Here is a 288,358-nt window from a genome sequence, read left to right on the forward strand (position 1 = left end):
ATAGTGGGAGATTGATAAGGAGAAAGGGTAAGAAGATGATGAGTTCAGAGCCTTTCCCCAAGATACAAACTAAGCCTCTTCAAGGAGTCAGGATCATTAAACTTGAAGATTCTGATAGAAGTCCTTCGCCACCAGCTGTATCCTTTTCACTAGCAAGGCAAGATGAATCTTAAGAGGAAGGAGACAAGTTTGTTGCATCAAGTGCAGAAATGCAGATAGGTATTCCTAGATTGCCTCGTAATTTGGAGTTGGATCTTACTCCCTTGGATATCCAAGGTAAAGCCTTCAAAGATGCAAGAAAGGAGGCATGTCATAATTTGCTTGAGGATGATGCATTTGTAAAAAGCCCAACCTTTTTGTAGTTAGTATGGAAAACAAAGGTTGAGGAATACAAAGGAAGGATTGTTGAGAGGAAGCCCAAAGGCCAGATAGATTAGACCAAGAAATCCAAGAGGAAGTAAAAGGTGAAATGAAGGAAGAGTTCAAGGAAATCACTGCTAATGAGGGCAGGAAAATTATAAGTCAATTTGGAATCTTGATATTGCCAGAATGGGATATAGAAGATGCAATGGCATTTGACGCTATTAGGAAATCAAAGGAGGAAGAAGCAGGGTTGGCATTAAGAGGATCAGACTTTGCAGATGATTATGCAACCTTGGCTATATGGGCATTAGAGAAAGGACCTAGGAAGCCTGACATCAATGATCTAAATCCCAACTTGAGGGGAAGATTGATTAAAAAGAGAGCAACTGACACATCAAGTGTAGAGGCTACAAAATTAAATGTTGATGTTGCTAAGCTGGCACATGAGAGTGTGAAAAAGGAAGCTTCAGAGAGGGCTGAGCTGATGAAGAAATTTGATAAGATTTTTAATGATTATAATGCATCTCAGAAAATATGTGTGGAGTTGCAAATGAGAATGCAACTCCTTGAGCAAGGACAAATAAAGGTTTCCTATCCTGGACTTGTAGGACCGTCTGAGCCATCAGCATCCAGGTCGCCACCTATGGTCCAAAGAGAAGAAGGAGCTCAATTAAATACAAGTACTAATATCCCTGGCATGGTATTAGTCCCATATCATGATGATGATGAGCTTATAGTACTAGATCAACCGAACCAAATGAGTCTCAGCTTTTGGAGAAGATTGTTGAATTAGAAAATAAATTGAAAGAATTAGAGAAAAAGGATATAGTTAGCTTTGTGCTAACTCATTTAAATGAGAAAATTGAAAGTAGGTTAAACAATATTCATGCCTTATATTCTTTACTTTATGATGCTATTCAAAATTTTAATGATGATAAAGAAGTGGCAATTACCCTGTTTACAAAGTGGTTACAAAAGGGAAATGAGCTTAGAATGATGTCCATGACCTCTATATTTCATACTGAGAGGCCACATGCACTCCAACCAACATTTTTGTTGGTGAAATCAATGCAGGAATCCAAAATTCTGCCAAAAAATATGGAAAGAAAGATAAGGGAATTGATGAAGAGTTTTAGTGATTTAGAACAAACTCTTTTGCCAAATATTGAAGATAGAGAAGGGGCAGTTAAGCCTTTGCAGTCTTGGAAGGAAGAGGTAGAGAGAGTCATCAACGCCCAGGTAGAAATGATTTGTGATGGGCTAAATATGGATATGTTGGAAGATATTATGGATAAAATAATTGCTACAGGGCTATTTTTTGAAACTTTTGAAAGAGAGGCAAACCAAGTAGCCGTTAAGTATATTCCATATAGGACAAAAGTAGATAAAGTAATGAATTTCAATTGGCCATCCGATGAAGACTATAGCGCATGGAGCGGCATGTATTTGGTTGACGAATAGATATTTTGCAGCCCATAATACAGGATGGGGGTAATTTTCATCATGGGTGTTGAAGAAGGCAGCTGCAAATTTTGATCTAGTATAAGCAAGTTTGAGGTTGATTGTTTTGTATAACAAAATGCGGTTATGCATAGTCATTCTTAGATAACAGGTGTCTCCTCTGGCCTGAAGCTTGTTTGATCCCTTATTTTTTATAAAAGGGAATTCAGGGCTATGAGACGGGGTTTGGAAATTTTGGTCCCTCATGTGTTCCGAATTTTCATTTCCAAATAGCAAAGTCTAGGTGAAACAAAAGGATTGTAAAAGGTCATTTTACAGAGTAAAAAATAGAAAAGAGTCTTGTGTCTATGATTTTTGCAGGTTCTTGAAGGAGTTATGTATGGAATGTATTCTTATAGAGACAACATAATTAATGAATAAATATATGATTCAAACCCATTTCTCTCTAGTGTATTGTTCTATCATATTTTGAATTCATATTATCAAGGATTTTATCATTCATTTCACGTTTGTGGTGTATGTAACCTTTTGTTCATGCTTTGGTCTGATAGGTCAATTAAATGCTTGAATGAAATTGTAGATTGATGGGGTCTTTATAGGGATTTTGATAAGTAGTTTTTGGTGGGGATTACAAATATGATATATTGTAAGGCAGTATTATCTCTGGTTATATGTCGTTAGATAAATTATGTCAAAAGTATAGTCTAATGCAGTATGAATTCATGTAACCAATGGAATAAAGCACTGATCATAGTTAAGTGAATGTCTAGGTATTTATTTACTGTTCGAAATCACTATTGGTTTGCTATAACTTACGGAATATCAAAATACTTTCATTTTATATGAATTTTATCTTATGTGCTAGTTATCTCATGCTCCAAGCGGGTTGAGGATCACTGAGGAATTTGCCATTCCCGAGCATTCTCCCTTATTGTTGAGTCTTTATATAAGATTATCTGCTTTGTTTCATTCATGACTTGTGAGTGTGGCGTAAGGTCACAAATAAGCATGGGGATCACCCTCCCTGGTTCTGCAAAGCCTAAAGCGTAGAAGGATCTAGCATCCTTGTCATTGTTGGTCCAATTCTGAAGAATATTAAATAGTCGGGAGTGGCTTTCCATAGATATTTTCAGTATAAAACAACTTGGTCTCTGCCTTTGAGTCAGTGTAAACCTGTTTTTGGGCACCAACACATCCTACAAAAACACGTGGTGCATACGTGATTAATCTTAACATAAAAAGGTTTTGCCATTTCAAAAAATCTTTGACTAATTCTTATTTGAGGAAACTTTTGAAGGAATCTTTCATAAAATTTTGTTTGAGTTATATCCAAATAGTGTTTGGCATGTTGTTCACGATTTCTAGATCCAATTCGCCTTCTAACAACATCTCTTTGGTTAGGCGAAACCCTTGTGTTGTCATGCCAAAAAGTTTCAATTAATGTTCTTAGTGTATCAACAACAACCTTGTCTTTGCCTGGTAGTCTACCCGAGAATGCCCAAAAAGAATTATTGTTAGGGTCCTTTATTTTCTCTCACCTATCTAATGCTTTACATAATGTTGTTCTACTTTTGTTTAATGACTTACTTGTTTTGCTTATCAAATGATTTTTCTTTATTTTCTTGCTCATTATGGTTGATGTGATAACTCGTCTAGTAACATTAGAATCTTTAGTACGTGATTTTCAACCAATAGCTTGATATGCATCAAATAGATTTCTCACAATAGTTCTTTCGCTATTACTTTCAGATGATCTTAGGCCTAGAATTTTTATTCTCTAAAATTTAAAGTTTTAATCATTTCAACAATTAACTTGCATCTTGCAGTTTGATTTAAGTTTTCAAAATAGTTTTGCCATATTATTTTAACCATTCTCCTACAAGTTCGTTCATTCATTTTATCAGGCATTAGCTTCAAAATATTCTCATTGATGTCAATTAGATACCCTGGTTTCCTACGAATGATTCTAGGAGCTGTTAACATCGGTGCAATGCGTACATTAGGTACATTCATCACATCAAATAGAGCTAGTGTAGGTTCATCATCGCATGCATTAGGTACATTCATTGCATTAGGTTCATACGGGAAATCAAATGTTGTTAGTGCATCTTCATCGTTTGTTTAATTATTCATTGTGATCTCTTCTTCAATTACATTATGTTCATTTGGTAAATTGAATTGAGATGTTGAGGATGACGTACCTTCTTGTTCCATTGCTCTTATGTCACGTAATTTCTTCCTATACGACCTTTGTCTTTCCTTTTCAGCCTCTCGTTGTTCCATCGTTCCTCGCCCTTTCTTTCCCATCGTTAATACCGGTTGTCCTAAATAAAATCATTTTACATATGTGTAAACAAAAGTTCTTAAACAATCAAATAACCATAAAATTGTGCATTATCATTATTTTTTTATATCAAAACTATTAAACAATCACAATAACATTGACCAAACTAACAAGAACAACAATTCAATCATTTAAAATCATGCAAAACAAAAATTTCACTTACTTCTACATATAAAATTGTCATAGAAGCACAATAATAGTTGCAGTGGGGCCTACAACGACCTCAAAAACTTCTTTTGAGGTCGTTGAGGCTATTGGGCAGCTAAAAGTGTGTCCAACAACCGTGTACGCAATATGTTCAATAACCTCGTGTGCGCTTTTAGTCCCTAAAAATACTCAGCAGGAAAACGCCCCTATTCCTAGTACCTCGTACACGCTTTTAACTTATCAAAACCCTATATGTGTTACTTGCAGTAAAGAAAATGTGAAGGAAAAGGGAGCGAGAGAGCGAGAGAGCGAGAGAGGATGAAGAGGGAGAGAGAGGGAGAGGGAGAGGGAGAGAAAGGGGGAGAAGGAGAGAGAAGTAGAGGGGGGGAGAGAGAGGGGGGCGGAGAGAGAGAGAGAGAGGAGAGATAGGGGTAGGAGAGAGGATGGAGAGGGAGAGAGAGAGAGAGAGAGAGGGAGAGGGAGAGGGAGAGAGAGACAGAGAGAGACAGAGAGGAAATTCCGTTGTCTTTTGTTTTATAATATATTGGTAGGTGAATAGGTCAAATGTTTTTCAGGGCCATGTTTAAAGGGGATCTGATGGTTCAAAAGAAAGGAGTGATTGTGACAAAGGAGGTGGGGGATAAGATTATTATGTTCCAAGTGGTATATAACGAGATGGGTAAACAAAATATAGTGATGAAAGAGGTGGCAGGAGAAAGTATTGTGTTTCAGGTTGCAGGTTTCATGTAGAACGGACGAGTAGAAGTGATAGTGGAGGAGGTAGGAGGAGAAAGCTTGAAAGTGTTTCTGAATTTTCTCTACACAAGAAAAGTGGGTGATAATGAAATTTTTGCCAATTATAAACAACTTGTGAGGCTTGCGGCCAATTTCCAGATAAAGAAGTTGTTTACCAAGTTGAATTTGTGTATGGATGGGGTATGGAGGAAAGGAGAGAGGGGGAGCATGCTAGTTTGTTATTTTTGTAAGCAATATTGGTACTTATTTTTATATTGTAATAATGGTTCATCTTGCCACCTTAGGACACCATATGACCCCTTAGGACATCATATGCTCCTAAAGGGTCATGTGGTGTGCTAAGGGGTCACATGATGTCATTAGGTGTTATTTGTGAGAGAGAGAGAGAGAGAGAGAGAGAGAGAGAGAGAGAGAGAGAGAGAGAGAGAGAGAGAAGCTCTGATTAAGGACATTCCATTGTCTTTTGTTTTATAATATATTGGTAGGTGAACAGGTCAGATGTTTTTTAGGCCATGTTTGAAGGGGATCTGATGGTTCAAAAGAAAGGAGTGATTGTGATAAAGGAGGTGGGAGATAAGATTATTAAGTTCCAAGTGGTATATAACAAGATGGGTAAACAAAATATAGTGATGAAAGAGGTGGGAGGAGAAAGTATTGTAAACAAAATATAATGGTTCATCTTGCCACCTTATGACACCGTAATGCCATCTTGCAATCTTGACCCCTTAGGACATCATATGCTCCTAAAGGGTCATGTGGTGTTATGTGGGGTCCTAAGGGAGAGAGAGGGAGAGAGAGAGAGAGAGAGAGAGAGAGATGGGGGAGGAACACCCGAATTCTAAAAAGTAGTGGTGGGGGGTTATCTTTTTCTTCCAATGCACTGGGGCCCTCCAATTAATCAGTCCCATAGAATTGTAGGGTGGGAAGTAAATAAATATACCCCTGCTGCTAAAATAGTTCAAGAATCGAGCTATAATAAGCTATTGTTTCCTCCATAGAATAGTAGGGGCCCACCCTGGCTAAGAATAGTAGGGCGACATTCCCATCCTGCAAGAACCCAATCTATATGCTCCACCACATAATAGTAGGGGCCCACCCCAATCGTGTGAGGGGATGGGCGGGGGGCTAAGGTTCTCCCACCCGCCCTCTTCTATTTTCACCTATGTTACGTATAGAATCTGGCCTACTATCTAATAGCCCCCCAAGCAAGGTGGGGGGGAGGCAATAGGGTATAGTCTAGTTTCTATAGTTTAGTTTAGCCATTGGGGCCAAGATCTTAACCTGCCCTACGAGGATTCCTCCATCCCATACCAGGACTACACGAACCATTGGATCGAATCCTGGCCCCAGGCGCGTCCTCAAGTGGAACACCATCCAAACGAAGACGAAGCACCTATTCGAAAAAATCATAATACAAGAGGCACAAAGGAGGAGATAGTTTAGCGAGTAATAAGAATGAGATGGAGGAGTCAATCATGTTGGTCGATGAGCCTAGTGATAGGAGACTATCAAGCTCGGTTCGGAGAGCACTTGTTTCGATTCAGGCTTGCTCAATGGTACAGCCTAAATGTCGAACCATCGACTCCACTTGCTTGGATGGGTGTTCACCCCAAAGTGTTCCTAGACCGTATGCACACCCCCGTAGGTAACTTAGTGCAACATGGCAAATTCCATTGAAAGAGATCGGTGGAGAAAAAAAATAGGAGGGACATGTCGATCAATGAATATAGGAGGGGGCGTATCCTTAAAGGCCCGGAGGTCATTAGCGGGGGGAATGTGGGCCCCCCACCCCTTTCCCCTTTATATAGTAGGGGTTATAGCTATTATAGAGGGTATCCCTATCCAAAGAGGGGGGGGCGGGGCTCACCCTATCAATAAGCTTAAAGTTCTAAAGTTTTTACAAGGACAAAGATGATATTTTGAGCTTCAAGTTTGCCTGCCCCGCTTTAATAGCTAGATAGTAGTTAAGTTATAGTAGGGCCAATAGTTGTTTGTTGGTGTGGGGTATGCCCGACGAATATTATTACTAACCCACCCTACATAGTTGGCTGGTTTCAATCTATTCCCGAACAAAGCTAGTTTAGAGAAAACAAAGCGAGAAGCTCCCAAAGTCTCAAAAGGAATCAATTGGCTAGAAGGGATCACTTATAAGTAAGGAACCATGTGTAGAGATATAAGTAAGGGACCATCTGTGGTTTTGGGGCTAATGATCAAACATCTGGTATAGAGAATGCATAGGGTTCGATAGGGTATTCCCAAGAGCTATAAGTAACAGTGGGCCTATCTATAGTGGGGGCGGGTGTATTCAACGGAGTAATCGGGGTACCAACCTCGACGAATTGGTAAATTAAGCTAGTGGGCCCCTATCTTCTTTAACCCGGGCCCCCTCCATTCTTAGTAGCAAAATAAGCATGCCCCTAAAATATATTATTGATAAGTTGAGCCCTACCTTTCTAACCTGGGATATTCTTTGTGTCAACATGCCATATAGATAGTAGGGCATTTTTATTCCCTGTGCCTCGTGCCTTGCCTCCCTACCTATGTCAGCGAGGTAGCGAGGTGTTAGCGAAATCCAACACGTACGGTAAACCCATAGAATTGGAGGGGTTGTATCTCGATTCAATTGTCGACATCGAACTACTATAATTGTGCAGCCAAATAGGTACTCGTGTTTATGTTCAGAGGCGGTGTCGGTGCTCCATTCCTCCCATCCACATTTCCTGGGTTACTATATCTTCGGCCGGCCCTTACTATATCTTCTCGCCGACCCCTGCATAGGAGCTAGGCAAGGGTTGGCGATAAAGCCTGATGTTTGGGTAACACTTCGAGGGAGAACACGTATTGAGTATTATGCTGGGAGAGTGCTCTGTAGAGTAGACAATAAGGTGGTTCGGAGCGACTGATCTCGACATCACTTCAGTGATCATGATGAAATGGAAATGGATACAGATTGGTGTGAGACTTCCATCCTAGTCGAAGTCGATCTCGCCTGAATGCCTTGGCCCGCCGCAGATCAGAATTAAATCTATACGGGTACGAAGCAAGTCGGGTGTTGTTTCGGAAACAAATACGACGGGGGCTGAGGACCTGTAGGATCTACTGCTGTTGTTCCTGCCCGACAGGTTAACAACGTCGAACTGCTTTCTCCGGTAGGCAGGAAATACAGAATGCTTGAACAAACTGTCTTGCCTCCCACCCTTTTAAGTCCAGCCAAACGCGTTCTATAATTCCCTTCCATGAACCGACTAACTCCCTGATGCCGCTAACTACTCTCTGGTTGAATAGCTCCGTCTGCTTCTTTCTGGAGCTGCATCCAATGAACAATCCAATGCTGTAATTCCCTCCCACCCGGGCTCATTCTTTCTCGGAAGGGAGTTGCTTGTGAAGGAGCATAATATGTTCTCAAAGGATGGCTCCTGATGAACCGGTAGATTAGTTGAGGGCTTGTTAGCAGCAGCATCTAGTCACTGGTTCCTTAGTTCAGGACCTTACCTCTAGTTTGGATAGTTGAATCTCTAGTTTGGATAGTTGAATGAAGCTAGTAGTATTGGATCTATTCTCTGATCAGCTCTCACCCACTCCAATCAGCCTCTCGGGAGTTCACTATCCCGACCTCGGTCCAGCTATTGAACTAGGGATGGGTGGGATGGTAGTCCAGCTGGGCCAACTATCGCTATTTCGTTTGTCCCCATCCCTATCAAGCCACCGATTGAACTCCTTTCCCCTTAACCAGCCAATCTCGGAGATGACTACCTATTAGGGAGCCAAGGGTACCACCTTCCTTTCTCGCCCTTTCTTTCTTCCTGATCTGACCTCCTGCTCCGGATAAAACTCTTAGAGGAGTAACTATAGTTCCTTGCCCTCACCTTAGGTCGGGAGAAAGTTAATACACCACCCTCTAATCCTTCCTCCCACCCAAGAATTCTAGTGGCTGATTCCCTTTCCATCCTTCTTTCTCTGGATCATCTCCTTCCTCCACTTAGGCCAATCCAACTTCTCTGGACAGGCTGCTGTTACCAGAGCGTGCTTTCATTTTCTCTGGTCCCGGGTCAACTTCACTCAATTTCACTAGCCAAACAAACTACATAGAATATTGAATTTCCCTTCCTATTGAAATGGTTTGTGGATAGAGAAGTGTTTAGTGTCATGTCCCCTCTTTAGTATGACATGACACTTTACGTGGATTTGCCTATTCCAGACTCTCGTAGGCAGATGGTTGTGGTGAGAGAGTCATTTTGGCGTTTATTTGGTGAATAGATGGCTCATTATGCTCTTGGAGACATTATATTTTATTATTTGGGGCCAAGATGTTATATTTTTAAATTGAGGTGCACTTTTTATTTTATGAAGTAACTTTTTATCTAAAAAGTGCAATGAGGCTTCTAGAAGATTCTATTATGGATACTTCTAGAAAGTCATGGATACTTCTAGAAAGACTAAGAGGCTTCTAGAAGATTCTATTATGTGTATAAATAGACCCCACGGGTCTCTCATTTGGCATCCAAGTTTATTTTTCTCTAGTGCATCTACTTGAGCATTTGTGGAGCCTAAAGGTCTACAAGTATTCAGCTGAATCATTGGGAACGATACCTCCCAAGTGATTGCATAACTGAGGGGGTGAAAGATCCTCTGAAGGGTTGCTCTTCGGAATTGGTACTCAGCCAATTCAGGTGTGCTTAATTGGAATACTATCTTGTCAGGGTTCGATTTAGAGATCAGTTGCAAACTTACATCTTTGTTCATGTATCAATGAATGTCATTGTCTATCTTAAAAAGTCTGAAATAGTGATCAGAAATTAATTGCAACAGTTGTATACTTCAAACTCCCATATTTCTGAAGCATGTATGACATCTATTTGACATAATGTCAATTCTAGTATTGATGAAAAATTGAGTTGTTCCCTTGGTAGTTAAATTGATATATGTTTCCTATAAACTTTGCAAATCAGTAAAGTGCTTAGTTGTAGATTGTATGTAACTTGTTGGACAATATTCCTTGAATCAAAATCATCAATTCTTCCATACATAAGCAAGGGATACTACAGTGGTATCAGAGCGGTTTCCTGCCAGCTTGATAGGGTTTATGCGGTCACCGTACAATCAAGTTTACAACAGAGGTAGCAGGGCTCTATTTACACCAGGTAAGGACATGGGTGATAGGCAATCACAAAGCCCACCTAGAAACAGGAGGGATGATGAGATTATGCAACATTTGGAACAAATGGCCACAACCCAGGATAGAACCCTACAGAACATTGAAGCTTTGATGCGCCATTTGGTTAGGGGGAATAGGAGAAATGACCATAATGTTGACCGTGATGACAGGAGCATAGCAGGATCACAACACGAACAGGGAACACGGTCTACCACAGCAAATAGACCCATACGTCCTACATCCCGTCCAGAAACACCACCACCCACACCTAATGATTTGGAAAGAGATATTAGAGATGAGCTCAGACTGGCAAGGCAAGAGTGGGAAGATTTACCAAGATATGTACAGAATGGGTGGACTTTTTGACAGGTATCTGAATTATAGGGCTAACAGACAGAAACAGGTGGAAAAACAGAGTGAATCGCAACAGGTCACTAACAAGTTGACATTACCCACATTTGATGGAAGTGGGAAAATGACTGCTTGGGCATGGATTCATAAAGTGGATACCTTTTTATCTTTGAAGACTATGACAGAATTTGAAGCACTCAAGTATGCCACTTTACACCTGGACGGGGCAGCTCATGATTGGTGGATGCACAGCATGATCACGTTGCAGCACAATCAGGTAACCACTTACCAGGAGTTCGTGGATAAGCTGATAGAAAGGTTTGATAAGAAGGATCCTGAGGTATATTTCCGGGAATTAGCGCAGCTCAGACAGACAGGAGGTTTAGAGCAGTTTATTAATGACTTCCAAAAGCTTGCAGTAATGGTACCTCATATTTCAGAGCGGAGGCTAGTCATTTTATTTACAGAAGGGTTGACTGAACCACTCAAGGGGTGGGTTAAGGCCTTTGATCCTCTCACATTACAGGAAGCCATGAAGAAAGCTCGTAGCATGGAACTTGCAGCACCAGCAAATAGGTTTGGTTCGAAGGGCTCTTCATCATTCAGAGATAATAGAGGGGGATTCAACAAAGGTAAGGAAAAGGTTGATGACACAAAGGGCAAGTCAGTTGCACCTCTGGATAGGGAGACACTTAATGACTTGCGTAAGAAGAAGTTATGCTTCTTTTGCAAGGGTCCCTATGAGTTTGGACATGACTGTCCTATGAGGCCTAAGGGAAAGGCCAACAGGGTGATGTGGGCTTATTACGAGGGCTCAGACTCAGATAGCTCAAAATACCATGATCCTGATGATGCAGAGCAGGAACAGGAGGTAGATAATGCTGAACAGAAGGAGGAACCAGAGGCACGTCTATCTAGTATTCAGAGAGAGGGATCTTTTAGACTTAGAGGTGTCTTGGCTGGACAGAAGGTTATTACACTATTAGATACAGGTGCCACGCATAATTTTATTGATGCGCGCTTTGTGGAGAGACGTGGACTCATCACTGAGGAGTTTGAGGGATTGAGAGTTAAGGTGGCTGATGGATATACACTTCGATGTGACAGGATGGTGTGTGATCTACCCCTACGCCTGAACAACTATGAGTTCAAGGCGGATTACCATGTGGTCAACATGGGTGACATGGACAGAGTACTTGGGATGCAGTGGCTACATTCTTTGGAGGAGGTTACCCTGAGACTGAAGGATATGGAGATACGATTCGAGGTGGATGGCAGGACTCACGTGCTGAAGGCTATCCGTAATGGTGATATCAGGACTATCTCATTTAGGCGGATGGAGAGATTAGCCAGGCATGATGATATAGAGTGGGCGGCAATATGCACCTTGATGCCTCCCCAGGAGGGGCAACATAAGACTGAATATCATCCGGATATTCAGAAATTGAGAATCAAGTATGAGAAGGTATTCAACGAGATTCCACCAGGCAGGCCACCAGACAGAGGCATTGAGCACATTATCGAGGCGGAGGAAGGCGCTAAGCCTATCATGATCACACCATACCGGCACCCAAAGCGACTCAAGGATGAGATTGAGAGGACCATCAAGGAGTTGCTAGCAATGGGACACGTCCGACCCAGTAAGTCACCTTTTGCATATTCTGTTGTTTTGGTTTAAAAGAAGGATGGTACTCTTCGGATGTGTATTGATTACAGGGTGTTAAACAAGAGAACCATTAAGAACAGATATCCTATCCCACGCATTGATGAGTTGATAGATGAATTGCATGGGGCTTGTTATTTTTCAAAGATTGATTTGAGATCAGGATATCATCAGATCAGAGTGAGAGAGCAGGACATTGAGAAAACTGCTTTCAGATGTCACTGTGGGCATTTTGAGTTTGTAGTCATGCCTTTTGGTTTGACTAATGCACCTGCCACTTTCCAGTCCAAGATGAACAAGGTTTTTCACCATCAACTAAGGAAATTTGTACTGGTGTTCTTTGATGACATTTTGGTATACAGCAGATCATGGCAGGAACATCTTGAGCATCTGGAGACAGTATTGAGCATATTGTAGAAGGAGTCCTTGTATGCTAAGGAGTCCAAGTGCGATTTAGGCATGACTGAGCTTCTATACTTAGGACACATCATTAGTGCGGATGGAGTGCGGATGGATCCTGAAAAGATCCGCGCTATTGTTGATTGGCCTCCACCAGAGAACCTTACACAGTTGAGGGGGTTCCTTGGTCTATGTGGTTTTTATCGCAGATTCGTCAATGGCTACTCATGGCACGCAGCACCCATGACGGCTTTGTTGAAGAAAGGGGCATTTGTGTGGACTCCGGAGGCACAGGATTGTTTCTTGAGATTCAAGGAGATAATGACTACATGCCCAGTTCTAGCACTGCCTGATTTTACGAAGCCATTTGAGCTTCAATGTGATGCATCGGGAGAGGGAGTTGATGCTGTACTCATGCAGGACAAGCACCCTATTGCTTATGAGAGCAGGAAACTTAGGGGGCCTGAGCGATCATTTAGCATTTATGATAAGGAGATGTTGGCAATCATGCATGCCTTGGCCAAATTCAGACAGTATCTTGTGGGCAGCAAATTTTGTATTAAAACTGATCATAACAGTTTGAGGCACTTTTTGGGACAGCGGGACCTGAATGATCGTCAGCAGAAGTGGGTGAGTAAGTTACAGGCCTATGATTTTGATATCACATATGTTAAGGGGACACAGAATGTCGTTGCAGATGCTTTATCTCGTAGGCCACACCTCACTTCTATGATTCAGATATCAGAGGATTGGCGACACTTGATTGTAGCAGAATATGCCAAAGACACATGGGCCTCTGATATAGTGGAGGGGACAGCGATTGACACCAGGTACACTCTTGTAGATGATTTGATCATTTACAAGAATAGAATTTACTTAGTCCCAGAATCGAAAGTGAAGCGGTTGATTTTGAGAGCACTCCATGATTCACCTACAGCAGGCCATCCTGGGTATTTCAAGACTTACAGGTTAGTTCGGGAGCGGTTCACTTGGAAGGGGCTTAAGGCTGATGTTTTGCAGTATGTGCGTGAGTGTCTTGTTTGCCAGCAGAACAAACAAGAGCACACTTATCCAGCAGGGCTCCTACAGCCACTTCCTATTCCTGACAGGAAGTGGGAGTGCATCTCCATGGATTTTATCACGGGCTTGCCCAAGGTCCAGGGGCATGATTGTATCTATGTGGTGGTGGATAGGCTGACAAAATATGCTCATTTCTTCCCTATCACTACTACGTACTCAGCAGCTCAGGTGGTAGAGGTCTTCTTCAGGGAGGTTTTCAGATTACACGGTTTGCCTTAGAACATTGTGAGTGACAGGGACAGCCGCTTCATGAGTCACTTCTGGCGGGAGGTATTCCGGTTGTGTGGCACTGAGCTTACACCTAGCACCAGTTATCACCCACAGACCGATGGTCAAACGGAGATTGTGAACAAATGGGTGGAAGGGTATTTGAGGAATTATGTGGCAGCTCAGCAGCGAGCTTGGATTAGATTGATATATCTCTGTGAGTATTGCTACAACACTACATACCACATGACCATACAGATGACACCCTTCAGGGCACTTTACGGTTATGAGGCACCCAGTTTTTTGTATTTAGTGTTGGGTGACAGTCGAGTACCTAGTGCAGGTGAGTTACTACAGGAGAGTAAGGACATAGTTGCGACTCTCAGAGACAATATCGCTAGAGCTCAGAATCAGCAGAAACAATATGCAGACCAGAAGAGGACTGAGCGCAGTTTTGAGGTGAATGATATGGTTTACCTCATGTTGCAGCCATACAGGCAGTCCACTCTCAAGAAGAGTGGTGCAGAGAAACTCAAGCCACGTTACTATGGACCATTTAGGATTATCAGGAAGGTTGGTGAGGTGGCTTATGAGTTGGAGCTTCCCGCAAATAGCAGAGTGCATAATGTATTCCATGTGTCACGCCTCAAGAAGGCGTTGGGTCAGAGTGTGGTGCCTTCTGCAGTATTACCTCCCTTGGATGATGAGGGGAAGTTGATCTTGGTTCCAGAATCCATCTTGGATAGCAGAGAGAAGCAGCTTCGCAGGCGAGTGATCAGAGAGTACCTGATTAAGTGGAAGGATCTACCTGTTGAGGATGCTACTTGGGAGGGTGAAGCCATTCTGCAGCATCCTGCATTGAGATTGCTTGAGGCCAAGCAATTTCAGGAGGGGCGGACTGTCATGTCCCCTCTTTAGTATGACATGACACTTTACGTGGATTTGCCTATTCCAGACTCTCGTAGGCAGATGGTTGTGGTGAAAGAGTCATTTTGGCATTTATTTGGTGAATGGATGGCTCATTATGCTCTTGGAGACATTATATTTTATTAGTTGGGGCCAAGATGTTATATTTTTAAATTGAGGTGCACTTTTTATTTTATGAAGTAACTTTTTATCTAAAAAGTGCAATGAGGCTTCTAGAAGATTCTATTATGGATACTTCTAGAAAGTCATGGATACTTCTAGAAAGACTAAGAGGCTTCTAGAAGATTCTATTATGTGTATAAATAGACCCCATGGGTCTCTCATTTGGCATCCAAGTTTATTTTTCTCTAGTGCATCTACTTGAGCATTTGTGGAGCCTGAAGGTCTACAAGTATTCAGCTGAATCATTGGGAACGATACCTCCCAAGTGATTGCATAACTGAGGGGGTGAAAGATCCTCTGAAGGGTTGCTCTTCGGAATTGGTACTCAGCCAATTCAGGTGTGCTTAATTGGAATACTATCTTGTCAGGGTTCGATTTAGAGATCAGTTGCAAACTTACATCTTTGTTCATGTATCAATGAATGTCATTGTCTATCTTAGAAAGTCTGAAATAGTGATCAGAAATTAATTGCAACAGTTGTATACTTCAAACTCCCATATTTCTGAAGCATGTATGACATCTATTTGACATAATGTCAATTCTAGTATTGATGAAAAATTGAGTTGTTCCCTTGGTAGTTAAATTGATATATGTTTCCTATAAACTTTGCAAATCAGTAAAGTGCTTAGTTGTAGATTGTATGTAACTTGTTGGACAATATTCCTTGAATCAAAATCATCAATTCTTCCATACATAAGCAAGAGATACTACATTTAGTGTGGCAGCACCCGTAACTCCAATTTATACCTTATGACGTCGTATTGCCATCTTGCCATCTTGACCCCTTAGGACATCATATGCTCCTAATGGGTCATGTGGTGTTATGTGTGTGTGAGAGAGTGTGAGTGTGAGTGTGAGTGTGAGTGAGAGTGTGAGAGAGAGAGAGAGAGAGAGAGAGAGAGAGAGAGAGATGGGGGAGGAAGGGAGTGAGGGAGGGAGATGGGGGAGAGGAAGAGATGTCACATGGTGTCGTTAAGGGTCACGTGGGGTCCTAATTGAGCCATGCATGTGTTACAACACCATATGATCCCTTAAGATATCATACATGGTCTGAAGGGGTCATATGGCATCATTGGGGGTCATGTAGGGTTATAATGGGGCCACACGTGTTAGAACATCATATGATCCCTAGGAGCCAAAAGGATAGAGTATTATAAACTTAAGCACATGGAGGACATGCAAGTCCGATATCGACTGTGTATGCTATTTACCGCCCAATACAAAAACCAACACTAAGATATAGAGTTTTATGATTTACATCAACACCAACCAAAAAAGGACAACAAAATACATAGCAAGAAGTAGCCCACCACAAACTAACTAAAGTCAATATCACCCTCTAAATGACTGATCTTCCACAAGGGGGGGATCCAAGTTGTCCAGCCACGGTCACCTTCCTTCCAAACCATACATGTATATATTATAAACATACATATATGTATTCATACGTCATACACATATTATATACATATACATACATATTACATACATACATATGTGTGTGTGTGTATATATATAGACATTATATATACATATATGCATACAATATCTACATATCTACATATTATACATATACATACATGTATGCACACACACACACACACAATTTAAACATACACATTAATTTCTTTATATTATAGTATCACAGGAAGAACCATATGCAATATTTTCTCCTTAGAGCCGTGTACACACTGATTATTAAAAAAGACCCGTACGTGGTTCTTATTCAAAAGAAACCTCATATGCGTTTTTGTCTATTTAGGCTTGTGAATAGGCTTGGATGACAAAACTGCAATTTGACAGTTTGATTTCCCTCAATTTCCCTCCTTTTTGACATGTTTTGTTTTATGAACTTGGTTTCTTGACTTTGTCATCATAAGGTTTACACTTCATAAAGTGGGTATTTCTAAATTACCACCATATTTTCACCCATCTTCTGAGCTTTCTAACCATATAATTTTTTTTAAAATTTGAACAACAATAACATATTATTATTGAATTTCTTTTATCAATGTCTCCATAGTTCTTAGAGACATGTGTACCACTTTTTTAATAACTTTTGATCTACTTACTCAAATTTAAAAAGACTATATATTATTGTAGTGCACTTGATTCTTTACAATTTTTTATTTTTTTTTTAGCATTTTTGATTGTTTTGGTGCAAGTTATGCTTTGCACACGAACATGTACTTGATTTTCAGGATGTGCTCGATTGGAAAAATCATAAAAAAAAATAATCAACAAAAAATTACAAAAAAAATACACAACTTCTTGTGCTCACTCTTACCTATCTTTCTACCAAAGGATTTGTCAAAATACTAAATCTAACTATGACTTTTTTGATGTGCACGTCAGACACTATGTTATGTTTTTCATAAAAAGTCACGGTCTCTTTTTCGTGCGCGAAAGATTTGACCCCCTTAATCTTATCCATTTCTGAAAAAAAATAGTAGTTTGGAAACTAGATTCAAAGTACTAAAATCTTTGTTCTTTGAGCATCTTCATATCTTGAGTGGATGGCTCACAACTTTCTCCTTCAAGTTCAGATTTACTTGATTTCAGATATTAAAAAAAAAAAAAAAAAGAAAAAAAAAAAAAAAGAAAAAAAGTGTCCACTTACACCCCCTCTTTGCACACCATATTGGTGCACTTACCCTCAAGATTCATGCAAGAACCAAAAATAGCCCATTAGAATGTAGCAAATAGGGTCTTAAAGTATATACATGGTACAATAGATCATGGTTTGGAATATGAGAAGAGTGATAAATTCTTCTTGACAGGGTACACAGATGCAGACTATGCAGGTTTAGTTGATGATAGGAAATCCACATCTGGAATTGTTTTCTTCCTTAGTTCGGAGCCTATTTCATGAGGAAGTAAGAATCAAGCTACAATTGCTCGTTCTTCAATAGAGGTAGAATATCATGCAGCAAGTGCAACAATTTGTGAAGCAATTTGGCTATGCCGCATATTGAAAAGATTGGGCATATCTCAAAATCAACCTACCATCCTCTATTGTCACAATCAAAGTGTTCGCAAGCTTGTTCATAATCCAGTATTTCATGAAATAACCAAGCGCATTGAAGTTGACTGCATTGAAGTTGACTGTCACTTCATACGAGAACATGTTTAACAAAACAACATTCAACTTCAATTATGCTCAACTCAAGAACAACGTGCTGATATCTTCACCGAGCCTCTTGCACGTGTGAAGTTTGCAACATTTCAGGATTCTCTTATTAGTACTTTAAGGCAATGATGTAATAAGGGGGGAATGTTGGCATATTCCATCATTACCTCAATATAGCTAGTTAGTTTATGCTTGTTATTATTTGTTTGAGTTTGTTATTTTTTTGTTAGCTTATTTTAAGCTATTTGTTGTACCCGTGAATACACGGTTACTAATTTCTTTCATGTATAAATATGTCATATAATCCAAAGGAATGCATCCGATCACTTTGCAATTGTCAATAAATCAGTTAGGGTTTTCTCAATAAAAAATACATTTTAAAAACTTGAGCTTCCTTGATGAGTTTTTTGACACGAACAAAAGTGATGCCCAACAAGTCTGATGTGATTATAGGTGATGCCTAACAAGTTCAATGTGAACAAAGGCAACGCAAGCAAACTTTCACAAGTGACGCCTTGCAAGTTTGACGTGATCCAACAAATTTGATGCAAAGACTACAACTCCTACGCAACTGCTAGGCATATGGATTCTCACTGCTTTAGTTTTCTTTTAGGTTTTTGTTTTCGTTCTTGTATTGATATTCCATCAAATTTCAAAATCTGTTTTCTTTTTCTATTAAAATTTATAAAATGTTGTTAAAATTTTGTATTTTTAATTTTAAATTATTGACTTGGATGTCTTAAAAATGTTTAAATATTATATTATTTATATTAAATTTTATAAAATAATATTTAATTATAATAAATTTTAATTTAAGATCTTTCCTCTTTAAAGAATAATAGTTAATCTAATTTGATAATTTATTGATATATTATTTATATTTAATTTTTTTATATAAGACGAATTTAATGTTGATTATTTTTTTTCAAGTTTTTTAACCTTGCAAAACTTCTCCAAATTTTATTGTTACTGAACTCAAATTCAAATTCAAAAGCGGTGACTTAGCTCCTACCTACACTGTTCCAGATTATATTCCTCTCTAACTTCCCTTGCTGTGCGACTACAATACCTCTAGCTCGACTCTTTTGCACTCCTCTAGCTGTAATGCCTCACCTTCTATCTCCTACAAGGCAACCAATCAATCTTCTTCCTCCTATGTTCCTCTACCTTATACGCTGACCTCCTCTCTCCTAGAAGGTAACCCTTCTCTCCATTTCCTCCATCTTCTTGCTGCCACCATTTGGCTAGAACACCTCTCCTCTATCCTCCACTAGCATCCCTTGTAGCACAACCATTTATCTACTAATTGACACAAGACTACCACTGCAGCATGTCGGCTGTCACAAAGATGTAACTTGGGAGGGATTGAACCTTGGTCTCCGAAATGAGAATCAAGCGACTCTACCACTTGACCACCACCCCTTTGACAAGGTTTTCACATAATTACATCCCATGATATCACAGAAGAAAATATTTATTGAAACAATATGTTTTTAAGAAAAAAAGATTATATTAATTCCTATAAGGTACTAGGGTAAACTGGCCTTATATTACGAGAACTAAGGATAAAAATAACAATCCAGGAAAACAATAGACAAACCTAAAATAACTAAACCTTGAATTATAAAAGCTATATAAGTGCATCTTGTGTGAGTCGAAATGCTCAAAGCAGCATGTAGCTCACCCCTCAATGAAGTATGTAGCTAACAAAAACAAAAGCAGGATATCATAACGAGAGGCTAGTGGCATATGTCATATATGTACAGCAAGGTTCCTGCCCTAAGAATGAGCAAAATCATCATCTACCACAACAAATGCTCAATGCCTGAAATAATACCATTTAATTCAAAACTTAGTAGACACACTCTTGATGTAATAAATATTATTATAGTGCAATACAATTTAGTTCCAGATCCAAAAAGACAAATTTGCTTTTCCTTTTATATTTAAGATTTAACTTTAACACAGAGATACACGGATGCATTCTCACCCCCAGCTCCACATTCCCATCCCCTTCCATTCCTGTATTTGTAAGATTTGACTTCAAAATTTTTAACATCCATTAAAAAATAACTCTGAATAAAGGCTTCACTATATTGTATGATGGTATCACAGCTATATAACTCTCATTAACATTTCACCAAACATGTGAATTCAGCTTACATTACCACATCTTTCAGTTTCCTGCTGAATTGACTGATACTTTCAATTTCCTGCTGAATTGAGAGATACATACATAATATCCCTCTGATTTGGACACTGTTCACTCTCACAGAAAGAAGCTGGATAAGGGACTTCATTTTTGGTCTTTTTTTACTTCACTACTATGCTTGTAGACTGAAGCCATCTTTCTTCCTTTGCTCACACAAACAGGAATTCTTTCTATCTTTTTAAGTCAGCCCACAATGTGTATATAAAAGCACCGCAGCTCTGCAAATTTATATAAACATGCTTTTGAGTATAAAAATGATCAATGAACATAACCTCACAGGCAATTGAATTTAAGTTGGTCAGATCATTCCACCTGCACAGTGCTTCCATAGAAATAGTTGATAAACAGTTTGACACAAATCTGACCTAGACAGAAATTCAAAATTACCTTATTTTGCTTTGTCTTTAGCAGGATTATTCCCCATCTGCTGAAATTGTTTGTGTCTACAAATTAAAAATTTGACGAAGAAGGCTTTTTCCCTTTCTTCTGCTGCTGTTTTAATTGAGTAAGGCCGGCGGCAGTAATCTTCACATTCCCTAGCATTACTGCCACAAGCTCAGGTTCAGTGACAGCTTTCATGAGCTCCTTCTCTCTAGGTGTTGAAGCTTGCATATGAGCAAACAAGTTCATTGCAGTTTTAGCCCCTGCACATGCACAGAATAATTAAGAAATAGGAGCTAATTATATATTTGATACTATATGTTTCTGTCTATGAGCAGATAAACCAAAAACGAATTTCTGTGAATAGCTCATCAGCAACCACAGTCCAATATATGTAGCATTGCTCTATTTGTTTACAATAACATCAAAAAGTTTTGAATCTTAATGTGCCTTCATATTATAATGGAGTTTAAATACTAACTGTTCTGGATCCCATGACGTATTAAGTGGAAAGCATTCTAAATTGTGGAATTTGGATGTGCTATACCAGGAATTAACTGTAAACAAGAATGGCATTATCTTCCCCATCTAATTCAATCTGTGTATGTGCATATGTAATTTCTGATAAGACACATTGGATTTGTTATCGAATGTGAACAACTTCTACACAGTTTGAGGCTGGATGGGTTCAATCTGGGTCCCGGTCTGATACCAGTCCAGCCCTGTATTTGACCCGGATTTTGTGTGTAATTTTAAAGATTTAAAAAAAAATCATTTGTGTGTGCATGCCTGTGCGTATGCGTGTGTGTGTGTGTCCCAACTAAGGGAACCCTCGGGTCATTAAAAGCTCAACCCTACAAGGTTTGGGGACAAAGTTGAGACAGGAGATAAACCATTCTGTTATAGCGTGCCAAAGGAAATTTTGATTCAGCATGGACACAAGACCATATGGATCCCAGCTATCAAGGGAGTTGGTTCTGGTGTAGATGGCAACCATAAGTTTGGGATTGCTGCCTACACTACTTCAAAAACGAAATTCCCCATCATGTCAAGTCCTGCAAGTGTAGCAGTGACAGAATCTTCCATGATACAAGAACCTGATCACATGGAGAGGAAGTTGACCTAATTTAACAATCCAGTAGACTGGCATGGATTGATTTGTGTGAGCCATGATACAAGAACCTGATCTACTTAAAAGTTTTGTAGTTGTTCATACCGTAGTAGAAAAAATATTTCTCAGGAGTAACTCAGCAAACACAAAAAAAAATATTTTTTCAATTTATCAGGATTAAATTGGGGAAATTTGGGTTAGAGTTACAGTTAGGGAAAATATCAGAAGAAGCTGCTGCAAAAATCAGAAAACTAAAAGAACAAAAATAAATTTCAAAAGAAACCTAAGTCAAAAATAAATTTTAAAAAAAAACTCAAAGTCCAGATTATTTTGACAAAAGAATAATGAATTTAATGCAAAAATTTCACAATTTTTTGACCAAAAACTTGATTTTATGTAGAAACTCAATTTTTTAAGGGAAAATACTTAGGATGGGGACATGAGAAAAGAAAAATCATGATTCATCATGAGTTTTTAAAGATTTCGCTTCTATGGTTCATATAATTCAATGACTGAAAAATTAAAATGTCAGAGAACGGGTAATGATTTTCCTCTTGCTTAGTGTAACATTTTTTGAAACAAGTAGTGCTTCTGAAATATTGTGATGCTTATCTTTCACAGTAATGATGACACTCCATCATGAAAGGGTGTCCAAGAGGAACATGACAAATTTTCATCATTGTTCTGTCAAAAACTATCTCATCTCTGGAAAGTTGTATGGCATATGGCAATTGAAATTGTTTTAAAACGTGTATCCTTTTATATGGAATGAGCTGCTCAAGTCTATATGGCTGAGAATGTGACATCACAAGCAAATAGAAACTCTTGAGTCCTGAGTATGTTTGGTGATACCTGTTGTGACCTTTTTCACACATCACCCCATCACAGATGGGGACCCCCTGTTTTTGCTTTTTAGGGTTTTGCTTTGGCGTCGCAACTGCTAATCACCAATCTTTTTGCAAATGAGGAGTTAGAGTTTTTGAGAAGTCATCCCGAGCCAAGTAGAGAAATCATGCTCTAAATAGTGTTTGAATATTATCAAAATGCTTAGAAGGTCTGAAGGACGAGGATCACAATTGCTTTGAGTCATTTCTGACAACTTTCTATTTTTAAGAATTTCTGTTTTTTTGCTTTTTCCTAAAAAATAGAAAGTTTTGTTTTTGGCACTTTGGGCACAATTCAAGAAGCAGCTTTTTTGGCTTGTTTTTGCTTTTTTTTTCGCTTTTTGCTTTTTTCTGCTTTTTTGAAAGTAGAATCTGGATTTCGTTCCTCATGTCGTTTGATCACGGTTCATGTTGTCAAAATTTGAAAATTTTGCCTCTTAAGTATAAAAAGCAGGGCTTTGTTTTTCTCACTTTTTTCTAGAATTAGGGTTTTGATTTTCAGGCCATATCATTACTGCCCATGTCTTTAGATTCGAAATTTTTTGCCTCCAAGTGCAAAAAGCAGGGTTTTTCTTTTTTTGCTTTTTTTCGAGATTAGGGTTTTGATCTCCATGCCAAATTATTACTACCCATGTTCTCAGAATTCAAAAATTTGGTCTCTAAGTGTAAAAAGCAAGTGGAAACCCTAATTAGGGTTTTGTTCCAAAAGATCAGCCATATGATCAATACCCATGTCCTAAAATTTGAAAAATCATGTCTTTAAGTGCAAAAAGCAAGGTAAGAACCTAATTAGGGTTTTTGTTCCAGATGAACATGGCAGGTCAAAATGGACATGGCAGGTCAGAGATGGATATGACAATTTGAATGAAGATGTTTTGAAGAAAAGGTGGCATGAAGATGAAAGTTTGCCCAAGGCATAAGGAGACTTGTCCAGACATCTTCAAACTCCGCCCAAGCCAAGGATGGCTAATGGAAGACAAAGTTCACCAAGGTTAAATTGAAGATGGCAAAGCAAAGTGGAAGCATGTCTAAGCTTCTTCTAACCTCGCCTTGTCCAAGGAAGAGTGAAGTTCGCCTTGGCATGAGACACATAACGTCCGCCTTGGAAGATTGTCCAAATGCATGCCAAGTTCGCCTTGGCAAAGCATCATCCAAGTCCGCCCTGTCCAAGGAGCCTCCAAGTCCGCTCTTGGCAGAGACTCTCCAAAGTCCGCCTCCTACACAAGAAAAGTTGTCCAAGCACTAGCAAACTCCTACCTTTAGTCAAGTAACCCATGGCAAAGGTTCATCAAACTCCTACCTTTGGTTAAGGAAAAAATTCAGAAAATTGGCTAAGTGTTGATACCTTGGGGAGAAAAAATTCAAAAAATTAGCTAAGTGTTGATACCTTGGGTAATAAAATTTCAAAATTTGTTAAGTGTCAAAGAAAATTCCCTAAGCAAGAAGCAAATCTGCCCAAGGAAGATGAACATGACAATTTGAATAAGTATGGTGGAGAAGAATGGCGCGACATCCATGAAGTCCGCCCAAGACAAGTGGCTGGTAAACATGGCAAGAAGAAGCTCAAGTCCACCCCTCCTAAAACAAGACCAAGTTGGCTAAGACTTTTCAAAGTCCGCCTTGGCATGGAGTCTCCCAAGTTGGCATGACAAAGAGAAGATGAATTCCTTCCAAGCATACATGTCCAAGCATCTTCCAAGTCCGCCTCATGCACAAGTGAAGTTGTCTGACACATGTTAAACTCCTACCATCAGTTAACTAACTCATGGCAAGAGTTAGTCAAACTCCTACTCAAGGTTAAGCTACCAAGTTGAAAGGAGAGAAACAAAACTAAGGCGTGGAAAGAAAGAAAATCAATTGGCAAGTCAACTTCTAAATCCGCCTAGCATATCTCAAGGTTGGCAAAGCCTTTGCAAAGTCTGCCCTACCAAGTGTGTGGCACAAGCAACATGAAGTCCGCCTAGATGGATGCCCAAACATTATTCCAAGGGGAAAAGATGTCCAAGGCAATGCAAAGTCCGCCACAAGGAGAGGAATAAAGTCAAGCAAACAAATCTGTCCAAGCTTCTTCCAAGTCCGCCCTATGCATAATGTCCCACAACCTTCCAAGTCCGCCCAATCTAAGTTGGAAAGGAATTGTCAAAGTCCGCCCTCTAGAAGGAAGAATAAAGGAAACATAAATTGGCAAGAGAGGTCCAAAGTCCGCCCTGTCCAAGCATGTGCCAAGTCCGCCTTGGCAAGGAAACCATCAAGTCACCAAGCATAAAAAGATTGCCCTCGCACACTTCAAGTCCGCATATGGCATGGAAAAATCAAAGTCTGCCTAGGAGGTATAAAAGGCATGGCATAAGGAAGGTAAAATTCGCCTAAGTCCAAGCACTATCCAGAGTCCAAAGGAAAAATGTGCAAGGTAAATTGTCCAAACACCTTGAAAGTTTGATCAAACACAGACATTGCAAATTAAGCATAAATGGAATATGTGAAGATGCCTGCACCAAATGGAAATTCGCCCATGGCTCAAGGATAAGACATGAAGACAATCGACTTGCCATGTCGAAAATAGAAAATGGCTAAAGGGAAAAACAAATTTGACAAAACTGCACATGAAATCAAGGGTCAAACAAACAAACGGGTTGGAAAATAAAAGTTTGACACATGAAAAATTGCTAAGTATGGAATTTTCCACAACAAAAGAATCAAACTTTGACTAAGAGTTGGAGAGGAAACAAGAAGAAAGAAGGGGAACAAAGAGGAAAATAAAGAGGAGATGAATAAAATATTTGTCCACAAGCAGAGTTTGTTCTATTTAGCACAAGCCAAATTCAGAAGTGAAGGCAAATCCACAGGCAAAGTGTGTTCGAGCATAGAAATGGTCAAAATCTTGACTAGGAAGGATCCACATGAAGGTGCCACAAAATAAAATTGACTAGCCAAAATTTGGCTAAGTATGGGAAATACTTCATAGAAAAAAGTTCTAATTTCATTCATTGTGGCGTAGGCACAGTGGCATTCTTCTCCAAATTCAAGACACTTGAAAGAGTTTCCAGGCATCAAGAAAAGTCCTCAGGCTTGGCGAAAATTCCAAATTTCTTGAAGGATTTCATCTCTTAAAAGAGTCAAAAGACAAGCTCCCAATCAAGATCAGATAGTGGCAACAAGACTATTCCAAACAAATTTCCATAGTTAGGCAATTTTTCGGCACAAATTGGAGAATTCAAGGAGGACGCTCAACAGTTAGATTGTTCCAAGTCAACATGTTCAGGTTCAATGAACCTGACTTATCTAGAAGCTTCTAGAAGGCACACTTCACAAATGTAACAACCTTCTATTTTATTATTGGTTTATATTTAGCAAGGACAAGTGTCCTCAAATGTAATTTTCTCATTGGTCGAGAGGTAGTTAGTTGTAACAAACCCTAATTAGGGTTTTATTTTGTAATCTCGACCGTTGATTTGAAATCAATCCTGGCCATTGAATTGTAATTGGGGAGCCTATAAATTGAGCTCAACCCCTCATTTGTAAATCATGGGAGCATGTTGCAAAACATGTTGAGATAAGCAATTGTTGCTTAGGATTGCCAAAATAATAAGTAATACATTGTTTGAATTGATGGTGATTATTTCCCTTATTTTGGAGTCTGCATGGTTCTTATCCCTCATCATAGTTTAGATTTTATTTCATGTACGTTAGATGAATGAAGGATTTGATAGTTTAGATTGGTGAAACTTTTGCTCATACTTTTGTTGGATGGATGATTTTCATTCAATGTGTAAAGTTAGCCTGAGCTTTGATGTGGATGCCTAACTTCTATTTAGAGTAATATTGTTCAATTAATGGTATTATTCATAAGTGTGAAAATCTTAAGCACAACCTTAGAAGATTGCACATGCTTTGCGTAGTCGTCCTAAGTGTGGCGAAACAAAGTGTTGTTATTAGTTTCACCCAGTCTTTACCGTCTCTTGAATTCTTAGGAATAGATTAGAATTTCTAAACCCTTATCTCCTTTTTAGTTTCTTTATATCCATGATCCAAAACCCAAAACGACAGATCTTCATTGTGAATTGAACAAGCCAAGCGTAAGTCCCCTTTGTATTTCAGCATGCATAACCAAGGATGCTATCCCACATAAAGTCGCTCATTCGCATAAATAGACCTTGGAGTCACCTTGTGGTCTTTCTCGCAATCTTGGCACAAGTAGTGATTTTGTTCAAGAGAGGATAGAGTATCCTTGGATATTTTATTCTAATGTTCGGTATATGAAAACGTACACCAGCAATACCAAACTCTTGGTTCTTGATATCAACAATGAAATTCAACCAATATTTAAAAGATGCTGCGAATTCTCTTCATTAAGGTTAGGCGTGAATGGAATTGCTTTTATTGTCACAACACTTTAAGGATCTGCACCAATGATTGGTTTCTATAGTGATGTGGCAGCAAGCTCAGTGTACACTATCGAATCACTAATGCTAAGTGACACACTACATCTGAATGAGACAGTATAATGCTTCTTGCACCTCTGACCCATATAAGATGATTGTGGTTCAAAGCAGGATTTCTTAGCACAATCTTTTTAATTATTTCCTCTTCATCTTGGGGTTTTTGTTGATGTTTGGAACATTTCAATATGATTTTCCCATAGTTGGAACCTTCAACAATGAACTCAATTCTATTTGATGTATGGACATGAATTATTGTAGTTATTGAGAAAATTATAATTCTCAGATTCACATATTTGTAGAGGCCATGGAATCATTGTGCGGTTGTGAACCGACTGATCATTCTCTCGGAGCAATTATTACCATAATATATTAGCCCTCACAGACATCTTCGGAATAATATTCATCCTTGAAGGCATCTACAAGGTGCTGGCAATTTTTTTCCAGGTCAAACTACTTTATCCTTATATCAAAGACTAGAAATTCTACCGTTCATAGGTAGATGAGGAAACTTTCAGAAGTGAAATTTTAGTTTCTATCCAGTACAAGTATTTGTGGAAATATATGATTCCATTTGCTACTACTAATTATCTACTACATCATCCTCAATCTCTCCATCAAACAAAAGGAGATCCAAATTAGCCTGAAATGTACTTGGCCTCCAAATAATTTGTACCTAATATGGAGGATTGTGCTTGTTGAACGTCTACAAGATTTTAGTGAGGTAGTTTAGTGTAGATTTCATTGTTTTTGAACTACAATCTAGATCACAGTGACATTAATCAAGATCATGATTGACTCGCAAACCAAGAGTATAATTGTGCTTATCTGAATCATAGTGAGATTAATAAAGACTAAAATTGACTTGCAAGCCAAGAGTATAACTGTCAATTATTTGGGAATTTAATTGGGAAAATATCAGGAAATTAAATAATGCTGCAATTTTCATTAAAATAGGGGAGGTTGGGAGTAGGGAATATTTTTGTTCTTTCAATTAAAATAAGGGAGAAAAACACTACTCTTCCCATCTGGCACAGCCCAAAACAATTTATATTTTTAATTTTGAAACCAGATTGAGGGTTTGGGGGTGGCAGCCCACAGTGAGCTCAAGGGGCAGTACCACAGGGACCTTCATAGCACATTCAATATTTCATAATTTTATCATTTGAAACAAAATTGAAAATACCATTCATAAAATGTGGGCAATAAGGTCAAAATGCTGTAATTTGGCCCTAACTGAATGAGAATGGATATTCACTGAAGAATAGGTTCCCTTGAGTGTGCCCTAATTGATCCAATGCTTGGTTACTTCAACGATATCCCAGTCTGCTCTTGAAATATTTAAACCTGCAACATAAAAATGAGGTTCAGACTGAAAAAGTTTGAGTGTCATATTGGGAAACTGGCAGTGCCATTTTAATCATGATCCTTTTAATTCATTCACAATCAAATTGGTGTTCTAATCACTTGAGATTTGTACCAATGGTAGCAAGAAAAAACTGATGACCCAATCTGAGTCAGATCACCACAATGCACGAGCTGAATTTTTTTTGTGATTTATGTTACCATGATCATGTTACAGATAGGGTCTAATGTCACAGATAGGGTCTAATCATAATGTCTTCATCTTATCTGCCATACCAATATACTTCCATTTCATTTTGAAGTATCCTTTCTAATTGAGAAAGGAATGTGAAAGGTGGAGAAGTTACTCCAATCCTTCAAAATATGTAAGATATCAACATTCAGACCTTACAGATCCTCTTCAACCATCCAATAGTCTAAACCACCATCACATTTCAGTGGCAACAAACATGAAGAAAGGCTTATTCCAATCCAAGGATGGTTTGTAGAGCTCTCTACCATTTGCAAATCATCCCAAAAAGATGGTGACGTCCAATTTCAAACTTTTGAGCTGAAGTTTTTGGTTACTAGGGGCCTACAACTGCTAAAGAAATTCCAAATGGAACTCTATTAGAGATTAGGATCTTAGGTTACTAATCATTGCAGACAAATATTAAAGAAATAAAATGAGAACTACAAGACACACAAATTAAACACATTATATACTGTATACATAGGGAGAACTCTTGTGGGTAGAGCCCTCTAAAGCATCATTATAAAAGACTTATAGAATGGTCTATTAAAACATAGATTGAATCTAGGCAGCACTTCTCCTCACTTCGACATGGCCAATATTACCTCTTGTAATAGAATTCACTATAAATCTCCGAATTCCCCCTTACCTCTCAATGAGAGGGAGCCTCCTTAAATATAGAGAAGGGGTGGCAAAATACCTGGGGGTATTAGTCACACCTATTCAAAACTATCATTTGTAAATAATCAATAATCTAATAATAATAGAGTATAATTAGTTACAGTGACATTTGCTTAATAAAGCATGCAATATATATATAAGGTTTTCCAGCCTTATATTAGAACAATATATAAATGTTATAAAGGCATGATCCCTGATAACATTATGTTTTGACACTCCCAATTAATGTGAATAGGGGCATCACTTGTCAATTTCTATAAAAGAAAAAACACAAAATACGCCATAATGAAGAACATGTATTCTAGACTACATGAAAGTCATCTTATCATAATTTATAATTCTAGTGTTTTAAAAATGATATTTTGTATGAAAGCTTTATAAACTTTTTAATGGAGCATGAGACTCCTCGAACTGGCCTCCCCCAAGTTCAATACATAGTGCCCATAGGTCTTATATAATACAATGCTTTTACAGGTGGAAGATTTACAAAGAGAACAAATTACCATATGTCCAAAAAACTTATAATTCTTAGACATCTTATGTTATGCCTATTAGGTCTTACATCCAAGATTTAGCCACTTGGTGGTGTCAGTGACATGGACAATCCCCCTCAATGGAATCACCTAAGGCCAAGCATTGATTTGAATTTGGAGAATTTGGTACTGCACAAATGTTTGATATGTGATTGCTAAGATTCCAACCCATTTGGTTTGATATGTGATTGCTAAGATTCCATTTCTTCTTGATCATAGTATATATTTCTCATGATAATATATATATATATATATATTTTTAATCGATAAGTACTATCATTTATGGGGATAGCTCCCTATATTACTTGAAAATTTTAGAGATTACATTGCCTTTGACATTCATGGAACCATAAAACCAACTACATCTATCCAAATACATATATAATATACTTTGCATAACAGACACATAATGTTATTCCTTCCACTTCAGCCAAAAATTTCCTCAAAAGGACCTTCACAACCCTAGGGTTACATCTGTCCCCCTACGGCTTGATATATCACAGCAGCATACTCACCAATCGCAATTGCTTTGCGGGTGGAGCTCTTCGGAAGCCACCAATCATCTGACTCAGTAATCCTACGAAATGGTTCCATGTTTCCATTGAAAACAGCGCATCTAAATATTTCCCATGCCTCATCCCCAAATGTCTTCAGTCTCTCCCGCTCTTCCCTCCACACTTCTTTGCGGGCCATATCGCGAATCTCCTCACTGTTTACAGAGGCCTCCTCTCCTCCTTCACTGCTCTCGATGTCATCTCCTTTCTCAGTGTCGTCACCTTCACTCTCTTCTTCTTCCTCTGAGTCCGAACGAAGGTAATTTTCAAATTGAAAATAAACCTTCAGTATACTAACTCTGCCTTCTTCCTCCAAACCCAGAATGGCTTCTGCAACCATGTCTACTATGAAGGGTTTTATGAAACCTACTAATAATTCGACCACTCGCTCCTTCGTTTCAATGATGTCTGCCAAAGTGTTGACGTGTCTGAAATCGCATTGCTGCAAACTCCATACGGCCAACACAGAATAGAATAACCAGCTGGTTATCCTATCCTCTCTTGAGATAAGGAAATCCCTAATGCTATTTTCTACGTTTTGATCAAAGGGGATAACCTCAAGGTTTCTTTCGTCAGGTCTTGACTACGGGATTACTCAGTGGTCGATGTGCTTTGCTGGAAACACAAGGGGGACTTACGATTTTGCAACAAGCTAAGTCTGCTGTGATTCTCGAATTACGTAATAAAGAGCAAAAGGAAAGGGTTAGGAGATCTAAAACTAACAACACGGGTATGCGGGTAGACGGATTCAACATAACCAATTCCTGCTTGGCCAGAATAGCTCACAACCTTGCAGGAACGGTGCAATCTTCAAAGGGACTTGGAAGATTTTCAGACTGGAGACGCACGGCTAAGCACCCAATTCTGGCGCAGCTTAGACGGACATTTGCAATTGAACTAAGCACAATCGAAGGCTCAGGTTAACCACACAAAAGGATACACAATCAGTATATCCTCAGTGGTATGAGCCTGAATCTATCAAATACCTGCACACCCAAAATAGAAAGATCTATCTAAAATGCTGAAAGAAACCATGCAAACAGGATGAAAACAAGACAATAAACACCAAATCAATGTTTATATATTGATTTCAACTGCCTATTACAACAATTTCTGCAGCATCTCTATGCTACTGCTAAGATCTAACCTATTCTAACTCTTAAATCTAACTATCTAACAATCTCCAATTATCTAACTGTCTAACTATCTAACCATCTAACCCTTTACAAAAGAAAGGCCTCTGCCTTTTATAGATTTTACAATAATGAATCGAAGGCTAGGATGGACTGCATCCAAGGGCTGCAACCTGCCATCCAGAAGCTGGCAGCTTTAACCTATGCCCATTAAATTCTCAGTTATCCAACCAACCACAATTTCAACCACCCGCAACTATTTTGGAATTAATTTGAGTCTATCCGATCTTCTTGGTGGTTGGGAATAGTTGTCCACAAAAATATCTTACACGGGACCCATAGGCAATTTACAATAAAGCTGTTTTAGTTTTAAAACTGAATTTCTGGACTTAAATCCAGCTGTGCACTTTCTTGAGAATGCATAAACTTGCGGCATTCAGAGTGTTCTTTGGTCTTTGGTCCCGGTGGTGGACTTCATCTTTGTTCAACGGCACGATTCCCAATGGTTGGTTGCTCTCGTGCTCCTGCAGCGCGTCTTTCTTTTCCAGCTTCCAGCGCTTGGCCTTGGATTGCGATCCTTCCTTGATTTGTGTTTGAGGCCTTCTCCTAGTTCTTCGATGATGCCCTGCGATCAATCAACCAATTTCACTTCATTAAATTAATTTAACAAATATTAAATTTAATTACGACGTCTGGCTTGAGAAGCTCTTTGTGAGATATATCTTGAAAATGCTTCTCCTTTCTGTTCGAATGTGAAATTTGATCCTTGGTCTTGATAGTGTTTGGGCGATTTACTTCTGCGTGTTTTACCTTTGGAGTCTTGGGCATTTTGAAAACTTCTTATAGCGCGACCCTGGAGGTTTGAAGAGCTTCTGCAAATTTTAAAACTCTAACTCTCATGCCTTTTCTGGTGAATTTCGGAGAATGGAGGGCACTTTTGCAGACTTTAAACTTTACGTCTCCATCTTCCAAATTATGAACTCTGCGTTTTCGCGCTCTGTCTAATAAACTTTCTACGTTGTGTTCTTCGGATGAATGGGGATCTATCAATTTCGCATTCCTTATATTTGGCCCTATGCGTCGCGATTCTGGGCACTATGGCAAATTTCGGACCTTGGAGGGGTTTTGGCGATTTGCCCAGAATTTCGGACCATAAGGCATTCTTGGAATTTGCCCAGAATTTCGGACCATTCAGCATTTTTATAAATTTCGGAGCTAAACGCGTTTTTTGTAACCTGTAGAAATTTCGGACCTAAATGCCCTTTGTAAAACTTCGGATCTATAAACATGTTTGCAAATTTCGAAGGTTTGAAGGCGTTTTTGAAAATCGAAAAAAACTTCGGACCATATGGCTATTTTTGCAAATTCGACGAATTTCAGATCCTTAGGCGTTTTTGGAATTTCGGAGTTTTCAAGCATTTTGGGCGAACTGGGAATATTTTCGGACCTAAACCACCTTTTGGCAAGTTTTTTACTTTTTCAACTTTTTGCCCCATGGTCTGAAATTGGGGATTTTAAGTGATTTTCGAACCTCTGGGGTCTTTTTGCAAATTTATAACAAACTTTCAAATTTTGGAGCCAGGGTCCGAAATTGGGCGTTTAAGTGAAATTCGGACCTAAACCCACTTTTGCAACATTTCACTTTTTCGGACCTCCTGCCAGTTTTGTCAACTTTTTCACTTTTTGGCCCAGGGTCCGAAATTGGACAACTTAAGTGAAATTCGGACCTCTGGAGCATTTTCACAACTTTTGAACTTTTTCACATTTTAGCCCCAGGGTCCGAAATTGGGCATTTCAAGCGTTTTTAAACGTTTTCTTCAAGAAGCGCGAGCTTGGGCACTTGGGCAAGTTTGTCAAGATCTTTCCGAAGGATCATTTTATGGAATATAACATTTAAGTATAAGTCTTATACTTTAAGTTATATTCCATATATACTTTCAGGATGTTTGAGAGTGGTTTTAGACCTCCAGGAGTCATATTGCAAATTCTAGTTTTTTGAGGTTTCCTCAGTTTTCAGACAGCCAAATTTCAGGATCAGGACATTCCAGACTTAGCCAAATTTCAGGATCAAGACAGAAAGGCACAAACTGGGGGGTCCCTGTCCAAGACGGGGATGGGTGTGCGATTCGCACAACACAAAGGAAGGAGGACGGCTTCCAACACCAGAGCATCACACCAGTGTCTGTCGAAATTTAAGGTAATGCCCACAAGCCCCCTAATGGAATCATAAACATACTCTTCGGTATTGAACAAGTTTCTTAACTGTGCGATCAATACATTTTCACAGTTAACACAACTGATCCTTCCAAAAAAAGCCATGTTCAGCGCTAAACCTACTAATCTCCCCTGAGACCTCACCCAAATAACCACTTGGCAAAAAGTCCTTCACATTCGCCTTAAAAAGATGGAGAATGAATTGGCAATTTCAATCTTTGTCCGAAACCTGCTAAAATCTTTCTCTCTGATATCAAATCTTTTTCGGAGTGTTCCTTTTTTGAACTAACTGAGCAATTCGGGAGCCATGTGACCCAACCATCAATCGCTTCTTAGAGCCCTCAGTTTCAATTTTCGTCTATTATTGGTACCCGAACAGTATCTTTTCTCACATGTCTCTGCATTTAGTCTCTGTTAGCTTTCATTGAGAAATGTTCTCAAATGTGACAAGCCTCGAATTCTATGTGCTATCGCGGCATTATTGAGTCCTTAACGCTTATCCTCGATGCACCCTGCTTGCCTCAGAAAATCTCTGTCATCCGATTCCAGATTTAGGAAATCTGATTTTGTCTGCAGCAAGGATCTCTACCAATCCGTCCGGTAGCTCCTCCTTTTCTGTCAACTATGTTGGGCCATCACAGTCGATACCACTGTTAGCCAGCCAATCCACTGCCGAGTTGCCCTCTCAGTAGATGTGTTTAAGGGTGAACTTGTTTAAACTTTCGCATATTCTTTGGATTTTGGGGTGTACCGCCTCCAATTTCCAATTTTCAAATTTCTATTTTGAAATCCCATTCAGAATAATTTGCGAATCTCCCTCAACTTCTACATCTTGAATGCCACGGGCCACACACCATTCCAACCCAGCTAACAACCCCGCCATTTCTGCCATGTTGTTTGTATTGATACCCAATGGGCCGTAACTTGCCCCAACAAAGTTGCCAATTTCGTTCCTTATAATGCCACCGTACCCAGATTTACCCGGATTACCTCGGCTAGCTCCCTCAAAATTAATCTTTAAGTTTCCTGATATTGGAGGTGTCCAGACTATATTGGCTCTGTTCTTCTTCTTATCCATTAGCTTGTATCCACTAATTTTCGTTAAGTTCCAGTGTCTTTCCATCTCTTTGTCCCAAGAAGAATACGAACTATACTTTCTACCCACTACTTTCACATTGATGACTTCTTCTATGACTCCTTTTATTTTAGGGATTAGCGTATCATAAGACAGAGCTTCCTCATTAAATACTCTTCTGTTTCTTTCCTTCCATATATGCCAAACAAGCAGCGCTGGACTCACCACCCACAAAATGCTCCATTTTGATTTATTGATACTGGACGACCATGTTAATAAAAAACTTTTTAATGTTAGATTTCTCACCGACCCAAGCTGCAAATTGCCCAATAGCCAATCCCAAACTTTTTTAGAATACGAGCACCAAAATAATAGATGGTCCGCTGTCTCTTCATTTTCCTTGCATAGGAGGCATACGCTCAGACCAGCAATTCCAATAGTTCTCAACCTGTCCCCTATTAGGATGCGACCGTGCAAAGCTGTCCATAGGAATGCCCCTGCCTTGGGCAATACCAATTTATGCCAACACAACTCCAAAGGCCATTCCACATTCCGTATTCTACTTCTAAGGATCTCGTATCCCAAATTGACCTTATATTTTCCAGTTTTAGAGGCACTCCATAGTAACTAGTCCATTTCGTTGAGAAAGATGATTTTTTTTTTTTCTATTTAGAATGTCCTTTAACTGCGCATTCTTCTCCAAATTCCATTCTCCAACTGATTTCCATTTAATCCACTCTGATTCCTTCTGCCCTTCCAAAATATAATCCGCCACATAAGAACCTACCACTGCTTCCACTTCATTAATCCATACCATGTCGTCTATTTCTTCAGCTAAAGAAATGTCACCATTCCATGAGTCTCTCCAAAATTTAGGCTTTCCACCATTACCTATTTTCCATGTCAGATGCTCTGTTAATATACTTCTACTTTCCCAAATATGTTTCCAAATTGGAGAGCCCTTAATTGAGTTAGCCACTGTAAAAATCCTTTCTGCTTCGGTTGAATCCAGATACTTAGCAGCCATAATCTTACACCAGGATTTATGAGGTTGAGCATACATTTTCCATGCTAATTTAGCCCCAAGAGCTAGATTGTGCAAATCCATTTTTCTAAGACCCGCTCCTCCCTCCAATTTTATTAAGCAAGTTGTATCCCAATTGATGAGAGGAATTTTCCTCTTCTCCTGTGATCCTTCCCACAAAAACTTTTTGAACAGATTGTCTAACTCTTTGGCTGTTTAAATGATAGCCTAAAATATGACATTTGATAAATGGGAATCGCTGAAAGAACAGATTTAATCATCTGAATTCTACCTGCCTGAGATAACCACTTGTTCTTCCAAGAAGAGGCCTTTACTTGACATTTATTGATCACATCCTCCCACATTCTGTTCTGATGTCTACCCGGATCTAGCTGAACCCCTAAGTACTTCAGAGGAAAATTGCCCTGTGGATAACCCATGATTTCCCCAATTTTACATTGCATTCTCACGTTAGTATTGAGGAAATATATCATTGATTTCTCCTGGTTCATACTCTGTCCCGAACCTTTTTCGTAGTCATTCAGAGGCTTCTTAATTACCATTGCTTCCTTCTCAGTGGCTTCCCCAAATAGAATTGTATCGTCAGCAAATTGGGAGTGGGAGATAGGATCAATACTATTGTGAATGATTGCACCTTTCCAAAATCTCATTTTTACTAGATTCTTCATATTTCTACCCAAAATCTCAGCCATTAATACAAACAAAAAAGGAGACAAAGGATCACCTTGTCTAATACCTTTAGAAGCTTGAAAAAAACCTACTATAGATCCATTTACAATGATGGAGTATGATACTAACGAGACACAATGTTTTATACAATTTATCCAATTAGAATCAAATCCAAATCTTTCAAGAACTGAAAAGAGGAAAAGCCAATTTACCCGATCGTATGCCTTACTAGCATCTAGCTTAACCACCATCCCCTAAGTCTTACTCCTTTTCATCGAGTGCAAAGTTTCAGCAACAGTGATTATGCTATCAGCAATTTCTCTCCCAGGAGTAAAACCATGTTGTTCTGGAGATACTACCTTGTCCAAGACCATCTTCAATCTATTAACCAGGACTTTGGATATAATTTTGTATATAGAATTACACAGAGATATTGGCCTGTAATCTGCAATACTCAAGCAATTTTGCTTTTTTGGGATCAAGGCTATAAGAGTATTATTTATTTCTCTAACAAATTTGCCTTTCCTTCTAAATTCCTCCACCACCTTCCAAATATCCTCTCCCATAAATTTCCAGCACCTCTGATACACCTCCATTGTCATCCCGTCTGGTCCCGGAGCTTTGTGCGAATGCAGCTCAAATGTTGCCTTTTTAACTTCATCTTTTGAAATTGGGGCCAAAAGAGCAGCGTTATCTTCCTCCAAAATCTGTTTGTCAATTATGTCCAAAAGATAATCAACTGTTTCATTTCTCTCCCCTCCCGAAGTTCCCAAGATGTCTTCAAAATATTTGACTGCTATGTTCTCCAACTCTTCAGTTCTACCAACCATTTTACCCGAGATATCTTTCAACTGATTAATTCTATTTTTATTCCTTTTTGCTTTAAAAGAGGCATGAAAAAATTTAGAATTTGAGTCCCCAGCATCTATCCATAATTCTCTGGATTTGTCTCGCCAAAACATTTCTTCTCTTAGGAGAATTTCTGCCAGTTCCGCTTTCAGGGAATTCTCAACATGGAATTCTTCATTCGTCATCCCCTTCTCGATCACCAAGTTATTGATCCTATTTAGTTCCTCTTCTACCCTAATTTTTTCAGCAAAAATGTTCTTGAAGGATGCCACATTCCATGTTTTGATTTTGTTTTTGAGGTATTTCGACTTTTGGACAAAACAAAAACTTGACATGCCTTTAATATTTGAGCATTCTTTCCACCACTTTTCAATGTTTACTTCGAAACTTGGATCTCTCCACCACATGCTCAAAAACATAAAATTGCCTTTCACTTTCATCAATGGTATTGTGCAATTTAACTGAACCGGGTAGTGGTCCGAAAGAGTTATGGGCTGGATAATTGATTCCAAATCAAACTTGCCTCTTAACCAAAATGAACCAACAAATATTCTGTCCAATCTCTCGGAGATTCTGCAAAAATTTGCCCTCCTATTGGTCCATGTAAATTTTCCAGATTTAGGGACAACATCAAAAAGGTTATTGTCTACTACAAAATCTCTGAAATCTTCCATCACTCGGGCATTCATTCTTAAACCTCCAAATTTTTCATCATTGTTGAGTATAGAATTGAAGTCTCCCGCCACAATTGCTTTCTCCGACTCAACCATTTTGATCTAATCTGTGATTTCTTTCCAAACCCTTTTCTTTTCCTCTGTCTTTGCCGGTCCATAAACATTGAGTAGGGAGAATTCCAAATCTTCCTGCAATATTCTAACTTTACAGTGCATCCAATTTTCTTGCTTATTGATCAAGTCTACTACCACTTTATCTGGATTCCATAGAACTGCCAAACCTCCCATGGAACTTTTCGCCTCTTGATAAACACCAACCCATGTCCTACTCAAAGATTTGAAAAAGGAGGCTTTTTCTTCATTAAGCTTGGTCTCTTGCAACATAATGATATCTCCTGAAACTCTTTGGAAAGCCCTCTTGACCAAGTGTTTTTTGTCAAGGGCCGATAGACCCCTGACATTCCATGTTGTTATTTTCATTGATTACCAAGGGAGATTTCTCCTCCCTTGGTTTTCTTTATGTAATCCAACACACCGATTATACCCTTCTCTTTGGCTCTATCCTCTCTCTTCTGTTTGTTGCTTCTTTTGCCCCTTACTCCTTTTGTCTTCCCAAACAATACATTAGCCGATTGACTGATGCTTCTAGGATCAATATTCTCCAATTCATCAATTTGATATATTTCATCTTTTGAGCCCCTTTCGTATTCGAATTCAATATCTGACAACCCTTTCAAAATTGTATTTGAATCTCGGAGGACCTCCTCTGTATTCATACTACTTCCCTTAAAATTTCCTACACTAGTTCCAACATTGAAATCCTTCTGATTAATCTCTCCATCTTCCAATGTTGCCTCCTCCATGATTTCCATCCTGTTTTCCGGACCACCAACGGTTTCCTTCTACGAAGTAACCGTTTCTGTTCTTTCTTTCTCAAGAAACTGTTCATCTTCCGCAAATTGAATCTTATCTTGATATTCAATCGTTTTCTTTTTTTCATCTGATATTTTCCTCCAAATCTGTACTGGTTTTCTAAATGTTTTATTGGCCTTTCTGACAAACATCTTACAATCTTGTTTTCCATGGAGTTTACTACCACATCTAGGGCATCTTGGTATTTCTTTATCAATCTCCACTTTTTGAGACCATTCCCCATGATCCGATATCAAAGTAATATGCTCGGGAATTCTTTTGATTGCTGCTATTCTTAACAGGGCACATTTACATGTATCTTCTTCATTGCCATAGTCTGTTTCCAGCAATGTACCCAAAGTTCTACCAATTTTTTCCCATAGTTCCTCACTCCAATATTCTATCGGGAGGTTATATAAGCGAATCCAAACCGGCTCGGAATAAACTGCCAAAGGGACGGGATCAAAATGAGGAGTCCATGGTTGAATGTAAACAGCATGCGATTTGATGAACCAGTTTCTGTCTGTGAGGGCTCTGTTTCTCTCCTCCTTCTCTTCAAACAGAACTACGAAAAAGCCTTTTGCGATGAATTTGGTTACAGTTTTTTTCCCCCAATTGCATTCAACCCAGTTTCTTATTTCCTTTCTTGGCCAGTTCAGTCCTCTTATTTTGGCTATAACTGCATAATCCTCCCAAAAAGCCAAGTCCTCCTTCAATTCTTTAGTGAAGTCTATTCGCACATCCTCTGCGTGCCCTCCCTTTCCGCCATTAAAAGGTAACGACATTGCAGAGCAAGTTTTTTTAGAATTTGTATCTTTTTTATTTAGATTCTCATGATAATATATTGAGCAGCATTGGAGAGAAATATTATAATGGAGTACTTTCCCTTGAATGAAGTGTCAATGATCTTCAATGTTCTCTTCTCTGTTTTTTCTTGGAAATAGGAGTCTTTGGTAAGAGTGAAATTAGCTCTAATTATTATATAATAAGGTGGTACTTTAACTAGTACCTAGATGAGAAACTCTTCCACTAATTTTATAAGTCACACATATACTTCAGGAGCTACTTTTATATTCATTCCTTTGATTAAGGATCCATAGAAGATAGCTCGTTTAAGTATTAGTCCATTCATGGGATAGCATTCACACCATTTGTTTCGAGAAAATAATCTATGATAGATGTCCTATGACTAGGATCACCAACATAGTAATAAAATAATCATATACTTTTATTCTTGGAGCAGGAATAATTAAATCCATGACATATTACCTTTTTTAATGTGCTTTTTCATTTTCAAAAGTTCATGAAGTATTCTACAAAAAACTAGATTTAGGTTTTAAATAAATACCAACTAGCTTGATCATGATATGTTTCACATAGTATTGTGCAGACTTTATTTGAAATATGAATAATCAATCCTAAAATATTGTCAATTTGAAAGATGAAACAACACATTTCACTTACAATACGTAAGTTATCTATGTATGACATACACTCAATTTTAAGCCAAACAATTAAGTTTTTGATTAAGGATCAAACAGGTTTTAAAGGGACCCGAAACCCAATTTACATCACACTGCCAAAAGCATAAAACCAGAAAACAGGTAGCCTACCATCAGCAGAAAACCAGACAAGAACAAAAGACAGCAAGAAACAAGAGGAGAGATCAAAAGAACTATTTAATAAGCCAAAAGATTAAGTTGATACCCTTAGAATAATGATGATCATTCCATCCTTATTTTACAAGGCTGTTAAGCTATGTGATTGTCATAGACTTAAGTATTAATTTTCATGTTTCTACGTATGTAGCCAACTACTAAATGTATAATTAATGTCGATAAATTATCTCTAAGCAACAGGTGAGATATCATTTACAAGCTTGCTCCCTAGATAGTATATTAGGGAAATTGTCAACAATTACATTCTGGTGTATGAAGGAAAACAACATCCTCTTCAGGTTCCCACGTCCCAGGGATGTCCCCATACTGAAAACGTCAGGATTTGGAGAGGGACACAGCCCTGTAAAACACAATAATTTTCTACAGTTTTGCAGAAAATTCTTAATAAGAAATGAAATCCAAAATAGACAAAACCAATGAACATTTAATCCAATGTAATTCATTATACACTCTGAGTGAAAACTAATGTTTAATGCATAATAAGTCAAATATACGGACTCTGTCATGCATATTTATCAAAACCTCCAAATGTTTCTAAATGTAACAATGGTTTCACACCTTCATTTTGTGTCTTGTCTATTAATGTGCATTTAACTTTCTGTGATTTTGCAGTAATTGACATCTGATTATGCCAATTTTTACTGAAGTCAAATGGCCAAAGCCATTGCAAAAAGAAACCATCCTAAGTTTTTTGGGACATGGAAAGCACAATGATAATCATATTAAAAATTATGATCAGAAGTGGCTCCTACAAGGGCTGAAATAAAATTTTAGAAATATTAATCCACTACCATTACATATTCTAATATGAACTATATGCAACAGGACAAGAAATCAATCTGGAGGTTACTTGAATTTCTTTCTAATAACATATCAAATTCACTTTTTTAACAGGTATTTCTAATATACTAAGGAGCATGAAATTCCAGAAAGAAAAAAATATTACCTTTTCCCTTTTTTGCTGTTCCTGGAGTTAACTTAACATGGTACTTGTATGATTGCAAGACATTGTACGGTGCACAAACAGGCACGGCATAAAGCAAAATGTCATTTGGTAGAGGATTTCCAGTTAATGTATCCAGCTCAGTCGACTTTTCTTTTTCATCTTCAGCTAACTCGTGAATATCATCCTCCTCAAAGATTTCTCTTTCACTCTCAGTTAGTGTCTTCCTTCCTGTATTTGCTTCTGGATCAACCTTGGACATTATATTATTATTGTGCTGGCTGGAGCTCATGACAGGTTCATTAGCTTCCTCAATAAATCCTGGGCAATCTCGGGCAACATGACCTGACGTCTTGCATTTATAGCAAATCTTTGCAAAATCAGGCTCACCTATCAACCGTAAACAAAAAGAAAGCAACATGTTATATAGAGAGTTATCAGTAACCAATATAGAGTCCAATAAGAAACATTTGGTTTTCATAGTCCATGAAATTGAGCAAAAGATTTTGGAAAACCCTGAGTACAAGAATTTGTATTGACATTTCAGATCCCACTTATGATCCAACATCAAAGTGTAGCAAAGTAAAGCAAAGCTTACAGATAATAACCTTTCTATATATCGTTTGTGTGTTGCAAAAAAGAACACCTATAAGAAGGGAAAGACAAAAATAAATGTTGTATTCAATTTTTTTAGATTATTTAGGGAGGGTTGGTGACAGAGGCCCTCACACCTTACATATGCAGGGATTCAGCTCTTTCTAATGCTCTCCCAATGGAAGTACTACTAGATTTAAAATTTAACCCATGGAGATACCACACAAAATATTTAACCTTGCCTCCAACTCTCCTAGTAGATCTACTTTCATCTCCATCTCCTATGGCAAAATTGAAGTGGTGCAGTGAAGTAGGCCAAATCCTTCTTCCCACTTCACTGTACTACTCCAATTTTCTTGCATCACCTGCAAGATTATGGCACATTACAACTGAAGTGGAGATACCATTCCACCACACCTACCAATGCTAATATGTCCTAGGGGAGACTTGATTCTTGGTCTCCAGCATGAGAACCAAGTGGCCCTACAACTTAACCACAACCTGTTGGACATGTTGCATTCAATTTAGACATTAAATAAATGATTTTTAAAAATTTTGAAAGTAAAATAAGTTACAACTTATGGGTCTTTCTAACTAAGTTAATCATAGGATGCTTAACCCACCCCCATCTCTATTTAGCTTAATAAAGTGCTTAGTAATTCAACAGCCTCTCTTAGAGATATTTTAAAACAGTTGCCCTCCAATACTAACACTTTCCTATCTTCAAAGTGAATATGGTATCTAAAATAACATGGATTCACCAATATGATCAGTTTTTATGTCAGCACCATATTCCTCAATCCTCATACATATGGGATGACTAGTTTCTCCAACATGCAATACCCAATAATACAATAGTTCACAAACCCGGCGCACTTGCCAAGTTGCTGAACACTCACAGGTTTTTAAACTGTGCGAGTAGTTACAGGTTTAACTCACAACTCTCCAAGGACATGTTTCAGATGAAAATCCATAGGGATTTTTTGCAAGTCCGCCCTATTGATGTGCGTTTTGTGACCACACACACCAACACAGAATAAAGATTTCCAATGGTCACTTTACTCTCTCTTGATCAAAGTTCAATTGTATGCTAAGATTGCAAATAAGTTCAAACGATTGACTCCAAAGTTCCGGTTATGCAATGGATGTGACTCAGTTGGCTTGATGTTATGTGCTGGTAATCCAAGGGGAGTTACATACACTTAAAGAAGATTAAACAATTTTATAAGGAATTTGATCACAAATGATTTTGTCAATGAGAAGATCTTTTTAGGATTTTTTATTTGAAAATGTTGAAAGTAAATGAGAAAGGGTTTAGAAAAGCTATGCTAAAATCTAAGAACAAAGGAGACAATGATTGCTTAAGTGAAATCAACCACACTTTGCTTCACCAACTTCGTACAACTACACAAAGGCAATGCAATCTTCAAAGGTTGTGCAAGGGATTTTCATAACACCAATGAACACCATCAAAGAACAATGTTTATCCGATGATCGAAGTTAAACTTTTACATAGAATGGCTCAAACCAGCCTTACATTGTTGATAACAATCAGCTAGCAACAAAAGGTATGAGCAAAAGATTTCACTCTAAACAATATCATCAATCCCATTCATCTAAATGCTTTGAAATAAATCTACTCTAAGTGAGGAAAGCAAGACCATGAAGCTACAAAACAAGACAAGCATACACCATCAAAAGAACAATGTATTACAGTTTATTGCTTCAATAGCTTATCGCAACAATCTTAGACAATCTCTCATCCCTTTACAAATGAGTGGATCACCCATTTATATAGGCCTCAAGCCTTGATTACATGCAAACCCTAATTAGGGTCTGACCCAAAAGATTCCACACACATGATGCAACAAGGTGGGAATAAACATTAAATGCCCATCATAACCATTTACAATAAATTCCTGCTTGCCAAAAATGGTGTCCACTGTGAATTAAATGCACCACTATCCATCAAATTCACCCAATATGTCATAAACATTCCTCCATGCAAAAATATCAGCCATAATGCCATAAATGCTCCATCATCTCCCAAATGCAATGGCTACATGCAAAAAGATGCTCCACTACCTTATTAATTATGACGGCTGCCATGCATTCTGCCACCATTTGGTCAAATATTCCTGTCATGAATGTGCCACCATGTCATGCAGTCAAAAGATTCTTGTCCAGAAATGGATGACCATTATCTTGCTCATTAATGACATATGCAATAAACCTGGTGACGACGACCTCCAATTCTCCTACGAAGACACTTGGCATGCTTTCCATCTGGAATTCCATCAAGGCAATTCTTCTTCACACTTGGAGAAAAACTTCTCCCAATCTGCCACCAATTCCTGAGTCCTTCGAATTGTGCTAGAGAATAAGGAAACATTTTCCAGATGTGTGCTGGAAAATGATTCCACAAAGAAATACTCATGTAATCTGTCCCTAAGGAAGTCCATCGTCAACTCTTCTGCAGTCACCCTTCTGGAAAATAGTGCCTCAATTGCCTTAATGATTTATCCTTGTACTTTCCTCACTGAGTCTCTTAAAGAAGTAGACTCCCTGTTGAACCTTTCAAAATATTCCTTTCCGATGCAAATGGCATAAAACCACCACGGGAAATCATAAACATCGTTCTCCTGGACAACTTTCCCGTCAATCAATGTCTGCCTAGGAATTTTCATTAGAGCTTTGAGTCACAGAATAGTTAAGTCTTGGTAAATGTGCCCATCCTCCCATGAACTATCCCTAACTTCCAGCCTGTTTAGGATTGCAAGAATTTTGGAGTGAAGGCGAGCCAAGTTCTCAATGAATCCTCCTGCTAAAGTGAAGACACCTTCCACCCATTCCTTTGAGCATTGAGCTCTCTTCTTGACATCTTCAACACCATCAACAGATTCCTTAGGAAGAGAGGGAAGTACAAAGAATGGATCTTCTTCCCTGAGTCGATGTCTAAAACTCTGCACATACTCACACAAGGCTTGATTTTCGCTCTTCAAGCTCTTGCTTTCATCTTTTCCATTTTCTCCTTCATGGCCAAGGAAGATTCTTCAAAATCTTCGACTACATGTGTCGTGGATGCACGCTCCAAATCGACTTCCATGACTGCATATTCATCAGGCGTGATCTCATTTCTGTCTTTGTCTACTATAGGCTCAGCCAAGTGCAGCGTCCTGGATTTCGATTCATCACGTGTGATTTTAGAAAATTTCTGGGTTGCCTTCTTTTCAGCTGGTTTATCCATCCTGCTTAGAAGTCTTTCCAATTAATGTGTTGGATCTACTTCTTCCGACTCTCTTCTCATTTTTTCCCCGAGCAAATCAGGAGCGACAGATGGTTGATCCTGAACTTCCATGTGCGCTTGCTCCTGTGAAACTTCCTCCATGTCTTCGAGAATGGTTTCAATGAAACCATCCTGGTCTTGTTCTTCTGGATGTGGAGGAACTTCTTGCCTTTGAGCTGCTGGTTAAACTGGTCTATGAGAAGCACTGGTGCTGAGCATATCTTGTGCTGGCATCTTATCAAAAATATTATCCTGAGGTTGACTTCTTGCTCAAACATCTTCACTTCCTGCACACTAGAGAAATTGGCTGGCGATTGTGCCTATTCCACCCTTGGCCTTTTCTGCTAAGGCTCTTCCAGCTGAACTTTTGACTGGACTTCCAATTGGCCATCTTTCCTCTTTCTTGCTTTGGACTTGTTAGGAACATTCATTTCTTTACTATGTCCAGCTCCTTCCTACTGGATTTCTCCCTCTTCAACTTGGGTGTTGTGATGGCATGATGTAGGAATTTTGGTCATGGAGAAAAACTCCTCCATGACCCCATTTTGGTGCTCATGACCCATGCTTGGGCGCTGAATGACTTAGGTGAAGGAATTTAATCATGGAGGAAATTTCCTCCATGACCTCATTTTGGCACCCATGCTATCTTTGGAATCCATTCATTGCTAAGGTAAGGATTTCCTTGGACTTTGGCAAACTTGGCCATTTTTTCTCATTTACGGATTGGAATGCCATTTCAAGATTGAAGTGATTTTCTTTGCCTTGAAAGTTTTTCAATGCTTTTTCCATTTCAGGAAAGAATTCCACACAGTCATTTTTCGATCAACACCCTGCTTTTTCGACTTTCCGGATTCAAACAAATATTCGGGAATGTTCAGTCTTCAATGTCGAGACCTCTGCCAAAAATAGAATTACTAAAAATAGTAAGTACTTCAAAACGTCAATATTATGGCAAATCAGAGCAAGATGACACTATAAAAAGTAAGTACCTCAAAACGTTGATATTAGGGCAAATCAGGGCAAGATGACACTAAAAATAGAAACTTACTAAAAAAAAAAATTGCTAAAAATAGTAAGTTTGATTTTTGGCAAAATAAAGACAATTTGGGAGGCAATGTGATGCAGGAGCATCCCCGGTCTTTGAGCAATCTTGCATCAACCAAAAATATTTCCTTTCAGTTTAGTTCTTATTCAATTCAGTGTGCATTTTTCTGTGTTCTTACCGATAGGCACCGGTAGTTGTTTGCTTTTCATTGCAGATCCTATTTTTGGTTTCCAGGCTGGTTCATGTGCTTAATTGCAAAATTTCAGTCCATTTGGATTCTTTTTCGGCTAGTTATCGCTCCCAGTTGATTGTTTCTAGGTTCCAGGACAACTCTTGTGCTTACCGGTTAACTTTCCTTCATTACCGGAGCGATTCTTGGCGTGTGGATCTATTTTGGGTCTTGTCCAATGTTCTTTAGCGTGCGGCCGACCTTCCTGCTGATCTGCAATTCTTGGTTGTTATTTTCCAAAAGGAATTCTTTCATTCATGGGGCCAACCTAGTTACATGTTTCATTTTCCTGCATTGGTAAATGTAATCTTTTGAGGCCGACCCGGATATGTTCCAGAGGGTATATATATGGTACTATGTAATCATTTGTAGGACAGAGGAAGTAGAAACAAGAATAAGGATTGAGATTTGGTTTGCATGATTTGGTTGATTCTGAGAGTCCCATTGGATTGTATCTGGCTTGTATCCTGCATGTAACCAGTTAACTACCGGATGTTCTATAATGATTGTATGTTGATAACCGGTTGGTTACCGGAGGTTCTAAGACAATAAAATGATCTATTTCTGTGATCTTGTTGGTTTCGTTGTCTTACTCTTGCTGCATAAGCCAGTTAATTCTCTTTTGAGGGTTTTACTGGTTATGGCTGCATCAATTGGTATCAAAGCTGGTTATGAACTGGTTGGTGGAAGAGTTGTTTGCGAACCTTCAGGCATTCCTTTGGGTGGACAATTCATCGATTGGAGGCAGGTTGCACGTGTGTTCGATAGATTGTCGAGGAGAGGCAATTGAAATCGGTAGTCAGATCGCCGAGTTGAGGTAGTTCACCGGAACGGAAGAGGAGATGCCGCCTAGAAGGACAAACCCCCAGAGGGTAGAGCAGATGATGGAGGAATTCAAGAATGAAGTGAGGAACGAAATCCGGAAAGCATTGACTGGTTTGCAGAGGAACCCTGAATCTGAGGATAAGTATGAAGAAGTCGGTGAAGAGCTTGAAGCGGAAGAAGCTAAAGGACCGGAAGACAAAAGAGAGGAAAGATTCTTGAGAGCAGTGGCGCAAGCGAGTAAAGTTCATAAAGTGGAAGTTTCAAACTTTTCTGGAACATTGAACCCGGAGGATCTGATTGATTGGAACGGAGAGTTGGAGGATTACTTTGAGTTTGAGGATGTCAAGAACGCGCAGAGAGTTCAGTTGGCACAGACTAAGTTAAAAGGACATGTTGCCTTATGGTGGAAAGAATTGCCGAAAGACAAAGTGGAGAATGGTGAAGTGAAGATCACTCGGTGGAGACAGATGGTTGCAAGATTGAAGGCCAACTTCATACCAAGAGACTATGAGTTGGAATTGTTCAAGAAGTTGCAGAACCTGAAACAAAGAAACATGACTGTGAAAGAGTACATCAAGGAATCATACAAGGTGATGATTAGATCTGGACATAAAGAGATGGACAGAGAAAAGGTGGCAAGGTACATAAATGGACTTGCATTTAACATTCAAGATGAGATGAGCATGTTGAGGGTTTCCACAGGTGAAGAAGCTTACTAGTATGCTTTGAAGGCTGAGGAGAAGGTGAGAAGAAGATAGTCGAATAACCCTAGAGGGAAGGAGAGATTCAAGGGGCAGATGAGTACAGAGAAGCAGAATGTTGAGGAAGAATCAAAACCTAAGTGGAGTAAAGAACTGGAACAAAAAACACGGAGAAAAGGTAGTGGTAGTACCGATAGAGAATTTCCTGACAAATGTTTCAAGTGTGGAGAAACCGAACATAGATTCTATGAATATGAGCAGGGAATGGCAAGAAGTTGTGTGGCAAATGAGGAACCGGAAGGTGAAGTTACTGGAACTGACTGTATACCGGAGCAAGGAGAATCCTTTATGTTCAGAAGAGTCATGATGGAGCAGAGCAGTGAGGATACAGGATCTACTCAGAGAAAGAGTCTTTTACAGACTGTGTACAAATCAGGTGGTAAGTGTTGCAAGTTTATTGTGGATACTGGAAGTACTGATAATTTGGTATCTGAAGAGATGGTAATGAAGCTTGGGTTGAAGAGGCTTGAGCATCCTTGTCCTTACAAGGTAAGTTGGTTACAAGATGATCAAAAGACAGAAGTAAAGGCACAGTGTTTGGTGAATTTTAATATTGGGCCTTTTAGGGATGAGGTCTTGTGTGATGTTGTATCTATGAGTGCTTGTCATGTCTTGTTGGGAAGACCTTGGTAGTTTGATAGAGGAGCTATTTATGACTGTAGAAGAAACCTAATCACTATTGAGAAAGATGGGCAGAAGTTCACATTGACTTCTTTGAAGGAGAAAGAGAAGGAGGTGAAGAATCTGAGTCTTGAGAAAAGTTGTAGTACTAAGAAACCAATGGTAGAAGTTATACCGGAAGGTGGCATGAGTTTGCAGAAGGATCTGATAAATAAACCTGATGGACAGATAGAACCAGATGACAGAAAGCTTATGGTGACAAACCGAATGAAATCTTGTGGCAAAAACAAACCAGAGTTGCAAAAGAAAGAGAGCAGTAAGCAGAGACAATGTCTAGATCTGAAGCAAAGGAAGAGAAAGAAAGAGAGTCGAGTGAGAAAAGTCGGTTGAGATCTCGGAGGAGCTAAATAAGAGGTTTGCAGATAAGGAAGATGTTTGGATTAGAAATGAGCATAGGATCTTTATCCCGAATCCTTTTAGATGTTCATGAGTTGCCTCTCATTGAACATCTCTTTCTACCTGGGGTGTTTGTTATAGGAGCATCCCCAGTCTTCGAGCAATCTTGCATCGACCAAAAATATTTCCTTTCAGTTTAGTTCTTGTTCAGTTCAGTGTGCAGTTTTTTGTGTTCTTACCGGTAGGTACCGGTAGTTGTTTGTTTTTCATTGCATATCCTATTTTTGATTTTCAGGCTAGTTCATGTGCTTAATTCCATATTTTCAATCCATTTGGATTCTTTTCAGGCTATTTATCGCTCCCGATTGATTGTTTCTGGGTTTCGGGATAGTTCTTATGCTTACTAGTTAACTTTCCTTCATTACCGGAGCGGTTCTTGGCGTGTGTATCTATTTTGGGTCTTGTCCGATGTTCTTTGGCATGTGGCCGACCTTCCTGCTGTTCCGCACTTCTTGGTTGTTATTTTCCGAAAGGAATTCTTTCATTCATGGGGCCGACCTAGTTACACGTTTCATTTTCTTGCATTGATAAATGTAATCTTTTGAGGCCGACCCAAATATGTTCCAGAGGGTATATATATGGTACTATGAAATCATTTGTCGGACGGAGGAAGTAGAAATAAGAATAAGGATTGAGATTTGGTTTTAGTGATCTGGTTGATTTCGAGAGTCCCGGTTGGATTGTATCTGGCTTGTAGCCTACATGTAACCAATTAACTACCGGATGTTCTCTGATGATTGTATGTTGATAACCAGTTGGTTACTGGAGGTTCTAAGACAATAAAATGATCTATTTTTGTGATCTTGTTATGTTTTCTTGTTGCTTTCGTTGTGTTACTCTTGTTGCATAAGCCGGTTAATTCTCTTTTGAGGGTTTTACCGGTTGTGGCTGCATCACAATGAAATCCCTAAAAAAATAGGAACTTTCTAAAAATAGAAAGTTTCTCAAAATTTGCTCAAATTTCACTGGTAGGTTCCTTGAAGGGTCCTAATTCCAATGCAATGTTCAGTTTTTCCAAAACCCTAAGGAAAAGACCCTAAATCTAAGTCTGAAGGGAAAAACCCTTAAGTAAGCAAAACAAGTTCCAAACTTAGCCAAATTCACTCAAACGACTTGCAAACTTGATCAAATTCCACCAAAACACTTGCAGACTAGGGAGATCAAAGATACTGCTGCGACAAGACCCAAAGAACCAGAACCAAAACCAAAAGACCAAGAGGACCTAAAAAGTAGAGGGTCCCCATTTGGAATGGGGTGATGTGCGATTAGGTCACAAGATGACCTAACTCACCCACACAGGGAAAAACATGCCAATGCAAGCTAAAACACATTTTTTCTCATAGTTTTTGCCTTTAAAACTCTACATTTGCCCCTCCATTGAACACACAGCAGCAAGCACGATTTTTATAGCATATTGGAAAGATCTTTTAGGCAATTTGTAGAAGAAATTCCCAAAATTTTGGATCTACAACAGCTTAGTTCCATTTTTATTTTCTTTTTAAAGCATTTAAATTTGTAAATAATTTCTAATTTTTAGCATGTTAAATGATTGAATTGAATTGATTCTATTTGTCTAAACTTGTTACACAATGCTCTCACACAATAGAAAATCATTATTCTATTTTACAAGGCAATAAGTGGGGGGAAAGGCCCCCCACACATCCCCATCAAGACCTAGGATACAAACACAGCTGAAATAAAACCTCTAACTCAGGAAGATAATCAAGCTCCATTAGCAACAATATTATCAAGATTTTTGGGCTTTGGCCCATAGCTCAAATGGTTGGTAAGGTTGTGCCAAGGCTTCGGGTTCTTCCCATGTAGGTCCAAGGTTCAACTCTCGCCGATTGGGTTTACTTGGCGGCTGGGTTGTTTGAGCCCACTCAGTCGTCCACCAAGGTATTCTTGTCTAAACTCATCCCCTCTATACCCCAAAACTCAGTAAAAAGTAAGGCCAAGGGAAGGTGTGGTTGGGTCGCTAGACTGAGTTGTTGGGTTATCTCAAGATATAAAAAAAAATCAAGTTTTTATCAAATTCATTGATTCAATTACCATTTCATTTTTAATTGTCATCTAGCAGCAGGGTGGAGCCACAAGCACAATCTTCTAGACCAAGTAGGGAGCCACAATAAAGTTAAAGGACTAGACCCTCTATCCCCCAATTTTTCAATAGGTTGGGGAAGAGGAAATTGTGAAAACTTGTAATTTTTCACTTGCCTAGATGATGATTTTCAAAGATTATCATCACAAATTCATAATAGTTATCAATTAGCAACTAGCTATTGTATCTGGTTCCACTATCCAACTTCGCATGATGATGCGATTTTGTAATCTATATGTATTTAAGAATCAAATTTAAGAGAAAACACTTGTGGTTTTTTAAACTCATTTAATACAATTTGGAAGTGAATTTTGTAAAATAATTGTGTTCTTTTAAGAAATTTTAGTATTGTTTAAGTTGCCATGTTTTTGCCAATTTTTGCCGAGTCAAAAATTTTGGGCTTGCCGAGGTATCCTACAAGTTTGAGTTTATGAACTATGCCCAATACAAACATTCAACTTTAAAACTTGAGAAATAAATAAAGCTTCCCCGCAATCCTTATAGGAATTGATTAAGCTCATTACATTTCTATATCACTTGAATGTCATTTTGATGTACTTTTTTTAGGACTTTGAGATATATTAAAAAACCATAGGGCTTAAACCTATGATCACACGGTTAACAGCCATGTATATAGGAAGGTAGTTTTTAAAAAGAGTAATACTTCTTACTAAATATAACAGCAACGCCTAAATTCCAGTACACTTGCTATTTAACTCTAGAATGGTGTAGAAATTGTAATATCCTCTTCACTGCAGTAAAAGCATGACATAATATCTTTCAATCTCATGAACATAACCATTTGAGTTTTATAAGTAGCATTCAATGGTATTGAAAGGTCTCAAATAGAATTCAATCTAAAAATCACAATTGCATAGCAAATATAAGCCCAAGACCGAGTAATTTAGCAGCATAGAGAAAACTAATTGCATGTTACCCTCAGAAACAATTTTTTTAAAAGTTGAGCCCTCAAGGGAAGACATAAACAATAAGTTAACCTCCTCTATGAAAGGTTTCCCATTTCTCTTAAGCTCTAGTTTCTTAGAAATTATGCAGTCCTTGAATGGGCTCAATGTGCTTGATATGCTGTGTTATAAATTTGTATAGATTTAAAGATAAAATTTGCTACTCAACAAGGACAGTCTCAAGAAGAGCTGTGAAACCAAAAAAGGATGAATACACACCATAAATGTACACTATGTTCAACATATTTATGAGACAAAATATGGTTCCAGTTATTACTTTTAAATGATAAACATGACACAACTTGATAACTGCATCTTAATACAACTAAGGAAATAATAACAGCATAAAATCTCCAAAATCATAATGACGTATAGTATTGACTCTTTGAGAGATGCTACAAAGAAAATAAAGTATTGTCCATTTTTGGATAATACTCCAGAAGTCGAAGCACCCAGTGTGCTTGGAGTATGACTCTAAAGATGTTCAGTAAATAACTAAACTGTTTATTTATCTGAAACAGATTCTTCCCTCCTGATCATAGAGATAGACAGCAACATCCTATCAATCCAACTCCTATCACTACCAAAATAATGGTTTTTTTAAGAAAGAATAAATGTCACCTTTAAGTACATTATATATCAACTTATAGGATCCTTCAAATATGTACAGTTAGCAATATTGTATTCACGTGATGATCCTAATCCTTGTTACAAAACATATTCTTGTTTACTAGAATGTTTTCATCACATTGAAGAAAAAGTTCTCCAGAATGCACTGGGGACATATATGATGCTTTTAAAGGATGAATGAGTTAAAAAAAAAAAACCATAGTAAAAGAAAAAGAAACTACTAAAATGGGCACCAGGTGGCTAGGGCAATCTCTGGGCCTGCCAAATGCACTGTACATATACAACAAACATAACTGATTTATGAGCAATGTCAGTAAAAACTATTTACTCAATTTAACAAGATTTTGCAGGTCTTGAAAAAAGCTAAAAGTGCATTATTGAATTCCTCAATATCATAGTCATTCTCCACAAATTTTATGCCATTCATAAGTTTGATGAACAAGAGAAACACAAGCACTAGGATCTTTCCATTGCATGCAAAGACTACAAGTATTGTAATTTCCTAGTTTCCTTTCTAGGATATTTACTGAATTGTTCCAAAACAATATAATATTTCCATATGTTGACATTCATTTCCTTCCATAATATAGCTAAAAATTAGAATACCAATAAGATACTGGACATGAAGATCCTAAGCAGCTAGTTTTTCATAACGATAATTATTTTCTTGCCTGTTATTGCTAACTGCGGGTTCAGGTGCAGCGATCCTGGCACACTAAGAGTATTTCATCCAAATAATACCTTTTTTCTGGTATCTCTACCTAAACTTGCGATTTGGGCAAAAGGTCTGTAATTGATGCTCTGACCTAGTAAGTCCTCATTTTTATATTTACTTCCATCGACGACTTCTTAATATATAATGATTATATAAATTTTTGTTTTGCTAGTTTCTATATTTTCTAGTTATACATGCATATATAAACTGCTTCAACGACAACATGAGTTGATAAACCAAATCAGGACAAGATGACATTCTGGTGGCGTTCAACTCTATCAGATTAGACAGCAAAGAGACAAGGCTCATAAAAATGACTAGACCAGTCTACGGCATCTTTTCATAGCCAAACCCATGAATGTGGATATACATCGTTTTTAACCAGAACCCTATAGACTCTAGCTTATTATCTCTGAACATTTTATTTATGATACTGCCACCTGAAACATTTGAGTCATGTAGACGGGAAATATTCCATCTACTACAGCTAGCACTTAAGATGTCATACCAGCAGTTCTTTCAACTCCTTTTGTCGTCAGTGTAACTTCTTTATCTTTTTTTGCTTCTCCTTTCTCTTTGGAACTTTTTCCTGCAGACTAACAGCAAATACAAGTCAGCTTGAAGAGAGCAAAAGAAAGGCATGACCAGGTATATTTCATTCATAAAAACTATTGCAGTTAATGTAAAAATTAATATTTGATTAATAATTTACTTACAGCTAGCAATGCCATACGAAGTTGTCTTTCTTCTTCATCTTGTTCAGCATACTTTTGCTTGATCTTTTTTAATTTTCCCTTTCGACCACGACCTACCTTTCCAGATGGTACCGTCATGTCCTGCTTTTCATCACTAGTGTCCCCTTCAACTTGTCCATGTTGACTACCTAACTCTTCACTCTCTAAAGTTTCTTCATACAGTTCTTGGTCTTCTCTATTTGAAGAATTAATCTGTGTTCCTTTCTTTAGTTTTCTTCGTTCTGCCTTTGACAAATAGGGCTTTTCTCTCTGTGTGGATTTATTTGAATGATTGACTTCATGAATATTCTCTGCTTCTGCAACTGTTTGGTCAGTTTCAAGCCCATATTTATTGAACTGTTCTTTGCCTGACATCTTAATAGATCCAAGTGCTAGTGCTTTGTCCATTAGCTCATCAAGTTTCGATGAATTCTGATAGATTTCATTTTCTTCATTGTCATTGAAAGAGACTTCGTTGTAGTCTGCAGTGGAAAATTTATTATCTTGCTGATCTATAGCTAAGGCTCCTACTATTTCATTTCCTTCTGCACTTGTTGACATACCCGAAATTCCATTAGCCTCACCATTTCCAGCAGAATTTGCTAGATTATCAGCACTATCTATATTTTCTGATAACTTTGAACCTGTATTTGAATCCTCATCCATACTACCATCTCCTTCGGAAGCAAGTTCATTGTCTGACATGTCAGAGTGTCGCCCTGCTGAAGTTTCATGGATTTCTTCCCTGTCCCTTACAGATTCCAGATCTTCATTCTCAATTCTTACACGGCGTTCATTTAAATGTGATCCTAATGAACTCTCATCTAGCCGAAATAAGATACCGAAACCCATGATAAGAGGATGAGGTGGAAGAAAATTTTTCCTTCCCCTAATCATAAAACTTCCGACAGTAAGATACTCTCCTGTTGGTGCCGTCTTACTCACTTGGTGAGGATGCACCCACCAAGCGCTTGTGATAATTTTTGAATCCCATGCTTGGCTGTGGCATACCTGAACAAATGATCAAAATATTAACTCTACAAAAACACAAAGCACTAATATGCTTTATAAATATTATTCCATGTAAATTTGAATTTCTTGAAAACCAAAATGATTGTAAAATTCCAATTCAAATGGAATCAAACTTAATCCTGTCATCAACGAACCCATGGACAAAAACAAAAATTACAAAATGAAAATTTTTCAGAGAGCTACTTTGTGCCAATGACAATAAGTAAAATATGAAATTTATGCATTAATATATTGTTTGTAACTGAAATAATGACTCTCGAGGACATACTTCTTGGGAGCAAATTCGTTTCTTTTCAATTGGTCTAAAAATTGGAATACAACAAATTTATCTGTTTATTATGTTGGTCACGTATAGCATGCACACTTCCTGACTGATTACAAAACCTTCGTCTTAAATTTTATCATCTCACCAGCTTACAGAAAAAATTCACCAAAAATGATAGTGAAAACATAAATCTCATCAAACCACAGACAAGAAAAAACAATGCACACTTACAGTAAAACATCCAGCCTGATTAAGTGTGAGTGGTGGAATTGGATGATCTGGAATATGATTCTTGATCACAGTACTAGAAGCTCCATGTAGTTCTGCATGCACGTACCTTCACACATTCACCCAAGACATCCAATGTTCAGCTTGATAAAAGCTTTACATATTATCAATCTTCAAATCAATATTGACAATAAAGAGATGTTGCAGGGATCATTTTTCATCACAAAAACCATAACTAAAAATGTGACTGCAGAATGTACTTAATTAATAAAAAAATGAAATATCATACAAACTAAAGCAAGCACAATTCTTTAAATATTAGCATATTTCATAATTATGTTAGCTGCTTTAGTCTCTTTAAGATCAGCTATGGAAGTGCATGATGTGTTGATCTTAATAAGGATTGTTTTGCATGCCATCCTAAGGCAATAAAATTTGAACCATCTTGATCTGTGGAATTTGCCTTCCACTGCTAAAACATACTTGCACACAGAAACTAACCTGGTTGTACTACTCAAAGATGGCTTATATTCAAAATATACTCTGATTATGGCACTCACCATTGTAAGTGCAATAGTTGCTATGTTTAATTGCTAGTTTATATTATGCATATTCAATGGTCCATACATGGGATGTCATCCATGGTTGCCAAGTTCCTCGAAAATATATATACATGCATAGAGGTTCCTTGATTGACAAAACTTTGAGTCCCAAAACCTGATAAGACATCAAAGGCTTTGAAAACCTGTATTGCCTCAAAAACATGGATGATAATATTTAAGAAGAAAAAGGCAACACATTCGTTAAGGTTTCCCAGTCTATGGTGTCCTTATCAATGGAGGGATTTTCATATAGGTGTGCCACCTTTGTTGACAAATATCACTAGGTATGACACTGACAAAATGAATGAAAGAAATTCAAATAAATTGTATTAGTGTGCACAAATGACCAAAATTGACCAATAGGGGTTGAGTCAAAGCCATTTACTAATAGTGCAAATTTCAAGGAATGCTTCTAATACCAGGTTCACTATTTACATAAGTTACAAAATCAGAATCAGGTACATGTATTTGGGTACAGTATAGAAAAAAGAAAATGGGGAGGTAGGTACTTTCTAGTTAAATCCCTACAAAAAACATATAATAATCATAAATATATAATAATATTTAAATAATATAATAAATAAATAATATTAATATGTTAAAATATTAATAAATTAATATAATTCATTCTGTGAAATAGCATATACAAGTAAATATCCTTTTTGAATATAACTTGAGATCTTAATTACAATATTAATATTTATCTATACATAAAACTAAAGTGTTATAATAATAACATTAATCTTAAGAAAATTATTTTTAATTTGAATAAATTTCAAAGTTGACATTTGAACTAAATATATTAATTAAATATGAACTGTAATTTATAAAATTATAAATATTAATAAATGTTTTAGATTTAACAGTTAGAAGCTCAAGGCTCTTACCACCATAAAACTAGTACCTAAATTTTTACTAATGAGAGATTTTTTTTTAAATGGTGAGGCTTGGTCAGCTCCAGCATTGTTGACTACACTCACGTGCATGTGTCTCCACCACCATCTACTACACTTTGGCAACAACTGTTTCGAAAATAATACATGCCACTTTGAACTGCTTATGTTTAAGTTCTTCAACTTCAAAGATGATATATTCTGTGTTCCTGAATGCTTATTATCGTTACAGAAAAGGCCTTTGACTTTGTGGTAATCGTTCATGTGTGCTTATTTTCTAGTTTTCCTTGTTGCTGCAAGGCTTCTGTAATGTTCCCTTATGTAATATTTTAGGAATTGGGACTAATTTATTTAATTTAAATTGCAAGAGACTTCTTTCTATTAAACTTATATTCGAAACAAATTGGGAGAGGCAAATATAATGTCAATTATCTTGATGATTAGATTGTTCACCAGTACTTGTACAAAAATGGTGACTTCAATATCTTATCAGAATATCGGATCTGATATATATAGTGGAAAGTATTTGCAATATACACTAAGATATAAGAGATATCTGAATATGCTGATATTAGGTTAAGGATAGTATGACTTATCCTTGTGTTTGCAAGATCAAGTATAACGATACAAATATATTGATCTGTCTCTGATATCTCTGGAAATATATGCAAACAATCTTCTACTGATCTGCCAATTTCTTATCAGATTTATGTCCTGATGATTTAATGGTTGTTATGCCTGATATTACTTTAGAAATATGCAAGTTATCTCTGATTTCGGTCTGATGCGACTGGGTATATATGCAAAGGATATTGGTTACAAATCTGAGAGTGATACACTGTTCCTGATATCTTCCTTATATTGTATGCGAATTATACTCCTGTTAGTCGATCTGATCTTTGTTTGCTTGTCTGATAGATGTCTGAAGTAGTGATTCACTTAGCGCTGTTTCTGATCTTTATTGCTAATTGTATGCGTCCTAGCCTTGGATGGCTGCTGTTTGCTCAACCTGAGCAATCCAAATCTGGATTAGAAGTAAATAAAAAGTTCTATATTCTACCTTTGGAGTGGTGGATATCCCTTTAATAAGTCTTGAAGGGGCATGAATGTGATAGGATGCAACCCAATATCAAATCATACCTCTTCCCTATTTACTAACAATGTCAATTAATTAACTAGTTCTTGATCCAACTTATTTCTCCTCCTTTGAACAGCAATAATCTTGATCTTAACTATTAAATCTTCTTTAAATTATCAACATTATATATATGCAAGATGTTAATAAGGGAGTCGAGATATATATATTTACTTATGAGATCATCTGTGTGAGAAGCTTTGGATCTTCATCTGCGTTTCTGTATCTTCTCTTCATATATGATTGATGTATGAGTATTTTATACTGCAGAGAGCTTATGTGCTAGCTGTATGGTAGAAACCATCAGTTTTCCTAAGATGTTATTGACTTATTTTCTTGATTGTTAAGTGCAAACAATCATGTTTAGATCCTTGCTTGATTAAGCTTGAGAGCTTTGTATTCAAATTTGTGCCTTCAATAAAAGTTTGATTTTTGGTGTGGCTGGGTTTTTCACCCTCAGGTGGAGGGTTTTCCCAGGATAAATTCTTGTGCATCTTGTTCTTGTGAAAATTTATTGTTTCAGATTTTTGTGTCTTATGTTTTTGGTTCTAACATTAACATTAATGTTACTTCGATTTCTAAATTTGTGCATTTCATATCATTTATTGATGACTATAGTAGAAGGACATTTGTTTATTTTCTTAGAAGTAAAGGTGAAGGCTTTAATTGATTTAAGGAGTTTAAGGCTCTTGTTGAAAATCTTTCTAGTAGAAAGAATAAGTGTTTGAGAACTTACAATGGTGTTGAGTTTTGTTCAACAAATTTTGATAGATTTTGTAAGGACCATGGCATTGAGAGGCATAAGCCAACTCCATATACCCCTCAACAAAATGTTGTTGCAAAGAGGATGAACAAGACGTTGATGGAGAGAACTAGGGCTATTCTTACTGTGCTAGCGTTCAACAAAAGTTTTGGGCTGAAGCTACTGCCATTGCCTGCTAACTAGCAAACAAATCTCCTACATCAGCACTTGTTGATAAGACACCCATGGAGGTGTGGTCAGGAAAGAAGCCTTCAATGAGACATGTCAGAGTATTTGAATCCGAAGCTTATGTTCATGTTCCAAGTGAGAAGAGGTCTAAGTTGGAGAACAAGACGGTTAAGTGTATCTTTATCAGCTATGCCAATGTAAAAGGGCACAAGCTTTAGGATCCAATCACTTAGGAGGTTCTCTACAATAGAAATGTTATTTTCAGAGTGATGAAACTTTCAACAATTGAACCACAATCAGAAAAAGAAGAGGTGAAAAAAGTGATATTTCAAGTTCCACCTACTCAGATGAAAGAAGAACTACCAGCTCCTGATGGACCGAATGATTAGGAGAGCTCTACTATATTTGAAAGTTCAAAAAGAAGAACTTCAACCTCAACCTTTGAGGTCTATGAGAATTAGGTGGAAATCAGATAGGTTCGATTATTCGATGTTAGAATCCGATTGTATATTTCATTTGATTGCTAACACTAGAGAACCTTAGAACTGCTAAAGAGGGTATGGGTATGAGAGATGTAGATTCTTGGATGAAAGCCATGGATGAAGAGGTGGCTTCATTGAAGAAGAAGAATACATGGGATTTGGTACCTTTGCTCAGAAGACGAAAGCCAATGGGATGTAAATGGGAGTTCAAGAAAAAGTATGTTCTTGATGGTAGTGGTAAGAAGCATAAAGCACAACTGGTCACAAAGGGGTATTCCCAAGTTGAGGGAATAGATTATAGTGAGATTTTCTCTCCCATTGCAAAACTAGCATCCATTCGTTTCTTGTTATCACTTGCTACAGCCTATGATTGGAAAATTGAGCAGATGGATGTGAAGACAGCATTACTTCATGGAGATTTGGAAGAAGAAATCTATATGCCACAGCCAAAGCATTTCGTGGTAAAGGTAAAGAAAATCTAGTTTGCAAGTTGAAAAAATCTTTGTATGGTCTAAGACTCTGAAATAATCTCCTAGGTTGTGGTACCAAAAGTTTGATACCTATGTGTTGAGTTTGGGATTTCATATGTCTAAATTCAATCACTGTATTTATTTCAAAACTGATAATGGTCGCATTCTCATTATTGCATTTTATGTGGATGAATGATATGTTACTTTTTGGGAATGGATCTTTGCCTTTTGACTTGAAATCTCAATTGTCAACACAAATCGAAATAAAGATTTAGGTGCAGCTAGGTACATTTTGGGAATGGACATCAGAAGAGACAGAGCTAACAAAGATTTGCTTAAGCCAAAGTATGTGAATTTGATGTTGGAGAGATTTAGCATGACAGCTCGTTGATCTGTGGTAGTTTATGTTGCACAGGGAATGAAGTTATCTGTGGAGAATTGTCCAAAATCTCCTATTGAGGTGGAGAACATGGCCAACGTAACACATGCTAGTGTTGTCAGTAGTCTTATGTATGTGATGGTCTCTACTAGACTAGACATTGCCCAGGTAGTGGGAGTCCTAACTCGATATATGACCAATCCTAGACAGGTGCATTGGGATGCAATTAAGAGAGTGTTCAAATATTTGAGGGGTACTTCCAAGTATTCCTTGTGTTTTCATGGCCATCATACTGGGCTCAACATTCGGTGAGTATTTGAGGATATGTGCATTCAAATTGGGCAGGTGACATTGACAGCAAGAGATCCACCAGTGGTTATGTTTTTACTATGTTCAGTGATGCTATTGGTTGGATGAGTAAGCGGCAAGTTGTAGTTGCTATTGATTGGATTTTTACTCATGGTTGTAAGGAAGCCACTTAACTTAGACAAATGTGCTTTGATATTGGGTTTAATGAAGGGATGATCACTATATGTTGTGACAGTCAAATTGCCATTTTCTTAGTAAACAATCCAACTTTCCATGCCAAAACAAAGCACATCGATGTTTAGTTTCATTTTGTTCAAGATATGGTGGAGAATTGGAAAAGGTTGACACTTTGACAAATGTTGCAAATGCATTTACAAAACCTATAAGCACAAAGAAGTTCATATGGTGTTCGAGGTTTATGGGCCTCTTGGCCCCTAGCAATTAAATCTTGTTCATAGTGGTTCTACTAGGGTGTTCGACAAGTGGGAGAATGTTGGGAATTAAGGTGTCTCAACCTTAGCATTTCCTAGCATTAGTTTATTTCTTTAAAGTGTTTATTTAAGCCTATGTTTTTATTTTCTTGCAAATCCTATTTCTTCTTTTAGTGTGACTTGGCACGACGAGTTGTCATGCTAGGAGGTGACATGGGAGGTGACAAGGATGTTTTTGTCCTCACACTAGGAGGTAGGTGTCCTACTTTGTGGTAGATATTCTTTGCCATGTGTAGGCATCTTCAGCACCCTGTAAAGGCTATGATGACTTATGACGAATGATAGATTCTTATGACAAGTTATGACACGTAAAAACTAAATTCTATGACAGAATGTAAAAGTGTCAAGAGGCATCTTTGCATGCAGGAGGGTGCCCAAGTTGGATAATTACAGGCTGCAAGAGAATTAGCTATTAATAGTCAGTTATGATGGATTTTCTTACCGCTGTAAGTGTTCTCAAATCTGACGCTTTCTATGACAGCTATAAGGTGTGTAAGAGCATCTATAATACCTATTTACGGCAAAAATTGGGCACCCTAGTTTGGAGGTATGTAAGAGGGGTTAGGGAATCTAGTACGAGTGTTGTTTGCATGCTTATAGGTGGTGGAAAAATGTGCCACATAGATTTAGAGGCCCATCTCTTTTGGCTTGGCCTAAAAGCTTCCCCCTTTCTTCTTTCCTCTATATATTGGATGTCTTGGAGAGAATTTTGTATATTGTAACTACTAGGTAATGTTATACTGTCAGAATAGCTCCAAATAGTGACATTGTAAACTCCTATGAAGAAGATTTGCAGTAGAAGTGTTTGTAAAACCATCATCCTAATACATTGAGCAGGCTTTTGGAGTGTGGGGTTTTTTTCCCGAAAGGGTTTTCCCCACTTACATCTTGTGCTATGGTATTATTTCTTTGTTGCATGTTATCTTATTCGTAGTATATGCATCTCATTATTGTACTCATTAAGGGTTGTAAGAAAAATTTGCACGATCTCCTCTCAGTAGATTGGTGTAGGAAGCATTTCCGCATGCCTTGCTTCCACACACTAGCTAATATGTGTGATTCCATCCAATGATCGCCATTGCAACAAATTGAAATTTAAGTTGTTGGTGTTGCAAACATGGAGAAAATTGATGTGTTTCGATGTTGCAGATTTTTATTTTGGTTTCAGTTCAGATTGTGAAGATCCTTTTGGCGATTTGAGTTTTTCTTCATTCCTCGCCATACCATCCTTTCCATGTTAGGCCATACAAACTTGTGGTACAAGTATAAGGGCATATTTTCACATAATTTATTACTATTTGTGATCACTTAATTACATTATTGCAGGGTTGGACAAGTTTGATGAATGAAGATTGTTGTTTGTGTGGGATGCACCATTCAATGGACTGCCTGTGAGGATGGCATCAGGGATCCTTGCCCAAGTGCTTCTCTTTATGTCACCTTTCCTTGCTAATAGGAGACATTTTGATGATCAGAGGACATTTGCCAAAGTTTGGGGCTGAACTTTCACATTAACATGATCCAAAAAGGGATCTTACAGCCTATCAAACCTATTGTATTTGTTGTTTCAGTATCACAACAAACCTGCAAATGTGTGGATTCAATTTCCAGTTAGATGTATACTCTTTCTGAGTGCGAATGATGTTTGAGGGAGCTGTTATTGGCAAGCTACGTGTGAAGTTGTTCATGATTTCTGAGTGAACATATCATTGCCCAGACCTGTTGCAGCACCTTTTCCAATGTATTAGACCTGTACCAGCAAAATATCCATCAATTCTCAAGGTACATTGCTATTGTTTCAAGTTGGGTGAGTTTATTCATAATTTGTGGTACTGTTTGGGGTGTTACAGAAATTCTTATTTACATCAGCACTTGTTATTAGCAGCTAGTCTTTATATCATGATGTTAACAAAGCATATGTTATAACCTTGTAATGCTTTGGACAGTTACACTGCTAAAAGCTATTATTTCTGTGCACCCTATTACATAAGCACTGGATGGTAGTACTGCCAGTGAGTTTATATTTGTTATTGCTGATGTACATACCCCACTAAACAAGTGGTTTAATTGTATCTAGCTTTCCCACTGAATAAGTGGATGTGCCTCTTTTTGCTCACCACTGGATAAGTGGAAGAATCTTGTTTTCTTTCCACTATTGTATAAGCTTTCCCACTGAATAAGTGGTATTGGCTAGCTTGCCGCCTGGTTCTTTTCTTTCAGTTGTTTTTGGTTAATTGTAATCCTAAACACCATATGCTCTCACCTTACCCACTTTGAGATCTGCATGACCAGAAAATGGTAGGAAAGTTGAATTGTATCTCATTTTCAGGTGCAAGGTTTTCAACAAAAAAATAGGGCGGTTATTACATAGAGAATATTAAATTATTAGAAAATCTGAATTTGGAAAAGAGACAAAGCAATTTTTCCATTCTAGCAAAATCATCAATTTCCATAGGCTGAAAAATGCAATTGCGCCAGCAAAAATGTAACTGAAATGGCAAATACACAATCACCTCTTTATTGGAGGCAGAGAGTTTGTCATAATTGGAGCAGGTTGCAGATCATGAAATGAAAAGGTTACTTTTAAGCTTCCAACTTCTAAGGGATTCCAACATGAGCAACAACTATACGAGGAGGAAAATACATTTCTGAGAGAAGAGGAGGAGTATTGAATGCTGTGTCTCTAAGAAAATGAAGCTGAACTAGTTATCGGCTCAACAGAGGTTGAAAAACTCTTTGTACTTGTCTACTTTTGAGCAGTACACTTCATTGAAGAGAAATTGCACATACCAATTAGGTTCTTCTCAAGTTCAATTCGTGTTGTGTTGCATTTCACATTTCAGTACTTCATTTGTTAGTGTTAATTGCTGTGTTAGTAGGTTTTGGTTCCTAGTTTCTAATCAAAATTTGGGGAAGTTATCAATCATTGAATTGATTGTGCAACCCTTAGTTGTTTGTTGGATTTATGTTCCTAGGTGAGATTAGATTGACAGCTTACACAAATCACATAAGATAAATGTAGGAAAGGTTTATCAACCTGATGAGGTTTAAGCAAAGCTTATGTCGATCTCCTCGGAAGGTTTGAGTGAATTATGCAACTCATTGAGGGTAAGGATTGGACAAGTTTATGTCATACACTCTTTCTTCACAATTTTGAAGACAAATGTTAAATAAAAACTAGGCAAGGTTTAAGCAGGTTTATGACACTTGCCTGAAAGAGTTTGATCCAGTTTATGTCACCCACTCCTAGTTTTTGGGCAAAGGCTTGATTTTATATCTAATTTGTATATGTTGTTTTCCTCTGCATGCTTGATTTTTCATTTTGTATTCAGTATTGTTGTCATGTCTGATCTGTTGCAATGGTGATTGTCCTTAATACTCATCGTAAAGGAAAGCACAACACCCTTTAGGATAGTGTCCAAGAGAGCCAATGACTTTGCAGTTGGCAGAAAAGCACCCACATGATATCCTCTCTGCTCAAGGGTACAGACAAAGAATAATTACTTGGTTAATGAATCCCTATCGCTGAGATTGGTTTTCAAAAAACATGTTTGACATGAGTAAAACCTGTAGGATTGATTGAGCTGATTATTTAAATTCATTTGAGGTGTAACTCACATATAGTTGTTTCTACAGATTGTCTTGTAAAATGGAAAAGATCATGTTGTATTATAAGTTGTAGTCCTGAGATAATGTAATGTTTGTACATAAATTATTATACCACAGGGCCTCTTGTGTAATGAATGAATATAACAATAAATGTCCCGTCTTGATGTATAAATGTGATGAAGCATTACTAGATAATACATTGATGAACTTTGTAATATGAATGATAATTGAATTGCCTCTGTGAAGACTTGATACGACCTGTGACAAGGATTATGATGTGATTAAGATGGGGACTGGATGTCAGCAGAGTCTTGTTCATCTTGCATTGTATCCATTATTATGGGAGTAAGACTCAGAAGTATCCATGGTATGGGGACGGTCACTGTTTATTGCTATTTAGTGTTTGGAAGCATTTGTGCTAAGTGTGCTGAATGATCTGATATTTCTAGTATGTAATTTCCCAATCCTCATAAACTCTAGTTTTATTATTTATTTTTTAATCTTGAATGTGAAATAACACATCCATAGTGCCATTGAGTGTATTACTTTGGATTGTATGGCTGATACCAATTTGGATACTGACATATGAAATCAAGAGATGGTTCTTGGACTGTTGATAATAGGATAGGTGGATCATGATGATCTCCATATGGACTACCAAGATGGAAAAAGACAGTTATGAATCAAGGAATGTAGAAATAAAGAACTAATACTCTCTTGGTCTTTCTGGAATGGGTATAAATGCAAATCGATCTCTATGCTATTCACTTGCCTGGGAAATTAGATCACTATAATGAGTCTTAAATGTAAAACACTATCTTTGTAAAACAAATTAGGCAATGGTAATTGCTTGTTTATTGAAAGAATGTAAATATGCATATATACGCAATTACATTGTTGATGTTTCCTAAAGAAACAATCGAACACTAAAGACTAAATTAGAAACAAATCTAATCTACCTAAAATACATTATTGAACATTAAATAATAAGATATGCTAAAGCATTCTAATACCCTCCCTTAATGGTCAATCCGTCAACTACACCAAGTTGTCCCCTAAATTTTACAAACTTGTCCAGGCTCAAAGACTTGGTGAGGATGTCTGCAGTCTAATCCTTAGTTGGAACATACTGCAACTCAACTGATCCGTCTTCAACTATCTGTCTAATGAAATGACAATGAAGCTCAACATGCTTTGTTCTTTCATGAAAGACCAGATTTATGGCAAGTTTGAGCACCCCTTGATTTTCATAGAAGAGGGGTGAAGGCCCTGCTTCAGACATTTGCATGCCCAAAAGCATCCTTTGAAGCCAAACTGTCTCACAGCTACTTTAATAGTTCCTCGATATTCTGCTTTAGTCGAAGAAAGAGCTACCGTCTGCTGCTTCTTGCTGGTCCATGTGACTGCACTTGTTCCCAGACGGAAGACATACCTAGATGTAGATTTTTTGTCATCAACAGAACCTGCCCAATCCGAGTCTATGAAACCAATGAGTCTAGGATCTTTACTTTTTCCATATAGAATGCCAAAGTCAAAAGTGCCCTTCACATATCTCAACACACGCTTTGTTGCAACCCAGTGTTCAACTTTAGGAGCTGTCAGAAAGCAAGAGATGTAGCTCATTGCATAACTGAGGTCAGGTCTAGTGGCGGTGAGATAGATGAGACTGCCCACTAGTCGCCTAAACGAGGATTTATCCACCACTGGTGAGCCTGAATTGGCTGACAACTTCAACCCTCTCTCCATAGGTGTAGAGGCAGGTTTGCAATCCTTCATCCAAAACATATCAAGCAAACTCCTGACATACTTTGACTAAGAGATAAAGATATTGCCATCAATTTGCCAAACCTCAACACCTAAGCAATAATGCAGAAGTCCCAAGTCTGTCATGTCAAAGGACTGGCACAAACTCTGTTTGATCTACTCGATCAAAAGTGTTGAATTACTAATGATAATCAGATCATCAACATAGATGACAAGCAAAAGAATATCACCACCAATAGTTTTGACATACAGATTGGAATCGGAAGGACTCCTTTGAAAGCCTTGATCACTGAGGTACTTATCAATTTTTATGTACCAAGCCCAAGGAGCTTGTTTCGGGATATAGAGTGTTTTCACCAGTTTGCCTACCCGGTGTTCTTTACCGACAACCTTGAATCTTGGAGGTTGCGTCATGTAGATTTCTTCTTGTAACTCACCATTGAGGAATGCACTCTTGACATCCATTTGATGGAGCTTCCAACCAAAACTGGGCTAACATGGCAAGGACAAGCCGAATTGTACTCATTTTGGCTGTAGGAGCAAAAGTCTCCTCATAGAAAATGTCTTCCTTCTATGAGAACCCCCGAGCAACTAATCGAGCCTTATACTTATCAAGGTTTCCATTAGGCTTATACTTAACTTTATACACCCATTTGCAGCCAATGGGCTTATTCCCAAGTGGAAGATTAGAGAGGACCCGAGTGTTGTTCTTAAGAATACTATGGTGTTCAACTACAATAGCTTGTTCCCACTTAGGTATATCTTTAGCCTCTGAATATGTCTGAGGCTCATAAACACTATGAATGTTGGTTGTGAGAGCAAAATTCATTGTATGTTGTTGTTTTCTCTTGTTTCTAGACGATCTATCCTCAATAAGCTCATCATCATGGTACTTAAGAAGACTATGGTGTTTCTTCTTAAGAAGACTATGGTGTTCAACTACAATAGCTTGTTCCCACTCAAGTATACCTTTAGCCTTTGAATATGTCAGAGGCTCATAAACACTGTGAATGTTGGTCGTGAGAGCAAAATTCATTGTATGGTGTTGTTTGCTCTTGTTTCTAGACGATCTACCCTCAATGAGCTCATCATCATGAAGATCATCAATAGTCGTGGCCCACCACTTAGGCCAAAGAGTAGAAGTACCAACATCTAAAACAAGTGGATCAACATCATTGGGAATGTCAATAAAAAAGTCATCAGGATGTTGCTCAAGATTTTCTTGAGGAAAGTCGGGCGATGCAATAACATGTTGAGGAGACTCCACAATTTCAAAGTCAGAGTCTGATGAATCCCTCCCATCGGGTGGACCTAAGGGAAGACGAACACCCAAATCCTTAGCCTTCAGAGGCTAATCCTAAGGGCTCAAAACAGGAGAAGAGAGCTGAAAAGGCCCTTGTTCTTCATCAAAAACAACATCTCCACTTAATATGAGATGATCAATGTGTACATCAATCTACCAGTAAGATTTGTGATTATCACTGTGCCCGATGAACATGAGTTTCTGACCCTTAGAATCCAACTTTGTGCACTTAGCATCTAGAATCCAAACATAAACTGTAGTGCCAAAAACTTTCAGGCAAAGTTCCCAGACTCAAACTCGACTCGAAAACGGCAAGGCCGACTCAACTCATGACTCAGCTATGACTCGGCAAAATAAAAAACCCTTGAAATTTAGAGATTTTTAACGATTTAAAACTTGTTTCATGCACCCATTATTGAATAAAGCTTAAAAACACTATAACATCATCAAATAGAAGCTAATTTGATCACATACATAAACATACATCCATCACATGCATAGAAATGTAAATTGTAGCTAAAGGAAATAGAAAACATAGATATATAGTTATAAATGTTGTCAAATGTATATAAAATCCATGACATCAAATGTTCCCAATCATATATGTAAGTGTAAACAAAAACAAGTCTATGGCTTAGGCTCTAGCTCATCCTCAGCCTCAGCCTTAGAGTAGTCTATCTGCCTCCTACAAAGGCGTCTAAGGTAGGTTCTGGACAACTGAGTAGCCATAGTCTCCACCTGTGAGGTGCCACAATGATCAACATCAATTGTGCCTATGTCGGATCGTGCTCTATCCTCCTCCTCTACAATAGCCACAGCCTCAGCCTCAGCCTCTCTGTCTACCATGTCTGACATGTCGTAGCGCGAGTTCTGGAGCTCAGACTCGGCAAGTTTTACCATAACTCGCCTGACTCCTACGAGTCAGGCGAGTTTTGAGCAAAACTCGTTGAGTTCCAGTCACAAGTTGTCAAAACTTGCCGAGCTTGGCTCAACTCGCCAACTCGGCAAACTCGCGGCGAGTTTTGATACTCTACTTTCAGGTGACTAATTTAGGGCATCCTGCTAGACCAGGCTTCCTCTAGAGTCTTCTTCTTCATGGCCTGTGCAGGAGATCGGTTCAAAAGATAGACAGCAGTGTAGACTATGTTTGCCCAAAATTTATTTAGAACACTTCTATGTTCCAACATAGACCGAGCCATGATGTGCACAGAAGTTGGAGAAATCAAAACAACAAAATTCCCCCACCATTATTTGACCTAAGAGTTACAATTTGTTGACCAGACTCTTTTTCTACTAAGGCCTTAAACATTTGAAGCTTAACAAAAACCTTTGATTTTTGTTTAAGAAAATACACCTACATTTTGCGACTAAAATCATCAACAAATAACAAGAAATACCTGGACCCAATAACTGAAGAAGTGTTCATCAGACCACAAATGTTAGCAAGAACCTATTGCAATATCTAAGAAGCTCACCAAGAATCACCATTCGTAAATGGAATCCAATGCTGTTTTCCAGCCTAACAAGCTTGTTGGTGTAAATAATTATTCATCTTGGATATTATTACACCTTACTTAAGTTTACTTAGGAAATGCATTTCATAGTAGTTTGGGTATGAGACACTTGGGTGTTTGTGCCACATTGGGATAGTGTGTGTAGGAGAATTTCCACCTTTTATGGTGTTGATCCTGTTGTTACACTCCACATTCAGTGGGTGATCCACCTCATGTGGACTATTATATTGTTTCTCCTACCTACCCACACCTATTTCCTACCTACCCTTGTTTCTTATTGAGCCACATGTCATGTTTGTGTGCTCACATATCCATATAGCCTTGCCTATATAAGCAGGCTCATATTCATTGTATGTAACGATTGATGATCCAGTTGATCAGTATTTTCATCTTGATAGAATATAGTTTATTTCTATCATCTATTTTGTTTCTCTCTTATTTTTGCTTTCCATTGCCTCTTGATCTTGGCAAAATCTCACATGGTATCAAAGCCATTAGAATGTCATTGGTTTGCTAATTGAGAGAAATTTGATGCTATTTGGGGTTGTGTATTTTGGAGTTTTCTATTGCAGGTTATTATTGAAGCTTGATGGGTCAAATCTGAGGTTACCATTGGATTTAGGAGGTCCAAGAAAGTCAGTTTTGCCTTTTGTTTCATCCAAATCGGACTTCGGAGGCCAAATCTAGAGGCATTTGAAGTTTGACGCTGCAGCGGAAATTTTCTAGAAATTATAATTTTGCAGGCAATTTTCAAATAGCGATATCTCACTCATCCAAACGCGTTTTTTCGAGCAATTTTTTTTGTTTTGGGGTAGAATTTCGTGATCTATACAGTGGTGCAGAAATTTTCTGATTTTCGGATACAGGTTTTTCGGAAATCGCGAAATCCCGACTTTTACAACTTTGGAGGCTTCATTTGGGCTCATATGGACTCCTTTTCAGGTGTCGTTTTTTTTGAAAGTGCATATTTTTTCATCTACTTTCATAATCTGCCATCTGTTTGCAGTGATTTTAAGTAGAAATTGTACTTTCAGTATTTGGTCATTTTTGGCATATTTGGTAGTTGCATTTTGCTTGGATCTCAGTTTAGATCACTAGCAGTATTTGTTGAAGTCTCTTAGATCTCATTTTGAGAAGTTGTAAATTGAAATCAGAAGTCCACTTTGCCTTGTTTTGCAAGTGGCCCATTGTATACGCACTAAGTATAAAGTGCCAAAATCACCATTTTGGGGGGATTTCTTGATTGAGTATTTTGGGGGGGTGTCTTGTGTGATTTTGCCTCTCTCTATCTTGTATTTTTTTATTTTGGTGCTATGGGTTCTCCTAAATTTCCACTTTTAACTCCTCATAATTATGCATCATGGAAAATTAAGGCATGGAGTAAACTAATGGAAAAAGGACTCATTCATTATGTAAATGAAACTATTACAGCACCACCTGATCCTAAGGCTGATCCTAATGCTCAAATTGAATGGCTTACTAAGAATGCTATGGCACTTAGAACTCTTAGAAAGTATGTATCAGATGACCTCATTTTTCACATTGATAAGTGTACAACAATTAAAGAGGCTTGGGATATTTTTCAGAAATTGTATGGTCAAGTTGATGAGATTAAGGGCTACAGGCTTGATAGTGAACTCACAACTTTGGATCCCAAGGATTTTGATACAATCCAAGATTATGTCACAAAAGCAACTGAGCTAAGAGAAAAGCTAAAGGATTGTGGAATTGACAGAAAGGATGCTCAATTGGTTTATATTTTATAACTTGTTGGACAAGCTTCCTTCAGAATATGTAGCCTTTGTATCTAGCTTTCACACCCATAGGTTAGCTCAAGGTTCCTCATACACTTCTCCCTCATTTGATTCATTCACGGAGATGTTGATACTTGAGCAATCTAAGTTGACCACGATGGGGATTCTCAAATCTTCAAAGTCACAAGCTTTAGTGGCTAATAAAGGGAATCAAAGTAATCAAGGAAAAAGTAAGAATCAAAAGCAACCTAAGTCTAAACCACAACAAGATGGAGCACAATCTTCCTCTCCACAACAAGGTGATTCACCATTCTCACCTAAGAGGAAATCATATAAGGACAATCTTTTTTGTGGATATTGCAAGAAGTCAGGACATGATGAACATCATTGTTATAAGAAGGATATTGATGAGTTGAAGAATCTTCTTGACAAGAATAGAATCAACCTACCTTCTAGAATGTCTACATCGGCTTCTTCTTCCAAGGATAAAGGAAAGGATCACTCTTTTGGGACAGATAAAGGAAAGGGACAAGCTCTTTGTGCTACTACAAGTCATGATTCAGGGAGATGGCTTCTAGATTCAAGGGCTTCTCATCATATGGCATCTTCGTAGTCTATGTTTTCTACATTTGAGCCTTGCCACATGCCGCAGATTTTGATGGGCAATCATACATACATGGATGTGATTGGGAAAGGATCTATTGCCATTGGGGATAACTCCTTCAATGATGTGTTGTGTGTACCCCACTTGACAAATAATCTTCTTTCCATCTATCAAATCACACATGGGGCAACAAGGAAAACTGTGGAGTTCACACCTGATTCAGTTATCATTAGAGACTTGGAGAGTGGAGCAATCATTGCGACTGGGGTGGTTGATCATGCATCTCGGTTGTACTCTTTTTCAGATTTCGGTCCTATTGATAAGGTTGATTCTTCCTATGTTGATGATTCAGATTTTGAGGAGAACTTTGGGCATTTGAACTTGGGGATTCTCACATGTGACCCCGTTAGTGCGACAGTTTTGCCTTCTTATGATTCAGTGCAGCAGGATATTTCATGTCTTCCAGCTTCAGTTGATTGGGATGCCTACTTGACAGACATTGCAGGTTTGTTTGTGGAGTCATACATTGCAGATTTGGGAGACACCATTGATGACATTCATCTTCTCTTTAACAGTTGAAGACTCTAAAGGATCATCTTACACGCTTTTCGAGGCACAAAAAACGAGGTACACAAAAGAGGCACAAAAAAACTAGTAAAAAACAATCAAAATCTGAATGCATGAAATTCGAGGAACGAATCCCAATGCACTGAAGATACAACACTGTGGCAGAAATTTCAAGGCAAAAAAACTAAGGACCCACAAAAAATTTTGCAAATTTGAGAAACCCTAGGTCAGGTTACAGAAAAAAAAATTGAGACTTTGCAGAACTCCCTCAAAGAACAGATTTAAAACCCTAGTCACAAGAAGAAAACCCACATTCGCATCTTGCAGAAAAACCTTGCAGTCATAACAAAGTAGAAACAAAGGCTTCCTAAAACCCTAGTTACGGATCAAAAGAAAATACCCTCCCATCGTAGGGAAAAACATGGTTGTGAACACAAAAACAGAGCAATCAACCCACACAGGGACCCAAAAACGATGCACGAAACCCTTGTGGAAGATCGTCACAAGCATAGAGGGAAGCCCTCAAGTTTGAGCACCCACGAAAAAATGACGGGTTTGTAGAGAAAAACAACGCTTCAAAACAAACGTGCCACCAACAGAAGCCTTCACCCAGACAAAAATCCACACAAAAAATCCATTAACACGCGAAAAAATGCGCCTAAAAAACTTGACGGAAATCGTGAATAGAGAAACCCTCGATTCTTTCACAAGCCAGAATCACTAAAAAAATCTTTTAATTTTTCACTAAAAAATTCTTGCGAAAATTTTAGATTGACAAAAATTGAAAAAGATTTTATTCCACAGTTTTGATACCATGTAAAACAAATTATACAATGGTAATTGCTTGTTTATTGAAAGAATGTCAATATACATATATATGCAATTAGATTGTTGATGTTTCCTAAAGAAACAATCGAGCAACGAAGACTAAATTAGAAACAAATCTAATCTACCTAAAATACATTATTGACCATTAAATAATAAGATATGCTAAAATATTATAATAATCTTATGAGCTTTCACATAGAAAGGTAGGTCAAGAACTTAAGACCCTATACAAAGCATACAATTAAAGGAACCTTGGTAGGAAGAAACGTGAAATTCATAAAATAAGTTTGTAGATGCTATATAGGGACTCAAAAGGCAATTGATTAAGTTATCAATACCTACAAAATATCACATATCAAGAATAGACTTTATTTTAGATTTATAGAGGGAGTACAAATATATTAATAATTAATTTGATAGTGTTATCTATTGAAGTTATCATTATTTACACTTTTGTTTAATAATACGTTCTGATTAAGGTGTGTTTTTATGTGTGATTACAGTGTATCTGTAATAGATGGAGTAGTGTCACACAGAATTGATTATAAAATTTCATGACATTATTTCAAAATATGATCAAGTTTTCAAGGATATACTGCTAAACTATGTATGCAAATAATTATAGCTAAATCCAATTGAGTAGTTAGTATAAATACTAAAATTAAAGTATCGTAATAAAAAAATATTTTTTAAAAATCATAAATTTAGGGACATTACACAGATTTATCACATCATTTTTGCTTTGTTTTTCCTTTTTCTTTACTTGAAATGTGCAGAAAACCATTGTTTCTTTTCTTTTTCTTTCTTTTGTAAGACTAATAGTTGAATATACAATTTTGTAAATTATATTTGAATCTTTGTTTCTGTTTTGTCTTGAATTTTTAAATCAATATGAATTTCAAGAATGATGAGGATTACAAGCTGAATGAATTAGACAATCTACATGGGGACACAAAAAGAGTTAGCGCACTCAAAATTAAAGTTTAGTTGGTTGTTCTTAGGTGTTTGACTGCCCATCAAAGGTATTGGCCAAACATGCAAAGGGTCAATTCAACTAAAAAGAGTCATTGCAATAGTTTGCAAAAACTCTTGACACAAACAAGCAAAGTAAGTCAAGTGGGAGTCAGCATAAAAAATGCATCATTTGTGACCTGTTGTGACGTATTCACACATCGTCCCATTGCAAATGGGGACCCCTGCTTTTTTGGTTTTCTAGGGTTTGCTTTCTAGGTTTTAGAGTTTTGTCTGTTGGCCTTTTCTTTTCGAGTGTCACCAGGGGGATCACCTGGATAGCAAGCTCTGCTTGAGCTAGGTTGAGTCCACAGAGCCCCTGAAGTAGGGTTTCTTTGAAAGTCTTCCTTAGGGCCTGGTTTTGCTCTTGTTGCTAGTTGTGTCTTGCTTGGTGAGTGAGTATCATTCTTGAAGGTCCGAGCTAGGCCAAGTTAGTGAGTGATGAAGTCTGGAATGTCATCCTGATCTTCAAATGCCCTGAAATTTGGCTAAGTCTGGAATGTCCTGATCCTGAAATTTGACTAAGTCTGGAAAACTGAAGAATCCTCCAAAAACTAGATTTTGCAATATAACTCCTGGAGATCCGAAACCACTCTCAAACATCCTGACAGTATATGTGGAATATAACTTAAAGTATAAGAATCTTTCTTCTTTCTTATACTTAAATGTTATATTCCATAAAATGATCCTGACGGAGAGACCAAAATGTCAAATTTCGCTCCTGACCCTTCCAAAGGGTCCAGAGCAAAATTCTCCATAAGACATTCTACTTTGACCAAAACCTAGAACTAACACATTCCTAGGCTTGAATGAAGGTAAAAGCACTTGTTTGAATGAGGAAATGTGAAAATGAAGTCAAGATTTGAGCCCAAGGATGATTTTCGCTCCTAACTCTTTCGAAGGGTCTAGAGCGAAATTCACTATAAACCTCATTTGCTACCTTGAATAGGCTTAAAACTTGGTTCCTCAAGTAGAAGGATCTATGTTTGCCTCTCAAAAAGAATTGTAGTTGAAAAGGTCAAGAGTCAAGCTCAAATCTTGATTTTCGCTCCTGACCCTTCCAAAGGGTCTAGAGCGAAATTCCTTGTAAACCTAGTTTTTTGACCTTGCTTAGGCTTCAATCCTTGTTCCTTGGATGAAAAATGATATTATCTTCCTTGCAAATCAAGTCAAGCTTTTGGTTTTTATGGCTTAGGGAAGGATGAAGCAAAGTTTCCTTGACCTTGGAGGTGAGTTGAATGGTAGAATTTGTCCTAAAAAGTGATTTTCGCTCCTGGCCCTTCCAAAGGGTCCAGAGCGAAAATCCTAAAAACCATCTTTTCTTCCAAAATTTGAGTAAAGTCAAACCTGGACAAGGGTGAGAGAAGTCATTTGGATTGCCTTAGAAGGACTCTTGATCACCAAGAATGCAAATTTTGAGCCAAATCAGGAATTTCGCTCCTGACCCTCCCAAAGGGTCTAGGGCAAAAATTCTTCAATCACCTTTTTTTTTCCCTTGCGAAATCAAGTCAAACTTGGGTTGGATGAGAGGGGAGAAGTGTTTTCTTGCCTTGTGAGGTGGATTCAAGTTGAAATAATGGAGGAATAAGCTCAAAACAAGATTTTCGCTCCTGACCCTTCCAAAGGGGCCAGAGCGAAATTCTAGGAAACTCATATTTTCTTCTTGGAGATGGTCAAATTCTTGAGTTTTATGGCATGGTTAGATGGACTTTGATGTGTTCATGCCTTTGATTATTGGATCGAGGTAATGGAGTAGCCAAAACAAGCTCAAAATAGGAAATTCGCTCTTGACCCTTCCAAAGGGTCCAGAGCGAAATTCCTAAGATCCCTTATTTTCCTAGCAAAATCAAGTCAAACTTGGGTTTTTATAGCTTGCATGAGTGTGAGGATTGATGTTCTTGCCCTTTTGAAGTTGGTTGAGGTTGAAAGATGGAAGAATAAGCCTAAAACAAGAATTTCGCTCCTGACCCTTCCAAAGGGTCCAGAGCGAAATTCTAAAATCCATCTATTCCTCTCATATTTATGCCAAGCCAGGCCTAGACAAAGATGGTAGAGGTCCTTGAGATTGCCCTTGAGTGGGTTGTCGTCTCCAAAAATGATGATTTTAGGCTAGAGGAAGAAATTCGCTCCTGACCCTTCCAAAGGGTCCAGGGCGAAATTCATTATAGGTCCTGTCCCTGGCCATGATTCCTAGCGAAATTCTCTTTTCTAGTCATTTTGAGGTCAAACAAAATGTTGCAAGCTTGGTAGAGGAGTATAGAGAGAAATTCACTCCTGACCCTTCCAAAGGGTCCAGAGCGAAAAACACTAAAACCATCCTTTTCTCCAAACTTTGAATAAAGTCAGGCCTAGACTAGGGTGAGAGAAGCTATCTAGAATGCCTTGGAAGGATTTTTTATCATTAAAAATGCAAACTTTGAGCTGAAATTAGAATTTTGCTCCTGACCCTTCCAAAGGGTCCAGAGCGAAATTCTCCATCTACCTATTTTCTCCTTGTGTCAAGTCAAGACTTGGAGTCCTAAGGCGTAGTTGAGGTTGAAATGATGTTACTTTGCCCTGCAAGATGAATTGAAGTGAAGGAGATGAGGAATTGAGACCAAAAGCTTGGATTTCGCTCCTGACCCTTCCAAAGGGTCCAAAGCGAAATTCCCAGTATCACCTAAATTGCTCACAATGACAATCAAGAAATGGATTCCCAGGCCTTGGTGGAGAAAAGACTAGTGTATGCTTGCCTTGGAAGGTATTTTGGAGTAGAGACATGATGGAATTTGTCCAAAAGTGCAAAATTCGCTCCTGACCCTTCCAAAGGGTCCAGGGCGAAATTCTTATAGGGCCTATCCCTGGAAAGACTCTTGAACAAACTTAATTTTGATGTCTTCTTGTTGATGATTTAAGGTATAAAATGCTATGTTGAAATGAATTTATTATGTGTCCTTAATCATCTTTTTGTTTGTCTTCCAGTTAAAAGGGGACCAGGGCAAGACAAGGACGACCTTCTCCAGTCCAGCATCATCAAGGACGACCTCTTCCAGTCCAGCATTCGAAGGAAAGGTACACCATCCATCCTGCACATCGAAGACAAAGGAAGTTAAAGCAAGGGTTCGTTGAAGAAGCAGACAGTTTCAAAAGAGTTAATTAAAGCTAGCTTCTCAGCAACATCAAATTGAATATCTACCAAGTTACAAGTGTCAGACAAGGTGGCATCCCAGTCATCACTCCTCCAGTCAGATTGGTCCACCTCAGCGTGTCTAGACTCAATGTACCTGACTCGTGGGAGATGGCACAAACTTCGATGTACCTACCTGTTTACGTGTATTTTGTACACAACCAAACACAGAATAAAATACCTAAAGTTACCTTATCCTCTCTTGAATAAAGCTCCCGAATGCTAAAGATATCGCAGAAGGATCAATCGGAGAAGCTTCAAGGTTCCTGTTATGTAGGATCTCTACTCGTGGATAAGCTCTTTGTGGTATGATGTGATTTTGCTAGAATCACAAGGGGACTTACACTTGACGACCTAAACGTTTGATTTGCTAGAACCACAGGATTTCACTAGCCTAGATTTTGAAAAAAAGAAAAAAAGGATGAGGGCAAAGGAAGGATCTAATTCTGACACTAAGAATGTAGGAGCAATGATTGATCTTTGATGAAATTCTAACTAAGTCTTGTTTTGACATCCCAGGACCATCTCCACAAGATTAGTGCGATCTTCGGAGGAAAGCTTTATGATGTTCTAATCATCGCTACAAGGGTAGACACCATCAAGCTGATGCATGTCAATGAAGAAGCGACAATTGAAGTTAAGCTCAAGCTGAATGATTCCAATTGACTACACAAGGCAAGTCTGCAATCAACAAACTGCTAGTAGTATGGATATACAAATTTCACCATCAATCAAACAAATTTCTTCCACTCATCTAATAACATGAAATCAAATCTGAGAAGTATAAAGACCATGCAAATTGTTGAATCGACCCATAGATTTCACCATTTCTTCAATGAAGTTTTACAAGTCTTTTACAACAACATCTTGGCAACAATCTTTGCCTTCTCTTTCTATTCTATTCTAATTGCTATTCTATCAACTGACTATTCACTATTAGCTAACTATTCACCTTCTAACTACTGACTAACTATCCCCCTTTACAAATGAGGAGCCAGGGCTTATATAGTGCCCTCAATACAATTCAATGGCTCAGATCAATTTGAGATCAATGGCCGAGATTTTACAATGAAAACCCTAATTAGGGTTAGTTACAACAAACTTAATTCTGACAAATGAAATAATTGCATTATTTGGACACATGTCTTCTATGGAATATTCGATCAATGGATAGCCGGGGTAGGTACATCGAAGTTAGTGCCATCTTTGATGAGTCAGGTACATTGAATCTAGACATGCTGAAGTGGACCAACCCGACTGGAGGAGTGATGACTGGGATGCCACCTTGTCTTTCCTTCAAATGTTGGACTGGAAGAGATCGTCCTTGATGAGGCTGGGCTGGAGAAGGTCGTCCTTATTGATGCTAGGTTGGAGAAGGTCGTCCTTGTTGATGCTGGGTTGGAAGAGAAGGTCATCCTTTTCCTGGCCTAGTCTTCTTTCATCTGCCAAAACAAACCAAAAGATGATTAAGGACACATGATAAATTCATTTCAACATAGCATTTTCAACTTAAATCATCAAGAAAAAGATATTAACATGAAACTTGCCCAAGATTTTCTCTAGGAACAGACCCTATAAGAATTTTGCCCTGGACCCTTTGGAAGGGTCAGGAGCAAAATTCCAACTTTAGCTAAAAATTCACATTTTTGAAGGTCAAACATCTTTCCAAGGCGTTCCAAATAGCTTTTCTCACCCTAGTCCAGGCCTGACTTAGCACAAAATTTGGAGAAAAGGATGGTTTTAGTGTTTTTCGCTCTGGACCCTTTGGAAGGGTCAGGAGCGAATTTCTTGCTTGTAGTTCACTTCTTCATCATTTCAACTTCAATCCACCTCACAAGGCAAGGAAATACTTCTCTTCTTTCATCCATCCTAAGTTTATCTTGATTTTGCAAGGCAAAATAGGTGATTGAAGGATTTTTGCCCTGGCCCCTTTGGAAGGGTCAGGAGCGAATTTCCTCTTCTAGCCTAAAATCATTACTTCTGGAGACAACCATCGACTTAAGGGCAATCACAAGGGCATCTTTTACCTTGGTCTAGGCATAGCTTAGCATAAATTTGAAAGGAATAGGTAGATTTTAGGATTTTTGCTCTGGACCCTTTGGAAGAGTCAGGAGCGAAAATCTTGTTTTAGGGCTATTTCACCATCCTTTCAACTTCAAATCACCTCCAAGACTTAGAACACCTTGCCTCGCTCCTCTCCAGGTCATAAAAACCAAAATCTTGACTTGATTTGCAAGGAAAAGGATGATCTTAAGAATTTCGCTCTGGACCCTTTGGAAGGGTCAGGAGCGAAATTCTCATTTAGCTTCAAAATTTGCATTCTTGGCAACCAAAATTCACTCTAAGGCAATCCAAATGACTTCTCTCACCCTTGTCTAGGTTTGACTTTGCTCAAATTTTGGAAGAAAAGATGGTTTTTAGGATTTTCGCTCTGGACCCTTTGGAAGGGTCAGGAGCGAAAATCATTTTTAGGCTCAATTCCTTCATCTTTCATGGTTTCTAGCAACTTAAAGTCACTCTCAGGGGCAACTTCTCCTTGATTTTACCTTAGCCCACACTTGATCTAGCAAAGTATTGATAGCAAGGAGAGGTTTTGAGAAAATTCGCTCTGGACCCTTTGGAAGGGTCAGGAGCGAAAATCTCATTCTTGACCCAAAATCATCATTCTTTCAACTTGAAACTTCTTTGCAAGGTAGAATCTCACCCTTCATTGCCCTAGGAACAAGGTTTCATGTCCAAGAAAGGTCAAAAAGTAGGCTTATAAGGAATTTCGCTCTGCACCCTTTGGAAGGGTCAGGAGCGAAATTTCCTTTCCTGGCTAAAATCCTTCATTTTCACAACTTCCAAACACTCTCAAAGGCAAGATCATGTCCATTTCCCCTTTCAACATGCTTTGGACATCACAATTTGGTCAAATAGGGAAGGAAATGAGGTCTAGGAGGATTTTCGCTCTGGACCCTTTGGAGGGACAAGAGCGAAAATCTTGATTTAGGCTTTAATTGCTCATTTTTCAAACTTCAATCTTCTCCTGGAGGCAAATATAGATTGTTTTCCACTTGAGGAACCAGGTTTTAAGCCCATTCAAGGTAGCAAATGAGGATTATAGTGAATTTCTCTCTGGACCCTTTGGAAGGGTCAGGAGTGAAATTTCCTTTTTGGTCCAAAATCCTTCACATTTCTACGTTCCATCACCTCAAAAGGCAGAGACATGTTATTTCCTTCCCAAATTCGCCCATGGAACAAGGTTGGTATCCAAAACAAGGGAGCAAATGAGGCTTATGAAGAATTTCGCTCTGGACCCTTTGGAAGGGTCAGGAGCGAAATTCCTATTTTTGGACAAGATCCTCACTTTTCAAAACACTTCTCAAGGCAAAAACACATCAAGACTCACACACAATGCCTAATAAACCAACGCCCATCCAAAACAAGGAAGGAAAATGAGGGTTATAAGGATTTTCGCTCTAGACCCTTTGGAAGGGTCAGGAGCGAAATTCCTCTCCCAGGCTAGAATCCATCATCCCAAGGTCTAAAATCTCTTCTCCAAGGCAAAGTTGCATCAAACCTTCTCAATTATGCCTCAAAAGTCTACAAACTTGGTCAAGCTAAGGAGAAAAATAGAGGAAATATGAATTTCGCTCTGGACCCTTTGGAAGGGTCAGGAGCGAAATTCACCTTAAGCCATGATCTTGACTTCATTTTTTCGCATTTCTTCATTCAAACAAGTGCTTTTGCCTTCATTCAAGCCTAGGAATGCGTTAGTTCTAGGTTTTGGTCAAAGTAGAATGTCTTATGGAGAATTTCGCTCTAGACCCTTTGGAAGGGTCAGGAGTGAAATTCGCTTTGGACCCTTTGGAAGGGTCAGGAGCGAAATTTGACATTTTGGACTCTCCATCAGGATCATTTTATGGAATATAACATTTAAGTATAAGTGATACTTTCAGGATGTTTGAGAGTGGTTTCGGACTTCCATGAGTTATATTGCAAAATCTAGTTTTTAGAGGATTCTTCAGTTTTCCAAACTTAGTCAAATTTCAGGATCAGGACATTCCAGACAGCCAAATTTTTAAGATCAGGACATTCCAGACTTAGCCAAATTTCAAGGCATTTGAAGATCAGGATGACATTCCAGACTTCATCACTCACCAACTCGACCTAACTCAAACCTTCAAGAATGATACCCACTCACAAAGAAAGACACAATTAGCAACAAGAGCAAAACCAGGCCCTAAGGAAGACTCTCAAAGAAACCCTAACCTGGAGCACCTGCTGACTCCCCTGGCTCAAGCAAAGCCTACCATCCTATTGATCCCCTGGCGACACTCAAAATGCAAAGGCTAATAGACAAACCCTAAACACCTAGAAAACAAACCCTAGAAAGCAAAAAACAGGGCTCCCCATTTGCAATGGGCCGATGTGTGAATACGTCACAACACTACCCCGGTTCTCCATTGGTCGAATATTCCAGAGAAGACATGTGTCCAAATAATGCAATTATTTCATTGGCCAGAATTGAGTTGGTTGTAACAAACCCTAATTAGGGTTTTCATTGTAAAATCTCAACCATTGATCTCAAGTTGATCTAGGCCATTGAATTGTATTGAGGGCACTATATAAGCCATGGCTCCTCAAATGGTTAGCTAATAGACAATAGTTAGTCAATAGTTGATAGTGGGTGAGTAGTTAGCTAATAGTGCATAGTCAACTGATAGAATAGAAATTAGAGTAAAGTAGGAAGAGAAGGCAAGAAATTGTTGCCTTGATTGTAAATGAACTCCTTTTTTATTGAAGATATGCTAAGAAAAGTGTCGTTCCTTTACAATACGCTTGGTCTCTTGTTGAATCTTCATTGTAGATGGTAAATGATTAGATTGAATGAAAGAAGTTGTTGAATGCACCTGTGTGGAATCCATCTAGTCCATACCACTAGCCTCTTACTGATTGTAAGTGCGCCCTGCGTGGTCAACTGCCATAAAATGAGCTTAATCTTAAGTCGTACACATCTATTGTTCATGCATTATCTTGAATGGTGATCAGTGTCTGATGGCGTACGATTTGAACGTATTGGAAGCATCCCTTAGAAGATCGCACTGAGTTGGTGTCAGATTGTTCAAGCCTAATGGTGAGACCCAGCCCAGTAGGACTCCATCTAGTCGTTCATCCATCTTCTCGCATTCTAGGTAGTAGAGTAGACTTCCTGAACCTTGCATCTTTTGTCATTTGTTTATCTTCCAATTAGTTAATAGGACCTGTGATTCCAGCAAATCAGACGTTTAGGTCGTCAAGTGTAAGTCCCCTTGTGATTCCAGCAAAATCACATCATACCACAGAGAGCTTATCCACACGTAGAGATCCTACATAACAGAACCTTGGAGTTACTCCGACTGATCCTTCAACGAGATCTTCAGCAATCGGGAACTTTGTTCAAGAGAGGATAAGATACTTCGGTATTTTATTCTGTGTTCGCATGTGCATGAAAAACACATCAACATGACCTTAAATGGAAGGGGAAGCATTACAAGGGTTAAAGCACACTTTCAGCACATTATAGTGTAAGGGATGATCTTTGCTCTGAACTTAACTTGAAAAGAGGGCTGAAATTATTAGGTTGTTTAACAGGAGATTTCTGCATTATGTGCTAGTGCACCTTTTGTTATGGCTTCTGACCATGATTCTAGAACTACAAATTTTGCAATTCCAGCATTTAAGCCAAATGCAATGAATCCCAAAAGGAAAAGAAAAGCCACATATTCAGCTTCAAACCCGATTACAAACACGTATAATGCAGAAGCTCAATAGATTACAAGAGGCATTGACAAATTCTTCTTTGCTAGAAGTATTCAATTTTATGTTGCTCTGCTACCAATTCTGAGGCATTTTCTAAGGTGTTGAACATAGGTTTATTTACATCCCTCCATGTGAAGCCAAATTGAGAATCACCTTCCTTAAAAAAAAATTTATTTGCACATAAATTTTGTTGGAGGAACTGAAGATTACATGGGTTACACATCAATGCCCTATCATCATGGCTGGGTGAATGGACACCCACTCATCAATGTTATGGACAGATGTTAAGAAGTCTTTTGTTTTATTTAAGACTCTTGATCCTTACAGAAAATTCAAAGATCTAAATTTCAGTTCCAAATTTTGAGGGATGTTGTTGAAGAGGTTGGCCCACAAATATAGCATACGTAGTTACAAATGCAACACGTATGCAAATCAGCAGGACTATTAGCAGCATTATCACCCAACTTCTTCCTTCAATGTTGGAAAAACCCTTCTGGGTTTCTAATGGCTCTTATCAAAGTAGTATAGTTTTTCACTCTATTAAAAGTTGTGGGCATATGAACCATACCTCCTTGTGACTCAAAGGAGCATTGTTTTTTAGCACTAAAGGAGCTGCCTATAAAAATCATGGGGAGGGGCAGAGAGAAGATAGAAGCGGGCAAAGTAAAGGGAAGGGAGTTTGGGAGGGGGGGTTGCAAGGGAAGGAGATGGAAGTGGAGCAGAGATATTGTAGCATGTAAGGCAATAGAGGAATTGCAACTCTGCAAGTAAAAATAGTGAAAGATTGCTATGACACTTCCAAAAGTATTTTCGGTTCATAAACCTCACAAATATTATCAAGTGCAAAGATGTTAAAATCCCAAGAGAAATTCATGGTGCATCCTCAACAAAGAGGGTATGTTAAAGCGTTACTATATCAATAAAGTAGTAGAAAATTCTGGAATAAATTGCTTGCAGAGTCAGCCTGAAATATATCTTGAAGCATTGATTCCCAGCAATTAACTCAATTTTGCCAAATATAGAAGAAAACTACCCCAAATATATATCCATCTAATAATATTGCTTAAAAATGTGATTAAGAGTAGCATCCTCCCAGACTTGAACTTTTACAAGGTTCACTGATTTGAAAATTGTATTACTACAGCTAAGTTGAAAGATGCCAGTGAAAACTTCCATCTGCTCTCAATGAAAATACTCTGACATGGCATTAGTTGAAAGACATGAGAATACTTGTTCTTGTATAATTCATGGATTTATCAGAAAATTTTAAGACATGTAATTATTTAAAAAATATTAAATATTTGTTTTCTATTGCTATCTTTAGCTTTGTACGATCTTCATATATAAGTATCTCGTAGTTTGAACTTGCTATATAATAGCTTGTAAATGGAACTACTTAAACGTGCTGCCAAATTGGCACTGGCAACTTTATGGAGGAATCTTCAATTTTTTGCATAATATATGAAACCACAATTTAGAAAAGAAGAAACATAAAGATGAAATAGTTTAACAAATATACATGATCCTCTGCATCTGAACTCCACAAAGTAAATCATATAGATGGTAGATTATACAAGAACCATGAAATTGTAATGTGGGATAACAGCATGTTGACTTACAAATCTCCTTTTTTCATGTATCGCTTGACAATCAACTCATTCTGTTGTGCATCACGACCACTGATGACCATATAATTCTCACTACTTATAAACCAATTAAATTTCTCAAACCAATGAACCTTACGAATATGTGAGATTGTGGCAATAGTTTTAGCCTGCAATTCAATAGAGACTTCAAGAATCAGAATCAATTGTTTTCCCATTTTTTTCCAGGTATTAATCTTGTCACAATATACATCAGACCAAAGAAAAAAATTCTGGAAATCCATTTAAAAAATAACAGATTGTACCACATAAAACATGAAACATAAAGAAAAAGAGATGATATCAAGACATGATTGTGAGCATAGATTATGGGGTCTTAAATTTTAAATTATACTTTTCACTAATGTTTCTTACGACTTTGTATTTACTATACTCCCTGACCATGCATTACTTAAGAACCATAGCAAGAAAAGCTAACTTGTAAGGAACTGTTTGTGAAGAGAACTGAGGTTAAACATTTTCAAGGACAACTACCAGCTAGATGAAATCCTACCACATTTTTGATTGTTTATTGTCCATGAAAATAGCTGAGGCTAATGGGTTACTTGTGGACATCAATATAATTTCTTTCTTTCTCTTTTTTTAGTGTGTTTCTACAATATTTCCACACAAGTGCAAGTGCTGAGGATTGTCTAGGTTTTCAATTCCAGCAAACCCAGTACCCTACAAAGTAGCATGATTTGTAAATCAAAAGGTCATTGTATAGTAATGATCTCTCTTTTTTAATGTTTCCATGGTCATGTGCAGATCTTCAAGGTAACTTCTACGTAACGAATTGTAACAACATTCTAGATTGAGCTTTCCTCTTGCCATGTTTGTTAGTATGATTGTAATAAAGATTTGATGAATGTCACCACATTCTAAATCATTGCAATCTTTGTAACGGTCTATTGTTTATTTCATATGAATATTTAGAGTTTAGAGATAGATAGTTAAGTACGTTTGATTCTTTGATATCATAGCTATAGTCTGTGCATTTATGTAGCTTATCTTCTATTGTTATTTGAAGGTGTTGTTTCTCTTGGTAAACTGAGAATTTAACCCACTAGATTATTCACCAGTCCTGGAAGTTCATGATCAACCATGCACTCAAAATAAAGAACATCTTTCAACACAAGTGAGTAGGTTAGTAGTTTGTATGCACCTCATAATTCAATAATTCATCTAGGGAAGCATCTATAGTGAACCATGATAGTTCTTACCCTCCAAAACTATGTTTTGCATACCTTCATTTTGCATTTGTGCACTAATGTTCATATCAGCTTCAAATGGGTTTTATGTGCAGCAAATTAGTCTTTGGCCCAGTGACAACTTTTATGGCCAAGCATACAATGGATACTACTACAGCGCTTTCAATTTGTCTGTCATCAGTTATCATATTAAAGACATCTCTAGGAACACTCTTGATTCTTGCTGAACCCAAAGTGAAGAAGAGAATATCCATCGTCAGCAATTGGCCTCAAATCACTCACATTCTTATGACGAGCTGACCAATCCCCCTTGAAGAAAATATTTCCCTAACCCTAAAGTAGAGTGATTCTTCTAGGAGTGTAAGCAGCGATTTTGGGACCCAATAGGTGGATGGATATCTATAGTTAGTGATAAATTTGATTGGTTACGTAACTATACCTACCACCTACTGATATAAACAAGGGATGTAATATTGTAGGGAAATGGAGACATCAATGGCATCACATTTCATTAATGTAGACCTTTCATTTCTTGCATATATCCCTATGGATACATTAACTAATCAGAGGCAATTGTGGGATCCTGTTAAGGTAGTGACATAAGTGCCTCTTATGAGAAATAAGGAGCCACAAGATCACGAGGATGTCAGTACAATAAGGTTTAGATATATTTATAGCTGTGTTACAGGTTCACCCCTAGGCAACCCCATGTCCCAGTCCACTCTGGTCCAGGGTCTTGCGCACAGCCTATGGATCCAGCCCAACGAACACAGGCAAACCCAAACCCAGGTTGAATTTCACATTCAGATGCATCAATCTGGCGAATTTGACCCCCCTGACCCTAAAATGTGACATTCAAAACATACAAAAAGCAAATGAAATTTCATTTTTTATATTGTGAATGAAAAAGAAAATATTTTCCTCCATTGCTGAACTTATTTTCTTGCTTGCTATTGTACAAATAGAGTTGAAAATTGATTGTTGAAGGCTCAAAGCTAGATTTTGTGCTATTCGTGCACACTTGCAAGTGTGGAAGATTTCTACAAAAGAGGTATGTTTTTTGAAGTTTTTGGTTTTTTCTACTACATTTCTTTTTTCATATGAACTCTTTTGTTTTTAAATTCCATTTGTTTCAATTCTTCAAATGTGTCGTTTATTGAACTTGTATTCTTAGATATTACAATGGCAACCATTTTTAGCTCCCTGAGCGAACCCACTTGAAAATGGAACCCAACTCTCCACTTTGAAAATATGTTGAAATGGTGCAACAGCTTCTAGGTGGTGAAGGTTGTTTGTATTTGTGGTTGTTGTAAGTTTAGATATTTGAGCTCATAGTCGAGTGAAAGGCCATTTTTGCAAGATCCCTAGACTAGGCATCAAATTTTGTCCGGCTGAAGATGATAAAAGCAGAGTTCCGTGACTCGAGGCGAGTCACGCGAGTCAGCGGGCCGGGTGACCCCTGCCGGGTCACGTGACCCTGATCCGGGCTCGGACGGGTCAGGGGGCGTGACTCGCCTGACTCGCCGAGTCAGCGAGTCACTCCCTGACTCGCCGAGTCCGAGGGCAGTGACTCGCTGTGATGAAGATGATGTGAGCTTTCTGAAAACTTCTAGTTCCATGATAGGATTAAATTAATTTCCTGATTGTCGATGTTATATGCATATAGTTGAAATCTGTAAGAATGACTTTCATTATGAAAGGCTTAACATTTAACGTGACTGTTGGAGTTCTTTCTGCAACGTCTGATTGTAATCATGCTTCTTTACTAGCATATTTAGTTTTAGCAGAAGCAATGGATTATTAATCTATTACCTTAACGTGAATGGTGCCTTTTTTTCTATTGATCATATAGTTTCTCTTAATGGTTCATCAGCTATGTACCAAAAACATCCCCCTTTAAATGTTTATGAAGTACACACATTTATGGTTCTGTTTCAGAGTTCTATTTTACTGGAATGAAGCAAGAGTCAACATTGGAGATGGTTATAAACTTATACTTGACAGTGAAATGGGTGCCAATATATTATTATCATCATTTAGACATTTTGAACTTTCCTGGTGAGTAAAGCTGAAGGTAAGTTTCAGTCAGACGAAGCAACATCCAAATCAAGTAACTTGATCTGATATGTAAATTTTTGCTCAGGGATGATAAGGCTTTTCACTTATGGGGTCTACTGTTTCTAGTTCTGTGAGGTTATTCAGGGATCAAGAATAAATTAATTTTCATTATCAGTCCATTTTGTGTTATTTTACCATCAGATATGGAGTTAAAAGTTCAGTGATTGCTATGAGTTTCCAGTCATGTTGGTGTGCTAGCAGTACTAGTTGGTTTAGTGCAGGGTGGAATAGAATTTTTAACATAGATATATTGAAACTGTAATTGGTTAGCATGGCCCCACCCTTGTTGGTTGGAGGGAATTGTAGCTACTCTGCAGGAATATAGTAGGTATTAAATGAGGGCACTTGAACTTCCATGCACAGAGCATGCTTATGCCCGATTCATGCAACTTAGGCTTAAGAATTTCTTGGCTTTGTTGGAACACTTGCTTTATTTTGTTGTTTCTAATAGCTAGTATGTGATGATTGAAATTTTTATTATAAAAACCAAAAATTAAGGTCTTGTTCTGGGTGGAGTCAAGAAACCTTCAGCTACAATTTACATTTCTACGCATGTGATGGATGTATGTTTATGTATGTGATCAAATTAGCTTCTATTTGATGATGTTATAGTGTCTTTAAGCTTAATTTAATAATGGGTGTATGAAACAAGTTTTAAATCGTTAAAAATCTCTAAATTTCAAGGGTTTTCTTATTTTGCAGAGTCGTTGCCGAGTCATTGCCGAGTCCGGGCCGAGTCAGCCTTGCCAAGTCAGAGCTGAGTCCAAGTCTGGGAACTTTGGATAAAAGCCTTCCACAAGTAAAATTATTGGCAAATATTGAAGAGCAAAAGAAAAGCAGACCAAGTATCAAGCCAGAAATCAAATCATCCTTTGGTAAAGAAAGGATCTCAAGGGATGAAGCCCCCTCCACCACCTTCTTATTTAGAACGTACAAAAAGCCATCCATTTTTGTCCATATGTAAAGAGCAACCAATAGCCTCTACACATAAGAGATCAAAGGGACCATTGGAAACAACATTTCTATTGGAAATTATTGTCATTGATGTCAAAGGTCAAACCAAGGTGATGCCACTTGAAACATCCCTGATGGATCCCCTTGCTGATCTACTGTAGTTGTTAAATTAATAAACTATATTTTCCTGTGATTCCTTTGATGGTTTTAGAGAATAGACACAATTTGCAGAAGGTTTGTTTCTTTTTGTGTTTTTTGATAGTTTTCAAACAAGTAATGAATAATGAACAGTAAACATGAAAGGAGACTGAAAATAAATAAGAACATACAGCCAAATCAGAATTGCTACAAGCTGTACCAAACAGATTTCTGATTTGTAAAACCAAATAATAATTCCAATGCAGATCCAAGGAACTTACATCCAACAATGATGCCAAACTGAAAGGTGAATAATGATCATGAATCAAGAATACCTCTAAGGCTGAATACATGCATTCCTTACATTCCACGTGAGATGTACCTGCTGCAAATGGCGTCCCTAAGGCTGCAAGGATCACGCCCAAGTTGAAGAATCAATCTGCCATGCTGAAACCCTTACTCTGCAACCTGAATCCACAATGAAGAATGGCGTACTCAATCTCTGTCAACAATGCACTCTGCCTAAAGAATCCAATGCCAATAACTGCAGAGGACTACGTCCCAGCCAGTCTAGATCTTGGGGTTTGCGTCCCAGATGAAGAATCACCCACTCAGAGCTAATTCACAAAATAAGTTTGATTGTGTAAAAAGATAATGAACAATTTGGTCTTCATCTCCTTATATCTCCTTTCCTTTCCAAGCCAAACCCTAAAAGGGAGTAAAGTTGGCCCATTATGAAAAGAGTGTTATTTTCTAATTATGGCGTCAACTATAGGAAAATAGCACTAAATTGCAAATAAATAGCTTCAGGCATCCAAAAAGACTCCGGAATGTGAGAATCATGTAGCAAAGTTCAAGACCTTTCCAACGAGCTATAACACATAGGCATATCAACCCAGATGAAGCCAAAAACCCCTTATTACTCCGAAATGACTAAATACATAGCCTTATTTTAATTTATTTAATCGCTAACTTAGGAAATATTTAAATATATTAAAATATCTCCAAATATCCAATAATAGCCCAAAATGACCAAACAATCATGAATATAACTTTGTCACCTATCTGTGACCGATGCCGGAAAAGCTGAGCTAACTGACAGTCCCATCCCTAAAATCTAGGGATGCTCCTAGAAACTAGGAAACACACCCAAACTCCCTCAAACTGAAACCGAAACCATGACATGGTCCCGTGGAACCTCCAATATGGGAACTGCCACAACCTCCTAAAAAATAGGGAATCTCCCTAAAATCAAGGAACTGCTCCCAATGGCCCTCAAACTGTCTGAAATGCCAACTCCGGATACTGAATACCCTGCATGAGTCTCTATCCACCACTGCCAGCCTACGAGATCCAAATAATAGACCATCCCACTACTCTTCTCCTGTCACCTAGAAAGGGGACATTACACCACTGTTAGAACCAATGGAGATTAATGCAAAAATCAAATCAGTCTTGATTTAAATTTAAATTAAATAAATAATTTTTTATATATTCCTAGGACCAACCTTGCAAGAAGATTTAAATTAAATTAGAATTCATTGTTGTTATTGGGGCCTGTTGTGACCATTTCACACATCACCCCATCCAAAACGGGGACCCCCTCTTTTGATTCCAGCAGTGGCAGTCACTTGGTCAAGTGGTTAGCTTTGGTTAGACTCCAAAATAAAATTTCTTTTGTCTAGGGCTTTGCCAACCTTAATGAGCTAAAGATGAATTAGGTTTGAGATCATTGATGTTGCCTAGCACTAGGTCGGTTACGGTTTGAGATTAGGGTTTGTATCAATTGTGTTGAAGCATCAGGTTCTAGTGCGAAGGAATCTTACATGGCCAAAGATGAAGTATTGAATCATGATTTGGAAATTTGCCAAACTTGGTCTCAAAATCAAGATAGAACTTTGAGTGCAAATTGGTTGCAATGGTCTCTCAATTTACCCCCTTGGTGATTAGCTTGTAATCCCTTCTAAGAGTTGCTAAGGTCTCAGATTGCAATGGTGACTTGAAAAGTTGCCTAGGTGAAAAGTTGCAATGCTCACTTAAAGGGCCGCCTAAGAACAAAACTTGCATTGCTACTCCAATTTACCGCCCAAGACATGAAATGCAAAGGTAAATCATAAACTTGACTAAGTATTGGAGGTGCAAAGGTGTTAGTAAAACATCGCTAAGGTCAACACTTGCAAAGGAGAGTCAAAATTCTGACTTGATGGCAAGCTTGCAATGACCCCCCTAAAATCTGACTTGATGTCTAGTTGCAAAGGTGGTGTAAAAATCCGACACAATGGCTAAGTTGCAATGGTACCTTTAAAAGCCACCCTGACCATTACATGCAATGTGGTCTTGAAATGCCACCTTAGGTAGGGAGTTGCAATGACTATCAAAATTTCTGCCATGATCTTTGCATGTAATGGTATCCTTTATTGCCGCCATATTCTTAACTTGCAATGCCCCCTTTATTTTCTGCCTTGACCATTGCATGTAATGCCCCCTTTATTTCCGACTTGAGCAATGCATGTAATGACCCCTTGAAATGCCGCCTTGACCATTGCATGCAATGGTGTCTTGAAATGCCGCCTCAAGTATAAAGTTGCAATGACCATCCAGATTACCGCCTTGAGCAATGCATGCAATGACCCCTTGAATTTCCGACTTGGTTGCAATGGTTGATTAAAAATCCGATTTGTGAATATGTTCCAATGAAATCTTAGAAAGCCGCCAAAGTTGAAAGATCAAAAAATTAAAAGTTTTTAGTAATGCAAAGTCGGCCTTCAAAGAGCAATAAAAAAATTTCTTTTGACAATGAGATAAGTCGGCCTAGGAAGGTTTAAGATGAAAATACACACCCTTCAACTCCAAACGCCTATATAAGAAGAGTGGTGACCTTCATTCTAAAGCATCAAACAAAACAAACAATTACAATCTGCTCTGCAATTTCAAGACAGCGAACCACAAGGGACAACATACAAATTTGAAAGGGCGAATTTCTCTACATCAGCAATTGTGAGGAAAGCATTGATTTAAAGATCAATGTTCAGACTTTCAAGACAAATTTGAATCATTACACATTGTGAGAGGAGCAAATTCACCTACAGCAGTGATTGTGATTGCGAAGTTGATCATTTCATTGAGCACACACTTATTTGCAGGAAAGAAGAGATCGAATTCAAGATCAACATTCAGATCTTCATTCCTGAGATCACGATTTTGAAAGACAAATTCATCCACAATCTGCGATTTTGATAGCAAGTTTGAGGGGAAGTTATCCATATTGGCGATATTGGATAAAAGTTTGATCATTTCATTGATCAAACACATTTACAAGGAGTCAATTTGAAGATCCTTATTCTGATTTTGAAGATATTTTCAGATCAAAACCTGTGTATAATTAACCCCCATATCTGCATATATAAGTTAAAATAAGGTCAAATCAGACCTTCACATTTGGTGGTTTATCACTCGCTACCTTTACAAACCCTACGGTTTCAACAGATTAATATAAAAGGATTGAAAATTTACTCTCATTTTATTATTTTCAGGTCTGATTCTATCATAGGGCTGTAACTTTCAAGTTTTGTCAAAATTTTGTTTGCTTTAGTGAAGGTAAGATAGGTGTTACTCAGATTGAATATCAAAAGCCTTCTTATCCATCATAGTTCATCCCTCAAAACTTTTAGAGCCATATCCATCTAGTGACAAGCTTGTATTGTTTGCAGGTCAATGACTGAAGCGAGGGCACGAGGAAACAAGAGGCAAGTCCAGATGAAGATCAAATTCAAAGATACACTCTTTGAAACCAAGATTACATCCAAATGGCGTAAGATTGGTGACACCAACTTCGTACACACCAACATGGAGGATTTTCGAGACCGAGTATTTGGTAAAGGCAAATACAACACTTCAAAGATGGTAAAGAAGCTCACAAGGAATGGCATCACTCACATTGCATGTCTCCCGCCAGCAGTGCAATGTAGTGAATTGGTATTAGAATGTGCAAGACAGTATGACCCAGAAAGGAGAATTATAATAACACCGGATGGGGGCAAGATAGCACACTTCACCAAGCTATCTATAGCCGAAGTGTTCAATGTCCCCACATACGACACGTTAGTCTACAAAAGCAAGGATGATGCGCAAGCACTACATCAAAGCAAACCCAACGTGTACGATGATATCCTCAACAAGAATTGGGTCAGAGAACCATGGAGTAGCACCAAGAGAGTACCCAAGAAGATGCTCCTCAAATCGGATTTCAAGGAAGGAATAGTTGAGCTCGTAATGATGCTGAACAGGGTCATGGGATCTCCACAATCAGCCTCCTATGATTCTTGGATGTGGTATTACATAGAAGAAGTAATTAAAGGTGCCAACATAATCAATTGGGCTAAGATAGTCAGTGACAATCTACATGAGCAGTTGAAGAACGTTGAGCAATCTAAGACATTTTATATGAGCACATACTTGGTATACATTTTGGCAAGATACGTAAAATACGAAGTTTTAAACATTAGAGCACCTATTGGACCAGCAGAAGGACAAATGCTCTCATACAATGCATAGCCGCAGTTGCAATTAACAAACAGTGTTGCTCATTTCAAAAGGGTGAATGATGCATTCACCATGCACATTGTGAGGAGATTGCAAGGAGGCACTCATACTAGATTATCCAAGGAGTCGATGAACCTGATAAAGAAGTATGGATATTGGTATACTCAATTTCCAAAATTCACATATTTGAGGATACAAGGGTGTTCTTCATATGCCTATCGACTACCAAGATACCCTACTGATAGAATGGTGTTGTTAGAAGTATCCAAATAACTGCTAGAGTATGATGCAATCAAGAAGAAAAGGAAGAAAGAAAAGACTACTTTTCCAATCTCAGTGGGAAAATCACTTGAAAAATGTCCTACCTTATTAGCAGCACAAGCAGCGGAGGAAGAACTACAATACTATAATCTCAGGACTCACTCCGCGAGAAGCTATTTTGATCCTTATCATAACATCCAAACAGTGAATAAAGAGAAGTTTCCCCACATTATGCATGTGGAGGATCATTGGGCTAATGCAGATGATGATTTTGAGATAAGAGAAAGAACATACTCACGATTCTCTCTCAAATTGATCAAACAAACAAAGGTATTGCAAGTGCCGGATCAGCTTGAAGGAGATGAAGATGTGATATTACCACACTACAAAAAAGGAAAGGATAAGCCCCTTCCTTCCACAGATTGGTACGCTCCTGAGGTGACTCATTTAGAAGTTGTAAATCAAATAGTGCAAGACAACACCAGGAAATGGATATTGTATCAATCAAATAAGCTGAGAGCAAGAGGCATCACTTTGACATATGACCGAATGGACAATGAAGAATCATCATCCTATCAATATGAAGAATTAGAATAATCCGAAGATAAGAATGCAAGAAATGAAGCATATACACAAGGAGAGAGCAATCAACAGGATATACCTAAAAGTTCGCAAGCTCGAGCTAACAAGAGAAAAAAGATGGATGATAATCCAGCTCAACAAAAGAAACAAAAATCAACAAGGACTCCATCTACCACTAGTACTCCTTCTGAAAGAGAAGTGAATATCTTTGTAGATATGAATGCAGCATTGAAAGGGAAAAACATATCACATGAAGATGAAGGAGTTGTTCATAACACACAAGATAGGACTGTCAATGAATCTGATGACACCAATCAGCAAGAGGAGCAAGAAGTTAATTCACCACCTCATGATAAAGAACATATCTATGACCAGCAGGTCAATACCAACGAAGAGGTACAAGACATGGATGTTGAGGATCAAAATCTAGGACATCATCAAGACACATTCACATCCCCCAATAGCAATCAGCAACAATCTGATTTAGAAGAGTTGGATGATCAAGCACCTGAATGGCTGAAAGAAAGAATGAAGAAAAAAACAGTGACAATAATAGATGAGGTTAGAGATTTAGATACTTTGCTTGCAAGAGAAGAGCAGAATGAAGAAAAGAAGCCTAAGAAGTACTCTAGAATTGTGAAAGATGCATCTGGCTCACAAAAGGTGCAGGTAGCTATCCCCAGATATGACAGGCCCAGTGATCAAATCACTGTCGAAGAGATAGATATTGGCCCTATCACTCGTACCCAAGTTGTTGAGGAGTTTAGAGGATCAGCCTCTAACATGGAAGAGCAATTGGAAATCGAGGTCAAAAAGAAGAAGCAATTGAAAGAAGAAAACAAGCAATTAATAGATTACATCCATCATATGTCTTCCAGACAAGAGGAAGATGCACCTCCTCCACTTCAAATACTTTCCAAAGAAACAATTGAAGGGGTAGAAGAAACAAGGGCGATAGCTCAAACCACTAAGGCATGGATCGAGAATTCTTTTCAGCAAGCTAGTGCCTTCAACTTATGAGTATCTACAAACTTATGACAGAGTCACCACATTCTTATGCAGAATCCAAAACATTGTAGAGATATGGGATGAATTTCAGTTCATCCGAGATAAGACCATTCCACATTTACAAACGTTGAAGGAAATCCCCAAACAAATGTTGATTGATGGTGGAGTAATAGATGTTAAAGTAGTTTATGACTTCAACAAATGGTATTGCATTTTGGTGACTAGAAAGGAAACTATTGATAAGACAAAGGATGATTGCATCAAGATGGAGGAATCACTCAAAGCAATTCAAGAACAATTCATCATTTCAACCAGAGAAATGTTCCTACAAGATATGCTTGATGAAGATCGTTTCAGTGCTCAAGAATTGCATAATCAAGTGAAGTCTATCTTCTTGCCAACCACGGGATTCTCAAATGCTTTTTTGACAAGAGCATGTTCATTCATAACTTTCATGGGAATGTTTCGAAAGCACGAAAGAGAATGGCAAAAGGTATTTGCTACTTGTGCTAATGCATTGGAGGTGATCGAGTTCAAACTCGATAATTTGCCCAACTTGTCCATGGAGGAGCTCAACGCAGTGATGTTCAAATTCATTGCATTTGCCATCAAAGAGAAGGATCAAGGAAACGAACTTCTAGAAGAAAGTTTGTTATGAGCTGCATGTGATGTTTATTTTTTCATTGGTAGAGATTTTCTTGAAGTTTGTGTCAAAACATGCCTTATTTCTATTGGTTAATTATGTAGTTGGTTAGTTGGCCACAACTAACCCTAATTAGGGTTTTGATCTCAACCGTCCATTTCAGGGCAATCTAGGCCCTCTATTTCATTTTGGAGCTCTATATAAGCTACCATTTTCTTTTATTTGTATATATGAGAGGAGCTTCAACAATTGTTGCTACTTTGCCGCTAGATTAATAGACATTGAAGTGTGCTGTTTTCTACTTAATCTTTGGAGCATATGCATGGTTATTCATCTTCTCGATCCAAGTTTTAGAATTTTGTTTAAGTATTAGAATTGAATGATAGAATGTTGTGTATGATTTATGGTGGAACTCTTAATCCATACCACTAGCTGTTTGTTGATTGCAAATATGCCTTGTGTGGTCAACTGGAATATTTAAATGTGCTTAAGATCAATTGTTATTTAATCATTGATATGCATCCAATTGATGGTGTCTTTGCTTAGTAATAATTTGAAATTCATTTGATCTCCTTAGAAGATTGCATTAGCCTTAGTGGAGTTGTTCTTGTTTTGGCAAAACTAAGACTAGTTGAGTTTCACTAAAATCATCCTTCATCCTTGCATTCTTAGATATAGTTTTAGTATCTCCCAACCCTATCCTTTTGACTATTTTTTTTGATAAACGCCTAGTAGTAGTAGTTAGAGAGCTTCACTGCATATCGCCTAAACACCATTCCTTGAGCATTCAAATCTGAAGAAAAAGTAAGGCCCCTTTGATGAAACAGCAAATACAACGATTAACTGTGCTTATCCACACATCGTGACCCGACATTCATGAACCTTGGGGTTGTCTCAAGTGATCCTTAAGCTAAGCTTCAGCATTTGAGTAACTTTGATCAAGAGAGGATAAGATACTTTTTAGTATTTTATTCTGTGTTCACATGTGCATTAAAAACACATCAAGAGGGCCAACCCCTCTTGATTTGGCTACCCAATTAGAAAGTTAAATTAAATCAACTTTTGGTCTGACACTATCTTGTTGGCCAAGTTTGTGTTAAAAAAAGGATTTTAAAATAAATAAATTAAAAGGAGGCTGACTTGGTTGAAGTGTCACCTCTCTTGGGTTAAGGGGTGCTTGTGTCGGGTATTTAATAAGGTAAATTGGTGGAGTTAGATGCCAGAAATTATTGAATATTATTCCCATTTTAGAGCAGATCTAAGGTGCATTTATGAGCAGATTTTAAAGCGAATTATTGCAGATTCATGATGAGATTTTAAGGTGAATTATTGCAGCTCTACAAGCAAAATATATTGAATATTACAAGCAGATTTGAAGAAGCATTTTTAGAGCAGACTTGTGGAGGAGAATTAGAGCTGGTTCAAGAAGAAGTTTCATATAATCATCATATTATTTATTTGGAGGTTGGTGCCCTCTAATTGTGGAGATTGGTAGGTTGGTGCCTCTCATTCAAGGAGATTGGTGACTCTTGCTAGGTTGGTGCTCAATGTTGGGAATTACTATCTTTAACCAAGATGAAAAAACTGTTGGGAAAGTCATTTATATTTTTTGATAGATAAGGTGAGAGTGAGGGTCCCTCTCCCATTATAATTTATATTAGTTTGCAAGAAAGATGCATGCTGTTTATGATTGAAGATGACAAAACAAATAACAGTAACCCTGATTGTGAAGACAGCAACCCTTGAAGATTGTCACCATAGACATTCTTATCACCATAACATACTATATATATATAAAGGCCAACTAACTATTACAAATAATAATTAACAATATACAGTCTTCAACAGAGCAAACCCATAACAAAACCCAAACATATAGACCAAATCATTTTGACAATGTTTACAAAAATAACCTTAAAATAACCTAGAGACACGACCATGTAATTTTAGTTTGCAAAACCGGACCAAATGACCTCAGCACTGCTTTTCAAGCCTTGGTGACCAAGAATATTACTTGTGAGGAAGAAGACTTATTAGGACGAAGAAGATGTACCATATCGACCACAGGTTGGTACCTTTACAGCCAGCATCCATCACTCAGAAAGCATTGGATAGAAGCTAACTCCTTAATGATTCCATCCATGTGAACTTTGACAGTCCTAAACATTTGAATAGAAGTTAGGTTGCAGAATTCAAACCCAGAGCACACGAATGAAGAAAGCTTTTCCAGATTTGCTTTGTCAACTGCGTCCACAGGCCCAAAGGAGATTCTCTTAAATGGAAAACCTGCCTAGAGGTTTTGACTTGAGCGTCTGAGACTGTTTTTTTTTTTTTGAAGAGTGGATGGCTGTCGGGGACATTTGGTTGTCCCCGGGACGATCGAGGGACGTCCCAGATGTCCCCTACCATCCCCAGGATGGCTGGATGTCCCCAACAGCAGTCCATGCTGTCCCCCATTTCTCGGGACATTTCTGCTGTTTTTCTGCAAATGGGGATGGCCTGGGGACGTCCCCGGGACAAGGACAGGGGTTTTAGGCCCAGGCACATGTTCCTGGGTAAATGTAGATTTAAACAGAATAATATAAGAACAGCAGCAGATTTAATTACAAGGATTAAAGCAAATGCAGCATGAATAACAAACAATATGGTGGTGACGAGGCTGTGACAGTATTTTGTAACACTTGTTATATCTCAATGTTAAACATTTGATGTTAGTAGGTTAAATGTGACACATATTAAATGGTAGTGGTTACTAATAAATTAGCTAGTATTTTGTAACTCTAAGTGCCACCTAAATTACAAAAGAAGGATGTAATGATTAGAAGAACAGAGACTAACAAAAGTGCTCCCGTTTACTAATTCTTTCTTTTCTATCTTGTTTAGGAATGCACGAAATATGAGTAATCCCATAAATTGTAAATATCAAAAGCACATGAAACAGAATTTATAGATATATGTTAAAATGTCAAAACTGCATGAAAGTGTTATTCTGTTCAAAAATCATTAGGACTTCCATATGTAAAAACAAAAAGAAAAGTAGAAAACACCCCAACCTCAACTTGCCAAGTTGCCAACTATGATACATCATACATGTCTGATGCTCAATCTCATTTACAATAACAGAACCCCCATCATAGGATCTTTAATCATTCTGAACTAATATTACATGATGAATGAGAAAATCCTAACCACTCATATTCAAATAACTCCTCCATAAAAATGATATTCCAAAAATGCTCTATCTGATTTACGTTCATTATAACAAAGTTTCCCTTGCAACTGCTTATTAGATCTACAGCTACAGTACAATGCTTAATGTTAGCTGAAGGTTCAGAATCTTCATTAATGGGTCACTTTTGATCCCATGTCCTTTTTGGAGAACTATAAAAGACCAATTATTCTAGCTTATTCTAGCAGACTGATTAATTAAAGGTTTATTAATTCACTTATTAGTTAACTACGTAATTTGGCAGATTAATTTACTGGTTAATTAGGAGAGATGGTTCCCTATCCTTATGAGTTAGAAAAAGAGTTATATGAAAGAAGGTAACTTATTGAAAGTAATAATTCTAGAAATCGTTAAAAGGCAAGATCTAGTAAGGATCTGCAAAGTAGAACCAGCTAACCAGCCATTTGATGTTGTTTTGATGCAAAGGCGATCAAATGAAACTTACTACAGAATTGAACGATATGCTCCTTTCCAGAAGTATTTTTTATTTCAGATGTTCCTTATTGAGGAAGATGGAATGGTTAATTCTCCAATAGTCACCACATATTAGTATAGCATGGGAATCTATTTTACACTAGCACTTAGTAATCAAAATGCTATACAGTGCCCACATGTATGGATAGTTCATGTGTTACTGACCTGCCATCCTCAACCCAAAAGGTGGGTTCTGTCCATCAGCCTTGTCATGCAACAATGCAAGAAATACATAAGGGGCGATACCCTTGAATCTACAAGAGAACAGAACTAGGAAACTGTCTCCCAAATGAATATTTTACAAAGTGAAATGATTAACTGGGACTCTTTGGTCGACCTAAGAAGTAATTGATTGATGCCAAGCAATGTTCTGATATGAGGTAATCCGCACTAAGTTGTGTCAAGCAAGATGCTAACGTTGACAATCTTGGGCATGTTGCATAGATCCTTGCCATCCCAAACTGCATGGTTGTACACAGGTCACATCATCAACAAAGATGCTATCACAGCTCTACACCAGAAGATTGGTGCCATCTACTTCAGCTCAACATTCAATGCACAACCCACTTGACTCATCAAAATTTAGCACACAACAGCCACACCTATGACATTAACCCGCCACATTGGACCTTTGCACCGCATCATGCCATGTCAGATTGTACTTCCATGGATTTTGTCATGCAACAAACTTGTCCACATCATTTCTATGTGGAAGATCAACCATCACACCTATGAGAAGGTTACCCATCAGCTATTACTTAAACCTCAACTGGTTTGTACCTTTGTGGTTTAACCATCATTCATATAATGTTACATATAGATGGCTATAACATATACAAGGTAAGACATACAAAACAGAGATCCAAAGATCTGTAGATACTAGATAGCTTCTAGAAATAGAATTGTTCATAGATTCGCAGCATAGACATAGCTAGAAGATAAAAATCATAAATTTCTAGAGTGTGCCATGTACATAAAATGCAAAACTAATATAGTTGTGTCAGTTCTATATCTCTCTTTGATCATTTTTTATCACTGTCAATATTGCTATCACTTTTAACAAAATTAGAATTGCACAATTTAGAGTGTTGTTTATTGGAGTTTCCCTAAGATGCAAATCCAAAGCATAAGGTATTTCATTGAATTTGGAGAATAGTGTGAAAACTTAGTTTTTACTCGATCTTTGGTGAATTACGTCCCTTAAGAGATGATCTGAATTATTTTAATAAAGTGGCATTGATTAATGCTGTGTACTGTTGACGTGTATTTTGTACACAATCATACACAGAATAAAATACCCAAGGGTACCTTATCCTCTCTTGAGTAAAGCCTCTGATTGCTGAAGATATCGCGAAAAAGGATCAATCAGGATGACTTCAAGGTTCTTGTATGTAGGGTCTCTACGTGTGGATAAGCTCTTTGTGGTATGATGTGATTTGCTAGAATCACAAGGGGACTTACATTTGATGCCTGAACTTCTGATTTGCTTTGAATATTGCTGGAACACAGGATTTTCACTAGCTTAGACTCGAAAAAAAAGGAAAAAAAGAGGAGGGTGAGGAAAGAATCTAATCCTAATACCAAGGAATGTAGGAGCAATGATTGATCTTTGATGAAATTCTAACTAAGTCTTGTTTTGACATCGCAGGAACATCTCCACAAGGTTAGTGCGATCTTCGAAGGAAAGCTTTATGATGTTCAAATCATCACTACAGGCATAGACACCATCAGGTTGATGCATATCAATGAAGAAGTGATAATTGAAGTTAGGCTTAAGCTGAACGATTCCAGTTGACTACGCAAGGCAAGTCTGCAATCAACAAACTGCTAGTAGTATGGATATACGAATTCCACCATCAATCAAGCACATTTCTTCCACTCATTTATTAACATGAAATCAAATATGAGAAGTATAAAGACCATGCAAATTGTCGAATCGACCCATAAATTTCACCATTTCTTCAATGAAGTTACAAGTCTCTTACAACAACATCTTGGCAACAATCTTTGCCTTCTCTCTCTACTCTACTCTAATTGCTATTCTAATACTTCCAACTGCTTCTAACTATATTCTAACTCTTCTATCACCTTTACAAAATGAAATGCCAGGGCTTATATAGTGCCCTCAATACAATTCGATGGCTTAGATCAATTTGAGATCAATGGCCAAGATTTTACAATGAAAACCCTAATTAGGGTTTGTTACAACCATTACATAACATTTAATGCTTGACCAATGATAAAATTGTATTGCTTGGACACATGTCCTCTCTAGAAAATTCAACCAATGGATAGCTGGGGTAGGTACATCGAAGTTTGTGCCACCTTCCATGAGTTAGGTACATTGAATCTGGAAATGCTGAGGTGGACCACACTGACTGGAGAAGTGATGACTAGGATGCCACCTCGTCTGACACTTGTAACTTGGTAAATATTCAACTTGATGTTGTTGAGAAGCTAGCTTTAATTAATTCATCTGGAACTATCTGCTTCTTCAACGAACCCTTGTTCTAACTTCTTGTGTCCTTGATGTGCAGGATGATTGATGTACCTTGCCTTGTAATACTGGATTGGAGAAGTCGCCCTTGATGACGTTAGTCCAAAGAAGGCCGTCCTTGTCCTTGCTTGATCGTCCTTGATCTGGCTTGATTTTCCTTGAGGAGAGTCTTCCGACTTGTATATCTTTTGAGCTTGGATTCGCCATCTTGATACCTCCTCTTGAGTTTTAAACTCTAAGAAATGATGTAAAAATAGATGAATTTTGCTAGGCAAAGTGTAGATCAAAGCTCTCCCTTGGATAAAATGCACCTCCTTTAGCCTGGAAAAGAACTCCACCTTCCTCTTCAAAAATCTGGAAATTCGCCCTCAAATGTCTTCAAAAATCTGGAAATTATCCTCCAAACTAGCAAGAAATACGCCTTTCCAATAGTTTTCAAGATGAATTTCGCCCTCCACTAGCTTCTCCAAACTTAGTAGAAATTCGCTCCACTCCTCTGGATTTCGCTCCTCAAATTGCTCTCCAATTTCGCACTTGAAAGGATGATTGAATGATTTGAATTGTGAAACAACACCTCCAATATATAGAGCGCTCACCTTCCACTTACCCATGAGGCCGACCTTGCAAAATAAGCCAAAAAATAAAATTTAATAAAAGGAGAGGCCGACCTTTATAAAATATTAAAATAATATCCCAAGCGCTCTCCTTTTAAATTTAATTTAATAATAATTAATTTAAAATGCCTTTACAATATGAAATTTCGATTTTTTAAAGGCTTAAATTAATTATTAAATACCAACGCACATTTATTAAATGCAAATTTAATTAAAATATTTCAAGGATTTGGCGAATTTGGCATTTAATACAATTTGAAGGATATTGGCGCCTAAGCATGATGAAAATATCACTTTGTTAAGAATCTCGCCTTGGTCCCTGGGAGAGGGACAGGAGCGAATTTTGCATTTGTGCCCAAAATTGTCGATTCTTGGAGTCAATTCCTTGTTCATCGTCCTTCGAAAGACATTTTTGACTTTGCATATCCTTGCCTTGACGTGGTTTTGGAAGGGAATGGTTGATTCCATGAAAATCGCCTTGGTCCTTGGGTGAAGGACAAGAGCGCCTTAGCCATTTTTGTCAAGTCTTGTGGTCTTTGCAACTTCGTCCTTCCTTGTAGCGCTTTAAATATCATCGCCATCTTGTGCCTTGGCCTGGGTTCATCCAAATTTGGAGGAAAAGACTTGATGATGTGTTTTTCGCCCTGGTCCCTGGGTGAGGGACAGGAGCGATTTTGCATTTATAAGCTCACTTGTGTTTTGCTAGCTTCAAAAATTATCTTCAACGGATCGATTGCGTCTTCCTTCATGCCTTTGATGTCTCAATTTGTCCAAACAAGGTCAGGAATGACTCCACTAAGCTTTTTCGCTCTGGACCCTTGGTGAGGGACATGAGCGATTCGCCTTGGACCCTTGGAGAGGGACAGGAGCGCTTTTCGCTCTGGATCCTCAGTGAAGGACACGAGCGAAATTTGACTTTTTGAACTCTCTATCAGGATAATTTTCATGGAATATAACATTTAAGTATAAGAGACATTATATTCCATATATACTTTCAGGATGTTTGAGAGTGGTTTCGGACCTCCAGGAGTTATATTGCAAAATCTAGTTTTTGGAGGTTTTTTCAGTTTCCAGACTTAGTCAAATTCAGGATCAGGACATTCCAGACTTAGCCAAAATTCAGGATCAGGACTTTCAGACTTAGCCAAATTTCAGGATCAGGACATCACTCAAGCCGGACTTGCTTATCCATGTGATCACCTGGGCGACACTCAAAATGCAAAGGCTAACTAACAAAACCCTAAAAGACCAAAAAACAAACCCTAAAAAACAAAAAAAAGCAAGGGTCCCCATTTGCAATGGGGCGATGTGTGAAAACGTCACAACATGTACATAGTAGGAAAACTTGTCAAATAATCAATTGGCTTGCTGCGACAAGTCGACCCAACCTCAAAAGCTGAGTCAAGCTTACTTAGACAAGTTTTTGCTTGGACTAGGCTGAGTTTTTGCTCGGACTAACGAGTTTCTTTCATAGACCCACCTAGTGATGGGATATAATAAAAGCCACATGATTTTCATCATTTCAATTCACTTTTTGACATTTTAGGTCTTATTTTGCTCACTATAAGACATCTTCAACCTCCACATGAGAGAACATGCTAAGAGAGGGGATTGGAAGAACACAGATTTGGTCAAAAATAGTGAGGACTTGATGTTGGTGAATAGTTAAAAATATAGTAATAAAATTATAAAAGATGGGGAGTGCCATTAAGGTCTGTGTCTTGAATGCCCTGTTTTGGTCTTGTTGGCAAGGGCTCCTCCCCTTGACTCCACTCTATAGCATAATAGGGAACCTACCCATCGACCTTGATGGGGGTACAATGCCCAAATCCCCAGTCATCATTGTCTCCATGTCCTAAAATCCAAGCCCTTGGTCATCCTGTTATGAGCCTTTGTGGAACTCTATCATTTATCGACTTGAGGGTCATGTGGCATGTGAATATCTGAATTATGAACAGTAATGATCATAATAGATTTATGTGTCTTTAAGTGCATTAGTATTTGTTTGTCCCTGTAATTATATCTCTTTTTTTTTGCCAAGTCTCAAGTTTGAGCCAAAATTTTGGGTTGTTGACTCCAAATTTCAAACCATGGATTACTTTTAGGTTAGTCTTTAATTTATAAGGACCTCACCCTTCTAATTCAAAGAATAGTTCTACTACAAATCTATTCCATTTTGTGTCACATTAAAAGGTGCAAATTAAAAAGATAACAAAACTTTTGACCGCATTCATCAAACCCTACATCTCCCAAAATGTCTACACCAAAAGACAAAGGGAACCCATCACAAGATGAACAATGGTGCAATTATCACCACTCCAACTCTCATAGTAACATTGACTGTTGTGCTCTCCAAAATCCTATCATGCAAGCAACACCAAATCCTAATGATATAGAGGAGATTAATCAAGAAGCATAATGCCTCAATACACTTTAGGATCTCCCCCTTCTAATTCAAAGATTAGTTTTACAAATCTATTCCATTTTGTGTCACACTAAAAGGTGCAAATTAAAAAGATAACACAATTTTGACCAGCACCAACACATCTCAAACAAGATACAATGCATCCTCAAAATCCTTTGAAGATTCATGTCAGCCTTGACATTCTAGCTTTCAAAAGCAAGATTGACACCACATTATTGAACTATTGGATTTGATAGTTTAACTTGTACTTCTCCATTGAAAAATTCATCGAACTCCAAAAAAATTGTTTATAGCACTAAAAATGTCCATCTTAGTACATCACTACTAGCAAGCAATCAATTCATAAAGTGTAACAAAGTGAGCCAATCTCAACTTGAATTGCCTTTGTCAGCACTCTACAAGATGAATATTACCCCTCAAACACTATGAGTAACAAAACTCCAATAATTGTACCAATGTTAGGAGAAAATAATCGATAATGAGTTCCATGACTACTCTACGTGCCTACATGAGGACATACTAGAGTACTTTGAAGTCCTCAAACACATTAGAAATTTCTCACCTCTCGTTTGCATTAACATGGAGTTGCTTATGTCAAACACTTTGGGCCAAGCATTTTTTTGTGTCTTCATTTCAAGCCAAAGCAAAAATACTTCTCTCCACACAAGAGCAAACCCATATAGGAGAACTTCCAATCTTACGCATCAAGCCAAAATACAACAATGCAAAGGCTGCAACAAAACTTTTGACTGCATTCATCAAACCATACATGTCCCAAAATGTCTACACCAAAGAAGGACAAAGGGAACCCATCACAAGGTGAACAATGGTGCAATTATCACCACTCCAACTCTCAATTATCAAGGACAAATGGAACCCATCACTTTTGTCTTCGAAATGGTTACACAACTTCTCCCCTAATTCATCCCAATTGTGAATGGAGCTAGACGGCAACCCTCTATACCACTGCAAAGTTTTCCCTTTCAAAGATGTGGCTAAGAGTCTGACAGCAACATCATCTTGAGTGACATTATGGACGGAGCAGATGTTCGCAATGTCTTGAATATGCTCAATGGGGGTAGTAGATGTTTCACCAGTGAAATATGGTATACTCTTTAACGCAGCCACTGATATATCATTCCATTGGATCAAAATAAGAGGACTCCCCCCATTGAAGGTAACAAAAAATTGATTTTTGGCCATGTGAAACAATGGTCTATTGATATGAGTGGTGGGAGCCCTAGACAGTAATGATCTTGTAAATGGACGGGTAGAACGAGACATAGGTGATGGGGTGTTTACAACCTTAACCCCCCTGACTGGTGACAATGAAGGTCTAGCTCTCTACCTTCTAGAATCTGAAGATGGGAGTTCTATAAAGTGGAAAAAACCTCTAGAAGACGCCCTCGTATAAAATCTGGGCATGAAATCCGGAGTTGCAACAAGTCATGAACAAGAGTGGACTTGTCAACAGAGACTTCAGAACCTCAGGGTTCTAAGGTTCCGAAGTTGATAACTTAGGAACTTCAGAACCTCGGGGTTTCGGGATTCTAGAGTTAGGAACTTGGGAACCTGGGGGTTCCGGAGTTAGGAACAAGTCATGAACAAGAGACTAGACTTGTGAGAAGAGTCGCCAAGTGCTTGAAGATGACTGCCTCTAAAGGCTTAGACACTAAGAACATGTACATTGAAAGTTTGTCCCATCGGGCGTGCCAAACATTGTTATCACAAAAGATTGCACCCTTGTTGATCTATCAACTCAACAACCTCGCTAAACATAGAAACAACCCCGAAGTGTGGGACCTTGCGCAAGGGGGAAGGTTGGCTTCCTTCTCAATCCAAGTGCAAGTGTTGAACCAACTCAACACTTCAAATCTTACTTCTAAACCTATCCTAACAGCTTGCAAAGGAAAAGGGAAGAGAGAAATGCTTAAAATGAAAGGAGGTGATGCACCAAGATAAGATTGTTTCTATCCCTACCTGAAATGACACAAAGAATCAACTGAAATACCCTGCAGATTGTCATGTCCCCTTTCTAGAGTGGACATCGGAGACGGAGGAGTTGGCCTATAATTGGAGTCTCGTAGGCTAGCAGAGGTTGATTGGGACTCATTCAGTGCATATAGTGATTGGATTTTGGCTTTACAGGCAGTTTGGAGCCAGTTTGGAGCAGTTCCTAGATTTTAGGGGGTATCCCTAAATTTTAGGAGGTCGTGACAGTTGCCAGTCGTGAGGTTATTCATGACCTTTTAGATGGTTTCAGTTTCAAAGAGATTGGGCTTGTTTCCTAAATTTTAGGAACATCCCTAGATTTTAGGGATGAGACTACCAGTGAATCCTTGATTTCCGACTTCAGTCACAGACAGGTGACAGGATGATTTTAGGGTTTGTAATGTCAGTTGGACATTTTGTGGCTATTTGGGTTATATTTTTTATATTTCCTAAGTTAGCGTTTAATAATTAAATAAGGCTAAGTTGTTAGCCATTTTGGAGTAATAAGGGGATTTTTGGTCTCATCTGGATGCGCATCCTATTGTGTGATAGCTCGTTGGAAAGATCTTGAAATTCTTTAAATCTTTCTCTTTGGTCTCAGGGCAATTCAGTGAGCGGATTTCTGTCTATGGGGAAAAAGGTCATTTTCTAGTAACATGACCACTTTAAAATAAGAAATTATAACATTTCCACTAGACCACGCCACTTGGAGACAATTAGGGTTCGATTTGCAATTGAGAGGGGTTATAAGGGGATAGGAGCTTCATTCTATGATTATTTTTTACACATTTTACATCTTGGATTTGAGATTTGGCTCTGGAAGAGCTTTTCAGCATCTGGGACGCCAACCCCAATGCCTTGCCTGTTTGGGACGTAGCCCCCAATACAGTGGTTTGGATTTGTTTGCAGCTATTAGCATCTTGGAGATTGTACGGCATTCTTTCTGGAGGTTCAGCAATTCTGACAGAGTTCAGCGTGGGGTTTGGGGTTTCTAACCAGTTGGGTGTACTTGGCAACCATACGGCTGTACCTGGCAGCCACTTTCCTTCCCACGTGCAGCACTTGGAGGGCTGGAATCTTGCCACAACTTCATTCCTAGTTATGTTACTCTTTCAGCATCCAGGTTGGAATTATTCCTGATTGTAATCTTCCTGAAATTATTGGAAATCTTCATCTGGTCAAATATTTGATTTTATATTCAGAAATCTGCCTTGAATCGAATTTGTTTTGGCTGTATATGAACTTCATTTTCAGTACTTTGTTCATGTACTTGTACTTCATTATTTACTTGTTGAAAAATCATCAAAATACAAAAAGAATTCAACCCTTCTGCAACTTCTGTCTATTTCTGAAAGAAAATATTAATAAGCAGGAAAAATCAATTTAAATAAATAAAAATTACAGCAGATTGGTAAAAGAGATCCATCAGGGATCTTTCAGTGGTATCAGAGCTTTGATCTTGCCAGCCTGTTGGGTGAAGATCAAGAGTTCTAATTCAGATTTGAGTTTAGTTTGGTTGAAAATCAAATTGGACATCATGACAGGGTTGTTTAGAAATAAACAAGCAGGAAAAGAATTTGAACAAACACCTTCAAGGAGTTCCAGACAGTCTAAGGGTACAACTCCTTCAACAAGTACAAGGAGAAGGTCTCCTGCCAAGACATTCAATGATATAATTATGAACAACTATGATAAGTATTGCTCTCTTCCTAAAAAGATACGTGACCACCTTTCCTTCACACAATTCATGGGTGTACCAGTTGAAGATGACTTGATGTTTTCAAGTCCACGTCATCAACCAAGAACAAAACAAGAGTCAATTGAGAGCAAGGGAAGCAAAGGAAGAGGAGCAGATATGATGTTTACCAGTGAGATTGGTAGGAAACTATTTGAAGATTTTGAGAGACATGTAGATCCAATTGGTGCCTCTTTGGTTGGTTACAACGCTGTCCCATCATTTTTGGTGGAAGATGTGAAGGAAGAGTTTGTAACTTCAAGCAATACACAAGACATTCATGAGAGGTTTGATGAGTTTTCAGATTGCCCAAAGACTGATTTTGAATCAGCAATTGATGAAGAACATGAGGTTGAAATGGACAGCATAAGTTTGGATTCATTTGTCACACTACTTCCTCTTCTCAATTGGGAAGACCATGAGGAAAGTCGAAATTTAATGGTGTGTAGTGAATCCAAAGATTTGTCACCACAGTATGATCATAATTCTGAAGTCCATAACAGCAGTGACATAACTTATCTCCCTCAAGATATGACAGCCTTTGGTCATGAAGAGAATAGAGATTTGCATTCTACATTTGCGGGTGCTTATGGTACAAGCATGGGTTATGCTGATGCAAATAATACAACTCACCATAAGTCTGATTTTGTGTACTTTGGGGCAGCTGATATAAAACATTGCCAAAAGTTGAACGAAGATTGGTTACATAGAGCTGCCCAAGCAAAAACGCTTGCTGCCCAAGCAAGACACCACCTCCAAAGAGTCAAAGAGCGTCACAATCGGTTAGATGATGCAAGGATACAAAGAGAATCATCCATTAGATCTTTATTTCTTCCAAGGGAAGAAAAGGACAGCGAAGATATATTGAATGGAAATAGAAATCAGTTTGATTTTCTGAGTTTGATCAGCAATTTTCCTTCATCTAATGAGTCAAATTTGAAACCTTGCATTGAGAACATTCAAGTTGGGAAGACTAGGTGTGAAGTTTATGAGTTGTTAGGTGGCATTCATAGTGGACCAGCCACTGAAGGTTTATCCATGTTGCAGAACAAAAACATCTACTATTCATTTGTGGACTTGTCACTTCTTTCATATGATAGGGCAGCGATGTACTTATTAATTGGTGACTCAGTTTTCTTAGATGTGATAGTGGGCTATGAAGATCAGCGTGTAAGAGACTATATTTGGTGCATGGCTAAACAATATATTTATTTGGCATCCTCCAATGAAGACATACTAACTTGTGGAGAAATTGGGCAAGTTGCAGCCGCTGATCAAAGGTTTTGGAGAGGTTTCCATCACACTTTGCTTGTTGGAAATTGTCTTATTGATGGGTCCATTTCAACATTGAAGATTGGTGGTATTTATGGTTTCACAGTGGCTATAGAGAGACACGGTATCGACGATGCCTCTTACTATCATTGTCTCTTCATGACAGATGGATGTGGATTTAGTTTTATTTGGGATCCAGGTGTTGATTCATTTGATACAGCATCTTATAGGGATTATAGTATGTTGCTCCAGATATTAAGATTATATGGCACTTATATCAGAGGAGAGCAGCAGGAGCAGTTTATGTCCTACAAGTGGTTTGTGTGGGATCATGGTATAGACATGTGTAGTACCTTTCTTTCGTGGATCCTACATGGGTTGCTTCACTTCAAATGTATAGATGTAGTCGTGGGTGTACAGTGGTTGTTGACACTTGGACGGTATGTTCGGAATATCATGAGGATGGAGCTGGAGTTTACCCACTATCCATCTCAGTTTATCGAGCAGAGTGGGATGACAATTGATCCACAGGTTGATTGTCATCAGATAGCTGACGTGGATGAGTTATGTGATGTTACTCCTAGTGAGTACTTTGAGCCAGTTGATGTGGCAGTTTCACCTGATTCTCTAGACAGGGTGATTGTTTCATTGTTGGTTGGTGATTACATATTTTTAGATGCCAGCCTGGACAGTGATGATTTTAGTCAGTATTATATATTGTCTAGTGAGTTGGCATTAGATCTTCCAGCACATCAACAACAGTGTGTGGCAGTTGTGTGTCACTTGTGTCGGATGGGGTCAAATCACAGAGGGTCTTCCATGGATTGGCATTCATTGGATATTATGACGGATGTTATGCATGTTGGTGATCATAGACACACTAGTGGTCTTGGCATTTATGGATATTTGATCTATGGAGATGATATAGTTTTCCATTGCTCACTTGAGGTATTCAACGGGAGCTATGCTTCGCTTTGGGACCCAGGCAGTGTTGATTTGACAGCACAGGTGCTTCAGCGTTTTGAGGAGCCATTCCAGACCGGGTTATTGCATGTTGTTTATATCAGAGATGAGCAGCAGTTACATGCAATGAATTGTTTACGTCTTATTTGGGATGGTGGAGGATTGGTGTTTCAATTGCTTGTGGGCAAGCAACTCCGAGAGGGGAGGCTTGTCATGTCCCCTTTCTAGAGTGGACATCGGAGACGGAGGAGTTGGCCTATAATTGGAGTCTCGTAGGCTAGCAGAGGTTGATTGGGACTCATTCAGTGCATATAGTGATTGGATTTTGGCTTTACAGGCAGTTTGGAGCCAGTTTGGAGCAGTTCCTAGATTTTAGGGGGTATCCCTAAATTTTAGGAGGTCGTGACAGTTGCCAGTCGTGAGGTTATTCATGACCTTTTAGATGGTTTCAGTTTCAAAGAGATTGGGCTTGTTTCCTAAATTTTAGGAACATCCCTAGATTTTAGGGATGAGACTACCAGTGAATCCTTGATTTCCGACTTCAGTCACAGACAGGTGACAGGATGATTTTAGGGTTTGTAATGTCAGTTGGACATTTTGTGGCTATTTGGGTTATATTTTTTATATTTCCTAAGTTAGCGTTTAATAATTAAATAAGGCTAAGTTGTTAGCCATTTTGGAGTAATAAGGGGATTTTTGGTCTCATCTGGATGCGCATCCTATTGTGTGATAGCTCGTTGGAAAGATCTTGAAATTCTTTAAATCTTTCTCTTTGGTCTCAGGGCAATTCAGTGAGCGGATTTCTGTCTATGGGGAAAAAGGTCATTTTCTAGTAACATGACCACTTTAAAATAAGAAATTATAACATTTCCACTAGACCACGCCACTTGGAGACAATTAGGGTTCGATTTGCAATTGAGAGGGGTTATAAGGGGATAGGAGCTTCATTCTATGATTATTTTTTACACATTTTACATCTTGGATTTGAGATTTGGCTCTGGAAGAGCTTTTCAGCATCTGGGACGCCAACCCCAATGCCTTGCCTGTTTGGGACGTAGCCCCCAATACAGTGGTTTGGATTTGTTTGCAGCTATTAGCATCTTGGAGATTGTACGGCATTCTTTCTGGAGGTTCAGCAATTCTGACAGAGTTCAGCGTGGGGTTTGGGGTTTCTAACCAGTTGGGTGTACTTGGCAACCATACGGCTGTACCTGGCAGCCACTTTCCTTCCCACGTGCAGCACTTGGAGGGCTGGAATCTTGCCACAACTTCATTCCTAGTTATGTTACTCTTTCAGCATCCAGGTTGGAATTATTCCTGATTGTAATCTTCCTGAAATTATTGGAAATCTTCATCTGGTCAAATATTTGATTTTATATTCAGAAATCTGCCTTGAATCGAATTTGTTTTGGCTGTATATGAACTTCATTTTCAGTACTTTGTTCATGTACTTGTACTTCATTATTTACTTGTTGAAAAATCATCAAAATACAAAAAGAATTCAACCCTTCTGCAACTTCTGTCTATTTCTGAAAGAAAATATTAATAAGCAGGAAAAATCAATTTAAATAAATAAAAATTACAGCAGATTGGTAAAAGAGATCCATCAGGGATCTTTCACAGATGCACAAACTTCAGTTGTATAAGTGACCCCAATGCATGTATGGAGGCTAGAATTTGCTAAATGTCAAGAGGGGAGAAGGTTTCCCACATGTCACACTCAGAAATAAATTAACACAAAATATATGAGAGAAGAGCCACAAAACATACACCTATGATGAAGGTAAGGAAACATACACAACATACATAAGTTGAAGGAAGGCAAGAATGGTGATTTCAATTCATTATAGGGCCAATGGCCAAACTTACAGTTGCAAAAATGCAAGATAAATACAAGAGAAGTGAAAGAGCATAGAATAGCTCAAGCCCGCAGGGAGAGAACCCTTTACAATGAAGCTTAACAGCCTTTATATAGAAAATTGGTTACAAGAGTGATCATGACCCTTGTGTGTGCAGGGAAATGTCAGTCTGGGAGTGTAGGGAAGTGCATGCACTTGACTTCTGTACATGCAAGCAACCTAGCCATACCCTGAAAATGCAACCCTGAGAAGGGTGGATTGACTGACCTTCCAAAGTCAGAGCATGCAGACATGACATAAGTTACCACAATAAGGGAAGAGAGAAATGCTTAAAATGAAAGGAGGTGATGCGCCAAGATAAGATTGTTTCTCTCCCTACTCGAAATGACACAAAGAATCAATCGAAATACCCAAGAGATGCACAAACTTCAGTCTGACCCCCATGCATGTATGGAGGTTAGAATTTGCTAAATGTCAAAGTGGAGAAGATTTCCCACAAGTCACACTCAGAAATAAATTAACACAGCATATATGAGAGAAGAGCCACAAAATATACACCTATGATGAAGGTAAGGAAACAAGCACAGCATGCATAAGTTGAAGGAAGGCAAGAATGATAATTTCAATTCATTCAAAGGCCAATGGCCAAACTTATAGTTGCAGAAATGCAAGATAAATACAAGTCTTTGAGAGAAGTGAAAGAGCATAGAATAGCTCAAGCCAGCATGGAGAGAACCCTTTACAATGAGGCATAACAACCTTATATAGAAAATTGGTTGCAAAAGTTGTTGGAGCATTAAAAGCCTTGAGTGTTGATCACACCATCTCGAAGTGTTGTAAGGCGGAAGGAAGTTGGACTTGGGAAGACTTAGCAAAGGAACTTCGGAACCTCGGGTTTTCGGAGTTCCGGGGAAGAGAAAGGAGACTTAGCAAAGGAACTTCGGGACCTCGGGGTTCCGGAGTTCCGGGGAAGAGAAAGGAGACTTACCAAAGGAACTTTGGAAGCTCAGGGTTTCAGAGATCTGGGGAAGAGAAAGGAGACTTAGCAAAGGAACTTCGAGACCTCGGGGTTCCGAAGTTTCGGGGAAGAGAAAGGAGACTTAGCAAAGGAACTTCAGGACCTCGGGGTTCTGGAGTTCCGAGGAAGAGAAAGGAGACTTGGCAAAGGAACTTCGGGACCTCGAGGTTCCAAAGTTCTGGGGAAGAGAAAGGAGACTTGGCAAAGGAACTTCGGGACCTCGGGGTTCCGGAGTTCTGGGTAAGAGAAAGGAGACTTAGCAAAGGAACTTCGAAACCTCGGGGTTCCGAAGTTCTGGGGTTGAGGACTAAGGAACTTCCTCCAGACAAAACAACAATTCACACTTCATAATTCCATTGCTTTTCTCCTTGATCAACTGGGGCAGCGCTAGTCCATGGATCGTATCTCTGATTGGTTCTCACTGATGGACCAAGGGTCTCATAAAATGTCAATAGTTCACCTTCTACACATTCACAACAATGCACATCTATGCACTTAGGATGACAACTTGCTATACATTCAACATGCCTACAACAAAGCACTACACAACTCTACAAGGCATAGTTCTTTCCAAACATGTATTGGGTTCCAACCAATTATGTCATTTTACATCTCCTAACATGCAACACTAACATCCAACAAATGCACTCCAAAATATGAAGTGGATAAAGAGCAACAATTCATCAAATGCATCCAAGACCTTCATCAATAGATTCAAACAATTCTTTGACAATAACAATAGAATCACAAAGTGCAGCTAGAAAGAATGTTTTCTTTTGGACCTACCACAATACTTAGGTTTACATATCGTCCTCAATATAAAGCTACTTGTTGTCATTTTATGACACCCTTGGTCCATCAGTGAGAACCGATCAGAGATATGTTCCATGGACCAGCGCTGCCCGGTTGATCAAGGAGAAAAGCAGTGAAATCATGGTTTGAAGTGTTGCCTTGTTGGAAGTCCTTGGCCTTCTCTTTCTCTTCTCCGGAACTCCGGAACCCTGAGGTTCCGAGTTTCTTTGCCTTAGCCTCTTTCTTTCCTACTCTGGGACTCCGAAACTCCAAGTTTCTGAAGTTCCCTTCCTTCCCTTAGCTTTTCTTTTGTTCTCCTCCCCCGGAACTCTGGAACGCCCAGGTTCCGAAGTTCCTAGTTCCTCAACTCCGGAACCTCCAGGTTCCAAAGTTCCTAGTTCCTCCCCCGGAACTCCGGAACCCCCAGGTTCCCAAGTTCCTAGTTCCTCAACCCCCGAAACTCCGAAACCCCCAGGTTCCCAAGTTCCCCGTTCCCCAACTACGGTGACTCCGGTCCCCGAAGTTCCCCAACTACGATGACTCCGGTCCCCGAAGTTCCCCAACTACGGTGACTCCGGTCCCCAAAGTTCACCAACTACGGTGACTCTGGTCTCCGAAGTTCCCCAACTACAGTGACTCCGGTCCCCGAAGTCTTCCAAAACTGCTTCTGGCTTGCAACACTTCTGGATGGCATGATCGACACGCAAGGCTTTAAATGCTCTGACAGTTTTGGTGACTTATGCACTTTTTTTTGTGGAGCCACAAGGGTGCATTTAATGTTTTTGGCAGGATTTCCATCAAGGGAGGTACGGGGCCATGCTTGGTGACTTATGTCATGCCTGACTTTGGAAGGTTATTCAATCCACCTTCTCAAGATTGCCCTTTGTGGGTATGGCTAGGTTGCTTGCATGTACAAATCAAGTGCATGCACTTCCCTGCACTTCCAGACTGACATGCAGGGGTCATGATCACCCTTGTGACCATTTTCTATATAATGGCTTTTAAGCCTCATTGTAAAGGGTTCTCTCCCTGCTGCCTTGAGCTTTCTTATGCTCTTCTCTTCTCTTGAAGACTTGTAATCTTTTGCATTTCTGCAACTGTAAGATTGGCTTTTGGTCTTATGATTAATTGAAAATCATCATTCTTGCCTCTTTTCAACTTATGTATGCTGTGTATGCGTTCTTACCTCCATCATAGGTGTATGTCTCGTGGTTTCTTCTCTTCATATATGTTGTGTTAACTGGTTTTCTGAGTGTGACTTGTGGGAATCCTTCTCCCATCTTGGTATTCAGTGAATTCTAACCTTCATATATGCATTGGGGTCACTCATACAACTGAAAAGTTGTGCATCTTCAGGGTGTTTCAGTTAATTACTTGTGTCATTTCGGTAGGAAGAGGAACAATCTCTTCTTGGTGCATCACCTCTTTTTATTTCAAGCAATTCTCTCTCCCCTTTACCTCTGCAAGTTGTTAGGGTAGGCTTAGGAGTTAGTTTTAAAGTGTTGAGTTGGTTCAGCACCTGCACCTTGGATTGAGAAGGAAGCCGGCCTTCTCCGGAGATTCAACCCCCTTGCGCAAGGTCCCACACTTCGGGGTTGTTTCCATGTTTCACAAGGTTGCTAAGTTGATAGCTCAGCAAGGGTGCGAGCTTTTGTGATAACACTACTCAAGCCATATTTTCCTCCACTTCTAGAACCAGCACAATCTCAACATCACACAAACCTAGATCTTAACCATTTCAATTCATATATAATGGATGGTAGCATTAACACCACAATGACTCATGCTTGCTCAAGTGCTCATTGACTATCCTACACAGTCAAAAACAAGAAAAAGACTAAACAAGCCAAGTGGTACAACCTAACTCCAAGCTCAATTTTCTCAATTTAGGACCAATGCAAAGGAGACCATAACTTTGCAATAAGGGGTGAATGGTCCAACAAGCTCACACATAACCGCAATCTCAAGCATTGACACAGCCTTTTCTCTAGTTAGTATCAATGCATACACACACTTCACTCAACAGCAACCACATAGTCGAAGCACAATGTTGTATATTATTGTTCCACCTAACACAACTCCACACATTACTACTCCGCACATAATTCTCATGCATTCATTCACAACATTACTTGAATGCATATTACAAACTTGCACGTGACCACGCATGCCACCATTTGAAAAAACAATACATGTCCAACACATGTTCATGACAATCAATTGGTACCATACAAGTTTGACACCTAGCACCAATTTGTACTATGCTACAACCAGCACCATACAAATTTGACATTTGGAACACTCCTATCCACATGTAAAGAGCAACATAGGCATGCAACGCTTATCAACGTGTGTTGAAGATCTAGCAAGAAGCCTATTGTATAAATGCCTACACCATACCCTCATGTATAGGTAGAGAAGAACCTAGCCAACAACTTGTACAAATAGGCCATAGTGTAATGTACATTTCTCTCCAATGCAATACATTTACATTGCAAAGTCTGACACTTTTTTCAAATGTGCATTTGCTTTATGACATACTCTTTCATTTGAATCCTTCTAACTGGCATGTGTCCCTCTATACACCTGGGAATCAGATCATTGGAGATATACTCACATGAATTGTTCAACTTCAACACCTTAGTCTTTCTACCCATCTGATTTTCCAAAAGAACTTTTAATTCTTGAAATATTCTAACTTCATACTTGGTCCTCATGAAATAAATCCAAGTTTTGCTTGAAAATTCATCACTGACATAAACATAGTAAATATTTCCCTACACATGTATAATTAGTGTCATATTGCAATTAGCTGTCTCATGAGCCTGCCACTTTTTATAATTTTAAATTCCTAGAGATTCATCTGAACGTGGATCTAACATGTGGTTAGATCCAAAAGCCTTGAGATGCCAATCACTATGTTCTTACACTTTGGATGGGATTTAGACTTCCAAGTCTTTTGCATGCCTCTTGGAGCATATCAAATGCATGCTAAGACTGTCTTGTGCTAATTATTTAACAAATAGAATTTAAATATTTAGTGAATGATACCAAAACTGGTGAATAAGCTTCTATCTTCTCTGAGATATATATGAAAATAATGAACAAGATTTATCCCCTATACTAATAACTTGTCATTTCATTCATAGTTTGGTGTAAGACCCCTGCTGGTTCTAACTCTTCTATTGATGCAAATGCTGTCTTGTTTTTGTATTTTCAAAGGTTTTGAAGAATTCTAAGCAAAAAATAACAAGTGCGCCAAGCAAGAAATGCACATAAAACTGAATTGACAAGAAGTATAGAGCAACTGCAACTATATTAAGTATCACGTAATTGCTACAATTGAAATTAATACATAAAACATACCCGAAGGTCCTCAAATTATTTAAATAAGAAAATTCTAGAACTTGTCAGCCAAAACTATGAAACTGACCAAACAAGGTGCACAAGTCCAAAATGCAATTTCTCCAAGCCAAGAAAGAGATGGAATAACCTCTATGTGCTAGGCATTGGGAATGGTGCAACTAGAATGCAAGAAGGTGGGTGTTTCAGCCTTCTAGAACAAAACATCCCTATTCTGGACCCCATGTGCCAAGCTAGAAAATGTACGGCCAGCAAGAGAGATGGTATGGCTGGCTTATTGGATTGAAAATGCTGCAAATTGGGGCATCTAAACCTGAATGCCCCTTCCCTTATTCAAAAATCTGCAAATAACTGAAGGAAATAACTTTTGATGAAGCACAATAAGACTCCTAGATGAAGCCCTCTCAGTTGCAATAATTCAGCTGATCTTTCATAGCCTCAAAATCATAGATCCATGAAGAATTTTCGATCTTCAATAGAAAACCCTCTAAAACCCTTGTCTCAGAAAATCCATAGAGAAAAACCAAGCAATTTCAAATAATCAATAATAATAGAGTATGAATTGTTTTTTTCCCTTATAACCCCAAATGGCACGAATTCCAAGAAAGTATGCCCAATTGCCTTTTAAAATACATTAAATGTATTTTAATTACTTTACATAATTCTAAAATGAATTTGGGCGAACTTTTCATTTAAGTGATTTTTAAAGTCACTTTAAAATATTTAAGTGGCTTTTTAATTTAAATAAAGTCACTTTATGACTTTATAATATCCATAAAAGTTAATTAAATAACTTAACCACTAAAATATTAATATCTCCCTCAATATTCAGTTTTTTGACGAGCCGTCTGAAGCTGGGGTCAACACTGTATAACCCCCATGTGTCCAGGTGCCCTGACTATAAATAGCACTACTGTCAGATTGACTTACTATAAATAGTAAGTTCCTCTACTGAGCCCATACACTGACTGCAAAGGCCTGGAAGTGGAACAGCCCCTGAGACTCTCTATACAAACATGTTAGCCTACAAGAGTCCAAATAATAGGCTAACCCATCAGCAACTGATGCTGACTAGAGTGGGGACATTACATTTGAACACTTGAAACATTGAAAATTGACTCCCAACTTATTATAAAAGCCTAAATGTGATAATGACATCTAAATTAAAAAATTAATAAATTGATATTTCAATTTTTCATAATAAAAGATTATCAAAAATTTATGTTGATAAAATGTCATAGATAATCTTCTCCATTTTAATAGAATTTTCCTACCTTCTTTATTACTGCAATCTGTGCAGATCGTTGACTCGAAGTTGCCTAATTTTTTGAGTAACCAAACTGCTAGATTCTCAGAAAAGTTTGATTTATATGGCCGAATGGATATATTTTATTTGTTTAACTTTATTTAATTATTATTGAGTTACATGTATGTAAAAATGTTACCCATAAATCTTCCCCATGTACCACCTGCACCCAAAGGTCCAATGTAATGTGGTGTGTAAAATGTGCCTCTCAGCACAAAACCTAATTCCATCTGATATGATCAGGCATTGTCCATTGCCACAAGTACACCAAACCATGTAGAAGAATCAACTGTGCATTTATGACCATCAACTCTACATGGCCATGCATTAAACTAAATTACCTTGTACCGTAGCTACATGGTGACTCAATGGAGTTATGTGCAACTTGCAAGCTATCAAACAGTAGAAAACATTTCATCCAAAGCTATATCTGGGCTTTTCAAAACAACAATAACAGATGAAATGCAAAAAAAAAAAAAAAACCTACTTCTGCTCTGTAACTATGGTAAACATTACCTGTGACAGCTGTTGTTGAGACTTTTTCGCTGCAGCTTTAAAAGCTTTTGCATGTGATGTAAGTGTTTTCTCCTGCTTGCTTGCTTGTTTTTTCTTTGTTTCAAACCATCGACGTGCATTTGCATGTGCTGATAGTGCTAAATCAATTTCAACCTACAGAAAAAACAAATGAATGAAATATGCATATCAACTAAAACTAGTAGAATACATCAACTCTAAAACAATTCCAACTTTTAAATACAGATGTCATATAAGGGATACCTAAATTAAACATCCAAAAACATGCTCGCAAAAAGTCACATGATCCCCAAAGTTTTAGCCAGAAAAATAAACAAGGCATATAGTCGGTAACTAATAAGTGAATCAAACAAAAATATTTGAATTCATTTAACTACAAAAAATTAATCAAAAACATAAAAATTACAGAATTAAAAATCTCAAAACATTATAGCCATAAATATTTGAATTATAAGCTGCAATATAGAATAAAAGGTCCAATCCATGTCCAAAACAAGATTAATCATTGTGCATTCATCAAGAGTTGAAAAATCATAGTCCAAATCAAGATGGTCTCCACTGTTTAACAATGACTGGAAGGTGATTCTTCATCTATCTCTCAATGCATTTACAGCTGCAATGAGCCCTACAACACTTTCCTGTTACATTAGTTTCATTGACAACCAAAAGATATACTAAGCATAAACCATGTTATTCAGTTCCCACAGTCATCCTTCTAATAGTATAACTTTGGAATGCATTCCAATTGTGGTTACATGTGGATATTGTGCAAATTTGGCTGAGCAGTTAATGGTGACTTTACAAATATTTAGTGCATATGCATGATAGTTAGGATAGTATACACCTAAAAAAAATAATTATAATACTAGTAGTAGTATCAGCAGCAGCGGGGTATGCCATTTGAACACAAAAGCCTGTTTTTTAAACAGGTACACCAGAACAGTGGTAAAACCTGTCAATAGCATTTAAAACTGTAATAAGATGCAAACAGAAGCAAAATACAAGTTACCAACAAATCACAGAAAGAACCACAGATTACATGGCAGTTTATTTGCTAAAAGAGTGGAAAAACAGGTTTTGGCATTATTTTTCACACCTCTGTGCAATTTTACTGTAGTAAGGATTGGGAATGCAAGTGTTTGTAATATATATTGTAGATTCTGTTTTAATTTCAAACTTTATATTGTAATTTAAAACATAGGTTTTTAAAAATAGTGAATAAGAATTTATAACTGTATCACATAGGTCCTTCAAATTTAAAAATAGATTGTTTTGATAAATTGTTTTTAAAAAGTCTAACTACTATTTAAGTAACAAAGGGGTCGGACCTCAATCAGTAGTCTGAAAAATGTCTTAATAGTGCCAACATGACTTTTTAAACATAAAATCCAGTACTTAGTGTAATCAGTCAATTAATCAGAGTTTCCTAACACTTCCCCTCCTCTAGCTAGATATGCATATCAGCATATCAAATACTGGATATGGATATCACATGCCCAAATATGACTCAAATACCATATAGAGGCATTTCCATATGTTAGTGTTTTCTTTTCAGGGCAACTCAAACCAGAATAGCATGTAAAGTAAAACCATTCTTCAATTTATAAGGGAAAGCAGCCTGAGATCTAACTAAACCAGAAACCTAAAGCTATAAACAAAATTTACTAATATACACATTGTATTAAAATTTTATCAGGGGTTTTGCACAAATATAAATATCCAATTGACTATGCTTTTGCCCCAAAATGCAAGTGTTGGACTGTCAGTAGTCATGAAATGTAGTAAGATCTTCATTTTTCAGGTAAATAAGCAATTGAAGCATGAAAAACCACAGCATTCTACAAGTTAAAGCAAGGCCAATATGTTATGTCCCAAAATCAGATTTTTCAATGATAATAACAAATTTGAGTATAAAAAATAAACTTCACCAAACTACATTAAACAACACCAATAAAACTAGCTAGTCAATGCCTAAACTTGCACACATTGAACCAAAAACACATGCAACTTATATTGATATTTTTTACAGTATAACGGCTGATGTAACAGTTCACATAACTATTTGCCACCTCAAATTGGTGCTACATCACTTGATTGTTCATTCCAAAGGCTTAGCACATTTTCACAAGTCTCCCACCTTGATTGGAGCTTCTGACTAGCTATGACATTGGAAAACTGTGAATTTTCCAGTTTTCCATGGCCTTTGGGGACACGGGGACAAAGGGCCTAAGTTTGGGGACAGCAGCGGGGGGGGAGTTCTGATATACATATAGTACTTGAAAAACTAGTTATGAAAAGATGTATAAGAATTATATTTCAAATGAAACTTTGACAAATTAGTAAAATAGCAAAATAGCAAATGCTAAATACTAGGATTTCTTGAATACTAAATAAAATTTGACAAATGAAATTGTCAAATTGAAGATTTCTATTATATGGAAAATATGATTTATGATCATGATTCATCATTGGCTTATTATTTGTTTAGAATTATAGTTCAATGGGAATTTAGGGGCAACAGCAAAACGAGGTTGAGGGTAGCACCCTTTGCAAGGGTCTGGGTAAGAGAGAGAGATGTAGAGATAGGTCTAGATCTTGGGGGAAAGAGAAGAGAGTGAGATAGAGAGAGGTAGAGAGGGGGGTTAGAGAAAGAGTGATAGGTAGATCGATAGGCCTAGAGTTGAAGGGAGACAAAGAGAGTGAGATAGAGAGAGCGAAAGAATACTTATAGGAGGTTGCTGATTACTGAAATTTGACTGTCTGAAAAATTTTAAATCTTCTAAAACCTAGAATCTGCATTATAACTCCTAGAGATCTAAAACCACTCTCAAACATCCTGCCAATATATACATGAAATATAACTTAAAGTATAAGAAAATACTTAAATGTTATATTTCATGTATATATCTGATGAAGAGAATGAGACTGGCTTGAAGACAAGGATGCCATTTTCACAAATTTTCCACCATTTTCACTTAGGGTTCGAATTTCTAAGTTAGGGCTATGGGAAACTCCTAGGCATCCTTGAGACAGCCAGGAGACTCCTAGTAGTCCTCGAGAGGTCTAGACAACTCCGGACATCCCAGTGGAATGGTGGGACGACGGGGGATGCCACGTCCCCTCGTCAAGATTTGGGTCACCCCCACCACATTTGTCATAACTCTAGATTGCATTGCCACTTTGAAACTATAAATTCACTTAATCTTGATGCATTTTCTCTTCCGAGCAATTTCTTCATGATCTAGTGATTGAAAAAGTATGCCACATTGTCCTTTTACTTAGACTTCAATTCTTGGAGGGGCTGACTCATTCTTTTCACCTTTGAAGCAAAATTCTTGCTAGTTGGACCCACCTAAAGTTGCACCATATCCTTGACAGTCAACTTGTTCGCTGTTAAAGTCTATTTTCCTTGGTAATTTTGCCATTTTATATAAGCATGAAAGTGGATGGCATTACCCTTATTACATTTCTTTATCCTTGTCATTTGCTGCCTTGTGTTGATAACACCACTTGAAGAGGATGCTGAATAATTCTATCTACCAACCTTGCTGATCTCAGACCCTACTTAGTGATCTCCATCTCTTCATTCCATTGCCAAAGCCATCATCAATTCGGCAATATTTTCATCTTTCACTTGCCATAGCTCAATCTCAGACAGCTTGCAAGATTTATCTGTCAAAAAACTAGACCACAATCAAACAACCTAGAAAATTGACAAGGGAAGAACCTAGTGGATACCATTCTCTTGACTCAACTATAAACCTATTTGTGGACTAAGTTTCCTAGGGGTACCAGCACCAAATACAAACCCATATTTGAGACATATCCAATGTGTCTAGACACAATACCATATAACCCCACACTATATCCATTTTAGGGTTATTAAAAATTAAAAAATTGCAAAAAAAATTTAAAAAGTTAGCATGTTAGTGTATAATTGTCATGTCCCCTTTTTGTAATAATCTATGTTATCAACCAGATTACCTATTTCATATTTTCTGTGTCTCCATTAACCCAATTTTGTGTGTGTTCTTCATCTACATCACTAAAGCGGTTGCCTAAGGTAAATGAAGTTTCTAAATATGGTAGCATGTCCAATCCTCTAAGTCTATATAAATCATCAAAGTTGCAGATTTTCCCTTCCCCAGCATGACCTATTATCTATTTCCATCAAGCTATCAAACTTCACCATACTATCATACCTCCTATTCTTTCCTCACTTCAATTCCATATCCCATCGAAACTTCAAAATTTCTGATACAATCATACCTCTCCACCAAACACCTCTCCTTTAGAAGCCTTTTATCTAAGAGTCAAACTTCCTCCCATCAATATGCCTCCCTTTCAAAACCTCATCCTCACTGATAAGTCATGGCGTACACCCATCACTCAAATTCTCACATTCCCACCTCTTCCCACTATTAACCTCACCTAGCTCCTTGCACAACCAAACAACCATCAATGCTTAGTTTAATGAAACTACTTCCAAAAGATTTCAAGGGCATAAAATGAACATTTAATAATTAGGACATGTATCCACATGGACCTCCAGCAATACAAACAAGGAGAGGACCTTGGCCACCATTAATGCAGTTGTTAGAGTTTGAAACCCTATAGAAACTCTCACCATTATTGCAGAAAAAATGTTGCTTGTTGGGTATGGTTGTGCTCTGCCATGTACCAGCCACAAATCTGGTATTCAATGCAGTCTTCAACGTTCATCCAATGGGTATTTAGGGATTCAAGGTTTGAATAAAATAATTATTATGAAAAATATTCAAAATCCCTAACTGAAAACCCTTTTGAGCACTTGTGTTCAACTACCCAAATTCAAGGACAAAAACCCACAGATCTGGTGGAGATCTAACATGCAAAAATAACGAAAACCCTCTTGGCCAAAGGAGTGATCTCACCTAGAGGTCATATTTGAGCTTTCACAGTGATGAATCAACATCATAGTTGTCGTGGGTTGCAACTATGGTTGCGCAATCATTATTTCCATCATTGGTGTATAACACATATTTCCAGTTGTATGCTCCCCACTCTAACAATTTTTATAATGTATTAAAATCCCATCAAAGCAAGAAATACTCTACAACCTATTTTGTATCTTCACAAGCTCAATTTGTAACCTAGGGAAATCATGTTAATGCATAAATTGTGTTTTGTGATCTGGGTTTGTGTTAGATTTAACAATTTTATGAATCTGAAACTGTTATACTAGGTTATCAATATTAATGTGTAAATCGTGACAAATCTAGGGTTTGCAAGATCAGGTAGACATAAATCTGAGATCGGTCTTTAATGGTGAACCCTACTCATAATTTTAGGGTTTTTTAGTAAAGGGCAAAATAGTTTTTTTGTCATTCAACATTTAGCATATTTGAAAATACTTTTATCTTGGAACATTACAGTGGTCTCAGAGTCAGTTTTTCTACCAGTTGATGAATCATGGAATTCCTCAATCCAAATTTTATGTGTATTTCAACAATTGCTTGTCAAAAGATCTTAAAATAATTTGCTCAACACACAATGGACTAACCGGAGCAAACTGATATTATTCAGTACAGCTGTACATTCTAGGCATTATAAATGAAATTCCATATCAAAATACCATGAGCAAGATGATATAAAATTGACCCTAAATTTCTGATTGTCTATGGATATTAACAAATCTGAAAGGATGCTGTGTACATATTTTTTATACAAAAATATGGAAATTCCATACACACTCAGTAATCACTTTCAAGTGCTGTGCATACCTTGTTGCTGATTTTGAATGAAGAATTGACTGTAATTAACAAGATTGAACTGTATACATAGAATTCTGGACTACCTATATAAATCTACTCCAAACCATGTGAAATTGCTCCAGAATAGGTGGCTGGGTAGAATGATTTATATATTCAGAAATTGTTATCACATTCATCATTCAAACACAAGGTATTACCATTAAACTCGGATTTCACACACAATTTGCAAATCAAATAGAACTGCTGCCATACAACTGGGATAGTTCTTTCCTCTTACAAACTAGGGCAGACTGAAGAAAAATCTGCCCTGATCTTTGCACCTTTAAATAGATTTCTGAACATTGACAATGGCTATACTAAATCTGCACTTCTTCACACCTCAATATCTCCAGCTAGGCATCTTAAACTCATGCAATTACTTGTAATAATACTAAAATCAGAATATTAAGAAATCTAGAACTTGATATACCTATCCGTACCATCAACTGGAAAGTCTCTTATTAGAAGTACCATACATGTTGCACCTACCAGTGAAATAGCCAATAACCCATATAATGGAGTGGCTAGGATTTGGCATATATATCCTTCAAGAAATGACTGCAACTCCCCTGAAAAATCCAGACGCCTGCACTCCAGGTTTCCAGATTGTACTCCTTTCTCAATGTCTGCAATAAGCTAACAATGGTGGTGGGTACTGTAGCGGTACAGTTGAGGGTTCTGTAGCTTCCAACCCTTGTGCCTTTTCCTCCAAATACCCTCTATAATTTGGCAATTTGCTAAATCGATATTACCAAGAACCTCTTGAATCTGGAAACAAAAATGCGAACTTGGAAAAAATTATTTCAACACAAATTTATCTTAGAAACCCTCCAAAACCAAACACACTGAAATCTGCAATGATATATCTCTGAAGCTCCAAAACCTTTGAATCTCTAACCAACAAATGTACCTTTGAATCCTGTGTGATTCCACCAAGGTTGGCTGAGTTGGATTTTTGTAGAATCAACCAAGAAGCTCTAGGGTTTTAGTCCTAGGGTTTGCTGAACCAAAAGCCAAAGCTCAAAAGAAACTTCTCCAAAAAATAAGATGTCAAGAATGAATTAATTTTTGGCCCTCATCACTTTATATCCTTCCTTTGAGAGAACAACTTTATTTTTATTTCTTTTATTTCATTTCCCTCTCATAAAGTGGTCCATTTTATAATATTACCTTGACACAAGAAACAAAGCCACTTTATTAAAATATCCATGGTTCAGCACTTAAATTGATTAAATATTAATAATCCAAGAGGCTTAGGACTATTACTCCTATGTGAGTGCCACAATATGAAGGAACACTTAGCCATTAAAAACTTAAACCTTACTACGCCAAGCGCTCAATTAAACACTTATACCCACTTTTTAATTAAATATTGCACTAGGTTGCTAATAAATATTTCAAACCTTAGGTAACCTTAGCGAAATGTCAATTAAACTGCTAGAAAATAATCCCAAGCCACAGGAAGCATAGAAACGCATTGATTCAACAATTCTGACCATACCAAAATGTATCAGAAGACAAGGGACCATACTTGGATGCTAAGTCACAAGGTTCGAATTCGAATTCGAATTCGACAGCCATGAAATTCGGATGAAATTTGACAAGGGAAAAATCCAAAAAAAAATTCGGATAAAATTCGCCTTCTATAATTTTGTTTATTTTTAAATATATGTATACTTCTAATAAATTATCAGAATAGCGACCCTTGTTGGAGAAAATCCAAGGGCAACCCAGCAGTTGCAAACACCCATGACCCAATAGATACAAAGCATATGCAAAGAATACCCACGACAAGCTGAGTTGTGTTTAGAGGCGGATAGCAGTGCTTTATAGAGGAAATTCGATTAAATTCGATTTTTTTATATAAGTTTGAAATTCGATTAAATTCGATTTTTTTTATAGAAGTATGAAATTCGATTAAATTCGAACCTCATCCATGAAAATCGCCGTATCTTGTGACTTAGCTTGGATGCCATCGGGTGACTGTCTAAAGATAGAATATATCTCCAAGAAGGTTGGAGAGCACCCAAAAGGTCAGAACTGGATTTGGAGAGCATTTATGAACTTCAAATGGTTTTCTGAACCCAAAATCATGAATAATTGTTTTGAAAGACTAAGCCACAGCCACTCCAAGAATGTTGAAGTTCTCCCAAACATGATGAATAGCCTTCAAAAGACTAGGAATAAGCACAACGCGCACATAAAGTCTATGTGCCAAAAAGGGGACATTACAACTACTAATTTCCAATGGAACAAGCTCTTCAAGAGCCATTGCTATGGAGAACAAAAAGATGATGACAAGCAGAGAACATTGATTGAGTCAGTTGATAGACCTCCCAAATCCACTTTCCTTAGTAGAGAAGATGAATAGATTGCTACTGATTCTAATAGATATACGATTCTCAATAGAGCCATGGGAAAAAAATTATTTCCTATATTATATGCTATTGATGAAGTCATCGATAGAAAAGATTGCAAAGTGGTTCACTAAATACCAGATTCTATCAGAAGAGTTTAAAGTAGCTGGCATTTGTTACATATATAGAATTCTCTTTCCCAAACTGCCTAAAGTGGATAAATTCAAAGGATGGACAAGCATAAATAAGAGAACCAGAGAAGAAGCACAATCCTATTACAGTCGAAGAAAATGGGAAAGAAAAAAGGTCTCTACAAAGTGACAAACATGTAGAACCAAAAGTTTAACCAACATCAAACTACAAATCATTTTCAAAGATACCCTTGTTGTAGTAAACCAAGGAGAGCCCCACACAAAAAGATCGAGGAAGGCACCAAAAACAAGCTCAGAAGGAAGAAGCTCTACTTTTAGCGTAGGGAGCCATGGACCATTGAACATGCATGCCTAGGAATTTGACAAGAGATGATGTGTTGTATTTTAAATGTAAGGGTGGGCAGCCAATTTGTCTTTCCCAAGTTGAGGTGTGCAGAGGAAGCAATTGAGGTTGTGACAGGGGTGGTGACTAGGAGAGCAACAGCTAGCGAGCATGGAGGCAAAGTTTTCGCTTCATTCTATTAAACAACAACTTGCCTTTATGGGCAAAATTTCTGAGAAAAGGTTCGGGGGTTTATTTAAATTTGGTGACCCCATTTTCTTGCAAATTCTGGAAGTGTTGCTTGGTGAGGAGTACTTGAGGTCAGAGTTCCGTTACAGAACAAACGCCGATATTATCTCCATGGTAGTTGCATGAGGGTTGGTCTTTGGCTCAAAGGAGGAGGTGGTGTGGGTGGCACGAGTGTGTGTCCCTGGTCATTCTTTGTGGGATGACCTCTATCATGGCAAGAGCAGAAGTGGGTAAAGGACTGCGAAGGCATTTTGGAGAAGGCACAATGCAAGATGGAAACAACAAGGAGTTCAAACCCTTCATCCTTTGGAACAATGGAGCAGATCATGATGCTCAAACGAAGGAGGCGTGTGTGGGCTAGGAGGCTTTTATGGACTTTGTTCGTGAGAAGGAAGTGGAGCTATAGATGGCGCAAGAGGCAAAGTAGAAGGATGCAGAGAAGAAAACAAAATTTGCTCTTGAGGATTATTGGGCCCATAGTTGAACTATTCGCCAAAACCAAAAACTCGCCAAGGACCAAAAAAACAAACTTGGCAAAAACTCGGTGAAAACTTGGCAAAAAACTCGAGAACTTAAAAAGGTGTAAATTTAATTAGAAATGCATTTTTTTTACAAAATTCAATGAGGAGATGCATCCAATGAGTCAATAAAGAGAAACAAAAGAAACAAGCTGAGTCTAGATATATCTAATTGATTTAAATGCAAAGTGGGTACAAAATCGCATCCTCATGAGGAATGTTGATGGTTGGAAGCAAAATAGTAAATAGTTTTTGTAAAACTAAAAGTAATTATATCAATACAATGACATCTTCCTCTTCCCAGCTCTAGTAAAAACTAGGGGAGAGGTAGAAGTAGAGGGTCTAGTCCTAGAAGTTTGTTGTGGTTGTGCCTCCTCGCTTGGTATGACTAGCTCAAGTTGTGGCTCGACCTCCATCCTGGTTGAAGCTCTACCTCTTGCTGCTCCTGGCACTGGCAATAACTCTTCATCATCCTCATCCTCCTCAATTTCATCCAGTATGAATCCAAATCCACTCCCCTCCTCCTCCATTGCTTGCCTCTCCAAATCATAGATCTCATCCTCAGTAAACAATGGAGGTTGCTCCTACGATGTCCAGTCATTGTAAGGATCTATATCATCCAAATTAATTGGACCAGCTGGTGCTTCCTCTACCTTCCTCATGTGCAACCGAAGATTGAAAATGCTTGGGAGGGTGTTTTTCCCCTTAGCAGCACATTAGAAAACTCAGAATGATGAAATGAGCTTTTTTTTTACGTTTTTAACATATGAAGCAACGCAGCTGAGTTTTTGATATGGACTCGATGAGTTCTTGTCAAAATCTCGGCGAGTTTTGGTGAGTTTTTGACAAACTCGGCGAGTATTATCGACAAGTCAATGGCGTAAAATCTCACCAAAGGAAAAAACTCGCGAGTTTTTAAAAAATTGCCATATTTTTTGCGAGTAGTCCATCTATGATTGGGTCAATGGACTAGGTAAAAGAAAAAATTGTAATTTTGTCTTAGCTTCTGTTTTGCCTTGTGGGCGGATGGTCTTAGGGCCTGTTTTTTGTTTAAATTTTGTATAATGTAACTATGGCAATAAATCCACATTTTGGTGGTGGCAGGGTGTTAAATTTGGGTGTAGGTTTATGGTTAGCGATAAGACATCTTGTGGTTCAAGTGGTATAGGTGTTAGAAGTATTTTCTAGACCGGAGATTGATACAGGGGGTAATCCTTGATTTTGATTTCGATATTCTTGATGTATTAAACTACTTTTATATTAATAAAATATCCATAATTATTGAAAAAAAAATATGTTTTATCTATGTATTAATTGTTTGTCAATTTCTAGTAATAAATGTCGGATGGTTGGTGGTTGTGTTCTTCTTGGCAACTATCAGATTCTTTAAATATGTTTTGTACTGTTAAGAAAAGCAACATGATCTAGTTGGATCAAGCCTGATCCTTGAATGACCATCTCTGGACTACTTCTATAATAATTCATGTGCAAACAAAGATGTACTTTTACTCCTCTATTCGGTATGCATTATTAACTATGTTCACTATTTCAAGTATTCATTTTATCACATTGGAGAGTAAACATTGCTGTTGTTGCCTTATACGAAATCAGGTCAGATTCGAGAGATTTGTGCCCTTAGATCCCAATAAAGGCAAGAAAAGACCACAAGGTGGCCAAGACCAAGAGATCAAACGATCTTTAAGGATCATAGAACAAAGAGAAAAAAGAGGAAGATTATGAGAAGCACTTGTGGAAAACAAAACCATACAATTCCCAAGTCAGACCCCTTCCCAAGAATGTAGTCAAAGTCGGAGCAAAAGCCGAAGTTGAAGTGCAAGCTGAAATCAGAACCTCAATCCAAAAAATAAAAAACAATTCCACCACAAGAAATCATATAGGTAAGATGTGGCAAGAGATAGCAAGACATTTACCCTTACCCAACGAAGCATGGACTGACCTTTCTGACCAAGTAGATAAACTAACAAATGAAGAAGAATGGGAAATAGAGTCTAAAGACTCGACACTTGAGAATAACATTGGAGGCAATGAACGATTATTGATCGAAGAAGACACAGATGAAGGAATGAGAACCTAAAACTCTTGGGCCAAAGACTTAATAAGAAATTGAAGGCAACTCTGTATAGAGCACTCAGGCAAGAGGAGTTAAGGATTCCCATGCGGACGAGTCGGTGAAGCACTAGAGTGTTTGAATCATAAACCCCTTGATAATTCAGTTCCAAGCATTGATGTTGTACGAGAACAAAATGGTAACTCCCCTGTCAAGTCCTATTGCAAGGAATAAGTTGCCTAAATTCACATACAATGGGTTAGAGGAAGTTGCACAACATTGCAAGACCTATGAAACAATATGGACAGTGAATGAATAGGAAGATAAAGCTTATTGCCTACAGCCTGCAATCCTTTTCAACAACCTTACGAGGGATAGCTATTGACTAGTATGCACGTCAATCTAGTCTCCAAAACTACTTAGGAAAGACTAAAGAAATCTTTCAAGGAAGAATTCAAATTACTAAGAGATGACAATGAGATTGTAGGAGAGATCTATAACACAAAGCAAGGTAAGCACAAGAACAAAAGGGTTTACAAATGTGGGCTTAAAGAACTATTAGTGAAATTAGAAAAGAAAATAGCAGATGGCCTTAAGAAAAGATGATTCATTGAAGGCCTTACTCCCTCGTTACCAAAGAAAATGAAGGTGGTGCCTCCATCTTCCTACACCAAAGCAATCAAGTGATGGACATAGAGAGTGGGGACGAAATGTCCTCACATAGAAAAAGAAAAACAAAAGATAACAAAATCTTGGATGATAGTAGCAAAGGTGAATTAGAGATAGTACAAGTGCTCCAAAAAGACATGCTTTAAAAATGAAAGAACTGAAGGCAAAAAAAGGAGAATAGGAAATAGAGCAAAGAACTCTAGTGCATAGAATGTAAAAGTGAAAGACATCATAAAACTAATTGACCAAAGAAGCTATTTTGTGAGATCTATCAGGTCCTAGGCCACTCACTTAAAGACTGCTCATACACTTTACACAAGAAGAGCAGTCCACTCCATTGAAGCAACATGATATTGAAACCAAAGAGGAGGTTGAAATCAAATACAATACAAGGATGTTCCACTATACCATACCAACAAAGTAATAAATGGGGACACTTCACTTTGCAAGAAATTGCCGGCACAAATAGGATAAACTACAACTATTATGCAAATGATGTCGCTTGGAGACCATGAAGACATCAAATGTTTGAAGTAAAAGGCTAGTGTCAACACAATTGATGTAAGGCATAATGAAATATTAGTTGTTACTCGCGCTCAAGAAAAGAAGGTTGTCTAACTAGACCCACATATAGAAAAAGAAAGGGTTCATGTAGCAAGGCCTGAAGTGGAGAATCTATGCATAACAAATGATGCCACTCAAATGCAATGCAAGTACACTAACAAATCAATCACAATTTGGTACAAATATTACAAGGCAAGTACTCCAAACTACCATACCAATTAAAATAGTGGATGTATTACAAAGTATTCATGAACTTCAAAATGTTATTGTATTAAAAAAGATTGAGATGGTGCATGCTACAAACCAATTGGGATTAGGTGAGAATGAAGAGCCAATGACTAAACCTTTGTTGTTAGGTGACCAAGTGATTAATCCAATGTTACTAGTAGTTAACATAGAAAATAAATCAACAACGGTCAATATGGAGATCCTTGGAAGGAATCTCACCGATACAATTGTTGATAGTGGATCTGTGTGAGCATACCTCCAAAAAAAAAAATTGGAGAAGTTTGGGCAAGCTGACCATTTAACCCCCAACTTTTCAACCGGTGGATGCGTATCAACAAGATATTACAGTACTCGGATTTTTAATAGATCAAAAAGTAACTATTGGATCCCAAGCATTTTTGTTGAATATTATGGTCATTTCATTACAATAGAAAGCATAGCATGCATTGTTGGATTGTGGTTGGCTAGTAGCAACCAAGGCTGATCACACCTGATAAAAGAATACAATCTCCATTGAGAACAAGAGTCAAAAGCATATAATCAATTTGAAGAACTGAGCAGTTGGTGAAGAAGTGGCTTCATCGAATTTGTCAAATTTGGACTCTGAAGAAGAATGGACAAAGAAGCAAGATTAGGGTCGGATGGAACCAAATGATGAAAGGCTTTTGGAATTATAGTCATGTTTGGAAGATGAAACAAATTCTCTCAACAGCCTGTTCCACTAGCAAATGGAGGACTATAAGGTATTTTCGTCAATTGTAATTTTATCAAAGCTACAAAGATCAACATAAAGTTGAACAATTTGTGTGTCGGATGTAATACAACTTTATAGACACAATTTTAACACTTTCAAAGTTCGTGATTTTTTTTTAAAATCGGGTATGATTTTTTCAGCGATTGAATCTTTTACCCTTCTGACTCCTGATAAATCGTGATGCAAACGATTTTTACATGATATTTTCATCTATGATCTTTACAAACCCAAAAATTAAAAAACGACATACCACAACCAAAAACCCACTGAATCTAAAAATCAATCTACAACTTTTAGCATGATGTGGATTCTAGGGTGAAACAACAAAGCCAGCTAAGAGATTTTTCGTCCCCAAAATTGAATTTATTAATGGAGATTCATCTAAATAGAAGAACAAAGCTCATTCTCAAAGAAAATACGAAATTTCAATAGTAGCCCCTCTACCAGAGACCCAACTCCTTTTATATCATTTTCATTTTTTTTTGAAAAAGCAAATTCAGGCTTTTTCATTACTTTTTCAAAAACAAATGTTTTTACTTTGTCATTGCTTTTTCAAAAAAGTATTGTTTTTTTCTTTTTTGAAAAAGCAATTTTTTTTTTGAAAACGCCTTTTTTTCGTTGTTTTCCCAAAAAAGCATTTTTTCTTAATAAAATAAACATGAAGTATACTTATGACCACTTTTCAGCATCTTGAGCCATGCGACACTTTATCTACACATTTAAAACAATTTTTTAAATAATTAAATATAAGTTGTCATTGAATTTTACTATTTCAACAATTTTGATACTTAATTATTTAATAAATTCCTTTTCAAACCATCCCAAGGACTAACAGAAAATATTAAATTGTCATCATAATTTGATGAACTCATTAAGTGCAACTTTAGTCCACCAAAAGAAAGCAGTATCCAAGGATGATGGACTTCTCCAAGAAGTTTGGAGTGCTCACAGAATGTCAAAGTCGCTCGTGGAAAGTACCATTGTGCACATCTTGGTTCCAAGAACTTGCTGTCACTGTTAGAATTTTATTTTGGAGAAAGCTAATGCTCTCCAAGAAAGTCGGAGTTTCCAAGAATATTGGAATGGATCAGAAAAAGGAACATTACAAATTGCCCTGCTGATCCACAGAACTTTTGGCTTTATAACACTATAGTTGCATGAACAATGGATTTCCTAGGTTAGCTTATTGATCACTATTCCCAGTAACCTGCCCCAACACATTTAGTTAGCTGTGCAAAATAAGCAAGACAATAAAATAAAGAGCAGGGCAAACAATGAGAGAGATTACACAGGACACAGATTTCACCTAGAGGAAACCCAAATGGATGAAAAGCTCCAAGAAGGGTATGCAAATTAGCATTTCATTCTCACTGATAGCGTCAGTACAAGGAGATTTGCCAATTTAATGGTTTTACTGGGGCTATAACAATTCCTAAAGTTACCTCAGTTATCCACTCTGCTCTTTGCAATTTACAGGTTCCTGTTCACCTTTATTTTCGGCTTTAGCAATCTGAAAAATGGCATGTTATTGTCATATACTCCAGTGGGAATGTCGAACAATGGCAAAGGAAGTCCAAGAGACGCTTTCTTGGATTTGCTTCCCCACATTATGGCATTTCAAAAAGTTTGTTGAGTATTTCAGCTGTATATCAGCAAGTTTAGGTAAAAATTAATTATGATAAGTCCAACTAGACTCCAAATGGATACAATCATTAAATACAATCAAACACATCTCATTGAGGATGAAACACACATTTATCAGACTTCCATCAAGTGGAAAAACATGCTGTGGCTATAGCAGTCCCATTATCAGCACATACTCTCAACTTCTGATGGCCATAACTTGCATATATGGTATCTGTTGGTGTAAATAAATATTCATTTTGGATATTATTACACTTTACTTAAGTTAACTTAGGATAATGCATCTCTTCGTAGTTTGGATTTGAGACACTTAGGGAAGTGTGCACATAGAGATAGAGCTTGTAGGAGAAATTCCACCTTTTGTGGTCTTATTTTGCTGTTACACTCCACATTCGGTGGGTCATCCACCTCTTGTGGAATATTATATTATTTCTCCTACCTACCCCTAGTATTTCTTACCTACCCTTGTTTCTCATTGAGCCACATGTCATAATTGTGTGCTCGTACATCCATATGGCCTTGCCTATATAAGCAGGCCTATATTCATTGTATTGGTTAATCCAGTTGATCATTTGCATATTGATGAGAATACAGTTTTGTTCTTGTCATTCCATTTGTCTCTCTTTTTATGCTTTTCATTGTGCCCTTGATCTTGGCAAAATCCTACAATATCAAAACAAAGCATCCACTTTATTTTTGAATCTTTGATATCACATTAGTTATCAAGAGAAGTCCAAATATGTAAGCCATTTCCAATTTAGACACCATTTGAGTTATTTTTGGGGGCTTGCAACAATCCTAAAATCAATGAGGCTAACATTGACCCCAATGGCCCAACTTCTTCTGTAATACTTCATTGTACTTAAAGCATTTTTCCTTTCCCAATTTGTGCCTAAGATAAAATGGAATGGTCCCCTATTATTTACACCAAAAATGAGAAGGCTGGTGCCACACACAAATCTGCAGCCTTGAAGAATACCTGCAGTGCTCGTACAGATCAGCTTGTAGCATAATAGAATACCTGTAGCACCTTTAACAGCCAATATAACACCTTCAGCACCTACCAGTCTTCTGTAGCAATAACTATGCTCCTGTGGCAGCTTTGTGAATACTTTGAGCATACCAGTAGCAACTTTGTAGCATACTTGTAGTAGCTTACAAATGTGCCTACTTGTGGAACCTTTCAAGGTCTGAACTACTCAAAATTTAGATCACTTGCCCATTAATTTGCAAATCGGAAGTGATAGTGCAACAAACAATCACCATCATTATTTTATTATATTACACAAGGACTTTTCCACTCACAAGCCCTCCATACCCATCCTCCATGGCATCTATAATGTCCAAACATGCCCAAATTGTTTTGGATTTAAAAAGGACTGTTTTTTTTAAAGAAAGAAAAGGGCATGGTGGACCACAAAACCACCAAGCCCATTATCAAACCCTAAACCCTCCTTATAACTATCCTATCCACTCATTTGCAACTCGCAATTACCACAAACAATTTATATTTTGCACTTGCAGCTGCGAAAAGGAAAGAAAGATAGATTACTGTTAGCATTTGTCACTATTGTGTGTGAGAGCATCCATTGCCAAGTAAGCTACAATCACCATGGGTGATATGGGGACTTTTATTCATCTTTAGGCATCAATTTTGCTAGTTTTTTTTTCAGTTTGTTGTTACATAATTCTTTACAAATCAAAATGGTGAGCATGGATTTTTCAAGTAACAAGGGGAAGTAACAGAATTTAAAGAGATAAAAATGTTAAGGGTCCTTTTGAGAATGCAAATAATGAAGGACGCCCAAAATCCTTTTCAATACCCTTCCTTCATTGACAAATCTAATGTAAAAGTCTTGTCAAAACCGTCAAAAACATTATTGTAGTATGTGACCACTTTTGACAAAGACAAGTCAAAAAATTTAGGAAGGAGCAAACATTGGTTGCCATATATGCAAAACTGATTTCCATGGGAACCATATGAAATCTTTAAATATTTAAATTTGTCAAGGCTTCAATTGGTTTCAAGAACTCCCAAGTGTCCATCTAAAGCCATTAGGGAGTTCATCAATGTGTGGTCCCTGTCATCCATTGAACAAAATATTGCAATCCTTGCATAAAATTCTCTTTTGATCTTCTACCATTACCTTGGTATTTTTCACAGCTCCTCCTAACAAAAGCCCTCTAAAATCATGTACACTAGCTGCCTTGAACTCTTGTTCTGGCTCTAGTCAATGCACTGACCAACATTTCACAATATGGTCATCGTCACCTCATAGTGCCTCTCCTAGATCCAAGCAAATACTTTCAAGAACAGTTTGTGCACCGTGCATATTATGAGGAACAAAGAATCCCTGTAAATGCAACCAGATAGAACTCTCCGCAGTGGATGAGCCCCATATCCATAGGCCACAACAAGAGCCTACTAATTCAGTCTTTGAATCAAGAGGAGAATCATCACAACTGCAATTGCTTCACCTCTCTTTTTTTCTATTTTTCCTCCTCATAGATAGCATGGAGAAGCTTCATTACTCATTCAACCTTGGGTTCCACTGAATTACACAGCTGCAAATCTAACCCAAGGGTTCATGCAAAGTGATATTTGAAACGATTGATGTGTCCTCTCATTCAAAAGCCACAATAGTTGCGTAAGTATTCTTGATTCTAAAGCCAGACTGTCATACTTCTAAGTAGGTATTACTACAACCACTTGAAGATATCATCTTTATCTTTAAAATTGAAAACCTTAGAAAAGAGGAGAAAAAAACAAGTTTCAACTTTGAAATTTATAAACCCTAGCTCTGAATGAAACAAGAAAATGGTTAAAAAAGAAACGAAATAAAAGATTGAAACCCTAGAAGAGATAGAACACAAATAAAATGAAAGGAAAATAAAAAGCAAAATCTTAATTAAAAATTAGTTACATAACTTTAAAATCTAGTCAATAAATCAGTCAAATCAATAAAAGATCACTTGAAAGTTTGAAACTAGTCCAGATCAACTTAAAATAGATGCAATGAGAATCAAGAAATCAAAAGCACAATAGCAAGAGTCGAGAAGGTAAAAAGTAAAACAATGAACATATTTTTTAACAGCAAGCTGTGTTTGGAAGCAGGCAGGCAAGTTTCATGCAAGTAACTACATGTTTTGGGGCATGTACTAGACCAAAACTCACCCCGTGAGTAACTGTGAGTTTTAGGGTGAGTACAAGCACAAAACTAGTCAGATGAGTTACTTTCCAGGGCTGATTGTTGACGTGTATTTTATACACCATCATACACAGAATAAAATACCAATAGGCATCTTATCCTCTCTTGAGAAAAAGCCTCTAACTGCTGAAGATTCGCATAAAGGATCAGTTAGGAAGACTCCAAGGTTCTGGTTAGTAGGGTCTCTACGTGTGGACAAGCTTCCAGCGGTATGATGTGATTTGTTGTTTCCTCCAAGGGGTCTTACGCTTCAGAAAGTTCAAGATTTGCTAAACTAAAGAAACTTTTCAAAATAACAAAAGAGTAGGGTTTGAAAGAGGTCTAGTCTAATCTAACCCTAAGAATGACTTCGTGTAGACAAGACTTGGCAAGATTCAACCAATTTCAATTTTGCCATAAGGTAACAACTCTATTGAAATTGATGCGATCTTCTAAGGTAACAAAATGATATTCAATGCATCAAAGATCAAAGACACTACCACGAAGGTACATATCCAAGATACAATAATGATTGAAGATTAAGGGACTCAAAGTATTCTCCAGTCGACCACGCAAAGCGTTCCTACAATCAGCAAGAAGCTAGTGGTATGGAAAGCGAATCCTACCAAAAATCAAGTCTCACACTATATCCTTCAAATTAACACACTACTTTGACTGAGCATGATTCAAGTAGATTAAACAACCATGAAGATAACCAAGAAAGTTGCAACAAAACACCATAACTTCAATATTTTATTGATTTCCAAGTCATCATGTACAACAATTGCTTGAATTCCTCTCTTCAAAACTCAATCTTGCTACAAAATAAAATTGCTTCTAACTCTAATCTCTCTAATACAATAAACTCTCTGATATCTAACCATTACCAAATGAAATGAAAAATGGGGGTATAAATAGCATCCCCAATTACAATGAAAGGTCCAGATCGAAAGTAGATCAACGGTCAAGATCATGACACCTAAACCCTAATTAGGGTTTGTTACAAATGGCCTCCTTTTTACTGAACAATATTAAATACATAGCCAAATATTAAATTTGGCACAAAAATCTAGGAGACATAAACCAATGACAAATAAGATGCCATGTCATCTATAACAACCTTTCACCTAGAATCTTATTCCCTTTCCAATGTTCTTTTTTGGCATATGCAATGAATCTTGTCACGATTCCTTCGATTTCTGCAATTGGAATCTCGGGAAGATTCTTCATACTCTCTTCCAAGTGGATGATCTGATCGAATGCATCTAGAAGAGCTGCGTCCCAAGTAGATTCAAGTTCCTTTGTTCTTTCAATCAGGAGCATGGTGGCAAACATTTGATCATATTGCTCATCTGTAACATTTGCGTCCTTGCAAAAGATGACCTTGATTCTATCCTCTAATTCCTGCATATCCACATCTGTCTCGACCTCGATCCTTCTGCCAAGAATGGTACGAAGTACCTCAAATACTCTGTCCTGGATCGGATTGATCACCTCCTCAACTTGGTCACATCTAACGCTGATGTCCTTGAAGAAAACACTCTTCATATGGAGTAAGGTTGACCACTGAAACAAACTGTGAGATTCTCCATCCAAGATCTTCTCTTGCGCTAAAACTTTCCTTGATGTGTGTGTAATTACCTTCAAGACAGGAATGATGACATCTTTGGTATGGGCAAATGCAGCTACTGTTATCATCAAATTGTGGATTATCTCAAGAACTTGGATAGCTTGATGAATAATCTTCATCATCCTTGTTACAAATTCTATGGCCACTGTATGAGATTTATCCATCCAATTACTTGTACGCTGGACCATGTTCCTGAATCTTTCTGCTTCATTGATTGATTGAAGTGGAAGTGCTTGCACTGGTGATCTAGCTGGATCCTGACGTCCCAAAGGTTCATTGATGTGACTGAAATATGTCCTCCATGCACCGACCTCTCTCTCAAGCTTTCTATTCTTCTCCATTTCTTCTCTAAGCTTGTCTTTTAATGCTTCAAATGAGTCGGTAGCATCATCTAGTGTCTGCTCTGCTGTAGAGGGTCCTAGCTCAAATGTCTGTATATCATATTCCTCTGCTAGGATCTCACCTTCATATTTGTCTACTGCCGGTGTAGCTATCTGCAGTTTTCTGGATCCAGTCTCATCTCGAATCATCTTGGACGTCTTGATAGCCTTCTTCTTTTCTGTTACTTCGTGTGAAAGTCCAACAAGGCTCTCTAAATCAATTGCACTGTCCTCGTCCTCTACTACGATCACCTTGGTTAATCTTTCCTTCAACCAATCTGGGATAATCGATCTTGTTTCTTGAACTTGAATCTCTTTGTGCACTATTTCTTCTTGTCTGGGAGGAGATGTCATTTCATTGTCTTCTTTATCTTCATCTAACTCATAGTCCTGGAGAGATCCATCTGGTGAACCATGTTGTGCCTGTCCTCCTTCCTGCCTGTCATTCTGTACCATAGACTCCATGGATTCTTCCACTTGAATTGTTCTCTTCTCAGGTCTAGAAGAAGTACCGGATGATCGATCTCTGTTAGCCTCTTGTTTCTTCTTGGAAGATTCTCTCTTTCCAGGTCTCTCTTTCCTCTTCGAACCTCTTGGATGGAGATTGCCCTCATTGGCACATCGAAGGTTACCTTCACCTGAATTTCTAGGATTAGGATTGCCTTCACTCACACTAGCTCCACCTTCGGCTGGTTTCTCTTCCAAAGTGAAAGTCATAGCTATGCCTTGTTCTCTCAACTTCTGATGTTGTATGTCAACCCATCTGCAAGTACAAGACAAGACTGGTGCCATCAAAGTATCTAGATCCATGACCTCGGGCTCATTCCAATCTAACCTTATTGTTTTGCTTTCTCGATCATAGGAAGACTGGATATGTCTGCCACTGTCCTGAGCTTGGTCGGCCACTCTGTAAATCCTGCATTTCCTGATGAAATCCAAAGGCAATCTAGAATGCATTTTTCGTTTCACTTCAAGATCATCTAAGAGATTCATCATAAAATCTTCTATTTGGTACTCATGCCTAAACTTTCTGCCGACTGTCTCCTCTAAATGCCCATGTGGATCAAAGCTTTCTCTCAAAGCAAAAGATAGAAAAGAATACAAGGCTAACTCCTTCTCCGCGTCATCCATGGCTAAAGCATTAGGACATACCACAACTGAATTGCCCAAAATGATGGGTACTGGAACTCCATTCTGATGTCTGTGTCTGAATGCCCTTGCATATGCTGCCAACTGTCTTGTTACTTCAAGTAACACAATTCTGTCTGTCGGATATCTCGGCAACATGTATGGAGGTAAAGGACATCCATGCACCCTAATATAAGTGAACTTGGGAAACTGAATGAACCAAGCACCGTACCTCTTTATGAATTCCTGTGCATCCTGAGATAACCTGTTGTGAATTCCACCTTGCAACGTCCTTGTGATGTGCATCGTGAAGGTATCATTAACTAGCTTGTAGTTGCTCCCTGGCGGATGATGCAAGTAGGCATAGGAATCACAAGCTCTAACCTCGCCGGGTCCTCTTCCAATCACTCCTCTGTGAGGTAGTCCTGCGTATTCAACACTCCTGATCAAGGCATAGATGACGTATGAACTCATGTGGAAGGTCTTGGTAGCCTTGAGTCTTCTCAACTGTACGTCCAAGCAATGGCTAATTATCCTAGCCCAATGTATGGTACCTTTCCCTTGAACGATCACCTGGATGAAGTAGAACATCCACTTCTCAAAATAGAAGGCATGAGGGGCTCCTGTAACTCGGTTGAGCATAGTAATCAAATCTCTGTACTCCTCCTGGAAATCAATCCTGTGCGGTGTGTTCGGGATCTTGCTTAGACGGGGACGACTCTTGAGTAACCAGTTCTTATTGATTATGCTTAGAGAAGCATCTGGATCATCTTCGTACATTGACCTAGCTCCTTCTAAGCTCTTATATATCATGTCCCTGTGCTCTGGAAGATGGAAAGCTTCACTTATAGCTTCCTCTGAAAGGTACGCCAAAGTGTTTCCCTCATTGGATACGATCGTTCTGGACTGTGGATCATAGTGACGAGCACACTCGATCATCAACTCATGGCACTGAATAGCTGGAGGAAAGCCGGCCGCCTTAATGATACCACTCTCGATTATTCTCCGGGCGACAGGTGATGGTTTGCCAATGTAAGGGACCTCTCGAAATTTCTTCGTGCTGAAGTTGCCTAAGTTTGTATCTCCAATGTTGCTCCACTTGGACACGATCTTAGTCTCCACTTCTTCGGTCTTCTGATCTTCTTTCATGAGAGCTGAACGACTGGTGGATGCTCCCGCCTTCGGGGTTGCCATACCTACACAACATTTCATAATGAGAAGCTAGATTTTGCAATAAATAACATAGATTAGAGAATATTTTAGGAAACTTCATGATAAGTCTTTGAGTTATCATTTCCTAAAATAAAACGATTGAGCTAGGAATTCAAAATTCAAAATTTAAGCTATGACGATTTAAAACTTAAAACAATAAAACCAAATCGCCATACCTCACGAAAGAGCTAACTCTAGAATGCAAAAATGAACAAAATTCGCCTAGGCAAAATTGACGTTACAAGGCCTTCAACGTGATCTCTCTTCAAATAGCAATTTCGCCACCTTTGGAGATGCCCTTGACGTGATCTCCTTTAAATGATCGATCCTTTATCAATTCGCTCAAGTGAAAACCAAGTTCGCACCTCCTTGGATGATGTTTGCGCCTTCCTTTGGATATGAATTCGCACTCCCTAACTTGAAATGAAATTCGCACTTGAACTCAATTTCGCACTTCTCCCTTTGTCTTCCAAATCGCATGTGAAATGGCAAAAAATGATAATGTGAAAATGAAGATTTTCACCCTCCTTTTATAGCGCTTACCTCTCACCCCCATATAGGCCGACTTGGTAAATAATAAGGCAATTTAAACGATTTTTTAAACAAATAACAAAGCCGACCTTTATATACCAAGCGCAATATTTAATTTTTATTAATAATTTAACAATTAATTATTAAATGCCTTCATTTTTAATTAATAGACTTCGATTTTTACAAGGCAAAATAATAAAATAATAACAAGCGCAATATTTAAATGCCATTTAATTGAATTTTCAAAACATATCGAATTTTAGCATTTAAAATAAATTCAAAAATATTTGTTTTGGGCGCCAAAATTTGAAAATGAAATATACATACCTCATCGCCCTGGTCCCTGACTGAGGGACAGGAGCGATCCATCAATTTGGTCTTGATCTTTGCATTTTTGACGTCCAAAGTCTTCATCTCCACGTTCAAATCGACATTTTAGCTGGGTCCTTCGAGTTTGATTGACTTGTTTGTGCGAAGGAATGTCTTTAAATGTGATATCGCCCTGGTCCCTTGGAGAGGGACAGGAGCGATCCTTGTCTTCTAGCTTGAAATTCATCGTTTTTGATTCTAACTCTTCGTTCATTGCCTTCCAAATGGCGTTTTAGACCCTTTGCAACTTGTTTTGTTATGATCTTCGAAGGATAATAGGTGTTTTGGCAAATATCGCCCTGGTCCCTTGGAGAGGGACAGGAGCGATCCTCATAATTTCTCCTTGACCTTTGTAAATTCGAGCCTCAATCATCTTTGTGAAGGACAAACAATGCTATTCTTTCATTCCATGCTCATTTCGCTTGAATTCCACAAGACATTTAAACATTGGAAGGATCATCGCCCTTGTCCCTTGGAGAGGGACAGGAGCGATCCATGTGTCTTGGCTCAAATTTGCAAACTTTTGATCTTGGTTCTTTGTTCATTGCCTTCGAAATAGCGTCCTTGATATTGCCTATCCTTGCCTTGTCTTGGTTTTGACGGGACATGAGTGTTTTAGTAAAAATCACTTTGGTCCTTGTCCAAAGGACAGGAGCGATATAGGCCTTTTGTACAAATTGGTAGCATTTTAACGTTCAACACCTTGGTATATGACCTTCAAAGGACGCCTTGAACCTTTTACGACCTTGTAAAGTCTTGACTTAACGTGATTTTGCATGAATTGGCCAATATATTCAATATCGCTCTGGTCCCTTCCTGAGGGACAGGAGCGAACTGGGGGTCTTGATGTAATTCATTCAATGTTGACGACCCTTGATGCTTTGTGCTTGATGGAGATGCCTTAAGACGTCCTTGCCACCTTGTTCTCCGTCTTAGAAAGTCTTGAATTTGGAGGAACGATAGTATAATCATTATATCGCCCTGGTCCCTTGGAGAGGGACAGGAGCGATCCTGGCCTTGTGGGCTTCATTTCACTTTATCATCTTCGAAAACTATCTTCAACGGATTCGTAATGTTCCATTCCATTCACCCATGCCTTGGGGTCCATTCAAATTGAGCAAGAAAATCATCTAAAGTAAAAATCGCTCTGGTCCCTCCCTGAGGGACAGGAGCGAACTTAGGTATTTAGGTCCCTTGTTGACGTTTCATAATCTTCAATTTATCTTCAACGGGTTCAACTCACCTCCTTTCTTGCCTTCAAACTTATAACTTGCTTGATTTCTGCCGGAATTTTGCCTTATGAAGAACTTCGCTCTGGTCCCTTTGAGAGGGACGGGAACTACAAAGAACTTCGCCCTGGTCCCTGACTGAGGGACAGGAGCGATTTTGGCATTTTGGGTCATTCTTCTTCACAACGGCACCTCAAGTTATATTCATTTGGTAAAACATATCTCCTTGGACCTCTTCAAATCGTCAAATCATTAAAATCCTGCAAGTACAAGGCAAAATTTGATTTGTAGCTCCGGTCCTTCACTGAGGGACAAGAGCGATTTTGCTCTTACAGGTCAAAATAACATGATTTCACAAGTTTAATCACTTCACAAGGCGAAAACAAATCATTCCCCATGCCCGGGATCAAAAATCAAAAAAGTCAAAATTTGGTCAAAATTACTCATTTGGACAAAAATTCACACTTCATCTTCAACACTTAGACAAATTTAAGCTCTGCACTCAAAAAAAATTCCAATTGAAAATAGACCATTTTGGCGAAATCATTGCATTCAAAATTGCATCCTACAAAAGGAAGCTCAAAAGCTCTCAAAACTGACTGGATTCTGGCCTGAAAAGACGGCAATTAAAACCCTAAGGCTTGACCCTAAATCCAGACAATTGACTGACTAACAAAACCCTAAAAGCGAAGCGAAAAGCGAGCGAAAAGTGAGCGAAAAACGAGCAAAAAAGAGGGGGTCCCCATTTCAAATGGGGCGATGTGTGAAATGGTCACAACACTGATCTACATGCAAATACCCATGAGTTGACAAAAAAATTGAGTTATTATACAAAGCTCCATATCGAGCCTTGATGGATCCAATTTAGGAAAAATCTTAGTTACCATAAAAAAATACATTTATGGAAACACTGATTTTACAAGAAACCCTACATACAGAACAGCTATTAGATCAATCATAGACATAAATATAAACAAAAATAAACATAACATCCATGTTTTGCACATTAAAGGTCCAAAATCATACAGGAATAAAAAAGTTTTAAGAGGATGCATAATATCTATGGGTTATGATTTATATGTTAAAAGTTAAAACATGTTGTGGTCAACAATTAGTTGAATAAATCATCACCTGGCAGTTCAGTGTACAGCTTAAAAATTGAAACTTACAGCACCCTCATTGCCATACAAAACATAGAATGAAGGCTGCAATAAATGAGGGAGCAACAGCCATGAGTGAAAAAAACAAGTGGAGGGAACACATATATTTGTGAGGAATTGAAGTTGCAAAAGCAATCTCTACGTGACAATAGACCGTACCATGTAGAACAGGTATTATATTTTGTTATGTGATGTGTCTATAATGAGTATTCTATTTTGACATTTTTTTTATTTCTCCAAATAAATTGTGGCCCATTTAAGCCATCTCCAAAGGGATCTTTGAAGGAACACCCACGATACCATATTGGGCAGCATGGATATAGGAAAAGCAGTTTTTTAAGTATTGGATAATTTATCCCAATTTCCAATGGGAGGTAAATGATGAACATTAGAAGGCATCTATCAAGGGTTCCAGAAAACATTTGATGATATTTGATGATAGCCATGCTCCAATCCCCACCTGGAGTGTTTAGCAATATTTATCCCTCAATTCTTCTGTGATGCTCACCTCCGATTGCACCGCATGCTAATGACATGGGTGGAAAACCCTATTATTTCCTATGTAACTCCATGTACAGGAAAGGCAGTCTATTGAGTGTTTTGGATCCTTATAATTTATTGAGTTCTTGGACAAACTTTTTCCATGTGCAAAGTCAGCTCTTACTGTTTCCCTTGCCTAAGTAACTCTCAAGTCCAAAATGTGTCACACTGTGATAGAGCAGTTTACTGCTTGTACACCTGCCTATACATATTCTTCGAGTCAGAGCCAGTTAAAATATTCTCCTGAGAAGCATAAATGGCAAACATTAGGCCCCAAGACTGTACAAAACATAACCCAATATCCAATCAACAACTAGTCTTGTCAATGATGTAACAAAAAGCTTCTGCAATGCCCCTTCTAGACTCCCCTGTCACATTCCTAAACATATCCCTAAGGGTTAATTCAAAATACTTATCTAGCATACAATTGGCAATAAGGATTAGCTTCAAACAGATTGAAAAACACAATCTCTCTATGAACAATAATGAATATAAATGTGACAATAATGACTAAAATTAGACAATAACTCCAGCAAGAATAATTTCATGCTTCTTTTCTGGTCTCTGTCCAAACAAGTCACTAGCATATCAGGATTACACATGCCAATAAGAGATGGATGTTCGATTTACAACAAAAAAGTAACCACCAAAGTTGTTGCTAACCTCTGATTGAAAATAGCATTGGCATCAACACTACAGTTTCAAACATGCATTGACTATATTTAAATCTTTTCATGTTCTACACACTATAACCTCTATTTTTAGAATATTACACATAACAAAGCAATGATCAACTACATCAAGGTAAGATGACATAGTCGACCCTCACCTTATTTGCTGGTTGTGTCTTCTCATCTTCATCCATATCATCAAGATTATTGCTCAGTAGCAAAGTAATGCAGTTCCTCTCAAGCTGCAGACTGTGGATCAAGCCTGCTACAGGATTGCCAGCTTTTCTCTCTTCTTTAACCATTCGTTCAAGATCTTTCCAGTTCATCCCACTAGCAAGGGCTGCACGAACAGCAAGGATAGCTGCATCAACATCTTCAAGGTTGTACTCAATAAGCTCTGCCATCCTTATAGAATGATCAACTTCCTTTTTCAAAGCTTGCACACGATTTTCCTGCACATATGATCACCAAAATCAACCATTTATCAAAATATCATCCATTTGTATAGAATATGGTTGTCTAAGTTCAATTCTTGGAAATGGGTGATCTCTATCATCCTTTACAAGTTTTTTTGCTTTTTTAGAAACACTATCTAAAAAACAGTGACACAATATTTAAATAAGCAGGGGCACCCTAGGAAAACGACCTTTCATGTTTTTCCTCAATGATCTGCATGTAAAATCTAATAAGCTTCCATAAACATTACCTATTTAGCAGCACCTTGTCTACTGAACCCCTAACCCAGTAAAGTCTGTTCTACAAACATGATAATTCCAAAATCTAAGGGACTAAGAAACTTTCTAGAGAATCTCTAGGACAAACAACCTCACAACTAGTAATCTTATGTCTAATGCTTTTCCTTCGCAACGTAACAGATAACCAATTGCTGCAAATAACGAGTATAAATCAGCTAAACATATCATGTATTGTGTGGAGTTGGACAATAGGTATCAAGCATTCAAAAGACAAGGCTAATATATAACCTGATCCAAACGGATCTTATTAAGCTTTTGCATTGCTGAGTCCTCTTGAGCTCTCTGTTGTTGCTCTGCTCGTTGACTCTCTATTTTACTGAAAAATTCATCCATTGATTCATCAAATGTTCCAAACTTCACAAAGTCCCGTGTTTCAACTTGATGTAGCAACAGTGGAGAAAATTCTTCATAAACCTGCAGAGATACCAATACATCAATTGGGATATAAACATATAAGTGCTCAATATTAAATAAACTAGTACTATGCTTGGATAACATCATAACAAATCTAAAAATAGGAATCTACCAAAAATAATTGACAATAACAAACCAAATTTCTCAAATATAGACTGAAAATTCACTTTGAATTGAGTAGCATTCCTGAATATTGTTACACGCTATATTTGTCATCAAAAGAAAGAAACAGTGCACAAAATGTTACCTAGAAATACCTAAAAGAAGTTTGTATCTTAGTGAAAGATATGATTGGTAATAAAAGAATAATTGGAAACCAGAAAAAGATAAGATAGTTAAAGTAATCAGGACAAAACATAAGACAGTGAAACTATATTTAGCAATTTCTGCAACAAGGAACTTGCATGGGACCATTATTTGCAAAATCCATAATAACAACCTTGAATACCCTAGGTGCCCGGCTAGAAAACTACAGATTGTATGCCGAGTTTGTAATCTCCTCTAACCAGCTTAGCAGATTTAAGTATCTTCCTGTCAAATCCTTAGTACATTTCCATATTGCAGCTTGGCATCATATTTTGCCCAAATGTGTGAATCTTGACATTCAATATCAGAGTCTTTCTTGTTCAATTGCCTCAAATTTCTCAAGTTCGTAAGATTATCTCAAGCTGAAAGCCCTTTTGTTTCCTGTCAAAATTTGTTGTTTGATATTCTTTATTTTATGCTGCCAGCTATCTACTGTATTCAGCTATTTTCATGGTCTCTTCAATTGCATTTTACTGCAAATCTTTTGTCTTGTAATGTAACTACCTCTGTATTTTTTGCACATTCAACAGCTGCAGCCCATATTTAAAAGATTTACCTGTACTTTTTGAGCCTTTAGTCTGCCTTCGATATCTGCAATATGTTGCTTGAACCAGCAGTTAAAGTGAAATATGGCTGTGCTGGAATTGCATCAGCAAGCATCAGCAAGGAGAGAATGTAGCCCAAGAGCTACATCGATAACTGTGTATTGAATGTTCTGAAACGATAACAGCATACCCCTCATCTCATGTTGGTAAAATAGAAAAAAAAAGAAATAATCTTAATCTATGAGCCACCAAAGTGGGTCAATGAGACTTGTTGACACAACCAATGGTCCAATAATAATGACATGTGCAAACCAAAATGGAACTTAAACCATAAGAAAGACAAAAAACTACAAGCCGCAAGCTAAGAGCACAAATACTCTGACCAACAAGGCTGGGTAAACCTAAAATCAGTAGATCCCAAGCATGTCAATAGATAACTTCTTGTTTTTAAACATTGCATACAACTATAAGAGAGCAAAATCCATAGCCAAAGAAGGAGATATTGCTGATAGAGACCAGAATAGAATATGCTCCAAGGGTTACGGATTTAGTATACATCACAATAAGGTCTGGTACTTAAAAAGCCAGGGTTCATTCATTTAAACAACACAAATGTAGTATAGTTTTGTAAAATCAGAACAATTTCAAATCATAACAAAATAGTAAAACCATACTCAGTAAGAGGATTCATCACCAACCTTCTCCAACTTCCTTTCTTCATGTTGCAAGCCTTCCCTTTTCCCAGGCATATTCTTCTGCATAATAATATAACCTTCTGGTACATTTGTACCTGTTATGACCTCCTCCATCCAGTCCTCAAACCGTGCAACAGCAGCAGCCAAGTCTTGCAATCTATCATTATTGAAATTTTCTAGGATACTAGAGTCAATTTTCATGTTTGGTTGCAAACCAGCATCTAATATTATATGCTCTGAAAGTGCAGGTCCATAACCTAGATTATCTCCCAAGACAGTCTTCAAAGTAATTTTCTTTCCTCCTCTGCTACTATCATTATCTGGTTTTTCTGAACTTGGTTCTTGAGAAGTTTTCTGCATGCTATCTTTTCGTGGCTCTTTTGTAAATGATGATGAAACTTGAGGATTAATGCCACCTTCTGCAACTTTGCCTTGAAATGAACCTTCAGATTCAGATTTTCTTAAATTGCTTAGAATTGTTTGCAACATCTCAAAGCTCGTTCTCTTAAAAGGTCGGCACATGTCAACAGGATAGCAATGATGTGGCATCATAGTCAAACCTTTCTCATCATCCCTGCAAGTATACATCCTAAGATTAGCCAAAAAGAGAATATATGTTTCCAAGGGACCAAAGAAAGGAAAAACTGCAGAATACAAATAATAGATCATAAATTGAAATAAAAATTAACATAAATGCACTCCTAAGAAATCATTTGCATCTAGCTCCCAACTACTTTTCAACACAAATGATACTTGGATAGAAATTATGCAAATCTTATTAGATTTAAAGATACAAAGAATATACCTCCAAATGATGACAAGTAAAATGTTATGTCCCTAAATTCTTATAAAGTGACTTAAATAATGACAAGGAACATGTAATATCCCCAAATTTTTATTAAGCGATTTAATTAAATTAGTTGATCAAGTTGTCCAAAAATTAATATATTTCAGAAGGGATGAATTTAATTGATTAATTTAATTAAAAAATAAAGTGAAAATAATAAAATAGTCACTTTATTTAATCCTTGCCCGACCATCTCTAGTCTTCTTCTCTCTAATAATTTCATGTGCGAATAAAGAAATATTTTACTCTTGTATCTAGTATGCATTGTTATCTATATTATTATTCATCCATGTAATCTGTCAGATATAGCAGTAAACAATGGCAGAGATCATTTATTACCATTTTGGTTCGACGTATGTGAACCCTTTGAGCAATTAAGAGAATGTGGAAAGAGAGGATTGATTGCTTTAGTGGCAACCCTTAAGGGTATGTTGTTATGCTCTTGTGCGTGGGAAGATAAGAGTGTTTTATGGATGTCCATGGGAAGTTAAAGTGTTTAGTTCTTGAGAGGATCTTGCAGATATTGATTCTGCAGGTGTATACACATTGTCATTTCTGTTGTCGATGTGTTTGTTTCTAGTGGCAACGTTTATAATGGCAATCCTTAGAAAGCTCAAATAAAGGAAAGGAAGATTTAAGAAGAGATTCCATCTTCAAATTACAATTAAAATCTTCAAATTAGCTTTAAGAATATTTAGACTTTAATCTGTATCTCAGATTACTAAAACACATCAAAATGTTCAATTTGATGAAGAAAAATGTTTTATTAGAGATGAAAAGCCGGATTGCCAAACTGTAGGAGTAGGAAGAGAGGAGAGTGGCCTGCATCAATTCATTACTGCTCCTAATTTCAAATCTCTATTTGTAACTCAAATGGTATTTCAAAACACTTCAAGAATCTCAAATTAGTTGCTCAAATCAGCTTGGAAGTGGAAAAAGAACCAAGTCTCAAACATATCCAAATTTAAGTTGTAAAAATGGCCTTATCAAGCCTAAAAATTAGGAAGAGGCCAACTTCATCCAAACTCTGAAGTAAATCACCAATGGATGGAATTCAGTTTTCATCCAATCCACCAAGAAACCCAAGGGTTTTCGTCCTAGGACTTGCTGAATCTGAAGACACAAGCTCTCAAAAAATTTCTCAAGAATAATAATGTAATGTCCCTTTTTAGGAACAATCCAATATAACCACAAAATGTAAAGTTTTGATACCACTTGTAATGTCTTCTTATGTTCAGACTTAAGAAATAGGGACAATTAACTTATAAAACAACCAATTGCAAGAGACTTCTTTCATGTCTTGATTATTATTATGAATTAAATCTATGATTCCACTATGAATGTGTGAAATATGCAATTGATAAGATTTTTATATATAAGTAATGATAATGCTGTTCAAAGAATAATATATATGTATTGAATATAGACCACCGCTACATCTGACTCAAACTGATATAATTAAGCAAAGATCTGGATAGCTTCCTCTAATTTTGACAATAGGAGATATGCTATGAACTTGTCTATTATCGCTTACAACGATTGAATTTCTATGTCTGCTATAATCCTTTAATATATGCAATGTCTGATATGATAATATCGCTTATAGGGATATAGTTGCTGTCTCAGATATAGAGCTATAAACTTGCAACAAATCTGATATTGTGTCTGATCTGTACTTGATGTGCTTGCAACCAATAATAGCCAAATAGGTAGATGCTCAAAGAGCAGATCCAAATATATGGATAAGAGTTAATAAGTTTCCAATTTAATGATCATTTTCCAAATGATTTGGATAGTCTTCATATGTGATGGGAATGGATGCTCCAAGAGACACATCCCTTGTCTCTTGGCAATCGTTTATCATTGCCTTCTCCAAATTGTGTCTTTCCCAATTTAACCATTTGGTTAGTGTTAACTAAATACAATCGAATCACTTCATAACAATTCTTAATCGATGCTACTTTAATTACCAATTTGTTGTACTTAACACTGTCATTCATTAGTCTTCAATCCTCAGCATTCTTTCGGACTTGAATTCTGATTCATCCTCTGCAAATGTAATTACGGTGCTTCATATAGAAATACTCAGTGACATTATGGTATTGTTTATGTGACTCAATACTGTGATTGATAGTTGACTAGTCGTTGTTGGATCCTCGGCTGCCCCAAAAGATAAACTCTTATTACTGCTCTTATATCTAGCTATAATACTATCGTTGTTGATACAGGCTATAACGGCATTTTTGTTGACTTAGAGTCCGCCTTTCCTCCATAGCCATATTACTCCGATTTGATGTTGATGATTGGCTCGAACAAGTCTATGTGTCATTATTCTTTCATAATCCATATATCTTCATTGTAGTATGAATATCGGCATTTTCTAGTTAGATATGAAACTGAAACATATGCGAGTTGGTTGAAGTCTTTATGCTTAACATTGTATTTGATTGTGAGTGCCTCGGATGCTTGCAAGTCTATATGCATCAATTCCTTACCTGACTTACCCTTATCATCCATGGGAATAAGATGATTTACTCAAGGTCTTCCATTTTACAATTGATAAATATATAATCTAGCATAGGTGCTATGCTCATTTACTACTTTCTAACTCTTAACTACTTAAAATTTGATATCAAGGCTGCCACCCTTGACCATTTTTATTGTTATTATGACTAGGTTGTTGATGGGCACATCACACATAACAAGTCAAGGATGATCAAATGATTTGCCTTCACCTCCTTTTAAAACCCATAGAATTCTCCAAAAGAATATGATTTAACCTCTTTTGAAGATTCTAGAAGAAATACTTTATTTAATAAAAAGACTTATAATAATTAATTTATTTTCACTTATTTAGTTTTTGTCTCTCTTTTTCTACATTTTTTTACGTTTTATTTAAATTTTTCCCAGTTTAGATCTCGATTTTTTCAAAAAATAATTATACTTACAGTATGCTGACTTTTTCCCCAAGAATTTTTTACCACTATGAAATTTTAATTTAAAACCATGATCTAAGACTCCAATATAGAGGTCGAAAAGTATTCTAGATTAGGATAAGAAGCTTTCCAGCCTATTCAAAAAGCACAAGTGCAACCATAAGTTTCCATGCCAAAAAACAAAGGCAGTTCAGAAGGAAGACAAAAAAATATTCAGTATTTCAAGATTATGAGGAAACAAATCAGGCCTCAAAAGAAGAAGAAAAGTAAGGAATTCATGGAACTTTGGAATGAGCCCCAACTAAGCGTCCAATTAATAAGAAAGAAAATAAGCCTTTTAACATCTCAACTCCCACAAGGAAAACCAAAATTTTGAAAAAAAGTTATGAAACTTTCAAAAGTTAAATCTAACCCAATCTCCAAAAAATCAAGAGAGAAAAATGTCAAGGTTTGTGAAGAAGATTAAAAATCCTGCTTTCTAGTATAATTTCTAAAATAAAATAAAAACGGAAAAAATGTGCGAGCGGGAGCAAGACAATGCAGAGCATCTGCAAGAGGCAAGAGAAGATAAGAAGGGAAACACCTACGGATGCAAGGCAGAATGTCATAGATTAATGCAAAACCATTAATATTTCGGCAGAGGCACCAGAGGATATTGCGATGTTAGAAGAATTGGCAATTATATGTTGATTCATAGGCCCCAAAACGGACAAGAAGAGGAATAGGGCATGGATCCCAGACAATTGGAAGATGCAGGAGATAGTAAAGATTCTCCCTGAGGGTTTTTTTCATTGCAATTTTGTGTCTGTGGAAAAAAGGGATAAGGTCTTACACGGAGGTTTGTAGCAAATAGGGCATAGCCCACTCTATATGTAGAAGTGGTTCCTCAATTTTGACCTAGCAAAATTGGCTCCATATGAATGCCCTCTTTGGATTCGACTCTACAATCAACCAATGGAATACTAATCTGAGGAGTGCATTGGCATAATCGGGTGCTCAATAGGAACCCTAATGGACATTGATGCAGAAATAATGGAAGGGGACTCGTATTTATAAGCATGCCTTCAGGTGGTTGCGGTCAGGCAAATACCAAATGAGATAATGCTATGCATTGACAAGATGCACCAGAAACAGTATATTGGGATAGAGGAGAATAAAAAAATTGTATTGTGTTGGAGAAGGGACTGTCAAGAGGACCGACGTAGACAAAAACCTAGGATGCATAATGTGTTGAAACCAAAAGCCCAAACAGCTAAGGCAACTTCCAATCCACCTGGGCTTACCATGACGCTCGAGCATGTTCAGATCCAAACTTCAAAACCTAGTGGAGTAAAGCTTGATTGCATTCCAAAACCTATTGATCCCCTTACAATTGCATAACAACGATGGATAAACCCAATGCAAGTGCAAATAAAATAAAAAATAAAAAATTGAGAGTTTGGTGAAATCTCGTGCACCGTTGTAGATTTAAGGGAATTTAGGTGAAATCTCGTGCATTGTTGCTTCTGCACATAGTGAACCAATTGACAGGTCAGAGAATGTAGATTCCGAAGAAGACAATTTAGACAATGGCTTTTTGGAGGCAGAACTCTCTAATCCGGAGGGTATAGGGATTATTGATGCAAGATATATAAGTCAATCAGCATCCAAAGCAATTGATGGGAAATTTAAATTCGGAAAGAGGAAGGGAAGAAAGTCTAACAGGCAGAAAAGAGGGGAAGCGATTGTGGAACAGGGGTTAACAAGCATCAAAGTTCCATGCAAGGTACCAAGGAATGAAGACTCTCCCTTGGGAAGCAATGAGGATTATTTTTTGGAACGTTAGGGGCTTAAATACCCCTAACAAGCAATGCATGACCAAGCGTCAATTAGAGAATCAATCGATCGATTTAGTTTTGTTGCAAGAAACCAAGATTAATGTGGTAGAAGGCGAATGTTTTATCAAGCATAGGAAAATATGGAATGGATGCTTTCAAGATTTTGTTGGTTCTGCGGGTGGATTGGGTGTCTTATGGAAATCAAAAGACGTCAATGTTGTGGTATTGGAGTGTAGCAAATGTTGGATGAAATGTGCGGTCAAAGATTTGTCCTCAATCTTGCTTTCACCATCTATAATGTTTATGGGCCCATCATTGATCTCAATGAAAAGACCAGTGGTTTGAGGGTTGAGAGCAGATTGATGAGAAACTTCAAAAGCTTGTGGACAAGGCAAGGATCATTGACATTCCACCTAAGAATGGGCAGTTCACCTAGACTAACAGACGAAGTGGATTCACCAACATTGCTAAGCGTCTTGACCAATTCCTTCTATCACATAATTGGCTGGAAGGTAACATTACTTTTGAATCCAAAATTTTGCCTGTTGCTCCCTCAAACCACTTACCTGTGGAAATGATGATAATAGAGGATCACGCCCCTGCTAGAGGCTACTTTAAATTTGAAAGGATGTGGGTGCGATGTGAAGACCTTATTGGACAAATCAAGAGTTGGTGGAAAGAAGACTTGGATATAAAAGGGCAAGAAGTTATATCTTTTCCAAAAAATTGCAGCATATGAAAAGTAGACTCAAGAAGTGGAATACCTTATCCTTTAAGAATATTTTCAAAGAAAAAGGGAGGATTGAGAGAGACATGCTTGAACTTGGTGAACAAGTTATCCAAAATGGGATGTACCAAGAAGAATATGCAAAGGAAAAGAGACTTCTTGTTGAACATGCAAAGGTCCTAGCGAGAGAAGAAATGTATTGGAAAGCAAAGGAAAGAGAAGCATGGCTTGACGATGGGGACCTCAACACAAAATTCTTTCAAAATTCAGTTAAGGCAAGGAGAATTCAGAACAAAATCAACAGAATTCATACAAGGGATGGGAAGGTGACTTCCTCAAAGGAGGAAATTGAAGTTGAAGTTGTTAAATACATTGAGTACTTGCTGGCTCCAATTGGCGGAGCTAATCGATTGGACTCCGATAATTGGTGGAGCTGATCGATTGGACTACCTTTCAACTCCACCTGAATAAGGCCCCAGAACCTGATGGATTTTGTTGGTGTAATTAAGGTGTTTTACCTTGGTTATTCTCCACCTAGGTCCTAATCATGTTGCTTATTTAGGGAACAACATAGGAGTTGATGGAGCATCTCCACTTTCCACTTTATGTGGTGTCTCCACCTTTAGTACCTTTATTACTTTACCATATCTGCTTATAGTGGTTGCATTTATCCACTTTTGGTGGGTGATCCACCTTTTGCGGCGTTATCATGTCATGAGATAACAATACTTGTCATTATCTCATTCACTCCTTTGTACTCACCTTGGCTATATAACCAAGAGGTCTCCTATGTAATAATCATCATATTGATCCATTTGTATTGCATTATTGATGAGAATACAGTTTATTCTTGTCACATTTTTTCTCTCTTGTTATTGTGCTTTGCATTAGGCCTCTAGATCTTGGGTGGCTACCTTCATAGCCAATACTTATAGATTCCCTACCCTATTCAAACATCATTTGAATATCTCAAAGAATACACATTGAATCTAAAACCATAATCAGATCTGAGTATCTTTTCTGGCTGGGTTTTTCCTCCTAGGAGGTTTTCCCAAGGTAACTGTGTCTTGTCTTTATTCATTCACTTTCCTTGCTATGCTTAAATCTGAAAAACTATAAATCTCTAATCTAATTAACCTAGTTAGAAACAAATTCTGATTTTCTGAGTTTTATTTAATCTGAAAGTGTTAAAAACAACACACATGAATTTGTCAAGTGGTTGGGCCATGTACAAAACCCTTGGGTGTTTTGCTTGTGGAATAGGTACCCCCTTTGTATTCAAATCATTCCAAAGGAAGAGCCCAATTTGTTTTAAAAAAGAGTCATTTGCCAAAAGGAAACAAAATAAATAATTAATACTCCTCCATATCATGCACCACCCCAAAAGACAAAAAATTATGGTTATTCTGTCCCTGGATGTACTTATTCTCCATATCATGTACTGTAATTAGCATTTAAAAAAGAAATTTACAAAATTTATAATTCATCAAAATTAGAGTAGTTTAATTCTTCTGAATTAAAGCAAACCTGTGCGTTCTCAATAGTGTAAGAACATTATAGTCCGAATCAGTCAAGAGAAGGTTTCCTTGAGCATAAAGTTCAAGAATGATATGATGTGCATTTGTACCAAGCCCAAACTGAAAATCAACAACCTACAGAATTGAAAAGAATATTAGCTTGAAAGATGTAAAGGGAATCCAGCAACTTGGGTGCAAAATGGTCAGTACACAAAAAAACACTTAACAAAATGTTGGAAAAATATTACTGTCAACAAATAATACTGTAGGTAAACGATTGATGAAAAGACTGCACATTATAATTCTAAGAATCAGTTTATAAACTTCAATAAGAGGAAGGATATACATACACGATCAGTTCCAAGTTGACGAACGTCTTCAAGCCTTCGTGTCCTTATATGCTTTCGTAATTTCAGAGTAAACCCTGAAGGAGTCATACTTTTGTCCCTACACAAATACAGCAATATCGATTAAAAAAACTAGATTCAGTTTTGGAGTAATTAGCTATTGATGAAGCTACGAATTAATAATTTAATGCAATTATGTGGATGCATTCAAACATAAATAAAGAAATAAATAAAAGCAAAGAATATTTAAAGCGGAAAAAAGATGAAAAAATAGACTCATACCGAACAAAAACTGTTGTATGCAACCGTATACCACTTTCAACAAGCAACAATGTTCTCTCACTCTCACCAGATTCTGTAACCCCACTGCTCTTCATAAGCTTGAACATATATGTCTGCAAATTGCAAATAGATTGTGAATAATGCTGAGTAGAAGCTCCAAGTTCAATAACAAGTCTAATGCAAGCTTAGATCTTACTTGGGAGTAAGCATAACCTCTAACCTTAATCCACAAGTGAACAAAAGCAAACCGCTCTTATAAAGAAAAAAAGACCAAATCATCAAGGTAAAGATTTTTGCAGCTAAGCTTTGGAACTAGAACTTTTCTTGTCCCTTCAAAATAATTTAGGTTGAACAAAAGATATAGGAGATAAAATGAAAATGAAATTACTAGAAAAATGAAATATAATATTAATCAGAAAAATACAAGAATAATACAACTTCAATTTAACTTATTAATGCCATTCAAAAACATAAATATTATAAAGCGTCATCTACAAAATATAGGGGTATCTCCAAAATTTGTAAAGAGTTATAGCTCTTTAAGCCTTCTACTTGTGGGTACCAATCCTCGCTATTTGACAAAATTATAAGCAAAATTCAAATTTAAAAATGCTGAAATTGGATTACCTACAATGGGAGAAGCATTGAACCATACAAATGCAATTAAAACTAAGAGCAGCATATTGGAGACGAATGGAGAAAAGGGGAGTGAACCATTTTGATTTGTCACTCTACTAAAGAGGTTTCAAAAGTAAATAAGGAGATTGCAGATAAAGTGAGATGTCAAATGAAAATCAAAGTCATTAGAAGTTCAAGATGCTGGATTTAATCTTCTAAATCCTAGTGCAGACTAGTAAGACACAAAGAGAGCACCAAGAATCAGTCAGGATGATTGGTAGAGTTATTTGTTCCCAATTTATGTTAATGGGCATGAAATTAGATAAATCAAGCATAGAGAAAAAGTAGTGGTGTCATTTAGAAAAGCATTTCCACAACATACATGTGTACTCAAAAGGATTTATGTTCATTCATGGTGGTATTCTATAATCCACCCAATGAACTACAATACTCATAAAAAATACCTTTCATTAATCTCAAACACGTCCGTCTAATATTATTGTATCAATGAAACATCAATAAATCAATCCCTTTTGAGTGTTAGGTGTAATAGCCACCCCTAGACTGAAACTAATTTTTTGCAATTCTTTTTCAGTACTCAACTGATGTAATTTTTGTTGACTTGGTGGTCAGCACCTCCTTGGGGACTCATGACATGGCTTAACCACCTCCTGTGGATCGGGTTAAATCTGGCAATTGTATTGGGAGTTGATAGTTCGAGCTTTTGGCGCAACGGCAAACAATTCCAACAATTGGTATCAGAGCCTTGGGTCACGGGTTCAAGTCTCCCTTCGGTGAGTGCTGAAGGCTCGAGCGGTGCTAAAGGGGAGATTGCTGACTTGGTGGTCAGCACCTCCTTGGGGACTCATGGCATGGCTTAACTGCCTCTCGTGGATCGGATTAAATATGGCATTTGTATCAGGCATTGATAGTTCGATCTTTTGGCGCAACGGCAAACGATTCCAACAATTTTGTCAAACAATTGTCTTGCAAGTTGGTCTGAGAAAACTTTCAACTTGTTTTAAGGATTAATATTTACAATAACATGATTTTTTTAGTCTTAACAAACATGACAGCTCATTAAATATTCATCAAGAAATTATTTTCACCACATTATGTTATTCTGCTATAGAAAAAAATACTCAGAAAATTATATATGGATCTGAGATATTCAAATATAAACATTTAAACAATAATAAAGAAACCTGATCATGATTTGCTGCAGCTGCTTCCTAATTGGCGTCCCACAAATAGTGGAGATTGGGCAGAAAACACAAGTAATTTTTCCCCAACAAAATTCTTTAACCTTCATCCCGCTGTTGACTACCCTTTGGCCTGTGTTGACCCCTTGGTGCTGCCGCTTACGAATTCGATAGGCCTTTAAAACGCTGTGGCAGATACAAGGAAGACTCTTAGAGGCCACATCCTTCTTGTTGGGCCCTACCCCCTCAAACATATGAAAGTGTTTCAAGCTGCAGCGCTTGGGGTAGTGGACTTTAACAAAAAACACAAATAAATTTTAAACATGCTCAATCTCCCTCCTTCAAACCTGACAACATCCATGTCACACCTCAAGAAGGGGCAGCAGACATAAGAAGACAAACCGAACTATTTGCTGCTGTCCTTTCAAGCCTTTTGTTGAAGTTTTTCGTCATTGATGTCAAAGATTTATGATGAAGTTTTTTTGTCAAGATTTAAGCTTAAGCTGCTTGAGGTGCCTGCCTGGTTGCTTGACCTACTTTCTTGCCTGGTTGAGCTGGTTGGCTGTCTACTCCATCTGGTTGTGTGTCAGATTAAGCAAGGTGTTTGCCTACTTGTCTCCTGTCAGCAGCCAAATCAGATGTCATGCCACATCATGAGTTGAATATTCTTTATGCCATGTCAAACCATGTATTCTCAGTTTTGGGTCAGAGGAGTCATGTGAAGGTTTGTCATCTTAAATTTTTTTTTTGACAGTTAGGGGACTGCATAATGTATTTATTGATATGACAGAGACATTATTTTCACAATCTTTGGAGGAACCAATTTAAAGTTTCTGGCATACGTTTTTATTTTTCTTCAAATACGTGACAGATGTTATTTTTTATCTGAGCTGGAGAATAAGTGTGGTTATGGTAATATAAACGAGCAAGGTCGTGGCCACAATTTGGGAATATGGTTCGAACCTTCTATTATGTGTTTTGATTTTTGAATTTCCATAAAGGGAGTCTGTAACTGAAAAAATAAATGATCATGACTTGAATTTTTTTGTATCTTAGGAAATTTCTTTGGGGTGTGCGATTGTAAATTTTATTGGCGTCAAAGGTGCTGAGCAGCTATTTTTTTTAAAAGGATTCAATTTTTTTTGTATGGCAGGGTGGATATATTTTTGAAAAAGGAGACCCAATAATCTTGATGAGCCGGTTGTGTCTTTGTGTGTAAAAAGGATGACTGGGGATGTCGCATGGTTGACCAAAAAATATTACAAACTTGGCAGAAGTTTTTTTCTTTGACCATTATTGTGGCTTTGATACTGGCCGGAGGTGACGAAGCAATTTTATAATAAGTGTACAATGTTCAATTTGTGTGTGGAATTCGAATAGTGGGAGAAGTCCAGTTTTTAAGTATGTCGTACTTGGCATATTATTTGTATCCTGTAGATGATCAAATTTTTACAGGGAGCTGTCGTTTGTCTCAAGTACCCTTTAATAGCAGGCGTTTTTTGTTTTTTTAAGTATACTGCCTTTTTTAAAGATTGTGATTTCTGGGCAATGCGTTTTTGAAGTGCATGGCTGTGTGTTGTTTCCAAAAGGAGATTCAAAACATTTTTATTTTAATGGGGAATTAAGGACAATCATATTCTGTGATGAAGTTTTTTTAAAAAAAGGAAGGGGGTCGTATTGGAGATGAATGACTATCTTCACACTTTCAGCTGACTGTGCAAAAAGTTGAATTAGTGCTATCGTGGGCTGTAAGTTTTGGGTGTGTTCTACTGGTTGTGAGGATGCGTAGCAGAATTTTTTTTAAATATCCAGTAACTTGAAGTTGATTGTATTGAGATTGGTGTCTTATTTACAGTGAAGTTGGTGCTTCAGTTTTGTGTTTTGGAAGGGTTGGTGCCCACTGTGAGTTGGAGCTCACTTTTGTATCCTTGGATTGGTGCCCATTTGTTTTAATGGAAGTTTATTGATGCCATGGTTTTTTACCCGAAAGGGTTTTCCACAAGAAAAACTTGTGTTGTTTTCTTGATGTTAGTCTTGAATCTGTTTTGTCTACTTATTGTTTTGAAAATTGTTAAACACTCACAAATACTGATTCACCCCCCCCCCCTTGAGCTTCTCACCTTTGTCCTCTTAACATCTTGACGGCAGTTTTGATGCTGCTATAAGATGCCATGTCAACCTGAAAAAAAATCTTTAAAAATATCTTCAATGACCACCTTGGGCTTATGTGTCGGTTTTTGTGAAGCCTTGTAGGATTCAGTAGATTTACCCCAAAAGCTTTAAGCCTTCAACAAAGGTTTGATATCTTTTGAAAGCCACATTGGACCTGGACACTACTTCTGAGCTCAATAAAAACCATAAAATTAAGTCTCCACCCCTTAAAAAAAGATTATGAAAGATATACGACTTCCCCTAGATCTTGGGAGCAAAACGTACGGTTTCTTTTGAAGATGCTGCTAAATGGTACAATTGGTTCTTATCCGCAGCTATAAAAAATAATAATTAAATAACTAATTTTTTTCAAAACACTCATTGCACTGTATATTTAAAATGTCAATCGCCCAAAAATTGAACCATGTCCCAGCAAGTAACTCTATCCAAGGTGGAACTTTCACCACTGTGGTTATTCTTCTTCAATATGATTTTCATCCTCCTGAAGACTGAGATGAACCAAGTTCAATCTCCAAACCACAAGGATTTCACTGGAGAGAAATCAAATAGTCTGCATAATGCCAAATTAACTTCAAAAACTCCTTTTATTAGTTTTTCGAGAAAATGCTAGAAAACTCAATATAAAATCACTTTATTAATTAACTAAGCCTTATATCCCAAAAAAGTGATTTATATTATTATTTAACATTCCCAATACCAAAGTCACTTTATTAACATCCAACACATAAAAGCTTTTATCCTGATTCCAGCAAGCTATAAAACTAAGGTGTTTTTTAAATAATTAAAATAATATTAAGCAGTCATACTAGTGAGATTAAATCAAAGCCAATAATACACCCATTTTGCAGAAACTATTAAAAAGCACTGGAATCGAAATCTGACAACACTGGGATGATGCCAATGAAGAATGATGAGAATCGACCCTGACCAAGGAACTTAATATAAATAGTTACTCTCTCCAAGAACCTTAGAGAACATACTAGAAGTCGGAAATCACTTGGGAAAGTTGCATAAATGTCCTCAAGGCTACATTAGCTCACTAGCAACATCAAATAATCCCTTTGACAAGGCTGAAACTCACCAAGAAAGTCAAAGCCAACTACAATGCTAGAGAAACCAAAAATGGGGACATTACAGTCCTCAATCCCCAAAGATTGCTTGTCATCAAGCAATGACTACACAACATCAAAATCACCAAACTGATCTGAACTACAACCAAAGGTAATCCCAGGATCCCAAGTCAATCTTAGAAAAAACCACCATGCTGATGTTGCGCCACTCTGATATAACTATAAATCCATCATGCCAAATTTGCACTCTCCTCTCTTGTAAACCAATTATGTATCCATCCTCAAAACCCAAACTGAAATACCTACAAGGGCTGAAATCTATGCCATGGAAGATCTCTTGCCAAGGCACCTCAATTAGGTCCACATCTACAATCGTACTACGATCATGATCTTAGGCACATGAAGAATAATCTACTCAACCCAAAACATAATCCTCAGCTATCCCCTCATGGTGTCCCAAAAATGAAGCAGATCAATCCATAACAAGTGACTGGGTAGAAGACGACAGCAATGTCAACTCTGAAATTAGCTATCTTGGGGATGCCTTCGCAAATATAAATGATAACACCTCATCAACACTTCATCTCCAACTGTCAATAGTGTAGTCTTGAGCACACTAACCAACTGCAATCATCAAAGCATCGTTTGAAGATATATATAATAGCATCATGGAATGACTACAATAACAATTGAGCCATCTTTGGAAAATCTCTCACAACTGGCTGCCATATAATCTACAAGTGCTCAAAATTTATCTGCTCATTAATTGAAGTTGTCAAACTCAACATTGCAATGTTGAGGCGGCAACTATCAATATGAAATACTCCTAAAGGAGATGTAAGTGTGGAAATGACTAGGAGGACTTTCTCCAACGACCAGATTACCTCTACCAAACAAGAATTAGTCTACTATTGGGCTGGAGATACTAGCCACTCCATCCGTGTGCAAGCATTCAAAGTCCTATGTTAACTGATCGGAAAGTAGACTATGGTATCGTTATCACAAAAGCTTACACCCTTGTTGAGCTATCAACTCAACAACCTTGTCAAACATGGAAACAACCCCGAAGTGTGGGACCTTTCACAAGGGGGTTGAATCTCCGAAGAAGGTCGGCTTCCTTCTCAATCGAGGTGCAAGTGTTGAACCAACTCAACACTTCAAATCTTACTCCTAAGCCTATCCTAACAGCTTGCAGAGAAAAAGGGAAGAGAGATGCTTAAAATGAAAGGAGGTGATGCACCAAGATAAGATTGTTTCTCTCCCTACCCGAAATGACACAAAGAATGAACTGAAATACCCAGGAGATGCACAAACTTCAGTTGTATGAGTGACCCCAATGCATGTATGGAGGTTAGAATTCGTTGAATGTCAAGAGGGGAGAAGGTTTCCCACAAGTCGCACTCAGAAATAAATTAACACAGCATATATGAGAGAAGAGCCACAAAACATACACCTATGATGAAGGTAAGGAAACATACACAGTATACATAAGTTGAAAAAAGGCAAGAATGGTGATTTCAATTCATTATAGGGCCAATGGCCAAACTTACAATTGCAAAAATGCAAGATAAATACAAGAGAAGTGAAAGAGCATAGAATAGCTCAAGCCCGTAGGAAGAGAAGCCTTTACAATGAGGCTTAAAAGCCTTTATATAGAAAATTGGTTACAAGAGTGATCATGACCCTTGTGTGTGCAAGGAAATGTCAGTCTAGGAGTGCAAGGAAGTGCATGCACTTGACTTCTGTACATGCAAGCAACCTAGCCATACCCTGAAAATGCAACCCTGGGAAGGGTGGATTGACTAACCTTCCAAAGTCAGAGCATGCAGACATGACATAAGTTACCACAACAAGCATGGCCATGTACCTCTCTTGATGGAAATCCTGCCAAAATCATTAAATGCACCCTTGTGGCTCCACAAAAGAAGGTGCACAAGTCACAAAAGTCGTCGAAGCATTGAAAGCTTTGAGTGTTGATCACGCCATCTGGAAGTGTTGCCATCCGGAAAGAAGTCTGAGGGCTTTAGAAACTCGAGCTCCCGAAGTGGGGAAGACAAGGAAGGAACTTCAGAACCTCGAGGTTCCGGAGTTCCGGAGAAGAGGAAAGAGACGCTAGGAATGGGACTTCAGAACCTTGGGGTTCCAGAGTTCCAGAGAACAGAGAACGACAGCAAGGAAGGAACTTCGGAACCTTGAGGTTCCGGAGTTCCAGGAAAGAGGGAAAAAGGGGCTTAGGAAAGGGAGGAACTTTGGAACCTCAGGGTTCTGGAGTTCTAGAGAAAAGAAAGGGAAGGCTAATGATAGGAACTTCGGAAACCTCGAGGTTCCAGAGTTTCAGGAAACTGGAGAGAAGGCAAAGGAAGGGAAAAGGCAGCAAAGGGAAGAAACTTCCTCCAAACAAGACAACACTTCACACTTCATAAATCCACTACTTTTCTCCTTGATCAGCTGGAGCAGCACTGGTCCATGGAACATATCTCTGATCGGTTCTCACTGATGGACCAAGGGTGTCATAAAATGACAACATTTTTGTCGATTTTTGCAGGATGCTTGCCTGCTAAGCATGAAGTCCAGAAGCCTTGAGCATCCATTGGGCAATGAGTCACAACTACAAGAAAAAAGAAAACTCTCTCCTCTGTAACCTGCAAAGGATCAAGATCAGCCATTCTGAAGGGGAACAGCCTGTGCTCATGCACTTCTTGGAAAACAAGAAACCTAACTAATATTTACATCGTTACAGTAAGAGGCAACTGATGCTTTTACCTCTGTCAAAGAGGAACCTTTTGAAGGAGTTGATCCCCCTCATACCATTGTTACATTCACCATCTAGCTGAAATGGTTGAAATCTCTTGTATGCATGCATTAGATCACACATACTACTCATGTGGTGAAAGAACACTTCACCATTCACCTTGCCACCATAGGGAAGCCATAGAAAATAGCCACCTGAGACATTCGGAGATGCATGAAGCATACACATAATAGCAAGGGGGAAGATTTTTAGCAGTTGGCTAGCATCAAAAGAACTACTCCTTGCAAAAGAGAAGGCATCTCTATTGTACAAGGGGGCATCATTTTTTTCACAATAGCCGACTCCTCTTGGCGTGAGTCGAAACCAAAGGAAAAGGCCTCGAACTCACATGGTGATGAAAAGTATACCATATCTTTGTCTTGGCCTACACAAGGGGGTTCTTCAGGCACATCAAATTGGAAACTTTGAAGCTCAGGTATACTGTCAAGTTGAGCAACCAAAAGACTGTCGGCATGACCAACATGTTATTGCTCAACGTCATCAAACTTGGTATGTTGGTCCCAAGTGAAACATTCAAGCTTAGGCACATCATCCCTAATGCCAAAAGAAACATCTTCACCTTGAATGAAGACTTCATATTCAACACCATCACTTTCAGGGACAGGGGAGAACCAACATACATTATAATCACATGTGTTGATATCCAACTCATCAGCACAAATCTTAGGTTTATGAGACACCTCACAAGAAGATCTAAAATCTGCAGATTGTCTCTTTGTTTTTGTTTCCTCCTCTAGGCAACATAATGCAACAACCTCAGGTTCATGGCACGATCCATCCGCCATGCAATCTGTAGCAAAAACATTACCCCCTGTGCCCTCCTCAAGACTAGCTTGTTGCTCCAGAGCTACCACTGGGGGAGGTGTAGACATATCCTTCTTCTCATGGTCAATAAAGAAAGGAAGATTGTCAAATGAGAGGTCAGCATCCTCCTATTTACCTTCACACTCCTCATGTTCAATGACCTGCTACTGCAACTGATTGTTCTCAATATCCTCCTGCAGCATTGTCGATTCCTCCTCCTTTAGAGCATATGAAGACTCACCAATGGTTGATTGAACCCCTTCGTTATGATGAGGATGGGAACCATCCATCCTCCATACAACAGGTCCGCCCTTAAAAAGGGAGATAGCATCAGGAAAGGGCCTAAGTGGTGGGGCGTTTTGCAAAAGGCACCGAGGAGAAGGCTCTTGTATAACAACAGCTGGAGCTCCCTTGAAACTTGGAATTTTAAAACTAGGGGGGTTAGTTGAAGGCTTGGGAGGTCTCCCCTGCCTAAAGCTTAGGATTTCAAACTTAGGAACCCTAGGGGCAGAAACTTCCTCCTATATAAGCCGTATCTCTATGGCTGCTAGTTGCTCAATTTCTTTCTTCCTAGCAGAGGCAAGCTGCCTTGCAAGGAACTCCCTATGTTGTCTTTGGGCTCCCATCTACTGTTGCTGAAGCTGAGCCTGATAAGAAAGCTGATCCTGCTGCAAATCCCACTCCTATTGCCTCTTCAACTCCTCCATCTGCTTGGTGAAATCAAGCAACACACTTTTGATTTCTGCAATTTGCCTTTTTTTCGTCATCTTGGGGCAGGTTGGGCTGCCAAGAAGGTTGAGCAGGGGTGAGTGGGTGGCAAGCATTAGGAAAGTACCCACCTATTGCTAAAGTGAAGTTGTTTGGGTTGAAACTAGGAGCAGTACTAGTTCGGTCTTGTTGGTAAGGAGGGGAAAAATGGCTAGCATTCTCATAGAATGGGAGTGAATAGAAGTTGCACCCATGATATGAACTTATTTTAAATCATTTGAAAGAGATGGAGCTTGTTTAACAAAATGCATAAAAGAGCAGACGGACCCTCACAACCAGAGACTGATATATACCACAGATCCACCAAATGATTGCAAAGTCGCCAGGTGCTTGAAAGATGTTGCCTCCAAAGGCTTGATGAACTGAAGAACACACAGAATCTTCAGTTGGCTTGGGCTTAGGACTGCATGACCTCGAAACCTCAGGGTTTCGAAGTTAAGAACCTAGGGGTTCCGAGGAACTGGACCTACGAACTTCGGAACCTGGGGGTTCCGGAGTTCCAGAGTTGGTGACTAGGGAACCTGGGGGTTTTGGGGTTGCGGAGTTCTAGAGTTGCGATGACTTGGGAACCTCGGGGTTTCGGACTTCCGAAGAAGGAACTTCGCATGAACAAGAACTGGACTTGTTGAGCAAAGTCGCCAAGTGCTTGAGAGATGATTACCTCTAAACTGTTATCACAAAAGCTTCCACCCTTACTGAGCTATCAACTTAGCAACCTTGTGAAACATGGAAACAACCCCGAAGTGTGGGACCTTGCGCAAGGGGGTTGAATCTCCGGAGAAAGTCGGCTTCCTTCTCAATCCAGGTGCAGGTGTTGAACCAACTCAACACTTCAAATCTTACTCCTAAGCCTATCCTAGCAGCTTGCAAAGGAATAGGGAAGAGAGATGCTTAAAATGAAAGGAGGTGATGCACCAAGATAAGATTGTTTCTCTCCCTACCTGAAATGACACAAAGAATCAACTGAAATACCCAGGAGATGCACAAACTTCAGTTGTATGAGTGACCCCAATGCATGTATGGAGGTTAGAATTTGTTGAATCTCAAGAGGGGAGAAGGTTTCCCACAAGTCACACTCAGAAATAAATTAACACAGCATATATGAGAGAAGAGCCACAAAACATACACCTATGATGAAGGTAAGGAAACATACACAGCATACATAAGTTGAAGGAAGGCAAGAATGGTGATTTCAATTCATTATAGGGCCAATGGCCAAACTTACAATTGCAAAAATGCAAGATAAATACAAGAGAAGTGAAAGAGCATAGAATAGCTCAAGCCCTCAGGGAGAGAACCCCTTACAATGAGGCTTAACAGCCTTTATATAGAAAATTGGTTACAAGAGTGATCATGACCCTTGTGTGTGCAGGGAAATGTCAGTCTGGGAGTGCAGGGAAGTGCATGCACTTGACTTCTGTACATGCAAGCAACCTAGCCATACCTTGAAAATGCAACCCTGAGAAGGGCGGATTGACTGACCTTCCAAAGTCAGAGCATGCAGACATGACATAAGTTACCACAACAAGCATGGCCCTGTACCTCTCTTGATGGAAATCCTGCCAAAATCATTAAATGTATCCTTGTGGCTCCACAAAAGAAGGTGCACAAGTCACAAAAGTCGTCGAAGCATTTAAAGCTTTGAGTGTTGATCACGCCATCCGGAAGTGTTGCCAGCCGGAAAGAAGTCCGAGGACTTCGGAAACTCGGGTTCCCGAAGTGGGGAAGACAAGGAAGGAACTTCGGAAGACAACTCCAATCCTAAAACATCTCACAATTGAAAATTTCACCTTGATCCAAATCTTGTGATTATTGCCAACCACATCATTGAAATCGGAAAGTGCCCCATCATCCAACTAAAAGAGTAGATCACTAAATGACATATCAATACCCATCTCAAATAATGGGTGATTAGCAGAATAAAGATTATTTTCATCCCCAAACTCAAACCATTCCTCCTACTGATCCAAACTTCCATTTTCTGATTTTTTGGAACAATTGACTAGATCATAAACCTCCTAAATGCAATCAAGTTCCTCAATCACTTACTTGATATCCTTGGTCGTTTCTCTGTTCTCATGTTCCCTAAATTGTTTGGCCTTATAGAGCTGTTCTTCCACTTCAAGAAGTGCCTTTTGAACACCTTCTAAAGCAAGTTTTATCAAATTAAGCTCAATAGTGAGCTCACTAACCTCTCCTTTTGTCTCCCTAGACACAGATAAAGCCTCATTTGCAATCTTGGTGGTTACATTTTTATCATGTATCATCTGCAAGAAGGCTGATTTCATTTCTTCCACTGTGCTCTTAATCATTTGCAAATCAGCAAGGGGAATAATTTGCTCATACTGGTTGCATGGTGTCTTGTGGATGAAGTTTTCAACAAGGTTTTTTGAGACATCCAACCTAGATAATGTGTGCATTTCATTTTCAGCATACACCTATAATCAATTCTTCCATCTTTCCTCACGAATATCAAGATCATGCAAGTTAAATGAACTTCTGCTATTATGCGTGCAAAAATCAGAACTTTTTCATACCCTTCAGTAGTGATTCCATGGCTGTCCCAAGTCTCCTGTGCCTCTCCTTTACTATATTGACAAAAATGCTCAACATTAAGTCATGGATCCAAATCAACAAACTCCCAAGGCCTTTTGATCAATCATCAAAATTAACTCCATGCAATAAATTTTCTGATTTGCATACAAAATTATGTCTCTCAAAATCAAACTCCCTCTATAGCATCATCTTGGCCTACATTATGCCCTAAGGTTAGGACATCATTATGATCAAAAGAAATTCATCCCAGTTTGGCTCCTCATCATATGTAGATACCAACACACCCGGATCCCAAAGACTTAAGTGTTGGTTGCTTTGTTCAGAGAAAATACGTACCTCAGGTATGATTAGTTTTCTCAACAAATATCTCTCCAAGACACAGAGACTAAAACTATCATGGTCCCTCTTCTCTATGGCTTTGTTTGGACATCCAACCAGCATCCATCTGGACTAACATCATTGGAATGAGATAAAAGATCATCATCACTGACTGACTTGGAGACTTCAACGTATTTGCCTTCAACATGCTCTCCCTCTGAGGGGGCATTAGTGATCTAAACTATCCTATCATTTTTACTAGTATCATTAAGAAAGTCCATAGTCTCAAAAACATCACTGGAAAAATCAAAACTTGTACTCAATGATGTTGTTATGCATTGTTCCTCATGCACCATGTCATAAACAGTAGTTACATGCATGTCTAAGAGGTCATTTTGGGGCTCTCTCACACATTCCTCTTGTGATAAGGCATCTTCTCCATCCAAATGTTCTGCTATGAACTCGTCTTCATCCACCTGCTCCTCATTAACCAAGAACGGTTTCAGCTTCTTCTCACACTGAACAATCACCATTTCAGCTAAGTATTGTTCATAATAAGATTCTGTGATCACCCTTCTTCCTGTTAGCCAATAGAATAAAAAAAGTGATTGTGGCACATCATCACTTTCATTGATAACCAACATCATAATGGTTTGCATGGCTGCAATAACATTATCGGCATGACATTTCTGATCGCAGAAAAGAAACAATGAAACATTCAGTGAATCAAAGCATCCAATCCCAGATCTAACATGATGTTACCCAATCTGAGTTTAGCAAATGTCTCAAGTAAGGTAATTCTCCCAGAAAAGAAGAACCTAAGGCATCATCTAAATTTTTGAAACTACTCACCACTAGCGGAAATATTTCTTTCAATTTGTCATCCTGGTTTAGAGCTTTAGGAGCTGCAATTCTGAGAATTTCACTGAGACAAGAGGTAGTAACCAATCTCACATCATTATCCTTGCTTCTCAAAAACTTCTGCTTACCCAAGCAAACCATTACTGGAACCATGGCTACTTGTAGTACCAGAGATGGTGACCCATCCACCATGTGCAGGCAATCCTCCACTTATTCAGAATACTGAGGAGTACATTCCTTGACTGATATACATTTTCAAGTCTACCTTCTACCTCCAAGTATTAGCCAACTCTTCTTCACCCTTAGGTGCCATGATCCACAAACTAAAAATCAGACCTCTGAAGAATCTCATACTACTGAAGTTTGATTCAAAACCCGAACAGGCTGGCAGAAGAGAGTAGCTTTGTAATAGAATATTAAAATAATGTTAATTTTAGTATTAATGCTCAATAGTGTATATTCTATTTTAGTTAGATCGTCTACGATCTTCTCAGCAGTTTCTTATTAGAAACTTGCTATTCTTGTAAATATTCTTGTATTATTTATGAGCGTCTTGCTCATTCTGTTAATCAATCAATTCTTTGAAATCCATATGCTTCTGCATTTGTTTTATGGTATCAGAGCTATAGGAGAAATTTTTTCGAAAATTTTTTAATTCTAATTTCCAATTAGTGGAAATTTTCGAAATTATTTCTGGTTTTTAAAAATCCATCTAGGGTTTTTCAGTTTCCTAGCTCCTGTGACTACCTCGCGGGTTTGTACAGTCGCGTTTTTTGCGACCTATGTTCGGCGGCGTTCATGGTTGGTGCGCAACCTGTGTTCGGCAGCGTTCGTGGTTGGTGCGCGACCTGCAGAGTCGTCGTGACCTGTGTCCGGCAGCGTCCGCGGCTCTGTGCGCGACCTGCAGACGTCGCACTGTTTTTTGCATCCGCGACTCTCTGCGCGACCTGCAAACGTCGCACTGTATTTTGTGTCCGCGGCTCTGTGCGCGACCTGCAGACGTCGCACTGTTTTAGGCTCGTTACTGTGGGTTCTAAAACCGCGTGAGGACATCTCTTCTGGTGGCGCGAATTTTATTTTTTTTCCCTGTGCCAAGTTTCTTCTGTCTGCAGATTTTCTGGGCGTATCATGGCTTCCACGACCCTCTGAGTTTTTTGATTAAGGTGTTTACCTTCAAGTTTCCACCGAAAATACATTTTTCTTACAGATTCTTTGTGGGTTTTTCGAAACCTAATCTAGGTAGTTGCCCGATTTTTCTGGGTGCATCGTTTTCCGTGCCTCAATTTTCGAGCCAACGGATTTGAATTTGGTTTTCAGATTCCTTCTGGCTTTTCTCTCATCTTTCAGTACATTGGGAAACGTGCAAATGGCTTCTCTCACCAATCTGATGTTAGAAGGCAGTCAACGCTTTAATGGCCACAATTACAACATCTGGAAACAGCGTATGTTGACCATTTTTGAATATAGGCATCTTGACCAGCTTGTTTTGGGAAAAGAGCTCAGTCCTGGTACACCTGGTGCAGATCAAGATAAGTTTGATGAACGCAATCGGGAGGCAGTTATGCTTCTCAAACTCTCAGTGACTGATGATCAGTTACCGCAGATTCCTTCCAACAAGACAGCTTCCGACATCTGGAAGCATCTGAAGGAATTGCATGAGACATCCGACAAGAGCCGAGCATTCTTTCTAAAGAATCAGCTATTTTCCATTATGATGGACGAACGTATGTCCTTACAGGAACACCTCACGAGGATTAAGGACATTCGAGATCAGCTCGAAGCTATTGGTCGGACTATGGAGGAAGAAGACATGGTAGTAATCACTCTGAAAAGTCTTCCGAAATCGTATGAACACTTCATTGAGACCCTCAATATTACTTCCACTAATGTTGATCTGAAGTTTTCAGAATTGTGCACCAAACTTCTACAGCAGGATCGCTGGAAACAACAGTTTGGTAGTGGTACTACATTAGCCTCCTCGGAAAATGCCTTCACAGCCCAATCCTTTCACAAGGATAAAGGCAAATTTCAGTCCTCTCAGTCTTCTCAGCAGAAAGGCTCTTCTCAGACACAGGATGGTGCTAAGAAGAAGAATGTGCAGTGCAATTACTGTCACAAGTACGACCATATGAAGAAAGATTGCCGTCAGAGGCTCGCTTCTGAACAAAAGAAGCAGGGAGGGTCACACCAGAAGGCGCATGTTGCTGAACATTCCGAGCAGAAGGAGTCTGCCTTTTATGCCTTTATGGCTAAGCGGTCTTCAGATCATGCCAGGTCTTCTGCTTGGTACATCGACTCTGGTGCGTCACGTCACTTTTCTCATCGGCGTGACTGGTTCATAGACTTCTCATCTTTCAATGATTCCGTTGTATTTGGCGGAGGTGAGGAGTATACAGTTGTTGGCAGAGGCACTGTTCAGATACAATCTGGTGGCAGGACTCTCATTTTCCTGAATGTGTACTATGTTCCTGGTATGCAACTTAATCTGCTCTCTGTCAGTCAGATTATGTGGAATTCTCCTCAGCTAGATGTGGTGTTCAGTGCTCACAAGTGTTCCATCATTGATCGGGAGACTCGTCTTACTGTTGCTGTTGGTCTAGAGGATCATGGCCTATACAGGCTTCTTGACACTGGTGATTCTCCTGAAGTGGCTCTGGCAGCTCGTGTTTCTCCTCTCAGCACTTTGTGGCATCAGAGATATGGACATCTCAACATTCAGTATCTCTCTCAGCTATCTCGGGAGGGACTTGTTTCAGGGTTACCTGATATTCAGACTCAGCATCTTGGAGTATGTGGCGCCTGTCAAGCTGGCAAACAGCATCGGACTTCATTCACACATGGACAGTCTTGGCGCGCATCTAAGGTACTTCAATTACTTCATGCTGATATTTGTGGTCCTATGAATACATCTTCTGTTACTGGTTGCAAATATTTTTTGCTTATTGTAGATGATTTTAGTAGAAAGATGTGGGTGTACTTTCTTAAACACAAATCAGATGTATTTAGTATCTTTCAGAAGTTTAAGTCCTTTGTTGAAAAGGAGTCTGGATATAGCATCATTACTCTTAGGACAGATAACGGGGGGGAATTTTGCTCTTCTGCATTCTCCAACTTCTGTGATACCCATGGCATCAAACGCCAATTGACTACACCCTACACTCCTCAGCAAAACAGTGTTGTCAAGTGTCGCAATCGTACGGTTGTTGAGATGGCTCGCTCTATGTTACAACACAGGAGTGTTCCGAATAAGTATTGGGCTGAAGCAGTGTTTATTGCTGTCTACCTCCTTAACCGTTCCCCTACTCAGGCTGTTAAGGGGAAGACTCCAGAAGAGGTTTGGTCTGGTCGGAAGCCTAAGATCAGCCACCTAAAGGTTTTTGGCTCTGTTGCCTATGTTTGGATTCCAGATGCTAAGCGCTCCAAGTTGGATTCCAAAAGTCAGAAACTCATGATGACAGGATACAGTGATCACCATAAGGCCTACAGACTGATCGATATAGACACTGAACGTCTTATCTTCAGTCGTGATGTTGTATTTGATGAAGACAGAGGATTCTTTCAATCCCCTTCTTCTGAGCAGAGTTCTGAGGATCAGCCTCACAGTGTTCTTATTCCATTAGGTTCGCCTGATGGGAGGGATGATGCAGAATCTATTTTCGATGATGCACTACCTGAGTTCCCTCCGGAGAATAATCCTCCTCCTGCTGCTCCTATTCCTGATCCTAACCCTCTTCCAGCTCCTCCAGATGTTAGCACTTCTACTCTCCAGCCTAAATGGTGGGCCAAGACCATTGGTGATCTCAAGGATACTGAGCTCATTGAGGGTAGAACCTCCCTTAAAAAGAGCAAACAGCAGCACACAATCAATTTTGCTCTCATGGCAAACATACACAGTGTTTTTGAGCCTTAGATATATTCAGAGGCTAAAGGTATACCTGAGTGGGAACGGGCTATGGGAGCTGAGTTCTAGAGTCTTCAGAAGAATCACACTTGGGCCCTTTCTGATCTTCCTTCAGGGAAGAAGCCCATTAGCTGCAAATGGGTGTACAAAGTAAAATACAAAGCTGATGGAACCCTAGACAAGTATAAGGCTCGTCTTGTTGCTCGTGGGTTCTCCCAGAAAGAAGGCATTGACTACGAGGAGACTTTTGCTCCTACAACCAAAATGAGTACCATACGGCTCGTTCTTGCCTTGGCAGCCCAGTTCAGTTGGAAAGTCCATCAGATGGACGTCAAGAGTGCTTTTTTGAATGGTGACTTACAGGAAGAAGTCTACATGACGCAACCCCCAGGATTCAAGGTTGCTAGTCAAGAACAGAAGGTCTGTAGACTAGTCAAAGCACTCTATGGTCTGAAACAAGCTCCTTGGGCTTGGTACATGAAAATTGATAAGTACCTGACAGATCATGGTTTTCAGCGGAGTCCATCTGATGCAAACCTGTATATCAAGCATACTAGTAATGATGTTTTGTTTGTGGTTGTCTATGTGGATGACTTAATCATTACTGGCAGTTCAGCACATTTGATCACTGGGATCAAACAAGATTTGTGCCGCACCTTTGATATGACAGATTTGGGACTTCTACATTACTGCTTAGGAGTTGAAGTCTGGCAGACTGAGAACAGTATCTTTCTCTCTCAGTCCAAGTATGCCAGAAGTCTTGTGGACAGGTTTAGAATGCAGGATTGCAAACCTGCCTCTACTCCTATGGAACCCGGTCTCAAACTTTCAGCCCAGTCATCTTCACCAGTTGTGGATGAATCTGTGTTCAGGCAACTAGTGGGCAGCCTCATCTATCTTACTGCCACTAGACCTGACATCAATTTTGCAGTGAGCTACATTTCACGCTTCATGACAGCTCCCAAGGCTGATCATTGGATAGCAGCGAAGCGTGTGCTGCGTTATGTGAGTGGCACTCCTGATTATGGACTTCTGTACACTCGGAGTTCTGATCCTATACTCAGTGGCTACACAGATTCTGACTAGGCAGGTTCGGTTGATGACCGTAAGTCTACAGCAGGGTATGTGTTTAGTTTGGGATTTGGTGCTGTCACATGGACTAGTAAGAAGCAGCAGGCAGTGGCTCTCTCCTCGACAGAAGCAGAGTATCGGGGAGCAGTTAAGGCATCTTGTGAGGCGGTTTGGCTTCGACGAATGCTTGCGGATATGCATGTCTCCCAGGCAGGTCCTACTCCCTTGTTCTGTGATAATCAGGGAGTGCTCAAACTCGCCAAGAATCCAGTCTTCCATGAAAGAACCAAGCATGTGGAAACTCATTGTCACTATATTCGACAGCTGGTTGAAGACGGATCCATCCAGTTGCTGTATGTTCCTACCTCGGAGCAGCCAGCAGACATCTTCACCAAGCCCCTTGGTCTTGATAAATTTGTAAAATTCAAGGGGTCTATAGGTGTAGTTAATAGATTGAGCATTAAGGGAGGGTAATAGAATATTAAAATAATGTTAATTTTAGTATTAATGCTCAATAGTGTATATTCTATTTTAGTTAGATCGTCTACGATCTTCTCAGCAGTTTCTTATTAGAAACTTGCTATTCTTGTAAATATTCTTGTATTATTTATGAGCTTCTTGCTCATTCTGTTAATCAATCAATTCTTTGAAATCCATATGCTTCTGCATTTGTTTTACTTTGATACCATTGTAACAGCCACACTTAAACTCGAACCAATTTTTTGCAATTCTTTTTCAGCACTCAGCTGATGTCATTTTGTCAAAAACTTGTCTTGCAGGTTGGTCTGAGAAAACATTCAACTTGTTTTAAGGATTAATATTAAATCTTTACCATAACATCAATTTTTCAGTCTTAAAAAACATGACAGCTCACTGAATATTCATCAAAATTAATTTCACCACTTTATATTTTTTTACTATAGGGAGAAATACTAAAAAAATTACATATGGGTTTAAGATATTCAAACATAAACATTTAAACAATAATAAAGTAACCTGATCATGATTCGCTGCAGCTGCTTCCTGATTGGTGTCCCACAAAGTAGTGGAGATTGGGCAGAAAACACAAGTAATTTTTCCCAAACAAAATTCTTTAACCTTCAACCTGTTGTTGACTCCCCTTTGACCTGCGTTGACCCCTTGGTGCTGCTGCTTATGAATTTTTTAGGCCTTTAAAAGGCTGCAGCAGGTACTAGGAAGACTCTTAGGCCACATCCTTCTTGCTGGGCCCTACCCCCTCAAACATATGAAAATGTTTAGCGCTTGGGGTAGTGGACTTTAAAAAAAAAACACAAATAAATTTTAACATGCTCAATCTCCCTCCTTCAAGCCTGACAACCTCCACGTCACACCTCAAGAAGGGGCAGCAGACATAAGAAGACAAACCAAACTACTTGCTGCTGTCTTTTCAAAAATTTATCCTCTTAACACCTTGTACAACAGTTTTAATGCTGCTATAAGATGTCACGTCAACCTGAAAAAACTCTTTAAAAATATCTTCAATAACCACCTGGAGCTTATGCATTGGTTTTTGTGAAGCCTTATAGAATGTGGCAGATTTACCTCAAAAGCTGTAAGCCTTCAACAATGGTTTGACATATTTTGAAAGCCACATTAGACCTGGACGTTGCTTCTAGGCTCAATAAAAACCATAAACTTAAGTCTCAATCCCTTAAAAAAGAGTATGAAAGATATACGGTTTGCCCTAGATGTTAAGAGCAAAATGTATGGCTTCCTTTGAGGATGCTGCTAAATGGTACAGTTGAGTCTTATCCAAAGATATAAAAATAATAATTATATCTGCTATTTTTCAAAACACACATTGCACTGTATATTTAAAATGTCAATCGCCCAAAAATTGAAGCATCCATGTCGCAGCAAGTAACTCCATCTCTTCGTAAAAACTCAACAAAACTTCAAGAAATAGTAATACCAATAATAAAACTTCACAAATAAACTTCAATCTTACTTGCAACTCTTTTCAAACCAAACTGCAATCCTTTCTCTCCAAGCTGAGACTCTCAAAGAATCTCACTGCAATAACCAAGTTGGATCTTTCACCACCATGATTATTCTTCTCCAAGAGGGTTTCCATCCTCCAGAAGGATAAGATGAAACAAGTTCAATCTCCAAACCAAAAGGGTTTCATCGTAGAGAAATCAAATAATCTAAATAATGCCAAATGAACTCCCAAACCTCCATTTATAAGCTTTCTGAGAACTTTCCAAAAAACTCAATATAAATCACTTTATTAATTAAATAAGCCTTATATGCCCAAAAAGTGATTTAATTTATTATTTAATCATTCTTGATGCCAAAAGTCACTTTATCAGAGTCCAATATTTAAATTTTTTTATCCCAGTTCCAACAAGCTAGAACTAAGGTGCTTTTAAATAATTTAAATAATATCAAGCAACCTTAGTAATATAATTAAATTAAAGCCAATAATACACCCATTTTGTAGAAACTGCCGGAAAGCACCTGAATTGAAATTTGACTGCACCAGGGTGATGATGAAGAATAATGAGAATCGAACCTGACCAGGAGACTCCATATAAAGAGACACTCTCTCGGAAAATTGCATAAGTGTCCTCGAGACTAACTAAGCTCACTGGCAACATCAAATAATCCCTCTGACAAGGCTGACACTCATTGAGAAGGTTAGAACCAACTACAGTGCTAGAGAAACCAAAAAATAGGGATTACATTAGATTACATCTTTTTACAGGTCATACAATTAATTACAAATCAAAATAGTTAGCCTCCAATTCCAACATGAGTATCATGCAAAGTGACAAGTGTTCAATGCAACCATAGGTATCTGCTTCTCCATTTTCCTCTCAATGGTCTTTCTCATGCTCACACTCGCATCCTTTCTCCCACACTCATCTTGAATCTTGGCCTCCATCCTTCCACACAAGGCAGCCTCTTATCCCTCCTATGTAGTGCAACATAGTCAGCTTCCTATGTGGCAAAACACTCTTGTCTACTTACACTAATAAAGTCATCCATGGCTCTTGCACACACATCCTCAAAACTGTCTTCACTATAATTCAGGCCAACGTTTCCCCACGCCTTAGTTTCGCGTCTATCCCCAAATAAATTGTCTTTGCCACAGAATGTAATAGGGTGTTAATTTTGTAGGACTTTTGGTGCAAAATATCAAAATACTCAACATTGGCCGATATTTTCCTCATGGCCTCAAACTACTTGTGTAGCTCATTATGAATCTAGGCCACAAAATTGAGGATCTCTAAATCATTCACCAATTATTTTGAATTTTGTTGAGTGCATTGCACTATGCTGCATCTCCATTGTTACACCCTTGGAGCAAGTGAAGCTTCTTCAGTATGGGATTCTTTTGCTCATTTAATTAATGCTTATAAGTGTTTGCCACTAGCAATATCATCGAGCACTTTGTCGGATCTAGATGGTTGCCAAATGGCCCATCATATTTTGGAGCTTGGCATCCTCCTCAACAAAACATTGGCCCACAATTGCATACAAACCAAGCAACTTGTTGTATGCCTTGCTTGGCACCTCTTATTCAAGAATCCATTAAAGAGGACAACTAGTGCACAACCCTACCATGTGAAGCTATCATAGATGCACTTGAGCTCATCAATGCATAACTCTACTCTATAAGATTTTGGAATAGAGGCCTCAACTAGCTTGTGCAAGCACTAAATCAGTTCCAACTTGATCAAATCAAGACCCTCCAACATGTTTGTCCTTGCAATATCTGAAATGGCACACACATTCCACCTCAACCCTTTGCTTGTCATGCTTAAGTTGGGCAATCTACTCTTATAGCCATTGAGAATTTGAGACTCAATGCTAAATAGGAGCATGTGCTAAACTACCTTTGTATAGACTCTAGATCATCTTGATAACCACAACTTGTTCCTCCATTAGACATTACAAATCAACCCATGCTACCTCATATTCATTGCAAGCCTCCTTGAACATACCCTTGGGCATCTCAAACATGGAATCCTATGCACAGTCATTCATTCACTTGCATATTTATGCACTGGTCATTTAAATTGCATTTAAATGTTGGATTGATAGGTCCTATCCTTCTATTTCCCTGTGTTGATGTCATGTACTCACTTATTACTCAAAGTTGAAACTTTTTTGATTATCAAAGGATATTGCCATTGCTCATAGATGTGCCTCTCTCAGTCATCCTTTTTTGATTATCACTTGACTTTTCCTACATTTGCACCCTTGCTTCACCTTAACACTACTAGTTCTTCAACAAATGTGTCTTGCACATCGTCCATTGGTGGTGTGGTTTGTCATGCCAATGTCGATAGTTTAGATGGACTACTCGGCAAATAGTGAAAAACCTGCGAGTTTTTTGGCCTGGCGGGTTTTTTTTGCCATTTACTCGCTAAGAAACTGAGTTTTTGGCGAGTTTTTGGCAAAAACTCAGCAAGTCCGTGCCAAAAACTTGCGCACAGCAGCAGTTAAAGGCAGAGATGTCAAAAAGTGCCTTCTAATTTCATTTTTCTGGTTCTCCTTTGCTACTTAAGAGGAAAACCCCCCTCCCAAGCCTCTCCAGCGTGATTTGCATTAATTTTAGTCAATTAGAAGAGGATTTCGAGGCAAAATCAGATTCCCATGTAGGTTTTCTGATTTTTTTTCTATGTTTTTTTAAAACATTTTATTTCATTTTTGTTGCATCTAGGTTAATAGAAAACCAAAAATGGCCTTTCCTAAGTAGTCTAAACTGATTTAGAGTCTAATGAACAAGATTTAACACCATTTTTTGACAAGTTTTACTGATTTTTTCACTATTTTTCAAGAATCTCTGCTTTTCCAAAAAAATCAAACCCTAACACTTTTTTTTTTCAACTTTCAATGATGTCTAAAATTATTTAAACTAATTTAGTTTGTTTGCTAAATTTTTTTATTAAAATATTGACTTTGTGTTTTCACTTTGTATGTGTAGGCTAACCGTTAATTTATAAGGGCAAATAGAGAAGGTTCTACAATTAGTTTAGATTCAGGGTTTGCCTTGTCAATAGATGCATGCCCATCTGGATATGTAGGCACTCGTCCTAAAGGTGCTAGAGACAAGGCTTGGAAGTATGCCTTTGAAGGATCAGAACCTGGGTTGGTAATATGCATCAAATGTGAAAAACTATTTCATGGAGGCATAAACCTGTAGAACACAATTCTACTGCTGAGAGGGGGGGAGAGGGGGGTTGAATCAATAGCAAATAAAACTTTTTACTCACATCTTTTCTGGGGAGAGGGGGGTTGAATGCAGAAAGAGATGCAACCACAAGAAGAAACAATTCACAAGATTTACGTGGAAAACCAAGATGGGAAAACCACAGTGAGAAACGCTACTAGGATCTACTGTCCTAATCCAATCACACAAATAATTTCAATTACAATGTTTAAGGGCACCAACCCTAAGGAGTCACCAAACCCCTATCTCAAAAGCACCAACTCTTTCTGATGTACAAAGTGATACAGACACCAACCCTTTCCACAAGAGCACCAACTCTTCAACTTTAGAATACAAAACTCAAGTATCAATCCAGTTACATAGGATGTTCAATGTCAAATCAAATCTACACATCAATTTTGACAATCTGAAACATTAAGGCAGCATATAAATATACTGAAACTAAGATATAATCTTAAAGTCAATTGCAACTGTATCTCTGCAAGATGATGCACTCCAACCAAACTGAAAATGATGTGTTTCCGTGTATCTGAATACAGAGAACAACCTGCAAATAACTCTTCCCAGTAGCGCTAATTATCATATACTATGATCTGAAAGTTAAACTTTAGGAATTGTCACTATTATATTGTTACAGATGAGTATATAACCCATTGCAAAACTTATACTGAAGATAACAATCATAAAACAAATTTGTAAAAAAAAAAACTATTATCGTGTATATTTGAAACAAAACATAATCAACAATACCCTGTCATACGTGCCATTTGTCTCTGTCAACAACCTTTTGTTTATGATGCAGACTTCTTCAACTTGATTCACTTTCCACAAGTTTGAACGATATATGTAAACCTTCAGTTCTGTTCTTCACAGCAATGTTGGCACTTCATTCTGTATATTCTCAACGCATTGCTTAATACTGAACTTATAACTCATACGCTGTTTGAATGGCTTTTTTATATTACTCACATTCTTTAGTATCAAAGATATCAACAACACCAATCTTCGAATGGGCACTCATATAAATGGCGAAGTGTTTACAACTACTCCCAATCAAGTTAGTTGGTAGTTATCAACCAATTTGTATTTGGTTACAACTGCTATCAACCATCAAAGCAGTTCGATAAACCCATATTATAAAACAAACCTTTTTTCTCAATAATATATGAATATACAGATCGATGGAAGAGATTATCATTAACCGCTTGTGTCTTCAGTTACAACTGAACCCAACTTTGACTTATAAGTTTGAAGTCATTTATCATTTCATAAGATAATGATGTGCTGCACTATCAAGGGTTTCTTTAGACATCGTTTCAACAACTATAGCACACCCGATAACACTATTATCAAAAGAAACAGATCGAAGAACCATGTTCATGCTATTGTCACGCAACATGAAATTCAGAAACAAAAGAATGGTAATTGCGGATTATATTGTGCGCTTACTTACATAGATTTGTTACCATCCTTAATAACACAACTATGTTATATTCTGTATCAAATTAATGTTTTGCAATTTATTGACCTTACATGACGGTCTGTTTCAGGATCAAACACATAGACACAGAAAAAGATTAATGTTCATCCATCAACTGAGATAGTATCATCTGCACATTATCATACTGTCACAACCACTTTTCAGGCTAAACATACGCTTGCATCAACTACTCTAGGGTATCTAATTACTTGAACTTGACATCAATGACAAGAACACTTTCAACAAAACTGCCTCAAATACCACCTTGCAAGCATCAGTAAGCATGATGCTAGGGGATGTCATGGGGCCATAGAGAAAATAAAAAGAAAAAAGAATGCCATACTTGCAACTGGGGAAGAGAAAAAGTTGCAAAGGGAGAGGGCAAAACTAGCCATGAGAGCATCCATAATTGAATCTCAAGGTGCTTCAATCAACCTTGAAGAAGACAAAGCGGCACTTTAGGGCTAATGGGCTTTCTTCGTGGCCCACGTATCTGCAAATCCAGCACCACCTCAGCCACCACTTCAGCTACTTCTAGTAGAGCACCAACTACATCACTATCAGTGCCGCAGTCTATAGGTGATTATTTTGTGCCCAAGAACACAGCTGAAGCACAACCATCATTAGAAGCAACTGGGTGGAATAGGGAGGTGCACGAGCAAACAAACATTCCATGTGCCGATTTTTGGCACTTCAACAACAAATCATTCAATGTGGCAGACAATCCTTATTGGCTTAATTTGGTTGGCACATTGACAATTTCGAGAAAAGGATACAAGGCCCCTTCTTGCAAGGACTTGGGTGGAAGGTTAGTAACTTAGTCCACTTGTTTTAATTTTCAAATGCTTTTCTTGTTTTTTTATCAAAATTGTGTACTAGGACATAATTTCACTTTATAATTGTAGGTTGCTCACAAATGCAGTTGATAGGGCAAGACAAGTGGTGGAAGACCAAAGAAAAGAATGGAAAAAATATGGATGCACTATTCTTTCTGATGGGTGGACAATGGCGAAAACCGCATCATCATTAATTTTTTGGTTGCTTGCAAGAATAATGTGGTGTTCTTGAAATTGGTGGATGCCTCCAACAAAGTGAAAAACGCTGAAACTTTAGCTCTAATGTTGGAGCAAATTGTCATGGAGGTAGGAGTTGAAAATGTGGTGCAAATAATAACCGATAATGCAGCAGCATATGTGGCAGTAGGTAGAATCCTCTAAGAGAGACACCCCACTCATTTTTAGACACCTTGTGTAGCACATGTCCTTGACCTTCTTTTGGAGGACATTGGAAAACTTGATTGGGTGACATCCATTGTAGAAGATGCAAGTGTTGATGTTTGTAGCTAGGTCGGATTCCTTCTAGGGCCAACCTAGCACATTGATGACTAATTGGCCTATTGGCATAATAAATATGCAATAAATAAAATGTAACTTATATCTCATATCGTGCCGACCCTATATGCCCGCCATCTTGTGCATTATATATTATAATTAATTGTTTCCCTTGAAGGCCGACCTATTATGAATGGGTGCCTTCCTCATATATAAAGGAGATGCATTTGTCACTTACAACATACAATCAGCAAATTTGATCTATCCTCCGCAGAGCAGATATACTGAGCGATCAATCACCTTCAGCAAATATATTCCTAAGGCAGTGAATTCATCCTTCAAGTACAGCAAACCAATTTTGGAGCAGCGAATTCATTCATGGTCAGCAAACTGACTTCTTGATCAGTGAATGGTCCTATGATCAGCAGCAAATACACTTCTTTGATAGCAGATCCTCTTCAGTCAAGATAAGTTTGTCATGCTGATGTGTATGCCCTAGTTTGGATTTGTTATACTATTGTGTGTATGCTGCTGTTCATGTTGCTTCAAGTGTTGAAGCAAAATTGTAAAGACGCATATTGATTATTGTCTAATATAAACTGAATTTAGTTGCTGGGTTTTTCACCTCCAAGAGGGAGGTTTTGCCAGGGTACTCTTGTGTTTTTTGAGTTCACTGTGTTAATTTTGCTTATTGCTTTCAGTCTGATTCTAAAACCAACAGCAAGGAGGATCACAAAATACATCTACAATCACCCTTGGGTTCTTCACTTGGTGAGAGAACACACCCAAGGGAAAATGTTGGTAAGAGTGGGTGTCACAAAGTTTGCAACGATTTTCTTAACATTGGAAAGCATTATTGGTGCATTGATGGCTTTGAAACAAATGTTTGTGAGTCAAGCATGGCCAGACTCACCTTATTCAAAGAAGCCTAAAGGAAAGGTTGTTGCATGCATAGTCTTCGACAACCTATTTCCACAAAGAGCTACAGAGATTGTGAAGGTAACTTCAAAAATTAAATGTTTAATTATTTTTTATTCAAGTCTCACATTATTAATTTGTAACTTTAATGATGAATCTTTTGTAATTTATATTTTTCAATTGTAGGTGTCGGAGCCCTTAGTTAGAGTTCTCCGTTTGCTAGATGGGGATCAAACCTCAATGGGGTATGTTTATGAGGCCATGGATAGGACTAAGTAGTCTATCAAAAATTACTACAAGGGGGATAGAAACAAATTTGATCCCATTATGGGAAATTATTGATAGGAGGTGGAACAATCGGCTCCACCAACCCATTCATGCAACAGGATACTTCCTCAACCCTCGCTTTAAGTTCGAGGATTCTTACTCAAATCCCAATGGAGAGGTCATGGAGGGTCTCACTACATATATTCAAAGGATGATACCTGAGGTTGAGGTGCGAGACCTCATTGTGGCCGAAAAATTACGAGGAAGCAAGCTGTAAGCTATTCTCTTCAGTGCTAGCCAAGAGAGAAAGAACCACTCAAAGCCCAAGTACAACATTTGGAGTCTTTCACATGTATCTTACAAACTACAAATTTCAAATTTACAAGTTTACAAGTTACAAGTTGTAACTTACAACTATTGATAATTTGATAAAATTTATTTTCACTTTGCTTTCTAACTCTTCAATATTTTATTTTGCAGATGCTTGGTGACGAAGTTGGGGTGGAAATACCCAAATCTCCAAAAATTTAGTTGCTAGGTTTTTCACCTCCAAGAGGGAGGTTTTCCCAAGGTACTCTTGTGTTTTATGAGTTCACTATGTTAATTTTGCTTATTGCTTTTAGTCTGATTCTAAAACCAACAGCAAGGAGGATCACAAAATACATCTACAATCACCCTTGGGTTCTTCACTTGGTGAGAGAACACACCCAAAGGAAAATGTTGGTAAGAGTGGGTGTCACAAAGTTTGCAACTATTTTCTTAACATTGGAAAGCATTCTTGGTGCATTGACGGCTTTGAAACAAATGTTTGTGAGTCAAGCATGGCCAGACTCACCTTATTCAAAGAAGCCTAAAGGAGAGGTTGTTGCATGCATAGTCTTCGACAACCTATTTCCACAAAGAGCTACAGAGATTGTGAAGGTAACTTCAAAACTTGAATATTTAATTAATTTTGTATTCAAGTCACATTATTAATTTGTAACTTTAATGATGAATCTTTTGTAATTTGTATTTTTCAATTGTAGGTGTTGGAGCCTTTGGTTAGAGTTCTCCGTTTGCTAGATGGGGATCAAACCCCAATGGGGTATGTTTATGAGGCCATGGATAGGACTAAGTAGTCTATCAAAAATTACTACAAGGGGGATAGACACAAATTTGATCCCATCTGGGAAATTATTGATAGGTGGAACAATCGACTCCACCAACCCATTCATGCAACAGGATACTTCCTCAACCCTCGCTTTAAGTTCGAGGATTCTTACTCAGATCCCAATGGAGAGGTCATTGAGGGCCTCACTACATATATTCAGAGGATGATACTGAGGTTGAGGTGAGAGACCTCGTTGTGGCCGAAAAATTACGAGGAAGCAAGATGTAAGTTGTTCTCTTCAGAGCTGGCCAAGAGAGAAAGAACCACTCATAGCCCAGGTATAACATTTGGAGTCTTTCACATGTATCTTACAAGCTACAAATTTCAAATTTACAAGTTTAAAAGTTACAAGTTGTAACTTACAACTATTGATAATTTGATCAAATATATTTTCACTTTGCTTTCTAACTCTTCAATATTTTATTTTGCAATAACTCTTCAATATTTTATTTTGCAGATGCTTGGTGGCGAAGTTGGGGTGGAGATACCCAAATCTCCAAAAATTTAGTTGCTAGGTTTTTCACCTACAAGAGGGAGGTTTTCCCAGGGTACTCTTGTGTTTTATGAGTTCACTGTGTTAATTTTGCTTATTGCTTTCAGTCTGATCTAAAACCAACAGCAAGGAGGATCACAAAATACATCTACAATCACCCTTGGGTTCTTCACTTGGTGAGAGAACACACCCAAGGGAAAATGTTGGTAAGAGTGGGTGTCACAAAGTTTGCAACGATTTTCTTAACATTGGAAAGCATTCTTGGTGCATTGACAGCTTTGAAACAAATGTTAGTGAGTCAAGCATGGCCAGACTCACCTTAATCAAAGAAGCCTAAAGGAGAGGCTATTGCATGCATAGTTTTCAACAACCTATTTCCACAAAGAGCTACGGAGATTGTGAAGGTAACTTCAAAACTTGAATATTTAATTATTTTTTATTCAAGTCTCACATTATTAATTTGTAACTTTAATGATGAATCTTTTGTAATTTGTATTTTTCAATTGTAGGTGTCAGAGCCCTTGGTTAGAGTTCTTCGTTTGGTAGATGGGGATCAAACCTCAATGGGGTATGTTTATGAGGCCATGGATAGGACTAAGGAGTCTATAAAAAATTACTACAAGGGAGATAGACTCAAATTTGATCTCATCTAAGAAATTATTGATAGGAGGTGGAATAATCGGCTCCACCAACCCATTCATGCAACAGGATACTTCCTCAACCCTCGCTTTAAGTTCGAGGATTCTTACTCAAATCCCAATGGAGAGGTCATGGAGGGCCTCACTACATATATTCAAAGGATGATACTTGAGGTTGAGGTGAGAGACCTCGTTGTGGCCGAAAAATTACGATGAAACAAGTTGTAAGCTATTCTCTTCAGAGCTAGCCAAGAGAGAAGGAACCACTCAAAGCCCAGGTATAACATTTGGAGTCTTTCACATGTATCTTACAAGCTACAAATTTCAAATTTACAAGTTTAAAAGTTACAAGTTGTAACTTACAACTATTGATAATTTGATAAAATATATTTTCACTTTGCTTTCTAACTCTTCAATATTTTATTTTGCAGATGCTTGGTGGCAAAGTTGAGGTGGAAATACCCAAATCTCCAAAAATTTGCCCTTAGAATCTTATGTCAACCTTGTAGTTCATCTAGTTGTGAGCGCAATTGGAGCTTGTTCGAGGCCATTCACATGAAGAAGAGGACCAAGTTAGCTCAAAAACGCCTAAATGACCTTGTCTTTGTGCAATATAATCTTCGATTGCGCACAAGGTAGAGGAAACACCAGCTGGTCCAATTGATTTAGATGATATAGATCCTTACAATGATTGGACATCGCAAGAGCAGCCTCCATTGTTTACCGAGGATGACCTCTATGATTTGAAGAGGCGGGCTATGGAGGAGGGGGGGGGTGGATTTGGATTCACACTGGATGACATTGAGCAAGATGAGGATGATGAGTCGTCATTGCCAATGCCAGGAGCAGCTAGAGGCAGAGGCATAGCTACAACCCAGGTGGAGGTCGAGCCATAGCCAATCGTGTCAAACGAGAAGGCACAACCACAACAGACTCCTAGGACTAGACCCTCTAGTTCTACCTCTCCCCTAGTTTTTACTAGAGCTGGGAAGAGGAAGATGTACTTGTATTGATGTATTTATTTTTAGTTTTAAATAAACTATTTACTATTTTGCTTCCAGCCATCAGCATTCCTCATGAGGATGCGATTTTGTACCCAATTTTCATTTAAATCAATTAAATATATCTAGACTCGACTTTTTTCTTTTGTGTACTCATTTATTGACTCATTGGATGTATCTCCTCGTTGAATTTTGCAAAAAATGCATTTCTAATTAAATTTAAGCAATTTTTTAAGTTCCCGAGTTTTTTGCCAAATTTTCACCGAGTTTTTGGTTTTGGCATGTAGTTCAACTATGGTCTATACTCTATAGTATATACAAGGGAGGCTTAGGCAAGATAATGGTGTTTCTTTCTATGAAGATGCACTTAATAAATTCCTCTTCTATAATTTTCCTTTCCTTTCTCCAATATATGCTTGTGTTTGCACCACCGGGCCAACTCTTTTGTTGCCCGATGCACTTCACCTTCATCAATGTAGATTCCCTTTTCCATGACATGTCTTTTCATGGAAGGTGTGGCTATGTAACTACTCACTTTTGTCAAGCACAAACAACATGTAAGAATCACGAGTTACAACTTCAATACATAATATCATTTCCTTAGGATTGGTCTCCAAGCTATCATTAGCAGGCTCCTCAAAAGCAACAAACTGCCATACACGCTACAAAGCAAATTGCATCTTGTAGATGTGGTAGTCTATGGGCAACACACAAACTCATCAAGTTGATGGAATGCAAACATTGCATAACATATTGGGATCATGTATAGGAGTTTATATCAAAATGACTACTCCATGGTCTATGCCAAACTTGTTAAATTAGAGTGGCACGTAGCCATGAACATGAATATATCCTTGTGTACAATAAGTAACTTGCAAATGAAGCACAGTTTGTTGATAAAGATGCATATACCCCAACCACTTGATAAGTTTTCTCTCGAAGACAAGTGTGACCTATGCATTGCAAAAATACTTTTAGAATCTCTCTATTGAGCATTCAATAGCCATTTGCCTAATTGTATCCTTTGGCAACTAGGATGTCAATGGCATCAAACACCATTAGGAGGATGAATCTTGCCCCACTTGAACTTTGTAGCCAACATTATTGACTCTAATCTCACACACAATCCATAGTACCTCCTTAATTACTAAGTCCCATCAACTTATCGTTGTAAGATTTGCACATAGCTACTCACGTGGCCCAATCTTCAATTGTGACCAAGTTATACATGCAATAATCGCGCTGTGCTCTCTCATGTTGTGCATGTTCTCTTCCTAAGGCCCTCATAGTATTCAAACTCGAATCTTGCACAATCCTATGATGAAGTGTATCGATGTAATCAAAATACAAATCCTCCACCTAGGCATATTTAGTCACTCCTTGTCAAGGCATGAAAGCAAGAACTTGATGACTTCTTTCAACTTCCTGAAGTAAGGCAAATCATTGAAATGCCAAACATTGGTAGGCTTCAATGAATCTAGAAACTTTTGGCATTTCAATGAATCTAGAAACTTAGTCAAATAGATGTAACATCCCTCCTTGTCAAACTATTCATCACATGTCCTTGTATCTTCCCACAAAAGTCCTTGATGCCTATTGTACACATACAAATCTCAACTTTGGTACTCTCCTTTGTCAATTTTTTTGTCAATGGATCCTTGATCTTGTCTCAATCTACTTCACTTCATGGTCTCCTCAATCGATTTGCAAGGTCATCTTGTCATAGTCTTTTCTTTGACTAGCAACTTTTGCATGCTAAAGATGATTGACACAAGCCTGATAAGGAATAATCCATGATGAATATCAAGGCTAGTGGAAAAGCAAGGAATTATAGAACAAGCAAGAGAAGACCAGCTTAGAATGCATAGCAAAATGAATCAGAATTTCATCCAAGTGTGAAGGAGAAATTGGTACACTTTTCCCTTGGCAAAGCCATTGGTTTTCTCCAACAAAATCATGAACTACGAATTAAGCAGAGTTAGCTTGTGCTTCTAATTAGAAAAGTGGGCATTATAGACCAGCCCTAGTGGACATTCCTATGTCATGTCAATAGGGGTGCACTCAAACTGGACAATGGGGCCTACACATGTTTGTTGCATGCTTCCACATGGATCCTCACCACTAGGCCAGTCTTTTGGGATAGTGGCACATCATAGAGGTATCAAAGCCAAGGTACCAAGGTCAAGGCATGTGAAGGGTGGTGCATAGCCTAGATAGATGTTCCTCCATGCCGTTTTTGGGCATGCACCTAATCTGGATGGTGAGGATTCCACATGTTCATTACATGCTACCTCCTAAATCCTCTCGAGGAAAAAAAAAACTCTCCCTTAACACCCATGGTGCTCATCCTCACCAATAGGCCAACAATCTTTTGGCATAATGGCACATCACACTATCACTTGGGACACAAATAAAAATTCCTTGTAGATCTAGCCCCCTATGTCCAATTTGAATGAAACCAAAAGGAAAATTTGACTTTCTCAAATGTTGTAGATTCAATGGTGAGCTCCAATTTGCTTCACAAATCAACAAAAACAACCTACAAAACAAGGCCCCAAATAACCAATAAGAAACCTTGAAGAATATACTCTCTCAACCTTTTGAATTCTCTAAATCATCCAAGAATGCAAAAGAAGAGCATACTCGGATTCAAGAAGACACAAAAAATTTAAAGCCCAAATTAACTAGTATACTGCTCTGCACTCTGCAACTTCTAAGCCAATGCAACTTTCTCCTTCACTAGTTTTCCCATAGTTTTCCTACCTCTAGGCATTCTTCATTGGCTGGATACGAGTGGGATGAAAGGGTGGCATTGCCTGAGGACAACAATCAACAATTTTTTCCAAATTTTTGCTACTCCAACTTGCTCTTGTTCTTCATCACTTGGTTGCACTTGCACATTAAGATTTTGTTTATTTTGCATAGTATTTAATTTGATTGTTGATGGACAGTTTATTTTATTAGTTAGTAGATTAATTAATTAGTTGAAATTTGAATGTCCCAAAGACATTTGCTTACTCATCATCCCATCTTGTAGGACAGCCCTATTACACCTATAAATCATTGAATAATCCATCTGCAAACCTTCAAGGAATAGGCATTTGCTGTCTCAAGTTTTGGCAGGGCCGAAACATTTCATCTCTGGCTACATAATGCCTAATTATCCACTGCCCTGCACTGTTGTAGCCTTCCATCAACATTTTGCATGCCTTCCTTGCATTATTTTGACACATTTACAACAATAAGCATATAAAGATGGTCTTTAATAAACTAGCAATCGAACATAGCAGCTTTCTAAGGTCTATTTTATTCATCAAATCACATTATTGCAACCTTTTATAAACAAATTCATGCTGCCCCTGCACTGTTGGAGCATATTTGCATATACAAACACATTAGGACAGCCCTTCCCATCTTACAAATACATTGCTCTAACATCATGAACACTTCACAATAATATGATAAAGAAGCTAGTTTGATTTTGCCTAACAAGAAATCAGCTGAACAGCATCACAGACATCAAGTAATCCAAACATGGCAAAATATTTCAAACCATACTTGATTTTAAAATAAATAATCAAGTTGCAAGCCAATCAAATTGTTGTCCAAAGATGTACACTGAGAAAATGGTCCAACTCCTACAAGGGGTTGTTGAAATCTACTATTTTTGGGCGTCTCCTCCATACCCATCAGGTGTTAACCTTGAATCTCATCTTTAGATATTTTTAGTGATCTGTAGCAGCCTGCTCTAGAACAACCCCCACACATGCCCTCCTTGGTGTTTTGTACCACAAGGAGACTTAATCATAGCAGGTTGCAAGGATGAGCAATGCCTCACAGATCTTAGAGATCAGCAATCGCCTTCATCTCTCAAACATCAAGTGCAAACTCTAGGGGTGGTTGAGTTGTCAAGATACACCTATAGGACCTATAGATGAAGTCTATAAAGAACTACAATATGGTCTGTGAAAAGATTGCCAACATATCCTTCAACCCAAGAGGCATCACATAATATACAAAAGATCCCCACTCCACCACAAAAGTTGCATTTTCCTTATCCTCTATTACAATTTGATATTAGATCAAATTGTACCTGGCGAAGTGATTAATGAACCTGCTATAATTTGGCAAATTACAGCTACATGGATGTCACAATATTTCAGCCATTTAATAGTCCTTTTTTGAACTCTTTTTAGTCGTAGAAAGGTTAAACGAGCTTGTTAGACAAGGGCAGGTAGTCTCTCAAGTCTTAGCTTTGTCCACTTATTTTTGTATAGCAAGCAACATTTTGAGGTTTCACTCTCAATGGGCAGCATATACTACCCTCTATTAAAAGAATAGGGTATGAGGTGTCCTACTTTTAAAGTTATTGGTGTTAAAATAATTTTGTATTTGTTCTATTTTGTCCCATGCTTCTTGATAAATTATAAATGATTCCACATCACACTCTGCAACTTTGGAGAGCAAATGGTGCTACTGGGCTATGGAATAATGTTTTTATTTTGATCTAATTCTTGAGTTTAAAATCTCAAATATTGTTTTCTAAGCCACAATAGGCATTCCAACCTGCATAAAATCCATTTTCAATGCTGAAGCTTCAACTCGTTTTCTAATTAATACAAATCCAGATATTTATAAGAACAGGCGAGATCTAGTGGGTGATTATCAAAGGAAATGAAGGGTCTAAGTTGTGTTGCAAGTTTTGATAATCCTGGCTTCGGTTTTATAAACATTTACCATCGGGACAGATTTGATGCGAAATCCTTAAATTTTTAATTATCTTTCTATCCATGCGAGGGCTTTGACAGGCAGGATGATATTATACGCATATTGAAGTCGAGTAATGGTCCCTGTACAGCTTGCTCTCCTAGGTGTAGATGTTCTTTCAATCTATCAATGCATATTCCAAAGAAGGAAGCCATGTTTAATGATAATTCTATTCATATAATATGTATACTGATAATCCAAGATGAAAGGGATTTTTTTCTGAAATTAACAAGAAAGCAAATGTCACTGACATTCTTCGGTGATGGTCCTAATTATTGGGGATGATAAGCTGCATATATTTATATGTATAAAAGACACTTTTTACTTCCTATTCAAGGCACTTCATAATTTGTAAAACGCCGAAAAATGAGACGATAGTGAAGGTTGACAATAGTGAGCACAACATCATTATGTACCAAAGAAAAAAAAAAGCTGTACATGTGAATGCAGAAAGGAAAGTTGCTGTAGTTTGGGCAATTGAGTTGCTGTGTTCAAGGCCCTTCGGAGACAGGGGTAGGGTCCCCCAGTTGTAGCCTCAAAGCTTCAATACAAAATAGAATACACTAAAGAGAGGAATTGCATCATCTGGAAACATCGATAGGGCCCAAAAAAAGAGTTTAAGCAAAGTTATTAGTAGGCACGGTCATCATACACAAACTCTTCCAGCCATCAACTTAATTGCATAAAAACCTCACTGAAGATCCTGCGATTGAAGTTTGGTTGCTTTGCATGTGCAGTGGCACAAAATCCACATATAAAGTTACAAAAGCAAATGATGTGAATGGCGACAACATATTAGCAGGGGTACTTAACACAAAAAAGTTTTGTTAACAAGTCATACAATTAAACTCGACGTTTTGGTTTACAAAGTATGTACCACATAACATCAATCAGATTTCTGGTACATGAATTTTCAATTTTAGGACTGGGCAACAATGAATTCACCAGTAATATCGAAAAAGAGGATATAAATTACCTTAGGCGATAAATCGTAGACATTAGAGCAGCGCATTCCAATGAGTTTTCGGAGGCACTTCACTTCTGCCGCCACATCGGCAGTATTCATGCGAACTTTCACCATTTTTTGTGGAATTAAAATTTACCCCCGGAACGCTAAATTAATTATATCTGCAACAGACAGCATACAAAGGGCTTTCTCTGGCAGCATTCATTCATTCATTCTGTAAGAATGAGTAGCGAATGTGAATCGAACCTGGATCTTTTACCTTTCTGAAAGAGGCGAGTGTACATCTTTTCAGTTAAAATCTAATCGACATAAGAAGAACGCGCTTGGCTATTTTTTTAACAGGTTGAAAAATAAAAAATAAAAATTTATGTCATCCGTCTCTTCTTAGCTTACATTGAAGATGTTGAAAAAACATCCATTCCATTTTATAAGTTACTGTTTGAAACTTCTGTGACGATCTCTTTTAGTGTGAGCGGGTTTAAATTTTGGAATTTACATGTGTAATGGTGAAAATTGGATATTTATTTTACTTTATATTTTTGGTTTATTATGATTAGGGTGTCTTAAATGTAATAGTTATAAGTAAAGTCTAGTTTATAGGAATATTTTATAAATATAGATTTAATTAGTGATATTTTTATGATTCTAATTTAAAAAATTTAAATTCAAATTTAAAATAAAAAAATTTTATTATTTTCTATTAGTCATTAAGTAAAATCTACAATATGATTATATCTATATGTGTACAATATTGTTATGTTTAAGAATATTCATTCACTTATATCTATATGTATACAATATTGTTATGTTTAAGAATATTCATTCACTTAGTTAAATTATTGTTAGTACTTGTAATTAGTTAGGCTACTACTATTGCAATGGGTTGCACTTAATTTTGGTTACTAATTAAAACTCTGATTTTGGGGGAATTTTTAAAAAGTTAAGATGTGTTTCTAAATTATCGAAATTATTTTTCTCCAATTAAAAATTTTCTAATTAAAAGTATGATTTTTTTGGAATTTTTAAAAAGTTAAGATGTTGATTTTTAAGTTTCTAAATTATAGAAATTATTTTTCTCCAATTAAAAATTTTACATCTGATTTCATGGATCCACTATCTAAATGAAATTTTTTAGGCAAAGTTTTAGGTACATTAACATAATAAAAAAAATTTTTAAAAGATTTTATATATATATATATATATATATATATATATATATATATATATCATTAAAAGAATTTTTGACTTCTATATATATATCATATCATTTATTGCACTTAAATTCGAGATATAGGTAATTCAAAAGAGCACTCTTATGAAATTTTAAGCAATAATGATTTATAAATTATCATTATAATAATATATATATTATTTTTAAATATATAAAATTAATTAATTATTATTATTATTATGAAATTAAATTTCAAAAATATTATAATAATAAGAATTAATATTAGAAACACATATTTAAGGGGATGAGAAATTTCAAACTAAAAATAAATAATTGAACATGTGTCACATAATGGTTAGTAGATATGGAATTAAAAATTGGTGGTAATGTGAAAAGCGAAAAAATATGTCTCTGTGTGCGAAAAAGAGATGCAATGCATCGACATCCTCTTTTGAGTGCTCTTATCCGTCGCGGGGAAATTACAGAGGTTCTGCTAATCGATTCATTGTTTTGGCTAATAACTCCGAGACTGAGGATCTTGGTAGGGTCATTTCACAGACCCGCGATCAAGAGGCCTTCTTTGCAAAAATAAAATACTCTTTGGTTAATGCGGCTAGGGCTCCCCCTCCTCTTTACAAGGGTTGGGATCAGGATTGGCATTTGGTTAGCCGCAGAAGGGCATTAGGGCAACCAAACGGCCTCAAAAGGATTTCCAATCATTGTCGGGAGGAGGGTTTTGTAAAACCTAACCAGCCAAAGAGTTCCTCTGCTCGCTACATTCCTCCACGAAAAATCCCTGGGCAAATTATCAGAGGATATGGAAACCTCTGGCCGTCATAATTCTAAGGAAATTAAGCACCCTATGTCGGATCTACCTTCAAATTCCTCAGCTACTCCTAACAGGTTGGTCATTGAAATTGATAATTATACCTAGGCTAGGTATCAAATGCATTGCAGTGATAGAATGATCTTTGCTCGGTGGAAAGGTTGGGGGATCCCGATGGAACAAATTGCTAACTGGGTGTCATCTTCCTTCAATAACCAAGTAAAAATTGACATCCTTCCTGATAATTTCTTAGCTATTGAATGTGGTAATCAGAATCTTAGAAATTCATTACTTAATGAGGATATATTAAAATTTAAAGGTCTAGGGTTTGATTGCTGGGAATGGCAACCTCTCTTTCTCCCATCTCAATTCAATTCTTGTATGGTTAATAGAGCAATTTCACTTGATAAATTCCCTATAGAATTGCGCAATAATGACTTTTTAAGAAAAATAGGTAAATTTGTAGAAGTCAAAAAACAGCCCTAAGCTTCTTTAACTAGCTCTTAATCGTTAATATGAATATTAACATTAAATCTTTAGAGCCTATAACTCTGAAATGTGATAAATCTTGTTTAACCCTAGAATTACCCTTTTATAATGGTCCTTTCGAAGATTCTATGCCAAGGAAGATCCCCTCTGAGAAACCTTTCCCTGTATCATTGCTCAAGTCTAATGGCGCTCCATTTAGATTCGTGGAAGGAGGGGGTTTTACCCTAGATGGCTATAAGATTGATATTAACCCTAATCATCTTACCTCGAACCTATATCCTCATAGCTCCCATGTTAAGCCCTCTCGCTCCCCTCTTCCTTCACTACTAACTATAAATTCACATATAGTTGACTCTCTTCTAGGGGATCGAGATTTGGAAGATGGTGAAATCAATGAGGTTATCCCCCAGAAAGAGCAGCTCAGCTTGACAAATATGTCATCATCTAGCTCTCTCATTCCACCAGAGAGGCTGAGTCCCTTGGGGTCTCCCCCTTTAATGGAACTAACTACCTCTGAGCAATCAGCAGAGCTGGATAGGCTTTCCCCGGATCCAGGATTGGCATCCTTACAAGGTCAACCAATCTCTCTAGTCTACAGTATGGAGGGCTTTGAGGAGGCAAAGGTTTGCCCTCCATCTCTGAAGGTTGTTTCTGATCCAATTGTAGAATCTGAGAATGATCGAGTGGCTAGGGAAGTTAAAATCATTGCCAATTTTGTAGGGGAAGAAGTAGTAAAAGACCTCATGGACCTATTGGTTGATGAAATCTATGATGATGAGGAGTTGGAAAGACAAAGGGATCTCTTTGTCAAAAATCTAGTGGATGTTACTAGAGTCGACTTAGAAACAGATGAACTCTTTGTAGAATTAGATAACTTAGAAAATGATAACCCAAATCTTCTAGGCATCCTCAGCTCTGATAGAAGTAAAGACTCTCCTGACTGTGCTAAACACAGTAAGAGAAGAGGTAGGAGATCCCTTGCTGAACTAAGATCAAAGGATGGAGAAGCCAAGGGTCAGTCTAAAATATCTACTCTTTTTAATGCAGGGGAGGGGAAGTTCCTCCCCACAGAGCCATGAAAATCATAACTTGGAATGTTAGGGATCTGAATGCCCCTAACAAATAGCGCATCTTAAAGCATTGCATCTCTAATTCTAAACCAGATATAATGTTAATCCAAGAAAACAAAATGAACTCCTCTGAGATAGCCCTTTTTGAGAAAAAATTGGGCGTTAAACAGCTAAAGCACTCCCCTGCAACAAGGGCCTTAGGGGGCTTAGCCATCATTTGGGACTCTAGATTCATCTTGTTTATACCTTTAGAGATTAAGCAAAATTGGATGGGAGGAGAAGTAGTAAGTTATAAAAATAAACTAAGATTTAAAATGATTAATGTTTACGGTCCTATCCAAAATAGGGATAAGGCTAGGGTGTGGGTGGAATTGGAGTCTTTCCTCAGAAGTTTCCCAAATGATGTATGCATCATTGGGGGAGATTTCAATTCTATCACTAAGGTAGCAGACAAAAGAGGATATAGCAATAAACTTCCTCCAGTGGCTATAGATTTCAATCATTGGATCAATAGGAACTCCATGTTGGAAATCCAAACGACAGATAATACCTTCACCTGGAACAATAGAAGGCTTGGTTTCTGTAACATTGCTGAGAAACTAGATAGGTTCTTTATCCACGGAGGGCTCTCAAAGCTTAACTTTACCCTGAATGTAGAACCCCTCCCTTTAGCAGGTTGTGACCATTTCTCACTCCAACTAATCTTATTATCTGACCACTCAACTAAAAAATGTCCCTTCAAATTTGAGAACATGTGGTTCAGAGATGATAACTTTTTAAACTTAATTGAGAACTGGTGGAGAAGTTCTATTTTCTCTGGTTCGAAGATGTTTATTATCACAAGCAAGTTAAAGCTTATCAAAAGGAAGCTCTTAGAATGGAACATGACTAATTTTGGAAATATTTTCGATAAAAAACTCCTAATAGAAAATGATCTTAAGAATGTTAACATTGAGGTTCTTGAGAAGGGGATGGATGAACATCTCTTCCTCAAAGAAAAGGCTCTACTCTCTAAGTATGAAAAGACACTCTCAAATGAAGAGATCTTTTGGAAACAAAAATCGAGGGAGATTTGGTTGAGTGATGGGGACCGAAATACTAAGTTTTCCAACAATAGTACTAAGCAGAGGCGATGGGTCAATCGAATTTCTAAAATTAAGAATTGTCAAGGTTCCATCCTGTCTGAACCGGATGATGTTGCCTCCGAGGCAGCAAGGTTTTTTGATAAATTCTTAAACAATATTGAAGGGTCCAACCTCAAAGGCCAACTCAATATTATCAAGAATCTGCCAAAACTCATTAACGATGACCACAACAAAATCTTGTCAAAGAAATTCTCTGAGGAGGAGGTTAAATTTGTCCTTATAAAGATGAATCTCGACAAGGCCCCAAGCCCAGATGGCTTCCCCACTAGCTTTTTCCAAAAATGTTGGGGTTTTATGGGGGCAGAGATCACAGACACCTTAGAAGGTATTAGGAACTCTAGTAATATTCTCAAAGAAATCAACAATACCTTCTTAGCTCTCATCCCCAAAAAAGAGAATCCTGAAAGCTTTAATAACTTCAGACCAATAGCCCTTTGCAACACTCTCTACAAACTCTTAACCAAAACCCTAGCAACTAGACTCCAGAATCTTCTCCCCATTATCATTAGTGAAGAACAAAATGACTTCGTAGCAGATAGATCAATCTATGATGGGGTTATTATAGCCCAAGAGGCCATTCATTCAGTCTAGCTCAACAAGACCCCAAGTATGCTAGTTAAATTAGACATAAGCAAAGCTTACAACAAAGTTGATTGGTGCTTCCTATGCAAATACTTGGAGGCCTTTGGATTTTCCAAATCCTGGATCAACCTAATCTTTGAATGTATATCCACCCCCAAATTCTCAATCTTGGTTAATGGTTCCCCGGAAGGTTTCTTCAGTAGCTCAAGAGGGCTCAGGCAAGGAGATCCTATGTCCCCCTTCCTCTTCATCATCATGGTTTAATCCCTAGGTAGATCCATCTCTAAGGCCAAAGAGGAAGGAGGGACCCAAGGAATCCCCATTACCAGCGGCCTCCCTCCCTTTACCCACCAACAATTTGTCGACGACACGATGCTTTTTGGGTAGGGAAGTGTAAGGGAAGCGAGTGCCTTCAAAGGCATCCTTAATTCCTATATGCTAGCCTCGAGTCAAGAGGTGAATCTGGCCAAGTCTGTAGTTTTTATGTTCAACATAGACCCCTCCTTAGGGAAAGTGATCAACAATGTCCTGGAGATTAGTGAAGGAACTCTTCCTTGCAAATACCTAGGCATTCCCCTTGACAAGGGTCGAAGACCCTCACAATTATGGGATAACTTGGTGGATAAAATCAAGTCTAGGATTAACACTTGGAAAGGAAAATGGCTCTCATCTACAGGTAGAGCAACCTTGGTTAGATCGGTCTTGTCAGCTATGCCCATTTACCAGCTCTCCTGTCAACATTTATCTTCTTCTAAACTTGCAGAGCTCAACAAGCATCTCAAAACTTTCTTTTGGCAAGGTGCTAATGACAATCATAAAATATCACTCATATCCTGGGACAAGATATGCAAACCTAAAGAAGAAGGAGGAATTGGCATTAAAAACCTTTGTGATCAGGGCAAAGCCTTGGGTGCCAATTTGGTCTGGAGGATGTTCCGAACCCCCCACCTCAAATGAGCTCTCTTTCTGCACCACAAATACCTTAATGGAGGGAATCATATCCAAATCTTTAGAGAAACCAACCCTCCCGGAGGGTCCTACCTATGGAATTTTATGTTAGACTGCAGGAGGATTATCTCAGACAGACTTACTTGGAACCTGGGGTCTGGGGATAAAGCTCTTTTCTGGTCAGATTCATGGGGTGTATATAAGGCTATTGATAATATCCATGACTTTGGTGCTACTCGTATCCTTCTTGAATCTCATAAAGGACCCCTGTTAAACAACTATATCTCCCCTTCAGAGGATGGGGTTGGTTGGCAGTGGATCAAGAAGGAAGATGAGGATATCCCGGTAAGGGATAAATAAAAACTTATGGCAATTCTTAAATCAAGGAACAACCTTAGGTCAGAATGAGGACAAGCTCATCTAGGATGGCTCCCTAAGAGGAGAATACAACTCCAAGGATGGGTACTCTCTCATCTCCAAATTGTTTTTAAGACCTATGACTAAGCTTCCCTTGAAACTTTGCTAGGATAAATACTGTCTACCTAAGGCAGGTATCTTCTCTTGGCTTGCAGTTCAAAACAAGCTCCTAACTATGGACAAATTTAGAAGAATGGGGTATGAGGGCCCTAGTAGATGTCCTCTTTGTGAGGCAGACGAGGAAGACACCAATCATATCCTCCTTAACTGCCCCTTTGCTCACAAATGTTGGATCTAGTTCACCAACAAACTTGAATGGTCTACGGCCTTCCCCCACACCATCTTTGGAATGCTCAAGGCATGGCCTCTCCTCAGGCATGGCTATCTCTTTTCAGGTTTATGGACAACTCTTCCTTCTTCCATTATGTGGGAACTATGGAAGGAGAGAAATAGACGTCTCTTTAAGAATGAAAAGTAGAGGTTCCCAGAATCATTAACAGGATAGAGTCAGCTATCACTGAGCTCATGAACAACTGACTGTCATCAGGCACTTTGAAGAATGCCTCTATCACTTATTGGGATGAAAAGATGATAAAACATTGGGAAGGCTTATCCTTTCCTCCCTTTGTAGGAGATGGTCTTATTGCTAGTCTTCGATCAAGGGATGCATGCAGATGGCAGCCCCCAGGCGATGGTTGGGTGAAGCTAAACTTTGATGGGGCATCCCGTGGCAACCCAGGGCAAGCAGAGATAGGATGTGTTGATCATAATTGGGAACGCAAGGAGCTAGCAACCCTTGCCTCTCAGGTTGGCATGAACACCAACAATTGGGCGGAACTTATGGTCCTAGTGGAGGGTTTGCATTTATGTAGGAAACTAGGAGTTAAGAACTTGGAAATTGAAGGAGATTCGTCTATAATTGTCAATGCTCTAAGGAAAGGTAGTATGCCTAATTGGAGACTAAATACTTTGTTGTCAAAAGCTCTTGACTTATACAGAGATTTTGATAGGTTCACAGTCAATCATATTTATAGGGAGGGCAATAAAAGAGTCGATGAGTTGGCCAACTTGGGAGCTGATGGCATCAATCTCCTATCTGTGTCACCTTAAGGCAACCCCCTCCTTTGTTTTTGTGTCCTAGGTGGTCGTTAGCATGTTTCTCCTTTCATCCCCTTATGTTTCTCTTGCCCAGACTCTATTTTAACCCCCTTATTTATTCCTCTTCCTGCCCCCTGTATCTACGTATAGATACTCAAACAAACACTCAATTTAAATATGCCCATATATCTGTTCTCCCAGACTTCAACTCAGGTAGTTAGGCTCAATCCATGGTCGGATATAATCATTAAAACACAAATCTCAATCATAGATTTTATTCCTCTCCTTCAAACCCATTTAGTCCTCCATCCTTTAACCCAAGGAGAGGCCCCTCGTCTAATATTTTTGTATATACTTATCTGGCAACTTTCATTATCAGACCCTCACCTTGATTCAGTCATCCATCCTCATATTCAACCTCTCATCGGCATACACACACACACACAGATATATATATGTATATATATACATGTATATACATGTATATACATGTATATATATACATGTATATACATGTATATACATGTATATATATACATGTATATACATGTATATACATGTATATATATACATGTATATACATGTATATATATACATGTATATACATGTATATACATGTATATATATACATGTATATACATGTATATACATGTATATATATACATATATATACATACATATATATACATATATGTATATATATGTATATATATATATATGCATACATATATATATATATGTGTGTGTGTGTGTGTGTGTGTATATATATATATACACGTATAGATATATATACATATACATATACATATATATGCAGGTTGTATCTCACATTCCTGCGGCCCAAGACCCTTTCATGAATTATTTGGGACAGATAAGCACTCTCAATGCATGTATCCTTCTTTCATCGAAATACTGTATTTGGTCACTATGGTTGTTTCCTCACCGATACCTATCTGATATCCATGGGGTTTTTATGTCGAAGAAACTGTGGGCTTTGGTGACGACCTTTATTTTTTCCACTGAAACACTTCTTCCATCGAAATCATCATGCCCTGTCAGTGAATGGATATGTTGTCTCACCGAAGCCTTTCTTTATCCTCCCTTATCATCTTCCACCGATAAAGTCGCATCAATGAAACCATGCGTATCAGAGGCATGCCTTTTGGCTTCCTCGAAACCTAGTTCCTCATCGATATCTTTATCGATGTAGCTTCCTTTTGTCTGACCGACTTTATTCTTTCGATGAGATCATTCCTTTCGGTGAGTCTTTTTTATGTTACACCGATGGTACTATCTCCTCGAAGACCTTTTCCCGTCAATAAAAACCATCTCCGCTTTCCTCGATATCTTTTGTCGATGGAATTTCTATCTTCAATGAGTCTTTTCTGAAGTTCATCGGCGCTTCCTTTCTTTGATGGCCCTTCTATATTGATGAGACATCGTTGGGTATCATCGATATTATTTGAACCCGGATATCTTAAATAGGATGCTATTACACTCGCTTGATGACTTGTGGGCTACCATGGTATTAATGAAAATGATAATTTCTTTTAACAATAGGGGGCTTTTATAATTTAACTCCACAAATAATCCTTCTTTCATCAAAATACTGTATTCGGTCACTATGGTTGCTTCCTCACCGATACCTATCTAATATCCATTGGGTTTTTATGTTGAAGAAACCGTGGGCTTCGGTGACCTCCTTTATTTTTTCCACCGAAACACTTCTTCCATCATAATCATCATACCCTGTCGGTGAATGGATCTAGTGTCTCCCCGAAGCCTTTCTTTATCCTCCCTTATCATCTTCCACTGATAAAGTCGTATCGGTGAAACCATGCGTATCGGAGGCATGCCTTTTAGCCTCCTCGAAACCTATTTCTTCATCGATATCTTTTATCGATGTAGCCTCCTTTTGTTTGATCAACATTATTCTTTCGATGAGAACATTATTTTCAGTGAGCCCTTTTTATGTTACACCGATGGTATTATCTCCTCGTAGACCTTTTCTCATCGATGAAAACCATCTTTGCTTTCCTCGATATATTTGTCAATGGAATTTCTATCTTCGATGAGTCTTTTCTGAAGTTCATCGGCGCTTCCTTTCTTCGATGGCCCTTCTATATCTATGAAGACATCGTTGGGTCTCATCGATATTATTTGAACCCAGATATCTTATTAGGATGCTATTACACCCACTTGATGACTTGTGGGCTACCATGGTATTAATTAAAATGATGATTTCTTTTAACAACAGGGGGATTTTATAATTTAACTCCACAGATAATCCTTCTTTCATCGAAATACTGTATTCGGTCACTATGGTTGTTTTCTCACCGATACCTATATGATATCCATTGGGTTTTTATGTTGAAAAAACCGCGGGCTTTGGTGACCTCCTTTATTTTTTCCACCGAAACACTTCTTCCATCGAAATCATCATGCCCTATCGGTGAATGGATCTATTGTCTCACTGAAGCCTTTCTTTATCCACCCTTATCATCTTCCACAGATAAATTTGCATTGGTGAAACCATGCGTATCAAAGGCATACCTTTTAGCTTCCTCGAAACCTATTTCCTCATCGATATCTTTTATCGATGTAGCTTCCTTTTGTTTGATCGACATTATTCTTTCGATGAGAACATTCCTTTCAGTGAGGTCTTTTTATGTAACACCGATGGTATTATCTCCTCGAAGACCTTTTCCCGTCGATGAAAACCATCTCCGCTTTCCTCGATATCTTCTGTCGATGGAATTACTGTCTTCGATGAGTCTTTTCTGAAGTTCATCGGCGCTTCCTTTCTTCGATGGCCCTTCTATATTGATGAGACGTCGTTGGGTTTCATCGATATTATTTGAACCCGAATATCTTAAATAGGATGCTATTACACTTGCTTGATGACTTGTGGGCTACCATGGTATTAATGAAAATGATAATTTCTTTTAACAATAGGGGGATTTTATAATTTAACTCCACAGATAATCCTTCTTTCATCAAAATAATGTATTCGGTCACTATGGTTGTTTCCTCACCGATACCTATCTGATATCCATTGGGTTTTTATGTCAAAGAAACCGTGGGCTTCATTGACCTCCTTTATTTTTTCCACCGAAACACTTCTTCCATCGTAATCATCATGCCCTGTTGGTGAATGGATCTAGTGTCTCACCGAAGCCTTTCTTTATCCTCCCTTATCATCTTCCACTGATAAAGTCGTATCGGTGAAACCATGCATATCGGAGGCATGCCTTTTAGCCTCCTCGAAACCTATTTCCTCATCGATATCTTTTATTGACGTAGCCTCCTTTTGTCTGATCGACATTATTCTTTCGATGAGAACATTATTTTTGGTGAGCCCTTTTTATGTTACACCGATGGTATTATCTCCTCATAGACCTTTTCCCGTCGATGAAAACCATCTCCGCTTTCCTCGATATATTTTTCAATGGAATTCCTGTCTTCGATGAGTCTTTTCTAAAGTTCATCGACGCTTCCTTTCTTCGATGGCCCTTCTATATCTATGAAGACATCGTTGGGTCTCATCGATATTATTTGAACTCGGATATCTTATTAGGATGCTATTACACCCGCTTGATGACTTGTGGGCTACCATGGTATTAATTAAAATGATGATTTCTTTTAACAACAGGGGGCTTTTATAATTTAACTCCATAGATAATCCTTCTTTCATCGAAATACTGTATTCAGTCACTATGGCTGTTTCCTCACCGATACCTATATGATATCCATTGGGATTTTATGTTGAAAAAATTGCGGGCTTCAGTGACCTCCTTTATTTTTTCCACCGAAACACTTCTTCCATCGAAATCATCATGCCCTGTCGGTGAATGGATCTATTGTCTCACCGAAGCCTTTCTTTATCCTCCCTTATCATCTTCCATAGATAAATTCGCATCAGTGAAACCATGTGTATCAAAGGCATACCTTTTAGCTTCCTCGAAACCTATTTCCTCATCGATATCTTTTATCGATGTAGCTTCCTTTTGTCTAATCGACATTATTCTTTCGATAAGAACATTCCTTTCAGTGAGGTTTTTTTATGTTACACTAATGGTATTATCTCCTTGAAGACCTTTTCCCGTCGATGAAAACCATCTCCGCTTTCCTCGATATCTTCTGTCGATGGAATTACTGTCTTCGATGAGTCTTTTCTGAAGTTCATCGATGCTTCCTTTCTTCGATGACCCGTCTATATCGATGAGACATCGTTGGGTCTCATCGATATTTTTTGAACCTAGATATCTTAATAGGATGCTATTACACCCGCTTGATGACTTGTGGGCTGCCATGGTATTAATGAAAATGATGATTTCTTTTAACAATAGGGGGCTTTTATAATTTAACTCCACAGATAATCCAACTTTGATCAAAAAACTGTGTTTGGTCACTATGGTTGTTTCCTCACCGATACCTATCTGATATCCATTGGGTTTTTATGTCGAAGAAACCTCGGGCTTCGGTGACCTCCTTTTTTTTTTTCCACCGAAACACTTCTTCCATCGAAATCATCATGCCTTGTCGATGAATGGATCTATTGTCTCACTGAAGCCTTTCTTTATCCTCCCTTATCATCTTCCACCGATAAAGGCACATCGGTGAAACCATGCGTATCGGAGGCATGCCTTTGAGCGTCCTCGAAACCTATTTCCTCATTGATATCTTTTATCGATGTAGCTTCCTTTTGTTTGATCGACATTATTATTTCGATGAGAACTTTCCTTTCGGTGAGTCCTTTTTATGTTACACCGATGGTATTATCTCCTCAAAGACCTTTTCCTATTGATGAGAACCATCTCCACTTTCCTCGTTATCTTTTGTCGATGGAATTACTATCTTCGATGAGTCTTTTCTGAAGTTCATCGATGCTCTGCTAGGATAAGCTTTAAGACTAGAAGGAGGCAATATCTTACATTAATGAGCATAGGTATATAAACATGCTGGCATATTTCGCTCTTGGATATACGTGATCATGGATGTATAGGTATTATTATTTATGTAGATATTGCCTTCTTTTAGGACTAACACTTAGCTAGCTATCCTCATCTCTATTTTACCTTTTCGGTCCCCTATATTCTTGATGTTTTGTCTCTTGTTTTGTTCTTAAGAAGCTTTCAGGCTTTAATGTCTCTCGGTTGCTTTAACTTAGCTTCGTAATCTTGTTAAGCTGTTTATATTCTTTAAGATGGTAGCTCCCTGCGATCTCTTTGCAGGAATACTTATGGAATTTGCCTCATTAATATTTATTGAGTTTATGCTCTCTGATGGGTAATCACTCTCGCATTATGTTTTTGGAGATTTTTTGAGACTAATATTTTGAGCTGTGTATCCTAATAGGGTGACCATCCAGGCAGGTATGATATATTATATAAGTTGACCTGTTCGGTTTTCATTTTCATAACATTTCGATGAGAGATTTTCTCAAGATTTGGTGCAGCATATGGAGCAAAGCATGCTTAACCCTGTGTTTCAGGAATAGCAAGAACTGTCACCCACAAATGGCAGCATTACCCCAAGAAATGGGCAATCTGCTGCTCAACTTTACATAGAGGATTTCTACATACAATCTTCATTATTTTGGACAAGTTCCCTTTGTGATCTTGTATCTCCATTTTGTGTCGCCTTCTTAATTTTTTCTGATCCTTGAGGGATTTGGGCTAGACCGGAGGTTTTCTTCCCTCCATTCTTTCCTACTGGTGCCCACACCAATGGAGGTGTAAATGTAATTCTATCTATTTTTTAAAATTAATAAAATTCTTTGGCCTCGACCTTTTATCGATAAAAAAAAAAAATGGTTAGTAGATATGTTTTATAAATATAAATTTTTTAATTTATAGAATATTTGTAACAACGTTATCTAAACTAATTTTGTAATATCAATTTAGAAATCTTCTTTTAATTGTAATATTTTTTTATATTTTGCATAAACTTTAAAAGTATTCAATCTTATCATAATTTAACATAATATATAAAAACATATAATACATTTGCACCATCTTATGAAAAATAGTAACAATAATTTATAAAGATCACTTAATTTATTTTATATCATCAATAAAATTAAATTAAAACTAATTACAAATTATTTAGAAATATTTATAATAATTACAATTAAAGTTTATGTTGTAATTATACAAATTATTTAGAAATATTTATAATAATTACAATTAAAGTTTATGAAGTAATTACATTTATTATTAATAATTATAATTAAGATTAATAATTATAATTAGGATTAAAAAAAGAATTATGACAAGAGTTAGTGTTAGAATAAGGGTTAACACTAAAGGTTAGAATTGAGATTCAATTTTTTTTAAAATTAAGGTTAGAGTTTTAGATTAAGGACTAGGGAGAGTGTTAAGGAAAAAATAGGACTAGGATTGTATTTAATGTTATAATTAGGTTAATTATTAGGGCAACAATGTAAATTAATGTTAATATTAGAATTAGAGTTATAGTTACAACTAGAATTTAAACTAGGCTAGACATAAGACTAAAATTAAGGTTAGTGTTAAACTTAGATCAAGGGTTAAGGGTTGTTAAATTCAAAATTAAAGTTATAGAGATGAGTGTATTATATAAATATATGATGTTACAATTTGAACATATTAATTATTTTTTTTAAATTTAAAATAATTATGCAAACACCTTCTTTAAATATCAATTTGTTCATTACATAGTACGATTGTGGGCACTCTCTACCACATAGTTGCAATACATATGCCTTGAAAAAATATATTAATTCAAACTATTGTTGAAACCCATGTCCAAATTGATATGTTATAACTCATCTATTAACTAGACATTTTTTTTACTAAACTACATGGCACTTGCTGAATTTGAAAAGAACATCTAGGAGAGAGGATCCAATAGTTGAGCATCCTAACTTTGTGCTTCTAAAAATCTTATGTGGCAGTTTTAAATCACTCTCCATTTATTACAAGAACTTACATGGCAAGTCCATTTCTCACTACTATGGTTTCAAGTCCATATCATCAAATGTGATGCCACATTTGCATGCTTGTTGTTGAGGTGTTCCAAATGGCCAAAAAAAAGTTGGACCAATAGTTGAGCACCAAGTCATGTTTTATCGATGGGCTAATGTAAGACCTTAAAATAGAATGTATTCTAGTTTGTTTATTTGTGACACCATCGCATTCATACTTGTTGAATTTAATCTTCTACATAGAGCCATAAAGTTAGTCCACTAGGAGTCAAATTGAGGAGAATATTGTATGAACTTGAATTCTATTTTTTAAATGTTTAGGAAAACATTAGTTCGGAAGATATTCACCTAACCCTAGCTTTAAAAATATTGAAAACCCTAGTCAAATGAATAACTAACAAAAGAAAACCCTAGTCACCGAATTAAGTAATTTTGGAATTCTCTATCATGTAGGATAAATTAGTAAAAGGGCAAAAGAGATGAAGTAAAAATTCAAAGGAGAATCATGCCTTCACAAGTTGGATATAGACCTAGGGTGTATTAGCATGGAATATTTCCATAGAGGGATGACTAGTGACAATGTCACCACCTAGGAACTGAAAATCATTTTGAATGGATTGGACTAAGTTGCAGAATCCCAATAGACATTGAATGTCCAAAATTGGTATTAGAATGCATAAATAATTATAATGAGAACAATTTAAACAATTTGTCACTAGGGAAAAAAATGTGGATTTAATACTGGAGGTATCTAAAACAAATTCACTATCCCCTTTTCCACTAAGGTGACACGTGTTGAAAAGGAAAGTGTAACACAAAGAGTTCAACAAACTAGCAAAAAATGCAAGACTGATTAATATACAATAGATGGACACACTAAAGAAGTCAATGTCAAATATGTCAAAGGTATTATATAGAAGTGACTTCCACGATGAGATTGAAGACATTGTGACTCTATCGAATAGATTTGCTAAACTTTCTACATCCGATACCTCAAACCTTAGATGTATGCTTATGCAGAGTGATGTAGGCGCATTCAATGACAATCTTCAATCAACAAAATAGTATTTTATTTTATTTTCATGCAATGTCTATAATAAGGTTCTAATAAATAAATTTGATGTATTTGGGGACTGAATATTTGGCCAAGTCCTTAAGGTAGGATCTTATGTCACAACCCTCCTTTATCACTTTTGATTTGATACAATTACTATTGTATCTTTTTGTGGTTGAGCTATTGAATATGGTTGAATAAATATTATAAAAGGTTAATTAATGGACCCACATACACACTTGGAGAATGTAATTTAAATAGGCATTTTTTTTTTTCCCATTTCCAATTATGGCACATGTTGTAGGAGAAATTAGAAGCTTCTAGAGGAATCTTCATTCTTTAATTCCCTTGCATGTAACTCCTCCACTAGGATATTAATCAAATTTGCATGGATCCAATATTGGAAAAAGAATCTCATTCTCAATTAATTTCTCTAGATAGTGGAATTAAGGGGTTTTTCCTATATATTGTATACAAGTTTTCAAAAGAGGGGATTGATTATTTTTATTGAAGAAAAGTTTTCTCAAGTAGTAATTTTTTCTGGTAGTCACATTTCATTGTAAGATTGTTAAGTAGTTGTTTTTGAAGAAATTCAAAGAAAAGTTGCAAGGAAGGATCAAGGGAGGCTAGTTGAAGAATTCAGAGGGGATTCTACATCAAGCTTCAAGTATCTAGGTTCTCCTCTTTTAATTGAATCATGCTTCTTGTTTTATTCTTTTCTTTCCTATGAGTAAATCTTGTTGTGAATAAATTAATTTCTCATGTATGAAATTTTGTTTTCCTGTGAATGAAACTAATTGGGAATAAAGATTAATTTCAAATCTTGTTATCTTGTTTTATTCTTTTCTTTCATATGAGTAAATCTTGTTGTCAATAAATTAATTTCTCATGTATGAAATCTTGTTTTCCTGTGAATGAAACTTATTGGGAATAAAGATTAATTTTCAATCTTGTTTTCTTGTTTTATTTTCTTTCCTGTGAGTAAATCTTGCTGTGAATAAGAATGAATAAATTAATTTCTTTGTGAATGAAACTTATTGGGAATAAAGATTAATTTCAAATCTCGTTTCTTGTTTTATTCTTTTATTTTCTGTGAGCAAATCTTGTTGTGAACAAGAATAAATAAATTAAATTCTCCTGTAAGAAATTTGTTTTCCTGTGAATGAAACTTATTGGGAAGAAAGATTACTTACAGATCTTGTTTTCTTGTTTTCTTTTCTTTCCTGGGAGTAAATCTTATTGCGAATAAAAATAAATAAATTAAAATTCTCATGTTTTCCTGTGAATAACACTTGTTGTAAGAATCTTATGTTCTTCATGTGAAAACCATTCAAATGAAAATCTCTTCCTTTGATTTTAAATCTGTTCATGTGTACCCAAACTTATTTAAATCCTGAGAGTAAATCCATTTCCTTTTTCCTCTCTTAATATTGATTTGATCTTCTTAAAAACCTTTAATTAATTCATTCCTCTCTGTAGATGGACATGGTTGTCATGAGAGAAATTTTATAAAATCTCCTCTCTACTGTATTTGCTTGCCTCTATTTCAAGCATAATGTATTTTTTTGTGCTCTTGTGAAATCATCTGAAACAATGTTCTCTATTATCTCTCATACCTGTGAGTAGATTTTTATTTTATTTTTATAATAACAATTTTATATATACCCCTCTTAAATTGTTAATAGAATTGGAATTAAACCGTATATATATATATATATATATATATATATATATATATATATATATATATATATATATATATATATATATATATATATATATATATATATATATATATATAAGTACTTTTCAAAAAAATATTTTTCGCATTAAATAAATTAAATGGTCAACGTAGGGGGGGGGGAGCAGAGTTAATATAACCGTCAGGGAGTGGTACTCTCCACTACCCTTGCGGTCACTGTTACGGTAGTGGCCACAGAGGGAGTGGAGGGCCCCACGGTTGTCCCCTCATCACTGCGGGCCTGCACCTGCAGGCCTACAGTGGTGATGGGACCCGTGGCCCCCACTCCCCACTTGGCAATAAAAGCTTATTTTCGTATCAATTTTTTTGTCTTTTCTTAATTTAGATTTTTTTTACATATTAATTTGCAAATTGGAATTTGTTAATATTCTCTTTAATTTAAATTTTAGTTTAGTAAAGTTAAACTTAGATAAATTTATAAATAATTTGGATCATTGTTTAGTAAATTTATAATTGTAAATTAAAGTGTATCTAATTTTATAATTGGAATCTTTCAATTTATTTGAGATTTATTGGGTTACTTAGTAGGTGTTTTAAATTCATTAAATATAATTAATTTATATTATTATGATTTGATCCAAAATTTGTCTAATGTCTAAACTAATTGCTTATTTTGAACTAGTGACTCTATAATTAATTATTCTCGTGATAGAAATAAACATTGCTTAATCTTGCATGTAAATTACACTATTCTTGCATCATGCGAATTACTTATACATTATTTGCATTTATTGATGAGCAAGTTACATTTTCATCATCTTCATGCAAGTTACACGTTTAATTATCAATATGCGAGTTTCATAATTGTCATTATTGTGCAAGTTATATTTCAAGTTTTGAATATTAAATAATTTAGTTGTAGAAGGATGGTATTTTTTTTCAAGTGGTTCATGAATCCCATAGAAGTAGTTATTTCAATTAATTAAGCTTTGCAATGTCTAATTATGCACGTTCATTTCATAATTGTTTCAAGCATGATACTAATTAAAAGTTTTCATAGCCTCTTAGTTAGAAAACTAAACAAAGGGAGTTGGGAAACAAAAACCTAGCAGCGTTCGATATTTACGGTACTTCTGGGTCACGCTTACGGGTAATGTCGTCATGTTGAACTAGTGCACTTAATGCCTAATAAAGTTGCATCAACGACGTCTGTGGCATCGTCCCTATAAATCGTCGGGGAGTAATAAGGGACACTTGGAAGTTAAAATCCAAGGGGCGGGTAATCCCCCTTGGATCGATAATCTAATAAGATAATCCTTAAATGATTTAACACCTGCTATGTTAAACCATAGTAAACCCCTTTAGGGTTGATTGAGTGAAATGCTTTTATAAATTTGACTTAATCTCGAAAGAGTTGTTGACGATTGAGAATTGGGTCAAGGTTGACACTTATGATAGGTATTAGGATCTAGTTTTAGGCCACAAGCAATAGGCCATCTTGAGCCTTTGCTTAAGAGCTACCATCGTGGGTAGCAACCGTAGAGAAACTGTCTGGGATATTGACGCTAGAAAGGGTTGCGTACCCACCAAACAATTTACATTTAACCATAGATTAGAAAATAGAACTACATACTGTACGCCTTGATCCCATGCCGAAATGGGTATGTAGGCAGTCTAGGGACGAAGTTGTCCCTAGTACTCAGGCATTCGTGGATGGGGTCTAGGAATTGGTAAGAAGAAGGATTGCGAAGAATCCTAATTGAAAGATAAGGAAAATAAAGGAAAAATTAATTCAATGCATACTCAGAAGGAATCCCGTATGGATTCGCTTGACTTCCTGAGGCTTTAAGCCAAATTCTGAGATAAAATTCAAGCTTGCATTATGTTATTTTGATTTCTCCTAAGGACGGCGACCTTGGTGCACTCATATTAGAAGAGTGTAGTACTTAGTGAGTGACTCAGGACCCGAATGGTCCCGATGAGTCTAAGTCTTTGGCCAGAGCACCTCCTATCCCAATTGGATAGATGCCTACCTCGTATGGGTAGATGCCTATCCTGTATTGCATAGATGAAACCTTATGTTCTGTATGGACAGATGCCTAACCCGTATGGTTAGATGCTCATCCCAGATGGATGAATGCCTAATCCAAATGGATGGATGCCCAGAGTATGCGATTGAATCAAACACAAATGATTAAATAAAATTAAAAAAAAGAGGCCAAAATTTTGTTGGGTTAAGTATAGTGGGTTATTACATCTTACAAGGGAGTTGGAAACATGTAGATGGAGGTTACAAGGCAAAATGAAAGAACCCTTGACCAATGCACCTACTTTGGAAGGTTGAATTAATTTGTGAACACTTGTCAACAGTAGTTGAAAGATCATCTTGGAAGAACACTAAACTTAGGCGCCCATTTTGGAAGTGACTTTTGTCATGTGTGCCTATGCATGTTGACACATGCCACTCACATGCTTCCCAAATTAGGGAACCCAAGCTTGCATATCTTTTCACATGCTATTTTAGGGGTTTGGAGGAGTTACAAATCATCTTTGTGACAACCACTTGATTGGATAAGAAAGTGGTGGCCATGTGTCAAGTGATGCAATTTACTAGGTTTAGAGGTTGTCCACTAAGTTGGGGTTATACGGATTTTTACTATGGTTTTTTCATAACCTTGTTTTGACCCATGGTAATGTTTTATGGTTGTACTTTAAGCCCCCATGTGTCTATATATTGAGGGATTGATTTGGAGATTTTAGTTTTTCAATTGTAGGTTGAAAAACCAAAGTTATAGGAGTAGACTAAGGCTCAAGAGTTGAAAAATTATTTTTAGAGTTGGTTGATGATTTCCTTGTAGTTCACTTTTGCATATGTATTGCTTGTATATCAATTTTATGATTTGTAATCAGATATGATATTATTGTATTTTATCTTTGAAGTTTAAAGCATTATAATTTTAGAACAACATTGTTGTAATTTCTTTTTAGGATAATCAATAGAAAGTAAAGATCTTATTTCCTATTTTAAATATTCATTGTTTTGAGTTGATTTTTTATAGGAGAGTACCCTACATTAGATTTAAGTTGAATCATCTCATTGATTTGCATGTGTGGTTTAAGAGGGATAGTCTCCCTTCATTGATGGTATCAAAGCTAATGTTCCTGAGTGTATAGGCAAAACGCCAAACGTGAGGCAATTTGTACCAGGACCTAGGGGTGGAGTGTGTGTGAGTTTTTTACATATGTATGTTCAACTTGCAAAAGGAGCTACTTAGAGAATTTGTTGAGCAAAGGATTTTGAGTTTATAAACATATCATTGAATGTGAGGTAGTTTGCAATAGAACTTGAAAGTGTTGATAAGAGGATTTTTGTTGAGGCCTTATGAGGCATTGAGTATGGAAAAGAGAAACGGGAAAATGACTTTTGTTGTTGAATGAGTTCTTAGGATTCCTGAACTTGAGAAAATCAAAGAGAGAATAAGAGATCAAACAAGAGAAGAATTTATAAAGTTGAAGTAGCAAGTAAACAAAATAGAAGAAGAATTGGAAAGGAGAAGAGCCCTTTATCACAAAAGAGTTGATGGTGATTTTTATTATTCTAATGAAATTTTGAATGTAGGAAAGAAAGAAGATACATCAAAGTGTCATGCATGTGACATTGTGGAAGAGGAAGAGGATGAATATGAAGAAGTTGATGAATCTGAAGCTGAGACATGTCTATTGGAAGACATGAAAAATTAGAGCAATAAGGTTGCAACAGAGGCTGAGATGGTGGAATTTGAAAGTCCCTTGTTATATGAGAATATTAATGAAGATGAGGATATCATCTTAAAAGAGGATATTAGAATAAATAATAGCTTCTTAGAAGTTGAACGTAAGAAGAAGGAAGAGATTGCAACAAAAGAAATTCTTTGTGAAGGCCTAAAAATGTTGACAACAGAGGAGAAAAGAGAAGAAAAAATTGCAGAAATGGATGAAACTAATAATGTGGAAATGCAAAATGATATTGTAGTAGTAGAAGTGGAGTGGAATGCATTAATTGTACAAGAATGAGGTGATACAATTACATGTCTTGTCAAAGTTAGGAAAGAGGAGAACAAAGTGGAAGTTGCAGCAAGTGATGAGAAGGTAATTATTTTTCTTATTGAAGATTTTCATGTTGATATGGATGACTTAGTGAATTCAAATGAGATGGTTCAGATATATTTTTCTATTGATGAATGGTATGCAGAGGATTTCTATGGTATTACAAAGTTTAGTGCGAGTGCATTTTGGTGGAGGTGGTCGAACTATGGTAGATTGAATCCCACGAGATAGGAGGAGAATTTGAGATACATTTGGAGGAGGTGGATAGTTTATGGTGGAATGATTCAATATTTAGGAGGTTGAGTGTAGAGCTAAGTTGTTAGAGAAGATTGCTTGTTTCGGCTAGGTGTTGGAAGAGGAGAAAGAAAAAATAATTAGAAGTACTTGTTTCAGTGATGAAGTTTTTTGTAGGTTGTTCACAATCTAAAAGGATGGATTTATCACTCAACTCAATTTTTTGAATCCATATTCACAAAAAAAAACTTACCCTAGGTGTTTGATGCAAGAGCATCTAGTGGTGTAAGGGCAATCTTACATCAACCAAAAAAATATTTTATTTTATTTTTTATGCAATGTTTGTAATAATATTCTGATAAATAAATTTAATGTATTTGGGGCCTAAATATTTAATAGATATTTGGCCAAGTCCTCAAGGTAGCTTCTTACAAGGGAGTTGGATGCATGTCAATAGAGGTTACAAAGAATAATGAAGGAATTCTTGACTAATGCACCTACTTTGGAAGGTGGAAGTAATTTGTGAACACTTATCAGTAATGGTTGAAAGAGAATCTTGGAAGAATACTAAGATTTACTTTGATAACTAAGATCCTCTTTGTAGCATCATAAATTATAACTAATACAATTTACATTTCATGTTTGTACTCCTACTTTAGCATGTCCCATTTTCATTCCCCCTAGGCCTGCTTTGGCCTCATTTTACTCCAACCTTAATGCCATGTGTTGACACCATTGGGTGGTCCCCATCCTAGAGTTGTCCTGCCCCAGTCTCTAATTTTTTGGTCCTATTTTCGGAGGACCAAGGCATGGGGCACCTTGGCCCTGGATTAGAGCACCCCCAACACCCTGGTCCCCCTTAAAGAGATCCCAATTTGGGATCGGGTGGGCTCTCTCCCTCCCTGATGGAATTTAGTCCTTGTGGCTACACTTGACCTTTGGAGGTCAGCCTAATTGATAATTTACCTAAGGAACCCTATATAAAGACATCATATCAATTCATTCTGAATCTAAGACTGCATCCATTATCTATCCATAATATTTGTGCATTCAAGGCAACATTTCATCCTTCAAGCATTACAGAGCAAAGTTACCTTGATATTCATGCAAGCATGTGTGTTTGATTAGGTCTTTCATGTTGATGTGTTTTTCATGTTATTACATTCAATATTTGTGATTAGATTCAAAGAGAATTGCATCATCAATCCTTCCATCAACCATTGTAGATACGAGGTATATCTTTTAGAATTTACTTCAGTATTTGCATTATTGAACTCAAGGTTAATTCCTAAACTGAGGTTTAACCTAAGGCAAACTCCTATCACCTACACTTTCTTATCTCTTTTTGTGTGTAGGGAATCGGCTTAGGAGTTGTCCTCAAAGATTCCAACAGAGTTGACGATGACAAATAGGTTCAAATTTCGATGGAGTGAAAATCAGAGAACCAAGGCGAATCTCTACCACCTAGTCCTGAAACATCAGTACGAACTTTCAGGGGCAGGTTCTAAAACTCTTCTTTTGCCCAGATCCTTGTTCGTGGCTCCATTGGATATATATAGAATTTTGTCTACATCAATTTACTTCAATCATCCATTGTCTTGCCCTAATTTCATAATTCACATCCAATTTTCAACTATAAAGAGGGGGAAAACTAAAAACCAATGAATCTAATTACAATTTCAACCCTTTTCCTATTTGAATTGTGGCTAGATCTATTGGATTCACCCCTCTTTCAATGTAGTAGTTTTCCAAGTAAAATTAGTGGTTTTATTATCTTAATTGGTGAAACCCTAATTTTCCAACAACCACATTACACTCTCCTCCAAACCTATAGAGCTTCAAAGATATATAGATTATTGGGTCATCAAACATGATAAACTCTTTAAGTTCTTCCACTTTTTTTTCAAATTTGGCCGCAGAGAGCTGACATTTTTTTCACTTATCTCTCTTAAGTTGCATGGCATAAATATGTATAATTTTGACTCACTTTGAGTGCCTTGAATGAATACATTATTTCTTACATCATTTAGACGCTCTATTATATTTGCAAAACAATCCACCTTGGTCCTATGCCTCCATAACCAATTTATCCCTAGGATGACATCATAGGAACCTATAGGGGCTACATATAGTTCACTTTGGTTGAAAACCTTAGGAGATAAACTTTGGCTTCAAACAAGCATTGCTCTACCTGAGCTTTTGTCTAGTTATCATATTCAACTGACCAAGGTTTAGCCATAAATCCAACTCTTCTAGGAAATTTAATTAATACTTGCAGTGCAATAAAGATTTCTATCTCACCCATTCAATTAAAATTGAAAGTGGAACTCCCAATAAAGTACCTATCATCTCTATGGGAGCAATCCAGTCCTCTACTTGACGGTTATCCAAGACTGCATGAATCCTTTGTTGGAAGGTTATTTGTTGAGATGGTAAAGGATTACCTCACTACTGAAATGCTTGGTTCTTGTTTGGATACTGATTTGCATAATAATCACCTCTACAAGTGTAACCTTCAGGAAGTCCTCATTTTTCAGATGGCTTAGTTGAATCATCACCATTCCTCTTGAAGTTATTGTTATTCTTGTTTTCATGCTTGGGCTCATTTTGGTTATTCATGAATCCTTTATCATTCTTCTTTCTCACTTCCTATTTGCCATTCTTTTTCTTAAAATATTGAGAATATTGTGACCAATTTTACTTTTTATGATTCTTTTCACAATACGGAGAGATTGATCCCAATTTCTAATGCCTGCCAAAATACCCTAGAGAAACTAAACATCTAAAATGTAAATGGAGATAATTTTTTATTTAATTAATGTATAATAACAACTAGTGTAACGCATAACATCTCCATCTAACTACATTCATTAACCATTTAAGTATTATGAGCATACATCATTATGCATTTCATAAATTAACGCAAGTGGAAATAACATAACATCATTGAATTTTCCCTAGGGTACTTCAACATCATTACTTGATTAACTACCTTAATGACATCTTACTCACAAGATAAGCACATTCTATCTTGATTTAATGCATCATATTTAATTTCCTAACGATGAGATATGCAACCTACTAGTTTATCTATCCATCTTGATATGCATGCCATTATACTATTCTACTAGCATATTTCATTCCTACTTTAAAATGCAAGACAATCCCATAATGCTACATTCATTTTATGCACCAAATCCAAATGTGTTTTAACCCAACATTTCCTATCTACACGCTCTTTTCCTTTTCATGATAATGCAATCCTAATGCATAGATATGATCCATCTTTACTAATCCAATTAATCATTTCTAACATAATCATTTCTTACTCTATGAACATTCTTCTTCTATGGTTACTTTACATTCTAACTTGCTTTCTAAACATTCCATAAAGTAATACAATTAAATCATAATGCAAAATCAATTCTATTTCAACCATAACCATTTAATTCTAAGATACATAGATCACATCCTTATAATAATACAATTACATCCTCAATGTCTCATTACAATTTATAACATAATCCCAATTCCAATTACAATCCATCTTACAATTACAAGTACATAAAATACATCACGAGCATAGCTCTTCCTACTACAAGATTCCAACTACTACATACAAGAATATTACATGTATTTTATCATATTCGTTACATAAATCTCCTACAAGGTACATCCATAATCATCATGAAGAAGTATCCACATCCACGCATGAAGAATGCAAGAAAATATCCCAATGGCTAAAAAGCACCAACCACCCGACCATGTGGAACCAAAGGAACCAACCCCTGTGCTAGGAGATGACACAAGGTCCCAACACACACTCTAGACCTAAGTTGGCACCCTAACCAAATTGACCAACCCCGCAAGGACACTCATGCAAGAAACCACACAATACAACAAGAATAAACTCCCAGAGGCGTATAACTCATCAAGACATAAATACATCCAATAAGGCACAATCATAAATCATCAAGGGGGAACATGTAGGAGTAGAGTGTCATCACATGCCATCCTCAGAACATAATAACATAAGGCACTAGCCTGATGAACATGTGGAGCTATCTCAACCTATGAGAGACTAAGGGAGATTAGCTTACCGTCTTCACAACCTTCTCATGCTTAGCCTAAAACATCCTCCCTAGGACTAAGTCATGAGGCTCAAATCAATTGTTATCTTATTAATGAATCTAGCTACCCAACCCATTAATTATTAGGTTATCACTTATTTACAAATCATGGTAAACTCCCAATTTTTCCTGGCAGTTTAGAACTCATGCATTCTTAAAAGGAACCTCATGCAAGCCTATCTCTGTGACCCGGGTTATCAAATGGAAGCCCACTCCCCCTAACATGACCCAAACAATAAATGCAACAAGAGGCTCATAATAATCAAATTTGGAATCATAATCATCATACAACCATATACATACATGGACATTCAAAGGTCATAATCCCAAATAAACATCAAGAGCCTCATAGCATAAAAATGCATCAATAAGATAACCAAATCTGCTCATCAAATGAAGTAAATAACAACAAGGAGGCATACCAACTTGTTGTACTGAGCACAATAAATAACTCCCTCATCCACGACTTCTCAACATGATAGAGGCATAAACCCATCATAAAGATAACATAGAAGCGAAAACCATGAAAGATTCATCAAATCGATCAAATGCTCAATCTGGAAAATCATCAATAAACATCTGCAAAGCTTCTGGTACAAAAATCATATTCGAAAAAGTCAACCAGATAATCAAAACTGGGCAAAATGCTAGAAATCTATAGATTAACGCATATGATATTTAGTCTAGTGCATTTGACTATTTATTCAACGCATATGATAAATCCTTCAGCGAATATGAATCATCTTTCAGCACATATGACCAATAATTCAACGCATACAACTAACAGAATAACACATATGGATAATTCTAAAGCGCATATGACAAACTAATTAGCACATATGATCAATTTTTTAGCACATACAACCACTATTTTAGTGCATATGACTCAGAAAATAGAAAATACGGAAAACAGTAAAATTACAAATCTAAATTAAAAATCAAGGGAAAATTTCCAAGTCTTGGAACCAACTGAATAAGTGGTGCCCAGACAAGACAAAATTAGAGCAACAAACAAAACTCAAATCCATAAATATACGAAGGAGAAAATGAAATTTGAACATAAGAGCTTTCCTTCCATAATACACAGAAAACTTAATATACAGAACTCAAACCAAGACTAAGTCACATTCTTCAGTCAAAATCACACTCAAGAACCACAAAGACTACCATATAGAATCAATTAAAGACAAGGGAACACAAGATTAACTCTCTACGAGCTTCCTTCACGGAAGTGTCAGTCTAGAGAACTCACAGGAGTAATCCCAAACTCACAAATAAACCCAAAACTATTGGGTACAACCAAATTTCTCCAAAGATCCTTCAAGCCAAGCTACACTAGGAAATCCAAAAGCTAAATTTCAAACAATAGGAATTGCATAGAGTCGTGCATTCATGGCAATACTCCCGGCGAATGAAAACAAAGTATTTTTCCCAAGCCCTATAGTTCAACTTTATATTAAAATCTATGCACATAAATATTTCTCCAAAACTATAGTATAAAGTATATAATAAATATTTTCCCCAATAAAAAACCCACAAACAATAATTTCTGCAGACACGAAGAATACACATAAATAAAATAATCTTTACAAAAGACAAGAGCTCCAACCTGGAATTAGAAGTAATGGAAGAAATTTGACGAAGAGCTCCAAATCCAAATCCAAATCACAAGCTCCAACAATCCAAACAATCAAGATAAAATCCAGATGTTGCGAAAAAATCTCCCAGATTGGTAACCCGACAACAAGCCTAGACTACCCAATAAAAGAAATCAAAAGCAAAAACCCTAGCCAATGAAAATAAACCAAAATATAATATTTTCTACCAACCCCATGTTAGGTTACTTTTATATTTTCCATTTCAAATTCAACCAATGAGAATGGAGGGTAGGTAGAAATAATACAAAATCTTCTTATACAACTAAGTGGGAAGATATTATTATTTTTTTCAAATGTGCTCATACACTCCCACTAATAAATAAAGTCAACTATATAAATAAAACATAAGCCATAAACAAACAAATAAATCAAATAGGGAAATTAAAACCAAAAGCTCATAAATGAAATAAAGAGCCAAATAAATATTAAATATCAAATGAACTATTAAACCATAGGCAAACAAATAAATAATTAAATACCAATAAAGATTAAACAATAAATACCAAATAAATCGACCATCTCTAAACATACTCACAATACTGAAAATATCAAACTCACTAACTGACGTGGTGAATTACGCCAAGACGCTTACTACACACGGTGAACACCTTAGACTTAGAGTATGTGTAGAGAACTCATGTCATATCCGAACCACATAAACCATTGGAATTAAAGACACACTCATACCTGTGAAGCTAGGTGGAGTTGATATCTGTTACCTGCAAGATCCTGCAACCACAAAACAACAAAACAACATATACATATATCTCATAACAGACAAGTGATAGGGAATCACGACGACACATCCCACTCGCAATGAGTGATGTGACATAGTCCCTCTCACGAAGACAATCATACAATAATCAAACACATCTCATAAACATCTTATTATATGTAACCATGTAATAGGGTTAGCATAATCATAATAAACATCAAATCCATGATCAACATAATCTATCAATGATGCATCACATAGTAAGCATATGAAATCATCACATACATATATCCATCAAATCACATGATTAATAATGATAGTATCAACATCCATAAAGATGATCAAAATAGCATATGTCCAATAGCGTCTAACATCAATAGTAAGTAACTGAAACACATGAGTAATCATCATCCAAATCATCAAATATAGTCTAGATAAGTCCATCAAATATAGTCAACTCTAGTCAGAATAGGTAAAATCAAGGGTGGACACTACACATAGCACATACCTATCAAATGCATAACTTTGTATAGGTGCCTACCCCATTGGGGTGGATGCTTATCACAAATGAACAAATGCCTAACTTGTATAGTTAGATGTTGATTTGAATTAGACTAATACCCATTTTGTGTGGATAGGAATACCTACATATACCTATGAATGAAAACTTAATATCTTACAAAAAAAAATGAAGAGAAGACTAGTGATTTTTAACAACCAAAAATATTAGTAGATTCTTACATTAAATCACATTGATCATTAGAATGGTACCTCTTACAAATCCTACAAACAACTATTTTTTCAAGAGGATAATCATGAATGTGTGTTTGTAAATACACCATTGACAATATATAGATTGAAGTTATCTAGTTTTAAATTTTGTGGGGATTCCACCCACCATTGTGTTTAAATGTACCAAGTCAAATATTTTTAATTTTACAAATTCCCCCATTAACCAGTCTATCTCATGTTGTCATTTTCCTTGTTTAACTTGTTTGATTCTAGACTTACTTTATGAGTAATATATATAAATATTTGGGGATTCCTAGTTTTTTCATATCTCATTTCCATAAGTTTTAGTGTATCTCAAGATTCACCATCTAATCCTCTCAAGAATATGGTTTATCCTCAACCATGGATGTTTCTCATTCTCACATCAATGATGGATGAAGAGAAATCTACAAAGATAATATGGCATACTTTTATCCTCTTTTTATTTCTTTTTAAAAAGTTTTTTATGATCATGACCCTATAGTAATATTCATATTTACGTATCATGCTACTTATATCTCAACCCATGTATGGATAAAGTTTGTTTCTAACCCCATAAACAAATACATGGATGAATTCTTGAGAATTGGGAGGATAGTTTCAATTTCTACTCATCAATTACATAATCATATTTTTGACAAAGAACTTTGAATTCAAATAAGGACTAGTCAAGGCACTCTAAAAGTAGACCTCTAAAGGTAGGTAATATATATGTGGGTGCATTTTTATAGGAGCTTCCTTATTTAGGTTTTTTTTAGTGTTGAGTAAACTTTTTAACATGATCAGTGATGCAAAAATGGCACACCCTCTAGTACCACATGGAATGGTTTTGACCCAAAGCTATGAATCGATGAGGTAACAAATGAGGGACCTCATCCCCATTTTACAAAGTTGAGGTTCAAGTCCACAAGCTTATTGGATCAACAAAGGTACAAGCCTATGATCTTAATGGCCCAATGGGGGTTTGAACCTTGGTGGTCACAACAACAACAACACCACTTAACTAACATACTATGGGAAGAAATCCTCTTCCTTATTTAGGTTTAATGCTATGGATAAATAAAAGTTGTCATTGCACTAGTCCCAATGTTTTCTACATTATTCTCTTTGTCTCCCATTTTGTGCCAATAGATGTTTTCACTACCTATGGCTTGTTATTGGGAATTTAGGTTAATAAATATTTGTTGAGAGTCTCTTTACATATTCATACATCAAATTAAAAACAACTAAAATGCTTGTTAACCTAATTCCTTTTTAGTTGTTTTTAATTTGATGTATTAATATGTAAAGAGACCCATGACTTATTATTATCTAAAACAAATAATTTATTATTATAATAAATAACTTTTCATCTTTAGCAAAGTGAGAAATTATAATTTAGAAATAAAAAATTACTAGAAAATCAATTCAATGGTTGATCCCTAGTGACACCAAAAAGTGATGAGGGTCATTGAGCCTCCACTTTAAACTAAATAATGCAAATCCAAGATTGTTTTCAAGGTTATTTGTAATAGGAAAAGAAGTCATTTGTTTAACAATTCTTCTATTAGGAAATAGAAATAGCAAAATTAGTTCTAATCAAATTCTACATTACTAATATCAAATATAATCTAATCTAAATGCATAATTAATTATTTTTATTTCACTTCAAAATACATAAAAAAAAGTAATCAAAAAATTATTAGTAAAAAATTAAATAATGCAATTACTACATGCTAAACTCCTACAAGTTGTACACTAATTACTGAAAAGTATAAATTTGAAAGTGAAATTATTTCAAAATTACAATTAATGAAATAAATTTAATATTTAAAAACACCACAAAATAATCCTCCCTCCTTGAAATGGGATTAAGAAGAAACTTGCAAAAGCATTTAAGTGCTCCAAATTCTCATTAATCAACAAAATGTTTTACTTATTTTTAAACTTCCCTCTCCTACCTCACTATTGATTTCAATATTTTTTATATTTCTAAGACTTTGAATAGTTACATTTTATAATAGAACTTCATTAACAAACTTTTATAGAATTTATCAATACCTAATTAATCTAGACAACATACATTAAGGTGACAATATTTGTTTACACCCAAATTACTAGTAACGAAACAACTTAATTGTAACTATGTTAATCTTGGTCATTATCTAAGAGATTGGGTGTTTATTTATGCTCTTATGGAGATGAAATTTATTGAATTCCTACTCCTAACAAAATAAATCCTCCCAACCTTCTAGGAGACAAGTGCAGGAGAGTGTTATATTAAAGGTTTTGATGATGTGAAATATTTGAAGTTAAAAGGCATTGAATCATTTAATATGCTAACTCATAGCACTTTTCTTCTTATTTTTTTTTTTTGATTATATTTTTCAAAATAGGCCAAGGTGATGGTATCAAATGTTATGATATGCTTTAACTTTATGTCATATTATAGAAGTAGTAAAAAATTAGGATTAAAGTACTCTCCAGTTAATTGGGTGATGCTCAAGAGTTCCTTGAAGTAAGAATTGCTCTAAATATTAATTATTCCAAACTTAGTTCTATGTTATCCAACAAGAGGTCATAATAACTTGGAGCTTTATCTTCAATACTATGCTTGTTTCCCAAAAACTCAAAATTTTATATTTATGACTAGTTTACTCTACATATACAAAATGTTACATTTATATATCAAGAAATGTTAATTCATATTCTGAATACCTCCAAAGAATAGAGACCAAATATACAATCTATATTTTAATTTAAATAAGTTACGAGTTCTTAAAACTACATCTAAACCCACTTTAACATGATTCCATAGAAAAGAAAAGGATGATACTTTTTCTATTTTAAATGACCTAAGTTTAAGTCTCATCAGTAGCCCAATTATAAAGAATTCTAACTTACCACTTATTAGATTTTGATTATTAGTTGGCAACATGAACTAATACTCCCAATTTCATTCATATTTACATTTCACAAATTTCTAATAAAAACAAAATAATGTCACATGTTTGATTTTACCCTCACAGTGGTCAAATAAAGAGAATCAAATTACAATTTCATGTCATTATTATGAATACAAGATCAATCCTTTCTTTAGATTTATAAACAAATCACATTGTGGCGATATTTAGATTTTATTCATTGATTTTATTTATAAATCATTTTTCAATAAATATGTGGCAATATTTAAGTCTTATATTCATTTATTTTATTCATAAATCATTACTCAATACTAAGTCATGTTTGGCCAAAACAATGGATGATTAACTAGGCACTATACCCAAACTCAGAGACATGAATTCTTGATTAAGTAGCCATCAGATACCATCAATTTGGTTCATTTACTTTATCAAGCCGAGGACTCACAACTTGAAATGGGACAACACAATATGTGCACTAAGAGTTCTGAACGACAATCCTATCTGAAGCTTAGATAAATGAAATGTTGTATAAATTTGCATAAAGAAATAACTCCTTCCTATGTTATGACATAGGGAAATTTTACCAACTTCTAATATAAAAGAAAAAGATTTCTAACTACCAGGAAACAACTGCTCTGTTCTGTCGTGGCTACAAGAACAATCACAAAATTACAGTTCAGTGGCTACAGGAGCAGACAATGAGCAGTTTACTAGAATAGAGTTAAAATAACTTTAAGAAATAAAAGTTTATAGAGAAAATATACAAAATCCTCACCAAGTGGGCCCCCTTGAGTGAGTCTCTAGGACTAAGAGCTATAATAGAGATTGACTACAAATCCCTCATAATCATAACAATACCATAGGCTTCTCAAAATGATTTGCTTCTTTATTCTCAGAATTATCTTAACAATACAACAAAATTTGGCATAATAATAATAACTAACTTTATTTAGAAAATCTAAGGAGGATTATATAACAATTGTCCTCTTAACAGTTTACCAAAACTGCCGCTCCACTCCTAGTATGCAGGAGGAGGCTTTTATTTAAAACATAAAGTCTAATAAAGCTAAAAATAACAAGACTTTGTTCTGACCTTGAACACTTTGCACCTTTTCCTAGATTTGGTCTAACATCAAACAAGATCATTAATAAGAGACAATAGTATCTCATGACTGTCTTAAAGGTTCTTAAATAACTCGAACAACTAGTACCCAAGTTGTAACAATTTTGACCTTTTCCTACCTATCTATCCAATCCTCTACAGAATGCTTCCATGACTCTGCTAATGGTATTTTATATCTTGATTCAATGTAGGATTCCTTATATGCGGCTGCATTACTAAGGTTAGCACACATACATCTAACACATTCATGATTATACAATGCAACACATTTATCATCATTCAAAGATAAAGTTATATCTATATTGCATTCCTAAAACTTACTATATAATCATAATTTTTATTGGAGTTGAGGAAAAATTAACTCTACAGCTCCCAAAGATCACCTGCATGCAAACCTGTCACAGAAGGAGAGAAGCAAAAAAGCTATGGAGGCCAGAATTCTGAGATCCAGAAAAGAGGAGTCATATTGATTGTGCAACAAGAATGCAATTCAATAATTACAGTTGTTATGAAAATACAAAAAGATAATCCTTATAAAAGGATACTCGAAACCCTAAAGGTGAAAATCCTAAAGAATTATAAGATTCCCAAGTTTAGCTTAAGCATAGAGTATAATAAACTAATAATTAAATAAATAATTATTAGCTAATAAAAGATAAATCTAATACCCTCCCTTAAGATGAACTTAGGGAGTAGCTAAAAAACAACTAAGGACTAAGAAAAACATGTAAAAAATGTAGGAAAACAACAATGGGTCCCGACAACTAGGCCTGATGAAGTACCCAAGTACAATAAAATCTCTGTAAAGTGGAGAAAAAGGAGAAAACTCTGTGGGAACAAAACTCCTCTCCAAGAAGAGATGAAAGCTCAAGTGAAGGACTAAGAAGCCTCTAAACAAGAGTGTTCCAGAAGATAGGAACAAAAGACGAGCAAGAAGAACACCATTGAAGCATAAAATAGCTGCAAACATTGTCGAAGAGTAACTGCTGATCTGAAGAACCTCCACTGAAATAGAACATTACCAGGTAGAGAAGACTGTAATCTGCATGAGTGCCCTCAAATGACACTACTCGAATCAGATGACAAACAAAGGCAAACGACTGAACTCAAAGATACAAATGACATGAAACACCAAAGCCTGAAGAGATGATCAATCAAACCAAGGAAGCATTAGATCAACAGGACAAACCTCCCCATAATGCTGAAAAGGGAGAGGGAAATGTACATTGAAAAGAACGACCAACAAGAACTGCATGACGAAGAACCAGGAGCAACGAAGGTGTAGATAAAGTACATAGTGTTGTGGAAGAAACACTCACTTGACACACATCATGAGGCTAATGTCATGGAAGAAACACTCACGTGAAAAAGGTAGATGGCAAACAAAGACAAACATTAACCCCCCCATGGCACATTATAAGTAGTGCATGTACAACAAGGCACAAGATGTGCAAGATCCCAAGTATACAATGCATGATGACACTTTATCTCAGTGCGTTTGCATAAATAAAATGCTATAATGATCAGAAGAGACAAAAGACTGGAAACAGAAAGAACAACCAAAGATGAGACATCCTACTCAAAGAAAGAGATACCAAGACCTGAAACATCCAAGATATTCACCAGAGTGCTGAAAAACAAAAAACTGAATAAAATATACCTAGAGCAGAATTTGGAAAGGAAACTCATATAAATGGAAAAAACATAGAACAAGCTTTCCAACAATATAAATTTTTCACAAAATGGAGTTCAGATGCTCAAGTTATGTCTCCAGGAGTGCAAAAAAGAATCTCTTAGCAAAAAACACCATCAAAAAAGCAAAATCAAAAGTTCAAACCTCCAGATCTGGATAGAGCTCGGAAAGAGATTTCCGACGATATAAGGTTTTTGAAAAAACTCCTTCATATGACCAAGTTACAAAAATTTTCTGACGCATTTGCAGGTACAGTCGTACAGATTTCATGCCTCAAAAAACGTGCCAATAAAAAATCATGCCCTAGTTGCCCCTATCACCGAAAATAGGCAGATTATATATCAAAATTCATGGAATCAGCTTTCTGAATCCAATTGTGAGGTCCTTTTGGCACCAAAATGTACCAAAAATCAGCTACCCCCAGAAATGAAAAAAAAAACAAAAAAAACAAGTACACAAACCCCCGAATACACAGATCTGAAGAACAAGGCCCAAAAAACTCTCATGAAGAGAACGGGGGCATGCAGATCTGGGGCTCTGATACCATATTGGAGTTGAGGAAAAATCAACTGTACAGCTCCCAAATATCGCCTGCATGCAAACCTGTCACAAAAGGAGAGAAGCAATAAAGCTATGGAGGCCTGAATTCTGAGATCCTAGAAAAGAGGAGTCATATTGATTGTGCAACAAGAATGCAATTCAATAATTACAGTTGTTATGAAAATACAAAGAGAGAATCCTTATAAAAGGATACTCAAAACCCTAAAGGTGAAAACCCTAAAGAATTATAATATTCCTAAGTTTAGCTAAAGCATGGAGTATAATAGACTAATAATTAAATAAATAATTATTAGCTAATAAAAGATAACTCTAACAATTTTAATCCAAATACAAATCTATTTAAAGCATATCTATCACAAGAGATAAAATTTCATGGTTCTTATAATCCAATCACTCAAGTTCACATGTATACAATATTATTACATCCTTATGGTCTATTTATAAGATTCACTGCTAAAATTCCACTCCCAAAGCTTAATAGGACATTCATATGAAGAATTCAAAATATATACCATATTTGTTCTACAAAACTAAAAGATTGATAACCTAAATTATCATCTCATTCCACTGATTAAGTGCCTCAGAATATAAACTAGTAATCTTAGGTTTGATCAAGTTGAGTCCTAAAAAATCACAAAATCTCTAGGCACAACCTATTCACTTGAGTCTACTACTTTGGACTACATACATATCCCCATAATCAAGCTTATGTGGTTTTTTTTATAAATAATATGTAAAAATAAATTGATCAAACTTGATGAAATTCCTATCTTTAATATAACACAACTAGATTTTGTTTTCCAATCTATTTAATTTCAATGTCATAATAATGTTTGTTGACTCTCTTAGTACAACTTTCCAACTTTATTTCATCAGTAAATTCAAGTTTCCAACCCCTATTTAAATTAAACTATAATATCCATGTGAGCTTAATTAATTTCTCTCTCTCTCTCTCTCTCTCTCTCTCTCTCTCTCTCTCTCTCACACACACACACACACACACACACACACACACACACACACACACACACACAATTTAGATATGATAATGAACAACTAAAGCATTCAGATTACATTTGGAGAATCATGAACTGATGGAATAACATCTCAACATGCCTAAGTATAGTTCCGGTTAAGCTCACTGTTTGATCTACTCTACAACACATCTCTTCACACTTCTGAAGGATCAAGAACTTGTTCACACACTTATTCAACCACACACATTCACATTTACTTGCAGATACTTCACAGATATCTCTCATAAATGATTACAATGCTTATTTATACAAGTCATCAACCTATCTTTCAAGGTCGACTCACCACATGCCACATATTACAAAAATATTATCACACATGCTACAATAATGCATGCGGACCAAAATAAAGTCAACCAAGACAGAGTTTGGACCTAAACAACCACCTCAAATATGAAACACCTCCAAGAATTATGACTCGATCATCCACAACACACTACATCACTGAAAAAATCACATAACAAGAAAAACATCACTAGACCAAGAAAATCTTCAATAATGCACATGACAATCAATGCGGACCAGCATAGCACGCGATCTAGAAACATCCATAAGCAAACATGAATCGCACCGCAACAACCACAACATCTCACATTACTAGAATCGTCATCATCATTATACTGGATCCGAGGAACATCAACAAAACTAACTATCAAACTGAAAGATTTGATTTTTTACCTCCAAATCATGAACCACTCGAACTGAGGACACACATCAACATCCAAAACACATCCCACACATCTACAACTAAATATATTACAATTTCGGAGCACAACAAATAGATTCACCAAAACTGCCAATACAAAACAATTGAATAACCAACCATAATATCAGATCACACAACTAGATCAAATCATCATGCAAACCTCTGAAACTACAAATGAATCTATATACACATAAAACTGGCTATGAGCAATTAAATAAATATTTATATTTATTTAATAATTATTCTTCTATTAAATAGTGAATTTGAAAAGATTAATTTATTTAATTCATTTCATATTCTTCTATTAATTAATTAATTAAAATATTTTATTAATTAATTCATTATATCCCTTTCTTCTAACCCAATTAATTAAATTTCTAATATTTAATTATTCTTCTATCCACTATCTTATACTCTCATCAATTAAATAATTTCTTAATTATTTAATCTTATTTTTCCAACTCACCTCATCTCCACATCATCTTCTTCTTTGCCAGCTCATTCCATCACGTGGCTAAAGATATTAATATTTTTAATATTAATATGCATCATTATCTTCAACATTCAATTTATTCTTCAAATAATGTGTATGTACACACATTCCTCAATCTCTCTATATTCTCTCCAACCCTCCTACATCTTTGGAGGAAGTTGAGTCCACTTGTCCTCTTATCCCTAAGTCTTCTCCAACTATCCTATATTCTCTTAGTCTTCATCCTCAGTCAAGGTGAGATGAATGACACTTAGCTTCTCTTCCCGCCTTTTCCTCCATCCTGTAGGTGTAGGAGGAACATCTTCCACCTTTCTCTATCACATCTCAAAATCAACTAGAGATAAGTATCTCACAACCCATTAAACCACATCAACTCATCTGCAACATATAGGCTCAACCAACTCAACCAATCTGACTACAACACTAAAACACATATTGACCTCACATATGGTGACATCGATGACAACATATTAGCCAATATCCAACAATATCCCTCTTTGGCATTGATGGAAACATATAAATGTGAAAAACAATCAATGCAAAGAAATAAATCAATCTCACAAAGATCAACTCCCCCTTAGACCAATATCACAACATCGTCTACTCAATACCCCAAACAACTTTAGGGTTTTTCACATTCTCTTCTCCCCCTTTGACATCAATGAAAAAGGTACAGAAATCAATATTCTCTTCCCCTTTGAATTAGCACATAGATCTGGACATCTGAACCACAACATTGACTACTCCTGTTGAGTAGTCATCAATCCAAATCACAAGATATCTCTATGAAGCTTATCAGACCAATGCAACTTCATGCATCTTAGTTCTCATCAGGAGGGGCCATCACCCCTAACTTCTCCTGGAGATACTCAAAAGTATCTTTAGGCAAAGGCTTTGTGAAAATATTTGCAATCTGTTTCTTTGCAGATAGATACTTCGATTTGACTTCTTCCTCATCAATTTTCTCCCTCAAGAAATGATACTTGATAGATATATACTTTGTCTTAGAATGCAGTACCAGATTCTTAAAGATATTAATAGCACTTGAATTCTCACAGTATATAGCAATAGGCTCATCACAAACAATTCCTATATCCTTGAATATCTTCTTCATCCAAATTACCTGAGTACAATTGCTGGTAGCAACAATGTATTCATCTTCTACAATAGATTCCCATGATACCAACTTCTTTCCCAAAAATAATGCACCACCTATAGTACTCTTTCGATCATCCACATCACCTGCCAAATTAACATCTGTAAAAGCACTCAAAGTAAAGTCATCATTCTTAGGACACCACAAACCAAAATCAACTGTCCCTTTCAAATATCGGAATATCCTTTTAACAACAGTTATATGAGATTCCTTAGGATCAACTTGAAATCTAGCAACAAGACCTACAACATTCATAATATCAGGTCTAGTTTGTGTCAAATACAACAAACCACCAATCATAGATCGATATCTGGTCTAATTAGCTTTCAGAATTTCATCTTCTTTTGTCAGCTTACATCCAGTCACCATAGGTGTACCAATAGGTTTAGAATCATCCAAGCCAAATTTCTTCGACAATTCCTTCACATATTTAGACTAAGATATGAAAATACCTTTGTCCAACTGAGTAATTTGCAATCCCATAAAGAATTTCATTTCACCAATAATAAACATCTCAAACTCATTCTGCATATCCTTAGCAAATTTCTTACACAAGCAATCATTTCCTCCAAAAATAATATCATCAACAAAGACTTCAACAATCAAAATGTTATTTTGATCAATCTTGAAATACAAATTACTGTTAGCAGAACCTTTACTAAATTTAAGATTCATCAAATACTTATCCAATCTAGCATACCAGGCTCTAGGGACTTGTTTCAGTCCATACAATGTTTTCTTCAACCTGCAAACCATGTCCTTTTCATTTTGTCAACTGAAATCCATTTGGTTTCTCAATGTAGACTTCGTCTAGATCGCCATTAAGAAAAGCTAATTTAACATCCATCTGATAAACTTTGAAATCTTTGTGAGGAGCATATGCAAGAAATAATCTGATAGCTTCAATTCTAGCTACTGGAGCAAAAGTCTCTTCATAACCAATTCCTTCTTTTTGAGAATATCCCTTACACACAGTCTAGCTTTGTTTCTAACAACATCACCTTGTTCATTCAACTTATTCTGAAAAACCCATTTAGTACCAATCACATTTTTATCCTTAGGTCTAGGAACAAGTTCCCATGTATAGTTTTGTCAATCTGATTAAGTTCTTCTTCCATAGCTTTAACCCTATTCTCATCTTTACATGCTTCATCAACATTTTTACGCTCAATCTTAGAAATCAAATAAATTTCTCCAGTAAGTCTTTTCCTAGTCACCCCACCTCTATTGTTATCACCAATAATCTGATTCTCGGAATGATTCAATCTCACATACTTGAGAGTCTTAGGATTTCCTTGATTTTTAGGCTCTTGAATTCTCTCATCTACATTTACATTGCAACTTCTCTTTGATTCTCTGTCTTTGCCCAATCGACCTGAAATTTATTCTGCACTTGCTTTCCTTTATTTGGACTAACTTCTTCAACTTCTGAGTCATATCCGCAAGATCTAATCTGTCTCACATTACCTTCATCAACCTTTACATTAGCACTTTCAACCATATTTCTCAATCTTTTGTTATAACATCAGTAGGCTTTACTTTTAGTTGAATAACCAATAAAAATTCCTTCCTCACATCTAGCATCAAACTTTCTAAGGTCTTCATCTCTTTTAATGTAACACTTACTTCCTATTTTTTTGAAATATCTAATAGTAGGAGCATGACCAAACCATAACTCATAAGGAGTCTTACTAGTATCACCTTTGATATTTACCCGGTTAAGAGTGTATATTGCAGTACTCACAACTTCTCTCCAATACACATGCGATACATTTCCCTCAATCATCATGGTTCTGGAATCTCCTTGTATTGTTTTGTTTTTCTCTCAACAACACCATTCTACTGTGGTGTCCTAGGAGCAGATAATAGTCTCTTAACTCCATGCTCTTTATAGTATGCATTAAACTCACTGGAAGTGAATTCTCCACCTCTATCAGATCTCAGACACTTCAACTTCAATCCAGTTTCAGTTTAAACTCTAGCTTTGAAAATATTGAACTTCTCCAATGCTTTAGACTTCTCCCTTAAGAAAGTAACCCACATCATCCTTGAATAGTCATCAATTAGCAACATGAAATATCTGTCACCCTGCAAGCTTCTCACTCTAGAAGGATCACACAAATCAATATGCACGAGATCCAACAATCCATTAAAACTATACTGTTTTCTCTTATATGTAACTCTTGTCTGCTTTCCTAATTGACATTCCTTACATACCGGATTAAAAGGCTTTATTAACTTCTGTAGATCTCTCATTGCTTGAGTAGAAATTATCTTAACCATGCAATCAAAATTTACATGACACATTCTTTTATGCCATAACCAACTCTCATTAATCTGAGCAATCCAACAACTTTTACCACCAACATTCAAGTGAAAGATATTACCTTTTGTCTTAGTACTTGATGCAATCTCAGTTTCAGAGCTATTCAAGATCTTACATTTTCCATTCTTCAATTGCAAGTTGTATCCCTTATCAACTATCTGACCAACACTCAAAATATTATGCTTTAAATCTTTAACATATAAGACATCATCAATGTTATGCTTACCATCAAGAGAAGTAGAACCTCTACCACATATTACATAGGCTTTATTACAACAAATCTTATCACACCACCATCATACTTTTCCATGTTTATAAATTTACTCTTATCACTTGTCATATGATGAGAGCAACCACTATCAATAACCCATTTATCTTTCTCCTCAACTTTCATAGCTAGGGATTTCTCCTCATCAATGTAACTTGTAGAATCTGTAGTTACCTGATCATCTTCTCTGATAGCAATGAATACAAATTCATCTTCAAAGTTTTCTTTATCAGACTCATCATCTGTCACACCTTCATCAACAACATAATAACACTTCTTTTGATAGTTAGGCTTATATGGCTTAAATGGCTTCTTAGTATTTCTATCTCTTTTCGGACACCTTGATGCAAAATGTCCTATCTTATTACATCAAAAACATTTAAGAGGTAACTTTCCTTCATACTTACCGACACCTTTAGGCAATCTTCTAGCAATTAGTTCTTTAAGCTCCTCAAGCTCTTTTTCTTCATCTTCTATCTCTTTCTCATTTTTGGATACTCTTGTATAACTTTCTCCTAGATCATATCTCTGCTTCCCAGATACAATAGCTTTGAAGGTATATTCAGTCTTAGGAAGAGGGTCACCAAACTCACTCAACTCAAAAGAATCAAGTTTACCATCCGACATATCTCTTGTCACATTTGTCATAGTCCAGATCTCATCTATAGCAGCAACCTTACGTTTGTAAGCAGGAGGCAAGGATCTCAATACTTTAGCAACAATCTCATATTCTTCAAGGACTTCACCAACACATCTAATTCCAAACACAAGCTCATTCACTTTTTGCATAAAAGTAGTAATATTCTCATCTTCACCCATCTCCAGGTTCTCATACTTTCCTTTCAAGCTTTGCAACTTAGCAATTTTCACATGACTGTCACCTTCATGCAAGGTCTCCAACTTTACCGAAATATCATGAGTGGTTTCAAGATCCATCACATTAGTCATTTTAGAATCTTACAAGGCACTTAGAAATGCTTCCTTGGCTCTAATATTGTATTTTGCTTCCTTTAGCTCATCCGAAGTAGAAGGACCATTATAGATATTCTTAGTGATCTTCCAATACTCTTCTCCAATATATCTCAAATGAAATTGCATTCGACTCTTCCAGAGAGTGTAATTAGTTCCATCAAATCTCAGACTATCTTTCTTGAAAGAAAAGGATGCCATCTTGGATCTCCTCAAGCTATCAAGCTTCTTCTAGAGGATCTAGCTCTGATACCAATTGTTGGCAACAATGTAGCAAACTGAGAGTTGGGGGGGGGGGGGGGGTGAATCAGTTTGCACCAAAAATTTTTGCAACTTAAACCACAATTCAGATTTGATAATGAACAATTGAAGCATTAAACAACACCATATCGGTAACACACATAATACCAAGATTTTTAATGTGGAAAACCCGGTTAAGGGAAAAACCACAGTGGGAACCTACCCATTGTTGGCTGAATGATGATTGTAATGGATGACTTCATGTGTTGTCATTGATGACACATATACACACACATATGTTTACATTGTCTTAGTCATCTTAGTTAAAACAAACTAGTATTACTTCTAAGGCTTTGTATTGCAAAATCGGTATTATATGTATAGTTAAGTCCAAATGGTTTAGAGGGTGTCTAACCGGTATATGCAGGAATGTCTTGACACCAACTTTGAGATTCACCAAAGATCTTCAAAGAAGCAAATGGAGAACAATTGGTCTATGAGTTGGAAGAGGTTAAATCTTAATCGGTATCAGTGTTCCAACCAATTTCACTAATTGTGTGATGAGTTATCCCTAATCGACAGATTTGGCAGCAATATGTGATGAGTTATGTTAGATTGTCCAGATACACTGCACCTAGGAAATTGTGATATGATTCCTGAGCCGACATGAAATCTAATGTCTATATAATGACATTATGATGAACTATTTTTATGATGTGAAATAGAAGTGTTGAGTTGTTGAAAGCGTTGCAGAATATGTTGGTGATGCAATTTTGAGTGAGCAAAAGAGGATCTATTCAAGCAAGTTGTGCTACTTCTAGATCACACCACCTATTGTTTTCTAATCACTACAATAGTCAAATCCCCTAACCGGGTAAGCTCTAACAATCTTCATTGTACGAATCCTCTAACAAGGTGATCCATTAGTTTGGGTTTAAAATCCTCTACTGAGGTTACTCCTAACATGGTACTACCTTTAACATGGTATAGCTCCTAGAGCTTTGGGATCTTTAACAGGATTCGCTCCCAGCAGAGCAGTTTTGTAGACCTTAACCGGTTAGTTATCTATTACCGCAGATAGTTAGCTTGTGAGTCCCATCTCACCGTGGTTTTTCTCATTTGGGTTTTCCACGTATAAACACTTGTGCTATGGTGGATGTTTTACTTGTTGTGGATGCTTTAATATAATTTTGGATTGTATGCATAGTATTAAGTAAACTGGTTAAGTATCTTTACCTGTCTGTGTTTCAAGTGGTATTTTTTTGTTGTTGTCACTAATTCACCCCCCCTCTCAGTGCTTTATAAGTCTATCAATTGGTATCTGAGCCAAACTTCCTTAAGACTTAATGGCTTGGAAGGAAACCCTAAAGTCACCATGGGGGATATGAGTTACTTTGAAATGGCTAGAGTGCTTGAAGCTACCAAGGAAGAGATTGAAACCCTAAGAGTCATATTTAAAGCTTCACAAGTCAAAAGGAGAGAGTTGACTGAACAACTATTGGAGATATTTGATCATAGTTCTTCAAATGAAGCTAACATTGATGCATTGGGCGAAGAAGTTGAAAAACTGAACGGTGAAAAGCTAAATATGAGAAGAGAGTTAGAATCCCTAACTATTTGCATGAGCCAAGAGCTTGAAGCAAGGAGGGCAACTAAAGACCTAATCAAAGAAAGAGATCATGAGATTGCTAAGATCAAACAAGAGAATGCAACTTTGCATGAGCATTGGCATGAAGAAAAAAAAGAGAAGGAGGCTTTGCAGCTAGATCTTAAAATGGCAACATCTCTAAGAGAGACTCTTACAAGACACAATGAAGACCTTACCAGAGAGCTCACTGAGGCTAATGGAAACATGGAAAAGTTCAATAAGAGTTCTTCTATGCTAGATGAGCAGATCCAATCTCAGAGGATGAAAGGTGACACATCTGGACTAGGTTTTAATACATCTAAAAAAAGAGAATCTTTCAGTACAAAGAGCGACATACACAAAGGTAAAACTGCTCCTAAGGCTAACAATCCTACCGGTAAGAAAGTTTTTAAACTTGTTTGCTTTGTCTGTCATAAACCTAGACATACTCTAAATATGTGTAGAAGAAGACCTAATGAGAATAAAAGATATAATGCAAATGATAGGTATGTATCTAGGAGATTTGAAGGTCATTGTTTAACATGCAACATGTATGGACATAGATCAATTGAATGCAGATATGGAGCAAACAATCTGGCATCGCACATGAATCTAAGACCTAATGGTGACTGGAGGAGAACCTATGACAATGGGGGAAACATGAACTGGCAGAAACCCTATGTCAACTGGTTTAGTCCATTTGAAATGGAAAAGGTAAATAATGTTGTTTGCACCATTTGTAACAATTATGGTCATGTGGCTATGAACTGCAGAAGGGGAACTGGAAGAGGTAATGCAAGACCTTGGAGATCATCTGGAATGTCTTGCTATCATTGTCACTAACCGGGACACATGACAAAGTTTTGTAGAACTAGGAAGAACAAACCGGTTAATCACTTTGAAGATAAGAAAGGTAAGCATAAGGTCAATGTAGAGGAAACCAGAGAGGAGATGAACAAAATTTGGAATTAGAAGAGTGAGGAAAAGCCTGAAGAAGAATCTATTCCTTCACCTAGCATGGAGAATCCTACACCAGAGAACTAAGCCTTTCAACAGGCCTAAGGGGAGCATAGAGGTAAATCTATTTCCGGACCCCTTGAAGAATGCGTGGTAAGAGAGTTTTCATTTTGAGCTACTTTGTGAGAATTCTTGATATCTTTGTCTATCAATTTTTCAAAAGATTGTCAACTGGTTATATACCTATCAGTATTAGGAAGTTTTGTTAAGTGGTATATTAGGGTTTGCTACCCTATCGGTCAAGCAATTAATGCAGTAAGTAAAAGCTTATAAAAACAAGTTCTACTATGTTATTTTTACCCTAATTACATTCGAAAGAGAGTTCTTGAGCACTTGTAGAGCGAAAAAGAGATTTTCTAGCTGACTGTAAACGGATTTGAGTTGCAGATTAAAAGATTCAATCGGATATGAAGATTTGCAAAGGCGAAATGGGTGTACATTCGAGAGATCAACTGGAAACCTCGCTAGCACGGAGGAATTAAGGTATTCTTTTGTTAATCGCTCTCAAATCGAGTTTATCCAGAATGGCATCGTCGTCTAAGCAAGTAGAGAGACTTATGATCACTGCTAAACCTATGGAGTCTATGGAAACAAGAGAAAATAGTGTCATATAATGCTTTATCTCAAGTTCCTGATGGTGTTATAATAAAAGGTGATTTATCTAGTTACATTGATTGTAAAATTGAAGATTTAGGATCATTATCAATTTACTCTCAACTGAAATCCTTGTGTGAAAGCAGCAAAATCAAACCCGAGTACATTAGGGTTTATGAAAAGGGCTTTCACAATGCGGTGTATTTTCTTGAAGATTTTGAAGAAGAACATGTTAGGATAATTCATAGTCACGTGCATGGTGAAAAATATGTATCTTGAAAGGTCACACACAATCACAAAGGAAGCAATCCATACAATGACTGGTTTTTGGCAAACCGGTGAAGTTCCTAAGCTGAGGAATATTTCAAAAGAAACAGTGGTAACACTAACTTAAACTACCTCTGATGGTTGTACATTTTCAGTTAACAACATTAAGGACCCAACAGTTAGACTGGCTACTATGGTTATTGGTTACAAGATATTTTATTCCAACAAATGAACAGTGTGTCATCAGCAGTTGTGCATGCAACTTACAAAATGATTGTTGAGAATGCAGATTATGGCCTATGTGAGGCTATAAGAGTCAATTGATGTTGAACCTGCAATCAATTAAGAAAGACAACAGTCAAAAGTTCAAATTTGGTCTATTATTGATTGGTCTATTCTTTTATTTTCAAAATTTTGTACCGGGAATTGGTGACATTCAATGGTCAAAGGACCTAACGGTAACTGCTCAAATCAAGAACAACATTAAGGCTGTAAAGAACACATTCTCTGTTGCAATGAATAGATATTTTAATGAATTCCAAAAGAAGATGAGCATGAGGGTGAGGCTACCTGAATATGTGGTGAAAAACTTTGCAAAAGACATCTATTTCACAGTCACCACAGACTTTTGTCTTATGGAGGCCGTAGAACCCAGGGAGGATGAAATGGATGAAATGAATTACGAAGTCAATTATGACTTATTAATCGGATATGCCAACAACCTTTTGGCACTTTCCAAGGATAAGAGGAAGAAAAGATTGGGAACATACGAGGAAAGAAATGCACATGCTGAACCCAACTCTACCAAAGAGACGAAGAAGAAGAAGAAGAAAGCTCAACAAGCACCTCCAGTGACCACCGGTACAAGGGTGACAAGAAGTGTCCGAGTAAAAAATGAACCAACACCCAAAGTATATGCTAAGAAGACTGCAATGAAGAAGAGAGACAAGTAACTTATTGTTCAAGCAGAATCTGATGATACCGACATTGAAGAGGAACCAAAGAAAATGAAAGCAACTGGTAAGAAAGCCAAACTAGTAGAAGACACCTCACAACAGGGTATTCCTATTAATGCTTTATCTTGCAAACCTATGACTTATTTTGAGAGGATTGCAAAAACATTAGGGAGGAATAGGTTTGATAATGTGAAAGAATGTTTTGATTCATTTGATGATGATCAGAAGGAACAAATTGTTCAAAAGGTAATCAACTACTTATGTCAATACAATAGATTACCTTAGGATCTTAAAAAAGATATTTCTGATTCCTTGTATTCCATTCTTGTAAATAAGTGGAAAGTGGCGGTTGAACAAGATCAAAAAATAATTGATAGTATTTTCATTTAGTATTTTCCTGAATTGTCTAGAGATGAATTATTAGCATTGCTTGATAAATTCAAAGGACAATTTAATTCTAAGGCAAGAAGATTGATGATAATGAATGGAAAGATGCAGTTTGTTGAAGTAGGAACTCATTAGATAGCTAGAAATTTTCAAAGGATACATGAGCAGATAAAGTCTCATAAAACTGATCGAACAAAGACTGGAGAACAACTGGAGTTAGATGAAGAAGAAATTATTGCACCAGATATTGTCTATCCTATTAAGCATAAGCATGACTCTCTACCGATTATCTTTGTAGATGATATTCAAGACACAATTGATCTATCTGGTAATATCATTGAACCTGTTATGCAACCCTTGTAACCACTAGTTACTGCTGTTACACAGGAAAAAGTAGTTGAAGCACCGGTAATTCAACCTAGTGAGGATATTCAACCTCCACCGACAAAAGGACACCAAGTGGAAAATCAATTGCTATCGGTTACAACAGTTACTTAGGAGAAACAAACAAAGGCATAACAAGAGAAAGAGAAACCTATGAACTAGGTTGAAGTGAAGGCATCTGAACATAAAAAGGAGACAGAGAAAGAGAAAACAGAGGAGAAGATACCAGCTGAAAAGGAAATAGCAATGGTTAAGCAACACACTAATGATGAGGATGACTCAATAGGCATCAAAGGGCCTATAGATGTAGATAATATGAGTGCATCTGGACTCATGGAGATTGGAATAGTGATGCAATCTAGAGCTCAGAAGAAAAGATTGAAAGAGTAGAGGAAGGAAGCAGAAACAATTCAAACTGCCATTGAGATTCTGTCTAGTCTTCTACCAGAGACCGACATTAGAAACTTGTCAACTCCTATTGGCAAGCTTGGCTAGTTGGTTCCTGATGCTTCTAACCAATTGAAGTCCCTTGAAGAAGGTGCTCACACTTTAGTTGAAAAGAAATACAAAAAGAAAAGAGGAGAGAAAATAATGAAAGATATTGATACATGGAAGATTGCTTTATCCTTGAATAAAGATCTTTTGAGGACTTTTATTGAAACAGGAGGAAGGGTACTAGCCTATACATATAATGTTTCATTCTTCTACACTGATTTGATTAAGAGGCGAGAAGAGACAAAAGAGGAACTGGAAAGGGTATGTACTGCCTACACACCTTTATAGGATTCAACCTTAGCTTTTGGCAAATTGGTTGATGATTTGCAGAATTGGTTAGATGTCTATGATTTTTAATAGGCTAAGAGACTCTGATCCTTAAAAGAGCTAAAGAACCAGTTAAGGCTCAAAGTGGACATCTTACAACGGGCGTACAAGGATGCATAAGCGGTTTTGGCTACTCCAGAAATGAGCACAGTGGATGCGATTGAAGAATTCGTTGCACAGGTTATCACAACCATTGAGATCACTGAAACCTTATTGGAAACATGGGAAAATGATTTTTCTTAGATGAAGATCACTTTCAGTGACATTTTCTTGAAAATTGCAGTTAACACTCCTTGATAAAGACTCTTACATTTTTGTATATGTAAATTTTTTATGCAAATTTTGATATAATATCTATGTAGTTTACTTTTTAATTTGGCATTGTTGTCAAAGGGGGAGTAGAAATATGTATGTGTTGTGAAATATTTGTATGTATTGTTAAGGGGGAGTAGAAATATGTTTGTACAATTTTTGTAAGCGCACTTAGTTGTAAAGTTGTAAAATTTTCTAAGTGTTGCCATCAATGCCAAAGGGGGAGATTGTTGGCTTGATGATGATTGTAATGGATGACTTCATGTGTTGTCATTGATGACACATATACACACACATATGTTTACATTGTCTTAGTCATCTCAGTTAAAACAAATCGGTATTACTCCTAAGTCTTTGTATTGCAAAACCGGTATTATATGCATAGTTAAGTCCAAATGGTTTAGAGGGTGTCTAATCGGTATATGTAGACAACCGATATTATGCAGGAATGGCTTGACACTAGCTTTGAGATTTAGCGAAGATCTTCAAAGAAGAAAATGGAGGACAATCGGTCTATGAGTTGGAAGAGGTTAACTCTTAACCGGTATCGATATTCCAACCGATTTCACTAATTGTGTGATGAGTTATCATCGGTCGTGATGAGTTATCCCTAACCGACAGATTTGGCGGCAATGTGTGATGAGTTATGTTAGATTGTCCAGATTTACTGCACCTAGGAAATTTTGATATGATTTCCGAGCCGACATGAAATCTAATGTCTATATAATGACATTATGATGAACTATTTTTATGATGCGAAATAGAAGTGTTGAGTTGTTGAAAGCGTTGCAGAATATGTTGGTGATGCAATTTTGAGTGAGTAGAAGAGGATCTATTCAAGCACTTTGTGCTACTTCTAGATCACACCACCTGTTGTTTTCTAATCACTACAACAATCAAATCCCCTAACCGGGTAAGCTCTAACAAGCTTCATTTTTAAAATCCACTAACAAGGTGATCCATTAGTTTGGGTTTAAAATCCTCTACCGAGGTTACTCCTAACAGGGTACTACCTTTAACAGGGTATAGCTCCTAACAGAGCTTTGGGATCTTTAACAGGATTTGCTCCTAGCAGAGCACTTTTGTAGACCTTAACCGATCAGTTATCTATTACCGCAGATAGTTAACTTGTGAGTCCCATCTCACCATGGTTTTTCCCATTTGGGTTTTCCATGTATAAACACTTGTGTTATGGTGGATGTTTTACTTGTTGTGGATGCTTTAATATCATTTTGGATTGCATGCATAGTATTAAGTAGACTTGTTAAGTATTTTTACCGGTTGTGTTTCAAGTGGTATTATTTTTGTTGTCACTAATTCACCCCCCCTCTCAGTGATTTATAAGTCTATCACCCACAATGAGATAATACCCTATTAGGAGTAAGTGATATATTACAATGGGGAATGCACATGCATTCAAGCACACTGCCTAGAGCTCACTACTCAAATTACAAAACTCGAAAGGGCTACAACCCTTAGGGAAGGTTCTCTACCTTACAGGAAGTCACATTGACTTACAAAAGCATTCATATTACATCTAGAGAATCATGAGCTAATAGAATAGCATCTCAACATGCCCGAGTACAGTTCCAGTTAAGCTCATTGTCTGATATGCTCTGCAACACACCTCTTCACACTTCCAAAGGATTGAGAACTTGTTGGCACACTTAATCAACCACACACATTCGCATTTACTAGCAAATACTTCACATATACCTCTCATAAATGATTACAATGCTTATTTATACAAGCCATCAACCTATCTTTCAAGGTCATCTCACCACACACTACATATTACAAAAATACAATCACACGCTACAATAATGCACACAAACCAAAACGATGTTGGCTAAGACATAGTCTGGACATAAGCAACCACCGCAAATATGAAACACCTCCATGAATTATGTCTTGATCATCTGCAAGACGCTACATCACCGAAAAATATTGCATAACAAGAAAAACATCACTGAACCAAGAAAATTTTCAATAACGCACACGATAATCAATGCGGACCACCAATACACATAACACATGATCTAGAAACATACTTAAGAAAACATGAATTGCACCAGAACAACCACAACATCTCGCATTACTAGAATTATCATCATCATCATCATTATATCGCATCTCAAGAACATCAACAAAATTGACTGTCAAACTGAAATATTTACTTGCGGACTTCAAAATAATGAACTACTCAAATTGAGGACACACATCAACATCCAAAACATATCCCATGCATCCACAACCAAAGATATTACAATTCTGAAGCACAACAAATGGATTCACCAAAATTGCCAATATAGAACAACTGAATAACCAACCATAATATCAAATCACACAACTTGATCAAATCATCATGCAGACCTTTGAAACTACAACTGAATCAAATAGAGATAAGTATCTCACAACCCATTAAACCACATCAGCTCATCTACAACATACCGGCTCAACCAACTCAACCAATTTGACTGAACACTGAAACATATATTGACCTCACATATATGTTGACATCAATGCCAACATATCAACCAATATCCATTATACACATACACATACACATACACGTACACACACACACACAGAGAGAGAGAGAGAGAGAGAGAGAGAGAGAGAGAGAGAGAGAGAGAGAGAGAGAGAGAGAGAGAGAGAGAGAGGGCAATATGAAAGGCCCATGTCTTATATCATCGTGTAATCATTTGAGAGAAAATAAAAAAATGTATATCATATTTAATATATTTTAGTCCTATTTCTAGATCAATAATACTAGAAATGAAGGTACAAGATGAGGGATTTTCAAAAGATTCAATCTATACATTTTTTCCTTATATTTTTGCTATAGTTAGTTATTATTTTGTAAAATCTATTCATTTAAACAAAAAAATTCTCAATTTTTTGTATTACATTTACTTACTTGACTACATTGATCTTGTATGATTCACAAAATAGTACTTTTGTAGTTGTATAGTAATTCAATTTTAGTTTCTTTATATTTAATTATTTAAAAAAAAATTTGTATAACAAAAGGGTCAAGTTTCCCCATTAATAGGTTAAATGTAAAAAATGCAATTCAAACAAATGTGTAGTAATATAAGCTACATATAGGATTCATGAAGCTCAACTTTGATGGAGTCTTAAAGGACAATTTGATTATTTTAGAAGTATGTTTGTTAAGATTGATCAATGCATTTTTTGATAGGGGGGTCTTCCTAATTGGAGATCAATTCAAAATATGAAGAGAAATGAAATGTTGTGATGGAAGGTCTCAATCTTGCATGTGAGCATGGTTGAAAAAAGTTAATTATAGAGAATGACTCAATGTTGGTCATTTAAGGTTTGTCTAAATTGGTCTATTACAAGTATAAAAGATAAGTTGTTTGGATGATTCTTTATTGGTGTGTAATGATTACAAAAAGATCTCTCATTGCTACCAAGAATGTAACAAAGTATTAAATTCCCTGGCCAATCATGAGGAGAACCTTAATCCTTTCTTGATCTTGGTCACAAAAAATATTGAGGTGTAGGATGAATTAGACAAGATTATTTATTCGATAATCCCCTTTAATTATTATTATTTTTTTACTAAGGTTTATGGTGGATCCCAAATTTACGAAAACCCTTGACTTTTATGAAAAGGTGTACACTTGATTTTGTCAAATCTTTTCTCATGTTTTCAAAGTAATCACAATGTATTAAGTTGTTGATCATGTTATGTGCCATGTGTCTCATGGAATATGCAACCTTTGGGATGTTTTGGTGGCATGTGAGCAGTAACTTTATTAGTTTGAGTATTTCACCTTTTGTTACTAACATGTTAAGGAATGATCTTGTCTTCGTGGTGTATCCTTTTTTTTTGTTGGTAATAATGATATTTTATTATATATGAAATAAAATATTATAATTTTTTTTACAAAGATATCCATGTCCATCAAAATACACTGGTCCATATACAAAAACTAGTCACCACCCCAAACCACCATGCAACCTAGAAACCAGAAACCCCCAAGATTCCTTACATATATTCGACATCACCTATTACATACTTTTAGTAAAAATATAAACCATATTCAAAACACAAACTTAAACACATATACATCAAGATGAAGATAATGAAAAATACTAAAATAGATAGAAAGATATACTTTCATACATTTACAGACATAAATTTCAAACCCTCAAACCTACCATCATGCCATCAACCCACAAGTCCTCCAAAAAGAAGTCATCATATGTCAGCATTTCCAATTTCACACCCCCTATTCCTTCTACTCCCAACACCTGCATGCCAATTCTCTTCTTACCAACTTTCTCCTCTTCTTTTGTGCGCAAGAACTATACCAACAACTTCCACCCAAGTGCCATATTTGCCTGCCTCCGATCTTTGTTCTCCCCAATTTTCCATCTGATGAAGGGCATCAATAGATGAACCTCATCCTTTTCCACCTTTTTCTCCTCATCTCTGATGTTGAAACTAATTCTCAGGATGGCTCTTGCAAGCACCAATTGGAGACTATAATGCTAGTCCTCCCCCACATATGCTTTCAACACCCACTCAATTTCATCCTTGCAACCAATCTCCAATCCCTAAGCCACAAATATTGCAATGATATCCGCATTCATTATGTATCTATGCTCTATCTAGATGGAGTCTTTCCCCAAGAGTATCTCCATAGCCTGCAAAAAGGCCTTCTCATATTTAAATATCGATTTGAGCCTTTTTTCTGAGATTGTCCCTAAAAAGGCAAATTGTTGTTTTGGTGTATAGAGCATAAAGGTCACCTCCATTTGGCATGTCGAATTCTACCTGTCTCTCATATAAAATTCCAACACATTCACATACTCCCCTTTAAATCCTTATCACATCATCTAATGCCCTGTCCTTGTATTGATTACGCCTTCAAATGATGACATTCATACCCTCCCGAGAATCGAGCACAAAATCTCGAAAATCCTTAAAAACATGATCCCTTGCCTCATCATTAAATGAGGTTACCCACTTTAAAAGAGAGTCTGCCACCTCATTCCCAGAGTGTACAACATGAGTAATTTGGAAATCATCAAAGGTGGAAATAATTTTTTTGGTAAGAAATATATATTTTTTCAGGTGCCATGCATTCATTTCTCTATTTTTAATATCATTAATTATAATCAGAGAGTCTCCTTCAAGTTGAATTTTTGACAACCCCAACTGTTTGCCATCTCTAAGAGCCTAAATTACCACCTAAGCTTCAACCTCATTATTTGTTCCTTTTGGAAGTTTACTTGTGCCCAAGGTAAATATATTTCCTTCCCAATCCCTTGCCACCCAACTGGATCCCAATGGGATTGAGTTTCCCTTTAAGGAACCATCAAATTTTCATTTGTACCACCCTTCTGACGGTTCCGACCATTCCACCATTTTCTCCTTCCCTTGTCTTGGATGAACTTGAGCAGGCCCTTTAATAGGCCTACATTTTCTTGTTGTTATTTGTGGTGTTTTGTGATCTTTATGTTTTTTGAGTGTAAGATATCTAGGCCTCTTCCCTCTTGTTGTGTAGAAAAGGATTAAAGCCTCATAACACCCCCCAATTCATGACATTATTTTTGACCTAAGGTTAAAGGATATCTTTGATTGTTTAAAACTAGGTTCTTTGAAGTTTAGTTACATGTATTTTAATTTTGAAGGGGATCAGTGACTTTGAAAATTTGTGAAACAAATCCCACATTCATGGGGAATTTCTCATTCTTAGATGGTAAGGTGGTTGATGAAGAGGTCAAGAGTTGGATTCAACTCCAACTCTATCCCAAGGAATCTATGTCTTCCTTCACTATTAATATTCTTTCTTTCTTAATAGATGATGCTTTTCTAGAACTATTCTCGAAAGGTGGTGTTTGTGTCCTAGACAAAAAAAAAATAATGTAAATTAATCACCAACTCCAAGACATGTCATTATACCTCAACATGCAATATATTGTGTAGAATGTTATGGCCACACACTATGATGAGACTTTTAAGGTCATAAGTGTGTTTAGTCTCCCACAACTTATTGATGGCAGTCTCATTTTCTTTGTTTCATTTTTAGGGGGTGATTTAGGAGGATAATTTCCATTGATTGTCAAATTTGAGATGTTTTGTGTTAAAAGGTGATGACATTAGGGGGGCATCAGTTCCTCAAATGAGTGTTTCTCTTGAGAATTGTGGTTTTGTTGGAAAGTGGGATATTTTTCCATGTAATTTTCTCTTTGAAATTGTGTAATTCTTCTCCCATTTTTACTTGGAGATGTGGATATTGTAGACGTCTAAAATTAATTAAATTAATATTTAATTAATTTAAGCCTTTCCACATAATTAATTAATTTAATCATGTTGGTTCCTTTATTTTTAAAATTAATTAAATAAGATTTAATTAGTTTATCACTATATTCCTCTAATTAATTTATCAAAATTAATTATTTCCTCTATTCTTTTAAGGTCCCGCCAATCATTATTTCTTCTAAATCTCTAATTAACTTTAATTAACTAAGATAACCATGTGATTCCTACAGATCACCTTTTCCAATCCTATCATGTAGTCTAATTAATCATCCATAATCATGCTTATCATTATCCTCCAATTTTAAATTTCCTACACTCATTATCTCTCCTCATGTCACATCCTCCTAACTTTCTCACTTGCACTCTAATCCCTCATTAACCCACCTAATCAATACTATTAATCATTTGCACATCCTTAATCACTTTGATTAGGGATGGGTCAACTCTTTTGCATAAATGGCTTGTCCCCTTCACATTCCAAACCTTAAATTCTACCAGCTTTGTCTCTCCCAAGGAATGGCAAATCTTTGCACATTCCCATGCCTCTCTATTTAGTCTTCCCACACATCTCTTTATTCTGGAATATTTAATTCCTTTTCTCAAGGAATTTAATATTCCCTTTCTTTTCTCAATATACTTGGGGAACTCTTTCCCATGTACCTTGAGGGGTGTGGAGACAAGAAATGCCTTTATGACTTATCTCTTAGATCCCACATCTTGTCCTCTCAACCCTCTCCCACTTTCTTTCAATCCTAGCCCTCCATTTTAAATTGATCTTAGCCCTCTATTTTGGTCTCCTCCAATCTATAAATTGGAGTATCCTCCCTTCACAATGCATCCACAACCTGAGTAATCTTATGCTGCTAATTTGAGCTTTGAAATCATCCATTTCACCCTTACCATGACCAATTCATGTCTTACTTAAGCCAAATTCATCCATCCCAATCATCTTCATAGCCAAACCCAACTTGTTGTGTAATGGAGAGAAATCCATAATGCATCACCAAAGGAGCAAATCAAATCAAGTGGAAGGAGAGCGCATCTTCCACTTCATTTAGCTCAATCGGAGGAAGAGTAGAAGCTAAGGTATAATTGATCAATTAGCTATTTAAAATGCTTTATTGGTGTTTTTATGTGGTTTATACAATTGATTATTAACATTGGATTTTACCCTCTTCATTTTGGCACGTCTTGTGGGACCCCAAGTCCCTTTCATATCACGTTTTTTGTGTGTTTGTAGAATTTTTCTCGTAGGTTGCGGATCGACGTCTTAGACTGCGTTTTGGCATCTCCACCTTTGCTTCAGAATCTCCATGTGCTTGAAGCAATGTCTGTATTTGAATTTGTTTGTCGCCTAATCCTTTTCTGTGTAGGATCTAAGAATCGGTCCCTCTGACTGTAGAGCAACGTCTTTGTCATTGTTTCAGCATCTCCGTAGGGCCAGAACGACGTCTTCGTTGCAGTTCATTTTGCTAACACTTTTTTTGGTTTTGGATTAAAGTTTCTAAAATAAAATTAAAAATCATATATAGGCTTTCAAAAATACAAAAATGTCAATTTTTTTAAAGTTGCTTTTTAGATTTTATTACAACTTTTGTAGTTTAGAGTGATTTTTAGCTAATTTTCTTGGCAGGATGCGCTTCGATGACTGCGCAAATGTTGACGTCTGTGTTACAAATCGACATCTCCACCTTTCTATTTTCCCACTCTCTGCCTGCGTTTATATTTCAAAATTTTAAAGCTAACTACATGTTCGAAAAATTTACATCGGTGTCTCTGCATGTCTAGATCAGCGTCTGCACTCTGATATAATTCCCCCTTCCTTTTTTGAATTTCGAATGATTTTTTTTGGTAGGATAACCTTCTCTTTGTAGAACTTAGATCGACATCTGCACATACATTTACATCTGCACAAATGTCGATGTGTACACTTGCACTTCAGCGTTTGTGTTGTAAGTGCTTTCATTTAGGGTTTTGCTACCTTTGTCTTGGGTTTTGCAGTCCTTCGTGTGTCAAAGACTAAAAAGCCCAACTACTAATCATATTTTTATAGGAAGTTTGTCGAAGATATTTGATTTTCCACTAAATTAGATTTATTTCATGCATTAGATTAGAAAACATATTTTTGGGGTTAAAAATAATGTGTGTTTTTTGTGCTTGGCACGCTTGCACTTGTGTAGGGTGGACCCATTGTTACACCAAGTATCGTCTCCCCTCACCTTTGTGGACCTTTGGTGCAAGAGAAAGGGGATTAACAACACCCACTTTTTCATTTTGAGAAGAGAAGTGCCTCTTCGGGGCCTCATCACCCCAAGGGAGTGTGTCAAAATAAAGGTATGTAGAGGATATGTCTCTTCCAATGTTTTTTGATCTGCTCTATAAATCCATCGATCAGGTGGCTAGAGTGTTGATTGAATTCAACATATGTGGAGGCCTTCTCTGCACCGATAAGCTCAATTAAAACCTTAAGCGACTTGCTTTGAGAATCTATTGTTGGACTAGGATCCCTCAGTAACTTACTAGACACCTTGTTTTAGTTGCCAAAATCCTTTGTGCTTGTTGGCGTAGGAGGTCGGACCTTTGAAGCCGCTCCATTTTGTACCATTCAAAGTAGAGATAGATGGACCTTAGTTTGTAAGATCTCCAGATCGTTTGGGTAAGAGATTCTGGAATGCCTGAGAAGTGAGTGTCATGGAGGGGATCCAGTGCTACCAGGTCTCTATCTATCCGCTTTGTCTAGGTATTTGGAGAAATTCAAGTGGCGATCCAACAAGTAGAATCCACTTTCCAACCTAGGTCGTACGTCTTTTGCATGTCTTTGATGTTTATACCAGTTAATTTTGTCACATTGGGCTAATTTAGGCCCTCCCATTTGCACGCTTGTTTCAAGCGTTACCTTGGCCAACATGTTTGCATTGTTTGACATTTCTTGCCAAGATACAACTATCCAAACCCACTTTCCACTCATGTACCATGAACCCAAGTCGCTTAAACATCCCAAGAAATCCATTTACCATTAAGTCAAGAAGAAGAAGCTAAGTTATAAACAAATCCTCAAGTGTTATAAATTCTTGTACATCAATCACAAAATTTTGTTGAAACATCATACCTTCCTACACCATTTTCATGATTATCTACACGATTATGGAAATGATTTTGAGGAAGAACCTTTGAGATCACGTGCTTTCCATTAAAGGTCAAGATTATTCCAATCCCTTAATAGGAGTGGTCACATCTCATTTTCCAACTTTCCTCTACCGAAAATCACTTATTGAGTCATTTCCCATCTAAGGTAGCCTTCATTTCATCTCTTTTCTTCAATCCTCTTTCTTCCATAATCATTGCCATTTTTATCTTTGAGGACTTAGCACAACAATCCTATTAACAAACTTAATCCAATTTCAATCAATCAATCAACCTCCTAATCCAAGGTCAACACTTTTGCAAAGTCTGACTTAGACCTTTTATCATTTTCCAAATCCCAAATTAGCCTTGTTCTTGAGAAAGAATCTATATCAAGTATATTTTTTAATTGATCCTAATCATTTGGGTTGATCAAAACCCTAATCCCTTACCCTATTTTTCTTAGGAATGAAGTCTATCCTAAGTAGAAGAAGGTTTCATCCAATCTTAATCCAAGGTTTTATTTTAGCCTAACTTGGTTGTTACCTCGCTTTGTGGCCCACATCATTGACTCCTACACCATATCTATGCCTGGTGCAGTCATAGTTAGGAGGGACCTCAAGGAGATCAATCTGAACTGTGTAGTGGGAGTAAAACACAATGGAAACAAGACAAGATGATGGAGGGAATGTAGAACTGATTGAATTATATCATAAAAACTAGTTACAATATGTTGACAACATGCGAGCTATAAGATTCGGCTCACAGGCCTAGTACATACATGCTCAAATACAATGGCAGTCAACTCTGGACCTCTTAATCTCAAGATAGATCTTATATGTTCTAAAAACTGATTTCTACAAGATTAATTAAATCGATTTATATGATCAAGAGGTATCCGCATTGGCCCAAGATGAATCAAATGTCTAAGAACAAAATAAAACTTGTAAAACCACCAGGTCGGCCTATGCCAATGAGAATCCTCTGGAAAATCCAAAGGATGAAGTGCTGACCAAAGGAAAGGTCAGCCACACACCAAGGAACATTGGAAATAACAAACTGAATCTCCACAAGCTATGGAAAGGATCTGCAAGATTCACCAATAACAAAACAAGTCCAAGCGGTTCCGGTGTTCTAAGCCAGAAAACTAACTCAGATTCTACTGTTGATAACTTGCTAGAAAAAGATCCAAACATCCTACGAACTTACGGTAAGGAAGATAATAATGTCCACAAGAAAAATCCATCTCACAAGATCTGGTGAGCAATTGCAAGAAAATGTTGAAACTGCAAAATAGGAAACAAACTGAAAAGAAATATTTTTGGTTGATGCAAGATTGCCAAGAACCAGGGAAACTCCTACATCAAACATCCGGGGTTGTTGAAAAAGTGAGTCTCTCACTTTTTGGGGGTTAGAGGGAAACCAAAGTGGTTTGGCTCTGCCTGAGAAATCCAAGATGAATCTTCAACTAGCCTGTCCTTCCATTTCATAGGATACTCTTTATACTGGTTGCTCTAGGTGCTACGCCCAATCCTACTGTCCAAAATGTCTTCAATTTGATCTGGTTCTTTTCGAGGCATCTGCTTCTCCAATTCTGCAATATCGTCTTCATTGAATTTTGATTCATGATACTGATATAGATCTACAGTGTTGAATATAGGTGAAATACCCAAACTATCCAGTAAATCTACTCCATATGTATTTCTGAAATTGAATTTCCTCAAGATCTTAGAAGCTCCAAACTTTCTCATCTGCAACTTGTTATATGTTCCAACTGGCAATCATTCTTTTCTCAGATACACCATCACTTCATTGCCATTTTCAAATTCCTTATGTCTTCTCTTCTCATATGTTTTTTCCTTATACTTGTTGTTCATATCTTCCAATTACTGTTTAACCTGAACATGTAAGGCCTTCATATGATCTACAAATTCTTCTGCTCTTGTACTCCTCTTGTCTTCATTACTGATATCTCTCAATTCTGATATACCTCTAGGGTGTACTCTAGTAACAATCTCAAAAGGTGTTCTTTCGATACTCCTATTCGCTAAATTATTGTAGGAAAACTCGACTTGTGCAAGAATAAAATCAAAAATTTTGCTCTTCTCTCCAACTAAGCATCTCAACAATTTTCCCAAACTCTTGTTTACTACCCCAGTCTGTCCATAAGTCTGTGGGTGAAAAGTAGAACAAAATTTCAAATCTGGCTTTATCTTCTTCCAAAGTATCCTCCAAAAAATAACCAACAAACTTAGTGTCTCTGTCTCAAAACTATGCTCTTAGCTAATCCATGCAATCTCACTACTTCCTTGAAAAATTAGTCAGCTACATGCACTACATCTGAGGTCTTCTTACAAGGTATGAAATGTGTCATCTTCAAGAATCTATCCACCACCACAAATATAGAACCATTCCCTCTTTGTGTCTTAGGCAATCCAAGTATGAAATCCATGCTCATGTCCTCCCAAGGTCTCTCTGAAACTGTCAAAGGCTTATACAATCCCACATTCTAACTACTACCTTTTGCAATCTGAAAAACTCTATAGCTCTGCACAAATTTCTTAACATCCTTATGAATCTGAGGCCAAAAGTAATGTTCACTCACCAATGCCATGTTAGTAATTGACACTCATCCGATGGATATCGATGCTTGATTAATGGTTTAGGGTTGTCATTGATGGAAAGTCTCCTTATAAATCCTATTTGGTAATCATGAATTTTGATATCCGGAAGATATAATGGTCCGATAACCGGTAATCTGGCTCCGGTAATCCAAGTCGAGCAGAGCACTTTTATTCCGAAAGCTTTCAGGTGATTGTGGTGGTGAGATTTGTGTATGGGGTGATAGGGCCGACTTGTGGAAATCATTTTATCATCATTTGATGGATCCACACATGTTTTGATGATCTGGTTCAAGCCGACTCATGATTACATGTTACATTAACAGGCCGACTTGATAATTATTTATTTTGTGATTGCAGATATATAAGACTGATGGAGAAGATCTTTTTGGGGTGTGATACGATAGTATGCAAGTGAGTGGTGAGCGAGAATCCTTTTTAGCGCAGTTTCACATGCGCATTCTTGATCCTATTGACTGAACATAAAACAGAGCAGAGTTGCAGAGTAGATATAGTTAGAGTTTTTGGCACTTAACTAGAACTCATCCAGGCATTGTTAGATGCTATTTTGGAGTTCATTCATTGCAATTCATCATTGTAAATAATCTATAAGGCAGTGAGCCTTCTGGGGTTGTAGCCCTTATTGTAATTGAGTTGTAAGCTCTAGGTAGTGTGCCTGAATGCTTGTGTGTTCCCTTTCATGTAATATTGTTTTTCTACTGGACATAGTAGAATAATATTGTGGGTTCAAATCCCATTGTGGTTTTTCCCATTTGGTTTTCCATGTAAAAATCCTGGTGTTATGATCTTGTGGTTTATAATATTGTATCTATGCATTTTATTTTCTTGCATTTTCTACTGGTTGTCTGAGAAAAAGGTTGGAAATTCATTTTCCCGATCTATCTCTAATTCACCCCCCCTCTCTGTGATCCCTGATTTCAACATGCCACTGTTTTGTCAACAGTAAAGTGTCTGGATAATCCTCCAATATGCTTCTCCTTTATCAAATTCTCCCTCATAGAATTCTTAGGTATACACAAATGAATTCCTCTAAATAACAACTCATCCTGAATGAAATAATTCAACCACTTACTTATGTCCACCATAACCGGTTCTCTACATGCTTTCCAAGGTTCTGCAAAATCTGGGTCATTATCATACAAGGTCTTCAATCCTCAAATCCTAACACTGTCACTCTCATCTCTATCAGCACATTTCTCCTTCTACTTAATGCATCAACAACTTTGTTTGACTTCCCACTTCTATGCTTCAACACAAAGTTGTAAATATGCAAGAACTCTACCCATCTCATATGTCTTTGATTCAACTTACTCTGACTATTCAAATACTATAAATCTTGATGATTGGTATACAACACAAACTCCTTAGGCAATAAGTAATGTCTCCACTTCTTCAAGGCTTGAACTATGACATAAAATTCCTGATCATGCACTGAATATCTCCTTCTTGTATCATTCAACCTTTCACTGAAATAAGCTACTCCTCTTCCTTTTTGACTTAACATGGCTCCAATTGCATTTCCACTTGCATCACAGTCCACTTGAAATACTTTGCTAAAATCTGGTAAAGCTAACACAGGCTACACAGTCACCTTCTGCTTCAACAATTCAAAAGTCTTATTTGTCCTGGTTGTCCATTTGAAATACTTCCTATCTCCTCTCATTGTTTTTGTCATAGGGCTACAAATTAAATTGAAATTTCTGATAAACTTCTATTAGAATCTAGCCAATCCATGAAATGATCTAATCTCTCAAATGCTTTCCGATGTAGACCATTCAACAATTGCTTTCACCTTCTTGGGATCCATCTTCAATCCATCCACAGAGATCACAAATCCCCAATATACCAATTCTTCCTTCATGAAACTACACTTCTTAAGATTTATCAGCAACTTCTCTTCTGTCAATCTTTGCAAAACTTATCTTAAATGCAACAAATGATCCTCTTTTGTCCTACTGAAAATTAGAATTTCATGCAAATACGCAATAACAAACTTGCCCAAGAACTTCTTCAATACCTCGTTCATCAATCTCATGAAAGTACTCAATGCATTAGTCAACCCAAAAGGCATCACCAACCATTCATACAATCCTTCATTTTTCTTGAATGCTATCTTCCACTCATCTCCTTCTCTGATTCTGATTTGATGATATCCACTCTTGAAGTCTATCTTTGTGTAGTCTTTGGCTCCACTGAAACTATCTATTATGTCATCCATCCTAGGCAAAGGAAACCGATACTTCACTACGATCTTGTTTATTGCTCTGGAATCGATACACATCTTCCATTTTTCTTAGGTGCTAACATGGCTGGTACTGCACAAGGAATCAAACTTTCTTTGATCAAATCTTTCTTCAACAATTCCTGTACTTGTCTATTCAACTGTTCATTTTCTGCCGATGTCATCTGATGTGCTGCTTCGTTAGGCAAACTAGCACCAGCAATCAGGTCCATGCAATGACTGATACTCGTCAAGGGTGGTAATCCATCAAGCACATTATCTAAAATGATGTCTTCATACTCTGTCAGTAACTCCTTTTTCTCCTCCGGTTATTCTCCATGCTCTGGGTTCTCAGTCATCTTAGAAAGTAAGGCAAAACACATATTCTCATGTCTCATTCCATCCAAGAATTTTCTTCCATCAACCAAACAAATTCTTGCATTTGTACAAACTTCACTTTTTAGGGGTTCATCCAAGGGTAACAAACTTTGCTTCATCCCATTTGCAACAATAATGTATATGTTATTTATCCCATCATCTATTGCCTGTCTATCAAACTGCCAAGGTCTTCCCAACAAGATGTGACAAATTTCCATAGGCATAATATCACACACAACTTCATCATGATAATTTCCAATTTTCAATTTCATCGAACATTGCTCACTTACTAATACCTTATGATAATCCTGAATCCATGCTATTTGGTAAGGCTTAGAATGTTTCAATCTTTTCAACTTCAACTTATTCACAATCTCCTCTGAAACAAGATTGTCCAAACTACCACTATCAATAATGACTTTACAACACTTATTGTATACCTTACATCTGGTCTTGAAACAAATTTCTTCTCTACAAGGGTTCTTCATCCTCTCTAATATGACACAAAGCTCTCCTCATCATCAACAATTCTCCATCTTCCGATTTGTTAGCTGATCCGGTAGGGTCTTCTTCTACCAATGTTGTTCTTCCAGTGTTCTCTACCTTCTTACATTCAAAAGCACAACATCCTTCTCCTTTGTACTTAAAGCAAGTTCTTCTAAATACTCTCTTATCTTGTCTTCTGTCATCTTTTCCATAACCCTCATTCTGGTAACCATCAGGTTCTCTTCTCCGATAGAAATTTATGTCATCCTTCCAGTATGACCTACCATCCTTGCTTACTTCCTTGTCCTTTATTTGATCTACATAGGTTCCTCTTCCTCCTTGAAATCTTCCTCTAAAAAAACTTTCGCCTCTACCTCTTTGTCTTTGCTCATGTCTTTTGTTCAAATTCTCTTATGCTTTCAGGGCATATTGATAAGCTTCTTCAACACTCTGCAACTTGATCAAACTGAGTTCATCTTTTATAGGCATTTGCGACCCATTCAAATATCTCGCAACTTGTTCAACCTCATCATCAGTATGTCTAGATCTGATATTCAACTTGTAGAATGCTTCGGTATACTCCACACTAGATTCTTTCTACTTCAAGTTCTGTAATTTCCAAAATGGATTCACTTGATAATCAGCTGGCATAAATTTTAATTTCAGCTTGGTAACTATCTGCTCCCATGATTTGATCTTCTCTATCAACTTGCAAATGTTCCCACCAAAGAGATGCATGACCTTTCAACATAGTACAAGCGTATCTTACCTTCTTATCTTCTGTGGTGCTTTCAAAATCAAAATACTTTTCCATCTCCATGATCCAGTCTAAAAATTCATCTGAATCCAACTTGCCATCATAATCTGGTAGACTAAAATGCGGTCTGGTATTCACTCTCAACAATGCTCTTATAAACCTTTCTTCATCTGGATTATTCATCAGTGGATTTGCTACTTGTTCTTCTGGTGCTTCTTCTTCTTCATATTCGCTCACATCTTCAACATGTCAATCTCTTCTTTGTGTCGTTTCAATAGGTTCTAACCGGGCTGCAATTCCTCTCAACATTTCCATGACAACAGGGTCCGCATTTTCATGTGCTCCACCATTCCTATTTCCTCTTGACGCCATCTTTACACTAGTCCTTTGCAATTGCAGGTCAGATCCTCAATCCGCTACCCTACAAAAAAATCTTTAGGACAACATAATCTCTAGAATGAAATCTTGCTCTGATACCACTTGGTGCAGTCATAGTTAGAAGGGACCACAAGGAGATCAATCCGGAATGTGCAGTGGGAGTAAAACACAATGGAAACAAGACAAGACAATGGAGGCAATGCAAAACTGATTGAATTATATCATGAAAACTACTTACAATCTGTTGACAACATGTGGGCTATAAGATTCCGCCCACAAACCTAGTACATACATGCTCAAATACAATGGCGGTCAACTCCGAACCTCTTAATCTCAAGATAGATCTTCTATGTTCTAAAAAATGATTTCTACAACCTTAATTACATTGATTTATATAATCAAGGGGGATACGCATCGGCCCAAGATGAATCAAATGCCGAAGAACAAGACGAAATGTGTAAAACCACTAGGTTGGCCTTCGCCAAAGAGAATCCTTCGGAAAATCCAAATGATGAAGTGCGGCCCAAAGGGAAGGTTGGCCAGACACCAAGAAACATTGGAAACAATGGAATGAAGCTTCACAAGCTACATAAAGGATCCCCAAGATTCACCAATAACATAATAGGTCCAAGCAATTCTGGTGCTCTAAGCTAGAAAATTGTCTCAGATTTCAGAGTCGATAACTTGTCGGTAAAAGATCCAAACGTCTCGCAGAATTAGGGTAAAGAAGATAATCATGTGCACAAGCAAAATCCAGCCCCGCAAGATCAGGTGAGCAAATGCAATAAAATGTAGAAAGAAATGTTGAAACTGCAAAACAAGAAACAAACTTAAAATAAATGTTTTTGGTTGATGCAAGATTGCCAAGAACCAGGGATGCTCCTGCATCAATGCCCTAATACAAGGATTAAGATATCATCCAATAAATCTCATCCTAATCCAAGTACCATCCAATTAAATACTATCCAAATCAAACAAAATCCAAATTTGGTAAGTCCTTCTCATCACTTTTTCTCACCAAAGTCCAAAAATACATTCTTGTCATTTTTGACCTTGTCACTCTTGAGGTTACCCATGCATGGTCTTGACTCGCTCTCAAAAAGTGAAGATGGCCATTAAAGGTAGTGAGATGCCCGAATCTAGTCTCCTTGTTGATCATGATCTCCAACAAGAAGAAGTCTGAGTGGATCAACCTAAGCACTCCCCACGTCTGGAAACCTTTATGGATGATCCCTACAACCAATAAATGATGGAAAAATTCTTCAAAATTGATCATAATGGGCTTGTATCTTAGCTTATCATTCAAGGGGCACAATTGCCCCCTAGCTTTGACTGATTAGTTCATGACACTCCCGCAGAAGGTGACCTTGTAAATCGCCCTATTCTCCATACAATTCTTCACCTACCACCTGCGACCTCCACACCTATAGCCTCTTTACTACCAATTTCTATAACTTTAAATACTTTTAATCCATCCATTTCCCAACCTCCGAGGTCGTCTGCACCTTTTCACAATTCAACCAATTACATCAATGCTAGCTTACCTCGTATTAGCACCAAAACTGCGTCACGTCCTCTAGTCACTTTGCAACCTTTCATTTCCTATTATAAATGTCGTGGTGGTGGTATGTTGTCTGTATCCACTCAAATTCCAGGGTCCAATTCAGGTTATTACATCCCTAATGTCCAAAATCAACAACCCGACTTCATGAAGGAAATATCAAAAACTTTAAGGATGGGACTCATAAGAAACCATACACATTCGAGGAAATTTGTCCTTGTCCCTATGATCCTTCTCTTTTGGTAGCTCCATACCCCCTAGTTTTGAAATGCCTAAGCTTGAAAAACAGAAAGCTAAAAGAGATCCTGGAGACCACGTTTGATAATTCTACATAACTTGTCAAGAGGTCTCCTATAGTGATGTCTACTTGTGTTGAATTTTTTTGAAGAGTCTTAGTGGACCCACCCTCACTTGGTTTCCGGCCTTACCTCATGGCTGCATCAGCTCATTCTCGAACCTTATAGAGAAGTTTGTGTCCCATTATGAATATAACCTTGAAAATGATGCCTCTATGATAGACGTATGCAACACAAGGCAGAGGCCTGGAGAGACCTTCACCAACTTCTTGCAAAGGTGGCAATATCTAATCAAAAAATTCTCTTGGGACATATTATAATCTTACCAAATTGAGTTACTCTAATGCAACCTAGTGTTGGAAATGTCTCGCCCTTTGACTTGTCAGTGTTTGGATTCTTTTTAACAAGTTACCAAGAAGGGTCCTACATTAGAAAGAGTCCTCCTAGAGGAAAGTACTCTCAACCCTTATCAAAAAAATTTGCAAGGCCTTTCTTTGTCAAACGACAAGCCTAGGTTTTGGTCCAAGAATAAAAATGTTGTTAATGATGGAGTCACCAACACCAAGCTTGCCCAAACTATGATCGTCCCCACCAAACCCACCACCACCAATAATCAATTCAACAACCAATTTTATTCTCGAAATCAATGTCAATCCCACAATAATGTCTCCATCCAAAGTTGCCCTCCTCATTCCAACAATCAATCCCAACGCGAGTACACCCCTCTCACTGAACTTGTAGAGGTCATCTTCCAAAAGCTGGTCAAGGTTGGCTCTGTTGTGTTTCCAATGGCTCATCCTTTTGATGCGAATCAACCAAAACCTAGATGGTACAATGAGAATGAATATTGTGACTGCGATCATGTCCAAGGTCATTATACACACAAGTGTACTAAGTTAAAGAATTATATCCAAGACTTGATTGACAAAGGTGATGTTGAGGTTGCAACCGCTAAACTTGGTAATTCAAATGACAAGCTTAAAATGTATTAGGACCCCTTCCCTAAACATGGTAAGGATAAGAACTCATCATCTCATGAAGTCCATTTCGACTATATCAACCATATTAGCGTCTTTGACTCCTTGGTAGGCCACATAGTGCCTGTTGACACCCACATTAACACCATTACCATCTAAGGAGATGACTCCTCATCCACTCCTCGTAGACCCAGGGTAACTATTCAAGGTGCCCCTCCCCCACAATCATCAAGCAGACACTCCCAAGCTAAGATAGTCATTCAAGGTCCTTCACCTTCCACATCACATTCCCAGAATGATTGCAATGTCACCACCTAGAGAGGGAGAGTAACCATTCAAGGAGCTCCTCCTCTACCTCCACAAGCCCCCATGTCATCTACCTATTGTTATGATATCCTTGATCACCTTGGAAAGATGCTTGCACAAATCTCCATCCTTGAATTCCTCAAAACCTCACCCATTCATAAAGAGATCCTTGAACAAGCCCTTCTAGAATCTCGTGTTCCAGATAGCATCAATGCTGCCCAATTCCAAGCCTTAATTGGTAACCTTGCTATGCAAAACCATCTTTTTTTCACATCCAAAGATGCTCCATTCATAGAACCATCCCATAATAAACCCCTTCACATTGAGGCCATCGTACAAAAGCATAAAATCAAGAGAGTCTTTATATATAGTGCATTTTGACTAAACCTTTGTACATATAAATTGATAAAACAACTGGGTATCTCTAAAGACTTGGTTGATACATGTAACAAAATCACAATTAAAGCCTATGATGATGCAAAAAGGGTCTCCAAAGGCACAATAACACTACCTCTTCAAGTGGGCCTTGCTATAGTGGAAACAACTTGCCAAATCTTAGACCTTGATCTCCCATATAATATTCTCCTTTCTCATCCTTGGATCCACTCCATTCAAGATGTTCCATCCACTTACTATCAATGCCTTAAATTCCCTTACAATGGCAGAGAGATGACAATCTCGACTGATCCACAAACCTTCTAGTATTGTAAACTCTTTGAGGGAAAACACCCTTATCATTACCCACTTAATACATCTGTTCCACCACCTCCATTTGATCCCTCAAACGTCACATCCACCTCCTCCCAACCCGATATCAATGTTATAATAATTCAAATGGCTGTGGAGAATATACACTTAAAAATTCACTATATGTGGGACAACTCCCACTCTCTCCTAAGTTATATGGAAGGCCTAAATAAATTGAGATCCAAAAGTAGCCCACTATGAAATGCAAAAAACCACCTTTGAGAAGTGGGGTCCACTTGATGAAAAGATCTTAGAAACTGATGTTACTTCTTGGTTGTACCGAGAAGAAGATGAAGCACCAATAGATATCCCAAAGCAAATGTATCCTAAAGAATTTTCTATTGTAGACAAGATGGGCTATAAAGGACATGGTTTGGGACCCCAAGAGCATGGAAGGTCAACACCCATTTCACCAATCTCATACAAGTATAACAGGGGCTTGGGTTACTCACTAGTACCTAAGGTTACTAACACTAGTGCTCTGAAATAACCTCTTTCTAAAATGGAAGATTCCGATGGAGAGGAATTCCACGAAGTTCTCTTCAAATACCTTGATGACCTTTTTGGCAATGCCTACATTAACACCATCACCCCCGTCATCCCTTCCAACCCATCAGAACTCCAACTTATCCACCCATAACTCATTGATTGGGACCAACAAGGACCACTTGCCCTTGACATCTGCATTGATGATAATATCCTCTTTGCATTGCTCAACATGTGAGACCTTGAGAATCACACATATGTGAATAAAATTCAGCTCAATAGGGAGGCATACTTTGGTAGTTAGGTCAATTCCCTTAGTTGCAAAAATGAGAATTAAAAAAAATCAAAATTCCCTCGGGGAAAACCTCTCTAAGTCACCTTCGAAGCCAAAAAAAGTCAAAATAAAGGACGTATCTTCTAGTGAAAACATAGATCAAGCACTAGAAGATGAGGGATTTGACCTGCCTACCATGGTTCCCCGTATTAGGAGAAATTATCATTGCTAATCGAAGAAATTGACATGGTCAACATGGATATAGATGACAATCTGAAGAATGTGCTTGTTGTGAAGTCCCTTACAGATCAGGAGAAACAAAACTTCATAAGTTTCCTCAATGAGACACAAATCAACTTTGCCTGGTCTTATGATGATATGCCAGGCCTTGATCCAGAACTGGAACACAACCTTGCCGTCAAACTAGATTCTAAACCAATAAAATAAAAAACTCTGCAAGATACATTCACATATTGCCCTAGTTGTCAAAGTAGAACTATATAAGATGCTGAATGTTGAATTCATTAGGCCCATTGATTATCCTAAAAGGGTCTTTAACATTGTGCCTGTTGGAAAACCCACTAGGGGCATAAGGATTTGTATAGACTTCAGGGACCTCAACAAAGCATGCCCTAAGGATGATTTCCCCTTACCCAACATAGACATGATTATAGATATAATATCTGGGCACAAGATGCTTTCTTTAATGGACAGTTTCTTCAGATACAATCAAATTAAGATCGCTGAAGAAGACCAACACAAGACAACATTCACCACTCCTTGAGGAACATTCTTTTATTAGGGCATATGCCCTATGGGTTAAAGAATGCGGAAGCAACTTATTAGAGATCAACGACAACCATCTTCCATGACCTCCTTCACAACATCATGGAAGACTATGTCGATGACCTATTGGGAAAATATAGGACGCGCAAAGAACACATCCCTATCTTGAGGAGAATCTTTGAAAGACTAGAAAAGTACAAGATGCAACTCAATCCCAAGAAGTATGTCTTTGGTGTCACAGTTGGAAAACTGTTAGGATTCATTGTGTCTCGTAGAGGAATAGAAGTAGATCTAACTAAGGTCAAAGAAATCATGGAAATTCCCCCCCCTAAGATACTCCAACAACTTCATAGTCTACATGACAAGCTTCAGTCCATCCACTGGTTTGTAGCACAACTTGTAGATAAGTGTCATCCTTTTGCATATCTCATGCACAAGGACACCAAGTTTAAATGGGATTGGGCGTATGTCAAAAATATTTTGATAAGCTAAAAGAATATTTGGCTTCCCCTCGAATATTAATGCCATCGATTTTGGGACAACCACTTATTTTGTACATATCAACAACAACAGTGGATCTAGAGGCATTACTTACACAAGCTGATGACAAAGGTAAGGAGCACACAACATACTACATCAGGCACACTCTTGTTGGATATGAGCTTAATTATACTACCATAGAATGATCATTCCTTGCAATGGTCTTTAGTACTCAGAAGCTTCGCCACTACGTGCTGAACAACAAGACCAAACTAATAGCAAAAAATGATCCCCTCAAGTATTTATTATATAAGGTTGCTCAACTAAATGGGTCATGCTGCAAAGTGAGTTTGACATTGAGTACATAGACATGAAATAAATAAAAGGAAAAATCATAGCGAATCAATTGGCTAACGCTCCCCTTCAAGGAAATCACCCCCTCATAGCAGAGTTTCTTTATGATTCCATCATGTCTATCAAATAGTCCACTCAATGGCAATTATATTTTGATCGTTCCTGCACACAACATGGATCGGGGGCAGGTATCTTGTTGATCACCCCTCAAGGTGATTGTCAGTCGAAATCCTACAAGATAGCATTTACATGGACAAATAACATAGCAGAATATTGAAACCGAAGTTTGAAAGACATGCATAAATTTTGGAAGTTTGGTCTTTTCCATTGGATTGGCATGCAAAAAGGTTTGAAAACACCAAACTTTCTCATGAATTGATCAACCTCGGCCTAAACTTTGGCATTTTCAAGCAAAAGTTTAGAAAATTCCAAACTTTGCTCATGAAAGGCATAAACTTCGGCAAGGCTTATGGAATGAAATTATTCTTTTAGCAAACACCAAAGTCAGGTCTGTATTTCAGCTTCATACCTTGCTCCTATCTGGGTCTTCAAACATGTATTGAAACCATCCAGTTGTTCAATGCATACTTCTTCCTCAAGTTATCCATTCAAGAATGTTGACATCCATCTGATACACTTTAAAGTTCTTGTAAGCAACAAATGCAAGAAACATCCTTGTAGCCTCCATTCTTGCAAGCGGAGCAGAAATCTCCTCAAAGTCTATACTTTCAACTTGTGAATAACCTTTACACACTAATCTTGCCTTATTCCTTGTAACTTTTTCTTCTTCATTTAGCTTGTTTTGGAACACCCACTTTATTCCTATCACATTCTTATCCACCAGTCTAGGTAACAACTCCCATGTTTGATTCTTCACGATTTGATTTAGCTCTTCCATTGTCTTAATCCAACTTTCATCATTACTTTCTTTCACATAGGTCTTTGGATCCACCTGAGCTAAGAAACAATAGTTTGCTTGATCATTGGTTTCTACAAGTCTTCTTCTTGTCTAAACTCTTTTACTCTTGTCTCCAATAATCTGTTAATCTGAATGATTCTTCCTCATATTTTGCTAGTGTCTTCAAGGTATGTTCATGTTCATTTTCTTTTGCATTGGTCTCTTCTTTCTCTTCCGAAGTAGCCTTCTCTTCTACAACAACAGGAACAACTTCTATCTTAATCTCATACTCAGGCACAACCCCAGTCTAATTCCATTCTTCACTAACTTTGACATTTGCACTCTCCACAATCTTGTTTAACCACTTGTTGTAACATTGGTATGCATTACTCCTCGTAGAATATCCCAAAAATATGCTTTCATCTGATCTTGCATCAAACTTCCCTAAGTATTCCTCATCTCTTCTTATGTAGCACTTGCTTCCAAAAATCCTGAAATACTTGACTGTAGGATGTCTTCCATTACATAGCTTATAAGGTTTCTTTGTGTGATTGACTCTTATCTAAACCCTATTAAAAATATAAACAACAATATGCACAACCTCTTTCTATTACACATTAGACATATTAACATCCTTCATCATAGTTCTAATCATTTCAACAAAAGTCCTATTCTTTCTTTCTACAACTACATTTTGTTGAGGGGTCCTAGGGGCAAAATTATGTCTTCTAATACCATACTCATAGAATCTATCAAATTCGTTTGAAGTAAATTATCCTCCTCTATCAGATCTTAGACATTTGATCCTAGCATCAATTTGATTCTCAACCATAGACTTGAATACCTTAAACTTTTCCAAAGCTTCAAATTTTTCTCTTAATTAAGTAACCCATATCATTTTAAAATAAACATCAATAAGCAACATAAAAAACCTTTCACCATTTAGTCCTCTTGTCCTTAAAAGTCCACATAAGTTTGTATGAACTAGCTCCAAAGGTTTTGAAGTTGAATACTCCTTGTTCTTGAATCTCCTCTTGGTTTGATTTCCCAACTGGCATTCTTTGCACATAGTATCAACAGGTTCGATAATCTTTGATAAATCTCTTACAACATGACTAGAATTGATCTTCACTATATTGCCAATATTGATATGACTCATCTGTTTGTGTCACAACTAACATTCACTACTATGCGCCAGCATACAACTGCTACCACTACCATCCTTCACATAGTAAATGTTCCCATCAATTCTTGTACCTTCTGCAACTAATCTTTCGGAACTATTTTTCTGATTTCACATCCAAACCCATGAAATGTGACCTTATAACCTTTTATGTACATTTGAATTACACTTAAAAGATTATGTCTCAAGCCCTTAACATATAAACATCATCAGTCTTATGCTTATCATCAATTGAAATAGTACCTTTACCACAAATAGGTGTAGCTTCCTCTCTTGCATATTTTACAAATCCACCATCATAATTCTAATGGTTAATGAACTTTCTCTTATCTCATGTCATATGATTTGAACATCCAAAGTTAATTTATCCATGCTTTAGGCTCAACTTTTACATGTAGTGTAGTCTTTACATTCACTGATTTTTCACTAATCTCCACTCCTAAATTACTCGATCTTTCATCACTTTTGTCCTTTATATCTAAAAACAATTATTCTTCATTTGAGTCATTGAAAATATTTTTTTCTTTGGTTTGTTTATGTCATCTATTCTCCTATTTCTATTATCCCATCTATGATTATCTTTTTGCTTATTATCATCATCATGTATTTTGTCTTAGTCTTCTCTATAAGTACATCTAGAAGCATAATTAACAATTCTTCCACAATTGAAACATTTGGAGGGTAACTTGCCTTTGTACTTTCTGAATCCTTTATTTAGTCCTTATAGAGGTTTTTCTATCTCATCCATGTCATTACTTGATAAAGGTTCATCACCAATCTTCCTACTAGCCTTGAATGCAACATCTTTCTTCTCTTTTTGCAAATCATCTAACTCAACAATCTCAAAGGCAAAGAGTGAGCCATACAACTGATCCAAAGTGTACTTATCCATGTCATGACTTTCTTCAATAGCATACTTCTTAGGCTTGTAGCATTTAGGCAATGTTAGTATCACTTTTCTCACAACTTCACTTTCTTCTAACTTACCACCAATACCCTTAATTGCTCTCACAATCTCATTTACCCGATGAATGTAGCTTTCAATGTTCTTATCATAAGACATTCTTAGGTTTTCAAATTTGTGCTTCAGATTTGTCAACTTATCTTGCTTTGTCTACTCATCACCTTCATATACACTACTCAACTTCTCTCAAACTTCTTTAACAAATATTGCATCACTTAAATTGTTGATAATTCCAACTTTAGCCTTTGCATTATTCTCATATGCCTTAACCTCATCCCGAGTCTAAGGACCAATCACTGGAGCACTACACCCATTCTCAATTCTTTCCCATATTTTGGTCCGCAGAGATTCCAAGTGACATTTCATTCTTTCCTTCCAATAAGAGTAACTTGTGTCATCAAATCTTGGTGCTTTGAAATTAACTTCATGTACCATTTTGGATCTTTCTCAAGTGGTTAAGCTCCTCTAAGATGAAACATACTCTGATACCAATTGTTGAATACACCACACGACTGAGAGGAGGGAGGGTGAAACATTTTGGACTTCAAATCACTTTACTTTTGATCTATTAAATTCAAAACACACTTATTACCGTGATTATGAAACATGAAAGAAACAAAGCACAACATGCGCATGAACATTAGATTTGCGTGGAAAAGCCTAAACAACAAAAAATCATTGTGAGAATCACCTCACAATATAAATAATTGATAACAATATTTATGTTGGAGGCCAAAGAGTTCACAACCTCTAAAAGGACTTGGAAGACTAAGGCACACAACCTTAAGGCAAGATACAAAGGATTTGTAGTATTGTGGCTCATTGTCTCAAAGCAAGATACAAATGAATAAATTGACTGCCAAAAGGAAAACATTTTCTGGTAGGTGCAGATGACCAATGAACTAAAATGAACAAGATCTCCTAATCATGAAATCATCCTAGAACCACTGTGTCAAGCTACCAATATCATGACAAACACATCTAATATCAAACTCTATCTCAAAGCTCTCCACAATTGTCATTCGCACTTCTACTATACCAAATCTACTTTAAATCCACTGCACATCAATTCACCTTCATCCCATACTCAATGCATACACCCGTACTCTTATATATACAAGATAATTCATTGAAACCCTATTTAAGAGTTGGCCACAAACAAAATAAACAATATTACATAGATTCGACCACTCGGACCTGTAAAATTAAATGCAGTCCACTCCAAGAGATACAAAGGACCCAAACACATCACCACACATCATTTCCAAATGATTACAACGAATCACACATGCTAACACATCCTCTAGGGTCGACATCAAATGAAACGTGTAGATAAACAATGTAGCATACCAACTCGTTGGCCCAAAAACATCTTCCAATTCACAAAACATAATGCGGATCTACACATGCCACGATGAGGCTCATATCAACCTTCAAAATCATCAACCAAAACATATCCAGATCAAAAGGGCATGATTCAAATAGGATACACCATCTTAGTCAATCGAAAACCAACCCAACTAACAACATTGAACTTAGAACATCATAACTTCTCTTGACAATCAAACCATCACCAAACAATTGAACTAAAACATTGCACAAACCAAATAAACATGTTCTCTAAGTCGCAACACTTGAATCCACAAATCAAAAAACCATCAAGCATTCTTCAAACGGTTCTGACAAACCACCACTGTCAAAAACAACATCATCTGAACAATAGATGACTTATAAACTTGATAGTACAATATACACATATCATAAACATTATATTAGAATTGCATTGTATAATCTTCACATACCAAAGAAATGCAAAGCATTTTTCCACTAGGACATTGAAAACTATTTCTTGCATAAATATTGTTTCTTGCATATTTGAAATTTCCACTACACCAACCTTCCGGAAACACCTTAATATCACTTTTAGTCCACACAACATCATAACATACATTTTTTGACCATCTGCAACACAATGATATCAATGATAACACAACACAACACAACAACTCAAGTTTCCAACAAGTTTTGCCCATGGTTACTTATTTCCTATTTTCTAATGAGTAGTCACAAGTTTTTAAACTATGATTCAAGCCATTGAGTGCCAATAATATTATTTTCTCTTTGTATGCTATTTTCCCCTTTTGCATTTTTTAATTAAAATTAGATTAGCAACTAAAAATATATTGTAAAAGGGAGTTGTCACTCTTAAATGCAGTGGAAAATCACACACTCCACCCACACACTCCACCCACATCCATTGCATTCTTTTACATTATTTATTTGATGTAAATCAACAAAATTAGCAAAGGTATCCAACAACAAAAAGTAATGGTAGCATTGTTTTCTAATTATACTAGGAAGTATTGAGAGGCCTTGAAGTCAATCTAACTCTAGGGATGGATCCCTTAACATTAAAGTGGTATCATGTTGCACTAAAAATAATAGAAAAAATCAACTAGGTTAACAATGACTATCTAATGTTGCATGAAAAATAAAAACTATCAGCTTATTGAATGAAGAAACAAAAGAAATTATTACAAAATAACATATCTCAACAAATGGTCTGTCAATAAACAAAAAGATAGGATCATTTCTTATCTTTTTACTTTCCAAAAAATAAATTCTTTCTTTGGGGATGGTAAAACCATTGCACTATGAAATAAACTTTTTGGAAAAACGTCAACTCTTAAAAAGATACAAAAAGAACCTTTGTGAGTTCTTGAGATTCTACATCTTTCACAAACATTGCAAAAGAAGTTCAACTTAGTGGAAGCACAAACAAAGCTACAGCATGAAGAGGGACAACCATTCATTACTAAGAATGATGTCTTCACTGCTCTAAACACTAAACAAGCAAACAATTCTTGGATAGAAAGGAAGAACACATCACTACCTTTCTTCTTGCTTCTTATATATTTCTTCATTACATACAACAATGAGAATATACATATTTATATAGAGTATGTTAAAAGAACATAAGTGTTCGATAAGTTGAACTGAAACCTTCTATGTGACATTGAAGCCTTGCAACTTGCATTAGTAGTGAAAGAAAGCTTTAACTTTCAACTTTTGTCACTAAGACCAAGGTCACCAAGCAATTGAAACTCCCTCTTCTCAAATGCCCAAAAATGTTACATTGAAAAATCTTAATTATATATTGTACATTTTGTCAACTGTCATTTTGTACAAATTCAAGAATCATGACTTTTTAATTCCTCCTTTTGTGAAACATTTTATTTATCAAAAACCTTTGAATACTCTTGAAAAGGAGGGGATTTTTTAGAGAGACAAATTTAAGAAAACTATTGATTCAAAAGCTCTATTCTCTTCTACTATCATATCCATTGGTCAAGAGAGTTCATCTCTTACTATATCTTGCTTCAATATATACATAAGCTTTAATACAAATATGCTTATTTTAAATCTTGTTAAGCAATCTTGTTTGCATCATATTTTCTCCTAAAGTTAATCTTTACATTTAAGATTTTTCTTTTTGACTAGGAAATTTAGAAAAGATGACTTATTTGTTTCCCTTATTCAATGTGAGTAAAATAATTCACCATAACTTTGCATAATTCCTAATTATGGGGTAAGATAAAAGAAAGACAAAAAAAAAGGTCAAGTGCGAACCTCCCATGTGGCTTTCTTAAGATAAATTTTAATGGTGCATCGAATGGCAGTCTAGGCAAACTAAGGTCTAGTGTGATTTTCAAAGATGAAAAAGGTAATTTTGTTATATGTTGATCCTTTTTCCTAGTTATTAAGACTAATGGTGAAGTAAAATGCAATGCAATAGTTTAGGACCTTCATGTTGCTTAAGAAAAAGTTTAACATAACCTTTTAGTTGAATGTGTTTCTAAAATGGTCATACCTGGCCTAACTCATCATGCTTGCAACACTCTACAGCTCACCAATTAATTGAGTATTTACCAAAATTTCTTATTCTCCTATGTATAAAGAAGAGAATAGGGTGGCAAACGTAAAAGGCAATCATGGCATCGAGTTATGTCTGATCACCAACCTCCTTTCTAATTTATTGTGGCATTGGACAAAATAGGTCTAATTTCAATCTAATTGCTATCAGTGACATGAAGTGATTTGACTTGAAAATGTTTTTCAAGAGAGATTTACCTATTCTATGTTTTGTGCTATTAATGGTTCTATTAATGTGACACAGAGAGGAGAGAGACGTACTTCATTATTATTTGGATTGAGTGGCAATGCATGTGGGAGGCTTTAAAGTGCTGAGTATTTTTTTGTGTCGTGGTTTGGTGCGTTGAGCCAACCAATGTTGAGTGTTTTGATGGTGACTTCTTTTCTAGTGGTTGTTTTGTACGATTAGAAGCTATGGGTGGTGGAGAAGATGGCACACAACCAAAAAAGAGGTCTTAGGGACCCTTTGTTGCATGGCTTGATTGCAATTTGAAGGCTACATTCGACTTTCCTTATCTAGGAACGTTGGAGATGATAAAGCTTGTTTTGGTGAAGGTGGGCAAGATCTTGGGATATGACATAGCAAGGGTTCCATTCATGTCGATTTTTGTCCTTGTCTAGACTCCAAAATATCTGATGTGACTTTAACGGAGTGGAATATGCAGGTTGTTGCTGCCAGAGGAATTTTTGGGCCCCCAATTACATGTCATCCTCCCTAAATTCCAGCATTCTCGTTCTTAAAGATTGCTTCTCATGGGAATTTGATGGTGAACTTATGGCCAATAATCACCAAGTGCAAGTCATCATCTATATTGCCAATATATTTTGAAGGTAGTGGCGAATTTACAGGTCATCCATCAACACAAAGTCGTAGAAGTTAGTAAATGAGTATTGTCTGCCACTTGTAGGAGACAACTTTGTGCTACGGGTGGCCAATAGTTTGGAAATGGTACATGGGGTAAGTTTCTGCAATTGATGGTTGGTGCTAGAGGCAATGTGTGGATCTCCTCTATGATTACTGGCAAACAGATAGCGAAATTCATCCTGAATTATATTATCTGTAGATATGGTGTCCCGATGTGTATTGTGACAGATAATGTGCGTCCCTTTAAAAACCAAGCGGTCACAGAACTTTGTGAGCAGTTCCACATTCAACAACATTTCACAACTCCTTATTATCCCCAAAGCAATGGTCAAGCTGAGGCAAGGACAGGAGGTCTTTCAGCTAGAGGGCAGGGTGTGGGTAAATGGGGTGTACATCTTAAAATTTTGTATGGTTTTGTTGGTGTCGTATGCACCCTTTTTGGCTGTTTATTGTAGTGTTTTTTTGCCGTGTGATGTCCCCATTCGAAAACCTGAAGACAACTAGATTTGACAAACGATTAAACACATTCTAAATGAAGGTTTAAACTAATCATTATGAGAACCAGCGTGATAATCATGGGAACTAGCATGATATTAAGGAGCCAACATGATATTAAAAAAAACATTACATTGATGTCAAAGTTATAAAGACGAGATTGTCATCAGTGTCAAAGCCATTGTAAAAGGAATTCATTGTTTGAATTTGAGGTAGAAGAATGCTACATTAGTTATCATTAATGTCAAGGAAATGGTTGTCGAAGTATCAAGAATGATTGACTTCATTGCATAGGTAATACACCTATCAATGTCAAAGAGCAGTTTGTAATCATACTATTACAAGTATTAATCAATGTTGATTAAGCCAAGTAATGCAAAGGCAGCCAATATTATGGTAGACAAAATCTTAAGTTTACAATGTTTATGGTCAAAGACAAGCCAACACTTATGGAAGATTTGTGTGACTACAAGAAAGAGCAGCACTTATGTTTATTAAGGTCATTTAGGAACACTACAAGCAATCAGATCCTTTGACAAGTCAAGCAAAGACGGAATATTGGAAAGGAACAACAATGCTTGCCTTACCACGTATCAAGTTCTACTGATTTTGAAGCATCCATTATTAAGCTGAAGAACATGGTGTATGTGAATTACAGAGACTCCTCGGACAAGCATCATTTGAATGAAGAGATTATGCAGTCAGCGATAAAAAAGGAGATTCATTCTAGAGCAGCAATTAAATGAACAAATGTGACAACGATTAATATAATAGACAATGATCAACGTAGCAACAATCAATGCTGGCCGAGTTCATGGCTGACTCCAGGCAGCGATTGAAGTTATTTTAGAAAAGACAAGACAATGCGTCGGTTTGTCTCTTAGAACAAACAATAATTAATGACAGTGACTTATTGAACAGCAGACTTCAAATCATAACTATTCATTATAACATATCATGCAGCGATTAAAAGGAGAATGTTTCAAATGAGTTTCAAAGGATTCTGGACGACTTGTTAAAACAAAGACATGTAGGTGCGATTTGTTAGGAAGAAAGAAGAATCATTCCTAAAGGTGGTGATTCATGCTTATAGTAATTAATTAACTTATGTGTAAACTGTAAACAAATGAATATTAACAACGATTAGCATTTGTCAAGGAAGGTGGTGAACCGATTTGTTTGAGAACCATTAGTGAGCAGCGACCCCTTTAAAAGGAAATTAATAGCATTTTAAAGTGGTGCGATTTGCAAAGAGGTGTGATTCATTATGGCGGAAGGTAATTAAAAGAAAGAAGCAATTTGTTAATAAAGAAATGTGACTCGTGGTGGCAATGTGTCTATTTGCAAAGAGACAAGCCTCCCTTGGTAGAGATATATATATAGAAATTAAAATTGAAGAGTGGGTACGGGAGAAAAGGTGTGAGGTAAAAATACACATAAAAAAGTGAGTAGAATTATAAAAGATGTATCTTTCCATTTGGTAGATATAGATAAAAAAAAGAGATTGTGTACAATAATGAAAGAATGTAAGTACTAAATAAAGGAATGAAGAAAATATAAAGAATATATAATTCAGTTTGGTTACAGCAGAGGAGAAATAAATATGAAAGCATACCTGTGAAAGGATACCTCTTTGGGTGAAGAGGTATGTTGAAGTGTATATATAAAAAAATAGAGTGAAGTGTGTTTATCATATATGCACAGCAGTTCATTAAGATATAAAGACATATGAGATGTGCAAGTGGGAGACATGAATAATCAGTCCTAGAAGAGCATATATCTGAAATATAACAGCAGATATATTGCAGATTTGGATAGGAGAATATGCAAATTTGGTGATCAGATTTATGAAAAGAGTTCTATAGCAGATTTGTAAGGAGACAGTGATCAGTTTTATGGGAGATCTATGATCAGCCTAAATCCATTGTCAAATCCGAGGAAGTTATCAAGATAAGTTCTATCTTCCAAATTGTTCTTAGAGTTTTAAGTTAAATATTATAATGAAATGTCTTCAGATTTGATAAAATTACATTCATAAATATATTACAATTCTCACTTTAAGTTGGAATTGTTGTCTCAGGGCCCAATTATGGTAAATCCCAAAAGAGGACATTACATGCCGCCATGGCTTTGGCCTGATTTTGTAAATGATAGTTTCTGCTTTTTAGGTGGGCCATTGTAAGTGATTAGGTTTCTTAGTTTTGTATAAGGTTTCTATCTTTTTTCTTTCTGATGCTTTTGCTGGTTGTACAAGCTTGATTCTGTTTTGTTCTCTCTGGAATGTGACTCCAGTGAAACCCCATAACTATAAATAAAAAAATTGCACAATTGTAACAATTTTGTACTATATCATTATCGTTATTAACATGTACTGGTCTCTTACAAAAGAATTAGATATGCCACTGCTTGTATAAATTTTCATATTGCAACACCAAGCAAAACTCTAATGAGAAATTTATTTTTATTTCACCATAAGAAAATCCATTTCAAGCAATTCAATTTCAAGTAATAAGATTAGATTCTGATTTTATTCAAGTTCTATTTTCTTTTAGGTGATTCATAGCAAAAACACAGGGATTTTAAACCTATTGCCTATGAATTTCATAAGGTCGACAAATTGTTGTCCAAGAAGAAAGTTCTCAGGCAGAGTGTACAGTTTCCAAGTGGAGCAGCTACCATTTAAGGTAAATACATCAATTTCAGGGGAAAGTGACAAAAATGACCCTCGAAAAAGTGGATGTCAAAGCAAAAGAAAAACTGAATACAAATAAGAAAATAATATCTAATGCATTGTACTAGAAATAATTTTATTTATGCTACAATTCAGTAGTAGACATGAATGCACATGTAAAAATTTACTCACCATACAATGGACCGAAAGGTAACAACAAAGTTATTTTATGCAACAGGACATTTTGTGACACTGCTCCAATATAACCTTCATAATAGACAAACACAATACCCATTGAGTGTAAGGGTTAGTTGAGCATAAGAAATTAGAAAACTTAGTCTTCTGAATTGCTAATGATACTCTCGCTTGTGCATGGAAGCAATCAAATGGATCATAATAAGCAGCAGCCTCCAAAATGGCAGAGCATTGCAAATTTAATGCTATGTTTTCATTAGTTATGACGAGCATGGGGTGGAACCTGGACCAGTATTCAAGTTCTTCTAGGCACCTCAATATTCAACAGCTATCTCCTCCCCGTCTCCGACAGGCACCCCCTTCCTTTTTAGCCTGCTAGCCATGAGAGAGAGAGAGAGAGAGAGAGAGAGAGAGAGAGATACACAGGTGTATTTGGAATCCAAACCCATGAGCCAAAATCCACATGGCATCCTAGAGACAAAGAGGCTTAGTGATGCTGCTACCACCAAACTTCTTCACCAAAACTCAGATTCGTCCTAAAGTTTGGTATGTTGCAGTCAAAATGGGTTAGTTCTTTTCCCAAACCTTATGCCCCTCCCTAAGAAACCAAAATCCATTATACACCTCTTCAGGTTTGGCCTTGCCAAAGGAAAAGTGAATGAGTAATGTTTTAAAAGGTTCTTCCTGTCCCCTTTAAAAGGCTGAACTTTAGGCCAAAATTCCTAGTTGCCTTGCAAAGTTCGCTAAAAACATGTGCCAAAATGCTATCGAACTTAGGGCCGAAGTTTTCACTCTACCTCAGTAATTTCTGTATGAAGCTCAAATACAGACCTGACTTTGGTGTTTGCTAAAAGAATAACTTCATTCCATAAGCCTTGCCGAAGTTTATGCCTTTCATGAGCAAAGTTTGGAATTTTCTGAACTTTTGCCTGAAAATGCCAAAGTTTAGGCCGAGGTTGATCAGTTCATGAGAAAGTTTGGTGTTTTCAAACCTTTTTGCATGCCAACCCAATGGAAAAGACTAAACTTCCAAAATTCATGCATGTCTTTCAAACTTCGGTGTTTACAAAAGGGTGGGAGTAAAGCCTTGTTTCTAGTGATCCTTCCAAGGCCGAGGTAAGGCCAAACTTTCTAGTTTGTGCCAATATTCAGTGCTGTCCTAATACTCCTTCAAATGCCGAGTTTTCATTCCCAAGCCTGCTTCCCAAAGTTGGATTTTGCAATCACAAAACGTGAGATTGAAGTCATCAAGGACCCTTCCTTGACAAACGGAGTGGCATTTCAAAAAGTAGTGTTGATTGAAGCTCAAAATCAGTGATAGCCTTCATTCCCAAAGTGCTACTCTCATTCATCCCAAGCTTATGACATTCATCACTTCCTCAAAGCCCAAACATTGTCTCGGATATGATAATGTTCAAATCCTTTGGGGAATGAGTGAAAAGTGAAATGATAATTGATCCTTGATCTATGTGTTCATGCAAGATGGAGGGCACAAAGGAGGCTATGTGGGGATGCTTGGGACAAAGAAGGCTCTACAGAACTACCCTCCGGAGGATTCCAAGGATAAAGTCAAAGAGAGAATTCCATGCCAGCATCCTAAAGATGTCAATGAGTGGAGCCAAAGACAAAGCAAGAAGGGTTGGATGAGCAAGAACCCCTACCACCATCAGCATGGCAATAAGAGAAAAGCCAGGGCGAGGGATTGAAGGAAGAATCATAGAGCAATGTGTTGTAGGACCAATTGGTGTCATTTCCAAAATTCTGGAAGGCATTGACAAAACACACAAAATGCTACAGAACAAACAAAAACAAAAAAAGAACAGTTGGAGATAACAAAAAATAAATTTATTGTAAACACAATTGCTTTATTGTAAGATGACTACTTGTGGGCTCGGTTTAATACAATTCAAAAGGGGGGCCACAAGTCAGTTATTTCGCAGCTACCAAATTCACCTTTTTGTGCCTTGAGCCCCGTGCATTTTTGTCTTCTAGTAGGATTAACTGAAAACAGTTGAAGGTAGCTGAAAAGGTGGTTGGTGGTTGTTCAGATCATTAACGAAAAAGCTATCAGGACTTCTAGAAGGCAAATCAGGGCCATTGGATGAATGGAATCTTGGCCATTGATTTAGAATGTAAAATCCATAAAAGGCCAGCGCCTCTCTCATTGTAAAGGGTTAGCAAAATTAGATTTTAGAAGCTAGCAGGTTACAAGTAGCTGTAATTAGGAGTAGAAGTAGAATAGAGTAGGATTGTTGGACAAAAAATGTTGTAATGGCAGTTGGAGTAGATGAATAAAGCATTGAAATATGGTGATTTGCCATTTGCCCTAACTCATTTGAATGCTTTCTCTTCATCTAGCTAATTAAAGTTCAGTGATCTGAAGGGTGAAGTGTGACAGTACTTGATTTGATTTCAGGTTCATACCATTGGAGGCTTGCTGATTGTAGGTCGCTCTTAGTTCAACTGTGAATGTTTGTTTCACATTGCGCCAGAATTGGGTATCTGAATGAATATCCATAGTTTGTAAATCCTTTTATTCCCTTGAAGCTTGCACTATTCTTGTGGAGTTGTCAGTTTATCTCTAACTGAGCAGGAATTAGTTTATTCAAAATCTGTCTACCTGTAGCACCAACTATTACTATCATTGTCCCTAGGATCTCTAAACCCTATCCCTTTGCTATTTATTTCGCCCAATTCAAGAATCAAAGCATCACTAGATTGCTATACCAGATGCAAGCCAGCTTGTCAAATGCATAAGTCCCCTCGTGATTACCAGCAACACACATTGACCCTGAGTTATCCTGAGCAAGTCAGGTTCTGGCAGCTGGAACCTTGAGGTTATCCTTTACGATTAGTCCGAACAGCATTAGGGATTTCCTTATTCAACAGAGGATAGGATACACTCAGCATTCTATTCTGTGTTGACTGAAAGTGCAAGCTTTCACCATCAACATTGGGCTCGTGACCTCCTACATAACCAAGCTTGTTGTTCTTAGTTTCTGCAGTTGTTTATTTGTTAACACTATGCTTTTGTGTGTGCAGCTGTTGCTTATGGCAGTTTATATACTAGTTTATTAGTTTGTTGTTTTCTGTGTTTTGTAGGGGCTGACTTATTACTGGTCATTTGCTAGCTTCTGTGGCTGCTGGTACGATGTATGGTGTTCATTATTCAGTATAGTATTATAGAATACGTAATATCTTTGTTTATTGGAACGAAAAAGTGAATTCACTTGAACAGTACTCCAAATAATCCTTGAGGAGGATGTATGTTTTGGATCATAATAATTTTACTTGACTCAACAAAACCATAATCATTGTTTCTAATGTCTGGAAGATTTACCAGTATTAACAAGAGTCAAGAAACTACAATTGCATCATATTAACACTCTTACTGAAAACAACTATTGCAAACTTTTTTACTTATTAGTTTTCACATTATTGTTTTATGCAGTAATTTCTGGAAGAGCTGATAATCTATGCTAAAAGCAGAAGACTGCCTACTCAGGACATTGTATGTGTCTCTTTACCAAGTGGTTTTATCCTTAGCAATGATTCCACATCAAGAGAACTAATCTTAGCTGCAAGTATAAAGTCGTTTTCTGTTAATCCACCTGCCCAAGGAACATTGAAAATTACACTTTAGCATTCTTTGAATGAAAAATGAAGATTGAGATTAATAAAGTTCTAATCTAACATTGAACAGCAAGATAGCATTGCATGAAACGGAAAATGTTCCACGTGCTACTCTCAAGTTCATATCATTTGCATAGCCTGGAAAGAAAGCAAGGTGGATTAAAATTCCTTTTGCAAATTTGGAAAATAACTCAAAGGAACAAACTTGGGCTGCATAATACCATGTATTTGTATACCTCTTATCATTATGCATTACAGTGTCACTCATTAGAAGGAAAACTGTCACCCTTACAGTCAATCCTAGTTCTCTGACAGTTTATGATGAAATTCTATTCGAAAAAGATGCCTCATCAACCAAATATTACAAAACAATATCCACATGCTTATGGTTTTTTTAATTAACTCAATGTGCTTTTCCTTGTTTCTTCACATAAAAACATAACAATTTACAATGGTTACACATTTCTAGATGACAAGTAAGATTCCTCATAAGGATCATACTGACTCCTGAGAGATGTTCATCAATATTGTCCTCTCTTGACAGCTCATTGTTAATTCTTACGGTAGGAGTCATTTTTTAATTATTTTGTGTTTTATGCGTCTCCAAATCCACATAATTATTACAGAATGATCCATCATTTAGTTATTTTCTTATTGCATTCAATTCTATAAAGTTAAAAAAAAAACATTTTTGATATTAGGGAGGAAATGGTTCAGCCAATCAACTACAAACCCACCACTATTTATTGTACCCTCTAAGTTCTTCAGTTCTTTATTTTTTCATGCACAAACATGGACGGTCTCTGACAGTTTATCTCCAAATTCATTTATTGTACGGAATGACCATAAAGCTTTGACAGCCAAACTAACCCTCATGACAATGTTCCTCCATGTAAAAATAGAAATTATATACGATATATTAGCTTCAGAATAGAAATTGCATACGATAATGTTCCCAAAGGACCACCAGCATCTTCCCATGCCACTTCATTTATGGTTGGTTAGGAACAAGGGTCTTAGTCTAAGAGATAATTATGGATTGATCTCAGACATGGACATGGTGCAGCAATGGATACTTCCAGTTAATTTAGAACTCTATGATTCAAAACCATCATAAGACAAAGAAGAAAAATTGGTAATACACCTGAAAGGACCTTGAGGAAATCGGCCAAAGTAAATGCTAGAGAAAAATATTGGCCACATATACATACAGGATATGAAGCATGTCTGCAAATCCCAAAGTGGTATTGAACCCAAAGAGATTGTAGTGGAAAAGAAAAGAAAAAATGAAATTCAAAAGCTGTAAGCTACTTAGAATTTTACTGGCATAAAATAGACACTTAAGGAAGCTATTCATAAAGAGGAATAACATTAGAAGATAAGTGTGAATCAGGTAATGCTGGCTAGATCCTGGAAAACAACTTATAAGATAACTGTGAATATCCTCATTATAATAATTCAGCTCAACTTTTAGGTGCATAACTTCAGCTTGAAAGAAGCTCTTTGTTTTTAAATATTGGTCCTAATATTTCAGCTATTGCAAGTTCAAGCACACCACAACCAATTCAAAAGAGAAAAAAATGACAATAATTGTTTTCAAAATAAAAAATTTAACCAATAATTGGGTGATAAGAATATGAAATCTAACCATATTTTGAGTTTATATTTATTTTCAGCGGCTACCCAAGTTGCTTTCGTGATCACCAATTTAATAGCATTCTATGAATACTTCACATCATATCAACGATTCAACATAAACTTATCATACTCCAAATCCAAACACTAGTTATGAGCTTCAACATATGAAATTATAACAATATACACATAAAGAGTGAATTTCACTTCAAGAGGCAACCTCCAAGGGTGATAGTTCGTTCCTCGCAAGAAAAAGCTTCACAATTAACTCTATCTCCCATCCATAAAAATAATCAAATAGCACTAGGTATTTTCTTGAGGGTGGGCCTTATAACCAAACGTTCAAAAGTGCACACACACACACACACACACACATAAGAAAGAGATAACAGATAGCAGAAGAGCTACTAACATAATCAGGAATGGGAGCATAACAAAAATCCTTCCTTTCAAAATGACATTAAAATTAGTTGCAAGGCGAAGCACTCATCATATCATGTCCTAGCTATGCACTACCAAAATGAACAAACAAAGGCAAGGACAATGTGTAATACAATAATTACAAAGGAATGCCATCCAGCCAAATGGTACTAGGATTCTTTCGATAGAACCAAAACGGGAAACTTGTAAGAAACTCCATGTGACTTGTAATGGTTGGAGCACATTAGGAATGAGCCATTCTAATATGTGTTGCTTTATAACCTTTTTTTCTGCAACAGTAGATGGACCAACCCTTTACAAGCAACAATAAAATCTTGTTGCTTTGAATTTCTATTTCTTCTTGAACTATGAGGAAGGTCATTAGAAGACTCAAAATATTTATTAAAAATTCTTCCTTCAATAACTAACAAACTTTTATAACCTGTCTATAGCATCTTTTTCCATCCTTAGATGGTCAATATTCTTGGTAACAAGCTTGCAAATAGGCAGCATAACATCATGATAATAAGACTATTTTGCTGATGATAAGGGCATTATGTTAAACAACTGCTATTACACCCAGTCAAACTGTAAGTATCAAGCTCCTAAAACAACCCCACATGAGTATTAACCATTTGATACCTTAATTGGATGGATAGAGAGGCTGGAGTAGATCTGAATTTACTTGCTGCTGTTGGTGTTGATGTGTTTTTTAGGACACTCGAACAAATAATAAAATACTAAGTATTCTATCCTGTCTTGAACAAAGAAACCTCATATGCTAATAAATATGATCAAATTAGATAACTCCAAGGTTTACAATGTGAACAATCAACTTAATGCTCGGGATAGACTCAATGATGTATGATGTGATCTTGATAGAATCACAAGGGGACTTACAGTTTGAATCACGACTAGAACGTGGAATCTACACTTAAACTCACTTAGATAAATACAGGTCAAAGGAAAGGGTTAAGAAAGCTAATCTAATCCTAAGGACAATGACAATAAAGGATGATGCTTTGATAGATGGATTCCATAATCAAGCTTTGCTTTGCCATGTGGGAACAACTACACAAAACTGATGCAATCTCCAAAGGATAACGAAGGGTTTTCATATTATAAACATTCATTCAAACACCCAATACTAGTGCAATTCAAGTAAATATCCACAATCAAACTAGTACTTAACAAGGTCCAGGCTAACTTTGCACTGTAGCTTACAATTAGCAAACCACAAAAAGTATGAACCAAAATTCCATCACATATCATTACACTTCTCCATTACAATCAATAGACTTTATCTAAATTTGAGAAGTAACAAGAAACAATGCAACATCTACAAACAACACTGTTGGTTGAAAATTTTGCACACCTCAATAGCTGTACAAAATTGTGGATTTCAGCCACAGCATGTGAGTAAATACTCACCTAATTCTAAGGGAAGGCTCCCCCTATCTAAACTAATTTAATATGGATGGGACAACAGTTTTCCTTCTTTCAAGAAAAACTATATTCTTTCCTCTTCACAGAAAAGAATAGCAATTAAAAACAAATATCAATAATAACTTGTACCATAAAACGAAAAAAGAGGAAATGAAGTTTCCTAAAAACCCAAAGATTTCCGTCACTTCCTCTGGGACGGGAAAACAATATCAAGCTCAAAGTCTTGAATATCTACGATCCTATCAACCTTTTGTAATAATAACTTTTCAAATGCAATATACAACAGCACAAAGTCTACAAATAGAAAGCACTCTAAAACTAATCCATATGAGAATTTATCACAAACACAAAATCTTGAGATACTTCTCAACTCTAATTGTAATTCTTAAACTAATTCCACTCCCAATAGCTGCAACACAAAGTCTGCAATAAGATGAAGTGAAGCTCGCTTTAGCAGCCTTCTACAATCTTCAAAGTATGCACAAAGTTATACCCCAAAATGACATAAGAACACAAAGGGACAAAGCAAGACTTCAACACAAAGTCTGAAATTCCTCACTTCTTTTGTATTACTCAAAGATGGCAAATTTACAACTATAAAGCTCAAAGTCTTTATAAGTAGAAAATCCTATAGAGTTTTCTTGCTTTCCAAAAAGATAAAAGATACAATAGACCCCCTCAAGTATTTATAGGAGAGTCTTAAGAAAAAGAAGGGAGGATTCCAACTAACTTGGACCTTTTCAACAACTAACTATGACTTATTCAAGATTACAAGTCCTATTCTAAATTGAATTGTAATCAGATTACTTGCATTTAAAAAAGTGCAAGTGATCAACTTGCAATTACAAAAGTGTTTCTACAAGTAAACTTGCCAAAAGAAAAACTACAATTTAGAAATTACAATTCTGAAATATAAACTAAGTGTTGAAAACACTTATACGGTAGCATGTCTGGCCATGTATCCTTCACACTTTTGGATAATTCCTTGTAGCTTATCAGGATTTGGCTCATGGGTTTTCTTAGCAACAATCATTGTTTTGATAATGGTATCACTAAAACTAAGAATCATAGGATTATGCTTCTCAAGAGTAGCCTGAATTTCCTGCAAAAAAAATTGGTACTTCACCAAGGTTGGATTGATGCAACTGAAAATTGTTCATCCTACCATTCTTGCTGAATCTTCCTTCTCAAATCTGAAAGAATATCTTCTTTTGGCAACAACTCCACATTTTGATTTACAATTTTACAAGAAACTTTCTCACAGTGAGAATCAATATCTTGCAACACTTCCATGCGCAATCCCAAAGTATCATCAATTTCTTCAATAAGTGATTTCAAGACAAGAGATTTATTTTCTAGAAGTTCTCCAAATTCTAGATAGATGGTTCTAGTAGGAATAATGCCACTCTCTTGTAGAACACTCATCTTTTCTTGTGGCATCATGTGCCAAATTCTCAAGCTACTTTCAACCTTTTTCCAAATTTTGTTTGAACATTGCAGAAGTCTGATTCAATCTCTCTTTGAGCATTTCCAGCTTGACCATCACCTGAAAAAGCTCCTCCAAGACTCGAACACATAGATCAGTAATTTGATCTACCCAAGAATCTAGTGCTTGCACTTTCTGAGCAGCTCTTTCAATTTCCCGAACTGATTCTTTGGTATTGAAAGAAGTCGAAGGATTGGTCCCTTCTTTAGAAGACTTGGTGATCTTCTAAATGACTGAGGTGAGCTGCAAATTCTCTTCCTCTAGCTTGTCTTTCTTCGTTAGGAGTTCATCATATCGTTGTACCAATGAAGTCACTGAATGCTGAGTATCATGCATGACAACTGCATGTGTTTGTTTACCAAGCTCCACCCTGGTGATTTTGTAGTCAGAAGCTTGCATCTCTTCATGCGGCTTATCTACCATTGGTTCAACGATCTATGCAACTTTCATCCTGTTGTTGTCAACTGTCACTCTCGAAACTGTTTTGGCTTTTTTAGCAACCTTGGGTTTAGTTTGTTTGAGCTGCTGAAAATCTAAGATGTCAAGAGAAATCTCCTACTTCTTTCTCTTAGGAGTGAAAGAGCTTAGGCATGGAGGTAAGGCCATTGAATTGCCTCAGAAGCAATTGGAGGTGGGGAAGAAGCAGTTTCTGTTTGAACTATAGTGGTCACCCTAGGCAAGGTTTTTGTCTGAACAACAACCATGGCCCGTTCAGTCATTTGGAGGATGTGATGCCTGCAACATAAATTTGTCAAAACTGGAAGTAGAAGTAAAAATCTCCGATAATGACAAGCCAGGCAAAGAGACATGGGTAGGATTATCCTCAAAGATATTCAGCAAATCCTCCTGTGTGTGATCAAGAGATGGTATTCCTGCTGAAATTGGAATGACACTCTCTGCATTCATACTTAACGAAACAGGATCAATGTGGACGGTGGAAAAAGAATCCACATCTGTGTCAAAAGGAGACAGGCAAATCCAAAGGGATTTGAGGAGGAACTTCGTGAGGTGACTACGAAGTTGTGGACATAGGAGCATCATCCTCTTGTTGCTCTTCTTCTGGATCTTCAAGATCAATGACATGAATATGAAGTTGTGGTTTCTCTTTCCCTTTCACTGTCACTTCTTTGGGAGGAATCACCATTGCTCTGCGGACTCTCAATCTGATCCTTGTAGTAGTAGA

General features: G+C 37.2%; 2 protein-coding genes across 2 annotated transcripts; one reads left to right on the plus strand and one right to left on the minus strand.

The window, feature by feature from the left end:
- Positions 1 to 10,154: 10,154 nt before the first annotated feature.
- On the plus strand, positions 10,155 to 13,938 carry LOC131875117 (uncharacterized). Its single transcript, XM_059219143.1, has 5 exons — positions 10,155 to 10,540; positions 10,596 to 12,217; positions 12,404 to 12,540; positions 12,658 to 13,140; positions 13,240 to 13,938. The coding sequence occupies exons 1-5, from the start codon at positions 10,155 to 10,157 to the stop codon at positions 13,936 to 13,938; spliced, it is 3,327 nt and encodes a 1,108-aa protein (XP_059075126.1).
- A 6,029-nt stretch (positions 13,939 to 19,967) lies between these two features.
- LOC131063572 (uncharacterized) lies at positions 19,968 to 196,303 on the minus strand. Its single transcript, XM_057997424.2, has 15 exons — positions 195,907 to 196,303; positions 159,530 to 159,642; positions 159,251 to 159,347; positions 158,911 to 159,035; positions 151,060 to 151,630; positions 149,325 to 149,510; positions 148,500 to 148,793; positions 120,969 to 121,121; positions 85,433 to 85,587; positions 56,221 to 56,326; positions 54,675 to 55,703; positions 54,467 to 54,554; positions 41,734 to 42,120; positions 20,745 to 21,001; positions 19,968 to 20,575 (listed from the first exon to the last, which is right to left on the minus strand). Exons 1-14 carry the CDS (start codon positions 196,009 to 196,011, stop codon positions 20,808 to 20,810), a joined length of 3,603 nt encoding a protein of 1,200 aa, XP_057853407.2. The 5' UTR covers positions 196,012 to 196,303; the 3' UTR covers positions 19,968 to 20,575; positions 20,745 to 20,807.
- Between the last annotated feature and the right edge of the window lie 92,055 nt (positions 196,304 to 288,358).

Source organism: Cryptomeria japonica, chromosome 4 (genome assembly GCF_030272615.1).
Source record: "Cryptomeria japonica chromosome 4, Sugi_1.0, whole genome shotgun sequence".
NCBI lineage: Eukaryota > Viridiplantae > Streptophyta > Pinopsida > Cupressales > Cupressaceae > Cryptomeria > Cryptomeria japonica.

Bases quoted from the DNA above. Each gene is read 5' to 3' on its own strand.
- LOC131875117 (XM_059219143.1), top strand. From the start codon at position 10,155: ATGCGGTCACCGTACAATCAAGTTTACAACAGAGGTAGCAGGGCTCTA. The intron at 10,541-10,595 runs GCAAGAGTGGGA...ACTTTTTGACAG, and splicing joins GATGAGCTCAGACTGGCAAG to GTATCTGAATTATAGGGCTA. The intron at 12,541-12,657 runs GTTTTTCACCAT...AGCATATTGTAG, and splicing joins TCCAGTCCAAGATGAACAAG to AAGGAGTCCTTGTATGCTAA.
- LOC131063572 (XM_057997424.2), bottom strand. From the start codon at position 196,011: ATGGTGAAAGTTCGCATGAATACTGCCGATGTGGCGGCAGAAGTGAAG. The intron at 159,643-195,906 runs GTAATTTATATC...TGCAATTTGCAG, and splicing joins TCTACGATTTATCGCCTAAG to ACATATATGTTCAAGCTTAT. The intron at 151,631-158,910 runs GTTTGCTTTAAT...GTATACTTGCAG, and splicing joins ACACTATTGAGAACGCACAG to GGATGATGAGAAAGGTTTGA.